Source organism: Pelophylax lessonae, assembly GCF_965119305.1.
Source record: "Pelophylax lessonae genome assembly, chromosome: 2".
NCBI lineage: Eukaryota > Metazoa > Chordata > Amphibia > Anura > Ranidae > Pelophylax > Pelophylax lessonae.
The window spans coordinates 21,231,296-21,519,653 of NC_138769.1; the positions used below are offsets into that span (position 1 = coordinate 21,231,296).

General features: G+C 44.3%; 3 protein-coding genes and 1 long non-coding RNA gene across 6 annotated transcripts; 3 read left to right on the forward strand and 1 right to left on the reverse strand.

The window, feature by feature from the left end:
* The first annotated feature begins 6,284 nt into the window (after positions 1-6,284).
* On the forward strand, positions 6,285-23,513 carry LOC309545725 (cystatin-A-like). The gene is made up of 4 exons (XM_082245060.1): positions 6,285-6,370; positions 6,413-6,480; positions 19,259-19,360; positions 22,924-23,513. Exons 1-4 carry the CDS (start codon positions 6,358-6,360, stop codon positions 23,050-23,052), a joined length of 312 nt encoding a protein of 103 aa, XP_082101186.1. The 5' UTR covers positions 6,285-6,357; the 3' UTR covers positions 23,053-23,513.
* A 39,075-nt stretch (positions 23,514-62,588) lies between these two features.
* On the forward strand, positions 62,589-138,814 carry LOC309545726 (cystatin-A-like). Of its 3 annotated transcripts, none has more exons than XM_082245062.1 (3): positions 62,589-62,742; positions 85,662-85,763; positions 138,590-138,757. In XM_082245062.1, the coding sequence occupies exons 1-3, from the start codon at positions 62,662-62,664 to the stop codon at positions 138,716-138,718; spliced, it is 312 nt and encodes a 103-aa protein (XP_082101188.1). In that variant the 5' UTR covers positions 62,589-62,661; the 3' UTR covers positions 138,719-138,757. The 3 variants fall into 3 exon arrangements, with proteins under 3 accessions (XP_082101188.1, XP_082101187.1, XP_082101189.1); XM_082245061.1 differs by lacking the exon at positions 138,590-138,757 and adding an exon at positions 88,513-89,101; XM_082245063.1 differs by lacking the exons at positions 62,589-62,742; positions 85,662-85,763 and adding exons at positions 115,402-115,511; positions 121,099-121,200 and having other exon boundaries at positions 138,590-138,814.
* On the reverse strand, positions 88,649-238,430 carry LOC309545729. Its single transcript, XR_014224907.1, has 2 exons — positions 237,870-238,430; positions 88,649-89,482 (listed from the first exon to the last, which is right to left on the reverse strand). It is a non-coding gene; the product is annotated as an uncharacterized lncRNA (long non-coding RNA).
* Positions 193,775-234,485, forward strand: LOC309545727 (cystatin-A-like). The gene is made up of 3 exons (XM_082245064.1): positions 193,775-193,903; positions 218,797-218,898; positions 234,324-234,485. The coding sequence occupies exons 1-3, from the start codon at positions 193,823-193,825 to the stop codon at positions 234,450-234,452; spliced, it is 312 nt and encodes a 103-aa protein (XP_082101190.1). The 5' UTR covers positions 193,775-193,822; the 3' UTR covers positions 234,453-234,485.
* Positions 238,431-288,358: the final 49,928 nt, after the last annotated feature.

Genomic DNA, 288,358 nt, shown 5'->3' on the forward strand with positions numbered 1-288,358 from the left:
ACGATTCTGAACAGTGCAGCTTCCATTTTTTTTAAGGTGAATGAAAGTTCATATATGTTCATTTGCAAAATGTCTGTTACAAGAGAGAGTAGAATTTCCACAGAGGTCTTTGTATTTCTTTCAAGATCATAAATAAGATGTACATAGACATCTCTTCAGACAAGACATAATGGTAATGCCAGTCTGTCTGTAAGTATTTAACAATGGACAATACCCCAGTATACTCTAGCAGACATTTAAAATGAACTATATAAGTTTTTAAAGATACATTATTATGTGTGAGAAGATATTAGCAATAATTATGTAATTATATTATGTAAGGCATACACATATATATTTCGGAATGTTATACCACATGTAGGGTTTATATTCTTGCTAAATAACAAATCTTACTTAGGTAAAAGTAATTCCACTTAAATTACTTCATTTTAAGGCATGTGGTGGGAGTGTTTATATAAGCGTTGTTTTAGAATGGACTAAGTAATAGATTTTCCAGTCCTAGACTAAATGTCTGACAGTTATGTCAGAATTCAAATAATTAATGGACTTTCACTAGCAAGAGGTCAATAAGGTCATCAGATAAGAATATGTTATAATTGTTCCTAAACACCAAATCTAATGAACGGTACAATACTGCTCCCTTTGGACACACTAATAAATGCAGTCTTGGGATAATTCAGATATTTCCAATATAAAAATATATATTGTATTAAAAATATAATTCTTGAAATTGCCTCATCCGTGCCAGATCTGTGCTCATCCGTGCCTCATCTGTGCCTGCCCATGCCACCTCAGTGCTCATCCATGCCACATCCATGCTCATCCATACCACATCTGTGCTCATCCAGGCCACATCCATCCCACATCTGTGCTCATCCAGGCCACGTTAGTGCTCATCCATGCCACATCCATGCCACCACAGTTGTCATCCGTGCCACATCAATCACACGTCAGTGCTCATCTGTGCCACATCCATTTTCACATCAGTGCTCCTCCGGGCCACATCCATTCCACATCAGTGCCACTACAATGGTTATCAGTGCCCTACAGTGTCTCACAAAATTGTATTGGGAAGTCAGGAAATGACGATGCTCCCTGCATGTTGGGCCTCTGTATGTGGTCAGGCTGTGGAAAAGTGTCACATATGTGGTATCGCTATACTCAGGAGGGGTGGGAGAATGTATTTTGGGGTGTCATTTTTGCTATGTACATGCTATGTGTTAGAAATGTCTTATAAATGGACAACTTTGTGTAAAAAAAAAATGCGTTTTGGTTTTCTTTCTACATTTTCCAAAAACTTGTGGGAAAAAAAAATGACATGTTCAAAAGACTCATTATGCCTTCTAGATCATGTGTTGGGGTATTTTCTTTCCAAAATGGGGTCATTTTGTGGGTAATTCCATCGTCCTGGTGCTCCAGGACTTTCAAAAGTGTCATCAGAAAATGATATGTGTAATTTTTGCTTCTAGAACGCCTGACGGTGCTGCTTGGATGTTGGGCCTCTGTATGTGGTCCGGCTGTGGAAAAGTCTCACACATGTGATATCGCCATACTCAGGAGGAGTAGCAGAATGTATTTTGCTGGTGTAGTTGCAAGTATGCCTATACAGTGTGTAAGAAATAACTTCGTAATATGACCATTTTGTGAAAAATAATTTTTGTTAAAAAAAAATCTTAATTTTGCAAAGAATTGTAGGAAAAAGTTACAACTTCAAAAAACTCACCATGCCTCTTACTAAATACCCTGGAATTTCTACTTTCAAAAAAGGGGTCATTTGGGGGGTATTTGTACTGTCCTGACGTATTAGGGTCTCAAGAAATGAGATAGACCGTCAGTACATCAGGTGTGATCAATTTTCAATGATTTGTACCATAGTTTGTAGACTCTATAACCTTCACAAAGACCAAAAAATGTATACTTATTTGGTTTATTTTTACTAAAGATATGTAGCAGTATAAATTTTGGTCAAAATTTATGAAGAAAAATGACTGAATTTGCAAAATGTAAAACCAAAACGAAGAAAAATGCATTCTTTGCAAAATTTTCGGTCTTTTATCATTTATAGCGCAAAAAATAAAAAACCCAATTATGATTAAATACCACCAAAAGAAAGCTCTGTTTGTGTGAAAAAAGGATGAAAATTTCATATGGGGACAGTGTTTCATGACTGAGTAATTGTCATTCAAAATGTGAGGGCACTGAAAGCTGAAAATTGGTCTGGTTAGGAAGGGGGTTTAAGTGCCCAGTGGGTAAGTGGTTAATACGGCTTAGCTGTAGGTACTGTGAATATCTCCTAAACGTGCACCGTTTTAGGAGATATTCAGAGTGCATGCAGCCGATGACGTCATTGGAGCTGGCGCCCTGAAGGTCCGGCTTACCCTGCTGGAGCTTCAGAGTCTGTGCCGAAAACAGCAGCTCCTGTGTGTGTCCATGCATGGAAGTGATGTCATTGCAGCTCTGGCCACTCACAGTGCTTAAGCCCGCGAACCTGAAAGAAACACCAACAAAGATGTCTGCTGCCTCACCAGTGAGTGGGTGATGCATACTAGCTCATTATGTCTTTGTCTTACAGTTTACAACCACTGTAAGGGATTAGCTCGGTGGTAGGCGGGGATGACCCCTTGGGGGGTGTGTTTTCCCAGAGAGATAGCCGACAAGTGCGTGCAAACAACAGTGTGGTTTATTAAATGGTGTTTTCTTCACCAGACTGTATGCGGCAAAAACATCCAAAATAAAATAAAACAGAAAATAAATCCTTGCCTCTGTGGGCGGCTACCTTCTCACAGCTGGAACCTGCCTAAGAGTCTGTCTCCAACCTACTGTTGGGCAGACTTCCTTGTCCTTCAGCGGACACTCAATAGTCCATTTATAATCTCTTCACACAGCACAAATGTTCATTGACCTCTTCACACAGGATACATTCCTTTGTTTTTCCCTTCACATGAAAAACAGTCCATGTGCTCACCTTGTGAAGTCTTCAGCCTTAATTAGTTTCCCCTTCTCCGGCGCACACCGCTCCAGGAGGTATATTCCTCTCCCATGCCCGCACAGCATCAGGAGGCATATATCTGACTGCCCTCCTGTCCCCAGCTCACACAGCTTTCAGGAGACAGTTTCCGGAGGCAGCAATCCTCAGACTTCCTTTGGACAATTATAGAAGCCTTATCTCCCTCATTCTGAACAGCTGAAGCCTGTTCAGCGTCTTTAGACATTTCTTCTGGCTTCTGCAGCCGACACCCTATAATAATTGGTGAATTGTATCTCCGATCTGTGACAACACTCACAGATTTAGCAGACTTCCTGTTACACCACTTTAAGATTTTTTTTTTTTACATCCTGTCATCAGGAGTAGTTTAGTGTCACCATAGTCAGGGCTTCATACTAAGGTATTTCATAATGAGCTAGTATGCGATTCAAGACAGCTTGTGACCTGTGATTGGCAATAGCTAATCACATGGTACAAGGTGCTATGATTGACCCAGGTACTATGTGATAGCTGCGGGATATCGAGATCATATTGTACCAAGTGCTGTGAAACCGGGTGTCCAGTGTCCACCAGATAATGCATAGAAGTTACGTAGCCCGGACCTGACATTCCACATCTTTAGTAGGGATGATCGAACTTTTCAAAAGTTCGGTTCGACCAGAATACCAGAACTTCCAGAAAGTTCGGCCCGGATTTCAGAACCCCATTGAAATCAATGGGACCCGAACTTCGGTAATCAAAAAACCCCATTTTGAAGCCCTAAAACCCAATAAATGCCCATAAAAAGTGCCTAGGGTTATGGGTCATGCCCCAGAGACCATTAATCACACAAAAAAAGTTACAAAAATTGTCATTTTTGATAGAGAGCCAATTATTGAAAAAATAATTGAAAAAAAAAAATGAGATTTCTTTGGATTTAGTGTCTGGGGGTCTAAAAAGTGTACCTGTGAAGTTTAAGCTCTGTAGCATGTCCAGAACCAGAAAAAAAAAAGATTGTTTCTATTAGGTCACTTATAGAACGGGGATATGGCTCCACTATTTTCACACCTTGCTGGTTTTGTAGCAAGCGTTTTTTTGGGCACAAAAATGCCCAAAAAAACGCCTGCAATAACACACCTGGGCGTTTTTTTTTTGGCGCAGGCGTTTTTTTGGGCATTTTTTGTGGGTCTTTGGAGGCAGGCAAAACATCTGAACTTCTGTATAGGGGTATATATACACACACACTTATATGTATTTATACACATACACATATATAGGTGTGAAAGGAGCGGAACCATATGCCTGTTAATTATTTCATTAGCGCAAGCATAGTGTCCTGCTATTTTCACACCTATATATGTGTAGGTGTATATATACATACATGTGTGTGTATATATACCCCTATACACAAGTTCAGATGTTTTGCCTGCCTCCAAAGACCCCAAAAAAATGCCCAAAAAAACGCCTGCGCCAAAAAAAAAACACCCAGGTGTGTTATTGCAGGCGTTTTTTTTGGGCATTTTTTTGGGGTCTTTGGAGTCAGGCATGACATCTGAACTTGTGTATAGGGGTATATATACACACACATGTATGTATATATACACCTACACATATATAGGTGTGAAAAGAGCAGAACACTATGCTTGCGCTAATGAAATAATTAACAGGCATATGGCTCAGCTCCTATCACACCTATATATGTGTATGTGTATGTGTATATATACATACATGTGTGTGTATATATACCCCTATACACAAGTTCAGATGTCATGCCTGACTCCAAAGACCCCCAAAAAATGCATGGGCATTTTTTTTGGGGTCTTTGGAGGCAGGCAAAACATCTGAACTTTTGTATAGGGGTATATATACACACACATGTATGTATATATACACATACACATACACATATATAGGTGTGATAGGAGCGGAGCCATATGCCTGTTAATTATTTCATTAGCGCAAGCATAGTGTTCTGCTATTTTCACACCTATATATGTGTAGGTGTATATATACATATATACATATATACATACATGTGTGTGTATATATACCCCTATACACAAGTTCAGATATCATGCCTGACTCCAAACACATCCTCGAAAAAGCCCTATAAACGCCTGCAGCAAAAAGCAGGCTGACCGGCGAGAAGCCATATCGCTGTTCTAGAAGTCACCTAAGAGAAACTATCTTTTCTCTATAGCAGTCACCCTGAAATGGAAGGGTTTGGTCACCCTGCCATAGCAGTCAGTGTTAGTTCACCCTACACTACACTACGGTGACCCTGGCACTTAACACTTTCCCTACAGAAACTAGATTTTTGAAGCTAACTATAGTGGAAACTAGCACCCTAACTACACTAGATATCCCTTTCCTCACACTAATAATTGCTAAATGACACTTTGAAGGAGAAGTAACAGAACTGCTTCCACTCTCTTCCACGTCCCTGTATTAAAATGCTAGGAATTTGGCAGGGCTATCTTATATACTGGGGGGCGTATTCACTACTGATTGGCCTCTGGACCCCCTAGTCACTCCAATCACATTCCTAGCATTCTCCTGCCCCCTCAATTGGCTTTTACTAATGGTTCTGGTCCAATCATGGGCTTTTAAAGCCCATTTCTTGTCCCATTGCATTTTGGTCAGTTCTGGTTGCCTAATTCCGAACTTTTTCAGCAAAAAGTTCTAAATTCGGCCGAACCTCGAACTGTCAATGTTCGGGTCGAACCGATGGTCGACCCAAACCATTCGATCATCCCTAATCTTTAGGTGTGTGAACACATCGGTCTCACATCACCCACAACAAATATACTGTGGGTGGGCCGCAAGTGGTTCATGAATACAAAACTGTATTCATTTGTATCTTATATATCTGGCTGGAGTTCAACTTCAGCCTCTGGGAATATGAACCCTTCATGAAACTGGTGTGATGCATCGAAGATATCTTTCTTTTTTTTTTCTGAGCTGTAACAGTATATTGCTGAGCCGTCTTCAGATTGTGTGTGAACGTGTCATTATATAGGCACACCTATAGACATGGAATGTCAGCTCCAGGCTACGTAACTTCTATACATTATACCAGATAAATCTGAACAATTCCTGAATGCTGTGGGACTGTATCCAGTATGTCAAACATGCAGTGCCACCCTAAAATACCCCTCCAGGGGTCTGCAGGCTCATACCATTCCACTGATTGCGGGGTAAATATAAAAAAAATATATTTGTTGCAGCAATCACAAGATTTAGCTTGTGTCAGTTTCAACGAAAGGCACACCACCTGCAGGGTGTAGTCATTTTTGGACACCCCACCCCCTCTCTGTGGAATGGTATGGACCTCAGGTATATAAGCCCTGGTACTGTCTGATGTGCATCAGTCTGCTGAGAACTTTGCAAAAATGAGTTGTGGAGGTCAACTACCCGGTGGACCAAGTCCAGCCAGGCCACCTGGAGGTCAACTACCCGGTGGACCAAGTCCAGCCAGGCCACCTACTAAGGAAGATCAAGCCATCCTTGATAAGGTAAGTGGTTGGGGATCTACTCCTGAAGGCTCATTCACACCTGATGTGTTGATCTGGATTGGGATCCTGGGAAAACAACTGTACTCTATGTGTCCTATGCACACGATACAAGTGTGTTGGGGTGTATTGCATGTCTGCAGTTTTATGCAATGAACAAAAATTAATTACAATGTGTGTCAACATTGAGTAAACTGAAGTTTTTTTGTTTTTTTATAAAAAAAATAAAAAAAGGGAAGCATTACCATGCATTGTAACAACCAGCGTGTACAACACACATGAGCGTGCCCCATAATCTGTGCCCGCTGGTGTAAATGGGCCCTTAAGGCACCTAAAATATGTCTCTATTGGATTGATTTAGTCCTGTAGCTTAGCTAAGATTTACAATGCAGGTAGCAGTTACCAATGGTTGCCTATATATTGTACATGGATGGCCCTTTGACTAGAAAAACGTCTTGAGACCCCCCTGGATCCCTAAAAAGGGAAACCACAATATTTTGTGTTTTTTTTTTTTTTTAATTAATATTATTTATTTATTTTTTTTTTTTATTTTATTTGGACAAGGTTTCATTTTGCATTTAACTTCTATTGGGGCAGGGGGGTCTTATAGTATGAATTTTTTTTTTTTTTTTAATAAAAAAATAAATAAATAACCTCCCTTGGGAGGTTATTTGTTCAATATGTGGTATGCACCATGTTTTTAATGTATTCATGATTGATTTATGTCATGTGACATAATTTTAATGTTTTCAATAAATATATTTTGTTACACTTTAATAAGGGGAATTGGTCTCATATCTATGCCAGTAAAGTCTTCCTCTGACAGGATGGGGATCCTGTTTTCTTCTTTTTTTTGTAAAAAAATAAAATAAAAATAAAAGCACCCCTGGGCACACCCTAATTCAAATGCACGGTATAGGGGGATTACGTGTATGTAAGCAGAAATTGCACAACACATTAGGTATTGCTGTTGGGATCAATAATTCTAGGGCTAAATTTTTGGTTAACACCAAACAGATAACCTGTAAAGGTTTTAAAAAGTCTCACCTACGGCCAATTTTGGGTACCGTAGTTTTTTGCAATTTCACAGGCATGCGCCATTTCAAGGCTTGACATGATTGGTATCTCTGTACTTGATACAACCCCATTTTTTTTTTGTATTTTACTAAAAACTAGGAATATTGTTTGTTCTCACCAATTTTCAAATTAGTGTATTTTTTTCCCCTGAAAATATGCATTTGATAATTAGCTTCGACATAAACAAATTGCAAATGCCATGGTTTTATTCTTTGGGGTCAAAAAATACTTTTTTGGACAGTTTAACTACTTGCCTATGAGGCCAATTTTGACATTTCTGTCATACATATAAAAATGAGTGATCGACCGATATCGGTTTTTCGTTGCCGATACCGATATTTTGGCCAATGCATATCGGTATCGGCAGATATTTTTGTACATTTAAAAAAAATTAAAACTTTAAAAAAATTGTTTTTTTTTTTTGACAGGTACTTTTGTGGAGGGATCTGGGAGGGTCTAAAAGACCCCAAACCCCTCCTCTGCCCTTAAAAAGCATTCAAAACGCCAAGTTTGGCTGTTTTGAATGCTGTAATTTTTTTAAATCTGGCGCCAGACAGTACTCATGACATCACTTCCAAGGTTTTTGCATGGAGACCCGATCAGAGCCTAATACGTCTTTGATAGGGTCTTCGGCGGCTGTGCAGGTGGGACGGGGGACCTAGGTGAGCCGCAGAAGGCGGCCGGAGGGGGAAGGGGGAGGCGTCCCCTCCCACTCCTTGTAATGACAGCCGAGCGGCTTCTCAGCCGCATTGGTTGTCATTACAACACAGCCGACTGTCGGCTATGGACGCTGGTACCGGGGGGATGCCTCTAGCTGCAGACATCACTCCATTACAGCACTTTCCCGAAATATCGGCAATATCGGTAACCTCAGGGGCCGATTCCAATATATCAGGGAAAGTGCAGATCGGCCCTCGATATATCGACTTTGCCAATAATCGGTCGATCCCTAATAAAAATCTGCATTTTTTTTTCTAGAACATGACTTAAAACTCATAAAACATTATATATTGTTTAACCACTTGCCGACCGCCGCACGAATATCTACGTCGGCGGTCAGCCCCTCACAGGCAAACTAACGTAGGGCTACGTTGCTTGCTTGTGAGGGTCTAGGGAGCAAGCGCGCCGCTGGAGGCGCGCTCCGGCTCCCGCGTGGTCACGGACCCCCCCCGCGCGTGTGACCAGCGGACCCAATGTCCGCCGGTCACTCGCCGATCGGCGGGGGAGAGGGAGAATGTCAGGCAGCTTGTGTAAACAAGCGACCTGTCATTCTCCTTGCTGTAAAGACACTGATCACATGGATCTACTATGTAGATCCGTTGATCAGTGTCTTTACAGCTCAAGCCACAGCCAATCACAGTAGAAAGCACGCCCATAGGGACACACACAGCCCCTCCCTCCCAAATAAAGTTAACCCCTTCACTACCAGTGTATTTTTACAGTAACAGTGCATATATATAGCACTGATTACTGTAGAAATGTCACTGGTAACCCCAAAAGTGTCAAAAATGTCAGTCAAGGGTCCGATCTGTCCGCCGCAATGTCGCAGTACCGCAAAAAAAATCGCAGATCGCCGCCATTACGCGTTAAAAAAAAACAACAAAAATGACAAAAATCTTTCCCTTTGTTAGTAAACGCGATAACTTTTGCGCAAACCAATCAAAATACGCTTTTTGCAATTTTTTTACCAAACATAGGTAGCAGAAAACAAATTGGCCGAAAATTTTAAAAAATTTTGATTTTTACATTTTTTTGGGGGGGAATTTCATATAAAAAAATGTGAAAAATATTGCTATTTTTGCAAAATTGACGCTCTTTTGTTTGTTTATAGCGCGTGATCAAAAAATCGCACAGGTGATCAAATACCACCAAAAGAAAGCTCTGTTTGTGGGAAAAAAAGGACGCCAAATTCGTTTAGGTACAGCGTCGCACGACCGCGCAATTGTCCGTTAAAGTCACGCAGTGCCGAATCGCAAAATACCCCCTGGTCGGAATGGGGGTAAAATCTTCCGGGGCTTAAGTGGTTAAGCAAAGGCTCAAGATAAAAAAAAAAAAAAATGGTGGGTTTTTCAATTTTTTATGTCACACAATATTTGTGCAGCGGTTTTTCGAGTGTCATTTTTAAAAACAAAATACACTAACACCAGGTGCATAAAAAAGTGCACACACGCAAACATGGAAACACAAAAAGTGCACAGGGTGTGCGAAAAGTCTACCTCCGAAGAGGAGGGACGCTAACCTTGATCCCCCGGGGCGCAAAACTCCTGACAGGGACTAGGGTACTCATTATGGCCTGCCCAGCTGAAACCAGGCAGACCCCGTTCTCTGGGAGGACTGCCGAAAGAGCCCACCCCAAGTACTAGGTGGGGCTCCCCCAAACGAAGACCCCATGAGAGAGGGCGAACTAAGCCAGAAGGCCATATCCACCCCCTCCCAAGACTTTCAAGGTAGACCTGAGAACCCTACTCATCGTGAAAAAAAAAGTGAGAAAGAAAGAGGTGACAAACCAAAAATAAAAAAAAAAAACACACAAACACAAAGTTGGGGAAAGGGAATTTAAGAAGTGCTTGAGTGTCAAGGTGCAAGACCCTGACAGGCCCTTCGGCCAGCAATAAAAAATTCCTCTGGTGCCAGCCCAAAGGCCCATCCCTAGAGGCAGGTGTGAAAAAAGTGTGTGTGGTGCAGTGAGCAAGGTGCCAAAAACTCAAGATGAGCTCCCCCACCAGTGAGAATTATGGCATCTCTGGGCTGCCACCCCAGGGGCACGTACATCACGGGCTTCTTTCTGTCACGGTATTCGGCCAGACCAGTGCAGCCTATCCTTACCAGGAGGCATCAGAACTTAGACAGCTTAGGGACAGATTTTTTTTTTTTAAAGCCCGTAGCGTGTGAAACACACTCAAAAGACTTCACCCGGTGCATAAAAAAGTGCACACACACAAACGTGAGGAACACAAAAAGTGCACAGGGTGTGCGAACAAATGGTCTTCCCTCCGAAGAGGTAGGACCCGAACCTCGATCCCCCGGGGCGCAAGACTCCTGACAGGGATTTAAGGTACTCATGGTCTGTCTGGCCGAAACCAGACTGACCCCGTTCTTCAGGGGGACTGCCGAAACAGCCCCCACCGAGTACTAAGTGGGGCTCCCCCGAAGGGAGACCCCATGAGAGAGGGCAGACCAAGCCAAAAGGCCATATCCACCCCCTCCCAAGACTCAAGGCAGGGCCCGAGGACCCACACCCTACAAGTCGTGCAGGTGAAAAAAAGGTGATAGAAAAGTGACAAACTACAAAGAAAAAGCACACACAAACAAAAAGGTGGGGGAGGGGAAGTGGAGGGGTGAATTAGTGCCTAAGTGAAAAACAAAGGCAGGCCTTCCGGCCAGAATAAAAATTCCTCTGGTCGAAGCCAAAAGGCCTTGCCCAAGAGGCAGGTGCTTAAAAAAGTGTGCGTAGGTGCAGTGACCATGGTGCAGAAAAACTCAAGGCGAGCTGCCCCTCACCAGTGAGAATTAAGGCACCCCTGGGCTGCCACCCCAGGGGCACATACACTACGGGCTTTTTCTACCCCGGCCCCAAGGCCAGACCAAGTGTAGCCCTAACCTACCAGGAGGCATCAGAACTTTAGACAGCTTAGGGTGAGCCTGCCTTCAACTGGGGACAAGCCTTTTGCAAGGCCAGATTCAACCCAGGAGGAAAGGCCTTCCCACCGCTATCCGCCGTTCCTTATCAATCACATCCAGGAGCAGTACTAACTGGCCACAGATCCAGTTTTCTCACTCCCTTCAAACTGGTAGGGGCGGACCCATTCAAATCAGGAAGGCATTGGAACCCTCCGGCTTTCTCTGGTTTGGCCTACTCCGGTCCTCCAGTTACGCCCAGAGCGCCCCGGTTAACTTCGGCCACCACCGATTACTAACCTTCAGGTTCCATTCCAACACTGATAAGAACAGATACTACACTTGATCTTAGCCAAAAGGCCGAGCTTAGGGACAGATAATACACTTGATCTGATCCTTGCATAATTTGGGTGATTTCCTCTGTGCTGTGGAGGAGGTAACGGGTGCTTTTGGCAGTCAGATCTTATTAACATATGGAGACGGAAAATTTACATCTAGAGGTGTGCCAACCTGATGGGGAAATTTCCCTGGCTGTGGGAACAATTCTTCCCGGAAGGTTTCATCACCTGGAACAAGTTGTTACAGTAACTACACTTCTAATAATATCATTAAACTGTATTACCTAAATACACACAAGCACAATAAAATGTAGTTACCGTATTATACTTTATACCTGTATAATATTATATTATATTGTATTATATGATATTATATATATAATTAATTTATTATATTATATTGTATATATTTTATACTATATTTCATATATTATTATATTATATTTCAAATATTTTATATATTATATTAGGATTTCATTATAAAATATATTATACATTATAGAGACATAAATGTATTCTATGAATTGATGTCACATTTCAAAGCCATATCATACGCAGGAATCCCTACAAAGCAGGCTAAAGCTTCATTTTTTCACGTATTCCAATTGCATCTCTGACAATTTAAAGCTGCGATTCATCTTCAGCCAACATGATTAACCACTTCAGCCCCAGTTGGTTTTACCCCCCTTAATGACCAAGGCCATTTTTTGTGTTACTTTAACTGACAATTGCGCGGACGTGCGACGCTGCACCCAAATAAAATGTATGTCCTTTTTTTTTCTTACAGATAAAGCTTTCTTTTGGCAGTTTTTATTCTTTGCACTATAAACAAAAAAAGACCGACAATTAAAAAAAAAAAAAAAAAAAAACAATATTTTTTTACTTTATGCTATAAAACACACCCAATAAAAAAAAAATGTAAAAGATCTAATTTATTCAAGACCTATTTATACTCTGCTACATGTTTTTGGTAAAAAAAAAAAAAAAAATCCCAATAAGTGTGTATTAATTGGTGTGCGCAAAAGTTATCGCATCTTCAAACTATGGGATATTTGTAAGGATTTTTTTTTTTTTTTCTTTACTAGTAATGGCGGCGATCAGCGATTTATAACCACTTTACCACTGCTCACTGAGCTGCTACTGCGGCAAAGTGGCTCGTTATCGTCTGGCAACGTAGACCTACGTCGCCAGACATTCCCCTCTCTCGGGGGCTCGCGCGCCGCCAGAGGCTCACTCCCGCTGTATTCAGTCACAGCGGGAGTCGGGCCAGGGGAGGAGTGGCGGTGATCACCGCCGCTGTTCCCCGATCGTCGGGGAATCGAGTGTGGGGATCCGCCCGCTTTGATTACACATCTCCTAAGTGACAGGCAGGGTCAGATTGTCGGGGAATCTAGTGTGGAGATCTGCCCGCTTGTGTAAACAAAGTGGGCGGATCTCCTAAGTGACGGGCAGGGACAGATTGCAGGGTTCAGCATAGCTGAACATGCGATCTGTCCCTGTGTCACTCAGTCACCTCCCCCCACACACGTCAGTAAGCACCAGGCATACATTAACCCCTCCCTCTCCAAAAAAAAATTAACCCCTTCCCTGCCAGTGTCATTTTTACAGTAACAGTGCATATGTATAGCACTGATTACTGTAGTAATGTCACTGGTAACCCCAAAAGTGTCAAAAATGTCAGTCAAGGGTCAGATCTGTCCGCAGCAATGTCGCAGTCCCGCAAAACAAATTGCAGATCGCCGCCATTACTCGTTAAAAAAAAACCCACCAAAAATGACAGAAATCTTTCCCTTAGATAGTAAACGCAATAACTTTTGCGCAAACCAATCAAAATACGCTTATTGCGATTTATTTTACCAAAAATATGTAGGAGAAAACAAATTGGCCTAAAATGATAAAAAAATTTAGATTTTTACATTTTTTTTTTTGGGGGGGGGGGGGGAATCTCGTATAAAAAAATGTGAAAAATATTGTTATTTTTTCAAAATTGTTGCTCTTTTTTTGTTTATAGCGCAAAAAGTAAAAATTGCACATGTGATCAAATACCACCAAAAGAAAGCTCTGTTTGTGGGAAAAAAAGGACATAAATTTAGTTTGGGTACTGCATCGCATGACCGCGCAATTGTCCGTTAAAGTCACGCAGTGCCGAATCGCAAAAAGTGGCCCAGACGTAAGACAGCAAAATCCTCCGGTGGTAAAGTGGTTAAAGGGACTGTGACATTGCGGCAGACAAATCTGACACTAAGAGGTTTATTTACTGAAGCCCCGTACACACGTAGCTATTGTCGGCCGAACGATCGGCCGTCTTTTGTCCGGTGCTGTCCTGTCGGCTGAAAACTGCAAAAGACTGCACATGAATTTTGTCGGCCAACAACAGCCGACTGCAGAAGTGATGTCATGTGATGGTTAACTTTCCGTGTGTTTTTTCTTTTCTGAGCATGCCCAGTCTTGCTAATCGGCTGTTTGTCGGCCGAATTCTGTACTGACTGGCGAACAATCGGCCGTTCTGGTGTTGGCCAACAAAAATTTTAATGCCTGCACACCAGATTCTGTTCGGCCGAAAAGTCGCAGTCGGTTGTCGGAAGCATCATACTAACAAGCCGGCAATCGGCCGATCGGTCGGTGGCCGAATATTTACGGCCGAAAAATCGCTACGTGTGTACGGGGCTTTTAGCTAGAAAAGGCAAAATGAATCACAATTCTGCAGAGAAACCAATTAGCTTCTAATCTCAGCTTGTTTAGTATAGCTTTAGCAATAATACCTGGAAGCTGATTGGTTTTCTGCAGAATTGTGACTAATTTTGCCCTATCTAGCTTTAGTAAATAAACCCCTGCACTGTCACTGTACTAATGACACTGGCAGGGAAGGGGTTAACATCAGGAGCAATCAAAGTGTTAAGTGTGCTCCTAGGGAGTGCTTACTAACTGTGTGGGGGGTGTGGCCTAACTGGAGGAAGACAGAGATCCGCGTTCCTGCTTAGCAGAAACACAAGATCTCCATCTTCCTCTTTGACAGAACAGCGGCCTGTCTTTTTTATATAGGCAGACCACCATTCTGCATCTCCTCAGAACAATTGGGGGGTCCCGGCAGACGTTACCCACTGATTGGCTCCTGCTGTGTCCAATTACAACGGAAGCGGGGCGCCGGCGACATGCGTACGCATGCGCCCCAGACCCAAAGCACGAGCCGACATACAAGTAAGCCCCAGCACATACTCTGTTATGGTTGTGGGTATTACAAAATTCTTTCTATGTGATGGCTTTGTAATTAACCACTTGCCTTCTGGGTACTTTCTACCCCCCTTCCCGCCCAGGCCAATTTTCAGCTTTCAGCGCTGTCACGCTTTGAATGACAATTTTGCGGTCATACAACACTGTACCCAAATGAAATTGTTATCATTTTTTTCACATAAATAAAGCTTTCTTTTGATGATATTTAATCACTACTGGGGTTTTTATTTTTTGCTAAACAAACGGGAAAAAAAAAATAAATAAAAAAATAAAAACTGTTTTCGTAGTTTGTTAAAAAATTTTGCAAAGAGGTCATTTTCTTCTTCATTGATGTGGGCTGATGAGGCAGCACTAATGGGCCCTGATAAACTGCACTGATAGGCACTGATGAGGTAGCACTGGTGGGCACTTATAAGGCAGCACTGGTGGGCATTTATAGGTGGCACTGATGGGCAGCACTGAAGGGCACTGATAAACTGCACTGATAGGCACTGATGAGGTAGCACTGGTGGGCACTAATAAGGCAGCACTGGTGGGCATTGATAGGTGGTACTGATGGGCGGCACTGAAGGGCACTGATAAACTGCACTGATAGGCACTGATGAGGTAGCACTGGTGGGCACTAATAAGGCAGCATTGGTGGGCATTGATAAGTGGTACTGATGGATGGCACTGATGGGAGGCACTGAAGGGCACTGATAGGCACTAGTAGGTGACACTGATAGGCAGCATTGATGATGAGGCACTGATTGATAGCACTGGTGGGCATTGATAGGTGGCACTGGTAGGTGGCATTGATTTGCACTGATAGGTGGCACTGGTGGCAGCGGACCTCTCTGTTCGAGACCAATGTCCCTCTGACAGTAGCTAGTGATTGCCTTTTTTTTTTCCTCATGCTGTCAGCGTGAGGAAAAGAAAAGTCGATTACCGGCTCTGTTTACATCACGTGATCAGCTGTCACTGGCTGACAGCTGATCACGTGATGAGGGGGCCGAGATCGGCCCTTTACTCCAATCTGTGATCAGCCGAGTTTCGTGGATTCACTGATCACAGAGCGAGCCGCGCACGCCCCGCAGGGGTACGGGAGAACGTACATAGGCTCCCTCCTCTGCAATTTAGGCCACATTTGTTGTGCATTTTGTTTTTTTTTTTGCATCAAGGCATAGGGAAGGTCATTTATTTGAAACGCACACGACATGACCATGATTGGTTCGCGTTTCAGGGAGAATCTCTCCTTCCTCAGTATGAGGAGGAAAACTAATTTTTCTCTTCTGCGATTACCACTTGCCGACCTCGCTACAGCCGAGTGATGACGACAGTGCGCTCGTCGAGTTCAGGGACGGTGTCTATTGAACTCCGCCCCTGTGTGGCCCCTGTGTGGCCTGTGATCACTGTGTCCTTCAGATACAGCTGATCACAGATAAAGGTAAAGCGCCAATCACAGCGACCCTTTACCATGTGATCAGCTGTGTTTAATCACATAATTTCCTTTCCTCAGCACTGTCCCTTGTCTGAGAAAAGGAAAGCCGATAACCTGCAATCCCTTGATAGGGGATATTTACATTGATTATCAGTGCAGCATATCAGTGCCACCTATCAGTGCTGCCTCATCAGTGGCCATCAGTGCCGTCTCATCAGTGGCCATCAGTGCAGCCTTATCAATGCCCATCAGCGCTGCCTCATCAGTACCTATCAGCGCTGCCTCATCAGTGCCCATCAGCGCTGCCTCATCAGTGCCCATCAGCGCTGCCTCATCAGTGCCCATCAGTGCTGCCTTATCAGTGCCCATTAGTGCAGCCTCATCAGTGCCCATCAGCGCTGCCTCATCAGTGCCCATCAGCGCTGCCTCATCAGTGGCCATCAGTGCAGCCTCAACAGTGGCCATCAGTGCAGCCTCAACAGTGGCCATCAGTGCAGCCTTATCAGTGGCCATCAGTGCAGCCTCATCAGTGCCTGTCAGTGCAGCCTCATCAGTGCCCATCAGCGCTGCCTCATCAGTGCCCATCAGCACTGCCTCATTAGTGCTGCCTCATCAGTGGCCATCAGCGCTGCCTCATCAGTGCCCATCAGTGCAGCCTCATCAGGGCTAAGTCACCATTCACAATGTGACACTGCTGTGTTGCATTTGTCGCGTGTTCTTTTTTGCACAACAGTGTAATGCAGCCCTTTCATTTGAAACAAATACGCCAAAAAAAGCCTCCGGTTGGTACGCGTTTCATGGAGGACCTCTCCTTTCTCAGCTTTCTGGGCTACCTTTGCATTAAAAGGCAATCAGACCGCCCTATTAACTCTTTAAGTACTAAAACACAGGAACTAATACAAGAATATAAAACGAACAGCCAGCTGTCTGACAGTGACAGGAGTGTACAGACTGCCAAACCGATGACAAATTGCACAACATGCAACAAAGTAGACTACAATAAACAGAGCTGCCCTGGGGGATCTGAAGAAGAATCCAGAATCTCTATGTAAACAATTCTCATGCAATCGATGGGACTCTCACCATGCATCCTGGAACACTGGACCGCAATCATATTTCCCCACCTGTGAGTGCAATACCCACTGTTGCTTTTTTTTTTTATTATCCTAATAAATGGTGTTTGAATATCCACTTCAAGACCACACGTCACTACTGGTCCAGGGTGGAAGTCAATGGATTTTTTTTTTTTAAAGCAAAAGATCAAAACTTTTTTTTTTTTTTTTTCGTTTTTTAAAGGTAAAGTAGAGATTCGGGGTCCTTTTGACCCCATCCTTATTTGTATTGCGCATATATATATATATATATATATATATATATATATATATACAGTATATCTATATATAGATATATATATATATATATATATATATATATACAGTATATCTATATATAGATATATATATATATATATATATATATATATATATATATATATATATATATATATATTTTTTTTTTTTTAATCTTTTGCTTTAAAGATAAATGAGAGAATGTGGTTCCTTTTGACCCATCCTTATTTCTATTACAAGGGATGCTTACATTCCTTGTAAAAGAAATTAAGTGATCACAAACAAAAAAAAAGTTATGGGGGTAGTGTAAAAATCTAAAATAAGAGTAAAATGTTTAAAGCGCCCCCCATTACTCCGTCCTTGTGCACAGAAGCAAAGTATATAATAGAAGTCTATAGTTCAATGCAGGAAAGCTTCAGGTGCACTGCTCTGCACCCGTGGATCAGTGTGAAAGCAGCCTAACCCTCTTATGGGTGCTAATATGCACATTGCAAAAGCACAGCATATGTATGTATAGCAAAATGTGACGTCCTTCACAACATGGCACTTGTGTGCGCCAACGGGGGGCACGCAGTACAGTAATCGGTGGTGTGTCGCTCGGACACACTACATTTCTAATCTCGGTAAAGAGCCTATGACGTAGGTTCTTTACCATGTGATCAGCTGTGTCCAATCACAGCTGATCACAGTGTAACTAGGAAGTTCCAGTTATCATTATTCCTCTACTCACGCTGACAGTGCGTGAGTAGAGGAGAGTCGATAAGCGGCTCCCCTGACGGGGTGTATCACTGTGCTGATAATCAGTGCATTGATTATCAGTGCAGTCCCATCATTGATGCCTGCCATTGCCCACCAGTGATGCCCACCTGTGCACACCAGTGATTCCAATCAGTGCTGCCTATCAGCGCTGACTGTCATTGCCTCCATATCAGTGCCATCTATTAGTACCCATCAGTGCTGCCCATCAGTACCACCCATCAGTGCCCATTAAGGCTGCCCATCAGTGCCACCTTTCAATGCCCATCAGTGCCGTCTATCAGTGCTGCATATTTCTCCCTCTTTAACAGTGCCCATCAGTGCCGCTTCATCAGTGCCTGTCAGTGCTGGATTTGCAGTGGTCTGATACTCCTTCCATTTCAATATTATCGCTTGCACAGTGCTCCTTGGGATGTTTAAAGCTTGGGAAATCTTTTTGTATCCAAATCCGGCTTTAAACTTCTCCACAACAGTATCTCGGACCTGCCTGGTGTGTTCCTTGTTCTTCATGATGCTCTCTGCGCTTTAAACAGACCTCTGAGACTATCACAGTGCAGGTGCATTTATACGGAGACTTGATTACACACAGGTGGATTCTATTTATCATCATTAGTCATTTAGGTCAACATTGGATCATTCAGAGATCCTCACTGAACTTCTGGAGAGAGTTTGCTGCACTGAAAGTAAAGGGGCTGAATAATTTTGCACGCCCAATTTTTCAGTTTTTTATTTGTTAACAAAGTTTGAAATATCCAATAAATTTCGTTCCACTTCATGATTGTGTCCCACTTGTTGTTGATTCTTCACAAAAAATTACAGTTTTATATTTTTATGTTTGAAGCCTGAAATGTGGCAAAAGGTCGCAAAGTTCAAGGGGGCCGAATACTTTCGCAAAGCACTGTGTATATATATATATATATATATATATATATATATATATATATTTATATATATTGAACTTTTCAATCCTGATGCAGTTTGTTTCTTTTCAGGTGAAAGATGCATTTGTGAAGCAGTCCAAGACGAAGCCCACCAAATTTAAGGCACTCTCCGTCATTACTCAGACTGTTGCCGGAACAAATTACTTTTTCAAGGTAATGTTGGTTTTATGCAACATTGTCACCATTCAGGGCACAGCGGTGATTCTACAATGAGAGGCATGTTATGTGCAACAGTTACACGGTGCAGGGTTGCCACCTCATCCCTTTAATCCAGGACACACATATGAATTACACAGGTTCTGAGGCTGATATAATGCGCATAAGGCACTAAGTGGGTTTAATTACCACCTTAATCACTTGCTAACTGCCAGCAGTACATACACTGCGGTAGGTCGCCTCTGTCCCGTGAGAACAACGTACCTGTACGTTGCTTAGCGGGACCGCAAGTTAGGGCCCGTGCCCAATCGCCACAGGGGGAGCCAATTTAGTGGCATACTGATGCATACTAGCTCATTATGCCTTTGTCTTGCAGGTTTTTTTTTTTTTTTTTAGTATACAACCGCTTTAACTGACATATTCCACAGTGATATACAGAGAACACTAAGGCATTCACATTAGACTATGTATCAGAGGAGCTCAACTTTATCCTCACCAGTCACACCTTACTATACATTTTTAGGTCTGACTTACTCCATGACGCTGTATAGACAAAACCCGTTGTGTCAGTTCCTTTCCTGATGTTCTCAACACAGTCACACACTATTATCATTGTCCACAGTGCTGTGCAGGCAACATTGCACCAGTTGCATCAAATCCTTGCCCTAGAGGAGCTTACACTTTAAAGACCTCTGGGTGGGGCTCTGGGTATCCCTTTCCTTTCCCACTTGAGTTATGCGGAGTGGTCATATGGGTCTTTTTAGTCACATCGGGATTTTGATTTTGAGACACTTTTGGTAGTTAGCTTAGTAGTCTGTTACTTCATGTGGAATGCACGGTGTCAGGTTTCCACTCCGAAAAAATTCCTTCCTGTCGAGGTGGTGCACAACATTCTGGGTGAGGTTGGGAAGATTTGGGATCTTGAGAAGGACAGGCGGTGGCTAGGAGCCTGGACAAAGGCGTGGAGGAATGTCAGGTCCCCTGTCAGTCTCTGGGTGTGCGGCTTTTCTTTCTGTCCTTTCACACCCCCTAGATTTTTCTATGATCAGATTTTTGGAAAAACATGGGGTAAATGTGTAATCATTTCTTAGACTGAGGGTTTTTTTAGGTGGAGGTTAGGGCCTTGTTGTGCACTATAATAAAAATAATAACATATATCTTGGTTTGTATATTTGGTTCTGTTTGTTTTCTGGCAAAAAAAGCTAGTTTGTTCTTTTATGTTGAAGTAAGCTACTTTTTGTTTGTTTATATATCACTTATTTATTATTATATATATATACAGTATCTAACAAAAGTGAGTACACCCCTCACATTTTCGTAAACATTTTATTCTATCTTTTCATGTGACAACACTGAAGAAATGACACTTTGCTACAATGTAAAGTAGTGAGTGTACAGCTTGTATAACAGTATAAATTTGCTGTCCCCTCGAAATAACTCAACACACCGTCATTAATGTCTAAACCGCTGGCAACAAAAGGGAGTACACCCACAAGTGACAACGTCCAAATTGGGCCAAATTAGCCCCCCCCCCCTCCATGTCATGTGACTTGTTAGTTTTACAAGGTCTTTGGTGTGAATGGGGAGCAGGTGTGTTAAATTTGGTGTTATCGCTCTCACTATCTCATACTGGTCACTGGAAGTTCTACATGGTACCTCATGGCAAAGAACTCCCTGAAGATCTGAAAAAAAGAATCGTTGCTCTAAATAAAAATGGCCTAGGCTATAAGAAGATAGCCAAGACCCTGACATTGATCTGCAGCACGTCGGCCAAGACCATACAGCGGTTTAACAGGACAGGTTCCACTCAGAACAGGCCTCGCCATGGTCGAGTGCACGTGCTCAGCGTCATATCCAGAGGTTGAATTTGGGAAATAGACTTATGAGTGCTGCCAGCATTGCTGCAGAGGTTGAAGGGGTGGGGGGTCAGCCGGTCAGTGCTCAGACCATACGCCGCACACTGCATCAAATTGGTCTGCATGACTGTCGTCCCAGAAGGAAGCCTCTTCTAAAGATGGTGCATGCACAAAAAAGCCTGCAAACAGTTTGTTGAAGACAAGCAGACTAAGGACATGGAATACTGGAACCATGTCCTGTAATCTGATGAGACCAATATAAACGTATTTGGTTCAGATGGTGTCAAGTGTGTGTGGCGGCAACCAGGTGAGAAGTACAAAGACAAGTGAGTCTTGCCTACAGTCAAGCATGGTGGTGGGAGTGTCATTGTCTGGGGCTGCATGAGTGCTGCCGGCACTGGGGGCTACAGTTCATTGAGGGAACCATGAATGCCAACATGTACTGTGATATACTGAAGCAGAGCATGATCCCTTCCCTTCAGAGACTGGGCCACAGGGCAGTATTCCAACATGATAACGACCCCAAACACACCTCCAACACGACCACTGCCTTGCTAAAGAAGCTGAGGGTAAAGGTGATGGACTGCATAGCTCCCAACTGTCCCTGATTTTGTGGGACTGTCCCTGATTTGGAACAAATGTCCCTCTGTCCCTCTGTCCCTCTTTCCTCCTCATTTGTCCCTCATTTTGGTCTGATCTATATAGTTGTATATAAAATGCACTTTTTATCTTTCAAAAAGTGTTTCTCACTGCTAAACCTTTCACCCAATTTCTAAATTGCTGCATTTTAAAATTCAAAAGTCAATATAGAAGAATAATAGTGATAAAAAAAGAGCACTTGTTGGTTTAGCTAATCATTTTTTTTAAATAATTCTTCTTTAAGGAGGTGTGGTAGGGGGTTTGTCCTATGCCTTCATACTTTTGCTAATACGTGTCCCTTGTTCCCATCTCAGAAAGTTGGGAGGTATGGGACTGGCCAAGCATGTCTCCAAACCTAAACCCTAGTGAGCATCTGTGGGGCATCCTCAAATGGAAGGTGGAGGAGCGCAAGGTCTCTAACATCCACCAGCTCTGTGATGTCATCATGGAGGAGTGGAAGAGGACTCCAGTGACAACCTGTGAAGTTCTGGTGAACTCCATGCCCAAGAGGGTTAAGGTAGTGCTGGAAAATAATGGTGGCCACACAAAATATTGACACTTTGGTCCCAATTTGGACATTTCCACTTGGGGGTGTACTCATTTTTGTTGCCAGCGGTTTAGACATTAATGGCTGTGTGTTGAGTTATTATGAGGGGACAGCAAATTTACACTGTTATACAAACTGTACACTCACTACTTTACATTGGAGCAAAGTGTCATTTCTTCAGTGTTGTCACATGAAAAGATATAATAAAATATTTACAAAAATGTGAGGGGTGTACTCACTTTTGTGAGATACTGTGTATATATATATATATATATATATATATATATGTGTGTGTGTGTGTGTGTATATGTGTTTTTAATCATGTTGTATATTTGTAAGATTTTTAATAAACAAAAATGTACACTTTAACGAGCCACCAGAGTATCTCACAATGGTTATTGCTGATATGGCGCTTAATATGATGACCAATAAAATATGATGATGACTAAAAATATCAGTAAAAATACAAAATTTAAGGTGTACTTGTTTATAATGAACTTCTGTTTTGATATTCTCAGGTTGACACTGGAGATAACACTTATTGCAATATTAAAGTGTTCAAGCCTATGCCTCATACAAACGAGGAACCTTCTTTGACGACTTTCCAGCTGCATAAGACAAAGGATGATAAACTTCATTCTTTCTAAGATGGAGATGATGGCAATCGTGAATTATATCCTGGCTGATTCTTCTGTATCCAAATCTGTCCTTTAATTTTCTTCATCTTTTCTTTTTTAGCTGTTCCTTCAATCCCTTCCCCTCATCTCCTTTCCCACCATCACTCAACTAAGAGAGCTACAAAAGGCAAACTCGCATCTGATATGTCATTTCAGGTTTTATCTCAAGTAAAATTCCCCGTTATTTTTATGTAGGGAGGCTGGATTTACTATCAGAAAAGGTAGGCTTGGCCCTAAAGGTTTTGTTACTTTGAATAGGTTGTTCAAGCTAAGCTGGACCAAACAATTTATATTTAAAATTGATGCTGCTCAAATGTCCCAAGCTGTTATCCCAGCTAACTGGCCACAAGGTTTGCAGGTTCTAGTCGGGTTGAATACTGGCTCTTCAGACACATCTAGGACTACAACAAAATGGCATACATCCACACACTGCCTTGGTATATAGTGAACTCCTGGAAAAAAATGGCTTGAGATTGTCTCTTACTCTTGGGAGAACCACCTTTAACATGTTTAGTCCGGTAGGGTCTGAATAATAGAGGCCACTACTAAGAAATGTGGTCGCTGTCAGCACTGTACAAACTTTATATGCAACGGCTATGTATGTTATACGGCACTGAGTTCCGGGAGTGGTAAGGGGACTTCTTGTCCCACATCTGGAACAAAATAGTGAGTGCCATTCACAGGAAGCCTTGTATTTTTATGAATGAAAAGAAGGCCTCCTCTGGCTGAGATGGAAATCTGTGACATCATTCACCTACCTTTCCACCTTGGCCAATCAGAGAAGGCTTTCTATTTAGAAAAATGGCTGAGCAGTGCTCTATTTTGCTTAAGGTGCGGGACAAGAAGTCCCCTTATAACTGCTGGAAAACAGCACCATATAATGTACATAGCTGATGCATACAAACTTTATAGAGAGCTGACAGTGGTCACATTTCTTAGTAATGGTCTCTTTGATTATGTCCCTACTGGACGAAACATGTTAGAGGGGATTCTCCCATAGGAAGGGGACCAAGCTCAAGTCATTTTTCACTAAGAGGAGATCACTTTATGCTGAGGCAGTGTGTGAATAGGAAACATTTTTTTGCAGTTCTTGATGTGTCTGATGAACCAGTATTCAACCCAACCAGCACCTGCAAACACTATGGCCAATCAGCTGGGATAACAAATTGGGGCATTGGCACGTTATCATTTTCAAATGGAAATAACAGAGGTTTTGTGCCACCAACAAATTCCTGCATCCATGCATATGTACCTGAAACAGATACGGCACTAAATAGGAATACCACTTGGTACAGCGTCCAGTCACTGCATATTTCAGCCTGTTGACAGGTTACTGGGATTTGGGCTGCATGCTGCACCTGTGCATCCTGTGTGCCTAAAAATACGTGTGTGTGATGCACATGGGCCTGAGCGCTAGTGTGCATGTGAACTAAGTGAGGCTGGAGCTGCTTTTAAGGGCTACTGTTTAAATGTCCTCTTCCCTTCCTATCCAGCCTGACTCTAAACTTGAACATTAATGGTATATAAAAAACGTTGATAAAATGTACCAATTTGTAAAATTATGTTCAGTTTTGTATCTTGTTTACTGTGTAACTGAAATGCAATAAAAACATTTTTGGGGAAAAAAAACTGGTGGTTTTTGCATACAAGTAAAGTCACATTGGCGCATCAAGGAAACCCCCAAAAAGTTTTGTTCCCAACCCTAAACTATCTAAGCTTCCAAATTTAAACTGGTTCTTCCTCTCCCTTACATAATTGAGAAAATGGTTATTTTTCTTAAATGAGTTATACTTCCTGCTTTTCTTGCTAATGCCCCCCTGCTACCTCCTGGGAAGTCCATGGAGTCCACTGCCATAGTGTGAGTTTCCATGCTTGTGCCTCAGGTCTTTGGTAACTACTGGAAGAAAACAAAAGAAACAGCACAACCCGGTAGCGTAGCATTAAAAAATAAACAACAATTTATTGAAAAATAGAAATGCACTCACAAAAATACAAATGTGTAGGGCATGGCATAAAGGTGACTTGGGACCCAGAAATGTCCGAGGGGCAGCCAGAGAACCACCAGCCTTGGCCACTGGCTAGGGAGGAAGTGTGCTGAAGCTGGAGGAAGCTGCTGTCACTGCAACTTGAATTGGTGTTTGACCCGGGGACTGGAATCCATGACATCACTGTAGAGACATGAGCTGTAGACATGAGATGCATTTCAAAACCGGTCGGCTTCTTCATCAGGCTTGGTGCTGATGAGGAAGCCAACCAGCTTCCCTGTGGTTTCACTGAAAGTAAAAATTGTCCTAGAGTCAGTAGTTGTATTGAAAAGAAATAAAATGTCCCTGGGTTGGTGGTTGTAGGAAAAACTCAGATCCGGTGATTTGGAAAACAAGAGAAATTCGTTTATTCACATGCGCATGGAGATATATACAGAGTTCAGACAAAGCGGCCTGTCTCATGCATAAAAATCTACAAAGACAATAGAACATTAACTTTTTATGGTAATGAATATGTATGAAGCATAGGTGTGTTCTGGACTGGTCCGAGGTGTAACAGCATACTTCATCCAATGAATGTCCACTTCCAGCCCCGGAAGATTTTACCCCCTTCCTGACCAGGTGGTATTTTGCGATTCGGCACTGCGTGACTTTAACGGACAATTGCGCAGTCGTGCGACGCTGTACCTAAACATATTTGACGTCTTTGTTTCCCCCAGAAACAGAGCTTTCTTTTGGTGGTATTTGATCACCTGTGCGATTTTTTGATCATGCGCTATAAACAAAAAAAGAGCGTCAATTTTCCAAAAATAACAATATTTTTCACATTTTTTTATATGAAATCCCCCCCCCCCCCCCACCCCGAAAAAAATGTAAAAATCAAAATTTTTTTAACATTTTCGGTCAATTTGTTTTATGCTACATATGATTGGTTTGCGCAAAAGTTATCGCGTTTACTAACAAAGGGAAAGATTTTTGTCATTTTTGTTGGTTTTTTTTAACACGTAATGGCGGCGATCTGCGATTTTTATTGCGGTACTGCGACATTGCGGCGGACAGATCGGACCCTTGACTGACATTTTTGACACTTTTGGGGTTACCAGTGACATTTCTACAGTAATCAGTGCTATACATATGCACTGTTACTGTAAAATTAAACTGGCAGTGAAGGGGTTAACTTTATTTTAGAGGGAGGGGTTAAGTGTGTCCCTAGGGGTGTGATTCTAAGTGTGATTGGCTGTGGCTTGAGCTGGACATCGGGTCCGCTGGTCACACGCGCGGGGGGTCCGTGACCGGGCGGGAGCGGGAGCGCGCCTCCAGCGGCGCACGCTCGCTCCCCAGAGCCTCACAGGCTAGTGACGTATATATACGTCACTTTGCCTGTGAGGGGCTGACCGCCGCAAGTACATATAAGTGGTTAAAACAAGTATAATTCCCCTTATAGACTGTCACACCTACTGGCTTAGTTTTCATTTTAGTCACAGGAAATTTATCAATTTCTGTTTTGCACATCTTCCTATCTGCTTTTCCTTGCATAATCAATAAGATACATGTCATATTAAAAGTTGAGGGAATTGGAGCAGTCGCTAGCCTTGGTCTTCCACTGGCGCACACTACACAGTCAGAGGCATTCGTCTAATTGGCAGTAAACTTCATCCATTCCAACCATTCATTCTTGTCAGAGTAGCCGGTCTCTATGCTCAATCTATCCTCCGGATGTATCACAACATCAACTACCTCACTGTCCTGTCTATCTCCAACCTTAGGGAGAGAGCTACCTGTAGCGCTGGCAGGGACACTTTGGGAAGGGTTTACCTGGAGTTTGACTTCAGCCCATGGATCTGTTCCTGACTTAGTTATTCCCAGCCTGTATACCCCGCTGTCTCTGACCTCTGGGTCTCTTATTGTAAAGATAATGCTTCCTTGACTTCCCTTTGCTAAAGAGATCCTTTGATAGGTAGGTATGTCATCTGGAGGAATCCTAACTGAACTGGTCTCCTACTTGTGGGGGGTCTGTTTTCCACCATACATCCTCCCAGTTACCACATATCTTATCCTTCCCACACACATATATATATATATATATATATATATATATATATATAGTACAAACAATAATCAGAAATTTTCCTTGAGGGGTTTTGTGGTACCCCAGGGACAGCAGAGAAAACATGGTCACCTCCTATCTACCCACTCCTATGTGTTGAGTTCACAGTGTTACTTTCAACTCTTGTAGGTGGGAGGTGGTCTCTCCTTCCAGGATGTGAATCCCTTTATTTAGAAAACGAGATGTGCCCCCATTCACAACACTCACTCACATAGATTTGTTTTCTTACTCTAATGATTTTGGAGACTCTGTGCTGTCTTTAGAAATGTCAGGGTCTATATTTTCACACATTGTCACTTACTGTCAGACCTAAGGCCTTCCTATATTCATATAAACAAAGATGATGCAAGTTGTCAATGGATTCTGTAATCTTCTGCATCTCTCCCTCCCTCCCTCCTTTTCCAAAGGGAGGGGGAGGATTCTGGAGACGCACTTTCTTCTAATATTAAACTCTCATAACTCTCAAACACAAGTAGCAAAACTTATGTTACCAATCAGCCATGCTTACATACACTTATACCATACACACGTTACCTCTCTGTCTGAATTCAGATAACATTGTCACATTTACAACAGAAACCTCAAAATGCATTCAATCATCTCCAACAAACAACATTTTCTCATCAGGGACCAAAATATTTACTGTGCTCCCTCTTAATAAAAGACTAACTTATTACTTTCAAAAATAACCTGCCACATCCTTCTCTAAAGCAACCGTTCTAAATCCTCCCACTGTCATGGTTAGACAGAAATCACCTGCTTGACCATTAATTCATATTCTACCTGCAGATTTGTCATAAAGGTTTGGATAAAAAGTGATTTCATAGCATCATTAGTATCCAATCCTGCTTCCTTCTTCTAGACCTTCATGAATCCCTTTTTTTTTTTTAGAAATTCAACTACCTCTTTTTACCTTTTCTGCTACATACATTTACCGTGGGGAGAAAAGACTTGTCTATAAACACTCTACTCATCTCTGTCCCTAGTTCCGTTCACATGTATTTTCATCATTGCATTCAGGATCCTTGCTTAGACAACAATTTATATTTCCCATTTCTAAACTTTTAATGTGCACACGGGAAGGATTTATTATACAGTCAGTCCTTCACTCCTGACTGGTCACTACACACTTTTCACAAAATACCTACCAAGATACAGTATGCCGACTAAATAGCCAGTTACAAAATATATCTCCTGGTCACTTTGTCATACCAATATACTTCTTGGTCACAACAACCTACCAAGATACAGTATTTGGTCACCTTGTCCTACCAGAGTACAACATATTCTTGTCACTGAACTATCCCAATGGGAAATAAATATAAATGTAGTCACTTACCGAATCCCCTTGTTCTTCCTCACCAGTCTTCCAGGAAACCGACTCTGGATGATTATTGCCCACTGATAAATGACTGGCCTCTTTTACAGCTAATTCAAACCGGAGGACTTTTAGTTGACTTCAGCGTTTCGCCTTAAGTCTCGTTGCAGCCGTCAAAAGCGGGCTTGTCCTTCCAGTAGTGGCTTCCGGCTCGAAGGACCATCTGTGAACCTTGGTTAAAAAATTCAATACTGAATTCCGGCAATTTGGAAAACAAGGGAGATTCGTTTTATTTACATGCATTTACATATGTATGAAGCATAGGTGTGTTCTGGGCTGGTCCGAGGTGTAATAGTATATTTCATCCATTCAATGTCCACTTCTTCTTCTGGTAAAGTAACGGTTAACCAGCTGTCCTCATCCATAGCTGCAATCTCACCGGTTGAATCTGGTTACTGTATTTGGAATGTAGCATCCTGCTTCATTATCTTTCAAGGTTTTTTTAAATCTGTAGGATTAAGAAACACACAACCTCCCCTTTCATAAAGGAGAGGGGGAGGGGGAATAGAAACCTCCAACAAGGATATTCACCTAGAAAATAGGTTTTGCTAAAGCATCACTCTAACTACTGTGATTTATATAAAGTATTACTTCTATCTACATTTCTAGGTTCACATATATATTACTACAGCTACATTTAGTGAAAGATTCCTGACTCAGCCCATTCTTCCAACAGGATCCCCCCCCCCCCCCCTTACAGAACACAGAAAATGGCAACCAAACAGAATTTAGCAGGAACAGGCACTTTGGATAAAGGCTATCTGGTTACTACGGCCATGGCCAAAAGTTTTGAGAATGACACAAAATACATTTCAGTCTGCTGCCTCAGTTTTTATGATGGCAGTGTGCATATACTCCAGAATGTTATGAAGAGTGATCAGATGAATTGCAATTCATTTCAAAGTCCCACTTTGCCATGAAAATAAACTTAATCCCAAAAAACATTTCCACTGCATTTGTGGAGGCTTCAGGATGCCCAACAAAGTCCAGCAAGTGCCAGGACCATCTCCTCCTACAGTTCAGCTGCATGATCGGGTCAACACCAGTGCAGAGCTTGCTCAGGAATGGCAGTAGGCAGGTGTAAGTACATCCGCATGCAGTGAGGTGAAGACTTTTGGAGAATGGCCTGGTGTCAAGAAGGGCAGCAAAGAAGCCACTTCTCTCCAGAAAAACATCAGGAACAGACTGATTCTGTGCAAAATGTACATGTATTGGGACTGCTGAGGACTGGGGGGTAAAGTCCTTTTCTATGAATCCCCTTTCTGATTGTTTGGGGCATCTGGGGAAAAACCTTGTCTGGAGTAGAGAAGGCGAGCGTTACCATCAGTCCTGTCATGCCAACAGTAAAGTATCCTAAGACAATTCATGGGTGGGGTTGCTTCTCTGGCAAAATTGTGTGAGTGAGCCCACTCCCTTGGCTAAGGCCATAAATAAAAAAAAAAAGATGGTACAAAAACCACCTCACAGCAACTTTTACCAACCGTCCAAGAACAGTTTGAGGAACAATGCCTTTTCCAGCATGGAGCACCTTGCCACAAGGAAAAAGTGATAACCAAGTGGCTTCGGGAACAAAACACATCAAAATTTTGGGTCCATAACTCCCCAGTCCTTAATCCCATTGAGCACTTGGGGTCAGTCCTCAAGAGCTGGGTGAACAAAAACCCACATTCTGAAACTCCATGCATTGATTATGCAAGAATGGGCTGCCATCAGTCAGGATGTGGCCCAGAAGTTGACAACATGCCAGAGCAAATTGCAGAGGTCTACAAAAAGGGTCAATACTGCAATTATTGGCTTTGCATAAACGTAATGTCATTGTCAAAAGTATTTGACACTAATGAAATGTTTAAATTTCAGTATACCATACAACTTTTGGCCATGGCTGGATTTCCCACCTGGAGTTGAGCAGAAGCATTTGGTTCCCCCAGCTGACACTACCTCCTAAAACATGATTTCTCCTAATAGGCTGCTCAGTTTACCACTATCCTGATCCAGCTTGATGGGAGTTGTTCTGAATCCTGAATCCTATTTTACACTTACAATGGTCAGTTTAATTATGTGAAGCCTTTATCCCAAAAGGAAATGGTTTACTGTAATTGCTTATAAACCCCCAAGCTCCAGCTAACACTCCCCTCCACCAGGCTAACAATGCTGCTGTCAAGGTGCTCCTTTATCCAGAGTGGGGGGGGGGGGGGTGCACTTAATACAGGATGTGTTACTGGCCAGGTCACCAGGTGAAAAGGGGAAAGAGCCTAAAGAAAACAAATGGAGCCACCACATCAGTTGGGAAGCTGCAATATAAACATATTGGTTTTGAGTTTAATACTATGACTGTATTGTTAGACTATCATATATATTCTGAGAACTTCTCTGGCTGGATCATGATTGGGATATTTTATGAAAACCATAAAATATATGATCCGGTTGTACTTCCACTTGGCTGGATTATGACAACCATCATAATCCGCTCCATCACCCCTGTTGCCTTGAGCCTCCCCATTGTCAGATCTTTCTCCCTGCCTTCAGCTCCAGCACTTTTTTAAAAACTAGATCACAACAAACTTGTGCTGCTTCATGCTCCTCAACCCTTCTAATGCTGCTGCCCCCTTCCCATCACCCAAGCTACAATCACTGCTCCACACCCCCCATTCATGGTTTGGTTCCTTCTCTTCACTCTACCATCCAACGCTGTGGTTTCCTGCTCCTCACCCCCTAACCCACACTTGTCATTGCCATCTTGTGCTGCTGGTCACCATCCCACACGAGGGCTCCCCCCATCCTGGACTTTTATAAAGCTCTGACATATTCGCCAATGATGCACAGAGAACACACATCAGTCTATGCACCAGAGGAGCTTATAATCTCCAGAGTCACATTATTTTACATTTTATATAGCTGACCTACTCCATAGTGCTGTACAGACAACATTCCAGCAGTCATGTCAGTTCTTCACTAAAGGAGCTTGCACTCTAATGTCCTTGTATCAATCCTTGGGTTACAATCTGAAAAGTAGCCACCAGGGTATCTTGACTATTATTCCTGATAGAACACCTAACCTATAATCTGTGAAAATACAAGATTAAAGGTGGATTTTTTTTCAGGTTGACATTGGAGAGGACACTTATATCCATGTTAGAGTCTTCGTACCTCTGCCTGGTTCAGATGATGGACCGACTTTGGTGTCTTTCCAGTCAGATAAGACAAAGGATGATCCACTGGAGTATTTCTAAGATGGTGATGAAAGACGATTACAGTGGTCACATGATCCAGAACACCTCCCATCCATTTTCAAAATGCCTTAAAGAACCTGAAAGTACATATCTGATCTTCCAGAAATGCACATGGCTGACAACGCACAATATTTTTGTGACCTGAGGTGTCCTGACTTTAAACCTGAACTCTAATGGTGTATAACATTTGATATGTATCTGCGCAAGAACAATATAAAATTGTCTACAAAACACCTGAAAGTGGAGATCATCCAATGACTGTGCATAAAATACAGCTTAAAAACAGTATAAAACACTAAAAATCACTAAAAGAAGAGTCCCACAGTCTTTTTCAGGCAAAAGTGCATATAGCATAAATAATGTATAGTCCAATAGATAGCCGATAAATCGTGCAGTCTGTAAGGATCACTAATGGAAGGAATGGCAACTCACCAGATCCCAATGCTCATTTATTCTCATAAATGAGCAAAGATCGCATTTAAACCACTGGACCAGCAGGATGTCATGGAGCATGTATGGACCAATTAGATCTGACTCGCTGTCCAATCCACCATAGATAATCCACTCAATCACCCGAGCCGTGCAGGTTATACAGTACCACAGGAACTCCCCCCGAAGTCAGCTGTCGCTTCACCTCCTCCCCGTTCTCGGTTGCTGTCAGTCCCGGCTCTTCCTTCCTCCTCACAACCACAACAACATGGCGGAGCGCGAGCACGTCGGGAAGGCCTGGCAGGAGGGGAACGTCACAGAAACAAGCACTCTCACGCAGCGCGTGCACACCTCCCTTGCCAAGAGCGCTGGGAACGCGCGGGCACGTGAACAAAGGGGGATCTGGTGAGTTGCCATTCCTTCCATTATCCCCGTCACTTGGTGGTGGAAAATAGGTGATCCTTACAGACTGCACGATTTATCGGCTATCTATTGGACTATACATTATTTATGCTATATGCACTTTTGCCTGAAAAAGACTGTGGGACTCTTCTTTTAGTGATTTTTAGTGTTTTATACTGTTTTTAAGCTGTATTTCATGCACTAGTCATTGGATGATCTCCACTTTCAGGTGTTTTGTAGACAATTTTATATTGTTCTTGCGCTACAATTTATTTATTTATTTACATATTGTCATTAAATATCTTCGTTATTTGTTTAAAGCGGAGTTCCGGCCTCAAATACCTTTTTTAACTAAAAATACCCCTATAATACTAATCCATCGTCCTTTACAGAACCGCTATTCTCATACTTACAAGGTGTACAGTATTGGATTTTAGTCAAAATCTTACTTTTAAAAACGATGTCTGGGCGCGGCCATCTTGGATGTGGGCATCTGAAGCCGCAGTGTAATCTGCTGTGTCCTTCTTCCTGATTCCAGGGAGTGTTCTGGGAGTTCTTCCTGATTCCAGCCTCCTGGGAGTGATGACAAACAGCTCCCAAGATGCAATGCAAAGGCAGAAGTGATGTCGGTGGCCGTGGCCACAGAGGGGAGAGAAGGAGGAAGTACAATCAAAACTGCCCTGAAAATAAGGTAAGGGACCCCCGAAAAAAATTGAAAATGCCCAATTGTTGATCAGCATAGCGAGCACTCCAGGAATCACTAAAGTTGCAAAATAGGCCGGAACTCCACTTTAAGTAGCAGCATCCTATCTTTTCCAGCTAGTAGCTGGCGCTTCTTGAAGCGCTGAGATATTTCTACAGTTGTGGTGTGGTGCTGAGATTTATTGCTTCATTTGATATGTATCGGTAAAATCCTGTTCAGTGTTATCTTGTTGTAATAAACTCTGAAATAAAATGAAATATTTTGGTAAAAAAGTTTGTTTCCTACATCTGCAAATGCATGTAAAGCCACACTACACATAAACCCACCTCTAGTGCAGTTAGGGCTAATGATTTGAGTTCCCAATCCCAACACAGGTGTAACTAGAACCTTCAGGGTCCCAGTGTAAGAAACCATGAAGGGCCCCTCCCGCTGATCCCAGGGGCCCTTTACTCCGATTGTAGGACTCCTTTTTTTTTTTGTCCTGCAGGGCTTTGGTTGACATATTAGAGGTCTAAATAGACCCCCCCCCCCATCTCATTCTTGAGACATTTGGATCTATTAGTCCCTTTCTCTGCAGAATCAGCTGCACAAAACTAAAGGACCGGAATAGTGCTGTACAGAGCTTCCTATTCATTCATAAACTGAGGCATAGTAAATATTTTACTATGCCCCAGCTATGAATTAACAAACATCCGCTCACTGACTCTAGTCATTAGGACAAGAGGCCGCTAAAATGACTCCTACTGACACTGATCTCCATACTGATCGATCCCCTGCAGTAGCCAGTGGGAGGGGGAAACCTAGCGGGGGGGGGGGCAGGGAGGTACACAGGAGCCCCAGATGTGGTGGAACTGATGCTTCCCATACCCCCCCCCCTCCAGGGAGGGAGAGAAGCCGGGCAATTCAGCAGCTACATGGAGTGATTGGTTCCTCTACATGATGCTGCCCCCCTATCCAGGGGGTTTGTGTGGGGCTGGGTTGCAATGGCGACCCCCCCTTTACATAGTTGCCAACCTACTTGCCTAGCCCAACTACCCCCTAGTCAACACCCAGGAGTTAGTGTTTTGCTGAGACACATGAAGGGGGGGGGGGGGTGGGGGAATAACCATGTATACACAGCAGAGGTGTCTACAAGGTCATAGACGCCAGAACACAGCATGTGACTATACCACATCGTAACAACAAACAAACACAAGGGCGCACCGGCCTAGTGCATTATCATTTAGATGGTTTATTTAAAAATAAGATTAAAAATACTCACAAACGAGTTCTTGTTAAAAGCATGTGACAAAAGGAACGCAGTCCTCAGGAAAGGTATCCGAGGATGTGTAGTCCCTTAGATTCTTGAAGGCTAACGTGTTTCGAGGCCTAGCCTCTTCCTCAGAGGCTCTTTGTGAGTATTTTTAATCTTATTTTTAAATAAACCATCTAAATGATAATGCACTAGGCCGGTGCGCCCTTGTGTTTGTGTGTTGTTACAGTGTTTCCAGACTTCCCTGGTCGTGTAAGGGGCAGCAAGGCTGTAGCATTTTTCCTGGGTTGACGTGTCCACAGCTACAGAAATACTCTTAATACCTCAATAAGGTGGACTAAAGTTTACACCACTCCGAGCGCAGGTCACGGGTGCTTTGCACCAAAAAACTGTATGTACTGTAATTGACTATACCACATCCCAAGGCTTGTGGCCCATGTGCAGGATATGTAAAGATGTGGGAGCCGAGTTCATATTTAAGGACAGGTACGTCTTTGGGGTTCAGCATTGCTTAGACCTCATTCACATGGGCACTGAGGCCCTTAGTCCCTGAATGAACCATATTATGCAGCGTAGGCTTCAAGGTGCAGGCCTTTAATTCAATCCATGGAGGTGCAGCAGCTTCATGGACAGTCTCTTGTCCCAATATGACAGGTGAAGGCCTCAAATGCCAATTCAAGCCATGGAGGTGCAGCAGCTTCATGGACAGTCTCTTGTCCCAATATGACAGGTGAAGGCCTCAAATGCCAATGGTATGCATTTGGGGCCACTCAACCACACCCACACCTTTTTGTATAATGGGGACGAGCGGCTAAGTGCATCATGCAGCTATGTCTCCATGGACTTGAATGGGCTGCCTGCATGCAGCACGCCAGCTAAGGCAACATAAACCCCCACATTCATTAACTTGTACCTCAGCGCCTATGTGAATAAATAAAGACTTTCCATCAGACCAATCACTTCTACAAAAACAGTTATTCTTGCAGCCTGCATAACCCATGTGACTGGCAAAAGGGTAGGCTTTAATGCCCATGAATATCCACAAATATGCAACCAAGGTCAGCAGAGCTTTCTGTGCCAAGAGTGTGCTTACTGCATGCACCCATCAAAGACTGATCTGTGAAAGACAGTTCTTGGTTCCTGCTAATGGTCGAGAGTCTGAGGGACTAGCTCCCAAAATATATGACCATCAGTGGTCAGGTGCTCTGCAGATCTTGCTGTTCCCTGGTATGCAAAACTTTAAAGGTATGGCAGGGGACAGGAAAGGGTAATGACAAGCTATTTAGAGGCGACCGTTCACCTTGATCTACAAAGTATTTGTATGCTCTTCATGCTGTGTGTGTTTTTTTTTTTTTCTTCTAAATTGGGTGTGAATGCAGAAACCCAACAGAAATCGGACCTAAAACTTTTTATATTAAGCATGCCAATTGGCTAGTGCATGTTCAGATGCTGGAGCGGTAGCAAACCAACCCAGGCTAGGCAGTACTGTCACCATATGTACACTATAGTCTGGGCACACATGTCCATACAGTATAGGCACATGGTACGTCCAATGAAGCAACAATCTAGCTGCTGGCAAGATTTGCCAGTGTGGTTTAGTAAATTGGGTTTAATGTCACAGCTCAGCTATCCTGAATAATGCCATGGTTTTTTTTTTTTTTTTCTCAAAGATAATGTTATTGAGAATTTATAGTGGGTTTATCCTTCCAAATATACCATTCCCATTAATAAACCATAAAAAAAGAAGAACAAACTCATTAAAATCTATATTATATATAATCAAAAAAAGGAATGTTTCAATAGAGATTCTCTTCCCTTCTGTTACAATTCCACTGTGATAAGACTTTTCAAACATAATACTAGAACCATAGTCTCTCCCACCCATTCCATTTTAACTATTCGAAAAGAAACAAAACAAACGGGGGGGGGGGGGGCAATGGCAAATCACAATCCTATAGAATTGAATTTCCCTTATTAACCCATACAGGGCCAGATTAAAATAGGGGCTATTGGAGCTGCAGCTCCAGGCCCCTTCCTTATGATAGGCCCAGCCCAGTAGTGTGAGTGAGTCACCAATGCTTTCCAACAGTGTACACATGATTGATATGTTAATCGTGGTGGCATTTATAAGCAAATCATGGCGGCATTAATATGTAAACGCCACATTATTACAATTCTAAGAATAACTAATGGCATCCTCTCTCTCACCCCCCCTCTCTCTCTCTCTTCCCCTCTTACCCCCCCTCTCTCTCTGTCTCTCTCTCTTACCCCCTGTCTCTCTCTCTCTCTCACCCCCCCTCCTCCCATTCCCCCTTTCTCTCTCTCTCACCCTTCCTCTTTTCTCTCATCCTCCTCTCTCTCTCACCCTCCCATCCCTCTCTCTTTCACCCCCCCTCTCTATTTTATTTAATTTGTTTGAATATTTAATTTGTTTTAAATATACAAAAATGATTTACATTTTCAAAAGACCCACCAAAATCCCCAGCACCAGGTCCATGATGGTCTTAATCCGGCCCTGAACCCATAAGGGTTACCCCTTCCTCCGAAAAGGACAAACATATTCCATGCCTCCCAAGTCTCGTTATATTTCTTATGTTGGGTTGTCAATATCAAATCCTCCATTTTATATATTTCTTCTACTTTCTGTATGTTTTGCCCAATGTTTGAGTCCTAGGATTGTCAGCTCCCTCTAGTGGCCGTAATGTGGTATTTTTCTGAAATGCTCTAGTTGCACAAAAAGATCATAGCTATATTATCAGGATGACAGCACTGTGTGAGGGGAAAGCTGCTTATTTTACTTCTCTATTTGTGTCTAAATAGAATATTGCTACTTGACAAGTGTGTGGTTATCTGATTGTGAACTATGCAACATTCACCCTAGCGGACCGTTCAGATACGCCTGTAAGTTTTTCAGATGGATCTGAACGGATGCCCCATGCTTCTTTATGGGGCAGCGGATGTCAGCGGAGACATGTCCGCTGACATCAGATCCGGTCCGTCAAATCCGGATGGATGGAAACCCTAGTTTTCATCCGTCTGGCGGATCGGATGAGAGCGGACAGGCGGTCCGTTCTCATCCGATTCCCCCATAGAGAACAGCGTGGATCTGACACCTCCATCTCCGCACACAGAGCGGAGACGGAGCTGTCATCCGCCTGCTCAGCGGGGATCGACGGATCGATCCCCGCTGAGAAAAACTGAGTCCGCCGACGGAGCGGACATGTGTGAAAGGGGCCTAAGAGGGACTGAGTCCTTTCTCATGAGCTATTTTGCAAGCGTTAGCATGCTGGATGAGACCAATTGTGTGTTCCAAAAGGTATGTCTGTGAACCATCAAATCAAAGTGCTCCAGTGCAAAAATGCATATAAATAAATGTATATCCTCAAACTCTGGTAATAGTCCTAATCCTTAGTGACATCCAAAAAAAGAAAAATGGAAAAAAGTATGTAAATATATAAATATATGTAAAATGAGCAAAACCTAAAAGTCTCCAATTGTTCTGTGTCCACATTTAATCCATCAATGTCCTAAATTGACGCACCGAATGTTGTTGCTGGTCACATTAACCAACTCAAAAGCCTTCCCTGTAGGAGGAGATCCTCTGCAGGGGTCTGGATGTAATCCTCTGCAGTCCTTAGCTGTTTCCTGATGACCAATGATCTCACAGAAGATCTCGATATAAGAAACTTCACATGGCATAAAATCTTTTAAAATCAATGGTAGCTTTATTAATGACTTAAGGACCGGAAGTATTTACCCCCTTAATGGCCAGGCCATTTTTTTCAATACAGCGCTGCGTTACTTTGACAATTGCACAATCATGCAAAGCTGTACCCAAATTAAATATCCTTTTTTTATCCCACAAATAGAGCTTTCTTTTGGTGGTATATGATCACCTCTGTGGCTTTAATTCTTTGCAATATAAAAAAAAAGTACAGTTTTGAAAAAATATTTTGACTTTCTGCTATAAAATGCATCCAATAAAAAAAGTCTAAAAAATCTAATTTTTTCATCAATATAGGCCAATATGTACAGTATCTCACAAAAGTGAGTACACCCCTCCACATTTTTGTAAATATTTTATTCTATCTTTTCATGTGACAACACTGAAGAAATGACACTTTGCTACAATGTAAAGTAGTGAGTGTACAGCTTGTATAACAGTGTAAATTTGTTGTCCCCTCAAAATAACTCAACACACAGCCATTAATGTCTAAACCGCTGGCAACAAAAGTGAGTACACCCCTAAGTGACAATGTCCAAATTGGGCCCAATTAGCCATTTTCCCTCCCTGGTGTCATGTGACTCGTTAGTGTTACAAGGTCTCAGGTGTGAATAGGGAGCAGGTGTGGTTAAATTTGGTGTTATCGCTCTCACTCTCTCATACTGGTCACTGGAAGTTCAACATGGCACCTCATGGCAAAGAACTCTCTGAGGATCTGAAAAAAAGAATTGTTGCTCTACATAAACATGGCCCAGTGATGACAAAACTTGGCACCCCAGATGTTTTGGAACTACATTTCCCATGGTGCTCAACTATTCTGCAGAGCACAGGAGCATCATGGGGAAATGTAGTCCCAAAACATCTGGGTGCCAAGATTCCCCATCACTGGCCTAGGCTATAAGAAGATTGCAAAGACCCTGAAACTGGGCTGCAGCACGGTGGCCAAGACCATACAGAGGTTTAACAGGACAGGTTCTACTCAGAACAGGCCTCCCCATGGCCGCCCCTTCTGTCAGTGGCTCAGAGCCTGTACTGACAGTCCCTCCCCCCTTGCATGGATAGGAGACAGCCGATCTGGTCCTCCCGCCCCTCTCCTTGTGTACAGCGAGAAGTGTGAATGATTACATTCAGCTGCTGAGCTTCACCCTTCCTGCGGTGCACCTAGGAAGGATCCACGGAGGACCATCGATATATAAGGCTATTTTCGCTGGTCATGAATGGAAATCATGGCTTGGGATGGTCTATAATCTGAACCACCCACCACCCTGCCTCAACACCTCTTGGGACAATACTGAGTATATGCCCCCTATCGTTTGGCATATCTTCTATACCCTAGAAAAGAGAATTTAAAACAGTGTTTGGATGAGTGCTTTCTAAGGTCAATTAATTGGACTAAAGAATTAATGAGCTCCACTACTTTTTCTCCTCACTTTTGTTTTTGAAAATAAAACAAATCTATATAGATGCATACACCCTAATAATGCCATTACGATATGGTGGGATCATGCTAACCGATTGAGGAATTACTAAAGATACTACGAATACTCACAGCCGCCACCATAACCATATATCGTGTTATAGGGACTTGGTTTTCCACTCTGCCACTACTATCTTTTGCACGCAGCGAGAAATATCGGTATTGCTCGGTCTCTTTGGCCCTGACGAAGCCGTATGCGAAACACGTTGGCTCATTGGGACCCTCAAACCGAATGTCATCAGAGACTCCTCCAACATCAGCTTGAAGCATGTATTTCTCCCGCTATAGGGAATATATTTCTGTGCTGCGTTTTTTAATCTATTGGTGAATATATGGGGGACTTCCTTCTTCATCCCTCATCTATACGCATTACTTTTTATATGTATCAATAAACGTATTAATTTTAGTTGATTGTATCTTGGTCTTCCTTCTCCCAATTGGCCTTACAAACCCCTACTTTTTCTGTATCCTTGGTTTTGCTATATTTTCGGGGCATGGGCCGACCTTCACGGTAATTTGTTTCATTCAGGCCCGCCATCAGGGGGGTTCAGCCCATAAACTTGTAAGGGACCCGAGCGTCTGTACCTGGCGAGGATGGAAAAAGGCAGGGGTGGGTGCAGAGGTGCTCCATGGCTGCCCTGGCTTTCTGAGTGTGAGTCGGCAGCTGCTGCGTCTCTGTGTCATTGAGCTCACATCGGGCTCTTTGCTGCCACCTCTGGCTACTTCCTGCACTCCTCGTATGTACTCTATCCTGGACTGCAGCTCCTCTGTGTCACAGCCACATGGGGGAAACAAGAGCGGGGGCTGGAAGAGGTAGTGGTAGTGTACATGTGTGTGTGTATGTACATATCTGTATGTGTGTGGATATGTCTGTGTGTGTGCATTGCTGTATCTCTGTGTGTGTCCGTGTACGTCTGTGTGTTTCTGCCTACATGTCTGTATGTGTGTGTGGACATACGTGTGTGTGTGGACATACCTGTGTGTGTCCATGTCTGTTACATAGTTAGTCAGGTTGAAAAAATACACAAATCCATCTGGCTCAAAAAAAAAAACAGTAATGAAAACCCAACCATCCAATCCCATATACACAATCCTCTACCCGCAGTTGATGCAGAGGAAGGCGAAAAACCCCAGCAAAGCATGATCCAATTTGCTACAGCAGGGAAAAAAAATTCCTTCCTGATCCCCCGAGAGGCAATCGGATATTCCCTGGATCAACTTTACCTATAAATATTAGTACCCATTTATATTATGTACACCCAGGAAAGAATACAGACCTTTTTTAAAGCAATCTAGTGAGCTGGCCAGAACCACCTCTGGAGGGAGTCTATTCCACATTTTCACAGCTCTTACGGTGAAGAAACCTTTCTGTAATTGGAGACAAAATCTCTTTTCCTCTAGACGTAAAGAGTGCCCCCTTGTCCTCTGTGTTGACCCTAAAGTAAATAACTCAACACCAAATTCTCTATATGGACCCTTTATGTATTTATACATGGTGATCATATCCCCCCCTTAATCTCCTCTTCTCAAGAGAGAATAAATTCAGTTCCTCTAATCTTTTCTCATAGCTGAGCTCCTCCATGCCTCTTATCAGTTTGGTTGCCCTTCTCTGCACTTTCTCCAGTTCCCCGATATCCTTTTTTAAGAACTGGTGCCCAAAACTGAACTGCATATTCCAGATGAGGTCTTACTAATGATTTGCACAGGGGCAAAATGATATCTCTCTCTCTGGAGGCCATGCCTCTGTTAATACAAGAAAAGTAATAAAAAGTAATATTAGTAATAATAGTGTGTCTGTCTTTATGTACGTGTGTGTACAAGCGTGTCCCCATGTGTGTCTGTGTACAAGTGTGGGTATGTTTGTGTGTACATGTCTGTGCGTGTGTGTGTGTGTATTTATATGTGTATGTGTGTCCCTGTGTCTGTCTGTACGTGTGTGTACGTGTGTCATATGTACACGTGTGAGGAGTGCGTACAGCTGCTGGATTAGGATCTTTTTGGGCAAAATATAATTCTTTACTGTTAAATTTTGAAAGCACTGATGACTTGGAATGCACTTTACATTTTCATACATTATGTTTTAAGAGTGTTAAAACAAAAGTGTGCACTGAAGGACTCACTAATAATTGGTATTGGTTCCGCACTAGGGTATGTACAGCAAGGCTGCAGCCATCCTCACATATCCCAGCACGTGAGATATGGGATTGGGTAAATATAGGAAAGAGGTGAAGGTGGCGCTTCCTAAAACGTGTGTAATTTATTTATTTATTTTATTTCAGGTACTTATATAGCGTTTTCAATTTATGCAGCGCTTTACATATACATTGTACATTCACATCAGTCCCTACCCTCAAGGAGCTTACAATCTAAGGTCCCTAACTCATATTCACATATACACAGTAGGGCCAATTTATTTTTTATACAGGATCCAATTAACCTACCATGTCTTTTGGAGTGTGGGAGGAAACCGGAGCACCCGGAGGAAACCCACGCAGGCACAGGGAGAACATGCAAACTCCAGGCAGGTAGTGTCATGGTTGGGATTCGAACCAGCGACCCTCTTACTGCTAGGTGAAAGTGCTAACCACTACACCACTGTAATCCTCATAAGAGAAAAAAAAATAAGCCAATAAAATAATAAAGGGTGCTATCCCTTTAACAGCTCATACATTAAAGCATAAGTGATATATTACAAACACAATCCAGTAGTGGTCAAATAAAAAAAAAAAAAAAACGGCAACACACTATATCATATAAGTCTAATAATAGAAAAAGTGCTCTCAGTGCAAAAACGTGCAAAAAAAAAAAAAAAATGCAATAATCAAAATGTCACATGTATATATAATTAATGTCATAATCCAAAAATTCATAAGCTATGAAAGGTAATACCCCTTGGTCAGTACACTTCTGCCGGCCAGCCTCCCTTCGACCTGTAAAGAATTTACGAGCACTCGGAAATAAGACATCCAGACAGGTATGGTCTTTCAGTCTGTATTTAACCATATTCTGATCATGACAGATTATATACAGTTCATATAGGGGATGTGACATTAGTTTTCCCAGACCAACTAAAAATATAAATATGATATTTAAGCACAATGGACATAACATATACATAGTAGGAAACAGATGTATACATAACAGGAAAGCAAACACAACGGGAGGAAATTTACATCCTTGAAAAACAAGAATATCTATTACAAAGCGAGAGTTTTTTTTGTAGAATAAAAGTTTTTAAAGCATGACTACAGATCATTTAATTAAGCATGACTATATCTAGCACTGCCCCCTAGAGGGCTGCTGAGAATTACACTTCTTGGGACCCCTGGGTTACCATTAGCAACTGACAGTAGATAAACGGCATTAAAAGTTGTTTTTTGTGTTTTATTTAGAACTGGGATGGGAGAAGGGATGAGTGGGATACTCCCAACTAGTAACTATGCACAATTCTGAAGACAACTGACTGTAGAATGCGGCAAGGCCGCTGCTTCACCTTGCCACTGAAGTGAAGATAAGATTACTGTTCCCACCTGAAGACTCTCTTCAGGGTTAATAGCTTGGCACCCCCTTTACTCTAACTGCCTGTGTGCTGACACTTGTCCGCTGACTCTAGCCATTGGAGTGGTCCCCTTCCTGGGCAGACCCCTTGGCAGGCTTCCCAGGTACTCAGGGACACTGTTTTTCCAGAGTTGCTCTGCCTTCACCTCCACAATCAGCTTGCACTGGACCTCTGGGTTTAGCCACACTTTCTGGTCCCCTAGGCCAACTGCCTGTGACCACCATCAACAGCAAACGGGAGGAGAGACAGCCGTCATCCTCCTCCTGGGACCTGGCCTCCCGCCCAAAGACCCCCCGTCACATGTGCCCTTGGCTTTTATAACATATCCCAGGATGCACCACTGTTTGTGCCAACTCACTGAGATAGTTACAAAAGCCTGTGTGTCACTGGCTGGGTTTCCTCCACTGTCCAACAGGCTCCTCTATTGGATACAGTGGGTACACTCCCTCAGTCCAGATGAATCACACCCTGGACACATGTAACAGGCCCAAATACTAACCAGGCTCCCCTGATAAGCAGACAGAGCAACTATACTTTCCCTGCCTAGCACCTACCTAGGAGGATGCTACATATATAACATTCAATAAAACATAATATCAGCATTCCCTCCCATTTGTCACAAAAGTGACAACTATAAATCTTGGCTCCAATATGAATCATCTTGTGTTGCCTTCCTATAAATACATTGGCCTATCTTTACAAGCAAATATATAAAAAGAAGAAGCAATAAACACATTAAAATTAACATTCCAGCTTGTCTGAACCATGATAATACAGATCCAAAAAAAATCTCCAAAACTTCCCCAATCCCTGAAAAGGATTCCACCCATCATTAACAATTTTCCTGGCTTCTGCCTGAAGTCCTGCTACCTCCTTTCGATGTTGATCAATTACTGCCTAATAATCAGGCACTTCCATGCTTGTATTATGAATCCATCTACAACACTCATAATCTTCTGCTACTTCACAGAGACCATTAAGTGCAGCTTCCATAGATTCAATTGCCAGCTCATGTAACCATAACTGTTTCCGTAAGGCTCTTTGTTCCCGATTAAGTAGGGCAATGTCATCTGACGTTTTATTTAATACCTCATCCATTATAACTGAATACTTGTTTAATCTTTTCAATAACTCAATTCCCCATCCTGTCCATGACATGTCCCCTTTTTTAAAAAGTTATCCTCATATGTTCATATGTCACAGATAATAGATGATAATATCCCTCCAAAGACAGATGAGGCTCAAATAGTGAAGTATGCACATTTATTTAAATATAAAAATCAAGTAGAAAACTCACATGACATTGGCATGATAAAGGCATGTAGTTATAATCGCCGCGGCTGGAGGCGTGTCTGCATATGGGCCAGCGTGGTTGACGCGTTTCGTCCTACCATCAGACGTTATCCATGGGTAACATACCTTACCACAACAGATAAATAAACTATTACCTAATGTGAAAGGGCGCAAGCCCAGCGCCTTTTTTACTTGGTCAGAATAACCAGCTTAAGTAAGTATTGACAAAGCCCTACCAGTTGAATTATATGGTGGGTGTGTTTCATTCATTATGGACCAAATTGTGGCATTTAAGCCTTTGCTAGAAATATTAAACATCAAAGATAGGTCCAGGCTTAAAGATATGTTGAACTGTGACTTCTGACACATTTCCTCCCTCCTATTTGACTCATTTCCTAGTCTAAAACCCCAGCTTGGGGGGTAAATTTGAGTGATTATAGGAAAGGAAATTGATTTAATTCCCAGGACTCCTGATATGTCTTGTAAACTTACCGCCATTCAAAAAAGAAATGATGTTCACCGGCGCAGCCATTAAATGAATCCTCATTGTACTAGGGTGTAATTTACTGCAAACCCAACATTTATCATACCCTGACTTTTATGCATAGCTATATTTGAATTGTAACAACATCTTATTAATAAGAGATGTGGTATCTACTGATGTTAAGTCTCTTTCTGGTCGATAGTAAGTCCCGTTGTGTTGCACAGTTCTTGGACAGAAAGGTAAGTCCTGTGGATGGTAGTAACAGGTACTAATCACCCATACCGGCAAGAAAACTGTCAGTGAGAGCCTATCAATAGGAAGAAGAACCTCCAAGATATTTGGGGCCTGAGAATTGACATCTTTCCTTGTGTCTTCTGATTTGTCTGTTTTAGCCCCGGTTCACACTAGGGCGACCTGTGAGGTGACCTGGTCGCCTCACAGGTCGCCGCAGGTCGCCTCCCATAGGAAAGCTGCGGACCCGTTCTAATAGGAGCGACACAAGTCGCTCCGACCTAGAAAAAGGGTCCGGAGCTTCTTTGGGGCGACCAGGAGGCAACCGCCATAGACTTCAATGTTATGAAGTCCGTGGCGGCCGCTCCGAGGTCGCGGCGCGCTGCTCGCACCGCGATCTCGGAGGTCGCCCCTGCAAGTAGCGTCGCTCATATGTGAACCGGCGCTTAGAGACTTGTGCACCTGCTTCACTCTCTTGTTCGTCTACTGCAGGGATGTTTACACCTACTTCACCCTCTTTGTCTGTGCCTTATATCCTAGGATCCTCTGGGACCTTTTTCACCCTTGAAACGGGAATCTAGGCTTGAGAATCGGCCGTTAGGATTGCAGTTCTTTTTACAGCAGTCACCACAGTTGGCTCCCCATATGGTGGATCTGTAACCTTGTGTTTGTGGAGTGATTTAACCGCTACTCGATCTCCAGGTTTAAACGGATGTGTTGGTTCCTGTGAAGGAATAGGAAAAGAAAGAGACACCTCACCGTGGATGCCATTCAAAAGCCGCATAAGATTCACAACATATTCTTCCTGAATCACCTGGCATTAATACCATTGGACCTTCTGTCCAAGGTGTGGGAAAGGGTCTTCCCATCAAAATTTCAAAAGGAGACATTTTAGTAGTTTTGTTAGGAGTCATCCTTATTTCTGCCAGTACTACTGGCAAGTATGCCTCCCACCTAACATAAGTGCCTCCTGTAGCTTTTCGCAATTTTTCTTTAATTGTACGGTTCATTCTTTCCACCACCCCCAAACTCTGAGGAAGGTATGGAATATGAAACCTCCAATTATTCACCATTAATTTAGCAATATGTTGCAACATTTTAGAAGTGAATGCAGGACTTTTGTCCGAATCAATGGTTAAAGGGCAACCCCAACTTGGGATTATTCTTTACACAAAATTTTGGCTACTGTAAGTGCATCCTCTTTATGAGTTTCAAAAGCTTCTGGCCACTTACTAAATTTATCTACTATACCTAGCAGATGCTTCGTTCTATTCCTACTACCTTTAGGCATGTGTGTGAAATCAATCTGCTTTTCTTGAAATGGACCTTGGGGTGGCGGGAAATGATCATGTTTCCCCCACGCTGAACACCCTGTGTATTGTTTATCTGCCTGGGATGGTCCTGAAGGTATATATTCCGGTGCATATTTTAACCAGTTAAATCCTCCCTCCATCATATACATTTTATCCCATTCTGGAACAGGGTCAAACCATGGCAAAGCTTCCCTGTCTCCCAGGCAGAGACCCTTCACCATATTCATATGAAACTTATCATCTCTGGGAAAGGGGCTTGAACCATACATTAACTCAGTATATCCAGTAAATCCTGACAGATTATCTACCCATGATTTACATATTAACCACTTGCCGACCGCCGCAAGTACATATACTGTGGCCGTCAGCCCCTCCTGGGTAAAGTGACCTACCGGTACGTCACTCGCCCACAAGCCTATAGGGGGCGAGTGCGCTCCGCCGGAGGCACGCTCCTGCCCCCGCTCATTCCCTGACATCCCCGAGCGAGTGACCGGCGGCTCTGATCTCTGCTGGCCACTCGCGATCTCCCGCTGGAGAGGGAGAAAGGCAGGCGGCTGATGTAAACACAGCCGTCTGTCTTTCTCCCTGATGTAACTGCAGAGACTATACGATCCTGCTATGTAGGATCGTATGTCTCTGTGGTTACATCACAAGCCATGCCCCTTGACAGTTAGAATCACGCCCCTAGGGGCACACTTAACCCCTTGATAACTAATAAAGTTAACCCCTTCCCTGCCAGTATCAATTTTACAGTAACAGTGTATATTTTTAGCACTGATTACTGTAGTAATGTCACTGGTACCCCCAAAAGTGTCAAAAATGTCAGTCAGGGGTCCGATCTGTCCTCCGCAATGTCGCAGTCCCGCAAAAAAAAAAAAAACGCAGATCGTCGCCATTACTAGTTTAAAAAAAAAACAATAAAAATGACATAAATCTTTCCCGTAGTTAGTAAATGCAATAACTTTTGCGAAACCAATCAAAATCCGCTAATTGCAATTTTTTTAACCAAAAATATGTAACAGAAAACAAATTGGCCTAAAATGTTAAAAAATTTTGATTTTTACTTTTTTTTTGAGAATTTCATATAAAAAAATGTGAAAAATATTGTTATTTTTTCAAAATTGTCACTCTTTTTTTGTTTATAGCACAAAAAGTAAAAATCACACAGGTGATCAAATACCACCAAAAGGGCGTCAATTTCATTTCATTTCATTTGGGTACAATGTCGCACGACATTGTAATTGTCCGTTAAAGTCACGCAGTGCCGAATCGCAAAATAGGCCCTGGTCTTTGAGCAGCCAAATCCTCCGGGGCTTAAGTGGTTATAATCCCACATGAATGTGCGTGCAACATACTCTTTACATGCTAAATTTTCAGGATTTGGTTTTGAAGCTGATTTTGGCATTTTACCAAGTTTACGCAACAATTTAATTTCTCTAAGAACCTTTCTAGGAGTCTTAGGGCGGATCTGGGAGTTTCCCCTTACCTAGGGATTTTCCCATCCTTTGGATGCAAAAAAGCACTTATGCAAGTGGTTCCTATTGTAGTGATAATCTGCCTGATACTCTTTGTGGTGGAGTAGCTGACAACACTCACATAGAGCCTCCGTCAAAAACCTCTCAACAGCACATGCGCAGCTATGGCTTAAATTGGACAGAATTTAGTACACCCCTAACAATCCGTCTTTCCCCCACTTTCTTTCACCTTCTCTGGGTCATGGCCATTAAGCTAGCTAGAAAGATGGTGCGTCTTGAGGAGAACAAGAGTACAAAAAATTCTAACATTTCATTCTAACAACAGCACGAAAAGAAACCTAATAATAGCACAATAACCAATTTAATAAAAGCACAATAAGCAAAACATGCATATCACTCTTAACAGGTTGAAGGGAGTATTCCTACCACTATTTAATTTTGCCTAGGCTAATAATCTGTCTGTGAGCTACCTCAGTTCAAAAAGACTTATCTCCTTTGCTCCCATAGCACTAGGGTTCTTTGAAATGTGCCTGCAATCAGGGTGTCATAAGACAAGAAGTCTCACTTATCTCTGATGGCGAAGTCACATCCCACTTCTGATCACCAGTTCTGAAAGGTAATACCCCTTGGTCGGTACACTTCTGCTGGCCAGCCTCCCTTCAACCTGTAAAGAATTTACGAGCACTCGGAAAAAAGACATTCAGACAGGTATGGTCTTTCAGTCTGTATTCGACTTGAATCAGATCAGGACAGCCTATATACAATTCATAAAGGGGATGTGACATTATTTTGTGACATTATTTTCCCAGACCAACTAAAAATATACATATAATATTTAGGCACATGGGACATAACATATACATAGTAGGAAACAGATGTATACATAACAGGAAAGCAAACTCAGGAAAGAAATATCTAAGAATTGCAAAATACTGTGCAAAACAACGGGAGGAAATGTACATCCTCGACAACAAAAATGTCTGTTACCAATCAATAAATAAAAAAGTTTAAAGCATGACTCCAATCATTCAATTTAAGCATGACTATATACTATTTACTTTAAACTTTATTCCAACAGTTAACATGCTTTGCTTCTAACTTCTCTGTTTTTGCTGGCATCTGGTAACTGCACGTCGCCAATATGAAGCTTGGGTCATTTCTAGTCTTTGCCTGGTTGACAATAAACTGGATGAAGAAACTGAATGGTGGGAAGGAGACGTGATGATCTTCCTTGTACTTAGAGCCTTGGGAAATCCACTTATCTTGCAGACCATATGGCAGCTTTTCGACTATTGATTTAATTCTACGTGCTGTGTCTAGGTAACCCCATCCTGGTAAGTGGCCTTCAGTCTTGGCTGCACTGACCTAAAACAGCATTTCAGCAAGTTCTCTTAACTTTAGGTTGTCTTTGTTAGAGATTTTAGGGAAGTTTTCCAGTTTCTTCAACAGAGCATTTTCAATTGCTTTGGGGGTGCCATAACAGTCCTCTAATCTCTGCCATACCATTTTAACCCCAGCAGCTGAATTATGAATGAATACAAACTGGATTCTGTTGGCCTGTTGAGATGACTCAAGCCACTATGTTAGCAGATCCTCCTCTCTAGCCATAAGTCTGAGATCTCTCATGATGCCATGGAAAGATGTCTTCCATGCCTAATAGTTCTCGGGCGATCATTGAATATTAGTAGCCCGGTGCTAACTAATTTTGGCCAAATTAGGTGTTTTGCTAGATCAGCGGTCTCTGGGAAACTTTAAGGGACGTTTCTGAAGGAGGGCACGTAATAACCCAAGTCACATGATGGATGCTGAGGGTTAGCATTGTCTTTGCTTTCTTGAATGTGTACCCTTGGCACTGGGACATTCTCAGAGTTAATGTGAAGTGTAGGGTGCAGTTTCAGCATATCTGGAGAGGGCTGCCAGTATGTCAAGTTAGGAAACTGTGGATGTGACGGTACTCACCATCACTGGGAGTGAAAGACAAGTACTTAATGGACACTGAGAATATGGTTTGGATTACTTCAAATGGGACAGTAATATTTATCTCAAGAAACCTATGAAGACTGCTTCACACAGTCAGACTTACAACAGATGCTAATATCATCAGCTCAACCACCTGTCTTCCACACATCATTGAATATGCTGATATACTCACCTGTTATCTACTGGGGGTTCTGTGTTTACACTTCTGATAAATTGTGTATTGTACTTCAATGTCAGAGATGAACATTCTGTCACTGGTGGTTCCTTCCTATTGTCTGTGTATTAAGGTTTGATGTGTATTCTGTTAAGCCTGTCCCATTGTTAATTGTTAATGAACTTGCATATTGTTTCTGTCCAGATGGCTAGATAATTAGTTCAGGTTAATTCTATTTCTGTATACAATCTCATCTGCATATGATAATGTAATCAGGGAACCCCTGACCTGATGGGGTAATCTGATCAGGAGGGGGATTTCCATGCTGTATATAAACAGCGTGAGTTGTTCAATGAAGGAGAAGGTTCCTTAACTTCAAGCTAAGTTGACGGCTAGCTTTGTATGGGGGCGGCTAGAATATATGATATCTATGTTCAAGACTGGGAGGAAGCGGTATACTGACGGAAGCCCACAAACACAGTGTGGGTCCGTTACAGTGGAGATAGGCTTAATCAAAGCCTCCTCTGTCTTAACTTGGTCTTGAGCATGGTTCTGTACAGAGTCATTTGTACTGGATCGTAGATTGCTATTTCTGCAAGGTCTTAGAACGGATCTCCTTCTGAACCAACTGCAGTTTTGTATACCACAGCTTCTGCTGATGCTGCTGCTGCTGCCTCCTTTTGAGTTTGCAGCACATGCACATTAGCTTCTAGCTCTGCTTTCTGCCTCAAGGAGTTGGCTTGCAACTCAGCTTTCTGCCTCATCAATTCGACTTCTTTTTGAGCGTATAAGGCCTCTGCTTCTGCCTTTGCTCTTGCTCCGAGGCCTGCAGAACTGACTGATAATCTGCTGGAGCGCACATAGTATCTGGAGCTGGACATAGGGGGCTTGGACTCCAAAGTGTGATGAGGAATGTCCACACTCCTATCTGGATCCATGATGTATAAATACAAGGGGAGTACTGTCTTAAATACACTTTTCCTGTGGATTATATCACTTTCAAATGAAGCTCCTTAATCTTCCCCTGTTATATGTATGTTTTTCTTTACTATGCAGTCCCACTAACTCTTAACTGACAGCTAGCTAACAAAACCGATAGAAGCAGCATTGTGTTTCATTCCATTGTACATTGTACCTCTACTCATTCTCCCAAAATTTTTTATAAATAAATAAAAACAGTACACAGGTTTTTGACAAAGTCTTTTATTAAAAATTAGGAATGTCCTCCATCATAGCTCCAACGTGTTTTCTTTCTTCAGTAATGTCTTCGCCCACCAGGCTTCTCCCTCTGGCAATGTCTTCTTCTTCCGGTTCTTCTCCCTCCGCTGATGTCTTCTTCTGGTTCATCTGCCGATTCTTTCCCCTCCACTGATGTCTTCTCCTGATGCTAGCTCTCACTGTTGTGTTAGCTCCGATGTCTGCCATTTCTTATATAGCCATAGGGGAAGCCATCAGGTGACGTTATTCAGGTGGTGACGTCACAAGGGGGCGGGGTCTCCAGAAACACCTTCAAGGGTTGTCAGGAAGAGGCCCTTGTCCCCATCAACATGGAGACAAGGTGCTTTGGGGCGGAGGGGGTGCAGAGCCCCCCACCTCCCATGTTGAGGGCATGTGGCCTGGTATGGTCCTGGAGGGGGGGCGCTGGTCCCCCCCCCTTTCCTGACCTGCCGGGCTGCGTGCTCTGATAAGGGTCTGGCATGGATTTTGGGGAGGACTACACACCTTTTTTTTTATGACCTCCCATCTGATGGTCTCTGCATAGTTCCAAGGCCAACATTACTTGGTAGAGCCAGTGGCATGACACTAATTATCTTTTCATCTGCCTGTAAGAGTGTCATTCTGATCCCCTAAGGGAGGCACCAACCCATAATATAGGAGACATTTCCCCACTGATCCCCAATGTATTGGTTTTAGCAGGGGTTCACCAAGACCTCCAAAGTACTTTAAGGCTAGGTTCACAATTCTGCGGGTGCGGGACTATGTGCAAACCGCACCTTTTCCCACACCCACAGCAGAAACATGCTGCTGTTAACAGAGGTGCAGGGGTACCATTAATTATTTACCTAGGAACCACATAGCACTTTTTCTTCTGAAAGCATGGAAAAAGTCCTGCATTCAGGAGCTTTGGTACTCTTTCTGAAAGTGCATCAAAACCCCGGGACATAATAGAATTCTACAAAGCGCAGCTGACCTTCATGAAACTGCAGGTACGCCGCACTGCACCCATGCTGCAGGAGAAGCACACCAGATCAGTGTGAAAGGGGCCTTGGAGCGCCCCCCACTCTGGGTGAAGGCACAAAAGAGACACCTTTGGACAGCAGCATTATCAGTCTGGGGGAGGGGAGTAATAGATGTACTAGCACGTTTAGATACACTAACAAATTGAAGCCAAACTCCAGCTCACCCTTTATAAGCAGTTACAGAAAATTGTTTTTTCCTTTTGAGATAAAGGTTTTACATGCATAAATATAAGCTGATCATTGTAAGCACCCCTGGCAGTGGTAAATGCGTTGTCTCAACCCCCAAAATGCTACATTTGCAGGGCAGCTTGTTCTGTTGAAAAACAACAGACTTACTGGCCAGATCACCAGGTGAAAATAAAATTAAGAAAGCCTAAAAAAGAAAACGAATGCAGCCAAAACATCTAAGAAATGGTAAGCTGCAATATAATTTTTTTTCTTTTGTGTTTAACCGCTTGCCGACCACCCACCACATATATACTGCGGCAGGCTGGCTCGGCTGCGCAAATCGCCGTACCTGAACTGCGATCCGTGGGAGCGATCCTGGGGACATGCGCGTGCCCCCATTAGCCAGCGGGAAGGGCTGATTCATGGGGCCGGTGGCCGCGATCACTCCCAGGGGAGAGAGAACGCGGTCTGGTGTTGTAAACACAGCAGACCGTTGTTCTCTCAGGAATGAACACAGAGAGCCTATGTTCCTCCTATTTAGGATCACAGGTCTCTGTGTTGATTCCACAAGCCCTTCCCCCTCACAGTTAGAAAACACCCTCTAGGCATACACTTAACTCTTTGATCGTCCCTTCCCTGCCAGTGTCATTATTACAGTAACAGTGCATATTTTTAGCACTGATTACTGTAGTAACGTCACTGGTCCCCCCAAAAGTGTCAAAAATGTCAGTAAGGGGTCCGACCTGTCCTACCTGTCCGCCGCAATGCCGCCTGCTGACCGCTGAGAAGGCTGACATCTTCCCCTGGTGTTTCTTCTGGAATCACGGGCTCCAGCACTGTGAGTAGCCAGAGCCTCAATGACGTCACTCCCATCCATGCATGTGAGTTTCCAGCACAGGCTCTGATGTCATCGGCTGCATGCACTCTGAATATCTCCTAAACTGTGCAAGTGTAGGAGATATTCACAGTGCCTACAGGTAAGCCTTATTATAGACACTTACCTGTAAATACAAGTGGTGTCCAAAAAACAACAATATCTCTCCTGCGCTCAAGTGGTATGCGGGAAGGTGAATCTTCTAGGCGGTTTTATGACACAAATGAAGTGGTCTTGCTGCCCCCCTCAGGACCAAGGGTATCCAAGAGGCACTACAAGAAAACAAAAAGAGAAGGGTGCACCGACCTTGTGCATTACCACTTAAAAGTTTATTTATTTATTATTTATCGCGATTTTGGTTTTGAGGAAGAGGGTCCTCCCTCGAAACGCGTAAGACACATCAGGTTTTGAGGACGCCATCACGCTATCCAGCAGTAGAGAAGTGTCCTGGAAGCGAGTGGTGCCCATTTCCTATATGCTTGTTCATATGCTACGTTTGTGAGTATATTGTACGCTACCCTTCTTTGATTTTAATAAACTTTTAAGTGGTAATACACAAGGTCGGTGCGCCCTTCTCTTGTTGTTTTCTTGTAATACAAGTGGTGTAACAGAGCTTACAACCACTTTAAATTGGTGAAGAAAGAATACTCCTTACATTGGGTGGTCAGTAAAAGGAAGAATTCTCCTTATATTGGGTGGTCAGTAGAAGGAAGAATTCTCCTTACATTGGGTGGTCAGTAGAAGGAAGAATTCTCCTTATATTGGGTGGTCAGTAGAAGGAAGAATTCTCCTTACCTTGGTGGTCAGTAGAAGGAAGAATTCTCCTCACATTAGTGGTCAGTAGAAGGAAGAATTCTCCTTACATTGGGTGGTCAGTAGAAGAAAGAATTCTCCTTACATTGGGTGGTCAGTAGAAGAAAGAATTCTCCTCACATTAGTGGTCAGTAGAAGGAAGAATTCTCCTTACATTGGGTGGTCAGTAGAAGGAAGAATTCTCCTTACATTAGTGGTCAGTAGAAGGAAGAATTCTCCTTACATTGGGTGGTCAGTAGAAGGAAGAATTCTCCTTACATTAGGTGGTCAGTAGAAGGAGGAATTCTCCTGACATTGGTGGTCAGTAGAAGAAAGAATTCTCCTTACATTGGTGGTCAGTAGAAGAAAGAATTCTCCTTACATTGGGTGGTCAGTAGAAGGAAGAATTCTCCTTACATTGGGTGGTCAGTAGAAGGAAGAATTCTCCTTACATTAGGTGGTCAGTAGAAGAAAGAATTCTCCTTACATTGGTGGTCAGTAGAAGGAAGAATTCTCCTTACATTGGTGGTCAGTAGAAGGAAGAATTCTCCTTACATTGGTGGTCAGTAGAAGGAAGAATTCTCCTTACATTGGGTGGTCAGTAGAAGGAAGAATTCTCCTTACATTGGTGGTCAGTAGAAGGAAGAATTATCCTTACATTGGGTGGTCAGTAGAAGGAAGAACTCTCCTTACATTGGTGGTCAGTAGAAGGAAGAATTCTCCTTACATTGGTGGTCAGTAGAAGGAAGAATTCTCCTTACATTGGTGGTCAGTAGAAGGAGGAATTCTCCTGACATTGGTGGTCAGTAGAAGGAAGAATTCTCCTTACATTAGGTGGTCAGTAGAAGGAGGAATTCTCCTGACATTGGTGGTCAGTAGAAGAAAGAATTCTCCTTACATTGGGTGGTCAGTAGAAGGAAGAACTCTCCTTACATTGGTGGTCAGTAGAAGGAAGAATTCTCCTTACATTGGTGGTCAGTAGAAGGAAGAATTCTCCTTACATTGGTGGTCAGTAGAAGGAGGAATTCTCCTGACATTGGTGGTCAGTAGAAGGAAGAATTCTCCTTACATTAGGTGGTCAGTAGAAGGAGGAATTCTCCTGACATTGGTGGTCAGTAGAAGAAAGAATTCTCCTTACATTGGGTGGTCAGTAGAAGGAAGAATTCTCCTTACATTGGTGGTCAGTAGAAGGAGGAATTCTCCTGACATTGGTGGTCAGTAGAAGGAAGAATTCTCCTTACATTGGTGGTCAGTAGAAGAAAGAATTCTCCTTACATTGGGTGGTCAGTAGAAGGAAGAATTCTCCTTACATTGGTGGTCAGTAGAAGGAGGAATTCTCCTGACATTGGTGGTCAGTAGAAGGAAGAATTCTCCTTACATTAGGTGGTCAGTAGAAGGAGGAATTCTCCTGACATTGGTGGTCAGTAGAAGAAAGAATTCTCCTTACATTGGGTGGTCAGTAGAAGGAAGAACTCTCCTTACATTGGTGGTCAGTAGAAGGAAGAATTCTCCTTACATTGGGTGGTCAGTAGAAGGAAGAACTCTCCTTACATTGGTGGTCAGTAGAAGGAAGAATTCTCCTTACATTGGTGGTCAGTAGAAGGAAGAATTCTCCTTACATTGGTGGTCAGTAGAAGGAAGAATTCTCCTTACATTGGTGGTCAGTAGAAGGAAGAATTCTCCTTACATTGGTGGTCAGTAGAAGGAAGAATTCTCCTTACATTGGTGGTCAGTAGAAGAAAGAATTCTCCTTACATTAAGTGGTCAGTAGAAGGAGGAATTCTCCTGACATTGGTGGTCAGTAGAAGGAAGAGTGCTGCCCATATCCATACATTCATCTTCATCCGATCACCGACCCCCCCTCTACCATACTATCCAACCTCACCGATCCCAATCCACAATACTCCACGATCCCAACTTCTCCAACTTCAGTTGATTGGATGAAGATGAATGTATGGATATGGGCAGCACTCTGTGACCTGCTGGTGCCCCAGGCTCTGTGCAGAGAAGGTTGCTGAGTTCGGCTGATAACTTATCACTGTGCCTATCCTGGACCTCTTAGTGGATGTGCTTTACATTTGGCTTGTCTGCTCAGTCACGAGAGTGACTGAGCCATTGGAGTTGGTGAGTTTGCATTGCTTCTCCCCCCTTCGAGCACGGTGGTGGCGTTCATGGTGATCCAGTATTAAACCTGCACATGCAATTTAACATCCCAGGAGTAACAATTGTGGACTGTTGATATTATTCCTGCTGTCTTGGTGGAACTTATATTGACTGCATTCAGACTGTTTTATGTATTAGCAGTCATGATTACAGATTGATAGATGGTGAGGTGTTGTCACCATCCTTGCGCTACTGGAATATTTTATTTTATGTTTTTATGATATTTATATGTATTCCGCTTGTTATAAGTAGCAAGAAGACTGCCCACTTCTACTCACTGACTCCCATCACGCATTTCGTGCAAGCACTGTCAGCAGGAGATCACTCAGAGATCTGGACCACGGGCTGGCATGGCTGTCGGGGCAAAATCGCAGGGGACAGGATTACTGTGTAGAGGAAATGGCATTTGGCATCTAATAAATTTGTCTTTCTAGATATTATCAGTCATGTGAAAATGCAATGAGTCACTCCCCAGCCTCCGGCCCAAGCTGGCTAATTATAGGGTGACTTGCTAGGAAATTGGCAACTACACAATTTATATGGTCTATACACGTCTGTGATCTAAATTGCGACATATCTGGAATAGGCGTCAGCTCATACACAATATTGCCACAAGTATTGGGACATCTGCCTTTACGTGCACTTTAATGTCATCCCAGTCTTAAGCCTCGTGCACACGCTACGAATTTCCGCCGACCGGTCGTCCATCTTTTGTCCAGAGTGGTGTCTGTTGGTTGGAATGTGCCTAGGCTGCACACAAATTTTCCAGTACGACAGAATTCTACTTCAGAAGTGATGTCATGTGTTGGATTGCTTTCTTTGTGTTCTTTCATCTCTGAGCATGCCTAGTCTTGCTCATAAGATTTTTCCCCGTCGAAATCTGTACTAATGAGACGAAAATCGGAGGTGTTTTGACGGTGGACAAAAATTGTAATGCCTGCACATCAGGATTTTGTCAGCCGAAAAGTCGGAGTCGGCTGTCGAAAGCACCATACTAACAATCCAAAAATCGGCAAATCGGTCATGGGACGAAATTTCCCGTCCGAATTTCTTATCGTGAGTACGGGGCTTTATTCTGTAGGGCTCAATGTTGACTTGATCCACCCTTTGCACCTATAACAGCTTCAACTCTTCTAGGAAAGCAGTAGACAAGGTTTAGAAGTGTGTCTATGGGAATGTTTGACCATTCTTCCAGAATTACATTTATGAGGTCAGGCACTGATGTTGGAGGAGAAGGCCTGGCTCACAATCTCCGCTCTAATTCATCCCTAAAGTGTTCAGTCAAGTTGAGGTCAGGGCTCTGTGCAGGCCAGTCAAGTTCCTCCACCCCAAACTCGCTCATCCATGTCTTTATGGACCTTGCTTTGTGCACTGGTGCGCAGTCATGTTGGAACAGGAAGGGGCCATCCCCAAACTGTTCCCACAAAGTTGGGAGCATAAAATTGTCCAAAATGTCTTGGTACTTGGTATGCTGACGCCTTAAGAGTTCCCTTCAGTGGAACTAAGTCTTCACAGAGTCCTGACCTCAACCCAATTAAGCACCTTTCGGATGAATTGGAGTGGAGACTGCGAGCCAGGCCTTCTCGTCCAACATCAGTGCCTGACCTCACAAATGCCCTTCTGGAAGAATGGTCAAACATTCCCATAGACACTCCTAAACCTTGTAGACAGCCTTCCCAGAAGAGTTGAAGCTGTTACAGCTGCAAAGGGTGGGCCAACTCAATATTGAACTCTACGGACTAAGACTGGGATGCCATTAACTCCTTCATGCCGACGGAACGCAAATATGCGACCTTGGCTTCAGGAGGTTGTACCCGGGGTGATATCTGCAGCTAGAGGCATCATCCAGGTACCGTTGTTTAGAGCCGACGGTCGGCTTTCTTGTAATGACAACCGATGCGGCTAAGCAGCCGCTTGGTTGTCATTACAAGGAGTGGGAGGGGATGCTCCCCCCTCCCACTGCCTTCCGCGGCTCGCCCGAGTCTCCTGTCCCACCGGGAGACCCGAGCAGCCAGCCGGCACGTCAGTCTTTTAGACCCCAAATCCCTCCAAAAAAGAGTACCTGTCACTGCCTATTACTGTCACAAACGATGTTTACATTCCTTGTGACAGAAATAAAAGAGATTAAAAAAAAAAAAAACACATTTAAAGGGACAGTGTAAAAAAAAAAATAATAATAATTAAGAAAAAAAAAATGAAAGCACTTCTTCCCTCTGTGCTTGTGCGAAGAAGCGAATGGCATACGTAAGTCGCGCCGTCATATGTAAACGGTGTTCAAACCACACGTGAGGAATCACTGCGATTTTTAGAGCAATAATTCTAGCAAAAGACCTCCTCTGTAACTCTAAACCGGTAGCTGTAAAAATGTTTAAAGCATCACCTATGCAGATATTTAAGTACCGTAGTTTGTCGCTATTTCACGAGTGTGCACAATTTTAACCGCTTGCAGACCACCCCGCGCAAATATACTGCGGCAGGGCGGCTCGGCTGTGCAAAATCATGTAGATCTATGTGATTTTGTGCACAAAGTCTTGGCGGCGAGCGTGCGCACCGCTCCCACTGTGTTTAGACACAGCGGGAGGCGGGCCGGGGGAGGTGCGGCGGCGTTTGCAGCCGGCCTCCCGCAATAGTCGGAGAAACTGTCAGAAGACCCGCCTGCTTATGTAAACAAAGCAGGCGGGTCTTCTGTCAGACAGGCAGAGAGAGATCAGGAGTTTCAGCTAAACTACAACACCGATCTCTCTGTGCCTGTCACAGAGCCCCTCCCCCACACACAGTTAGTAAGCACCAACAGGCATACATTAACCCCTTTGATCACCCCTAGTATTAAACCCTTCCCTGCCAGTGTCTTTTATACAGTAAAAGTGCTTGTTATTTAGCACTGATTACTGTGTTAGTGTCACTGGTCCCCAAAAAGTGTCAAAAAATGTCAGTTAGGGGTCCGATCTGTCCGCCGCAATGTCGCAGTCCCGCTAAAAATCGCTAATTGCCGCCATTACCAATAAAAATAAAAGTAAAAAAATAAAAAGTCCAAAAATCTATCCCATAGTTTGTAAACGCTATAACTTTTGCGCAAACCAATTAAAATGCGCTTTTTGGGATTTTTTTTTTTTTTTTAGCAAAACTATGTAGCAGAATACAAATTGGCCTAAACTAATAAAAAAAAAAATAGATTTTTTAAATGTTTTTATTTGGAATGTTTTATAGCAGAAAGTAAAAAATATTGGTGGTTTTTTTTTTTCAAAATTGTCGCTCTTTTTTTGTTTATAGCGCAAAATCCTAAAACCGCACAGCTGATCAAATACCACCAAAAGAAAGATCTATTTGTGGGAAAAAAAGGACATAAATTTGATTTGGGTACAGCGTCGCACAACCACGCAATTTTTGTCAAAGTAACGCAGTGTCGAATCACAAAAAATTGGCTGGTCATTAACCTCCCTGGCAGTATGATTCTTTTGGATTTTAGGTGCTGAAAGCAGTACCATTATTTTGCATGTAATTCTTGTGAATGAGCAGCCCAAACCAACTGTATACATTTATTATATATATTATATATATATATATATATATGTATGTATACATATATTATGTATACATATATTATATATATATATATATATATATATATATATATATATATATATATATACGTATATATATATATATATATATATATATATATATATATATATAATGTATACAGTTGGTTTGGGCTGCTCATTCACAAGAATTACGTGTATATATATATATATATATATATATATATATATATATATATATATATATATATATATACATATATATATACATATGTATGTATATATATATATATATATATATATATATATACATATATATGTATATATATATATATATATATGTGTGTGTGTATATATATATATATATATATATATATATATATGTATATGTGTATATATATACGTATATATATATATATACATATATTTACATAAAAAGTACAGTAAAACTGCAGGAAAGGGCACTGGGGGGCAATGTAATGTGATTTTATTTTATTTTGAACGATATCAGTGTGTTTGGTGCATTTTACATTCGAATTTGCCGCCGGTTCCACCCCCCGGCGGACGTCACGTCGCCGGAGACGGAAGCCGGGCTCACAGACGATCGGGAGAGAGCTCCGCCGCCGCACACCGCTCGCAGTCTTCGCTGGATCCCGGAGAAAAGGTAAGTAAAACCTCCTCCAGCATCCAGTGATCTTCTTAGCGCTACCCCGAGTGTGACTCGGGGTTACCGCTTTTGGCACTAAAATCTTACCCCGAGTCACACTCGGGAATACCACTAGGAAGGTTAAGGGGGTAAAACCTGAAGTGGTTAAAGCGTGACATGTTGGGTATCAATTTACTTGGCGTTATATTATCTTTCACATTATACAAAAAAAAATTGGGCTAACTTTACTGTTTTTTTTTTTTTAATTCATAAAAGTGTATTTCTACCCAAAATATTGCATTTGAAAGAGCGCTGCGTAAATACTGTGTGATATAAAATATTGCAACGATTGGCATTCTATTTCTAGGGTCTCTGCTAAAAAATATATATTTAATGTTTGGGGGGTAAAGTTTTTTTTTTGCTAGAAAGTAATTTTCTTTCAAACAATACTGATTTTAAAGTGGTTGTAAACCCATCTTTAAAAACTTTTACTTATAGGTAAGCCTATAACATAATGGGGTACTTTGACGCAGTGGTGGGCTTGAGCACGATATGGCCATATGGTGGGACAAAATCCCCATTTTTATTTATGGATTGTCTTCATATTTAATAGTCATTTCTTTTCTATGGTTGCGCTATTCTTTTTTAATATACATGTTGCTTGGTCCATAGCTGCACCGGCTTTAGATATACATGTTCAGGGTTTGCTCCCCCAATTTTTTGCTTGTTTATTAAGCCTATAACAAGGCTCACCTGGCTATAGGTACTGTAAATGTCTCCTAAACTTGCCCCGTTTAGGAGATATTTACATTGCATGCAGCCGATAACGTCATCGACGCATGCGCTCTGAAGAAATGGCCGCCCGTGCCGTTTCTTCAAAGCCCTGTGCCGTGACCGGCGGCTCCCACGCGCATGAGTGCGATGCATACTAGCTCATTATGCCTTTGTCTTTGGTTTTTTTTTTGGTTGTTTTTTTTCCCCCTGGAGTTTACAACCTCTAAGATTTTTTTTTACATCCTGTTATCAGGAGTAGTTTAGTGTCACCTTTTAGTTTTTTGTTTTTTTTTGTTAGTTACACAGGTATTGCTTATAACAGTGATGATCACTGTTATAAGCAACAGTTTTAGCTGTCATAAATGGCTTTCATTCAGCTTGTGATCTGTGATTGGCTAAAGCTAATCACATGGTACAGGGTGCTATGATTGACCCAGGTACTATGTGATAGCTGAGGGATATCGGAATCATAATGTACCAAGCGCTGTAATCCGCTGTGTCCACCAGATAATGTATAGAAGTTACATAGCCTGGACCTGACATTCCACATCTTTAGGTGTGTGAACACATCGGTCTCACATCACCCGCAACAAATATACTGTGGATGGGCGGCAAGTGGTTCATGAATACAGAACTGTATTAATTTGTATCTTTTATATCTGGCTGGAGTTCAGCTACAACCCCCGGGAATATGAAACCCTTCGTGAAACTGGTGTGATGCATCGACGATATCTTTCTTTTTTTTTTTTTCTGAGCTGTAAAGGTGTGAATGTACAGAATATTGCTGAGCTGTCTTCAGATGCGTGAATGTGTCATTATATAGGCACACCTATTGGCGTGGAATATGAGCTCCAGGCTACGTAACATCTATAAATTGTACCAATAATTATGAACAATTCCTGAATCCTGTGGGACTGTGTCCAGCTTGTTAAGCATGCAGACCTGTGTGCCACCCTCAAATTCCCCTCCAGGGCTCTGCAGGCTCATACCACTCCACTGATTGGGGGGTGGAGTGGTAAATATAAAAATTATTTAGTTGCAGCAATCACAAGATTTAACTTTTGTAATTTTCAACGAATGGCACATCACCTGCAGGGTGTAGTCATTTTTGGACACCCCACCCCCTATCTGTGGAATGGTATGGACCTCAGGTATATAAGCCCTGGTACTGTCTGATGTGCATCAGTCTGCTGAGAACTTTGCAAAAATGAGTTGTGGAGGTCTGCCACCCGGTGGACCAGGTCCACCCAGGCTACCTACTAAGGAAGATCAAGCCATCCTTGATAAGGTAAGTGGTTGGGGATCTCATTCTAAAGGCTCATTCACACCTGATGTGTTGATCTGGATTGGGACCCTGAGAAAACAATTGTTCTTTATGTGTCCTGTGCACACCATACAAGTGAGTTGGGGTGTATTGCATGTTTTTTATGCAATGCACAAAAATAAATTACAATGTGTGTCGGCATTGAGTTACCTGAAGTTTTTTTTTTTTTTTTATAAAAACAAAACAAAAAACATAGGACTAAAAAAAGGGAAGCACTGCAATGCATTGTAACAATGAGCATGCACAACACACATGAGCGTGCCCCATAATGTGTGCCCGCTGGTGAAAATGGGCCCTTAACCACTTAAGCCCCGGAGGATTTGGCTGCTAAACGACCAGGGGGTATTTTGCGATTCGGCACTGCGTGACTTTAACGGACAATTGCGCGGTCGTGCGACGCTGTACCTAAACGAATTTGGCGTCCTTTTTTTCCCACAAACAGAGCTTTCTTTTGGTGGTATTTGATCACCTGTGCGATTTTTTGATCATGCGCTATAAACAAAAAAAGAGCATCAATTTTGCAAAAATAACAATATTTTTCACATTTTTTTATATGAAATTCCCCCCAAAAAAAATGTAAAAATCGAAATTTTTTAACATTTTCGGCCAATTTGTTTTATGCTACCTATGTTTGGTAAAAAAAATCGCAAAAAGCGTATTTTGATTTGTTTGCGCAAAAGTTATCGCGTTTACTAACAAAGGGAAAGATTTTTGTCATTTTTGTTGTTTTTTTTTTAACGCATAATGGCGGCGATCTGCGATTTTTTTTGCGGTACTGCGACATTGGGGCGGACAGATCGGACCCTTGACTGACATTTTTGACACTTTTGGGGTTACCAGTGACATTTCTACAGTAATCAGTGCTATATATATGCACTGTTACTGTAAAAATACACTGGTAGTGAAGGGGTTAACTTTATTTGGGAGGGAGGGGCTGTGTGTGTCCCTAGGGGCGTGCTTTCTACTGTGATTGGCTGTGGCTTGAGCTGTAAGGACACTGATCAACGGATCTACATACTAGATCCGAGTGATCAGTGTCTTTACACCGAGGAGAATGACAGGTGGCTTGTTTACACAAGCTGCCTGACTTTCTCCCTCTCCCCCGCCGATCGCAGAGTGGCCGGCGGACATCGGGTCCGCTGGTCACACGCGCGGGGGGGTCCGTGACCACGCGGGAGCGCGCCGCCGGGGGGCGTGCGCTCGCTCCCCAGACCCTCCCAGGCTAGCGACGTAGCGATATGTCACTCTGCCTGTGAGGGGCTGACCGCCGCAGTATATAGTCGTGCGGCGGTCGGCAAGCGGTTAAGGAACCTAAAATATAGCCCCGTACACACGTACCGATCGTCGGCCGAACGATCGGCCGTCTTTTGTCCAAGGGCTGTCGTGTCTGTTGAAAACTGCAAAAGACTGCACACGAATTTTGTCGGCCAACAACAGCCGACTGCAGAAGTGATGTCATATGATGGTTAACTTTCCTTGTCTTTTTTTCTTTTCTGAGCATGCCCATTTGTCTTGCAAATCTGCTGTCTGTCAGCCGAAATCTGTACTGACTGGCGAACAATCGGCCGTTCTGGTGTCGGCATACAAAAATTTTAATGCCTGCACGACAGATTCTGTTCGGCCGAAAATGCGCTGTCGGCTGTCGGAAGCATCATACTAACAAGCCTACAATCGGCCGATCGTTCGTCGGCTGAATCTTTACGGCCGACAATCGGTACGTGTGTACGGGGCTTTAGTCTCTATCTGATTGATTTAGTCCTGTAGCTTAGCTAAGGTTTGCAATGGAGGTAGCAGTTACCAATGACTGCCTATACATTGTACATGGATGGCCCTTTGATTAGAAAAACGTCTTGAGACCTTCCTGGATGCCTAAAATGGGAAACCACAATATTTTGTGTTTTTTTTTTTTTTTTTTTAATTATCAGTATTTTTTTTATTTTATTTGGACAAGGTTACATTTTTGCATTCAACTTATATGATGTTTGGGAGGTGTGCGCTAAGAAATGTGTTTGCTTTGCTGCAGTGGAGGGCAGGGCAGATATTGCGGGGGTCTAATAGACTTCTGATAAAGAGAACCTGTCTACTGCCCAATGCTATCACATAGGGGGCTCGTTAGCCCCTTGCAATAGCAGTAAGGTTAAAAAGTGAATAGTATGAAATTATTTATTTTTTTTTTTTAATAAAAAAAAAAATAATAATAAATAACCTTCCTTGGGAGATTATATGTTCAATATGTGCTGTGCACCATTGTTCATAATGTTTTTATGTATTCATGATTGATTCATGTCATGTGACATCATTTTAATGTTTTCAATAAATATATTTTTTTACACTTTAATAAGTGGAATTGGTCTCATATCTATGCTAGTAAAGTCCTCCTATGACAGGATGGGGATCCTGTTTTCTTCTTTTTTTGTAAAAAAAATAAAATAAAAATAAAAGCACCCCTGGACACACCCCAATTCAAATGCACAGTAGAGGGGGGTTACGTGTATGTAAGCCGAAATTGCACAACACATGAGGTATTGCTGTAAACACCAGTGTGGGATCAATAATTCTAAAGCCATAATTTACAGGTAACACCAAACAGATAACCTGTAAAAGTTTTAAAAAGTCTCACCTAAGGCCAATTTTGGGTACCGTCGTTTTTTGCAATTTCACAGGCATGCGCCATTTCAAGGCTTGAAATATTTGGTATCTCTGTACTTGATGCAACCCCATTTTTTTTTTTTTTTTAATTTTACTAAAAACTGGAAATATTGTTCGTTCTCACTAATTTTCAAATTTGTGTATTTTTTTTTCCTGAAAATATGCATTTGATAATTAGCTTCGACATAAAAAAAAAATTGCAGATTCCATGGTTTTATTCTCCAGGGTCAAAAAAAAATGTTTTGGACAGTTTAACAACTTGCCTACGAGGCCAATCTTGAAATTTCTGTCATACGTATAAAAATCTGAATTTTTTTTTTTTTTTGCTAGAAAATGACAAAACTCATGAAAAATGATATACTGTTTAAGCAAAGGCCCTAGATAAAAAAAAAAAAAAAAAAAATGGTGGGTGTTTCAATTTTTTATGTCACACGATATTTGAGCAGCGGTTTTTCAAGTGCAATTTTTTTTTTTTTCAAAAATACACTTTAATCAATTTTAGTGGACTTTACAAACACAATATACTGTAATACCCAATTTTTTGGTAAAATCTAAAAGATGATGTTACGTTGAGTAAATAGATACCAACCATGGCTTTCATTAAATTTGCGCAAACCGTGGAAAAGCATCAAACTATGGTACATTAAATTATCCATAGGTGTCGCTTTAAAATGTCTTATAGGTTACCAGTGTAGAATTACACAGGAGGTCTGGCTCTAGAATTATTTGACGTTCATGGCAATAACTCACATCTTTAGTGCGATCGCTGTGTAAATACACTAAATTGTCAAAATTATTGGGACGCCTGCACATGAACCTTAATGGCATCCGTCTTAGTCCGTAGGGTTCAAACAGCTTCAACTCTTCTGGGAAGGTTGTCCACAAGGTTTAGGAGTGTGTCTATGGGAATGTTTGACCATTCTTCCAGAAGGGCATTTGTGAGGTCAGGCACTGATGTTGGATGAGAAAGCCTGGCTCGCAGGCTCCGCTCTAACTCATCCCAAAGATGTTCTATCGGGTTCAGGTCAGGACTCTGTGCAGACCAGACAAGTTCCTCCACCCCAAAATCGCTCATCCATGTCTTTATGGACATTGCTTTGTGCACTGGTGGGCAGTCAGTTATGTTGGAACAGGAAGGGGCCATCCCCAAACTGTTCCCACAAAGTGGAGAGCATGAAATTGTCCAAAATGTCTTGGTATGCTGACGCCTTAAGATTTCCCTTCACTGGAATGAAGGAGCCAAGCCCAACCCCTGAAACACAACCCCACACCATAATCTCCCCTCCACCAAATGATTTGGAACAGTCACATAGTCACATAGTTACATAGTAGTTGAGGTTGAATAAAGACAATAGTCCATCCAGTTTAACCTGTGTAGTTGTGTGTGGACGTATTCATCTCTCATACCCCTGAATATTTTGATCTTGGAGATGTATGGCCAAGAGTCTTTTAAAAGTAGCCATACTCCCCGCAATTACCACCATTTGTGGTAGAGAATTCCACAATCTTATTGCCCTTACTGTAAAAAACCCTTTTCGTAGCCTGAGGTTAATCGCTTCTCCTCTAATCACATTGAAAGGCCTTGTGTTTTCTTGCACTCCTTGTGACTGAATAGTTTTTTTTCTATGCTGAGATCACCGTTGAGGTTTACAAAATCACTATCATGTCCCCTCTCAGGCGTCTCTTCTCTAGGGAGAATAAATTGAACGCTTGTAAACACTCCTCATAATTTAGGTCCTCCAATCCCCTAATTAGCTTAGTTGCCCTTCTTTGGACTCTTTCCAGTTCCATCACGTCCTTTCTTAGGATTGGCAACCGGAACTGGACAGAATACTCCAGATGTGGTCGGAGGAGAGTTTTTTAAAGTGGAAGGATTATAGATTTACCGTATATACTCGAGTATAAGCCGAGTTTTTCAGCACATTTTTTTGTGCTGAAAACGTCCCCCTCGGCTTATACTCGAGTCAAGGAAAAAAAAAAAAAATTCCCTGTCCGCTCCGACGGGCTTAAGCTTTAAAAATGGCGCCGCCCGTCGCATACATGTCACCGCGCACGCGCCGCCGCCGCCGCTCGTGTAATTTCGGCTATTCCCGGCCTCTCCCGAGTGGCGCCGCCGCTCGGGAGAGGCCGGGAATAGCCGAAAGTATACGAGCGGCGGCGGCGCGTGCGCAATGACGTGTCGGCGCCGGGCGGCGCCATTTTTAAAATGAAGGCGCCTCTGGAACAGGTAAGTGAAACAGCTTCACTACCTGCCATTATGCAGGGCTGCGGGCACACTACAAGGGATGCAGTGCTGCGGGCATGGTCCACCTGTACCATGCCCACAGCACTGCATCTCCTGTAGTATGCCCACAACCCCGGATCCTCTTGTACCATGCCAGTACCCTGCATTGTCCTGCACCATGCCAGTACCCTGCATTGTCCTGCACCATGCCAGTACCCTACATTGTCCTGCACCATGCCAGTACCCTACATTGTCCTGCACCATGCCAGTACCCTGCATTCTCCTGCACCATGCCAGTACCCTGCATTGTCCTGCACCATGCCAGTACCCTGCATTGTCCTGCACCATGCCAGTACCCTACATTGTCCTGCACCATGCCAGTACCCTGCATTGTCCTGCACCATGCCAGTACCCTGCATTGTCCAGCACCATGCCAGTCACCCTGCATTGTCCTGCACCATGCCAGTACCCTGCATTCTCCTGCACCATGCCAGTACCCTGCATTCTCCTGCACCATGCCAGTCACCCTGCATTGTCCTGCACCATGCCAGTACCCTGCATTCTCCTGCACCATGCCAGTACCCTGCATTCTCCTGCACCATGCCAGTCACCCTGCATTCTCCTGCACCATGCCAGTACCCTGCATTCTCCTGCACCATGCCTGTACCCTGCATTCTCCTGCACCATGCCAGTCACCCTGCATTCTCCTGCACCATGCCAGTCACCCTGCATTCTCCTGCACCATGCCAGTCACCCTGTATTCTCCTGCACCATGCCAGTCACCCTGCATTCTCCTGCACCATGCCCGCCGCCCTGCATTCTCCTGCACCATGCCAGTCACCCTGCATTCTCCTGTACCATGCCCGCCGCCCTGCATTCTCACCCTAGGCTTATACTCGAGTCAATGATTTTTCCCATCTTTTTGTGGTAAAAGTAGGGGCCTCGGCTTATACTCGGGTCGGCTTATATTCGAGTATATACGGTATCTCTGGAATACATCCCCTTCCTTATGCATGCTAATATTCTGGCAGCTTTGGCAGCTGCCGCTTGACATTGCATGCTATTGCTTAGACTATGTTCTACTAAGACTCCCAGATCTTTCTCCATTTTTGATTCCCCCAGAGGTTTCCCCCCTAATGCGTATTTTGCTTTTATGTTTTTAGCCCCCAAGTGCATTACCTTACACTTCTCCACATTAAACCTCATTTGCCAGGTAGTTGCCCACTCTGTTATTTTGTTCAGGTCATTCTGTAAGATTTCTGCCTCACGATGTGAAGTTATTGCCCTGCTTAATTTTGTGTCATCTGCAAAAACTGAGAATGAGCTAATGATCCCGTCCTCAATGCTATTTATGAATAGATTGAACAAAATTGGTCCCAGGACTGAGCCTTGGGGCACCCCGCTTATCACACCAGACCAGTCTGAGTATGCATTATTTATTACCACCCTTTGGACACGCCCCTTTAACCAGTTTTCTATCCAAGAGCAAACCTTGTGGTCTAAGCCTGCATACCTTATTTTATAAATTAATCATTTGTGGGGGACTGTATCGAATGCCTTAGCAAAATCCAGATACACCACATCAGTTCACAAAGCAAGGTCCATAAAGACATGGATGAGCGAGTTTGGGGTGGAGGAACTTAACTGGCCTGCACAGGCTCCTGACAGGGACAAAGGGTTTCCAACGGTCTGCCTAGCCAGAAGGCCTGGCAAACCCTGTTCTTTGAGGTCAGACGGAGCCGACCATCAAATACTTGGTCGAGGGGCTCTCCTGAAGAGAGACCCCGTAAGGGCAGGGGAGGAAGGAACCTAAAGGCCACACATCCTCTCCCTAGACATCAGGGCAAGCCCAAGGACTCACATCCTTCATCCGTGAGAAAAACACAAAAATGAAAGAGTGACAAACAGTGGGAGGAAAATAAATAAATAAAAAAATGGCCATGCTGACTGTGCACTGGCCAGGCCCTGAGGCCTGGTAGACAAAAATTGCCCCCAGACTTAGCCAAAAGGCCTAGCCTTAAAAGGCACAGTGCAAATGGGAAGCATTTGTGACCGTGACCATGTGCCTTTTCACATAGTGTGATCCCACACCCAAGTGTTACTCAGAGCACCCCTAGGGCAACCACTCCCAGGGGGCACAGACACCGTGGACCTTCTGCCTTCCCAGCCCATAGCCAGACAAGGTAGAACATTAGAATTAGGAGGTAATGGGATCTTCCAGCTTTCCCGGGGGAATTACTCCCGTGCCCCAACTGGCTGTTGGCACCCCGGTTTCTTTTCCAGCCGGTACTAACCTTCCAAGCCCCCATCACTCCAGCAAGTTTGCATAGCCACCACCCAACCTTGGTCAGGTCAGATGATAGAACAGCGCCCCCTCTGGATCACTGAAAAGAACAGATACTACACTTGATCTGATTTGGGTGATTTCCTCTGTGCTGTGGAGGAGGTAACGGGTGCTTTTGGCAGTCAGATTTCATTAACATATGGAGATGGTAAATTTGCATCTAGAGGTGTGCCAACCTGATGGGGAAATTTCCCTGGCCGTGGGAACAATTCTTCCCGGAAGGTTTCATCACCTGTAACAAGTTGTTACAGTAACTACACTTCTAATAATATCATTAAATTGTATTACCTAAATACACCCAAGCACAATAAAATGTAGTCACCGTATTATACTTTATACGTGTATTATATTATATTATATTATATTCAGGGCTGTCTTTAACACAGGACAAAAGGGGCAGCTGCCCCGGGTCTAGTCATTGTTGTGGGGCCCAAAGCAGCTGCCCCTTGAGCCCCCAAATAGTAAATAAGTGGGCCCAAGAAAATTTTTGCCCAGGGTCCAATCAAGAATAAAGACGGCCATGATTATATTATATTTCATATATATAATTATATTATTATATTATATTTTATACTATATTTCATACATTATTATATTATATTTCATATATTTCATATTTATATATTAATATATTAATATATATATTATATTAAGATTTTATTATATTATATATTATACATGTATTATAATTTAGAGACATAAATGTATTCTATGAATTGATGTCACATTTCGAAGCCATATCATACGCAGGAATCCCTACAAAGCAGGCTAAAGCTTCATTTTTCACCTATTCCAATTGCATCTCGGACACTTGAAAGCTGCGACTCATCGTCAGCCAACATGATTAACCACTTCAAACCTCAGAAGGTTTTACCCCCCTTAATGACCAGGCCATTTTTTGTATTGCTTTAACTGACAATTGCGTGGACGTGCGACGCTGCACCCAAATAAAATGTATGTCCTTTTTCTTCCCCACAAATAAAGATTTATTTTGGCGGTTTTTATTTTTTGCACTATAAACAAAAATAGACTGACAATTTAAAATAAAAAAAAAAATACTTTTTACTTTATGCTAAAAAACACACCCAATGAAAAAAAATGTAAAAGATCTAATTTATTCAAGACCAATTTGTATTCTGCTATATGTTTTTTGGTAAAAAAAAAAAAAAAATATCCCTATAAGTCTATATTAATTGCTTCGCGCAAAAGTTATCGCATCTACAAACTATGGGATATTTTTTAGGGATTTTTTTTATTTTTTTTTACTAGTAATGGCGGCGATCAGCAGTCAATTTATTTGAAACAAACACTCAAGAAAAACCTCAGGATCGCAATTAGTACGCTTTTCGGGAAGCAGACTTGATTATTCTCTGCTGCAATGAAGTAACACTAAGGCCCTATTCGCACTGAAACATCGCTGTGTCACATTTGTCCTGCATTTTTTCTTTTTGTGTGACCACATAAGGTAGCCCAATTATTTGAAATAAACATGCCAAAAAAAAAAAAGCCTCAGAATCGCAGTTGGTACGCGTTTCAGGGAGGCTCTCTCCTTTCTCAGCCAGAGAAGCAGCCTTGGTTATTCCCTGCTGCAAATAAGTAACACTAAGGCCCCATTCACACTGAGATGTTGTCGTGTCGCATTTGTCCTGCACTTTTTTTTTTTTGTCACTTTTTTTGTGTGACAACATAGGTAGCCTTGTCGTTTGAAACAAACACGCCGAAAATAGCCTCAGGATCGCGTTTCAGGTAGGAACTCTCTTTTCCCAGCCTGAGGAGGAGACCTAAATATTAAGTAACACTAAGGCCCCATTCACACTGTGACACCGCCGTATCGTTTTGTCGTTCGTTCTTTTTTTTTTTTTTTAAACAAATATGCCAAGAAAAGCCTCTGGTTGGTACGCGTTTCCTAGCTGGGCTACCTTTGCAATAAAAGGCAATCAGACCGCCCTATTAACTCTTTAACTACTTGCCGACCGCCGCAAGTAAATTTACTGCGGCGGTCAGCCCCGGCCAGGCAGAGTGACGTTAATTAACGTCACTCGCCTGTCACTCCTTTAAGAGCCAATAGCGGGCGAGCACGCGCCCGCCTTGGCTCGTTCACAGAGGAGTGTGGGCGTGTGACCGGCGGACCCGATGTCCGCCGGTCACAGTACGATCGCCGGTACAGCGGGAGAAAGACAGAGCGGCTTATGTAAACAAGCCGCCTGTCATTCTCCCCTGTGTAAAAATGAAGATCAGACGGTTCTACTATGTAGAACCGTTGATCTCTGTTTTTACACCAATAGCCATGTCCCTGCACAGTAAGAATCACGCCCCTAGGACACACTTAACCCCTCCCTGTCCAATACAGTTAACCCCTTCCCTGCCAGTGTCATTTTTGCAGTAACAGTGCATATGTATAGCACTGATTACTGCAGTAATGTCACTGGTACCCCCAAAAGTGTCAAAAATGTCAGTCAAGGGTCCGATCTGTCCGCCCCAATGTCACAGTACCGCAAAAAAAATCGCAGATCGCCGCCATTACTCGTTAAAAAAAAAACACCAAAAATGACAAAAATCTTTCCCTTTGTTAGTAAACGCGATAACTTTTGCGCAAACCAATCAAAATACGCTTTTTGCGTTTCTTTTTACCAAACATATGTAGCGTAAAACAATTTGGCCGAAAATGTTAAAAAATTTTGATTTTTACATTTTTTTGGGGGGAATTTCATATAAAAAAAAGTGAAAAATATTGTTATTTTTGCAAAAATTACGCTCTTTTTTTGTTTATAGCGCAAAAACTAAAAATCGCACAGGTGATCATATACCACCAAAAGAAAGCTCTGTTTGTGGTAAAATTAGGACGTAAATTTCGTTTGGGTACAGCGTCGCGCGACAGCGCAATTGTCAGTTAAAGTTGCACAGTGCCGAATCGCAAAAAGTGGCCTGGACGTAAGACAGCAAAATCCTCCGGTGGTAAAGTGGTTAAGCACTAAAACACAGGAACTAATACAAGAATATAAAACGAACAGCCAGCTGTCTGACAGTGACAGGGGTGTACAGACTGCCAAACTGATGACAAATTGCACAACATGCAACAAAGTAGACTACAATAAACAGAGCTGCCCTGGGGGATCTGAAGAAGAATCTCTATGTAAACAATTCTCATGCAATCGATGGGACTCTCACCATGCATTCCTAGAACACAACACCGCAATCATATTTCCCCACCTGTGAGTGCAATACCCACTGTTTTTTTTTAAATTATCTTAATAAATGGCGTTTGAATATCCACTTCAAGACCACCCATCAGTACCGCCCCATCAGTGCCCATAAAGGCTGCCCATCAGTGCCACCTATCAATGCCCATCAGTGCTGTCTATCAGTGCTGCATATTGGCAGTGGCAGAGCCAGAGGGCTAGCTGGGGTGGCAATTGACACCCCAGACAAAGTCCTTGCAGATAATCTGCACGTGTGTATGGGGCATAAGTGACTGCTTTTGGATTTTTATTCTAACCCTGACCTGCTTAGCAACATTATAGCTGTGTGCATTGCTAAATTGACAAATCGTGTGAAGTTACCTGCACTCAGGAATGTGTATAAATGTGCTCAAAATCAATAGTGTGCTAATCTGAGCTGCTGCTGACAAAAAAAAGGGGATACCTTTAACAGAGATTTTAAATATGACTATCAGCGCTGCCCTATATGCAAAATCATAAGAATATATCACTCTAGTGCTATCAACAGTCCCAAAAAGTTCTTGTGCAATGAGAAGGTGCAAAAAAAAACAAAGTGCCAAGACAAGTGCTCCACTGTGTGCTCCTCTCTCTTCACCCCACTTACCTGATCGCCAGAGATATAGCACCCACAAGACCACCTTCTATGTATGAAGCCTTATGCTACTGAGACCTCTCTGCTCTCGGACTCCGGATGGCAAGTAGGTGGGTGCACACAGGAACACAGCAAGGGTGATATCCCACTGGATTCCACGAGGAAGTAAACGTGGTTACCTGATTTTAAGCTTGTAGTGCATCACCTATTTGGCACTTTATGTTTTTTTGCACCTTCTCATTGCACAAGGACTTTTTGGGACTGTTGATAGCACTAGAGTGACATATTCTTATAATTATTATATTTCCTGCAGAGAATCACTAGGCACCTTAATGAATATTTTGCACCTTATTTTTGTGACTGTATCCAAGGGCTTTGCGGGACTAGAGATAGCACAAGAATTGCACAGTATTTATTTATATATTTTTTTTAGAGTATCACTTGTCACTTTATATACTTTTATACATTTTATATATGTGATTCTATGATCATGATGACATTTGATGATTTATTGTATGATATTTGTTATATCATTTATGCACCAAGAGCACTTTGTATTTTGCGTATAGGGCAGCACTGATAGTCATATGTAAAATATGTGTACATTGCTGTAAGGTAGAATTTTAAATGGTTACTTAGCTGGTCACCTCCTGTACTAGATCCGCAGTCTCTGGTCATCTCCTGTACTAGATCCGCAGTCTCTGGTCATCTCCTGTACTAGATCCGCAGTCTCTGGTCATCTCCTGTACTAGATCCGCAGTCTCTGGTCATCTCCTGTACTAGATCCGCAGTCTCTGGTCATCTCCTGTACTAGATCTGCAGTCTCTGGTCACCTCCTGTACTAGATCCGCAGTCTCTGGTCATCTCCTGTACTAGATCCGCAGTCTCTGGTCACCTCCTGTACTAGATCTGCAGTCTCTGGTCACCTCCTGTACTAGATCCGCAGTCTCTGGTCATCCGCAGTCTCTGGTCATCTCCTGTACTAGATCCACAGTCTCTGGTCATCTCCTGTACTAGATCCGCAGTCTCCGGTCACCTCCTGTACTAGATCTGCAGTCTCTGGTCACCTCCTGTACTAGATCCGCAGTCTCTGGTCATCTCCTGTACTAGATCCGCAGTCTCTGGTCATCTCCTGTACTAGATCCGCAGTCTCTGGTCACCTCCTGTACTAGATCCGCAGTCTCTGGTCATCTCCTGTACTAGATCCGCAGTCTCTGGTCATCTCCTGTACTAGATCCGCAGTCTCTGGTCATCTCCTGTACTAGATCCGCAGTCTCTGGTCACCTCCTGTACTAGATCCGCAGTCTCTGGTCACCTCCTGTACTAGATCCGCAGTCTCTGGTCATCTCCTGTACTAGATCCGCAGTCTCTGGTCACCTCCTGTACTAGATCCGCAGTCTCTGGTCACCTCCTGTACTAGATCCGCAGTCTCTGGTCACCTCCTGTACTAGATCCGCAGTCTCTGGTCATCTCCTGTACTAGATCCGCAGTCTCTGGTCATCTCCTGTACTAGATCCGCAGTCTCTGGTCATCTCCTGTACTAAATCCGCAGTCTCTGGTCATCGCCTGTACTAGATCCGCAGTCTCTGGTCAACTCCTGTACTAGATCCGCAGTCTCTGGTCATCTCCTCTACTAGATCCGCAGTCTCTGGTCATCTCCTGTACTAGATCCGCAGTCTCTGGTCATCTCCTGTACTAGATCCGCAGTCTCTGGTCATCTCCTGTACTAGATCCGCAGTCTCTGGTCACCTCCTGTACTAGATCTGCAGTCTCTGGTCACCTCCTGTACTAGATCCGCAGTCTCTGGTCATCTCCTGTACTAGATCCGCAGTCTCTGGTCATCCGCAGTCTCTGGTCATCTCCTGTACTAGATCCGCAGTCTCTGGTCATCTCCTGTACTAGATCCGCAGTCTCTGGTCACCTCCTGTACTAGATCTGCAGTCTCTGGTCACCTCCTGTACTAGATCCGCAGTCTCTGGTCATCTCCTGTACTAGATCCGCAGTCTCTGGTCATCCGCAGTCTCTGGTCATCTCCTGTACTAGATCCGCAGTCTCTGGTCATCTCCTGTACTAGATCCGCAGTCTCTGGTCATCTCCTGTACTAGATCAGCAGTCTCTGGTCATCTCCTGTACTAGATCCGCAGTCTCTGGTCATCTCCTGTACTAGATCTGCAGTCTCTGGTCACCTCCTGTACTAGATCCGCAGTCTCTGGTCATCTCCTGTACTAGATCCGCAGTCTCTGGTCATCTCCTGTACTAGATCCGCAGTCTCTGGTCACCTCCTGTACTAGATCCGCAGTCTCTGGTCACCTCCTGTACTAGATCCGCAGTCTCTGGTCACCTCCTGTACTAGATCCGCAGTCTCTGGTCATCTCCTGTACTAGATCCGCAGTCTCTGGTCATCTCCTGTACTAGATCCGCAGTCTCTGGTCATCTCCTGTACTAAATCCGCAGTCTCTGGTCATCTCCTGTACTAGATCCGCAGTTTCTGGTCATCTCCTGTACTAGATCCGCAGTCTCTGGTCATCTCCTGTACTAGATCCGCAGTCTCTGGTCATCTCCTGTACTAGATCCGCAGTCTCTGGTCATCTCCTGTACTAGATCCGCAGTCTCTCACTATCACCTGTAGTACTTCTGCAGTCTCTGATTATCTTCTCTTGTAGAATGTCTGCTGTCTCTGACCACCTCCTGTAGTATGTCCATCAGTGAGCAGTAAGTATATGCTGTAACCTCTGGCAACCAATTGCAATTGCTGCCTGATCTGCTGCAGTAAACGGATTTTGAGTTTTCCTGCTATTTGTTATATGTCTAAGAGCAGTCAGGGGGGCCCAAGAAAATGTTTTCCCAGGGTCCAGTCAATATTAAAGTTGGCCCTGAAATTTGATCGCCATGTACTGCAATGCAGAGAGCTCCACCATTTGTGTTCTCTACTATCCAAAGTCTATACACATTTCAGAAGGTATTTAAATAGGGGCACTCTGGAGGAACAGAACATAAAGGGGCACTAAGGGGTACTCTACAGGGTGATGTAAGGGGGATTATAGAGTACATCCAGAGTGCACCCTACTTTCCTCTCCCACCGCAGCAGCTGCAGGTATATCTGTGTTTACTATGCTTCAGTTCATGAATGGGTAGGAGCCCCTGTCTCTTGTTCATTAATCTGCAGTGCAGCATTAGGCTACAGAGAAAGGAACTGGGGATGTCTATTTAGACCCCTGATATTTCACCAAAGCCTCCCCCCAACAGCGTTGTGAAAAGAATGTAAAAAAAATATTATATTAAAATAAATTAAACATTAAAATTAAAAAATAAATATAATTGTAAAAAAAAAAAACTTTGTAAAAAATCAGACTAAAACTTCTAATCAGATTAAAAAGCCACAACTAATATGCAGCATAATTTAGCCACACACACTGTGTCACCATCTCCTTGGTACTGGGCCCTGGTTACTGGTTCCCCAGGGCCCATGCTGCTGTTAAGGTGGCACTGCCCATGAGAGGCTCCTTTATTGGGTCACCAGCTTTAAGTCTCCTGCCACTCTGCATGTCACCGAGCTTGGTGCCCCTTCACGCAGGCCTGCCACATTAATGTTGTGTCATAAAGTTGGCGGCCACATGGTGGCCATCTTGAAACCTTGGGGCCCCATGCTCACCTATTGCCCGGGAGCCCCAAGAGTTGTCAGTCCACCCCTGGCTGAATGATAGAGCGTGGGCCGGGCGCCTCCGCGCCTGCAGCTAGTTCTCCTGACTGTGACTGAGCGGTGAGCAGCAGCGGCGCCGTGAGCAGCTGCACAGCTAACCAATCACGCGTGCCTGCAAACCTGATTGGTTCGCTGTACCGCTACTCACGACGTGATTGGTTCGCTGTGCCGCGCTCACCGCTCGGTCGTGAAGAGAACTAGCTGCGGGCCGGCCCGGGCAGACTCACAGACTGAACAACTGTTACCTTAGGTAAGTCTCTCCGGTCTCTGCATTGAAGGGGACACGGCATGCTGGTCACTTTACATTGATGGAGGGCATGCTGGTCACTTTACATTGATGGAGGGCATGCTGGTCACTTTACATTGATGGGGGGAGCACGCTGGTCACTTTACATTGATGGGGGGAGTACGCTGGTCACTTTACATTGATGGGGGGAGTACGCTGGTCACTTTACATTGATGGGGGGAGTACGCTGGTCACTTTACATTGATGGGGGGAGTAACGCGAGGATCGTTCAGCTTACAGTCCGGTGTAACGTGAGAATTACCTACCCCGTGAGAAAAACCTACCCTCGTCACTTCCGGCCAGAAACAGCTGAGCAGCGCAGCAGTGCGCATGCTCAGAGCCCCGGATACCTAATGGAAGAACTGAGGAGCTTACTAGTGCGCATGCGCACTAGTATGAAACGATCACGGTGTACCGTGAAAAAAACCTACCAACGCGGCGGTTAGATAATACAGCTGTGCTGAAATACGAGTCATCTCCGCTCCTGTCCCTGTCACTTCCCTGCTCTCGGCAAGTAAATATAAAAGCGGCTCTCGGCTCCGTGATTTATGTTTTCATACACCCGCCGCCGCTTTTATATTTACTAGCCGAGATCAGGGAAGTGGCAGGCACAGGAGCGGAGATGACTCGTATTTCAGCACAGCTGTTTTAATGTAACCGCTGCGTTACATACAGTGCCGAGCACCGGAAGTGACGAGGGGTAGGTTTTTCTCACAGGTAGGTAATTCTCACGGAACACCGGCGTTCACTCCCGTCCTCGAACAGCTCAGCTGGCGCTAGGAGATGATGTCACTGGTCGCCCGCAGCTGAGTCCCGGAGACGTGCTCAGCGGACCCTGCTTGCCACGTGACAAGGAGAGCTGAGACAAAGGAATCCTCACTGTGCCGGGCACAACACACCGCCGAGTGTGCTGTCAGCCAGTTTAAAGGGACATAGGTGGCCACAAAACCGGGGAGCCCTTCCTCAGATCTCCCGTGGCACAAAAAGAGGGGAAATTTAAAGGGGCATGAGGGGAAGAGGCGTCGCCACCAACTCCCTGACTCCAACCCCAGGAACAAACCACTGATGATGTAAACACAACAAATACAACTACAAATACAACACAACTATAAACAATGGTAACACAAAAATATATAAGACTGCTGTGTAAGTGTACGAAAAACAAATGGAAATTAAATGGGAAAAATGGAAATGAAAAATGAAAATGAAGTAAAATAAAATAAAAATAGAAATAAAAATAAAAATAAAATTGGGGATAAGAAACAATTGGGGATAAAAAAAAAAAGAAGGGAAACAAGGGTGAGTAAGGTTGCTTTAGACCACAGAGTATATATATCAAGTTCTGCATTCAACCCATGGGGGGACAAGGTGTTCAACTTGTATATCCAGAACATCTCTCTCGTGCAAAGCAAGGAGAGATGTTCATTGGTGGTCAAAGTGCCCTTGGGTATAAACTCAATTGCCCAAACCTTCAAGTCTTTGGCATCACTCTTGTGATGGGTTGCAAAATGACGGGGAACGCTATGAGGTAATTTACCGTTTTTGGTGTTAAAACCTTGAGCAATGGCCCTACGATGCTCACCTATCCGTGTACGTAGGTGGCGGATGGTACGACCCACGTACAACAGATTACATGGGCAGTGTAAAATGTAGACCACAAACTCTGTGGAACAGGTAATAAATTGGCGTATAGAGTAACTGTTTCCAAGTGTGTCGAGAAAGGAATCCCGGCCATGTTGGATAAATTGGCAGGTAAGGCACCCTCTCTTCTTGCATTGAAAAGTACCCATTCTGTCACTGAAGTAGGACCTGATGTCCATGGTCCTCTCTACCATAGGTTTGTTGACTTTACTGGGGGCTATGTTGTTTTTGATGGTCCGTGCTCTCCTGTAAACAACCTAAGGGGCTGGGGGAAGGTGAGGACCTAATCTAGGGTCTGATTGCAAAATGGACCAGTGTTTTCTGAGAATGTGAGTGATCTGTCTATAATTATTGTTGAACCCAGTGATGAATCTGGCTTGGTGAGTGGTTTTATTGCCTGTGGAGTTTGCCCTTGATGGACAAAGGGAAGATGAATTTCTACAATCAATGAAAGCTTTTTGGACCAGTTCCTCAGGGAAACCCTTTTCCAGGAACCTCTCCTTCATTAATTGTCCCTGGGCCTCATAGTCCTCCAACCGGGAGCAGTTTCTGCGAAGCCGCAGGAACTGTCCCTTGGGTATGTTGGTCTTCCAAGACGGATGGTGGCAACTCACAAAATGGAGGTAGGAGTTGCCAGCCACCGGCTTGGTGTGGTTAAGTGTCACAATCACATTGTCAGTGTGGGTGAGCTCTAGATCTAAAAAGACCAGACGCACAGGGTCAATAACATGAGTGAAGGACAGGCCAAAGGTGTTGCTGTTGCAGTGGTTGACAAAGGCCTGGAAAATGTCCAAATCACCATCCCAGATGATCAGCACGTCATCTATATAGCGGCCATAATAGATTAGGTGCCTGGAAAACGGATTGTTCTGCCAAATCGGAGACTCCTCCCACAGACCCATCGTGAGATTGGCATAGCAGGGTGCAAAACTTGCACCCATAGCAGTGCCATGGGTCTGTAGGTAAATTTATCCAAAAAAGAAAAATAATTGTGTTCTAAACAAAAACGTGTGCCCTCCACTAAAAAAGATACCTGGCGAGAGTTGAGTTTGCCGTCCCTGGTGAGGAAATGTTGAAGGGCTCGGATGCCCACGTCGTGTGGAATGGACGTCTATAGCGAGCACACGTCCAGGGAAGCCTAGTGGTACCGACTGTCCCAGGGGTAGTGTCTGAGTATATCCAATACGTGGCCCGAGTCACGGATATATGATGGCAGCTGTTGCACTACAGGTTGTAGGAACCAATCAATATACTCAGACAGACCACTGATGAAACTGTTGGTCCCTGCCACAATGGGCCTCCCTGGAGGGTCCACCAAGGACTTATGGACCTTGGGGAGATGGTAAAAATAGGGCGTGCTGCACACCGGGGGGAGAAGGAACTGGCGTTCTCTTTTGGTGAGCACTTCCGCCCTAAACGCCGCCTGAACCATCTCCCCAAGGGCCATCTGGTACTCCGGAAGGGGGTCATGGGGGAGAACAGTGTAGGTGTTGGCATCGGATAGGATCGGATAGAAGTCGCATTGACTCATTGATGTAAGACATCCGATCCTGCACCACAATGCTCCCACCCTTGTCAGCTTGTTTCATGACAATATTCCCGTTCTGTTTGAGTGCTGTGAGGGCACTCAATTCCAAATGTGTTAAATTGGGCCTCTGGGAGGTAGAGTTGTCACACATGTTGACCAATTCTTTGTACACAACAGGGTAGTAAGCCTCCAAAAAAGGCCCTCTCGATTGGGAGGGATAAAATGATGACCGTGGGCGAAGAGAGGTGTGGATGACAGGAGGGTCAAAACAAGCCTCTAATGGCTGGCTGTCTATGTGCCCTTCCTCCCAAAGATCCCAAAGATCCTGGAGACAGCCAGGGTCCAGGGTATCAAGAGGAGGGCTGGTGTCAGAGGGAGTGTCGTGGGGTGACGGTGAGGTAGACGAAGCAGGGACCATGGTGGGCTGTATGTAATGCCGCTGAAGTTCCTAATAAAATGGTTCAGGTCTTTAAAAATGAGGAACTTGTTGGCCCTGACATTGGGACAAAAACTCAATCCCTAGGGAATGTTCAGCCTCAGTCAAGGGATGGGAAGACAGGTTGTATATTTTAATTGTAGATTTTGAAGGGCCGCTGTTAACTATATTTCTTTTCTGTCTTTTTTGTGCCTGTTCTCTTTGTTTGAAGCCCCCCCTTCTACCTCGCGTAGTTTCTTTTTTCTGGTGGGCAGATGGGGGGTGGTCCTAAAAAAGGAGAAGGAATAAGAATCTCGGTGGGTGCAGTGGGGGAGCACGTGGCCCCAGCAAGGTCACTGGCTAATAGGCCAAAAGAATTGGACAGAGGGAGACTGAATGAATTGGCATTGGATGCTGGAGGTGTTCATACCTGAGCTGAAGGAAGGGTAGGACTGCATGAAGCTGCAACTACTGAAGGGACACTACTACTAGGTGGAATTGGTGAAAGTGGCTTACTAGGTGCAAGGAGATGGGGCTGATGCTCCTTCGGGTGCTTAATTTTATTTTTCATTTTTCGACTCCTATGGCTATACTTGGCCCTGGAGGGGCCACTGTTCTCCCCTGAAGGCTTGTGATTTGCCTGTTTGGTGTGGGCTGGTTCATAGTGCCTACCGGACTGAGTGGAATTGCCTCCATGTCGGCCCCTGTCCAGGGAGGAGTTCCCAGAGGAGCCCCTAAGGGTGTATCCTGGACCTGCCAAAGGTCGGGGCCAACTGGGAAGGCAATTCCAGTTAAAAACCTTCCCCTCATTGTAGTCCTTAAGGTCTCGTTCAAATTTTTGTAGTTTGTTACGCACTAGGTCATCTTCAAACCTAATCAAATTTTTGTCCAAAACCTGCCGCCATTTGGAGAAAAGGCAGGACTCCGAGAAGGACTGGACCTCCAATTCCAAAGACGCAATCAGCTCCAACACCTTGGCCAATTTGCGTTCCCGCTGTTGAATAATGAGCTGGATCCATTTGTTGGTGCAAAACTCGGAAAAGAGATACCAGTCCCTATCGAGGTCCTCATCTAGGAAGTCACATTTTTTCTTGACTCTGAGTCCCCTAGGGGTGATCTTGAGTTCTATATATTTTTCTAAAAAGGACTTGTTTAGAACACAATTATTTTTCTTTTTTGGATAAATTTTACCTACAGACCCATGGCACTGCTATGGGTGCAAGTTTTGCACCCTGCTATGCCAATCTCACGATGGGTCTGTGGGAGGAGTTTCAGATTTGGCAGAACAATCCGTTTTCCAGGCACCTAATCTATTATGGCCGCTATATAGATGACGTGCTGATCATCTGGGATGGTGATTTGGACGTTTTCCAGGCCTTTGTCAACCACTGCAACAGCAACACCTTTGGCCTGTCCTTCACTCATGTTATTGACCCTGTGCGTCTGGTCTTTTTAGATCTAGAGCTCACCCACACTGACAATGTGATTGTGACACTTAACCACACCAAGCCGGTGGCTGGCAACTCCTACCTCCATTTTGGGAGTTGCCACCATCCGTATTGGAAGACCAACATACCCAAGGGACAGTTCCTGCGGCTTCGCAGAAACTGCTCCCGGTTGGAGGACTATGAGGCCCAGGGACAATTAATGAAGGAGAGGTTCCTGGAAAAGGGTTTCCCTGAGGAACTGGTCCAAAAAGCTTTCATTGATTGTAGAAATTCATCTTCCCTTTGTCCATCAAGGGCAAACTCCACAGGCAATAAAACCACTCACCAAGCCAAATTCATCACTGGGTTCAACAATAATTATAGACAGATCACTCACATTCTCAGAAAACACTGGTCCATTTTGCAATCAGACCCTAGATTAGGTCCTCACCTTCCCCCAGCCCCTTAGGTTGTTTACAGGAGAGCACGGACCATCAAAAACAACATAGCCCCCAGTAAAGTCAAAAAAACGTATGGTAGAGAGGTCCATGGACATCAGGTCCTACTTCAGTGACAGAGTGGGTACTTTTCAATGCAAGAAGAGAGGGTGCCTTACCTGCCAATTTATCCAACACGGCCGGGATTCCTTTCTCGACACACTTGGCAACAGTTACTCTATACGCCAATTTATTACCTGTTCCACAGAGTTTGTGGTCTACATTTTACACTGCCCATGTAATCTGTTGTACGTGGGTCGTACCATCCGCCACCTACGTACACGGATAGGTGAGCATCGTAGGGCCATTGCTCAAGGTTTTAACACCAAAAACGGTAAACTACCTCATAGCGTTCCCCGTCATTTTGCAACCCATCACAAGAGTGATGCCAAAGACTTGAAGGTTTGGGCAATTGAGTTTATACCCAAGGGCACTTTGACCACCAATGAACGTCTCTCCTTGCTTTGCAAGAGAGAGACGTTCTGGATATACAATTTGAACACCTTGTCCCCCCATGGGTTGAATGAAGAACTTGATATATACTCTGTGGTCTAAAGCAACCTTACTCACCCTTGTTTCCCTTTTTGGTTTTTTTTTTTTTTTTTTTTATCCCCAATTGTTTCTTATCCCCAATTGTATTTTTATTTTTATTTCTATTTTTATTTTATTTTATTTTACTTCATTTTCATTTTTCATTTCCATTTCCATCAGTGGTTTGTTCCTGGCGTTGGAGTCAGGGAGTTGGTGGCGACGCCTCTTCCCCTCATGCCCCTTTAAATTTCCCCTCTTTTTGTGCCACGGGAGATCTGAGGAAGGGCTTTGCCCGAAACATGTCATCCTCCCCGGTTTTGTGGCCACCTATGTCCCTTTAAACTGGCTGACAGCACACTCGGCGGTGTGTTGTGCCCAGCACAGTGAGGATTCCTTTGTCTCAGCGCTCCTGGTCACGTGGCAAGCAGGGTCCGCTGAGCACGTCTCCGGGACTCAGCTGCGGGCGACCAGTGACATCATCTCCTAGCGCCAGCTCAGCTGTTCGAGGATGGGAGCGGACACTGGACTGTAAGCTGAACGATCCTCACGGCTGGAGTGTATTGCAGTGGCTGGGGTTTCCTCTCTCCCCCCCCCCCCCTCCCCTTCTCTGCTTCTCTCGCTCCAGCCCCTGAGTGAGTGTTTCTACCATCAAGTTTCTACAACTCACAGGCGTCTCCACCTCACTCCTGGGTCCTCTTCTAAGGTACAGCCTCTCTGTCGGACATCTGTTGGCATCTTATTATATTAGATTTATCAGCATTTTTAGCCTTTCAATAAATTTGTCATTTTAATTAAAAAAAACTGACTTTGAGCTCACTGTCACTGCTCCTGGGAGCGCCAACACACCCATTTATCTGTTGCAACATTTGTTTCTCAGTCAGGATCTGGGTTTTGGGTGGGCTGCAACCCTGACATGACTTTGGGCTGATGGTGTGTTTCTTTGAGCCCTGGATATCTGTCCTTCAGCGCCAGGATCTTTTTGTATGATATTTGAAGTAATCCAAACCATATTCTCAGTGTCCATTAAGTACCTGTCCATCATTTCCTTGGTCACCCTGTGTCCCTAATAGACACAGGGTGGCTTACACATAAGAGGGGCCTATGGAGCCGAGAAAGGGACTTCTCGACCTCTCGAAGGTAAGCTGGGTTCCACGGGCCCCCCCAACCAAAGTGATTCCCGTCACATGAACTAATTACTGTATTTCACATGTCTAAAAGGCAGGCGTCCCAATACTTTTGGTTATATAGTGTGTGTGTGTGTGTGTGTGTGTGTACAGTATATTCACACAAATTCCTATGTAGTCATATATTATATTGAGAGGTACTGTATATCCATTTTGAATGATCTTAGTCTATAGAGTACCTGCAGTGTTCTGGACTCTTCAGATTCCTCTGAATACATGGCTCCTCTCCTGCAGCTGCTATCAGCTGCACAGTGCAGGATCTGCAGTTGCTATCTGGTTAGTCTGATCCTCTGCAGGACTCACTATTAGAGCCGGTTCACATTAATCCGGCTTGTCAGGTGACTTGGTCGCCTAACAAGTAGCTCCCAATGCTGTGCAATGGAACCGTTCTAATCACAGCGACTCAAGTCGCTCTGACTTAGAAAAAGGTTCCTGCACTATTTTTTGGCAAACTCGGAGCGACTTGCATTGACTTCTATTATGAGAAGTGGTTTGCAACCTGCGATGAAGTCGCGCTGCACGGGGCGACTTTGAGTCGGATTAGTGTGAACCGGCTCTTACAGCTTCTACTGAGTGCGGCTCTATTTATATATATATATATATATATATTGGTCTTTTCAATCCTGATGCAGTTTGTTTATTTTCAGGTGAAAGATGCATTTGTGAAGCAGTCCAAGACGAAGCCCACCAAATTTAAGGCACTCTCCGTCATTTCTCAGACTGTTGCCGGAACAAATTACTTTTTCAAGGTAATGTTGGTTTTATGCAGCATTGTCACCATTCAGGGCACAGCAGTGATTCTACAATGAGAGGCACATTATGTGCAATAGTTACACGGTGTAGGGTTGCCCCCTCATCCCTTTAAATCCAGGACACATATTCAGGGCCATCTTTAATATTATTCTGATCCTGTGCAAACATTTTCTTGGGCCCTCCAAAATCCACTTATCAACTATTTGCAGGCAGTGTGGGCTCAGGGGGCAGCTGCTTTGGGCCCCACAGCAATGAATGGGCCTGGGGCAGCTGTCCCTTATGCCCTGTGTTAAAGACGGCCCTGCACATATTAATTACACAAGTTCTGAGGCTGATATAATGCACATAAGGCACCAAGTGAGTTTAATTACCACCTTAACTACTTGCCTTCTGTGCACTTAAACCCCCTTCCCATCCAGACCAATTTTTAGCTTTCAGCGCTCTCACACTTTGAATGACAATTGCGCGGTCATGCTACACTGTACCCATATAAAATTGTTATCATTTTTTTCACACAAATAGAGCTTTCTTTTGGTGGCATTTAATCATCTCTGGGTTTTTTATTTTTTACAAAAAAAAAGAAAAAAGACAGAAAATTTTGAAAAAAAAAAGTTTTTCTTATTTTTTGCGAGTACATTTTGAAAATAAATACATTTTTCTTCTTCACTGATGTGCGCTGATGAGGCGGCACTGATGGGCACTGATAGGCTGCACTGATGGGCACTGATGAGGTGGCACTTATGGGCACTGCTGAGGTGGCACTGATGAGGAGGTACTAATATGCCGCACTGATGAGCACTGATAGGCGGCACTGATGAGCACTGATAGGCAGCACTGCTGGGCACTGAGAGGTGGCACTGCTGGGCACTGAGAGGTGGCACTGACGGGCACTGAGAGGTGGCACTGACGGGCAGCATTGATGGGCACTGGCGGGCGGCACTGATGGGCACTGGCGAGCGGCACTGATGGGAACTGGCGGGTGGCACTGATGAGCACTGATGGGCGGCACTGATGGGCAGCACCATCAGTGCCCACACTCAGTGCCCATAGTGCTGCCAGTCAGTGCTCATCAGTGCCTAGATGAGCAGGCACTGATGGGCACTGACTGGCAGCACTATGGGCACTGATTGTGTGCACTGATGGGGGGCACTGATGGTGGGCACTGTGGGCATTGATGGTGTGTTTGGTGTACCTTTGTTGTAATCAGGGCACTGGTGATCGGTGCCCTGATTACTTTTTTCTTTGTCCCCGGCGCTGTGCAGCTCCCCCTCCTTCTACACACAGGCTCTGTGTGAGGAAGGAGCGCCGGCGATGAGAGATGATCTCATATGTTTACATATGAGATCATCTCTCATTGGACGGCTTGATCACGTGGTGAATGGCCGCTGTGATTGGCCATTCACCGCGATCTGTGATCGGCTGTGTCCAAGGGACATGGCCGACACAGATTCCCCCCGATGCGCGCTCGCGGGAGCGCGCGGGGGGCGTGTCACTGGGAGGCCGTTTAAAAACGGCCTCCCGAAAATTCGAGTCCGCGCTGCAGCCGTATATAGGCTGTAGCGCGGATGGGAGAAGGTTAATCACTTGCCGACTGCCAGCAGTACATATACTGCAGCAGGTCGTCTCTGTCCCGGGAAACGACATACCTGTACGTTGCCTCGAGGGACCGCAAGTGGGGGAGTGCGTGCCCCATCGCCACATCGCCACAGGGGGAGTGTACCCAAATAAAATTGATGTCCTTTTTTCCCACAAATAGAGCTTTCTTTTGGTGGTATTTGATCACCTGTGCGATTTTTATTTTTTGCGCTATAAACAAAAAAAAGCGACAATTCTGAGAAAAAAACAATATTTTTCATATTCTGCTATATAACATTCTCAAAAAACAAAATTTAAAAATCAAGATTTTTTAACATTTTAGGCCAATTTGTTTTCTTTTACATATTTTTGGTAAAAAAATAAAATCGCAATAAGCGTATTTTGATTGGTTTGTGCAAAAGTTATTGCATCTACTAACTAAGGGAAAGATTTATGTAATTTTTTAATTTGTTTTTTTACTAGTAATGGCGGTGATCTGGACTGCAACATTGCAGCGGACAGATCTGATCCCTAACTGACATTTTTGACACTTTTGGGGAGACCAGTGACATTACTACAGTAATCAGTGCTAAAAATATGCACTGTTACTGTAATAATGACACTGGCACGGAAGGGGTTAACATTGTGGGTGATCAGTGGGTTAAAAGTGAGCCTAGGGAAGTGATTCTAACTGTGGGGGGGGGGCGTGGCTTGTGAAATGATCATAGAGACCTGTGATCCTATATAGAAGGGTCACAGGGGCTCTGTGATCATTCCAGGGAGAAGAACAATCAGCTGTGTTTAGAACAGCTGACCGTTCTCTCTCAGCGGGGAGCGATCGGGGAGTGTGATAGGCGGCAATCAGAGCTGCCTGCCCCGTGCATCGGCTTCCCCGCTGCTGAGTGGGGGCGGGAGCGCCGGCGGCCTCGCGCGCTCGCTCCCTAGCTGCAGGCACGCGACCAACAAAGGTCTACGTCGGTTAGCGCAGGAGGGCCGCACTGCCGCAGTAAAAAGGCGGCGGGTGCTCCGGAAGAGGGTAAAGAGCCACCAGAGTATCTCACAATGGTTATTGCTGATATGGGGCTTAATATGATGACCAATAAAATATCAGTGAAACTACTAATTTAAGGTGTAATTGTTTATAATTAACTTCTTTTCTAATCTTCTCAGGTTGACACTGGAGATAACACTTATTGCAACGTTAAACTGTTCGAACCTCTGCCTCATAAAAACGAGGAACCTTCTTTGACGGGTTTCGAGCTGAATAAGAAAAAGGATGATAAACTTCATGCTTTCTAAGATGGAGATGATGGCAATCGTGAATTATATCCTGGGTGATCCTTCTGTATCCAAATCTGTCCTGTAATTTCGTTCATCTTTTCTTTTGGCGGTTCCTTCAATCCCTTCCCCTCATCTCCTTCCCCACCATCACTCAACTAAGAGAGCTAAAAAAGGCAAACTCAAATCTGCTATGTCTTTTCAGGTTTGATCTCAAATAAAATTCCCCGTTATTTTTATGTAGGGTGGCTGGATTTACTATCAGAAAAGGCAGGCTTGGCCCTAATAGGTTTTGTTACTTTAAATAGGTTGTTCAAACTAAGCTGGACCAAACAATTTCTATTTAAAATTGATGCTGCTCGAATGTCCCAAGCTGTTATCCCAGCTAACTGGCCACAAGGTTTGCAGGTTCTAGTCGGGTTGAATACTGGCTCTTCAGACACATCTTGGACTACAACAAAATGGCATACATCCACACGCTGCCTTGGCATATAGTGAACTCCTGGAAAAAAATGGCTTGAGATTGGTCTCTTACCCTTGGGAGAACCACCTCTAACATGTTTCGTCCGGTAGGGTCTTAAAAATAGAGGCCACTACTCAGAAATGTGGTTGCTGTCAGCACTGTACAAACTTTATATGCAACGGCTACGTATGTTATACGGCACTGAGTTCCACCAGTGGTAAGGGGACTTCTTGTCCCACATCTGGAACAAAATAGAGAGTGACTCAGCCATTCATAGGAAGCCTTGTATTTTTGTGAATGAAAAGAAGGCCTTATCTGGCTGAGATGGAGATCTGTGACATTATTCATCTACCTCTCCACCTTGGCCAATCAGAGGAAGCTTTCTATTTAGAAAAATGGCTGAGCAGTGCTCTATTTTGCTTAAGGTGCGGGACAAGAAGTCCCCTTATAACTGCTGGAAAACAGCACCATATAATGTACATGGCCGATGCATACAAACTTTATATAGAGCTGACAGCGGCAACATTTCTTAGTAATGGTCTCTATGATTATGCCCCTACTGGACGAAACATGTTGGAGGGGATTCTCCCATAGGAAGGGGACCAAGCTCAAGTCATTTTTTACTAAGAGGAGATCACTTTATGCTGAGGCAGTGTGTGAATAGGAAACATTTTTTTGCAGTTCTTGATGTGTCTGACGAACCAGTATTCAACCCAACCAGCACCTGCAAACACTATGGCCAATCAGCTGGGATAACAAATTGGGGCATTGGCACGTTATTTTTAAATGGAAATAACAGGGTTTATGCCACCAACATATTTCCTGTGTCCATGCATATGTACCTGAAACACATACGGGCCCTAAATGGGAATACCACTTGGTACAGCGTCCAGTCACTGCATATTTCAGCCTGTTGACAAGTTACTGGGATTTGGGCTGCATGCTACACCTGTGCATCCTGTGTGCATAAAAATACTCGTGTGTGATGCACATGGGCCTGAGCGCTAGTGTGCATGTGAACTAAGTGAGGCTGGAGATGCTTTCAAGGTCTACTGTTAAATGTCCCCTTCCCTTCCTATCCAGCCTGACTCTAAACTTGAACACTAATGGTATATAAAACGTTGATAAAATGTACCAATTTGTAAAATCCTGTTCAGTTTTGTATCTTGTTTACTGTGTAACTAAAATGCAATAAAAAAAATTTTTGGGGAAAAAAACTGGTGTTTTTTTGCATACAGGTAAAGTCACATTGACGCATCAAGGAAACCACCATAAAGTGTAGTTCCCAACCCTAAACTATCTAAGCTCCCAATTTTAACCTGCTTCTTCCTCTCCCTTACATAATTGAGAAAATGGTTATTTTTCCAAAATTAGTTATACTTCCTGCTTTTCTCGCTAATGCCCCCCCCCCCCCCCATACCTCCTGGGAAGTCCATGGAGTCTCCTGCCATAGTGTGGGTTTCAATGCTTGTGCCTCAGGTCTTTGGCAACTACTGGAAAAGAAAACAAAAGAAACAGCACAACCCTGTAGCGTAGCAAAAAAAATAAAAGACAATTTATTGAAAAATAGAAATGCACTCACAAAAGTACAAATGTGTAGGGCATGGCATAAAGGTGACTTGGGACCCAGAAATGTCAGAGGGGCAGCCAGAGAACAACCAGCCTTGGGATGAAGTGTGCTGAAGCTGGAAGAAGCTGCTGTCACTGCAACTTGAATTGGTGTTTGACGCGGGACTGGAATCCATGACATCACTGTAGACACATTTGCTGTAGACATGAGATGCGTTTCAAAACCGGTCAGCTTCTTCATCCGGCTTATGGCTGATGAGGAAGCCAACCAGCTTCTCTGTGGTTTCACTGAAAGTAAAAAATGTCCTAGAGTCAGTGGTTTTATTGAAAATAACAAAAATGTCCCAGGGTTGGTGGTGTCACTGGGTTTAACTGACAGCTAAGAACGTAGTATTTGATGGCTGGAGGTACATTAGGCATTCACAGGATACAGAAGTAAGTGTCGGCCAGTATAGGCCCCAAAAATTAGCCCACATGGGTTTAACTGTCAACAAAGAACGTAGCATTTGATGGCTGGAGGTAAATTAGGCATTCACAGTATACAGAAGTAAGTGTCGGCCTGTATAGGCCCTAAAAATTTGCCCACATGGGTTTAACTGACAGCTAAGAACGTAGTATTCGGTGGCTGGAAGTACATTAGGCATTCACGGTATACAGAAGTAAGTGTCGGCCTGTATAGGCCCCAAAAATTAGCCCACATGGGTTTAACTGACAGCTAAGAACGTAGTATTTGGTGGCTGGAGGTACATTAGGCATTCACAGGATACAGAAGTAAGTGTTGGCCTGTATAGGCCCCAAAAATTAGCCCACGTGGGTTTACCTGACAGCTAAGAACGTAGTATTCGGTGGCTGGAAGTACATTAGGCATTCACGGTATACAGAAGTAAGTGTCGGCCTGTATAGGCCCCAAAAATATGCCCACATGGGTTTAACTGACAGCTAAGAACGTAGTATTTTATGGCTGGAGGTACATTAGGCATTCACAGGATACAGAAGTAAGTGTCGGCCAGTATAGGCCCCAAAAATAAGTCCACATGGGTTTACCTGACAGCTAAGAATGTGGTATGCGGTGGCTGAAGGTACATTAGGCATTCACAGGATACAGAAGTAATTGTCGCCCTGTATAGGCCCCAAAAATTAGCCCACATGGGTTTACCTGACAGCTAAGAACGTAGTTTTTGATGGCTGGAAGTACATTAGGCATTCACAGGATAGAGAAGTAAGTGTCGGCCAGTAAAGGCCCCAAAAATTAGCCCACATGGGTTTACCTGACAGCTAAGAACGTAGTATTCCACTAAGAAGTGGGGTATTCCACCTACCCCATCCCTGAGTACAAAGCTCACCCAGACCCCCTCCTCTCCACTAAAAAGCTCTCCCCCCCCCCCCCAGTACAGAGCTCTTCCACTCACCTTACCCCCAGTACAGAGAACACCCCAACCCCCCTTCCCCTCCACTAAAAAGCTCTCTACCCCAGTACAGAGTTCTTCCACCCACCTCACCCCCAGTAGAGCTCACCCAACCCTCCTTTCTCTCCACTAAAAAGCTCTCTCCCCCCAGTACAAAGCTCTTCCTCATAAATGAAAACTAGGTGATTAAGTGGTTGTGAAAACATTTATAAGTGTAGCCCCCTCACAGATAGGTTGCTAGTATTGCTTTGGCAAATGTAGTTTTGCGGCTGTGCTGTAATCAGCAGAGATGCAAATGATTGCTTTGGTCTGCTCAGGGCTCTACAGACTGCGAGTTTGACTGCTTCCCCATCTTCTGGAGGTTTCCAGAATATAGTGGGTAGAGATGGACAAACATCGGCCGGGGCGGTTTGCGAACGTCAGCCGCAAATTTTCTCAAAAGTCAGAGAACCGCAAGCTCGCGGCAGGCCCCATTGACTTTAATGGGAGGCAAACTTTAAAAACCTTTAGGTCATATTTGCAGCCACAAAAGACGTACTAGCTGTGCACAAATAGTCCCACCACATGGACAATGTCATAACAGAAGTATTGTAATTGGAAACGTTGCCCTAAAATATTTTTTTTTTCATAAATCAGCCAGAACTGACAGCAGCCGGTAAATACATGTCAAATACATATAGGGTCCATTCACACATCTGTAAAAAGGGTCCGCATCCATTCCACAATTTGGCGGAACCTTTACAGAACCATTGATTTCGAATTCCAGTCTGAAAAATTAGGCATTCACAGGATACAGAAGTAAGTGTCAGCCATTTCCGGCCCCTAAAATTAGACCCATGTGCGTTTAACTGACAGCTACGAACGTTGTATTCTGTGGCTGAAGGTACATTAGGCATTCACAGGATACAGAAGTAAGTGTCGGCCAGTATTGGCCCCAAAAATTAGCCCACATGCGTTTACCTGACAGCTAAGAACGTTGTATTCTGTGGCTGAAGGTACATGAGGCATTCACAGGATACAGAAGTAAGTGTCCATCAGTATTGGCCCCAAAAATTAGCCCACATGGGTTTATCTGACAGCTAAGAATGTATTATTCCGTGGCTGAAGGCACTCACAGGATACAGAAGTAAGTGTCGGCCAGTATAGGCCCCAAAAATGAGCCCACATGGGTTTACCTGACAGCAAAGAACATAGTATTCCGTAGCTGAAGCTACATTAGGCATTCACAGGATACAGAAGTAAGTGTCGGCCAGTATAGGCCCCAAAAATTAGCCCACATGGGTTTATCTGACAGCTAAGAATGTATTATTCTGTGGCTGAAGGTACATTAGGCATTCGCAGGATACAGAAGTAAGTGTCGGACAGTATAGGCCCCAAAAATTAACCCACATGGGTTTACCTGACAGCTAAGAACGTAGTATTCGGTGGCTGAAGGTACATTAGGCATTCACAGGATACAGAAGTAAGTGTTGGCCAGCATAGGCCCCAAAAATTAGCCCACATGGGTTCAACTGACAGCAAAGAACGTAGTATTTGATGGCTGGAGGTACATTGGGCATTCCCAGTATGCAGAAGTAAGTGTCGGCCTGTATAGGCCCTAAAAATGAGCCCACATGGGTTTAACTTACAGCAAAGAACATGAAATGCCTTTTATGCCGCTGTATGTAGCGAAGCCAAGGACCAGGAATTGCTGTGGGTGGATGGTGGTCTGGCGGATATTTGTGGCCTGGCATGAGGAATTTCATTGAAACATGGTCCACTGGTCACATGTGTTGAATTCCTCAGAGATCCATGCCTCATTAATTTTTATAAATGTGAGGTAGTCTACACTGTCATGAGCTAGGCGAGTGCGCTTATTGGTCACGATCCCCCCTGCTGCGCTGAACATCCTTTCGGACAGGACATTGGATGGGGGGCAAGCCAACATTTCCATTGCAAATTGTGCAAGCTCTGGCCAGAGGTCAAGCCTGCCCACCCAGTAGTCCAAGGGCCGTTAACCTGATGTAGTCAGACACCTGTCGGTCTAGGCGTTCCCTGATGCTGGAACCGGAGTACAGCTGTCGATGGTTCGGCTGAAAGAAGGATCTCATATCTGAAGTGACCAGGACATCTTCAAACCACCCTCTTCTTGCAGGCGCTGTTGGATTGCTACCCGCAACTGTCTCTCTGTGACTGGAAATTCCAGTGCACGCAAAAGCAGAATGCAGCATTTCACGCAGCAAGGCCTGGAAGTGCTGCATTCTGACCGCCCTCTGTGATTGTGGTAACATTTCCGCCATTTTTTGTTTGTACTGGGGGTCTAAGTACGTTGCCACCCAGTACTGGTCCTTGGCCTTTATGCTTTTTATACGGGGGTCCCCCTTGAAACACTGGAGCATGAATGCCCCCATTCGCAATAAACTAGAAGCGGTGTAGTGGCCTGCTTCCAGCTCATCATCCAGGATAATGTCGTCCTCGTTCTCCTCCCCCCAACCACGGATAACACCAGGGATCCCAGAAAGGTTTAAAGCATGCTTTTCTTGCTCCTCCTCATCCCCCCCAGCAGCCTCCTCCTCTGACTCCTCTTCAGACTCCTGCTGTTTACTTGTCTCAGATGGAGTAGCACCCACTGGGAATTCATCCAACATTGCGACTTCCTCATCTTCCTGCTCCTCGACAGCTTGATCAATGACACGACGCAATGCACGCTCCAGAAAGAAGGTGTAAGGTACGATGTCACTGATGGCGCCCTGGCCGTGACTGACCAGTTTGGTGATCTCATCGAATGGCCGCAGAAGTCTGCATGCGTCCCGCATGAGCAGCCACTGGCGAGGTGAAAAAAACCAAGCTCCCCAGAACCTGTCCTGCCGCAGAGTTCATTCAGGTAGTCATTAACTGCACGTTTCTGCTGGAGCAGCCTATCAAGCATATGCAACGTTGAGTTCCATCGCGTCGGGCAGTCAAAAATAAGACGCCTGACGGGCAGGTTGTGTCGCCGCTAAATGTCAGCAAGGCGAGCCATGGCTGTGTAAGATCTTCTGAAATGGCCCGAGATTTTCCTGGCCTGCCGCAATACCTGGACTCCAGGGCATTTGGCGATGACACGTCATCATCCACGTCACCTTCCCCACCACTAACATTCGATATCTCGGAGTAGGCAGCAACAGCGGGGACCAACCTCCTTGGGCTGATCTGGGTACTGTCGTCAGACTGCTGAGTGGCGGCTGTTGCTACCTCCTCTTCCTGATCCAATGCCAAGAATGGCTGTGCATCGCAAATGTCTTGTGATGGATCGGAAAATAATTCCAGTGACTCAAGCCGAGGGTAGGTGGTGGTGGTGTTTGTGGTGGTGTCTTTGGGGGTGCACACAGCAGAGAGTGAAGAGGGTGCAGATAGAGAGGATGAGGAGGGTGCAGAAGAGGAAGGCTGAGTGAGACACTCAACCAAGTCTGGTGCGCCCTTTGATGTAATCGAACGCACCTTCTGAAACTTCATACCACCCCTGCGGAAGGGCCTGCCTCTTCCTCTGCCTGTCATTTTTTAAATTACCCTGTGACAAAAGTTTTTAGAGAATCGCAGTATATCTGGAAAAAGGTAAATAACACCCCGCTTCAATCTGTCGTAATGGGGGGGCCACAGGTTTATCACACCAGTTCTACAAATAATTGGCCAGTAACGGTTGTCACTGTGTATAGCACAGTTAACACAGCAAAAGAGGCCACATTTTTACAGGACAAAAATACAATCGTAGAAAAATATGCTGTTAAATAAAACCCCACTTCAATATGTGGTATTGGGGGGCCACTGGTTTATCACACCAGTTGTTCAAAAAATTGGCCAGGGAGTTTGGCACTGTGTGTATCAGAGTTAACACAACAAAAGAGGCAATAATGTTGCAGGACACAAATACACTTGTAAAAGTATACTCAGATAACACCCAACTTAAATATGTGATATTGGGGGGCCACTGGTTTATCACAATAGTTGTTCCAAAAATTGGCCAGTGAGTTTGGCACTGTGTGTATCAGAGTTAACACAGCAAAAGAGGCAATATTGTTGCAGGACACAAATACACTTGTAAAAGTATACTCAGATAACACCCAGCTTCAATCTGTGGTATTGGGGGGCCACTGGTTTATCACACCAGTTGTTCCAAAAATTGGCCAGTGAGTTTGGCACTGTGTGTAGCAGAGTTAACACAGCAAAAGAGGCAATATTGTTGCAGGACACAAATACACTTGTAAAAGTATACTCAGATAACACCCCACTTCAATATGTGGTATTGGGGGGGCCACTGGTCTATAACGCCAGTTACATTAAAAGTGCTTTTGTCACTGTTTGTAGTATTGCTGCAGCAACGCTCAGTCACCACACCAGTCACAATGCTGCACAGTGCACAATACAAATCCACTATAATATGCTTTCTATATTACAAAGTATATTATACGTGGATTACACCCCTATATAGTGCAATGCACACCTATACCAAATAGCAGCCCTTAAAATTACTTTTGTGGACCTGAACAGAGCGATTTGTGTCACTGCCGATCTGTCCCTGATGAACACTGCATACCTGTCCCTAAACTGAAAAGAAACTGCACACCTATACCAAATACCAGTCCTGAAAAGGAATTTTGTGGATCTTAACAGAGCGATTTGTGTCACTGCCGATCTCGATCTGTCCCTGATGAACACAGCATACCTGTCCCTAAACTAAAAAAAGTATAGTAGACCTATACCAAATACCAGCCCTGGAAAGGACTTTTGTGGATCTTAACAGAGCTATTTGTGTCTGGCAATCTGTCCCTGATGCACACAGCCAACCTTTCCCTATGCTGACAAAAAGCAGAATGTGAAATGGCCGCCAGCTCAGGTCTATTTATAAGGTAGGGGGCATGTCCATGTGCTGAAATGTTTCAATTGGCTGTCCCATTCCACCTGACGGCTGTGTCATGGGTTAAAGTTCTTTAGAATGTAAAAGAAAATGGCGGCACCAACATCGGCAAAAGTCCGCGTTTTTGCGAATTTGCGAACACACAAAGTTTGCCGCGAACTGACCGCCGGGCGAACCGCAAGGCCATGCCTATATATGAACACCCAAAGTAGACCAATATGTATTCTGGTACATGTTTTTTGAAAAAAAAAATCCCAATAAGTGTATATTGATTGGTTTGCGTAAAAGATATCACGTCTACAAACTATGGGATAGATTTATGGACTTTTTACATTTTTTATTGATTTTACTAGTAATGGCTGGGAGCAGCGATTTTTAGGGGGACTGCGACATTGCGGTGGAGAAATCGGACACTAAGTGAAACTTTTTGGGGACCAGTGACACCAATTCAGTGATCAGTGCAAAAAAAAAAAATGCCCAGTCACTGTATAAATAAGTCCGACAGACCCAGAAGGAAGACAGGCGAAAATGGATAACGCCTCCAGCAGGGGCGATGAGGGCTTAATTTGTAGATAAGTCTCACATAATTTGCTAGTATGCAATGCATACTAGCACATTATGCCTTTACTTTGCAGGTATAAATAAAAGTACAAAAAACCCCAGAGTTTACTTCCTCTTTAAGGGCTGCCCTGCAGCAGTATACTGTATGTACCTCGGGAGGTCCTTAAGTGGTTAAATTAGCACTGTGCAGAAGGGCAAACAATACCATGGTCATGAAGGGGTAAAACATTCCAGAGCTCAAAAACCAATAAACTAAAGAGAAAATTTAAGAAAATAGGCAACAAGAGAAAAGAATAAGCAAAAATAGGCAGTGGCCATTTTATTGATGCAGCACTGCCCCCTTGAGGATTCCTGAATTATTCACCTTGGGATCCCCCTGGGCTACTGATAGCAACTGCAGCATGCACAATTTAACCCTTAAGGCTGCATTCACACTTGAGCGTAGCATTTTTTACAGCGTTTTTACCGCAATTTTTACCGCGATTTTTACCGCGATTTTTACCGCGATTTTACCGCGATTTTTTCAGGCGTTTTTCATTGACATCTATCAAAAACGCTGGTAATCAGCCCAAAAAGAAGCTCATGTACTTTTTTCAGCTACAGGCGTTTTGCAAAATGCTCAGATGTGAACAGGGGCCATTTAAATGAATGGGGTTTTACTTGTTGGGCGTTTTGGAAGCGTTTCTTTTGAGCGTTTTTGGAGCTGAAAACGCCCAGGTGTGAATGGAGCCTTAAGCCCCGTACACACGTACCGATCGTCGGCCGACGGAACGTCCTACAAATGTTCGCGGCTGGTGTGTTTGTTGTTTGTCTGTTGAAAAGTGCTCCAAACTTGCCCAGGACATTTGTCTTCCGACAGAAAATGACGTCACTACGTTCCACGCACGTTCGCCGCTACAAAAGAGGAAGTGAGTGTTTGGCCGTGACCCTTCTGGGCATCTCGCGCTGATTTCGGTAGCATTTGTTTGGTTGACGACATTTCGCTATTTTCCGAGACATCGTTCGAGAATTTATTATGGCGACCGTGAATTCGTCCGTTGCTGTCGTTAGTGTTGGAGTTTTGGCTCTGAGACGACGTACGAGCAATAGGAAGAAGAAGCGGACCTCCTGGACGAAAAATTGGTTGCTTAACCGTGATCAATTTTCTCATATGTCCTTGCTGAGGGAGCTCCAGGAAAATAATCCTGATGACTTCAGGAATTATTTGAGGATGACGGATCCCATCTTTTACCGTCTTCTTGCCCTGGTGTCCCCCTATATTCTGAAGCAGGATACTTGTATGCGGCTTGCAATTACTCCTGAGCAAAGGTTAATTGCGACGTTGAGGTATCTTGCAACAGGGAGAAGCCTGCAGGATCTGAAGTTCACCACAGGCATCTCCCCCCAAGCTCTTGGAGTCATCATCCCTGAGACCTGCTCTGCCATCATCAAGGTCTTGCAGAAGGACTATATCAAGGTATGTTTGATTTTTTACATTACATTACATGTATTACTAGTTTCACCTGAATTATGATGTTTTTGGATGTACAGCAATTGACACAGGCCATTATTTGTAAACTACCCTCTGTCCGCATGCACATAGTAGTAAAGATGTAGATTATCTTTAACCATTTGTAAAATTACCCACTAACCACCCCACCATTCTCTCCTATGTGTCCCTAAACGCATTGCCTGTTAACAGTATTTTGAATTTGGGTCATTTTATTGCTTTCCCTCAAACAATTATTCCTTGGCCAATGTTTTAGTACCTAGTTAATGATTTATCTAAAATACATCAGTCCATCCATTCCCACCTATGATTCTGTATGTTTATGTAATGATGTTAAAACCTTCACTGACCACAAGCCCTAATTGATGTATAAATGCCCAGTTTTACTTACCCATCCCCCACCCACATGCTAAATCTCAAAGTCAGCATATACCAAAGCTCAAGTTCAGAGGTCTTCAAACTATGGCCCACCAGTTGTTCACGAACTTCAATTTCCATCATGCCTAGTCATGTCTGTGAATGTCAGAGAATTACAAGGCCTCATGGGATGTGTAGTTCTGCAACAGCTGGAGGGCCGTAGTTTGTAAATCTCAGCTCTAGCTGGTGAGTATAATGGGCCATACACACTAGAAGATTGTCAGAACAATTTATCCTTCCGATTTACCAAAACCAAATAATATGAGGTCCAACAAACACTTTCAAATCCTATGCAATCTGGTAGGCCCTTGCACTACATAGAAAAGTTAAATCTGCACGAAAAAGTCTTCAGAGAATCTTCTAGTGTGTATGGCCCTTTACAATATAAGAACAATAGGAGGTTGAAAAGAAATGTATGTAGATGTTACATCCCCATATCCAAACCTTTGCCTTCCTGTTGTATATTTTTTTAGCAAGTTGCATAAGCATTTAACAGACAACTGTGTGTGTAATTAATAATGTGATGTGCTCAAGCACTAATTTTATTTATTTTTTTTTTTTTTTATTTTTTCCCCACAGTTTCCTTCAAACGCAGAGCAATGGCTGGAGATTTCTGATCAATTTCTGGAGAAGTGGAATTTTCCCAATTGTGGGGGTGCTATTGATGGGAAGCACGTCCGCATTGTCCCCCCTCCGAATTCCGGCACATTTTATTATAATTATAAAGGTTTTTTTAGTATAGTCATGCTAGCCATAGTTAATGCAAACTATGAGTTTATTTTTTTGGATATTGGCAAAAATGGCCGCAATTCGGATGGGGGAGTTATTGATCAGACGGAGTTCGCTCGTCGTCTAAAGAACGGCACTCTGAACCTGCCATCCAGGGAGCAAACTGTTGAGGGTATGAGCTTTGTGTTTATCGCAGATGAGGCTTTTGCGCTTGGGGAGCATCTCATGAAGCCCTACCCTCAGAGGAACCTCACCCCAGACCAAAGGATTTACAACTACCGGTTGTCCAGAGCTCGCAGAGTTGTGGAGAATGCCTTCGGGATAATGGCCAACCGGTTCCGGATATTCCTGACGTCCATAAACCTGGCACTGTACAAAGTGGATAATGTGGTCTTGTGTTGCTGCATTTTGCACAACTTCCTACGCAGGAATGCACAAAATTATGTATTGCAGCAACTGGATACTGACCCTGCTATGCCAGGTACAAGTGGAGAGGCCCAACCTTCTAACCAAGTGGAGTCCATGACGTCAATGGAAGTTGGACGGTCAGCATTGGCATCACACAGGGCCCGTCAGATCCGCCAGGAATATCTGGACTATTTCGTGGGGAGAGGAGCTGTGTCCTGGCAGCAATCACTGTCACACACCCATTAATCTTGTTAAAGATTGGACACACAAGATAAATGTCAGAGATATATTATTTTTCAACACATTAAACAAAAATTGCAATGATTCTGTATTGTGGATTATAATCATTTGGGCACATATGCCAAACACAATTATTTGGGTTAATCATGTGTTATATATGTGTGACTTTGGAAGGGTTAATACATTCATCAGTGTGTTTCTTGACTGTAGTCTCTCACCAGCTGATCCAAAGTGATGATGGCCATGTGTTATTTTTTAGCCAGTGGTGTAAATACAAGGGCCTTCTGCACCCCACAAAATGTACACAAACCCTGTCACATTGAGAACTAGGTCACACCCAAGGTTCATCTAATGTCACCTTACATTGGTGTTCATTGTCCAGAAGTTGCCCATACTATATATTTCATATAATACATTAGGGTATTAACAAAGTACCTACACCTGTTATGTTGTGTTCATTTATGACATCCTTCTCACTGCCCACCAATGTTAGGATATGTCAGTGTTATGTGAAACTTGATCATTGTTCATCTCAAAGTGTTATATATATAGGTAATGGAAAGTGAACTAGAGCAACGAACAAGCAATACACTATAGATTACACTGATCTCCCTACACTGATTGCTACTGGCAATATCAATGCCATATTGAATCCTAGGACTGCTAGTACCTTGAGTGTTGAGTCACACTTATGCGATGCGGGAAGTCTGCGACTTTGCAGCCTTCCAGCATTGCATAAGGGTGACCCGCCACTTACTTTTTCCACAGGATTGTATTCCACAAGTGTTAAGCACTGTGCGATCCAATCCAGATACATCAGAAATAAAGGGTCATGTGCGACTTGTATGCGTGTTCAGTGCGAATGTAGCCATACAAAGTGTATGTCTCAATTCACACTGCACATCTGATGGCATGTAATATCGTAGCGCACTGCTCCTTTATTACATGCGATCAGATGTTCATGCGAAAATCAGCTATACAGTTTGTATGGCTCAATTCGCACTGCACTCGCACAAAAGTCGCACATGATGCATTTATTCAGCCGCATCAGGATAGGATCGCACAATCGTTCAAACTTGTGTGATCCGATCCTGTGTGAAATGTCAGATCGCACTGTGATATGCGTTAAAACTGGGGGTATCTTTAACATTTCATTGACACCTCTAGCAACTCGCATATGGCAGTGACCAAAATGCTTTCATTAACATGTAAATATGGGAATAGGACAGCCATCATACATTTAGTGCTTCTTTACACAGCTTTAGACCTCGACCCCCCAACGAAAGTCTAATAAAGAATTGAACACACATTGTTGAATGTAAAAACGTTTTAGTATCAAACATTCACAGGGTTAGGGTTAGGGTTAGGGTTAGGGTTAGGGTTAGGGTGTTGTAAAGTGCTTTTCCCAAACTTGGGTACACTCTTTAACATCTGAGTGTAATTAAAATGCCCTAAAACATTATAAAAAAATTGTAACATCAGGAACATCCCAATACAAACATTAAAAACCTAGTAAAATTGTGGCTTAAAATTTGCCAATCATGTCCACAAAATTGCGCATTTTGATTTGTAATGCCGTTGCAGTCTCCTTTATTTGTTCCAGGTCTGCGCAGCATTGGAGAGCCTCACGGGTCAATTTGGCTAATGTGCAACTATGTAAAACATGGTCTGTAAAAATTAAAAAAAAATGAGTCAATGTGAATCACCTACATGAGGTCATAATAATAGAGAAACATTTGGTGTCCAGGTAATCTTAAATTCCTCTCGAGTTAATACCTACCCTGTTCTTATGCTCTTTTGCCCTAGGCTCTTCTTCTTCCTCCTGTCCTCCTCCGATGCTGTTGCTGATGATTCTGCCGGTCTCCTGAGCTTACTATATATTCATTAGGGGTGTGAACGCATGATGACGTCATTGTGAGGGCATGGTTGTAATGTATATATATTAAGATGCAGAGACCAGAGACGGGCAGAATGCACGGCAACAGCATTGGAGGAGGACAGGAGGAAGAAGAAGAGCCTAGGGCAAAAGAGCAGACAACATAAGAGCAGAAGATTGGACAGCAGAAGAGTGGAGAGGAGAAGATCCAAAGAGCAGAGTGGAGAAGACCGGATGAAGATATTTAAGAACATTTCATAAACGTCTCCTGTCGTTATTCACATACACTTCCATTTATGTGGTTAATGTGTAGGGGTACTATGTACCCCATACCCATTCACATAGTGATTGGGGTCTGGGATCTGGGGGCCACCCTTTGTTAAAGGTTGCTTCCAAAGTCCTAGGAACCCCCTGGCCGCATGACCCCCCAAAACCACCAGACAGGGTTGTGGGGATGAGGCTCTTGTCCTCCTCTACATGGGAGTAAGGTGCTTTTGGGTGTGCGGTGCAGAGGCCCCCTGGCCCAAAGCAACAAAACCCCCCCATGTTGAGGGCATGTGTCCTGCTGTGGTCCAGGGGGTGTTTGGTCCGCTTGCTCGTTCTCTTTCCTGGCCTGACAAGCTGCATGCTTGTATAAGGGTCTGGTAGGGGTTTTGGGGGTAACCCACGCTGTCTTTTTGTTGTGGGCATACCCTCAAACTCAATACCACACACAAAAGGCCTGGTTGTGAACTTGGGGGGACACCCACGGTGGGTTGTTCAATTTTTGGGTGTAGTTCCCCCTCAAAAATCTTCACAACGCAAGTGGCCCCGCAAGTCAGAGCATCCTGATCCGACTTACGGTGCGACTTCCATTCAAATAAAGAGGCTCCCATAGGGAACTAGTGTTGTAAATTGGAGGCTAAAAATAACACTGATAAAAATCATTCTGAAAAAACCTACGTGGGCACACAATTGGCTCTTGGACACTTGGTCCTGGTTCCTCCACAGTTTCGGAACTGGCTTCCATGCTGCTTGGCAAGTTGCCAGGAGATCGGGCTTCTGACCTGGCTGGGGATGCCACATCCTGGCATGATGCAACATCTGCAATGTAAATTTGTAAGGGAATACAAGAATATAAGGTTAAACAATCATTGCAAATACACATATTTCTATGATACCACTACACAAAAATCTGTGACTACCAACCTTCTTGTTGCTCTGGTGTCTGGTCACTTGTAGGCTCCACCAGAATCACCTCAGGCATAATGTCTTCATCTACATAATACAAAACATTGGCCATATCATAAAAGTCACAAGAGGTACATTTGTTAGGACATGGTGCCCTGCTTGATAGCTCTTTCAGTAACAAATATGAAGACATGTACATGGTTATCTACGAAAAATATGGTACATTAATGTTTGACAGTGCATAGGAACCAATTACCTTTAGTGGAATCTGTGCCACCTTCTGTGCCCATGTCCTCATCTTGTTCGGCAACTGCCGATAGAGCTGCCAGACCTCTCCTCCTCCTTTCCCATAGTTTGGCACGGAGTTTACGTTTTTCTCCTATTTAAAGGTTTGAATAATAATCTGTGATTAATAGGAATGTTTGCTGAGAAGATTCGTGCAGGAAAGAACGTTCGTTGCAACACAATACATATATTTTTAACTATGGCTTCCTGACTTTTAATGTCATATACTAAAACATCAACAATAGATCGATCAAATCACGACATGACAACTAAAATGAGTAATCTAACTTTTTACATAGACATTATAATCTAGACATGTTAATACAACATACACAAAATTATAAAAAACATATTGCATGATTAAAAAAATAAAGAAAAAATAAAACTTACTTTTTTTCAAAATCCGATGGATTTGGGAAAGCTGATCCTGCTCACGGTGTTTGAGGTCAGACCACCGTTTCCGAATCTGATCTTTCGATCGCTCGACACCGAATTTTTTGACCAAACAGGCCACCACCTTGTCCATGATGCCATCTTTCCTGGCATTGGGCCGATCGTAATTTGCCAACTTTCCATCGTAATCCATTTTTTCTAAAATGGAGACCATCTCCACCATTTCTGGCTTTGACATGGGTGTAGCCCTTGATTTTCGGGTGGCCCAATCACTTCGGCCCCCACTAATTGAGCTCCCAGATTGTTGAGACATGGTTCCTAATTAAACAATGATTATTCCACTGCCTCAGGTGTGAGTGTCGCATGTAGGCCTGATCTTCGGCACGTACACACCCCTGCACAAGCCCGCCACTGGAGGAGGAGTTGACGCCTGCGCTGTATTTAAAGGACGCCAGATCGTTCGGCCGACGATTCGCTAGCGGACATATCGAGAGTTGGAGCACGATCGAGCGGCGAATCACGACTTTTCCCCACAAACAAAGGTACGACTCTTTTAATAGAAAGTGTGTGTTTTGGGCCCTATACAGCTTTTATTAGGAATATCTTTATTATGTGCCAAAATACATGCTATTTTAATATGTTTTGTGTTGTTTTGTGTCTTGCAGGCATATACTGTCCTGCAATATGGTGGACAATTTCACCACCCACAACTTTTTAATAAGTTTTATTGATGAGTTCAGGCAACTGCCCTGTTTGTGGCAAGTCAAGTCCGCAGATTATAAAAATCGAAAACTCAGAAAACAGGCCATGGAACATTTGGTGGCCTTCTACAAGCCCGTCTGTCCTGGGGCAAATTTTACTTATATCCGCAAAAAAATAAACAGTATTCGCACTGCCTACAGGCGGGAGTTAAAAAAAATAGAGGAGTCCACCCAGTCTGGAGCAGGGGCACGGAATGTATATGTACCACGGCTGTGGTACTTTGATAACATGCGGTTCCTGGCAGACACCATGGAATCCAGGCCGTCAATTTCAACACTGCCTTCTACTTCGGCAGAGGGCTCAGTGTCGGTAGATCCAAGCCAGGATGAGGATTTCCTGGAGGAGAGTTTTACTCAGGTATGGCATTTCACAATATATTGTCTGCTAAAATGTAATCATGTAACAAAATTATAAGCTAAACCATAATTGACCCTTTAGGTAAACGGGCATAGCAAGGGGTTGGCATGACAGGCAACCGCCAGGGGCGCAGGCCAAGGGGGGTGGGTCACAAAAACATTGGCATTGTTTTATTGTTTATTTTAACAATCCACTCAGCCTGCACACCCCAGAACCCCCAGTTTGCAGGCGGATTCATGCAGGTGTAAAACATTGAGAGCAGCTTCATGCAGGTGTAAAACATTGAGAGCTGCTTCATGCAGGTGTAAAACATTGAGAGCAGCTGAGCCAAAAGACCAGGAGACTGAGACTGCCTCTCACTGCATCCCCAGCACACCTCTGGTCTTACAAACACTGCTGCATCCCCAGCACACCTCTGGTCCTAACAAACACTGCTGTAGCCTCAGCATTCCTCTGGCTCAACCTTTTTTAATACAAAACTAACAGCTCCTGCAAATGATCCATCCATCCTTGCTTCCATGTCTCTGGTCTCTCACTCTGGGTCAGCAAGGCAGGTGGCTTCCTTATTCATGTTTCCCTGCACTGCTTCACCCTCAATGCCCTACATCAAGTCCTCTGCAAGTTCAGGCCCCTCTCTCTCTGCAACCCCCTCCTCTCTCTCTCACACCCCCTCTTTCTCTCCCTCTCTCTAGCTCTCAACCCTCTCTTTCTTTTTCACACCTGAGACAATGATTGCCCACTAGAGAGCTCTACACTGGGCAAACAAGGGGCAAATTAGAAACTTTTAATGCCCTTTAATTTTTTTTTGGGGGGGTGGGTTACAGTTTTACATTGATCTTGGGGGGGGGGGGGGGTTGTTGCCAAATACAGCTCCTCAACAAGGGCACTGGAGACCCTAGATATGCCACTGTATGTAAAGTCTGCTATTTGTTCACAATAATATAACAAACATGCATTTTTATATACACTATAACATTCTAATCAATTGTTCATTTCATCAACAGGGAAGTGTCACTGAGGAGGAGCCAGGTTGCAGCCAGGAGCCTGGGGAGCCTGCGGAGCCTGGGGAGCCTGTGGAACTCTTTCCACCACCACCTCCTCCTGCCAAACGGAGGCAAAAGAGGAAGCACGTGGATGATATCACAGACGAGTTTATCCAGGAGGCCACCATAGCCCTACGTCGGAAACCGGAGGCCAATGAGTCCTTCGGCAACATGACGGCAAAAATTTTGGATAAGGTGGACCTCAGGCAGTGTCAGTATGCCAGAAAAATTATTCTGGATGTGCTGCAAAACGCAGAAAACGGCATACTTACTGAGCACAGCCACGCATGCCAGGAGCACCCGTGCCCTCCACCTCCACCTCCACCTCCACCTCCACAACACCCACCACCTCGCCAAATGCCACATGGCCAGTGGCAATATGGCCAGCAGGATCCAAACCTGCCCTCATGGCAACCTGATTACAGTTACCAGCAACTTTAATTTTTGTAACCCCCTATTATTTATTTTACCCCTGTTTGCCAGTTTCTAGTTTAATTTTGTCCAAATGGACCTTTTTTATGTTTAGTTATACGGAAAGTATTGATGTTTGCTTTGGTTTTTTTTTGCTGAGATCCAAAAAATAAAGAAAATTGAAAATAAAAAATGGCCTATCTGAATTTGTTAACATGTTTAATATTGTGCATAACCTGAAAAATATGTTTTAGACATTAATTCATAAAAGAATAAAGGGTCATATCAATAGTTAGATCTTTGGTGTGAAAATACAAAAATAATGGTGAAGAGTTCAAATTATTTAATTCTAAAATTTGATAGAACAGATAGAATAGACAAACATTATCTTCATCATAACAGAACACATGCCTTTTTATTAGAAAAGTATGGCATTATGAGCAGCATCTTCCTTCTTCTCACATTTATCAAGATGAGCATGTGCTCCGCATTTCACCTATTTCTTGGACTTCCGCGAGCCGAAAGTTCTTTCTGAATAAAATGTTGAGTTTACTAGAGAAAATTCTTCCGGGAACTCATTTGGTTTGATCATGCGTGTTGGGATTTGTAGCTGTGTGTCGGCAGAATTGTGTACTGACAGGCGAACAATCGTCCGTTCTGGTGTCGGCATACAAATATTTTCATGTTTGCACGAAAGACTTTTGTCCGCGGATTGTGCGCAGACATCTGTCGGAGGCACCATACTAACACGCGTACAATCGGCAGATCCTTCGTCCACCGACGTTTGTATGCCGACGATCGGTACGTGTGTACGGGCCTTTACTCTCTGGCTCAGGCAATGAACAATTTTGGGCATGTAATTGTTTTTGTGACTTTATTTAAATTAGGGATGGGAGAAGGGAAGAGTGGGATACTCCAACTTGAACTATTCATAATAGATGAGGACTCCTGTCTGAAGAATCAGCCATCCTGCTGATTCACCTTGCCACTTAGATAAAATTTAGGGTTATACTTCTATGCAGATGACTTGTTAGGATGAATTATCTTTGTGAAACACACCTAGTATCCCCTTTCCCTACAACTGCTGACACCCGTCCTCTGACTATCCTACACTGGTGGTGGACTCCCTCAGGTCAGGCCCCTAGACACAATACCCTGTATTCACTATACTGTTTTTCAAGGGTCTCTAGTGTCTCTACCCCACCAGCCATCTCTCATAGACCTCTGGGTTCAGCTCCTTCCTTCTGATCCCCAGAGCGACTGCCTGTGACCGCGTGCCATTGCTACAGAGGAGGAGGCAGCCACCACCCTCCCTCCGGGACTCTGCTCACCAGCCAAAGACTGTGCAGAACATGAGCTCCTGGCTTTTATACTACACCACAGAATGCACCAAGATAATCAGTCTGTGCCAATCACTGGGGCTGTATCAAAGCCTGTGTACCCATTGGTCAGATTTCCTCCACTGTCCAATATGCCCAGGGCCATCTTACCGAATGAGCACTCTGACCCAGGGGGCCCCACCTGCCCAACGACCCAGCCCCAGCCAAGCATTAGTCCCGATTCCTGTGTGCATCCTGCCACCGAACTTAGCAGGTGGCAAGCGCCTGTCGGCCCTGAGCTGCTGTCAGGCCCCTTGGGCCATGGAGGTGGAGCCCACAACTGCAGGAATGCCTATCTGCCTTCACGGGAACAGGCGCACATAGGACAGTCGAGTCTGACTCCCGCCTCAGACAGCAAGACTCAAGCTAAACAACAATAGTCCAGTAAAAGTAAAGCCAGTAAAGTATTTGATCACAACCTTTAACAAAAAAAAGGTGGGCATCAATATCCCTAACAAACAATAGCTATGACTAGGAAAGGAAGGGTGGGTCAGGTCAGCTTAATCAATAATCCACCTGCTGACAGACGATACAAAAGTGGAACATTTTAAAGGTGAGCTGGATAAACAACTTGTAGACAAGTTTCCACTCCTAAAGTACACAGCCAGTCATGCATGGATGAGAAAATTGCAGACCTGCATGGTGACAGGCAAAACAAATGGGGGAGCTGAAAAAGAAAAAAGAGAAGAGTCAGAAACTGGAAAATATATAAATACATCATAACAAACTTCTTTAACGTTCCTAGCGGTATTCCCGAGTGTGGCTTGGGGTTAAATTTCAGTGCCAAAAGCGGTAACCCCGAGCCACACTCGGGATACCACTAGGAAGATCACTGGATCCTGGTAAAGGGGTTACTTACCTTGTCACTGGGATCCAGCGATGTATTCCGCGATGTATCCTCTGTGTGCCCTGGCTTCCATCTCCTGCGACGTGACGTTCGCAGGGGGGGTGGAATCGGCGGCAAATTCAAAAGAAAAACACATCAAACACACTGATACACACTGATACAATGCAAAATAAAATAAATTCACATTAGTTTGCCCCCCCCCCCCCGTGCCCTTTCCTGCAGTTTTACTGTACTTTTTATGTATATATATATATATATATACACAGTGCATTGCGAAAGTATTCGGCCCCCTTGAACTTTGCGACCTTTTCCCACATTTCAGGCTTCAAACATAAAGATATAAAACTGTAATTTTTTGTGAAGAATCAACAACAAGTGGGACACAATCATGAAGTGGAATGAAATTTATTGGATATTTCAAACTTTTTTAACAAATAAAAAACTGAAAAATTGGGCGTGCAAAATGATTCATCCCCTTTACTTTCAGTGCAGCAAACTCTCTCCAGAAGTTCAGTGAGGATCTCTGAATGATCCAATGTTGACCTAAATGACTAATGATGATAAATAGAATCCACCTGTGTGTAATCAAGTCTCCGTATAAATGCACCTGCACTGTGATAGTCTCAGAGGTCCGTTTAAAGCGCAGAGAGCATCACGAAGAACAAGGAACACACCAGGCAGGTCCGAGATACTGTTGTGGAGAAGTTTAAAGCTGGACTTGGATACAAAAAGATTTCCCAAGCTTTAAACATCCCAAGGAGCACTGTGCAAGTGATAATATTGAAATGGAAGGAGTATCAGACCACTGCAAATCTACGAAGACCTGGCCGTCCCTCTAAACTTTCAGCTCATACAAGGAGAAGACTGATCAGAGATGCAGCCAAGAGGCCCATGATCACTCTGGATGAACTGCAGAGATCTACAGCTGAGGTGGGAGACTCTGTCCATAGGACAACAATCAGTCACAACAATAAAACACTACGGTGCATTGCTGTACACTGAGGAAGGGTCCATGTAATACTATATAACATATGTGTGGCAAAAAACGAACACTGCACACCACCCTGAACATACCATCCCCACCATGAAACATGGTGGTGAAGCATCATGTTGTGGGGATGCTTTTCTTCAGCAGGGGCAGGGAAGCTAGTCAGAGTTGATGGGAAGATCAATGGAGCCAAATACAGGACAATCTTAGAAGAAAACCTGTTAGAGTCTGCAAAAGACTTGAGACTTGGACGGAGGTTCACCTTCCAGCAGGACAACAACCCAAAACATACAGCCAGAGCTACAATAGAAGGGTTTATATCAAAGTAGATTCATGTGTTAGAATAGCCCAGTCACAGTCCAGACCTAAATCCAATTGAGAATCTGTGGCAAGACTTGCTGTTCACAGACGCTCTCCATCCAATCTGACAGAGCTTGAGATATTTTGCAAAGAAGAATGGGCAAAAATGTCCCTCTCTAGATGTGCAAAACTGGTAGAGACATCCCCAAAAAGACTTGCAGCTGTAATTGCAGTAAAAGGGGGTTCTACAAAGTATCGACTCCGGGGGGAGGGGTGAATACAAATGCACACCACACTTTTCACATATTTATTTGTAAAAAATGTTGAAAACCATTTATCATTTTCCTTCCACTTCACACTTATGTGCCACTTTGTATCGGTCTATCACATAAAATCCCAATAAATATGTGTATGTTTTTGGTTGTATCATGACAAAATGTGGAAAATGTCAAGGGGTATGAATACTTTTTCAAGGCACTGTATTTACCATGATGTAATGCATAGATTCTGAATAATGGTACATTTTCTGTGATGTGAATACAATATTCCTTTGTTTTCTATATCCAGAGTGTTAACTCTTTTTTCACCTTTTCCATTAGACCATGGGTGTCCAACCTGTGGCCCTCTAGCTAGTGCGGAACCACAGCACCCATGAGGCATTGTAAGGCTGGCAAATGCAAATATTACTCTTAAAGGCAGAGATATGATGGGACTTTTAATTCTGAAACAGTTGGAGGGCCACAGGTTGGACACCCATGCATTAGACCCTGTTCATTATCTACTAGGTCTTCCCTTCTCAGATGTCCCTAAATCAGCCAAGCATCTGATCTCATACATTCTCTTTGCTGCCAGAAGGTTCTCCCCCCTCCATTGGTTGTCCACTGATCCTCCTACAAAATCCCAACTTTTATACATTGTGGCTGACATCCGGAGAATATATTTCCTTACTGCTACCGACATCCTTATAAGGTTTCATAAATGTTGGGATATCTGGGATCAGTCCGAATATTATTATTTATTATTATTTTATAGGAATATGGTGACTTTGCTCTTCCAAAAAATGTCACCTGTCTCATCCCTTGTTGCCTACTACAATCTCCCCCCCCCCCCCTTCATCTATTGTGTGCTCAGTACATAGCTCCGGCACCCACGTTGTATTTTGTTACGCCCAAAAATTGCTGATATTATCTGCAAAGTTTACTTTTGCTATGACTTTGAATTGTATTAGGTGTCTATGTTATTTTTCTTTACCAAGCATACACCCTGTAAGTTTTACTTCAACATTCCTCTTTTGATGAATGCCACATCTTTATTCTTTCTCGGTGTTTGTTATATGTGCAACTTCAATAAAAATCATAATTATCAATTAAAAAAAAAAAACAGCGGATAATTACTACTATAAGGGGTTAATGTATACTATGAAACAGTGAAAATAATAATATACTCCCTTCTAGATTGTAAGCTCTAACGAGCAGGGCCCTCTGATTCCTCCTGTATTGAATTGTATTGTAACTGTATTGTCTTCCCCCACACTGTAAAGCGCTGCACAAACTGTTGGCGCTATATAAATCCTGTATAATATTAATATAATAATAAATATACCCAGAAGTAGGATATAAAGGATATTGTAAATAAGAGACAGACATGAGGCTATACAAAGGGAGGACGGGAATATACATCTTTTATATTCAAGTAATACTAAAGGCTGAGACGTTTTTGCATGGATTTAATCCACTTGCCGCCAAATCACTTACCTGTACGTCAATGGCTTCAAGTGGTGGTACCGGAGTGATGGGTGCAACTGCAGGCATCACCCCCGGTAAAATTTTTTAGAGCTAACAGTCGGCTCTCTAGTAACGACAAATGATGAGGCTAAGCAGCAGCTCGGCTGTTGTTACAGGCAGCCTGAGAGGACGTTCTCCCCCCGTTGCCTTCCCCTGCTCACCTGGTTCCTCCTATCCCCCCGGGAGACCCGAGTAACCAGCCAGTATGTCAGCCAGTTGGGCGGAGACCCGAACAAAGCTGGAATCCACTTTGATCTGGTCTCAGATGTAGTAGCCTGGAAGCGACGTCACAACATCACTTTTGGTTTACTCGGTAGCCAACGGCACCAGTTTTCAAGAATGCCAATTTTGGCGTTTTGAATACTTTCAAGTGTAGAGGAGGGGTTTGAGGTCTTATACTGCAACTTAATTGAAAGTATGAAGCGACTTTGACGTGACTTTGACACATCTTGAAGCAATGCCTGTGTAATCTTGAGGTCTTTGAAGCTCAAGTCACATCAAAGTCGGTCCAAAGTAGTGCAGGGACTACTTTGAAGCAGCTACAACTTCGTGGTCACACAGATATGAATGGTACTTTTTGGAAATCATGGGGTAAGACTTATCATGTGACTTTGCAGTCCCAAGTCTCAGGACAAGTCGCCCCAAGTGTGAAAGGGGCCTTAATCTCACCACTTAGTAGATGCTGCCCCCCCCCCCCCCCGATCTGGTTCCAAGGTGGAGTCCCTTCCCCAAGCAGCCTGGGAGTTTTATAGAGCCCTGAGTGCTAATCGGTTACATCTGAGCTAGTTAATCCTCATTGAACCCAAACAGGCTCAATACACAGCACAAACAGGAAAGCCATCAGGGTACAGCATGAACCTGGGAAAAATATAGTGCATCCGAAAAGTATTCACTTTTTCTACATTTTGTTATGTTACAGCCTTATTCCAAAACCGATTAAATTCATTATTTTCCACAAAATTCTACAAACAATACCCCATACTGACAACGTGCAAGAAGTTTGCTTAAAATCTATGCAAAAGTATTCACAGCCTTTGCCATGGCACTCAAAATTGAGCTCAGGTGCATCCTGTCTCCACTGATCATCCTTGAGGTGTTCCTACAACTTGATTGGAGTCCACCTTTGGTAAATTCAGTTGATTGGACATGATTTGGAAAGGCACACACCTGTCTACATAAGGTCCCACAGTTAACAGTGCATGTCAGAGCACAAACCAAGCTATGAAGTCCAAGGAGTTGTCTGTAGACCTCCAAGACAGTATCGAGGCCAGGGCGTTGACTTCGGTGTCCTCTTCCATGTCTTCTTCGGTCCCAGAATGCCCTGCACTGGCCCCGCTCCTCAATTGTCTTGTAATGACAATTGATGCGGCTGAGAAGCCGCTCGGCTGTCATTACAAGGAGCAGGATGGGACGTTCCCCCCCTCCCGCCGCCTTCTACGACTCGTCCCACCAGGAGGCCCGGGCAACCAGCCTGCACGGCCGCCGAAGACCCGATCAAAGCCGCATTCGGCTCTGATCGGGTCTCCATGCAAAAACCCAGAAGTGACGTCATGACATGACTTCCGGGTACTGGCGCCAGATTAAAAAAAATGACAGCATTCAAAACAGCCAAACTTGGAGTTTTGAATGCTTTTAAGTGCAGAGGAGGGGTTTGGGGGGTCTTTTAGACCTCCAGATCCCTCCACAAGAGTACCTGTCAAGAAAAAAAAAATGTTTTAAATGTACAAAATATCGACGCATATCGGCCGATACAGATATGCATTGGCCAAAATATTGCTATAGGTATCGGCAACGAAAAAAACCGATATCGGTCGATCACTACTTCAGAGCTCCTTGCCGGAAAGTGAACTACCGCACCCATGCGCGGGAGTGACGTCATCGCGGCTTCGGCCGCTGACAGTGCCCGAGCCACCGAACCCGGAATAGATGCCAAGGGAAGATGTCAGCTGCCTCAGCGGTGTCAGGGCGACCATGTCGGGGCTTCTTATTACGGTAAGTATTTCATAATGAGCTAGTATGCAATGCATACTAGCTCATTATGCCTTTGTCCTGCGGGGTTTGTTTTTTTTTTTTTTTTTTTGAGGATACAGTCGCTTTAAACGGTTACTAAACCCAGGAGCCTGCATTCACTATATCTGGTCTCCCACAGTACACCGGGGTGATGCCTCTAGCTGCAGGCATCACTCCGGTACAAGCACTTTCCCAAAATATCGGCAATATCAGTAACCTCGATATATTGGGGAAAGTGCATATCGGCCCTCGATATATCGGCTTTGCCGATAATCGGTCGATCCCTACTCTGAAGGTCTGCAAGCGGCTGCATGCAGGGCGAATATCTCCTAAACCTTGCAGGTTTAGGAGATATTAATTTTACCTACAGGTAAGCCTTATTATAGGACTTATTATAGGCTTACCTGTAGGTAAAAGTTAAAAAGCGGAGTATATGACCACTTTAATGAATACAAAACTGTATTAATTTGTATCTTTTATGTCTGGCTGGAGTTCAGCTTCAACCCCCGAGAATATGAACCTTTCATGAAACTGGAGTGATGCATCGACGATATCTCTTTTTTTTTTTTTTTTTTTGAGCTGCAAAGGTGAATGTACAGAATATTGCTGAGCCAGGTTCAGATTGTGTGTGAATTTGTCATTATATAGGCACACCTATAGGTGTGAAATGTCAGCTCCAGGCTACTTAATTTCTATACATTTTACTAAATACTTTTGAATTCCTGAATCTTGTGCTACTGTATTCAGCTTGTCAACCATGCAGACCTGCGTGCCACCATCAAATTCCCCTCCAGGGAATGGCAGGCTCATACCATTCCACTGACTGGGGGGGGGGGGGGGTAGTGTTAAAAATAATTTTGGTAAGCACAAGATTTAACCTGTGTCATTTTCAAAGTCTAGTATCAGATTTATCTTGAGACTGACACGTCACCTGCAGGGTGTAGTCGATATTGGACACCCTCCCTCCCTCGCTGGGGAATGGTATGATCCTCAGGTATATAAGCCCAGGTACTGGCTGATGGGCATCAGTCTGCTGAGAACTTTGCAAAAATGAGTTGTGGAGGTCAGCAAGTTGGGGGAACAAGTCAAGGCAGGGCACCTACTGCAGAAGATCAAGCCATCCTTGATAAGGTAAGTGGTTGGGGATCCAATCCTAAGGGCTTGTTACCACCTGATGTGATGATCTGCAATGGGACCTTGAGAAAATGGTTGTTCTTTAGGTGTCCTGAGCACACCATACAAATGTGTTGGGGTGTATTGCATGTCTGCAGTTTTATGCAATGCACAAAAATGCATTACAATGTGTGTCAGCATTGAGTTAATTTAAGTTTTTATTTTTTTCTTTAAATTAAACAAAAAAATATAAAAAAAAGGGAAGCACTGCAACACGCATGAGCATGCACCATAATGTTTGCCCACTGGGTGTGAATGAGCCCTAGGAAACCTATAATGTGTCATAATGCTGAAGCTGGCTCCTTATTTGGCCAGCTACTTATTCAAATGCAGAAGTTAGCCTCCTTTTCAAACAGCTTCTTATTCAGGTTGGATCTTTATTCATAAAAGTGATTATTTACTGAACAATCACCTGCAAAGTTTATTTAAAAAAATTGTGAAGTTTGGCAACAATCTCCCTAGTTGCCATATATTTAATGGGGTAGTTTGGAATAAATCTTTTTCTCTATAAAAAAACCATCTTAGCTCACCCAAATTCTACTTGTTTTACTCTAATTGGACATCTCTCTATATGGAAAAGTTAAATCTGGCCTGAGCCAAGTGATATAAATCATGAAATATGGCACCAAACTTGTCATCATGACAGCCATGCATTTCAATAGGAAGTTTTGAATAAGAAGTCAAGCTATTCCTATATGAAAACCATCTTGGCTCACCCAAATTCCACTTCTTTTTTTACTCATTGGGCATCCTTCTATATAGAAAACATCAATTTGGCCTGACCCATGTGATATAAATCATGGAATATGGCACCAAACTTGTCACCATATCTTCCATGCATTTCATTATAAAATTCTGAATAAGTAGCCAAGCTATTACTATATGAAAACCATCTTGGCTCACCCAAATTCCATTGGATTTTTTTTACTCATTGGGCATCCTTTTATATAGAAAAGTTCAATTTGGCCTGAGTCATGTGATAGAAATCATGAAATATGGCACCAAACTTGTCACCCTGTCTTCCATGCATTTCAATGGAAAATTCAGAATAAGAAGCCAAGTTATTCCTACATGAAAACCATCTTGGCTCACCCAAATTCCACTTGTTTTATACTAATTGTGCCTCTTTCTATATGGGAAAGATCAATTTGGCCAGAGCCAAGTGATATAAATCATGAAATATGGCACCAAACTTGGCATAATGACAGCCATGCATTTCAATAGGAAGTTTTGAATAAGAAGTCAAGCTATTCCTATATGAAAGCCATCTTGGCGCAGCCAAATTCCACCTATTTTATACTAATTGGCCATCCTTCTATATAGAAAAGTTCAATTTGGCCAGAGCCGTGTGATTTAAATCATGGAATATAGCACCAAACTTGTTACCCTGTTTTCCATGCATTTCAATGGAAAATTCTGAATTTCCTATTGAAGTGCATGGAAGACAGGGTGACAAGTTTGGTGCCATATCCCTTGATTTATATCACTTGGCTCAGGCCAAATTGAACTTTACTGTATAGAGAGATGCACAATTAGCAAAAAACAAGGGGAATTTGGCCAGGCCAAGATGGTTTTCATTTGGGAATAGCTTGGCTTCTTCTTCGGAATTCCCTATTGAAATGATTGGAAGACATGGTGACAAGTTTGGTGCCATATTTCATGATTTATATCATATGGCTCAGGCCAAATTGAACTTTTCTATATAGAAGCATGAACTCCTTAGATCTAAGGATCTGACTCCCTCCAAAATTAAAGGACTACAAGTCCCAGCATGAACCCCTGAGATCTAAGTATGTAACTCCTTAGATCTCAGTGGTTCATGCTGGGACCTGTAGTCCTTCATTGGTTGGAGGGGGGAGGGGGGGCTGTCACTTCCTTAGCTCTGAGGGTGTCATGCTGGGACCTCTAGTCCTTCACTTTTGAGGGGTCACATCCCAGGTTCCAGAATGAACTCCTTAGATCTAAGGATGTGACTCCCTCCACAATTGAAGGACTACAAGTCCCAGCAAGAACCCCTAAGCTCTCAGGATGTAACCCCTTAGATCTCGGGGTTCATGCTGGGACCTGTAGTCCATAAGTTAGTTGGGAGGGGGGCGTCACATCCTCGGCTCTGAGGGTTTCATGCTAGGACCTGTTGTCCTTCACTTGTGGGGGGGTCACATGGGGGGGGTGGATTGGCGTCCCTGAAGAGCAGTTTGGAAATGTGGTCACCCTAATGGAGAGGTGTGCCAGCTTGATGAGTAAATTTCCTTGGCTGTGGGAACCATTTTTTTCGGAACATTGTAGAAGTGGAACAAGTTCTTACAGTAACTATATACTGCTAATTATATAATTAAACTGTATTACCTAAATACACCCAAGCACAATAAAATGTAGTCCCAGTATTATACTGTAGAGACATAAATGTATTCTATGAAATTATGTCAAATCAGTTTAAAACTTTTGTGAAACATGTTTTTCTGGATATTTTTGTTGCTATTCTGTCTCTCACTGTTAAAATAAACCTACCATTAACCATTTAAGCCCTGGAAGATTTTACCCCCTTCCTGACCAGGGGGTATTTTGCGATTCGACACTGCGTGATTTTAACGGACAATTGCGCGGTCGTGCGTCGCTGTACCTAAACTAATTTGACGTCCTTTTTTTCCCACAAACAGAACTTTCTTTTGGTGGTATTTGATCACCTGTGCGATTTTATGATCATGCGCTATAAACAAAAAAAGAGCATCAATTTTGCAAAAATAACAATATTTTTCTCTTTTGTTTTATATGAAATTCCCCCCAAAAAAATGTAAAAATCTAATTTTTTTTTTAACATTTTCGGCCAATTTGTTTTATGCTACATATGTTTGGTAAAAAAAATTGCAAAAAGCGTATTTTGATTGGTTTGCGCAAAAGTTATCGCGTTTACTAACAAAGGGAAACATTTTTGTCATTTTTGTTGTTTTTTTTTAATGGCGGCGATCTGCGGTTTTTTTTTTTTGCAGTACTGCGACATTCAGGCGGACAGTTTGGACCCTTGACTGCCATTTTTGGGGTTACCAGTGACATTACTGCAGTAATCAGTGCTATACATATGCACTGTTACTGTAAAATGACACTGGTAGTTAAGGGGTTAACTTTATTTGAGAGGGAGGGGCTGTGTGTGTCCCTAGGGGCGTGATTCTTACTGTGATTGGCTGTGGCTTGAGGTGTAGGAACAATGATCAACGGTCCTACATAGTAGAACCGTATGATCACCATTCCTACACAGGGGAGAATGACAGGCGGCTTGTTTACACTAGCCGCCTGCCTTTCTCCCGCTGTCACGGACGATCGTGAGTGAGCGGCGGACATAGGGGCTGACCGCCGCAGTATATGTACTTGCGGCGGTCGGCAAGTGGTTAAAATTATAGACTGATCATTTCTTTGTCAGTGGGCAAATGTACAAAATCAGCAGGGGATCAAATACGATTTCCCTCACTGTATGTGGTTCTGCCTTAAAAGTCCATGAGGGGTCTCGGTGCACCATGTGCATATCTTTGTTCTATTAAAAATTAAATGTAGCCATATCTGTGGACACAGTAGTGATGTCGGGGAAGGATCCATTAGGTCAGGTGGAGCCCAGCAGATCCGACATCCTTAATAATTCCAAGGGTGTGTGTGTGTGTGCGTATATATGCAAATTCCTATGCAGTCATATATTATATTTAGAGGTATATCTATTTTGAATGAACTTAGATGAAAGAATATAGAGTACCTGCAATGTTCTGACTCTTCAGATTACCCTGCATGGCTCCTCTTCTGAAGCTGCTGTCAGCTGCATTGTGCAGGACCTGCAGTGACTATCTGGTTAGTCTGATTCTCTGCAGCAATGACTATATTACAGCTGCTACTGTCTATATATATATATATATATATATATATATATATATATGTCTATATATATACAGGTGCATCCTATAAAATTTAGAATATCATCAAAAGTTAATTTTTTTCTCAGTAATTCAATTAAAAAAGTGAAAGAAAAATATTCTTTCAATTATATTTCTTTTAATTTTGATGATTATGGCTTACAGCTAGTGAAAACCCAAAATGTAGTATCTCAGAAAATTTGAAGATATAAGACCAATAAAAAGGATTTTTAATACAGAAATGTTGGCTTAGTGAAAAATATGTCCATGTACAATATAGGATGCACTCAATACTTGGTGGGGGCTCCTTTTGCATGAATTACTGCAACAATGCGGTGTGGCATGGAGGCGATCAGCCTGTGATATTGCTGAGGTGTTATGGAAGCTCAGGTTGCTTTGATAGCGGCCTTCAGCTCATCTGCATTGTTGGGTCTGGTGTCTCTCATCTTCCTCTTGACAATACCCCACAGATTCTCTATGGGGTTTAGGTCAGGTGAGTTTGCTGGCTAATCAAGCACAGTGATCCCATGATCTCATGTGACCAGGTATTGGTAGTTTTGGCAGTGTGGGCAGGAGCCAAGTCCTGCTGGAAAATGAAATCAGCATCTCCATAAAGTTGGTCAGCAGAGGGAAGCATTAAGTGCTCTAGAATTTCCTAGTAGAGGGCTGCACTGACTTTGGACTTTGGATAAAACACAGTGGACCAACAGCAGCAGATGACATGGCTCCCCAAATCATGAGTGATTGTGGAAACTTCACATTGGACCTCATGCAACTTGGATTCTGCGCCTCTCCACTTTTCCTTCAGACTCTGGGACCTTGATTTCCAAATGAAATGCAAAATTTACTTTCATCTGAAATAAGGACTTTGGGCCACTGAGTAACAGTCCAGCCCTTCTTCTCCGTAGCCCAGGTAAGACGCTTCTGACGTTGTCTCTGCTTCAGCAGTGGCTTAACACAAGGAATGCGACAGTTGTAGCCCATGCGCTGGATACATCCGTGTGTGGTGGCTCTTGAAGCACTGACACCAGCTGTAGTCCATTCCTTGTGAATCTCCCCCAAATACTTGAATGGACTTTGCTTCACAATCCTCTCAGGGCTGCGGTTATCCCTGTTTGTGCACTTTTGTCATCCACTCAACTTTCCATTAATATGCTTGGATACAGCACTCTGTGAACAGCCAGCTTCTTTAGCAAAGACCTTGTGTGACTTTCCCTCCTTGTGGAGGGTGTCAATGACTGTCTTCTGGACAACTGTCAAGTTGGCAATCTTCCCCATGATTGTGTAACCTAACGAACCAGACAGAGACCATTTAAAGGCTCAGGAAACCTTTACAGGTGTTTTGAGTTAATGAGCGGATTAGAGTGTGACACCACACTAGTCTACAATATTCAACTTTTTCACAAAATTCTAATTTTCTGAGATACGGAATTTTGGGGTGTCACTAGCTGTAAGCCATAATCATCAAAATTAAAAGAAAGAAATGCTTGGAATATATCACTCTGTTTGCAACGCATCTATATAAAGTATATGAATTTCACTAGTTGAATCGAATTACTGAAATTAACTTTTAAGATGATATTCTATTTTTTTTTAATGAATGCATCTGTATATCAGTCTTTCTAAACCTGCTGCACTTTGTTACTTTTCAGGTGAAAGATGCATTTGTGAAACAGTCCGGGACGAACCCCAGCGTATTTACAGCAATCCTCGTCAGTACTCAGGTTGTTGCCGGAACAAATTACTTTTTCAAGGTAATGTTGGTTTTATGCAAATTATTGTCACCGTTCAGGACACTGCGGTGTTTTAACAATGAGAAGTACAATATACTGAAATGCTGTACAGAGAACAATTACCCAGTCACATCAGTCTCTGCACCAGAGGAGCTTACGCTCTAATGTCTCCTCACAGTCATACAGTGTTATTAATATACATTTATATAGCTCTGACATACACTGCAGTGCTGTACAGAGAACATTGAACCAATTACATCAGGCTCTACATTAGAGGAGCTTACACTCTAAAGTCCCCCCACGGTCACACACTGTTGTTAAACATTTATGTAGCTCTGACATATGCCGCAGTACTGTACAGAGAACACTGAGTCATCAGTCTCTGTACCTAAATTCCCCCCACAATTACACACTATTATTCACTTAGATAGCTCTGACATATACCTCAGTGCTGTACAGAGACCACTGAGCCAGTCACATCAGTCTCTGCACCAGAGGAGCTTACACTCTAATGTCCCCCCACAGTCACACACTGTTATTATTATACATTTATATAGCTCTGACATATACCACAGTGCTGTAGAGAGAACACTAAGCCAGTCACATCAGTTTCTGCACCAGAGAGGTTGTGTGTGCTGCAGTTCTCCCTCTCCAGACACCAGGGGGCCAAGTGAGTTAGCTGGCCCCAGTGAGGATGGGAGATTCTGGGGATGGTGCCCCTGAGGGATTTGACCTGCGATCCCAAACCACATCTTTCCTTGAAGACCTCGGCTATGGCCCTAAACAAGGCGAATCGACCCCCGCTTTCAGACAGCGGGTTGCTGGTCATCTAAAGAGAATAAAGGAGGAGGAAAAGCTGGTAAGTCTGAAAGCTGACTACAGAAAAAAGAAAGCCATGCATGATAAAGCATTGAACAAGAAGCATCAGAGTCTGAATCCAGAGGTTAATGTTTTGGAGGACGCCATAAAGCACCAGCATGAGGAAAGCTTCCGGAGAATGAGGGATGACACCAGTCATGGAAAAGCAATGGAGGTGGCAGTACAGATGGAGAGTGAGGAGGGGGTCCTGGATGCTGCCCCTGAAATCCCATCCACCTCAGGATCTGCTTCACCCTAGGAAATGGCGGCCTCTGCATCCCTCCCTCCATAGCAAGCTGGAGGAACAGCACAGGGGGTAGAGGAAAATGGCAGAGGCCAGCTGAACTTTATTCAGGAAATGGAGTCTCCCTTAAATGGAAGAACCTTCTGCTTTTCAGTGGATTCTGCGGATGAGGACGATGGTGAGGACTCTGTACCTGGACCTTTAAAGGTAAAAGTGACTGAGAAGCCTTGCTTTGTAAAAACTGTCAGTATGGAATCCAGCATACACAGCAGCATGGGCAGCAGTGTGCAGAGCAGCATGGAGAGCAGTGTTTTGGAGGGAAAACCTCTTGTGTCTGCACAGGGCTCTGTAGAGAAGATGGCTGCTGTGTCTGCAGGATTAGACTCTGCTACTAAGATGCCTGTGGCTGTGAGCTCTGCTGCTATGAACTCTATGTCTGGACAATGACAGTAAGAAAACTATGACTGTGAACTCTGCTGGGGGGAAGGGAAAGAGATCTGCCATTGCTTCTGGACAATCCCCACTGGTTGCTAAAGGTATAGCAGATAATGGTGGGAAAGGAAATGACAGCTGCACTGTGAAAGGTGTTACTGAAATCCCCGGAAGAGTAACAAGGAGGGGAAGGCTTTTGCCTAAGAGAAGTATGTTGGGGAGGAGGAGGTGATGACAGCAGCATCTAGTGTGCGTGGGTCTGCTGGGAGCAGTAGTGCCACGGATGGGAAAATAAATGTGAAGGATAAAGCTGCTTGTAATGCTGGAAAGGGGGATGTATGTGTGTTGGTGGGTGGAGTAACACCTGCTGCTGCTGCCTCTGGTGGTGATTTGCAGAGTGGGGGTTCTGATGCTCCTGCAACCAATGGTGTAGCTTTGAGATATGAAGTGTCTAATCTTGCAAGTAAAACTCATGCTGGGGCTCTGGCTGGGACAAGGGGGTTGGTTGTGGACAAGATTTTGGTGATGGGTTTCAAGGCAGATGACATCTTTGCTCTGTGCAGTCCGGTAGGCTCCTATCAGTATGATCTCTTCTTTGTTCGCCTTGAGTTTCTCGATATGTTTTAGGAGAAGTATGAGCGTGTGTATAGGGGTCTGCCAGAGTGGGAGGGACTCGTCCCAAAACTTGTCTCATGCCAACCGCTTGTGAAGAATGTCACCATCCTGGAAAGGAATGAATCCATTCCCTCTGCTGACCTGTCTGGCTGAGGAGATTTGGGGAGCTTCTGACCCCATTGAAGAAGATTGTGGATGAGAGGGGCATATGGACAGGTGGGTGGTCTGTGCAGATAAGGTTGAGATAAAAAATAGGGTGGCGCTCTTGTGTGCATAAATGTAATCAAATTACTCCAACTGAAGCTCATGTATCCAGTCTATGAAATTTTATTGGATATGTCCATGGTAATTTAAAACAATATGCATATATTCATACCGGCCCTTGAAGCCTCTGTGTCTCCTGGCTATGGTGTAGGAATCCCTAGTAAAGATCATGGGAACCTGGTACCTTAACACCCATTGGAAAGGGGGGGGCACTCTCAGGCTGCAGCAGTTCTCCTTGATTGTGAGGGCTGAAATGGTCCTATGTACGGCCGAATCCTAGGACCGGAGCCGATGCGCTCTGCTCCCGCTGTGTCCGCCGTGAACACCGGGAGTCGGGCGCTGATGACGTCACAAAGGATGGCCGGAAGTCAGCTGAGGGACAGCCGCGGAGATGAACAGAAGATCAGATGGAGCCGAAGAAGTGATATGCCTGCTTCTCAAACGCCTCCCGTTGCCACAACTACATGTTTCGCTACAATGTAGCTTTATCAGGACTTGATAGGATTGCTGTGTTTTACCCTGGGCAGCCCAAGCTCTGTAATAAGTGCAGTTCTCTGGGTCATTTCACCTCCTCATGTCCAGAGATGAAGTGCTCTCTGTGTCAGGGCCTGGGGCATTTGACTAAGGATTGCAATAAGATCAAATGCAATCTTTGTAATATGTTTCGGCATGTATATAGCCAGTGCCGTGAGGCCTTGTATAATCTGCTTTGGTGGAAGAGTTTTATTGCCTGGACATGGAGGAGGCAGAGGAGAGGAGGGCTGTGCCAGGGGTCCCCAATATCTCTATCCCTTTTGTCTCTGTGGAAGCAGTGTCTGATGGTCCATCCATTGTTGTGTTTTTCCCTTGTGTCGTGCCCCCCTGAGTCAGTGTCCGTGGATGTTGTGTCTTATCCTCCTGTGTCAGTCTCTCCAGAGGTAGTAGGGGCTGTGGAGGGAGCTGGACCGGTGTGCAAGGTTGCACCGACCCCCACTTCCCAGTGTCTGATGACTGGAGGGCACGAGGTGCTGGGGGATGGAGTGAATGATGGTGGGGGCACTGGGGTGAAGGGTGGGGGGACTGTTGCGGTGAGTGGAGTGAGTAGGGTGGATGATGTTGCGGGTAGTGATCGACCGATATGCGCTGATATTTTCGTACATTTCAAAAAATATATATATTTTTTTTTACTTGACAGGTACTCTTTTGGAGGTCTAAAAGACCACAAACCCCTCCTCTGCACTTAAAAACACTCAAAACGCCAAGTTTGGCTGTTTTGAATGCTGTCATTTTTTTAATCTGGTGCCGAATTTTTGCATGGAGACCCAACCAGAGCCTAATGCGGCTTTAATCGGGTCTTTGGCGGCCATGCAAGCTGGTTGCCCAGGTCTCCCGGTGGGACAGGAGACCTGGGCGTGCCGCGGTAGGGGGGGCGTCCCCTCCCGCTCCTTGTAATGACAGCCGAGCACCCGGTACCGGGGTGATGCCTCTAGCTGCAGGCATAAATCCGTTACATGCACTTTCCCGAAATATCGGCGATATCGGTAACCTCCAGGGCCGATTCCGATATATCGGGGAAAGTGCATATCGGCCCTCGATATATCAGCTTTGCCGATAATCAGTCGATCCCTAGTTGTGGGTGATGGTGGAATGGAAGGGGAGAGGGCTTTGCAGTAAGAGTTGTCTCATAAAGATATGGTGTAGTTGGAGAAAAAAAGAAAGTCTGGGAAGAGGAAGAAGGATGTGCCTGTACCTGAACCTGGGAGGGTGGAGGTGTCCAATACGTTTGCAGTGTTTTTCCTGAGGTGGAGGATCAGGGTTCTTCAGGTGATGAGTCTGTGTTTTCCATGGAAGAGGAATAATAGGGAACATTAAAGCGTGTTGGGTCCCAGAGTAGGGAGGGGGGTTGTAACAAAGGGTTAATTTTTATGTTACATATATTTATTTATTGGCAGGTTCAATATATTTACCCTTTCAGATTTGTGGATGAAGTACAAGCAGGCTAAGAACGTGTACCCCAATCATCCTGATGGCGTTTCCCACTCCTTTAAAAGTGGCGACCATTAATGTCGCCAGCATAAATCAGTAAGTGATCATAACATGGCCTTATTTTCCCTCAGCAGGTTTCATGCTGATATTTTCTTTTTGCAAGAGACTCGGTTGTCTAGTTTGGCCGATATTCATCTGGTGAAGTGGAAGTGGAGGTGTGGGCCCTCCTTCTGGTCTCTTGCGGACGAGCCTTACACTGGAGTTGCGGTACTATTTTCCGGCATTGGTAACCTGTCAGCGGAATATTGAGGAAGAAATGGGGAGATGCATGGTCTTAGACTTCTCCATGGGTGGGCAGGACCTGCACCTGATTAGATTAACATCTACTGTATAGGCCCCAGAGAAAATGGGACAGGAAATGCCTTTTGATTAAGATCAAAAGCCTTTTCTCTTTACAGCTCAGCAAGTTGTCTTCGGTGGTGATTTCAACACCGTCACTAGGACTAAGGACAGGAAAGGTACCGAAACCAGGCTGGACTGTGACTTTTTTTTTTTTAAATCAAATAGCTAGAGAGGCAGGTCTGGTTGATGTGCAAATTCATTGCTGCCCAGACGACAACGGAATTTACTTTTCAGGGAGGTAATAGAGTAGAATAGATTTTTTTTTTTTTAAAGGGAAACTCCGCCTTCTCGGCACCAGTGTGTCAGGTGGTGGAGTTTTCCGATCACTGTATTCGGATTATGACTCTGAATAGTCTGTAGGGGGAGGGGTACCTGGAAACTGAATTCTGCACTCCTGGACGATGAGAAGGTGAGTCAATCTTTTTTTCAGGCACAGGTATCGATCATGGACTTTTGTAACAGTAAGTCAGAGTGGTGAGAGCTTACAATACAAAGGATTGTTGAGTTTTTCAAGGCCATAGGAAGAAATAAACAGCTTTATAAGTATGTCACCTACCAGCGTTTGTAGAGGAAGCTTGAAAGGTTGGTCTTGAGTAATGGAGATCCAGGAATGATCTCTGAGGTTAAACTCTTTCTCAGAGAGTGCCAATATGACAAGCATGCCTCTTTGGTTCTGGAAAGGGATTATGGGAAATATCACTCACCTGACTCTTACCAGAATTGCAAACAAGGTAGAGCATTTAAGTCAGTTGTAGGCCTGGTTGACAGTATGGGTTCCTTGACCAAGTCCAAGTCAGGCATCCTGGAAACCACCAGGTCATATTATGCTGACCTCCTTGGCAGGAGGGACCATGATTGGACTGGTATGTCAGGTTTTCTGGATTCTATTCCAGGACTGGGAAATGGCAGTTTTCTGGTGAGTTTAACAGAGGACATCACTGCAGATGAGGTGGATATGGCTAGTGATAAGCTTGCCATTAAGAAGTCACCTGGGCCAGATGGACTGACAGCCGAGGGTTATAAGCACTTTAAGGTTACTCTGGTCCCGTATTTGGTGGAGATTTTTAAAGAATGTCTGAGAGAGGGTTTACTCTCTCCCTCCATGCAACAATCTGTGGTAATTCTTCTGTCAAAGGGTAAAGATTCTTCAAGGATTAAGAATTGGCGGCCCATTTGCCTTCTCAATGTTGATAGGAAGATACTGGCAAAAATCTTTTTCTGGCGTTTATCGTCTGTAGCGGGCAATCTACTTTCTTGCCAACAGCACGGTTTGTTTCAGGGTGGAATCACTTTTTCAACTGGAACAGTGCAGGGCTGCAGGCTGGAGAAAGTACCTGCTGGCATTGGATCAGGCAAAAGCATTTGATCAGGTCAGTCATGAGTATCTATGGCTGCTTCTTGGCAAGTATGGCCTGGAGAGGGGCTTTATCAATTGGCTAAACACTTTGTACAGAGGGGCTGAAAGCTTCATGCTTGTGAATGGTTGGTTCTGACAGCCCTTTGAGGTTGGCTCGGGTGTGCATCAGGGGTGTCCTTTTCAGTCCTCTGCTATACACGTTTGCAATCAATCCCTTCATCAGGAGTTTGGAGAGCGGACCATTGTGCGGAGTGCCTTTGGGCATTCCTGGCTAGCCTCCTTTGAGGGTTGTGGCCTATTCTGATGACATATCTGTTTTCATCTCTGGGACAGAAGAGGCGGAGGAGGTGGTCTCTGTGATGGAGCAGTATGCCGAGGCATCCGGCTCAAAGATCAATCAGGATAAAAGTGAAGTTTTCTGGATGGGAGAGGAAGAATATAGCTTCGAGCTTCCGGACACCTTCCCAGAGCAACAGCAGGAAATTAAAATTTTAGGCTTTAAATTTGGTTTTGGTGATTATGGCTTTGCAAATTGGGAAAGCAGGCTACATGATGCAGATGCCAATGTTGCCAGCTGGAAGTAATGGAAATTCTCTTACAGGGAAAGGATTGACCTGATTAAAACATGCCTGATCCTGGTATTTCTGTATGTCAACTTTGTCTGTGTTTTGCCAGTGTCTCTCTGTGAAGATCTACAGCTGTTTCTTCCAGCTGTTATGGGGGAACAAACTGAACCTCATTAAGAGGTCTATATCCTACCTTCCCAGGCTGATGGGTGGCCTAAAATGGGTGGTCAACCTGGTGGAATTTTATTTCTCTGATGTTTTTGAAACATAATTTTTTTAACATGCTGGCAGAGAAACCGCCAGGGTAAGTTGGTATTTTTCAGTCCTGGTTTAGGCCTTTATTGCAAAACTGGGAGAATGGTAGGCCAGTGAAAAGCCTGAGGGTCCTAAATGTTAAGCTCTCAGCTTATGTTGCCCGTGCCTGAAAATGCTTCGGCAGTGGAAATGAAGTCTCTTCCTAGAAATGCCCTGGAGAGGAGGGTTGTTGAATCTGCCTTTAGCAAGCCACTGGCCTTGAGGGATTGCCCAGGCCCTGTTATGAGGGAGGGTCTGCGTTTGATTAATCTAGAGAGAATCCCTTTGAAGTTTTGGGATTTGGCCTTGCTCTTGTTCCATGGCAGACTCTATGTAAAGGGCAACTTGAAGCATCGCTCTGCAGGAAAACCGTGGTTGTCCAAGAGTGGAGTACACGGCGCACTGGGTAACTCTGCTGGCAGCTGGGAGGGATGCAGGACAGGGTTCTGTGCTGGAGCTTATTCTGCCACCATGCCTCTAAAAAGCTGGTGCTGATTCTGCCACATCTGTCTACTCCATCCGCTCCTCTTTTTCTTCCTCTATGTCCTCTTCTGCTGAATTGTCCTCTGAACCAGCAGTGCTCCCTAAGCATTCAAGGGGCTACGCAAGCAGTCAGGCTAAAAGATGTCATGCAGTGATTCAGTTGGTCTGTCTAGGAGACAGGAGCCACACCGGGCCAGAGATTCTGTCAGCTCTGCAGGGGCAGGCTCAGAGGTGGTTGACGCCACGGCAACTTGAGGCAGGAATGGTTGTATGTGACAATGGCACCAACCTTCTCTCCACCCTCCGACAGGGACACTTGACACATTCCATGCCTGTCCTGAATCTGGTGGTGCAGCGTTTCTTGAACAGGTACCCGGGCTTACAAGATCTCCTGAGGCAGGCCAGAAAAGTCTGTGGCCATTTCCGGCGGTTATACAATGCCAGTGCTTGACTATCTGACATTCAACAGGAATTCAACCTGACCACCAACCGCCTCATTTGTGACATGCCCACCAGGTGGAACTCAACATTGGCAATGCACATTCAGCAGAGGGCCATCAATGAGTACCTGTGTGAGTAGGGCACAAGGACAGGCTCAGGGGAAGTTGGCTTCTTTTCCCCATGAGGCTGCTGATAAAGGATGCATGCACTGTCCTGTCACCATTTGAGGAGGCCACAAGGATGGTGAGCCGCGACGATGCATGCATCAGTGACACTATCCCTCTAGTCTTCCTGCTGGAGCACACACTTCGTGGGATCATGGACAGGGCCTTGAGGCAGAACAGCGGGAGGAAGAGGAGGATTTCCTTTCCTCACAATGCCCCCTTTATGCAGATATCATTTCTGCAGGGCCACAAAACACACAGGAGCAAGAGGAGGAGGAGGATTGTGGCAGCATGGATGTAGAGGATAACATACAACAGTCTTCAAGGGATGGTTGTCATTCCCCAGACACCCCAGGACTTGTATGCAGTTGGGTAGAGGTTGCTCCTGACAATGTCATCCTTAGTTACCCAGAGGAATCAGAATCACATGCCTCCTCAAACTTTTGCTGCATGGGCTCCCTGATTCTGCAAAGCCTGCAAAAGGACCAGAGGATTCCTGGTATCAAGGAGAGGGATTATTACTGGTTGGCAACCCTTCTTGATCCACGTTACAAAGGTAAAGTTGCAAGGCTCATCTTGCCTTCACAGAGGGAGCAGAGGATGAAACATCTTGGGGACGCCTTGAAGAAAAATTTGTGTAACACCTTTCCAGACACTGGGAGGTTAACATTCTCTGGATGCGCTTCTGAGGCATCATTCAGCCAAAGGAGGAGCGGTGGAGAAGGCGGCTGGCTAACCAATGCCTTTAAACAATTCTTTAGTCCTCAGCACCCAGGGCTGTTAGGTTTAAGCAACCATCGGAAGTGTCTCCATTATATGGTGCAGGATTATCTAGGGGCAAGAGCAGACTTGAAGACCTTTCCAACTGAACATCCACAGGGTTACTGGGTCTTGAGGATGGACCACCGGTCAGAACTTGCTCAATATGCAATGGAGCTACTGGCCTCTCCCGCTTCCAGTGTGCTTTCCAAACAGACATTTAGTGCTGCTGGAGGCTTTGTGACGGATAAAAAATGCGTCTGTCCACAGACTCTGTTGACCAGCTGACATTTATCAAAATGAATCAGTCCTGGATCAACAGCAGCTATCAAGCCCCTGATGCTTATGTAACTGATTGCATTTGCTAGGGGTCTGGCATCCCTTGAAGACTGCATATGCTGCCTATTCTATTCCTGAATCTTGATTATTCTAGCTTCCAACAATGTTTTGGTTTAGGGCACCACCAACACCCAAGGCCCAATTTTTTCTGCACCTGTACGACAAGTACATGCAATTTCAATTTTGTATCTAATTTTTAACATTAGGGCCTGTTCCTGCGCCCAGCAAGAGTAACTGTGAGGGGTTGCGGTGTTCAGGCACCACAAACAACCAAGGCCTCATTTTTCTTCACCTGTATGACAAGTACATGCTGTAACGGAACTGCAACCCACACTGTACTTATGGACTTCCTTCAGTATACAGCTTCCTCCCAGTCGTGAACATAGATATCAGATTTTCCAGCCGCCCCCATACAAAGCTAGCTGACAATTTAGCTTGTACTGGAATCTCCTTTATTGAACAGTTTCACACTCAATTTGTACACACATGAGCACATTCCCCTCCTGATCAGAATACCACACACAGGTCAGGGGTTGCCTGATTACATTATCATATGCAGATGAAATTGTATACAGAAAGATAATTAACCTGAACTAATTATCCAGCCATCTGGACAGAACAATATGTGAGTTCATTAACATTCAACAATGGAACAGACAGGCTTAACAGAATGCACGCCTCACCTCAATAGACAGACAATAGGAAAAGACTGCCAGTGACAGTCTGTCCGTCTCCTACATTGAAGTACATGGAATACACATCTAAGCATTGCTTTGATTATTTAGGAGTCACAGACTTCATGGCAACAGGCTATAGGTCTCACAGTGTAAAGTGGGATTAAATCTTCATATTTCTTGAGAGATAGTGTTGATAAATATTACTCTCCCATTTGAAGTTATCCAAACCATTTTCTCAGTATCCATTAAGTATCTGTCTTTCACCCCCAGTGACGGTAAGTACCGTCACACAAATGCGATTTCGAATTTGTATCTATTTTTTAACAGCAGGGCTCATTCCTGCGCCCTGCTCCTGCGCATTTTTTTCTCATAATATTGGCATACCAAACCCAAATCCATACCAGACCTGAAGGGACTTGGGGGGGACCCTACGTCGTTTTTTTTTTTTTTTTTCATTTTTTTATCTTTATTGCCGTGAGCTGACAATTTATTACAGCCATGAGCAAGTTCAAATTACATTTTTTCCTTTAGAAATGTCAGTATTGCTGCAGCAGGCTACATACATCATACAAATGCAGCACTTTACAGGCACATTAAGGGGACACCCCAAGCATGATATTTAAAATAATTTTTCATTTTTATTGTTTCACTTTAAGCATCATTAACCACTTCCCATCACTGCACTGCCTTTTTACGTCGGCAGGGTGGCTCTCCCAGGCAAAATCACGTTAATAGGCGTCATATGCATGGGAGGCCACTAGGGGGCAAGTGCGTGCCGCCGGAGGCACGCTCCAGCCCCCGATCGTCAGCGGAGAAGCCAGTGCAGGTGCCAGGCGGCTCCGATGGCCGCCTGACACTGGCAATATCTCCCCCCTGACAGAGAAGGACGGACGGCTGATGTAAACACAGCCGTCTGTCATTCTCACTGACATAAACACAGAGACCTATTGATCCTGCTATATAGGATCGCATGTCTCTATGATCATTTCAAAAGCCCAAACCCCCCCCTCCACAGTTAGAATCACTCCCCTAGGCTCACATTTAACCCTTTGATCACCCACAGGGTTAACCCCTTCCCTGTCAATGGCATTATTACAGTAACAGTGCATATTTTTAGCACTGATTACTGTAGTAATGTCACTGGTACCCAAAAAGTGTCAAAAATGTCAGTTAGGAAATTTATCTAAATCGGTAGCCCTACCAATAAACTTCTCTGAATCAGACATTATTAATTTGAAGTCACTCTTCCCATTTGTCTGGGCCTCGGATAAAATCTCCTATCTAGGAATCCAATTGAATAAAAACTACAACTCCATTTTCCAGTCTAACTATCCCCCGTTATTTACCAATATACGGAATATGCTCCAAATTTGGTCTTCTTATCAATTATCCTTCTTAGGCAAAATCACAGCGATCAAAATGACCATCCTCCCGAAATTCATATATCTCTTCCGTGCTCTCCCCATCTATCTCACAAAAGCCTATATCTCCAAGTTACAATCCACCATAAATAAATTCATCTGGGGTGGTAAAAGACCGAGATATGCAACCAACATTTTGTACCATCACCCACGTGCTGGTGGACTAGGCCTCCCCAATCTTTGGTCCTACTATATTAGTAGTAGACTCGCTCAGATGGCACAGTGGCATGATCGTACCTCTAGTCTGCCTTGGATCATCTTTGAGAGAAATGCGGCTACCCCCTATCATTTAGCTGGACTATTATGGGATCTTACAATCCCCATACGCAAAATTTCCTCCCGCAATTCAATCATTTCAGACACACTCAAAATTTGGAGATCTATCAACAAGAAATGGCCTCTCTCATCTAACCCACCTCTCGGCACCTCTTTTCTGGGCGACCCCAGATTCCAGGAAGCTTTTCACACTCCCGAAAGGTTTACTTGGTGGTCAGACAATGAATTGACCTCGCTATATGACCTCTATGATGGGGGGGTTTTCCATTCTTTTGACACATTGATACGCATTAAAAATATCCCTCAGTCTGAGAAACCCAATTATATTCTCATTAAAAACTTCCTTGAATCACACTGCCCTAAACCTTCAGGATCTTCACTTACTACATATGAGCATATATGCTTGAAGGACCTCACAGGCAAGAGGCATATTTCTATCATATATACCTCGCTCAACACTGATACCTCAGACACAAAATTGAGTTATATGGTTAAATGGGAGTTGGAACTACAAACTTCTCTATCATGGGGAGACTGGCTAGATATGTGGCTGAATATGCGAAAAGCCACCAAATCACTTGCCGTAAGGGAAACAGCCATTAAAATATTTACAAGATGGTATTATACCCCCCAAAAACTAAATAAATTCTATCCAGAGATCTCCCCTAATTGCTTTAGGGGCTGTGATACTGTAGGCTCTATGTTACACATTTTCTGGGAATGCCCCAAAGTTAAAGATATTTGGCTGGAAGTATTCAACCTGATAGAAAAGGTTACCGGAAAAAAATTCCCGCTCTCACACTTGCAATGCCTCCTATTCCAAAAAATTCCTGAAATCTCTACACACCTAACACGTCTAACACATACCATCAACATTGCGATGCTATGGGTCATTTCTAAACATTGGAAAGAAGCTTACATCCCTTTCAACCAAGTCTTAAATAGAATTGAGGATATCAGATTGATGGAACAATGTCATCATACCATTACAAATACAAAGCTAATCTTTGACCAGAAATGGACCCCTTGGTATCTATACAAATGTTCCTTGGTCACATGATTGAAATATCATTTGATAATAGATTAACTAAAATATTTAAAAGAAAATCTACACTATTATGCATTATTGGTAAAGTATCCAGAAACTAAGTTGGCACACTTCCTACTCTCGCTGGAGAGATGCCCGGATTATCATCTTTATGTTAAGGTTTCTATAATCTCTTTCACTCAACTCAATCATATCTGAATTATCTGGTAATGTTATGTCTCATACAAAGACAGATATTTAATGTTCACTAAATTTTATTCTCTGTCTTTTTATTTTTCATCTTTTTATTTTCTTTTCCACTTCTATGTTCTTTTTCATGTTCTACTACGTGAAAAATAGTTTTGAAAATGCACTTTTATGTTACTGTCATATATATTCATGATTTTGTAACTGAATATTTCTCTAATAAACGTTTATAATCAAAAAAAAAAAAATGTCAGTTAGGTGTTTGATCTGTCTGCCGCAATGTTGCAGTCCTGCAAAACATTGCAGATCGCCGCCATTACTAGTAAAAAAACAATAAAAATGACATAAATCTTTCCCGTAGTTAGTAAACGCAATAACTTTTGCGCAAACCAATCAAAATACGGTTATTGAGAATTTTTTTTCCCAAAAATATGTAGCAAAAAACAAATTAGGCCTAAAATGTTAAAACATTTTGATTTTTAAATTTTTTGGGGGGGGAATGTTATATAGCAGAATGTAAAAAATATTGTTTTTTTTTTTTTTTTTTAAAACTGTCGCAGTTTTTTTTTTATAGCGCAAAAAATAAAAATCGCACAGGTGATCAAATACCAACAAAAGAAAGCTCTATTTGTGGGGAAAAAAAAGACGTCAATTTCATTTGGGTACAGCATCGCACGACCGCGCAATTGTCCATTAAAATAACGCAGTGCCGAATCGCAAAATAGGGCCTGGTCATTAAACAGCAAAATCTTCCGGTCCAGAAGTGGGTAAAATCACTGCTCCTGTAAAAACGATTGTTTTAAAAAAACTTTTTTGCATTGGTACATGTCCCGCAGGGCAGTACCGGGACCCCCATATACTTTTTTTTGGGGGCAATAACTTGCATTTAAGCCTTTAAAATGAGGACTTTAGATTTTTTCAGGTTTGAGTCCCATAGACATTAATGGAGTTCGAATGTTCGAACAAACTTTCCCCCCTTTCGAGTGTTCTGGTATGTAGTTCCGAGGTGTAAAACATCAGTTTGATGTCTATGCATAGCAGAATAGGTACTTATATTGTTGCATTCATAATTTTTTTGAAGTTTGTGATCGTCACAATTCCATCTGTGCTAACTTGGTAAAATATAGCAGCCAAATGTATCCATCCAATTGGATAGTCTAAGTGGGGGCTAACCCAATTTGCTTTCCAAGATATATAAATGGATAACCTGGTATCGAATCAGGGCCATATCTAAAGGGTCTTCTCTATGTTGTGGGTTATGGTCCTCCGGTTTCATCCAACCCTAAGAAAAAGGAAAAGTCATTTTCCAATATGGTTTTCTTGCATGTCTTACTTTAGTAACTGTCTATGCGCTGCCTGCCTAGAGATATTGAATATAAAATTATTTGGCTGTTTTTTTAATTCACTAAAGCGATGTTTCTCAACTCCAGTGCTCAAGTATCCCCAACAGGTCATGTTTTCAGGGTGTCCATTATTTTGCACAGGTGATTTGATCAGTTTCACTGCCCTAGTAATTACCACAGTTTTTTTGAAAAGTTGATGGCTGCGCTAGACTGACCTAATCCATAGAGGGTCTGTGGGTGGGTGGTAGGTGAGAGAGGGCCACTTGCATGGCCATCTTACCGAATGGGCACGCTGGGCAGCTGCCCGGGGGCCCCACTTGCCCGGAGGGGCCCCACCTGCCCAGAGATCCAGCCCCAGCCAAGCATTAGTCCTAAATCCCATGTGCATCCCGCCGCCGAACTTAGCAGGTGGCACCTGCCGGCCCTGCGCTGCTGGCAGGCCACATGGGCCGTGGAGGGGGAGCCCACAACTGCAGGAATGCCTGTCCGCCTCCACGGAAAAAGGCGCGCACAGGACAGTCGAGTCTGACTCTTGTCCGTGTGAGTGTTCACCGAATCACCGGACCCAGCTGCCCAACTTGGAAGCTGTCATTAGCCTGGCACTGCTGTACCAATAAATATCGCCTTATCGATAATTATCATTTTTATTCTCAGGGGTGATTGTGTAGGCGGGGCCCCAGTGCACTGCATTGCCCGGGGCCCTTTAATGCTCTTAAGATGGCACTGGCCACTTGGGGAAATTTAACTCCCAATCAATCTGGCCCGACTGGATGAAAAAAGGCAGTGGACCCTTTTTAAGAGGTCTGGGCTGCTACCCTAAGATATGGCCTAGTGGTCGTTTCCAAAGTTTCTAGTGATAGTGGTAGTCGGTTAAAGGAGCGCCCAAAATCAGAAATAAGAATCCCACTTACTGGTAGATCAAAAGATTGTCGTTTTATTGGTAGCAGAACATGTTAAAGCTTTAACATGTTCTACTACCAATAAAACGACGATCTTTTGATCTAAGTGGGATTCTTATTGCTGATTTTGGGCGCTCCTTTAACCGACTACCACTAGTAATTACCACAGCCATTTCATCTGAGGGAAATCCTGAACCCATGACCTGTTTGGGGGTACTTGAGGACTGAGTTTGACAAACATTGCACTAAAGGACACAGAAATCTGTACTTTGCCCCACCAAGCTTTTACAGAAGGTTTTATGATTGTGCACTGCAACGGGTGGTAGTTGAGTTATTTTATCTTTAGAATTTTGACAATTGAAATACACAAATTTATTTTGGATCCTAAAGCGAGAACTTTACACTGAGCTTTGTTTATTTTGGGTGCAGACACATCGGCCGGTGTCCAGTGGGGCACACAGGACCTGAATGACTATCCTATTTGAAGATATACAGATTCAACATTTGGCTTCTCCTCGACACTGCACTTGTAAATAATATGCATATTATGACTTAACTCTGGACAATGTACTGTTAGAATGTCCTGTATATTCTGAAAAAACATCTGCCTGGCTGGATTATGACTTTTATTTAAAAAATATATTTATGAAAATAAGAAAAAATATGATCCAGGCCTACTCCCATTTGGCTGGATCAGAACAACCACCATACACTACTGACTGCATCAAAACACTGGCTGCCTCCAACCTCAGACACCATCTCTTCCCTTCCACTGCCTGATTGTTCTCTCTGCCTCCAGCTCCAGTTCTCCAGTCTGTTCCTCACCCTCTCCATCAAATGCTGTTGTCCTCAACTCCTCAACCAACTCCATCCAGTGCTGTTGTCCCCTGCTCCTCACCCCCTCCATCCAGTGCTGCTGTCCTCTGCTCCTCACCCCCTTCATCCAAATGCCTTTATCCCCTGCTCCTTACTCCCTTCCATTCAATGCTGTCGTCCCTTGCTTATCACCCCCCCCCCCCCCCCCCCATCCAGTGCTGTTGTCTCCTGCTCCTCACCCCCTCCATCCAATGCTGTTGTCTCCTGCTCCTCACCCCACTCCATCCAATGCTGATGTTCCTTGCGTCTTACCCACTCCATCCAGTGTTCTGCCCTGCTCCTCACCCCCACCCCCACCACCCAGGGCTGTTCCCTGCTTCTCACCCCCTCCATCCAGTGCTATTGTCCCCTGCTCCTCACACCCCACCCCCCCTCCATCCAGTGCTGTTGTCTCCTGATCCTCACCCCCTCCATCAAATGCTGTTGTCCTCTACTCCTCACCCAACTCCACCCAGTTCTGTTGTCCCCTGCTCCTCACCCCCCTCCATCCATTGCTGCTGCCCTCTGTTCCTCACCCTACTACATCCAAATGCTGTTATCCCCTACTCCTTACTTCCTTCCATTCAATGCTGTCGTTCCTTGCTTATCACCCCCTCCATCCAATGCTGTTCTCTTGCTTATCACCCCCCATCTAGTGCTGTTGTCTCCTGCTCCTCACTCCCCCCCCCCATCCAATGCTGTTGTCTGTTTCGTATCACCCCTTCCATCCAATGCTGTTGTCCCTTCCTTATAAACTCCCTCCATCCAGTGCTGTTGTCCCCTGCTCCTCACTCCCCTCCATCCAATGCTGTTGTCCCCTGATCCGCAAACTCCTCCATCCAATGCTGCTGTCCCCTGCTCCTTACCCCCTTCTATCCATTGCCACTGTCCCCTGCTCCTTTAAACCCCTTCATCCAATGTTAACCCCTAAACCTATGTCCCCCTGTATACCATTCCTCAATCCACCCTCCCACAGTCACAGAACCTCCTTTACACCCTCCACACCCTGGTCTCTGTGTCACCCACCACACACCCTAGTTCATCATGGCATCTACCCCCCCCCCCCCACACACACACACCTCCTCCTTATATAACTTACATATTCCACAGTGATGTACAGAGAGCACTAATACATTCACATCAGCCTATGTACCAGAAGAGGTCAACTTTATTCTCACCAGTCACACACTACTATACATTTTTAGGTGTGACATACTCCAAAATGCCATACAGACAACATAGCACCAGTTGCATCCATTCCTTACCTGAAGAGCTTACACGCTAATGTTCTCAACACAGTCGCACACTATTATCATTGTCCACAGTGCTGTACAGACAACATTGTACCAGTTGCATCAAATCTTGGCTCCAGTGGAGCCCTAAGGAGCCACCAGAGTATCTTATTGCTGATATGGCGCTTAATATGATTACCAATAAAATACGATGAATTATAATATCAGTGAAAATACAAAATTGAAGGTGTAATTGTTTCTAATTAAACTTTTTTTTCTGATCTTCTCAGGTTGACACTGGAGCTAACACTTATAGCAACGTTAAAGTGTTCGTACCTCTGCCTCATACAAACGAGGGACCATCTTTGGAGGCTTTCCAGCTGAATAAGACAAAGGATGATCAACTGGGTTATTTCTAAGATGGAGATGACGACAATGAATTATACCCTGGTTGATCCTTTTGTATCCAAATTTGTCCTGTAATTCTCTTCATCTCTCCTTTTGGCAGTTCCTTTAATCCCTTCCCTTCATCACCGTAGTGTTCTGGCAACTCCAAGAGCTATGAAAGGCAAACTTACATCTAATATGTCTGAATCTCAAGTAAAATTCCCTGTTTTTTGTATGTGGGACTGGATTTACTATTAGAACATGCCGGCTTCAGCCTATAAGTTTTATTAATTTAAATAGGTTGTTTCGGCTAAGTTGGACCAAACAAATAATTTTCCATTTGAAATGGATACCGATCGAATGCCCAGCTAATTGGCCACAATTTATGCAGGTTCTGGTCGGGTTGAATACTGGCTCCTCAGGCATATCTAGGACTACAACAAAATGGCATACCTCCACACACTGCCTTGGTATATAATGAACTCATCTCAGTAAAAAACATCTTAAGCTTGGTGTCTTACCCATGGGAGAATACCCTCTAGCATGTTTCTCCCAGTAAGGTCCTAATCATAGAGGCCATTACTAAGAAATGTGGCGGCTGTCAGCACAGTAAAAACGTTGTATGCATCGGCAACGTACATTACACAGTGCTGTGTTCCAGCAGTGGTAAGGGGACTTCTTGTTCCACATCTGGAACAAAATAGAGGGCAGCAAAGCCATTCACAGGAAGCCTTGTATTTTTTATGAATGAATAGAAGGATTTCTCTGGCTGGGATGGAGATCTGTGACATCATTCACCTACCTCTCCACCTCAGCCAACCAGAGGAAGCCTTCTATTTAAAAAAAAATACAAGGCTTCCTGTGGCTGAGTAGTGCTCTATTTTGCTCCAGGTGTGGAACAAGAAGTCCCCTTACCACTGCTGGTACACAGCACCATTTAACCACTTAAGCCTCGGAAGATTTTACCCCCTTCCTGACCAGGGCCTATTTTGCGATTCGGCACTGCGTGACTTTAACGGACAATTGCACGGTCGTGCGATGCTGTACCTAAACAAAATTTGACGTCCTTTTTTCCCACAAACAGAGCTTTCTTTTGGTGGTATTTGATCACCTGTGCGATTCTTTGATCATGCGCTATAAACAAAAAAAGAGCGACAATTTTGCAAAAATAACAATATTTTTCACATTTTTTTATATGAAATTCCTCCCAAAAAAATGTAAAAATCTAAATTTTTTAACATTTTTGGCCAATTTGTTTTCTGCTACCTATGCTTGGTAAAAAAAATCACAATAAGTGTATTTTGATTGGTTTGCGCAAAAGTTATTGCGTTTACTAACTAAGGGAAAGATTTCTGTCATTTTTGGTGTTTTTTTTTTTTTAACAAGTAATGGCGGCGATCTGCGATTTTTTTTGCAGGACTGCGACATTGCGGTGCACAGATCGGACCCCTGACTGACATTTTTGACACTTTTGGGGTTACCAGTGACATTACTACAGTAACCAGTGCTATACATATGCACTGTTACTGTAAAAATGACACTGGGAGGCAAGGGGTTAACTTTAATTGGGAAGGAGGGGTTAAGTGTGTAACTAGGGGTGTGATTCTAACTGTGATTGGACATGGCTACTGGTGTAAGAACAGAGATCAACGGTCCTACATAGCAGAACCGTATGATCTCCATTTTTACACAGGGAAGAATGACAGGCGGCTTTGTTTACATTAGCCGCCTGCCTTTCTCCCTTCACGGCGGAGGATCGAGAGTGACCGTCGGACATCGTTTTCCGCCGGTCACACGCACGGACTTGTTAGGGAACGAGCCGGGGCGGGAGCGCGTCTCCAGGGGCGCGCGCTCCCCTGCTATTGGCTCACAAGCTAGTGACAGGCTAGTGACGTACCGATACGTCACTTTGCCTGGCCGGGGCTGACCGCCGCAGTATATGTACTTGCGGCGGTCGGCAACTGGTTAATGTACATAGCCGATGCATACAAACTCTATACAGAGCTGACAACAGTCGCATTTCTTAATAATGATCTCTATGATTAAGACCCTACTGAGTGAAACATGTTAGAGGGGGTTCTCCCATAGGTAGGAGACCAAGCTCAAGCCATTTTTTACGAAGAGGAGATCACTTTATGCCGAGGCAGTGTGTGGACAGGGGCCCTTTTTTGTAGTTCTTGATGTGTCTACTGGATCAAACATGTTAGAGGGGGGTTCTCTCATAGGTAGGAGACCAAGCTGAAGCCATTTTTTACTAAGAGGAGATCACTCAATGCTGAGGCAGTGTGTGGACAGGCACCATTTTTGGTAGTTCTTGGTATGTCTACTGGATGAAACATACAGTATTAGAGGGGTTCTCTCATAGGTAGGAGACCAAGCTGAAGCCATTTTTTACTAAGAGGAGATCACTTTATGCCGAGGCAGTGTGTGGCCATTTTTTGCAGTTCTTGATGTATCTACTGGATGAAACATGTTATAGGGGGTTATCCCATAGGTAGGAGACCAAGCTAAAGCCACCTTTTACTAAGAGGAGATCACTTTATGCCGAGGCATTGTGTGGACAGGGGCCATTTTTTGTAGTTCATGATGTGCCTGACAAGCCAGTATTCAACCCAACCAGCACCTGCAAACACTATGGCTAGTCAGCTGGGATAACAAATCGGGGCATTCGAGTGTTATCAGTTTCAAATGGAAATACTTTGTTTGGGCCAACTTAGGTACCATATTGATGCCGGAACACAGCGCTGTATAATCCATGTAGCTGATGCTACATACATTTATACAGGGAGCATTGCTTTGTAATGGAAATAGTGTTCGGGCCAGCTTGGCCCAAATTAGCTATTTTAAAATAAAGTAAGGCTATACGTTAAAAATTGAGGTTTTATGCAACCAACATATTTCCTGTGTTCATGCATATGTACCTGAATCACATACAGCCATAAATGCCACTTGGTACAGCATCCGGCCACTGCATATTTCAGGCTGTTGACAGGTTACTGGGATTTGGGCTGCATACTGCACCTGTGCATCCTGTGTGCCCAAAAACACTTGTGTGTGTGTGATGCACATGGGCGTGAGCGCTAGTGCGCATGTGAACTAAATGAGGCTGGAGCTGCTTTTTCTGTCTACTGTTGAAACTTTCCCTTCCCTTTCTATCCAACCTGACTCTAAACTTGAACACCAATGGTATATAAAACAATGCTTATACTGTATGTACCTATTTAAAAAATCCTGTTCAGTTTATATCTTGTTTACTGTGTAACTTTTAATGCAATAAAATATTTTTTGGGGAAAAAACAGGTGTTTGTTGCATATATTTGCATATACAGGTAAAGCCATACTGGCGCATCAAGGTACCTCCAAAAAGTGCAGTTCCTAACCCTAAACTATCTGAGCTCCCAACCTTATCCTGGTTCTTCCTCCCCCTTTACATCATTGAGATTATTTTTATTTTTCTAAAATGAGTTACACTTCCTGCTTTTCTTGCTAATGTCCCCCCCCCCCCCCCCTGCTACCTCCTGAGAAGTCCATGGAGTCCTCTACCATGGTGTGAGTTTCAATGCATGTGCCTCAGGTCTTTAGCAAATACTGGAAGAAAACAGTGCGCCTCATAGTATAGAATAGTATTAAAAAATAAATGACAATTTATTGAAAAATAGAAATGCACTTACAAAAGTATGCATGTGTAGGCAGTGGCACCACTAGGGTAGGTGTCACCTGGTGCAGTAAAATGTGGTGTCCAACCCCCCCCCCCCCCCCAATAATTTTTTGGCATTGCATCAGCGTGGCTCTCCTCCATAGCCTGCCACAGTGTTCTGTCCTACCGCTGCAGAATGACAGCAGGAGTAGGGCAAAGCAGTAGACACTTGGCAGGCTAGCGCATCAGGCTCTCTCCTATCTAGCCTGCCACAGTACCCTGCAGGGCACTGGGCGGGCTAGTTTTTGACCAACTAGCCCCTGTAAATAATGAAGTCGGTGCCGGCACATTGATCCGTGTGCTGTCATGGATGGGGGTGACACCATCATGGTTGGATATCACTTCCTATTTGATGGTGTCACCTCATGCCTGGACTGGGATGAAAAATAGGCCCAGGCAAATTCAGACCAAGCAGCCAATTTTTCCAGTGACCAGGGGGAAAAGTGGAGGTCGTTCGCAAGGGCGGTTGATGACTGAATATTCACAGAGCTGGTCCTTCGCACTGTGACAATCTGCATCAGTGTACCCCTCATTAGAGGTCCCCTATCAGTGTCCCTATCATTAAGAGTCCCTCATCAGTGTATCCCTCAGAGGTCCACCATCAGTGTCCCAATCATTAGAAGTCCCCTATCAGTGTCGCTATCATTAGAGGTCCGCCATCAGTGTTCCCATCATTAGAGGTCCCCCATCAGTGTCATCATCATTAGTGGTCTCTCCATCAGTGTATCCCTCATTAGAGGTCCCCATCAGTGTCATCATCATTAGTGGTCTCTCCATCAGTGTACCCCTCATTAGAGGTCCCCCTTCAGTGTTGTCATCATTAGAGGTCCCTCCATCAGTGGACCCCTCATTAAAGGTCCTCCATCAGTGTCCCCATCATTAGAGGTCCCTTCATCAGTGTTGCCCTGAGTAGCGGTCCCCCATCAGTGGTGCCATCATTAGAGGGCCAGAGGAGTGGTCCTCTCACTAGGCACCCCCTCTCACACTTCAGGGTCCTCTCACTAGGCACCCCCTCTCACACTTCAGGGTTCTCTCACTAGGTACCCCCTCATTAGAGGTCCCCCATCAGTGTCCCGATCATTAGAAATCCTTCCTTCCATGTCCTCTTCATTAGAGATCATTTATAAGTGTCCCCATCATTAGAGGTCCCTCCAACAGTGTCCCTCATCATTAGAGGTCCCTTCAACAGTATCCTCCATCATTAGAGGTCCCTCCAACAGTGTCCCCCATCTTTAGAGGTCCCTCCATCAGTGTGCCCATATTTAGAGGTACCCCATCAGTGTCCCCCAAGTTAAATTCTCTTACTGAGGGCTGGATGGGAGCCTGGGACCCGGGACCCAGTACCCAGAATTCTGTGGGTGGGACATAGCGGATGGGACTTGATGGGTGGGATTTTGTGGGCTCAGGAACGCAGTGCAGCAACCAGGTCTGGAGGAGGAAGTTCAGGTTACTTCTCCTCCAGTAAATGCTGAGGGCAGACCTACCACATAGTTGGTTGCTAGACACCAGGTGGTCCAAGCAGTCAACCGCTAATGCTGGCTGTGGCGGGTGGGAGGTGGGACTTCATTGGGGAACCCAAAGGAAGAATCATTGACAACATTGCTCATGATGCCTGGGCCCTCTACATCTGGCTGTTCCTCCCTGATGGCAGCCCTGTCACCCCTCTGGCAGGTGTCACCCAGGTGTGAGCCGCACCTCCATAGCGACACCACTGTGTGTAGGGCATGACATACGTAAATGGGGTTCGACCCGGGATTGCAATCCCCGACATCACTATAGACAAATGCACTGCAGATATGGGATGCGTTTCAAAACCAGTTGGCTTCTTCATTTAATACTGTTGGTTAGGGATGGGCTGTGCGTTCGAGTCGAACGTAAGTTCGACTCAAACATCACGTGTTCGTTTGTGTGCTGAACACACAAACAAATGGGGCACTCGGCGGGAAGTTCGCCCACCGATGAGCGCTCCATAATGCACTGTGCATTTGCAGTGCATTCATTGGTGATGACTGGCCAAAGCATGCACCTGATCTGTATGCTTTGGCCATTCACAACACAATGTACTGTGAGATCCATGATTGGCCAAAGGGGCTAAGTCCATGCCCCACATTATATAAGGCAGCCGTGTATAGTGTGTGATAATGGAGGTTAGGCAGGTAGTTAGTGGATAGTGAGTTCAGTCAGTTTAGTGCAGTCAGTGTAGTGCACAGGCATACTCCTCTTTTAAAATGTATAGATATGTTGTAGTCCTGGGTCCCCTCTTGGTGCTCCCCAAGTTTGATGTTCCATTCACTTATGGTTTGGGAGCAGCGCCATGTCAAGCTGACCAATATTTCCCATAGATGCCAATGTTTAAGACCGGGAGCAGTGCCATGTCAAGCTGACAAAGATTTCCCATAGACGCAAATGAGCACTGAAAGCTGAAAATTGGTCTGGGCAGGAAGGATTGCAATTGCCTTGTATTTAAGTGGTTAAGGGGAACCCTATAACAGAATAAAAAAAAAACGTGTGCCCCCCCCAAAAAAAAATCTATACCAAGCCCTTTTGGTCTGATCTAGATTTTAAGTGAAACTCCACCCCACAATTTGAAATAAATAAACGGCGTGGGGTCCCCCAAAAAACCATACCAGACCATTATCCAAGCGTGCAGCCTGGCAGGTCAGGAATGGGGGAGGGGACGAGAGAGTTCCCCCCCTGAACCATACCAGGCCACTTGCCCTCCATATCGGGGGGGGGGGGTGCTTTGGGTGCCCTACTAAGCATCTTGTCCTCATGTTGATGGGGACAAGGGCCTCTTCCCAACAACCCTGGGCTGTGGTTGTAGGGGTGCGCGGGTGGTGGGCACTGGGGTGTGTATAGCACTCCCTGCGCGGTCTCTGAGAATGCTAAATTGAGGTAAGAGGTTAAACTAGGATTTGTATAAGGTAAAATAAGGTAGAGACAAGAGGGGAATTGAAATGAAACTCTCACACATATTATACTATAAATGGACATACTTTTCAGTAAGCCGACATTTCTGTATTAAAAAAAAACAAAAAAACAAATATGGACAAAAAGATGAAAATACACTGTTATAGCATATAATGCATGACATGAGATTACACAATAAATGATGAGGTAATAGACTGTATAATCCAGAAAGAGAAAAAAAAAAAAACATTTAAGTAAGATAGTGAGGGGGGGGGGATTTCAGGAAAATTAGTACCCGCTGTGTCCAGTTTTGACCAGCACAGTCTGGGATTTTAATCCATTGTCCAGTTTTGAATCCCGTGTCCAGTTTTCAGTCCATCTGAAAACCGGACAGATTATTAAAATTGGATTGCGGCTCTCACCATTACTGCCTAATGAGGAGGAGAGGATGTGGCGCCCCCAGTGGAGAGCAGAGGCAGGACTGTGTCTCTGACAAGATGGATGGATGCCTAGGGCTCCACAGTGAGGACAGAGTCTGATAATGGAGGACACCCCTGGGTTACACTCTGCTTCCTTAGTAACAGGCTAAGGCTGTATGAGGTCATAGTGCGGATCTCTCCATGTAATATTCTATGAAGTTTACTCATCTTCTGCCTCCCATTGCAAGTTCTCTATAGGAGTTCACAAGTCGTGTGCACAGCTGTGTGGTGGTAGAGCAATTGTTTTTCTGCAGTCAGCCACTTCATGCATTGTGAGAAGGGCTTACAACTAGTGTTGAGCGAACACAGACTGTATTATTGGGTCCGTACCGAATAATTGGATTTTTGTTACCCCAACACGGACCCGAATACTTTACTGTATGTTTGGGTTTAAAATTCGTGTTCGGTCATTTTATTTCCTGTTTTGTATGTAATGGCGCGCTTTTAATGGCGGGCTTTCAACAGCAAATCAACAAGCGTTTAACTGGTGTGCCTTAAGCCATCCCAGCCATGCCTACTAATGTATTAGTAGCTGTGATTGGCCATCTGAAGCATGTGACCCAGGTCTTATAAGCTGGACACAGCGCGCTGCGCGTCATTCTGCTGTAGTGTAGGGACAGAGCACACATCATATGTGCTGGCTGCTGATTAGGGACATACAGTGATTCTGTGAAAAATTGTGTCCGAAAAGAATGCAGGGACAGGTCGGAGTGCAGGCAGGGAAAGTTATTAGAGCATTTTAGGGACAGGCTGGAGATTAGGCAGGGTCAGTCTTCTACATCGATTTTGCTGTGTGGGGGGTGGCGCAGTGAACGATCTTATTGAGCATATTAGGGACAGGCTGGAGATTAGGCAGGGACAGTCTACATCGATTTTGCTGTGTTGGGGTGAACTATCTTTTTGCCCTCACTTGAGCCCACTGAGGAGGAGGAGGGAGAAAAAAAAATCTATTTTTATCAGTCAGTTGTGTGCAGCGTTCATCTTAGATCTATTTTACTACAAGTTAAAAGGGATTTTTTTTTCTCCCCCTTCATAGCCTTTTTGCAGCAGTGCTGACTGTGATAAGACACTGCTGTGTTCACATGTGCTATTGAGTGATTTTCAATTTTATACACTTTTTTCTATTCCACTATTCAATATACACCCTTTTGGGTTAAAAAAAATTAAATTGTGGCATAGTCTGTACTAATCTAGTTAAAAATTACAAACTTAAAGGGGAATTTTCTTTTTTTTTTCCCTTCACAGCCTGCAGCAGAGCTGACTGACATAAGACACTGCTGTGTTCACATGTGCTATTGAAAAATCACCAATTTTATATCATATTTTCTATTCCGCTATTCAATCTACACCCTTTGGGGTAAAAAGAATTAAATTGCGGCATAGTCTGTATCGGTACGTGTGAGATACACCTTTCCAATTTTTGGGGCGCATCTTCCACCGCCATGTGGAAGTCATACTTTTTTTTTTTTCCTCTCCCCTTCTAAATTGGGTGCGAATGCAGAATCCCAACAGAAATCTGACTTAAAACTTTATAGTAAGCATGCCAATCGGCTAGTGCATGTTCAGATGCTGGAGCGCTAGCATACCGACCCAGGCTAGGCAGTACTTTCACCGTATGGACACTATAGTCTGGGCATACATGTCCATACAGTGTACGCACATGGTACGTTAAATGAGGACACAATCTAGTTGCTGGCAAGATTCGCCAGTGTAATGGTTTAGTAAATTGGGTTTATTGCCACAGCATTCTAAAGGACTATAGATAGATCTAAAATATTTACAAAAATGTGAGGGGGTGCACTCCTTTTTGTGATTTCCTATTTGACAGCACTGAAGAAATTACTTTGCTGCAATGTATAAAGTAGTGAGTATAGTTTGTATACTGGGTAAATTTGCTGTCCCGTTAAAATAACTCCACACAGCCATTAATGTCTAAACCACTGGCAACAAAAGTGAGTACACCCCTAAGTGGAAATGTCCAAACTGGGCACAAAGGGTTTATTTTGCGTGGCCCCCCATTATGTTCCAGCACTGCCTTAACCACTTTAGGACCGGAGGATTTTCCTGCTTTACATCCAGGCCACTTTTTGCAACTTGGCACTGTGCGATTTTAACTGACAATTGCGCGGTCATGCAACGCCGTACCCAAACGAAATTTACGTCCTTGTTTTCCCACAGGCAGAGCTTTCTTTTGGTGGTATTTGATCACCTCTGCGCTTTTCATTTTTTGCGATAATAAAAAAACAGCAACAATTTTGAAAAAATAACAATATTTTTCTACTTTAAAATATCCAATATATTCAATTTTTGTCCTATATTTAGGCCAAAATGTATTTAGCTACATGTCTTTGACAAAAAAATTCTCGATGAGCGTATTTTTAACCGCTTTAAGACTGGAAAATTTTACCCCATTCCTGACCAGGCCACTTTTTGCGATTCGGCACTGCGTTACTATAACAGACAATTGCGCGGTCGTACGACGCTGTACCCCCCACAAGCAGAGCTTTCTTTTGGTGGTATTTGATCACCTCTGTGATTTTTACTTTTTGCGCTACAAACAAAAAAAGAGCTACAATTTTAAAAAAATAACAATATTTTTCACGTGTTTTTTTTTTTATATGAAATTCCCCCCCAAAAAAATGTAAAAATCAAAATGTTTTAACATTTTAGGCCAATTTGTTTTCTGCTACATATGTTTGGTAAAAAAAAAATCACAATAAGCGTATTTTGATTGGTTTGCGCAAAAGTTATCGCCGCTACTAACTACGGGAAAGATTTATGTCTTTTTTTTCTTAACGAGTAATGGCGGCGATCTGCGTTTTTTTTTTTTCGGCACTGCAACATTGCGGTGGACCGATCGGACCCTTGACTGACATTTTTGACACTTTTGGGGGGACCAGTGACATTACCACAGTAATCAGTGCTATAAATATGCACTGTTACTGTAATAATGACACTGGCAGGGAAGGGGTTAACTTAATTGGTGATCAAGGGGTTAATGTATGCCTGGTGCTTACTGACATGAATGTGGGAGGGGATTGTGTGACACAGGCACAGATCGCAGGTTCAGCTATGCTGAATCCTGTAATCTGTCCCTGCCTGTCACTTAGGAGATCCGCCCGCTCTGTTTACACAAGCGGGTGGATTTCCTCACTCGATCCCCGACGATCGGGGAAGAGCGGCGGTGATCACCGCCCCTCCTCCCCTGGCCCGACTCCCGCTGTGACTGAATACAGCGGGAGCGAGCCTTCGGCGGCGCGCGCCACCCACAAGGGGAAGAGTCCAGCGATGTAGGTGTACATCGCTGGACGATAAGGAGCCACTTTGCCGCAGTACACTCAATGTGAGCGGTCAGCAAGTGGTTAAAGCTCTTGGGCATGGAGTTCACCAGAGCTTCACAGGTTGCCACTGGAGTCCTCTTGCATTCCATGACGACATCACGGAGCTGGTGGATGATAGCTCTTGTGCTCCTCTAACTTTTTTTTTGTGGATGCTCAATAGGGTTTAGGTCTGGAGACATGCTTGGCCGGTCCATCACCTTTACCCTCAGCTTCTTTAACAAGGCAGTGGTCATCTTGGAGGTGTGTTTGGGGTCGTTATCATGTTGGAATACTACCCTGCGGCCCAGTTTCTGAAGGGAGGGGATCATGCTCTGCTTCAGTATGTCACAGTACATGTTGGCATTCAGGGTTCCCTCAGTGAACTGTAGCTCCCCAGTGCTGGCAGCACTCATGCAGCCCCAGACCATGACACTCCCAACACCATGCTTGACTGTAGGCAAGACACACTTGTCTTTGTACTCCTCACCTGGTTGCCACCACACACGCTTGACACCATCTGGACCAAATAAGTTTAACTTGGTCTCATCAGATCACAGGACATGGTTCAAGTAACCCATGTCCTTAGTCTGCTTGTCTTCAACAAACTGCAAGCTTTCTTGTGCATCATCTTTAGAAGAGGCTTCCTTCTGGGACGACAGTCATTCAGATCAAATTGATGCAGTGTGTGGCATATGGTCTAAGCACTGACGGTTGACCCCCCCCCCAACCCCTTTAACCTCGGCAGCACTCTTACATCTATTTCCCAAAGACCACTTCTTTGGTTGACCATGGCGTGGCCTATTCTGAGAGGAATCTGACCTAAACTGCTGTATGGTCTTGGCCACCGTGCTGCAGCTCAGTTTCAGGGTCTTGGCAATCTTCTTATAGCCTAGGCCAGTGATGGCAAACCTTGGCACCCCAGTTGTTTTTTCACTTCATTTCTAATGATGCTCATGCACTCTGCAGTGTAGTTCAGTATCATGGGAAATGTGATTCCAAAACCTCTGGGATGCCAAGGTTTGCCATCACTGGCATAGGCCATTTTTATGTAGAGCAACAATTTTTTTTTTTTTTTTTTTTTCAGATCCTCAGAGAGTTCTTTGCCATGAGGTGCCATGTTGACTTTCCAGTGACCAGTAAGAGAGTGAGAGCGATAACACCAAATTTAACACACCTGCTCCCCATTCACACCTGAGACCTTGTAACATTAACGAGTCACATGACACCGGGGAGGGAAAATGTCTAATCGAGCCCAATTTGGACATTTTCACTTAGGGGTGTACTCACTTTTGTTGCCATCGGTTTAGACATGAATGGCTGTGTGTTGAGTTATTTTGAGGGGACAGAAAATTTACACTGTTATACAAGCTGTACATTCACTACTTTACATTGTAGCAAAGTGTCATTTCTTCAGTGTTGTCAAATGAAAAGGTGTAAAAATATATTTACAAAAATTTCAGGGGTGTACTCACTTTTGTGTGTTTTTTATATCCTGTGCAAGTGCTTCAAGCATTAGCTCCGCTGTCCTGAATTATGCCATGTTTTGCCTAATGGTTGAGTCCTATGATTGTCAGCTCCCTCTAGTGGCTGTAATGTGGTATTTTTCTGAAATGCTCTAGTTGCAAATAAAGATCATAGCTATATTATCAGGATGACAGCGCTGTGTGAGGGGAAAGCTGTTTATTTTTACCTCTCTATTTGTGTCTAAATAAAAATTTTCTACTTGACAAGTGTATGGTTATTTAATTGTGAATGTTTAGGTATACAGTAACTATGTGACAATCAATACGAGGGTGAGCCCTGTGTCATGCTGCAAGCGTCAGCTTCCTGGATGAGACAAATTGTGTGTTCCAAAGGGTACAGTATCTCACAAAAGTAAGTACACCCCTCACATTTTTGTAAATATTTTATTCTATCTTTTCATGTGACAACACTGAAGAAATGACACTTTGCTACAATGTAAAGTAGTGAGTGTACAGCTTGTATAACAGTGTAAATTTTCTGTCCCCTCAAAATAACTCAACACACAGCCATTAATGTCTAAACCGCTGGCAACAAAAGTAAGTACACCCCTAAGTGAAAATGTCCAAATTGGGCCCAATTAGACATTTTCCCTCCCAGTGTCATGTGACTCGTTAGTGTTACAAGGTCTCAGGTGTGAATGGGGAGCAGGTGTGTTAAATTTGCGCCGATGGAGTTGCGCGCGCATATCTCAGGACGATCCGGGCTCGGGCCGGCGTGGGGCCGTGGTGCGCGCGCCGATGGGCTGCGCGCGCACAATGCCTATTTGACGTGAAGGGTATGATGAAGATGTTCCGAGGCCGCCGACACAGGAATGGGACAAAGATTTGAAGGGGTATGATCCCCATCGTCCTTGTCAGTCCCCAGAGTGTCATGCTCTGGGGTTACCTGTGCCGGGTGAACTCTGGGAGGGCAAAGAGGGGAATATGACAAACCTGGGTGATGGAACCTGTACAAATTGATCACAGTGTAATGGGCATATGTAGCATATATATAAAAGAGAGTTATGGTAAATAAAGTAAATAATGGGTAATTACAATCATACAATAAAGTGAAGTAACAATATTAACAGCAATTAATTCGGAGTTATAGGAGGATGAGTCAGAGGATTGCTGATAGTATTGATTTCTTGGAATGCGATTCCTGTTGCGATTTGTTCTAGTTTGATTGGTCCATTTGTAGGCACGACCTTGAGTGAACGCGTTTTTGTCTCGCCAGTACTTTTTTTCTTTTTTGACTAAGATTTCTTTACTGTATTCTTCAAGATGGTCTTTGAGGTTTTTTTCCTGGTCACTGTATAGGACAGCTGTTTTTAGAGGTGTGAGTTGATCATATATTTTCTTTATTTCTCCTTCTAAATTTTTGCTTTGTTTGAGGTATTCTTCTTGCAGAAGTAACATGAGATTTTTTGAACATTGGTTGAGTACTTCCATCCTATCCTCTGACTCATCCTCCTATAACTCCGGCACCGAAATAAACAGGGGAAAAGACAGAAGTCACCCACAGAAAACCCTTGATAGACGCATACGTGAAACACCGCAAGAACAAGGAGACACACATGTCACCGATATTGAGACACTCGACACCGCAGCATCTCAAAAAAACCTTAAACCTCATGAAATATTTACTAGATCCAAAGTCAAGGGGGTTTTTTTAGGGAAACCCAGCACAAAAAACTCATCAAACCAAGACCTCACGGAGAAGAGACCGGAGTACAAGAAGGATTAAATATTATTAATCTCTCTTCACACACTCTCACAGAAGCACAAAAAGAAGTACTCTCTTTCGGACTCTCATTCTGCCCTAATCAGGGCATGGATAAATTCGAGGCTATAAAAGATATCAACCTATTTGCCCGAAATTTACTATTAAAAACCATGTATAGCAAACAACCCACGACGGAACCTACAACTACACCATTGACTGCGGCTGAATATCGAGCAATTAGAGATCTCAATTTACTGCTAGAGGAAGGAGGATTAGATGATCTCGAGGATACGGAACAATGTATAGACAGTGAAGAAGAAGATATCAACACAGGACCCTCCACAGAGACACAATTTAAGAAGAAATCACACATCTTTCCCCCTCTCAACTCAAATCCGGCTATTGCACTTTTCGTACGCCAAACCACAAATGATCTTGAAAACTTGCGTCAAACAACATATCCTACCAACCTCACACGTAATCAAAGACAAGCATTAAAAGAATTACAAGAAAATGACTCTATCACTATCAAACCTTCAGATAAAGGAGGCAATGTTGTCCTAATGGACAACGAAAAATACCAAGAAATGTGTCTCAACATCTTGCAAAATAAAAAATACTATCAACCAATCTCTCCCTTAATGATACACAGCTTCAATGAGGAATTTTACAAACTCGTTGACAGAGCCTACAACAATAATACTATTACCAAAACCCTTTGGGAATTCATACGCACAAAACACCCGCGAGTACCAACATTCTACGCACTCCCCAAAGTGCACAAAAACCCACTAAACCCGCCCGGACGACCCATAGTTTCCGGTAACGGATGCATTACTGAAAATATTAGTCAAGTGATTGATGCTCACCTAAAACCTTTTGTCACCAAACTGGCATCATATGTCAAAGACACCGGACATTTACTTCAGATACTTGATAATATCTCTATACCAATAGACGCCTTTCTCGTTACTATTGATGTCGAAACTCTCTATAACAACATCCCCCACTCAAAAGGCCTAAAAACGATAGAAAAAGTACTCCAACAAGAAAATAGATATGATGCTAATTTTAGCACTTTTATTCTACAGATGTTGAGATTTATACTAAACCACAATGTCTTCTCTTTTTGTGGCACACATTATGCTCAAATATGCGGTGTAGCGATGGGCACAAGCTGTGCGCCCACATACGCTAACATATATTTAGGCGAATGGGAAGAGGATTTCCTATCATCCGAATACCACACCAGATACACGAGCCACATTATTCTGTGGCAAAGATTTCTCGATGACATCTTTCTCATATGGACTGGATCTGAAGCCCTTCTTTTGGAATGCCTAAACCAAATGAATCAGAACCACTTCAATATGTATTTCACTATCACATATAATCAAACAAAAGTACCGTTTTTGGATACTTACATTTATAAAGATGATGCGGGTAATCTCCTAACAACACTCTTTAGAAAACCAACAGCTGGTAACACAATACTCCACGCCAAGAGCTTCCACCCTGATCCTCTCAAAAACTCGATACCCTACAGCCAGTTCCTCAGACTTAAGAGAAACTGCTCTAAACCCTTGGAATTCCAAAAAGAAGCTAATGCTTTAAGAGACAGATTAATTGACAGAGGATACTCAAAAACATGCCTGAGAAAAGCGTTTAATCGAGTCAACCAATTGGACAGACACGAGATTCTGTACAAACAAACTAAAAAGGACAAAAAAACAGATGTACCCCCCACAAGAATTATCATGCGCTTCTCAAACGAGCACAAAAAAATAAGAAATATTATACAAAAGAATTGGCCTATCCTCACTGAGGACCCCACAATCAAAGGACTGGTACCTACTTATCCTCTCATCACTTACAGGAAATCACGATCTGTACAACAGACTCTAGTAAGGAGTGAAATGAAGTCCCAAAAAGATCCATGCAACACCGTGGGAACCTTTCCCTGTGGCTCCTGCGCCCAATGCGCAGTAATACTCAAATCCACACACCTAATTTTACCGAATGGTGAAACCTTCATCCCTCGTCATTTTGCCAACTGCAAAACTAAGGGGGTTGTATATATTATGAATTGCGAATGTGGAGCATTCTACATCGGAAAAACAAAACAAGAATTTGGACTGAGAGTCAATAAACATGTCCAAAATATGACTATGGGCAACTTCCATCTTCCGTTAGGCCGCCATATAACCCAACACCACAAATATAAGATGCCTAAAGTTTCCTTTACTGCATTAGAACGCATCCACATTCCAGCCAGAGGAGGGGACTGGAACAAGTCCCTCCTACAGAAAGAACTGCGTTGGATAAAAAAACTTAACGCAACTACACCCCCTGGATTAAACGAAAGTGCGAGTTATCGCCCTTTCCTAGAAGGTTTTGCCTCAGGCAAAACCGATTGATAATACATATTCCTTGACATCATTTATTATTATTTTATTCTTTATTTATCTTTATTTCTTATTTTTATTTTTATTTATTTATTTTTTATTTTTTATATATATTTTCTTTCATTTTTTCATTCATAAAATTCTTCTTGTATGTGACATGTTTGTTGGCATTGGGCTTTACCCCTCCGTGCCCAAGAGTCACCCTTATTTGGATAGTCCCCTACTCCTCCTGTTGTAATTTACATTGCTGTTAATATTGTTACTTCACTTTATTGTATGATTGTAATTACCCATTATTTACTTTATTTACCATAACTCTCTTTTATATATATGCTACATATGCCCATTACACTGTGATCAATTTGTACAGGTTCCATCACCCAGGTTTGTCATATTCCCCTCTTTGCCCTCCCAGAGTTCACCCGGCACAGGTAACCCCAGAGCATGACACTCTGGGAACTGACAAGGACGATGGGGATCATACCCCTTCAAATCTTTGTCCCATTCCTGTGTCGGCGGCCTCGGAACATCTTCATCATACCCTTCACGTCAAATAGGCAGGGTGCGCGCGCAGCCCATCGGCGCGCGCACCACGGCCCCACGCCGGCCCGAGCCCGGATCGTCCTGAGATATGCGCGCGCAACTCCATCGGCGCGCGCATCCATCTCCCACGTCGACCCGGACTCCCGATCGACGTCATGACGTACGGCGGCGCTACTGCGCATGCGCCGAGGGATATAAAAGGCCGGGGATTTCTAACAGGCCGTCACTTCCCTCCAGCAGAGGGATGATACGGACGCCCCAGGATACGCAGCTCTGGACTCCCATTTTACCACACAGCCCTACCTAAACGTAAGTTCATCATCCAACAATGCTTCATCTTTTGCACTGTTGGATGTACTCTTTACCAGTGCCCACAATGCCTCAAGGCTCATTAACACTAATTATCTTTACCAGGGAAACACCAGGATCCTTAACCAGGGCTCCCCCTGCTGTTTAGAATCCGGAACTCCCTGCAAATGTAAGTCATTAATATTTTAATATGTGTGCATATCAAGCAAAGAAACCCGGCCCACACCAAACTCAATCTGCCCTATTATGCAGGCTCAAAATAAAGCAAAGTGAGAACACGGCCTTCACTGCATTTGGACTACCATAACCAAGACCTTCAACACCAATTGTAAGTGATCAGCACTAACTCCGATAGTGCTTTAAATACAATCACAATAAATAGTTTGACCTAATTGGTGTCATATATGTCATATATTCTTCAGGCCATTGAGAAGGACTACCCTCTTCCTCACATTATCAAGCAATTCTTACAACATGTAAGTTTGCTTCACACATTTCTACTCAATTTTACTTATATTCAGTTGGCAACATTCACCATTACCACATATCTTTACAGACAGCCATTCCTCCAGAAATCCTGTTGAACATTCTTGGAGGGCAATGGGAATACCAAATCCTGGGACCTGACCGTTGAATCACATGTATGTGCATATTCTATTATTCACTATTTTTATAAATAGTGTTATACTACAATAAATCTTTAATATATACTCACTATATTTTTCAGATATGGTGACCCCTTCCCACTTCCTTGACAAAGGCAATACACTTATGCCGAAACGCGTCGGAAGTCTGACAAAGATACTCTCTCTCAAGCTCACATTTATGAGCCTTAAATAGACAGAGTTCTTTAAAGTCACCATTTCCACCTTGTCACCTTTCGTTCTATCCTCACTTACTCACATGGGTCTATAACCCATTGGCACTTACTGTGTTTATATTGTTTGTATCATTATTTTGCTATCAGCATACTATTATTACTATTTTTTAATAAATATAGCATTTTACTAAGCCCGCAAAGTCCCAATTCCTTGACCTGAGGCATCAAACTTGCTCCAAAACAGGTGCAAACATGGCTCCCAAAGGCAGAGGCATGATGGGACTTGTAGTATTGCAACATCTGGAGGGCAGCAGGTTGGACACCCATGGCCTAGGCTATAAGAAGATTGCCAAGACCCTGAAACTGAGCTGCAGCACGGTGGCCAGGACTGTACAGCGGTTTATCAGGTCAGGTTCCACCCGATAGAACACCTTTGGGGTGAATTAGAGCGAAGACTAATAGCCAGGCCTTCTCTCCAACATCAGTGCCTGACCTCACGAATGCGCTTCTGGAAGAATGGTCAAACATTCCCATAGACACACTCCTAAACCTTGTGGACAGCCTTCCCAGAAGAGTTGAAGCTGTTATAGCTGCAAAGGGTGGGCCAACTCAATATTGAACCCTACAGACTAAGACTGGGATGTCATTAAAGTTCATGTGCGTGTAAAGGCAGGCGTCCCAATACTTTTGGTAATATAGTGTGTGTTTATTGGGGCTGGTGGAGGAATTGGTCCCCACAGTGGCAGAACAGACCATGATTGGTCTTCTTTTTTTAATACTTGTGGGGCGATCACTTTGCCATGGAAGAAGGTTTCTCCTCTGTTCCTAACCTTTTGGAAACATCTGGTCAATGTCAATTTACTCTTGTATAATCAGAGATGTATAGTAACTAAGTAGAACTACTTCACTACTGTAATTAAGTACCGAATGTCGGTATCTGTACTTTCCTGGAGTAGAATTTTTCTCCTACTTCCACTTTTACTTCACTACTTTTTTTTTTCAATGATTTCAATACTTCTACTCCGATATTTTTTTTTTGTTCTGCATAGTTACTCGTTACAATTATAAAAATTACCACTGCCAGAACAGTAGATGGCAGGTTTCATGAAGCTCAAAACATGTGTATTATCAGCGCATACGAAAATAAATGCTACTGTATGTATAAATAAAAGCTGCATTTGAAATAATAAAAAACAATATGATGTTCAAACTTTTGACTTCTTTCTTTAATAACTACATAACACAGTACTTGTACTTTTACTTTCAGTACTTGAGTAGCAAATTTTTTTTAAAAACTACTTGCAATACTTAAGTCCAAAAAATGTTGAATACTTTAGTACTTCTACTCAAGTCACTTTTTGATCGAGCACTTCCACTTCTACTCAAGTCACTTTTTGATCGAGCACTTGTACTTTTACTCAAGTATGGGTTTCGATTACTTTATACAACTCTGTGTATAATGATAGCTATGCTAAAAGGGGATTCCTAAAGAAATATGATAATGTTTTTGGTCCAAATGGTTAGCTGAACCCTCTACAGCAGCAATGCTTTATAATCCCTATATGATCTCCATGGATGGTCTGGGGACATTCCCCTTCTCATGAGAATGGTCATCCTGTATTGAGTATATATATATTTTTCTGAGCACGAGCCATGCCTTTACGTCTTAACTTTTTTTCCTGCACTTATCCACATATGCACCTAAAGTTATGTTCTTCTTTATACCGGACCCTGCGTGGGAGATTTGGTTTTCTTTTTTTTTTTTTATCTTGTTTTGTGTATTGCAATTGAAATATGCAAATAACAAGATATTTAAAAAAAAAATAAAAAATCTAAGGCTGACCAATGGATTTAAAATGAACCTCTATAAAGAAAAAAAAAAATAATAATCTAAAAAAAAAAAAAAACAAAACAAAAAAAAAAAAAACACGTTTAAAAGTACACTAACCCTTTACCCAATTTCCAGGGGTAAATGCAAGATAACAGAAAAAGAACATAAGAATGCAATAAAACATTCTAAAAAAAACAGGAAGCAATCCTGTCTTAATTTATTTACAGAATAAAATAACTATTTTGTTGTAAATAAAAAAAGAACATTTAGCCCCCGTTCACACTGGGGCGACCTGTGAGGCGACCTGGTCGCTTCACAGGTCGCCGCAGGTCGCCTCCCATAGGGAAGCTGCGGACCCGTTCTGATAGGAGCGACACAAGTCGCTCCGACTCAGAAAAAGGGTCCGGAGCTTCTTTGGGGCGACCAGGAGGCGACCGCCATAGACTTCAATGTTATGAAGTCCGTGGCGGCCGCTCCGAGGTCGCGGCGCGCTGCTCGCACCGCGACCTCGGAGGTCGCGGTCCGAAGTAGCGTCGCCCCAGTGTGAACGGGGGCTTAGAATAACTTCAGAAATAGGGAGATGTCAAAGGAAAGTGAACTGAATGTATGTCGATGTTTCATAAGACAAAACATTTGATATCATTGGGACACTATTAAAAAATAACTATAAAATTATGAAACACTCTTCAGTTTATGCATATGGTATATCGTCTCTTACCATGTGAATGATTCAGTGATTACAAAAAATAAAGTGCCATGCATATGTATTATCATAATATCTAAAATAAGGAATAAACGTTTTCTCTAATATGGATTCAGAAGTAAAATGGAAATGAAAATATGAATTTTATCCAGATATCCTTAGAGGAATTAATCATTTTTAAAGCTTGATCTCTGGATAAATTGCACATCTTTTCCAAATATCACACATGTTTTAAATGATAGCACAATAAAGAATATTATCACAGATATGATTACACACACCATGGAATGCGCCCATCCAAACTATTTTAAGGATAATCTATTTAGATTTAACCCAGGATAAAAAAAAATTAATGTCCCAAAAAGGTTTAAGTGGAATAAATGCAATTTTTTTTCTAGAAAGTCTAAAATAAGTATTTCTAGTCTTAGAGCGCCATCTGGTGGGCAGTTACTGTCAATGCTTAAAGTAGAGTTCTGGCCATTTTTTTTTTAAATTAATTTATTTCTTTTTTTATTTTAAATAAATGAATGACAGTTACCGCTTGTAAATTATACATCGGCGTCTTTTGTACTGCTGCTGGTTTTAGATCCCCTTTCATTACTTACTAGAAACTTCAGATTTAGCACGTCATACTGATTGTGGGCTGAAGCCTGTTAGGAATCTCTTCTGGGATTAGGTGCAACTGGCTACCCATGCACCTCCCGATCTCGCACATGTTCAGGGGGAAGAAAGCGCGGCTCACTGTGTGTGTCTAGCAGGTTGCCATAACAACCGCCGAGCATTGCGTCATTTCCAGATGCAAAATAACGTGATGCTAGCAGCAGGGGATGCCCAATGACTCCTGAGATTGATGACACAGCTATCCAAAGAGCCAATTTGAATGTGAATATTGCGTACCTCACCGCGGCAAGATTGGGCAGAAGTGCAGGCTTTGGACTACAGAAAAAAAATAAAAGATCCCAAAATAGATGGGGGTGCAGTCATTTATAATTGCAGCCATTGTAATTTAGACTGGAACTCCGCTTTAAACTAGGGATGCACCAATACAATTTTTTTACCAGTACTGATACTTTTTTTTTTTTAGTACTCGCCCATACCAATTACCGCTGATACCTACCACAACTTTTCTGTTTACACTTCAGCTGTCAGCAATGGTACAAAACATTTAAAAAAATTGTTTACAAATTAAATACATTTTTTTTTTTTTTTAATTTGCCCTTTTTTTTTAATGTGAAACATGCAACTATCTGTTAAAGGTGTAGAACTATTACTCAACAAAGCAAACAAAAAAAGTTGTATTTAATAGTTTATAAAATAAAAGTGAATAAAAAAAAAAATCAGCAGGAAAATAATTAAATGGAGAAGGAGAATAAATAAATAAATAAATAAATAAAGAGTTAATAAGGTTGATAAGAGTAAAGTGTTAATAAGGGGTTTAATTTTTTTCTTGACAAGGTTGCTTTAAACTAACTAAATTTGCAAAACAAAGTTCATCACTTTGATCTGTAAATGAATAAACAGAAGGACAGATATAAAGAAACAATGTTTCTTTTTATCTGTCTTTCAGCAGCTGAGCAATGTTGATGATAAACATTGTCTGGCTGTTTTTTTTTTATTTTTGACAGCTGTGAGCAGGGTAACTGCTCTGACAGCTGAATAAATCATTGGTTGTTAAGCAATCGGTGGCCCCACTTCTAAACAACTGGTGATTGCCATTTTTTCAGAGCCTTAAAGTATCGGTTTCGGGTATCGGAGCATTTGCACGAGTACCAATACTCATGCAAATGCTTAGTATCGGCACTGATAACGATACTGGTATCGGTGCAACCCTACTTTAAACAAACATTCAGTTTATCTATAGAGGTACAGTCTAATCCGGGGGTGTCTCTAAATGGTGGCCCTCCAGCTGTTGCAGAACTACATTTCCCATGAGGCATTGCAAGACTGACAGTTACAAGCATGACTCCCATAGGCAGAGGCATGATGGGACTTGTAGTTCTGCAACAGCTGGAGGGCCGCCAGTTTGAGACCCCTGTAAATCAGATGTGGGTAATTATTCTGAACTACACCCTCTAGGCTAGTCCATAAATAGGGGAATTATGTAAATAAAGAGCAGTTCAGAGAGGACAGAGATAATCACTCACACACTTAAGGGACATACTCCATCAATCATCATCATCCTCTTCTCACCATTGTGATCACTGAGTTTTCTAACAAGACACTCTCTCGAACATCACACTATCTTGATATAAGGCTCTGTCAATTGACCTCCTTGAAAGCCCGAAGCATCCTCTATGGGTCATGGCATAAATGGTCTTGCAATTCCCACGGTGTTGTTCCATAATCCATCATAATTATCGTTCTAGGTAAAGTATAATTTGTTTTGTTTCAAATTACTAAACGGGGAGTAGGGGCACAATAGTTACCTCCTTAGATTTATGGATATACAAGTACCACATCCTCCTTAAAATATCTAGCCAAAAAAAGACCCTACAAGAATATCTAACAGGACTTTAAAGGTAAAACGTCAATGGTTAAAGTATAACAAACATCTTATTCTATCATACAAGGATTAAAATCCCATTAAAAGGGGATTCACATTGGGTGGTCAGTAGAAAGAAAATTTCTCCTGACATTGGGTGGTCAGTAGAAGGAAGAATTCTCCTGACATTGGGTGGTCAGTAGAAGGAAGAATTCTCCTTACATTCAGTGATCAGTAGATGGAAGAACACACAAACAATTGGAAAGAAAAAGATGGGGCTTTGCAGGCCAGTGGGAGTAGAAGGATCAGACGCAAAACCAGTTTATAAAACAAAATAACATTTTATTGATATATGGAATAAAAAGCATGGACCACCATGCATATGGGTACAATTAGACTAACATACAATTAATAAAATCAAGCAGGGTGAGTCATATACAGCATAGAAATACGTCCCATAAGGGAAACAAAACCAAAGAGCCTGTGTAGGATGGAGAGTAGGTCTCACGATGGAATCGATCAATGTAGGTCCCAAGCAAGCCGACGCGTTTCGCTCAAGGCTTCCTCAGGGCCTGAGAGACCAAGACAGACCGGTATTTCCTTATTGATAATGACTCAGAGTAGATGACAGAGTTGTGACGACACAGATACTGACTGGGAATTATTGCTTCTGTATTTAGGACATAAGCTTCATGTTGGCGTATATATGCATTTTACTTGTGCTGGATTCAAAATATTGGACCCTTATAGTCACCACTGGTGATAATCTCCTGGCACTTTCGACTAACCGCACCCTCTCCCTGATATATTCAGATTTATGAGTACTCAACATTTAGGTGTGAGAAATCTATTGTGGCATGAAGATAGCCTCAAGCAAACAAAAACAAGCGAATTTTATATAGAGGCATCATGGTCCAGACCCAAAGGTCCCGGGAATTAGCGGTGAAAACCTATTTTTGGTACAGGAGTGGCTCCAGGCAGGACAGGATATGTGTATACGTATCAATATTTTTGATAGGTCCCGAGCTCCATAGGCCCTTAGTGAGTATAGTGTGTCAGCAACCTGCTGACATTGGGTGGTCAGTAGAAGGAAGAATTCTCCTGACATTGGGTGGGCAGTAGAAGGAAGAATTCTCCTTACATTGAGTGATCAGTAGATGGAAGAATTCTCTTTATATTGGTGGTCAGTAGAAGGAAGAGTTCTCCTGACATTGGGTGGTCAGTAGAAGGAAGAATTATCCTTACATTGGGTGATCAGTAGAAGGAAGAATTCTTCTTACATTGGTGGTCAGTAGAAGGAAGAATTCTCCTTACATTGGGTGATCAGTAGATAGAAGAATTCTCTTTACATTGGTGGTCAGTAGAAGGAAGAATTCTCCTTACGTTGTGTGGTCAGTAGATAGAAGAATTCTCCTTACATTGGGTGGTCAGTAGAAGGAAGAATTCTCCTTACATTGGGTGATCAGTAGATGGAATAACTCTCTTTACATTGGTGGTCAGTGGAAGAAAGAATTCTCCTTATGATGGGTGGTCAGTAGAAGGAAGAATTCTCCTTACGTTGAGTGGCCATTAGAAGTAAGAATTCTCCTTACATGGGTGGTCAGTAGAAGAAAGAATGCTCCTTCCGTTTTTCAGGCAGACCTGATCGGGCCACCCATTCTACTCTATAGGGAGGCAGATGTCAGCAGACATGTGTCCACTGACACCTACCTGGCATCTGATATGACAAGATCCGCTGAAAACAGACAGATGGCGATACGTTCACCATCCATCCAATGGGTCGGATCAGATGGGATCGAATAAAAATGGACAAGCAGTCCGTTTTCCTCCGATCTCCCCATAGAGGAGAGCGGGACTCTAATAGGTCTGTCTCTGCACAGTGAGCGGAGACTGACCTGTCATCCGCCTGCTCAGTGGGGATCAACAAAGCGATCCCCGCTGAGCAAGTGGAGTCTGTGAAAACGGATCAGCCCGTGTGATAGGGGCCTTATTAGTTGAACTAAATGGACTTTTATCAACCTGACTAACCGTGCAACAATGTAACTAGATATAGGTGGAAGATGCTTCCTTATGTTGGTGATAAGTAGGAGGAAAAATGTCCCCTTACTTTGGTGGTCAGTAGGGAGAAGACTACTCCCTTACATTGGTGGTCAGCAGGAGGAAAAATGCCCCCTTACTTTGGTGGTCAGTAGGGGGAAGACTACTCCCTTACATTGGTGGTCAGCAGGAGGAAAAATGCCCCCTTACTTTGGTGGTCAGTAGGGGGAAGACTACTCACTTACATTGGTGGTCAGTAGGAGGAAGAATTCTCCTTACTTCGGTGGTCAGTAGGGGGAAGAATACTCCTTTACATTGGTGGTCCGTAGGAGGAAGAATTCCCCTTAGTTCGGTGGTAAGTAGGGGGCAGAATACTCCTTTACATTGGTGGTCAGTAGGAGGAAGAATTCCCCTTACTTCGGTGGTCAGTAGGGGGAAGAATACTCCTTTACATTGGTGGTCAGTAGGAGGAAGAATTCCCCTTAGTTTGGTGATCAGTAGGGGGAAGAATGGTCCCTTACATTGGTGGTCAGTAGGAGGAAGAATTCTCCTTACTTTGGTGGTCAGTAGAGGGGGAAGACTACTCCCTTACATTGGTGGTTAGTAGGAGGAAGAATACTTCCTTATGTTGGTGGTCAGAAGAAGGAAGAATACTCCCTTACATTGGTGGTCAGTAGGAGGAAGAATACTTCCTTACATTGGTGGTCAGTAGGAGGAAGAATACTGCCTTATGTTGGTGCTCAGTAGCAAGAAGACTGCCCGCTTCTACTTACTGACTATCCACCACACATCCATGCAAGAATTGTCAGGAGGAAATCGCCCGGGACAGGGTTACTGTGCAGAGCAGACGAATTTGGCATCTAATAAAACTATCTTTCTAGATATTATCAGTCATGTGACGTTGCAGTGAGCCACTCCCCAGCCTCCGGCCCAAGCTGGCTATTTATAGGATGACTTATTTGGAAATTGATAACTATACAATTTGTATGGTCTACACATGTCTGTGATCTAAATTGCAACATATCTGAAACATATCTGAAATAAGTGCCAGCTCATATCTCATGTTCACTCTGCAGCATCGGGGTTGTCAAATGGCATTCTGATGATTTAAAGAAACCCTGTCACCAATTATAATTTCAGGAGAAAGAATCAAAACCAGGAATTGTCAATGCATGCTTGCAGTGTTTTTCCTTTTAATGAATGCTTTCCTATTCACATCAAATGTGCCTCTGAACTTGCAAGAAAATGTATTTTCTTAAAAAAAAATGAGTTCCCAGTGAGCAGAAAAAACATGCAGGGAAAGGAAGAGGCTGATAGTGCATTATCATTAAAACAAAAAGTTTATTAAAAGAAGTGCACATCAATTCAAAAAATTCAAGCGAAATGGGTAAAAATGACACGGCCGCCTGCAGTGCAAGGTGACAGACCCTGGCTACTCCTATCCAATGCATTTCCCCCTCTTACAGGCTTCAACTGGGAATGGAGTGTAGCAGGTGCTGTCACTAATTGAATTTATATGCTAAGGAGGAGAAGAGTTTCCAACCGGGATACAAAGAACCCCCTCTAAACAAAAGAATACTGTTTCCTTTTTCCGTGACTACAAGTGGGATCAGAATCTTAGCTAAAAAACCGTTGATATCCGAAACCAAATACTAACACCAAGTTTTTATGTACCAATTAGAGTGTAAAAACCCTTAGTGTAACGAAGTTTCCTAAAAAATATATAATAATACTGAAAACAATAAAAAAATACAAAATATTTATATATAAATATTTTATATATTTTTATTATTTTCCTAGGCCCTGCCAGCGATGATCCCCGCCTCTGCCTCTCTAGTGGTGATCAGTGTCCTCTCCCTCTCCAGCATTGATCAATGTCCTCTTCCCTGCCAGCAGTGTTCCCTGTTCCCTGGCCTGCCAGCGGTGGCCCCTCTACCAATGGTGATCCCCATCATATGCCTCTCCAGCGATGTCCTCTGCCCTGCCAGCTGTGACCCCTGTCCTCTGGCCTGCCAGCTGTGACCCCTGTCCTGCCAACTGTGACCCCTGTCCTCTGGTGTTAGGGTGCCAGGAAACCAGACCACATGAAGATACAAGTAAGATAAAGTGATTTAATAATGAAACAATAATAATCGCACAGCAAGAGAGAGGAACAAAATCAGGAACAGCCAGGGTCAAGTTCGGAAGCGGGTAGTCATCTAAACTGGGATCGAGTCCAGGAATGGGTAGTCATCCAAGTCGAGATAGAGTCCAGAAGCCGGTAGTCTACAGAAGCTGGGAAAGGGGAAAGCAATGATACACCCTGGAGCAGAAACGCAAGGGCAAGCTCTGAAAGCCGTCAGGTGCTATATATAGTCAGGTGTGCAACATCATCACTGAGCAATGCCCAGGCAGCAGACAAGTGATGATGCAAACAGAGTTTATAAGAGACCGCAGTCTGCACATGTCCAAGATGGCTGCCAACAGGAAGGCAAGGTAAGACCTTGACAATACCCTCCCCTCAACGGCCCCTCCTCCGCAGAGCAAAAAACGGTTTCTGAGGAAAGCGAGCATGGAAAGCGTGGAGAAGGGCGGAATCATGAACACCAGTGGAGGGAACCCAGGAGCACTCCTCAGGACCATAACCTTTCCAGTGAAACAGGTGTTGAACCTGAACTCAGAACAGACGAGAATCCAAGATGTTGCTAACCTCATACTCCTCATGATTGCCCATAAGAATGGGACGAGGGCGAGGAAGTGAAGAAGTATAACTATTGCAAACCAGTGGCCGGAGGACAAGTTGATGGCAGAGTTCCTGGCAAACTCTGCCCAGGGTACCAGAACAACCCAATTGTCCTGATGGTCAGATATATTGCAGCGGATAAATTGCTCCAGAGCTTGGTTGGAACGTTCAATGGCACCATTGGACTGGGGATGGTAGGCTGAGGAGAAGGAGAGTCGAATACCCAACTGGGAGCAAAAGGCGCGCCGGAACCTAGAGATAAACTGACTCCCACGGTCCATGAAAATCTCCTTAGGCAACCCATGTACACGAAAAATCTCCCTGGCAAACATTGAGACAAGGTCCTGAGCCGTAGGCAGACGCTTAAAAGGAACACAGTGGCACATTTTGGAAAACCGGTCGACAACCATGAGGATAACCGCGTAACCTCGAGACATGGGAAGTTCCACAATAAAATCCATGGCCAGGTGAAACCAAGGACGCTCCCAACTGGGAATGGGATGCAGTAGGCCCAAGGGAAGGTGCCGCAGAGATTTGTTCTGGGCGTAAGAGAGTGAACAAGCAGCCACGTACGGAGCAACATCAGTGCAGAGAGATGGCCACCAGAACTGATGGGAAATAGCCCAGGACATCTCATTCTTACCAGGATGACCTGCAGTCTTGGAATTATGGTACGTGCGTAACAGTCTGATGTGCAACCTCTCAGGTACAAAACATTTGCCAGCAGGTCTCTCAGTCGGAGCAACAGGTTGGGCAGCCAAGATCCGTTCCCCAAGAGGAGAGGTTAAATTGGTGCAGATGGCAGCCAGGATTTGATCTAAAGGTATGACCGGTGTCGACACAAGGTCCTCCCTGGACAACTCAGAATACTGGCGAGACAAGGCATCAGCTTTAACATTCTTGAAGCTGGGCAAATAGGAGACCACATAGTTAAAATGAGACATAAAACGAGAATAAGGCCCATTTGTCCTGATGGGGTGTGAGCCTCTTGGCCTCCAAGAGATATGTCAGATTCTTATGATCGGTGAGAATGAGAACTGGAACCACAGAACCTTCGAGCAAGTGTCTCCACTCCCTGAGAACCAGGATAATAGCCAAGAGCTCTCTGTCTCCAATCTCATAGTTGCATTCAGCTGGAGACAGCCTCCTGGAGTAGAAACCACACGGAAGTAAGGGTCCATCAGGAGTCCGACGCTGAGACAGGAGGGCGCCTACTCCGTCTCAGATGCATCCACCTCTAGGACAAAGGGAAAACCAGGATTGGGATGAGACAGAATGGGACCCGAAGCAAAAGCAGACTTGAGGGCCTGGAAAGCTTGGATAGCAGCAGGCGTACAATTGTGGGGATCGCTGTCCCTCTTGGTCAGATCTAAGATAGGTTTGGCCAAAGAGGAAAAGTTCCTGATAAATTTCCAATAGTAGTTGGCAAACCCAAGGAAACGCTGAGTGGAACGGAGACCACTAGGGCGAGGCCACTGTAGAACATCCGAAACCTTCTGAGGGTCTTTAGAGAACCCCTCAGCAGAAATGATGTAGCCCAAGAAGGCAACCTGAGACAGGTAGAATTCACATTTTCTCAAGGTTACAGAAAAGCCCATTCTCGCGTAACCGTTGCAGCACCCGTCTGACATCCAGGTAGTAGGATTCAATGGAATCCAAGTAAATCAAGATGTCGTCCAAATAGCCTACATATTGCTGCAACATATCACGAAAGACATCATTGATGAACTCCTAGAAGACAGCGGGCGCATTGCACAAGCCAAAGGGCATTACTAAATATTCGTAATGACCGGTTCTGGTATTAAACGCGGTCTTCCACTCATCGCCCTCCTTGATCCTTACGAGGTTATATGCAGCCCTTAGGTCAAACTTGGTAAAGACCGTTGCTCCCTTGAGGCGGTTAAACAATTCAGTAATAAACGGAATTGAGTATGCATTCTCTACTGAATCTGAGGAGGTACAAAGTACCTTAACAGGCCCATGGATAAAAACAGCGCCACACTGTGGAGACCAAGAGAGGATCCCAACCGCCTGCCAATCAAAGGTCAGATTATGTTTCTGAAGCCAATGGTACCCTAAAACAACAGAGTAGTGTGGGGACAATATATAACCTTGTAAACATGCTGACTCCCTGTGAACAGCCCCTATAGCCATGTCATATAGCCATGTCAACTGGAAGAACAGTCTCGTGGGTAACCTGTGCCGGTTGCAGGGGTCTTCCATCAATCGCATTGATGACCAGTGGAGAAACATGGGGCTGCAAGGGTATGGAATTTGCAGCAGCAAACATACTGTCAATAAAGTAACCACCAGCACTGGAGTCTACCAACGCCTGGGTAACCATCGAGCCTGCTGCCCAGGAGAGGACAACTGTAATTAGCAGTTTATCTTTACAGGAAATCGAGGATGAGAAAATTGCACCTAAGATCTGCCCCCGACAGGATCTTATGTTTCGAGCATTTCCTGGATGGGTAGGACAAGATTTCAGGAAATGTCCACCAAGGCGGCAATACAGGCACTGGCCCATTCTCCTCCTACAGGCCCTCTCAGCCTCAGAAAGGCGAGTGAATCCTAGCTACATGGGTTCACAGGCAGACGCACCATCACCAGGAGGTGTGGGAGGTGAGGGAGGAATGGGTGGGAAAGAAAATGGAGAAACCAATCTGGTAGGAGGCCTCCGCAGGCGCTCCTTGAGCAATGGTCTCTCCCTGAGCCTGGTATCAATCAAAATCAGGAAGGAAATAAGAGTCTCGAGCTCATCAGGGAGATCCTTGGCCACGATCTTGTCCCTCAATGCATCGGAGAGACCATTAGAGAAGACCGCCACCAGTGCCTCATTATTACAGCCCACCACTGCTGCCAGGGTACGAAATCCGATGGCATACTCGGCAATGGTTCGAATACCCTGTTGAATGGGCAGGAGAAGCTTAGCAGCAGAAGCAGAGCAAGCAGGTACATCGAATACCCTACGAAAAGAGGCAACAAAACTTGGGTAATCGAGAATCACAGAATTATCATTTTCCCATAAGGGAATCACCCGGGCCAAGGCCTTGTCTGAGAGCAACAAAAGATTAGGAAGCTCACCTTGGACCTGTCAGAGGGAAATGCCTGAGGAACCATCTCAATATAAATGCCCACTTGGTTTAGGAAGCCATGACACTGACTCGGTTCACCCCCATAGCGCTGTGGGAGGGGGGCTGAACCAGTCATCCCTCTGGCAACAGCGACTTCAGCTGCAGGAGCAGCAACAGGAGCTGCAGCGGGTGCAACAACAGGAGGAACCATTGGCCTAGCAGCACCAGGAGCAAGGTGTGCTGTGCGTGCAAGCAACATCTGCAACGCCTGAGCGAACTGACCCAAAAGGTGATCTTGTTGATCGAGCCTGGTAACCAGCATGGGAAGCGTAGGAGCACCTGCATTGTCATGATTCATGGCCCTCGAGTACTGTCAGGGTGCCAGGAAATCAGACCACACGAAGATACAAGTAAAATAAAGTGATTTATTAATGCAACAATAATAATTGCACAGCAAGAGAGAGGAACAAAATCAGGAACAGCCAGGGTCAAGTTCTGAAGCAGGTACTCATCCAAGCTGCGATCGAGTCCAGGAACGGGTAGTCATCCAAGCCGAGATAGATAGAAGCGGGTAGCCTGCCGAAGCCGGGTCGTCAACCGATGCGGGGTCATCTGCCGATGCGGAATCAAGAGCCAGGAAGGTCGTAAGCCAAGCCAAGTCATGCACGGAGAAACCACTGAGACCAGAGGACTGCTAGCAGTGATGCACTTTGGAGCACAAACGCAAGGGCAAGGTCTGAAAGCCATGAGGTGATATATATAGTCAGGTGTGCAACATCATCACTGAGCGACGCCCAGGCACAGTGGCGGCTGGTGCCCAAAATTTTTGGGGGGGCGCAAACAGAAAAATGTAATAGGCATTGCTTTGCGGCAAAAAACGCTGTAAAAATTGCGTGACTTTGAGGTCGCAAAAGTGTGAAAGGGGTCTTCAGTAATTAAGTTATAGTGTGCCCCCTTTCAATGCAGAGAGACCAGCGTGCCCCCTTTCAATGCACAGTGACCAGCGTGCCCCCTTTCAATGCACAGTGACCAGCGTGGCCGCTTTCAATGCACAGTGACCAGCGTGCCCCCTTTCAATGCAGAGTGACCAGCGTGCCCCCTTTCAATGCAGAGAGACCAGCGTGCCCCCTTTCAATGCAGAGAGACCAGCGTGCCCCCTTTTCAATGCAGAGAGACCACCGTGTCCCCTTTCAATGCACAGTGACCAGCATGCCCCCTTTCAATGCAGTGGCCAGTGTACATGCCCCCTTCAATGCAGTGACCAGCGTACATGCCCCCTTCAATGCAGAGAACAGTGTACATGCCCCCAATGTAGTGACCAGCATACATGCCCCCTTCAATGCAGTGACCAGCATACCATTCCCCCAATGCAGAGATCAGCGTACATGCCCCAATGTAGTGACCAGCATACATGCCCCCTTCAATGCAGTGACCAGCATACCATTCCCCCAATGCAGTGACCAGTGTACATGCCCCCAATGCAGTGACCAGCATACATGCCCCCAATGCAGAGATCAGTGTGCGTGCCAAATGTAGTGACCAGCATACATGCCCCCAATGCAGAAATCAGCGTGCATGCCCCCAATGCAGAGATCAGCGTGTGTGCCCCAAATGCAGTGACCAGCATACATTCCCCCAATGCATAGATCAGCGTGCGTGCCCCCAATGCAGAGATCAGCGTGCGTGCCCCCAATGCAGAGATCAGCGTGCGTGCAACAAATGCAGTGACCAGCATACATGCCCCCAATGCAGAGATCAGCGTGCGTGCCCCAAATGCAGTGACCAGCATACATGCCCCCAATGCAGAAATCAGCGTGCGTGCCCCCAATGCAGTGACCAACATACCATTCCCCCAATGCAGAGATCAGCGTGCGTGCCCCAAATGCAGTGACCAGCATACATTCCCCCAATGCAGAGATCAGTGTACATGCCCCCAATGCAGAGATCCGCGTGCGTGCCCCAAATGCAGTGACCAGCACACATGCCCCCAATGCAGAGATCAGCGTGCGTGCCCCCAATGTAGTGACCAGCATACATTCCCCCAATAGAAATAAATATACACTAGACTTATATTACATATTAACTATATACCATGTAACATTGTGAAATTAATTTTCGTATATTACAACATCCCATAGAATTACAATGAATATTTCTGGTAACATTTCTTGGGTTGGATAAGGGGGCAGACTGCGGCTCTCAGCTGTGATGTAGTGGAGGATTACAAGTCCCAGCTATGCAGAGGCTGAGGCTCAGAGGCAATGCTGGGACTTTTAGTCCTACAACAGCTGGGGACCCACAGGTTGCCAAAGCTTGATTCCAACTACAAAGAGTTGACATGACAGTACCTGGACTAGGAGCAGACTCCGGGACTTCTGGCTGTAGATCTCTAGCAGAGTGCTCACTGTGTCCAGCAATGTCCCATCCAGGCAGGAGCAGGCAGAGGGTGTCAGGGGCAGGTAGAGGGTGTCAGGGGCAGGCAGAGGGTGTCAGGGGCAGGCAGGGGGTGGAGGCAGCTCAGTGATTCACATGTACAGCCCGGCCCTGGCTGGCTCTTAGTGCTGGCAGCATGGGGCGGCACCGGTCTCACGCCACGCAGCTTCTTGCCGATGCCCGATTGATTCCCGAATGACAGTCGACTCGCACTGAAAGAATGGCGCGGCCGTGGTCACAGTGGTACGTACGGTCGGACGAGTGCTCCACATGCGGCTGCTCTCCGTCCTCACTCCTCAGGTTCTCACTCAGACTGCGCCGGCGGGCGGGAAGGACGTGACGCCGGGGCGGTGCACCGCCCCCACGCGTCACGTGACCCCAGGACTGTCCCGGGATGTCCTCCTGTGATTGGTCCAGGCTGGAGTCTGGACCAATCACAGCCAGGAGTCCAGGAAAGTGGGGAGTGATGGGGCTCATTGCTCTGCGCCCCAACACTCCCCCAGAAGGCTGCCAATCGGCACCTCTGTCTGCCTCACGTGGGAGGCAAAACCCCACCCCCCCCCCATACCCAGCACTAGGTCCGGCGCCCCTAGTGGGCTAAAAATTTACTTTTTTTTTCTTTCTTTCTTTTTTTAGGGGGGGCGGCACCCCTGCGCCCCCTATCGGCCGGCCGCCACTGCCCAGGCAGCAGACAAGTGATGATGCAAACAGAGTTTATAGGAGACAGCAGTCTGCACATGTCCAAGATGGCTTCCAACAGGAAGGCAAGACAAGACCTTGACATCTGGCCTGCCAACACTGACCCCTGTCCTCCACCCTGCTTATCCCTGTCCTCAGCTCATCGCCTGCTGACCTTCCATCCTTTCCCCTGCTGACCCCCTGTTCACTGCCCTGCTCCCTCTGGTCCTCTGCCCTGATGACCCCTGTATACTGCCCTAAAAATCAATAGCCTCTGTACACTGCCCTACAAACTGCTGATTCTATCCTCTGCCCTGCTGACACCCTGTACACTGCCCTGCTCCTTCCTGTCCTTTGCCCTGCTGACCCCTGTACACTACCCTGTTCCCTCCTGTCCTTTGCCCTGCTGACCCCTGTATACTGCCCTGCTGTCCAATTTTGACTGCACCCCAACATCAAACAGGCAAGATCCAGCCCTGTCAGGGGTACAATGTTTATTAGTACAACTTTGGACTGATTACAGTGCCTTACGAAAGTATTCGGCCCCCTTGAACTTTGCGACCTTTTGCCACATTTCAGGCTTTAAACATAAAGATATAAAACTGTAATTTTTTGTGAAGAATCAACAAGTGGGACACAATCATGAAGTGGAATGAAATTTATTGGATATTTCAAACTTTGTTAACAAATAAAAAACTGAAAAATTGGGCGTGCAAAATTATTCAGCCCCTTTACTTTCAGTGCAGCAAACTCTCTCCAGAAGTTCAGTGAGGATCTCTGAATGATCCAATGTTGACCTAAATGACTAATGATGATAAATAGAATTCCCCTGTGTGTAATCAAGTCTCCGTATAAATGCACCTGCACTGTGATAGTCTCAGAGGTCCGTTTAAAGTGCAGAGAGCATCATGAAGAACAAGGAATACACCAGGCAGGTCCGAGATACTGTTGTGGAGAAGTTTAAAGCTGGATTTGGATACAAAAAGATTTCCCAAGCTTTAAACATCCCAAGGAGCACTGTGCAAGCGATAATATTGAAATGGAAGGAGTATCAGACCACTGCAAATCTACGAAGACCTGGCCGTCCCTCTAAACTTTCAGCTCATACAAGGAGAAGACTGATCAGAGATGCAGCCAAGAGGCCCATGATCACTCTGGATGAACTGCAGAGATCTACAGCTGAGGTGGGAGACTCTGTCCATAGGACAACAATCAGTCGTATACTGCACAAATCTGGCCTTTATGGAAGAGTGGCAAGAAGAAAGCCATTTCTTAAAGATATCCATAAAAAGTGTTGTTTAAAGTTTGCCACAAGCCACCTGGGAGACACCAAACATGTGGAAGAAGGTGCTCCGGTCAGATGAAACCAAAATCAAACTTTTTGGCAACAATGCAAAACGTTTTGTTTGGCGTAAAAGCAACACAGCTCATCACCCTGAACACACCATCCCCACTGTCAAACATGGTGGTGGCAGCATCATGGTTTGGGCCTGCTTTTCTTCAGCAGGGACAGGGAAGATGGTTAAAATTGATGGGGAGATGGATGGAGCCAAATACAGGACCATTCTGGAAGAAAACCTGATGGAGTATGCAAAAGACCTGAGACTGGGACGGAGATTTGTCTTCCAACAAGACAATGATCCAAAACATAAAGCAAAATCTACAATGGAATGGTCCACAAATAAACATATCCAGGTGTTAGAATGGCTAAGTCAAAGTCCAGACCTAAATCCAATCGCAAATCTGTGGAAAGAACTGAAAACTGCTGTTCACAAACGCTCTCCATCCAACCTCACTGAGCTTGAGCTGTTTTGCAAGGAGGAATGGGCCAGGGCCATCTTACCGAATGGGCGCGCTGGGCAGTTGCCCGGGGGCCCCACTTGTCTGGGGGGCCCCACCTGCCCAGCAACCCAGCCCCAGCCAAGCATTAGTCCCGATTCCCGCATTCCGCCACTGAACTTAGCAGGTAGCAAGCGCCTGTCGGCCCTGCGCTGCTGTCATTCCACTTGGGCAGTGGAGGGGGAACCTACAACTGCAGGAATGCCTGTCCACCCCCATGGGAACAGGCACACACAGGACAGTCGAGTCTGATTCCCATCCGTGTGTGTTCACCAAACCCAGCCGCCGAACTTGAAAGCTGTCATTAGCATGGCACTGCTGTACCAATAAATGTCGCCTTATCAATATTTTGCATTTTTATTCTCGTGGATGATTGCGTAGGCGGGCCCCAGTGCACTGCATTGCCCGGGGGCCTTTAATGCTCTTAAGATGGCACTGGAATGGGCAAAAATGTCAGTCTCTCGATGTGAAAAACTGACTAGAACTCACATGGCCCAACAACTAACTGTAGCACTGTCCCTGTAGGGCATGCTGTATGATGAGTTGTTGGGCTTCCTCTGATTACCAGCACACAGTTACTTAGGGAACAGTTCACACATCCCTCCTTACTCCCGATGGCTCGTCACACAATAAAAAGTCCAGGGGTGTTGGTTTTTAGTATTTATTTTGGAACTTGGATGGGAGAAGGGAATAGTGGAATACTCCAACTGTAACTATTCACAATGGATGAGAACAACTCCCACTTGGCCTCACCAGGTTGTTTGTGGAAGCAGCTGCACTGCTTATCCATACTGCCACATGTATGGAAAGGGTTAAGTCTCCTTGCTCTTTTCTCTACAGCAATAGACTTGATGAATCTACATTATTTTCGGGACACTCACTCACTAGCATCCCCTTTACTTGCACCTGTCCACTGACTCTTCTAGCTGCTGGGGTGGACCCCCTCAGGTCAAGCTCCTTGACTTGATCTGTACTCCCTGTACTGCAAAATCAGATCCTCCAGTGTCTCCCCTTTCAGTCAGCTTCACCGGACCTCTGGGTTCAGTTCCTCCCTAGCAGTCTCCAGGCCCTCAGGTTGACTACCTGAGGCCGCATGGCACCTCTACAGAGGAGGAGGCAACATCCCCCTCCCTCCGGGACTCCATTATCCAGCCAAAAGACCCCAAGCACATGTGTTTCTGACTTTTATACAGTATCCCGACATGCACAGAGGCACTTTCCCCTGCCAAATCACCAGGGCTGTATCAAATGCCTGTGCACTCATTTGTCAGGTTTCTTCACACTGTCCAATATGCCTCTCTATTGGAAACACGCTACAGACGGAACAAGTTGCATCCTGAGCACAATGAGCAGACCTCAATAACAGATCCTGCTCTCTGGTAGGCAGAGAACAATATAGATTTACCTACAGTCCTTCCGGTAAGCAAACAGGACTCAAAACTATACTTTCTTTCTAGCACCTACATAGGAGGGTGCTACATAACTTTTTTTATGGGGTCTCCTCCTCAGTAAAAAAAAAAAAAAAAAAGAGAAACATTTGAAGAATGCTGTAATTATCACAGTAATTTGGCACAGGCCCTGAGCTACAGAATATATTTACTACTATACCAAATTTTGTTTTAAATGCCTGTGAGCAGGGTGCAGCGTGGTGTGTCAGCAAGTAGAGAAGCACAGAGGCAGAGGTGAATGAGAACAGTGCATCAGGAAAGTTCCAACAATGCACAAAAAGGCCCAGTGGAAGGCACAGCCGACCGGAACCACTTATGAACTGTAGAGACAGAGTGTTAGCTTGTAATGATGCCTGACAGCTTCTGCAATGAGGAGCAGGAATGTAGCCTGGCTGGTCCACACACAATAGGGAGGCTTTTCTAAAACGGAGGAAAGGCGTAGTCCTTACTCCTCCGGAACCTTTCCCTACCTATCAACACACTCCCTGACAGATGGGGGAACCTGGCCGTACGTTAACCACTCATTGGTTATTCAGTAGATAGAAGAATGCTTCTTTACATTGGTGGTCAGTAGATAAAAGAAGGCTTCCTTACATTGGTGGTCAGTAGATAGAAGAAGGCTTCCTTAAGTTGGTGGTCAATAAGGGGAAGAATGATCCCTTACTTTGCTGGTCAATAGGAGGAATAATTTTCTCCTATGCTTGTGGTCAGTAAAAGGAAGAGTTCTCTGTTGCATTGGTGGTCAGTAAAAGGAAGAATGCTCCCTTACATTGCTGGTCTGTAGGAGAAAGAGTTCTCTTTTGAATTGGTGGTCAGTAGATACAGTATAAGAATGCTCCCTTACAATGGTGGTCAGTAGATAGCAGAAGGCTTCCTTAAGTTGGTGGATAGTAAAAGGAAGAATGCTCTCTTACGTTGCTGGTGAATAGGAGGAAGATTTTTCCCTTATGTTGGTGGTCAGTAGGAGGAAGAGTTATCTCTTGCATTGGTAGTGAGTAGATAAAAGAAAGCACTCCTACATTGATGGTCAGTAGATACAAGGTGGCTTCCTTAACCACTAAAATACCGGTAACCTTTCCTACAATGGCCACTACACTGACCTACCTGACTCCTACACTGACCTCTACACTGACCTATCTGATTCCTACACTGGCCATTACACTGACCTACCTGATTCCTACATAGACCACTACACTGACCTACCTGACTCCCACGCTGGCCACTACACTGGCCTACCTAATTCCTACACTGGCCACTACACTGACCTACCTGGTTCCTACACTGACCAACCTGATTCCTACACTGGCCACTACACTGACCTACCTGATTTCTACAGTGACCTATCTGATTTCTACACTGACCTACCTGATTCCTGCAATGACCACTACACTAACTTACCTGATTCCTGCACTGGCCACTACACTGACCTACCTGATTCCTACACTGGCCACTACACTGACCTACCTGATTCCTACAATGGACACTGCACTGACCTACCTGATTCTTACACTAGCCACTATACTGACATATCTGATATTACTCTGACATACCTGATTATTAAACTGACATACCTGATTCCTTCACTGACCTACCCAATTCCTACACTGACCAATACACTGACCTACCTGATTCCTACACTGTCCACTACACTGACCTACCTGATTCCTACATTAACCACTACACTGACTTACCTGATTCTTACACTAGCCACTATACTGACATATCTGATATTACTCTGACATACCTGATTCCTTCACTGACTTACCCAATTCCTACACTGACCACTACACTGAACTACCTGATTCCTACACTGACCACTACACTGACCTACCTGATTACTACACTGACCACTTCACTGACCTACCTGATTACTACACTGACATACCTGATTCCTACACTGATTACTACATTGACCTACCTGAATACTACACTGACATACCTGATTCCTACACTGACCACTACACTGACTTACCTGATTCCTACACTGACTTACCTAATTCCGGCACTACTCACGTTTCCCCTGCCCCCATCCCCCCACACACAGTACAATGTAGATTGGTGGATCCATCATCCTCCTTACCTCTCCATGGCCTCTATCATCCATCTGATCAGGGCTCTCCCCAGCATCGGGCGGGCGGTAATGTTTAGGAGTCCAGCCACCAAGCCGCTCCTCCGTATCCCCTGCTGGGAGGTTAGCAAACAGCCACTGCACCTCTCCCATGGTCTGCACCCAGCACCACCCCTCCCTCTCTGCAGTGGGATCCAGAGGGACAGGCTGGACCAAATGAGTCCCGGGGAAGTTGAAATAGGGTGACGGTGAGAAAAATTGCAGAAAGCCTAATCAGAGTTGTAGGGGCCAGGGGGAGGCAATAAGCTGCAGCACAGACCCTTGGGATGGCGGAGGAATAATTTTGCTCCCCCATAAATGTCGCACCCAGGGCGAGATAACCGGATGCCCCCCCCCCCCCCCCCCATGCTACGCTGCTTATGGTGGTTTTTTAGAAGTTGCAGGTTTTTTTTTGTCAGAATTGTTTGGGAAATTAAGAAATTTAAAAAAATCTTTTCACAGTTTTTCTTTTTTTTCTACATACTGTCACCAGTGCAGTACAGCGTCATCATATAACTTGTGTGGTGGTGATTAGGGACACTGACTTTTTTTACGTTTTTTATTTATTTTTATTTTTTTTAACACGACCAGAGCAATTTAATGTTACCATAGTAACATTGTACTACTCTGGGTACTGATCAGGATTTCATTTTTTTTTTACACATTATGTTTGTTAATAGCAATGTATTACATTCCTATAAGCAAGTATATTACTGAATGAAATTGATCCATTCAGTCTGTTTTGTTGTGATTAGCTGTGATTGACCAAAGCTTATTACATGGTACAGAGGGCTGTGATTGGTCCTGTCTGTACCATCTGATTGAATTGACCAATCACAGCTAGCAACACATTTGTACACATTGGATGGCTTAAAAGGAAGCCATCCATTGTGTACAACTGTCATATGACCTGCTGTGATAAGTCATGGCGGTCACATGGTACCAGCAGCGAGCCGGTGTAACGTGAGAAATACCTACCCTGTGAGAAAAACCTACCCTCGTCACTTCCGGCCAGGAACAGCTGAGCAGCGCAGCTGTGCGCATGCTCACAGCCACGGATACCTAAAGGGACAACAGAGGAGCAGACTAGTGTGCGCATGCGCACGAGTATGAAAATAGCACGGTGTACCGTGAAAAAAACCTACCGACGCGGCGGTTAAATAAAACAGCTGTGCTGCAATATGAGTCATCTCCGCTCCTGTCCCTGTCACTTCTCTGCTCTCGACAAGTAAATATAAAAGCGGCTGTAGGTTCCGTGATTTATGTTTTCATACACCCGCCGCCGCTTTAATATTTACTTGCCGAGATCAGGGAAGTGACAGTGACAGGAGCGGAGATGACTCGTATTGTAGCACAGTTGTTTTAATGTAAACGCTGCATTACATACAGTGCCGTGAACCGGAAGTGACGAGGGGTAGGTTTTTCTCACGGGTAGATAATTCTCACGGAACACCAGTAGTCGGATCAGTCATGTCCCGTGGATGTGGCAGGTGACAGATTGCGCCGATGCGCAGCCCTGTGATTGGTACATCCTAACAGGACGTCATATGACACCCAGTCAGAATGAGAGAGCCACCGCTCGACAGTCATTTTGCTATAGGCCAGCGGTTAAGTTGAAGTTGATGGTCAGTAGGAGGAAGACTGCTGCCTTATGTTGGTGGACAGTAGAAGGAAGAATGCTTCCTTATGTTGGGTGTCAGTAGAAGGAAGAAGTCTTCACTACGTTGGAGGACAGAAGATAGAAGAATGCTCCCTTACGTTGGGTGTCTGTAGAAGGAAGAATGCTCCCTTTATGTTGGGTGTCAGTAGGAGGAAGAAGTCTTCACTACATTGGAGGACAGACGATAGAAGAATGCTCCCTTACGTCAGAAAAGAGGAAAAGGGTACATAGGACGAGTATTGCACGGAGCAATACAAAAAGTGTATTGGGGAACTAATATAATCCTAAAGTGACACCAAACTACAGTATCTCACAAAGTGAGTACACCCCTCACATTTCTTGTAAATATTTTATTATATCTTTTCATGTGACAACACTGAAGAAATTACACTTTGCTACAATGTAAAGTAGTGAGTGTACAGCTTGTATAACAGTGGAAATTTGCTGACCCCTCAAAATAACTCAACACGCAGCCATTAATGTCTAAACCACTGGCAACACATGTGAGTACACCCCTAAGTGCAAATGTCCAAATTGGGCCCAATGAACCATTTTCCCTCCCCGGTGTCATGTGACTCGTTAGTGTTACAAGGTCTCAGGTGTAAATGGGGAGCAGGTGTGTTAAATTTGGTGTTATCGCTCTCACTCTCTCATACTGGTCACTCGAAGTTCAACATGGCACCTCATGGCAAAGAATTGTTGCTCTACATAAAGATGGGCTAGGGCCATAAGAAGATTGCCAAGACCCTGAAACTGAGCTGCAGCACAGTGGCCAAGACCATACAGTGGTTTAATAGGACAGGTTCCACTCTGAACAGGCCTCGCCATGGTCAACCAAAGAAGTTGAGTGCACGTGCTCAGCGTCAAATCCAGAGGTTGTCTTTGGGAAATAGGCATATGACTGTTGCCAGCATTGCTGCAGAGGTTGAAGGGGTGGGGGGGTCAGCCTAAAAGTGATCAGACCATACTCCACACACTGCATCAAATTGGTCTGCATGGCTGTAGTCCCAGAAGGAAGCCTCTTCTAAAGATGATGCACAAGAAAGCCTGCAAACAGTTTGCAAAAGACAAACAGACTAAGGACATGGATTACTGGAACCATGTCCTGTGGTCTGATGAGACCAAGATAAACGTATTTGTTTCAGATGGTGTCAAGTGTGTGTGGCGGCAACCAGGTGAGGAGTACAAAGGCAAGTGTGTCTTGCCTACAGTCAAGCATGGTGGTGGGAGTGTCATGGTCTGGGGCTGCATGAGTGCTGCCAGCACTGGGAAGCTACAGTTCATTGAGGAAACCATGAATGCCAACATGTACTGTGAAATACTGAAGCAGATCATGATCCCCTCCCTTCGGAGACTGGGCCGCAGGGTAGTATTCCAACATGATAACGACCCCAAACACACCTCCAAGACGACCACTGCCTTGCTAAAGAAGCTGAGGGTAAAGGTGACGAACTGGCCAAGCATGTCTCCAGACCTAAACCCTATTGAGCATTAGTGATGTCGCGAACATAAAATTTGCTGTTCGCGAACGGCGAACGCGAACATCAGCGAATGTTCGCGAACCGGCGAACATTGCGAACCGCCATAGACTTTAATAGGCAGGCGAATTTTAAAACCCACAGGGACTCTTTCTGGCCACAATAGTGATGGAAAAGTTGTTTCAAGGGGACAAACACCTGGACTGTGGCATGCCGGAGGGGGATCCATGGCAAAACTCCCATGGAAAATTACGTAGTTGACGCAGAGTCGGGTTTTATTCCATAAAGGGCATAAATCACCTAACATTCCTAAATAGTTTGGAATAACGTGCTTTAAAACATCCAGTGTGTGTATACGATCAGGTATGATGTTGTATCGATCAGGTAGTGTAAGGGTTATGCCCGCTTCACAGAGACAGACCAAACTCCCCGTTTAACGCACCGCAAACAACCGCAAACAGACCAGAACCGACCAAAATGGGACAGGAACTGGGCTTTAAGGGTTAGGTTTAGTGTTAGGGGCTAGGGTTAAGGTTACGGTGAGATACTTAGGGTTAGAGTTAGTAACCCTACCCCTACGCCTCTAACCCTAACCGTCTAACCCTAAGCACTAAAAATAGCCCTAACCCTAGCCCTAACCCTAACCCTAGCCCTAACCCTAATTCTGATTTTTTTTTCTGGTTCTGGACATGCTACAGAGCTGAAACTTCACAGGTACACATTTTAGACCCCCAGACACTGAATCACACAAAAAAAGTTCTTAAAAATTGTCATTTTTTGATAGAGAGCCAATTATTGGAAAAAAAATAAAAATTAAAAAAAATTAAAAATTAAAAATTTCTTTGGATGTAGCGTCGGTGGGGGCTAAAAAGTGTACCTGTGAAGTTTCAGCTCTGTAGCATGTCCGGAACCAGAAAAAAAATATGAATTAGGGTTAGGGCTAGGGTTAGGGCTAGGGTTAGGGTTAGGGCTAGGGCTAGGGATAGGATTAGGGCTAGGGTTAGGTTTAGGGTTAGGGTTATTTTTATGGCTAGGCTTAGAGGGTTAGGGTTAAGATTAGAGGGTTAGGGTTATGGTTAGAGGGTTAGGGTTCGGTTTAGTGTTAGCCTAACCTAGCCATGTCCCGTTCCTTGTCCTCACTGACATCATTGAAGGTCTCTTCCTCCACCCAGCCAGCCACGCACAACACCAAGGGCCCCCAAAAGGTGGCAACAAGCCCCCTGGGACGCCTGCTGTGGTTGGTCTTCCACCTCCTCAAAGCCACCTTCCTCCTCTGACTTCTCTTCTTCAGACTCCTCTCTCTGCGTTGCCACAGGTCCAGCAATCGACAATGACAATGCTGCTTCTGGTGGTGATGGGGACCACAACTCTTCCTCTTCATGCTCATCTACGGCCTGATCCAGCACTCTTCGCAGGGCACGCTCCAGAAAAAACGCATATGGGATGAGGTCGATGATGTTGCCTTGGGTTCGACCGACCAGGTTTGTCACCTCCGCAAAAGGACGCATGAGCCTACAGCCATTGTGCATGAGCATTCAGTAACGCGGCCAAAAAATACCCAGCTCCGCAGAGGCTGTCCTCTTTTTTTTAAATTAAAGAAAATTAATGTTTTTTCTATGAAAAATTATCACGCTGATCGCTTTTGGTCTGTTCACAATGAAGCAACGACCTTATCATCTGGGGTGTGCCAACATTGCCAACACACTCCTAGAGGTGATCGCTTCATTGTGATACGCAAGCCCCTTCACCACAACAAGGTAACGATCACGAAGGGGAATTGACACATGTATGTGCCTTTTTTGTTTTTTTGTTTTTTTGCAGCCACAGTGTAGCACCAGAGGCCAGAAAAATTAGGCATGTACACATGCATGAAAAATTAGGTATTGTTGCAGCCGTTGCTGTAGCAGCGGCCGTAAAAAATGAGGTTTTCAAGGCAGAAAGTGCACTAAAACATTGCGACTTGAACCGTAGTTGGTGGCGGAGACGTCACGTAAGTCATCCGGCATGCAGAGATTAAATACAGCAGCGTGTGGACCATTTTTAGCCCAAGGCATCTCATCAGGCCTTTTTTAGTCAAATGCATCCCCCACTGTCAGTCCCTTCGGGATCCATGCCTCATTCATCTTAATAAAGGTGAGGTAATTGAGACTTTTTTGACCTAGGCGACTTCTCTTCTCAGTGACAATACCTCCTGCTGCGCTGAAGGTCCTTCCTGACAGGACACTTGAAGGCCAGAAGTTCAATGGCAAATTGGGATAGCTCAGGCCACAGGTCAAGCCTGCACACCCAGTAGTCAAGGGGTTCATCGCACCTCAGAGTGTCGATATCTGCAGTTAAGGCAAGGTAGTCTGCTACCTGTCGGTCGAGTCGTTCTCTGAGGGTGGACCCCGAAGGGCTGTGGCGATGCGTAGGACTAAAAAAGCTCCGCATGTCCTCCATCAACAAGACGTCTGTAAAGCGTCCTGTTCTTGCCGGCATGGTTGTGGTGGTAGGAGGAGGATTACTTTCACCTCTTCCCCTGTTGGATTCCCGTTGTGCTGTGACATCACCCTTATATGCTGTGTGAAGCATACTTTTCAACTTATTTTGTAGCTGCTGCATCCTTTGCGACTGCCAGTAATTAGGTAACATATCAGAGACTTTCTGCTTATACCGGGGGTCTAGTAGCGTGGCCACCCAGTACAGGTCATTCTCCTTCAGCCTTTTTATATGAGGGTCCCTCAACAGGCATGACAGCATGAAAGACCCCATTTGCACAAGGTTGGATGCCGAGCTACTCATGTCCAATTCCTCGTTCTCACTGATGTCATTGAAGGTGTGTTCTTCCCCCCAGCCACGTACAACACCACGGGTACCAGATAGGTGACAACGAGCACCCTGGGATGCCTGCTGTGGTTGGTATTCCTCCTCCTCAAAGCCACATTCCTCCTCTGACTCCTCTTCCTCAGACTCCTCTTCCAGTGTTGCCGCAGGTCCAGCAAGCGATGGTAAGGCTGTTTCTGGTGGTGGGGATGGTGACCACAACTCTTCCTCTTCCTCTTCACGCTCATCTACGGCCTGATCCAGCACTCTTCGCAGGGCACGCTCCAGGAAGAAAACATATGGGATGATGTCGCTGATGGTGCCTTCGGTGCGACTGACTAGCTTTGTCACCTCCTCAAAAGGACGCATGAGCCTACAGGCATTGCGCATGAGCGTCCAGTAACGTGGCAAAAAAATACCCAGCTCCGCAGAGGCTGTCCTAGCACCCCGGTCATACAAATACTCGTTGACCGCTTTTTCTTGTTGGAGCAGGCGGTCGAACATTAGCAGCGTTGAATTCCAACGTGTCGGGCTGTCGCAAATCAAGCGCCTCACAGGCATGTTGTTTCGCCGCTGAATATCTGAAAAGTGCGCCATGGCCGTGTAGGAACGCCTGAAATGGCCATACACCTTCCTGGCCTGCTTGAGGACGTCCTGTAAGCCTGGGTACTTCTGCACAAAGCGTTGTACAATCAGATTCAACACATGTGCCATGCACGGCACATGTGTCAACTTGCCCAAATTCAATGCCGCCAACAAATTGCTTCCGTTGTCACACACCACTTTGCCGATCTCCAGTTGGTGCGGGGTCAGCCACTGATCCACCTGTGCGTTCAGGGCGGACAGTAGTGCTGGTCCGGTGTGACTCTCTGCTTTCAGGCAAGTCAACCCCAAGACAGCGTGACACTGTCGTATCCGGCATGTGGAATAGCCCCTGGGGAGCTGGGGGGGTGCAGTTGGTGCGGAGCAAGACGCAACAGAAGAAGAGGACTCAGCCGAGGAGGTTAGCAAAGAGGATGGAGTAGGAGGAGTAGAGGAGGTGGCAGCAGGCCTGCCTGCAAGTCGTGGCGGTGTCACCAACTCCTCTGCAGCAGAGCCACGCATTCCATGCTTGGCAGCCGCCAGCAGGTTTACCCAATGAGCAGTGTAAGTGATATACCTGCCCTGACCGTGCTTTGCAGACCAGCTATCAGTGGTCAGATGGACCCTTACCCCAACACTGTGTGCCAGACGTGACATGATTTCCTTTTCCACAATAGAGTACAGGTTGGGGATTGCCTTTTGTGAAAAATAATTTCGGCCGGGTACCTTCCACTGCAGTGTCCCAATAGCGACAAATTTTTTGACTCCACCAGCTTGTATGGTAAAAGCTGGCGGGCTAAGAGTTCCGACAAGCCAGCTGTCAGACGCCGGGCAAGGGGGTGACTCTGTGAGATTGGCTTCTTACGCTTAAACATTTCCTTGACAGACACTGAAGGTGAGAGGCGGAGAGGTGGGTTGTTGATAGGGGGCAAGGAGGACAGCAGTGGTTGACGTGGCTGAAGATGCTGGACGTGGCTGAAGATGCAGGAGGAGGATGGTGGCTTTGAGTTTGTGTGCTGCCTTTACCCATGTGTTGATCCCATAGGCGTTTGTGATGTGAGATCATGTGCCTTCGCAAAGCAGTTGTACCTAGGTGGGTGTTGGACTTCCCACGACTCAGTTTCTTTTGGCACAGGTTACAAATGGCATCGCTGATATCAGAGGCAGACACACAAAAAAAATGCCACACTGCTGAGCTTTGCAATGACTGCATTCTGGTGGTGGCAACAGCTTGCGTTGATTGGCGTGCTGTCTGGCTGACCCCGGGTGCCGAATCTACATCATGCTGTCTGACTGTGCCACTAGCTCCTTGCGATGACCTCCCCCTGCTTCCAACTCGTCGTCTCCTCCTCCTCTCTGTCTCCCCATCTGAACTTTCCCCCTCTTCTTCTGCTCTTCTTCGAGCAGGCACCCAGATGACATCCACGGACACATCGTCATCATCAGCCGCTTCACTACACAACTCAGCAAAGGCAGCAGGTACAACATCATCATCATCACAATGTACGTCCATGTGTATAATGCTGCCTGACTGAGACATATCCCCGTTATCTACATCCTCTGGCACTAATGGTTGCGCATCACTTATTTCTTCCAACTCATGTGTAAATAACTCCTCTGACAGATCAAGTGAAGCGGCTGTGGTGCTAGTGTTGGTGGTGGTGCCGGCGGGCGGGCGGGCGAGAGGTAACTTGAGAGGTGCCCGAAGCTGAGCTGGAGGAGGATGGTGCATTAGGGTTACGAGCGGAAGCTGTAGACGATTGGGTGTCCTGTGTAAGCCAGTCAACTATGGCCTCAGAATTTTTTGAGTTCAGGGTCTGTGGCCTCTGAACACTGGGCATTATTCTAGGGCCAAAGGAAATCACAGCACCATGACCACGACGGCCCTTGCGGGGTGGCCTGCCTCTGCCTGTCATTTTTTTTTTTTTTAATGTGTTGTACTATGAGTGCAAGGTGCTGTGCCACCCTATAGGAGTGTTGGGCAGTGGGTACAGTACACTCTGTGGACCTGACAGTCACTGGCAGCCCAGGCAACTGCAATTATAAAAAAATATATATATATTTAATTTGCAAGCTGCTGTGCCACCGTATATATCAGTGGTGGGTGGGCACGCAGTGGCACTGCAGTGGGCACAGCACACTCTGTGGACCTGACAGTCACTGGCAGCCCAGGCAACTGCAATTATAAAAAAATATATATATATTTAATTTGCAAGCTGCTGTGCCACCATATATATCAGTGGTGGGTGGGCACGCAGTGGGCACAGTACACTCTGTGGACCTGACAGTCACACTGGCACCCATGCAACTGCAATTATAAAACAAATATATATATATTTTTAATTTGCAAGCTGCTGTGCCACCGTATATATCAGTGGTGGGTGGGCACGGAGTGGCACTGCAGTGGGCACAGTACACTCTGTGGACCTGACAGTCACACTGGCACCCAGGCAACTGCAATTATAAAAAAATATATATATTTTTAATTTGCAAGCTGCTGTGCCACCGTATATATCAGTGGTGGGTGGGCACGGAGTGGCACTGCAGTGGGCACAGTACACTCTGTGGACCTGACAGTCACTGGCACCCAGGCAACTGCAATTATAAAAAAATATATATATTTTTAATTTGCAAGCTGCTGTGCCACCGTATATATATCAGTGGTGGGTGGGCACGCAGTGGCACTGCAGTGGGCACAGTACACTCTGTGGACCTGACAGTCACTGGCAGCCCAGGCAACTGCAATAATAAAAAATATTTTTTTTTTTCAATTTGCAACCAGATGCTGTGCCACCGTATATATATATCAGTGGTGGGCAGTGCACTGCAGTGGGTACAGTACACTCTGTGGACCTGACACTCACTGCAATTATGACAGAGGAAAAAAAAATATATTTTTTAAAATGCAAGGTACTGTGCCTGTGCCACCCGAAATGAGTGTGGTGTGCACACAGTACAGTCTGTGGTAGGTCTGTGGCCTCTCACACACAGCGGGCAGGTAACTGCAGTGCACAATAGATATATATATATATATATATATATATATATATATATATAAAATACTCAAATACCAGCCCTCAAAAGGGCTTTTGGGGACAATAGATATATATATATATATATATATCTCCAAAAAAAACCTCAAATACCAGCCCTAGGAAGGGCTTTTTGGGGGTGCTGTCCTTACAGCAGGAGTGTACGAAGAACACTGACTAACTGTCCCTAGCTATAACAGCAGCAGCAGCACTTTCCCTGCTCTCAGTAACACAGAAATGATCTAAGATGGATGCTGCCCTTGCTTATTTATAGGAGGTGGGAGGGTGTGGGAGGGAGGTATGCTGATTGGCCTGGAATGTGTCTGCTGACTGTGAGGTTCAGGGTCAAAGTTTGCCTCAATGATGATGTATAGGAGGCGGCGAGGCAGCGGCGAACGCGAACGTACGAAGTTTGCCGGGAACCGTTCGCCGGCGAACCGTTCGGTACATCACTATTGAGCATCTGTGGGGCATCCTCAAATGTAAGGAGGAGGAGCGCAAGGTCTCCAACATCCACCCGCTCTGTGATGTCATCATGGAGGAGTGGAAGAGGACTCCAGTGACAACCTGTGAAGCTCTGGTGAACTCCATGCCCAAGAGGGTTAAGGCAGTGCTGGAAAATAATGGCGGCCACACAAAATATTGACACTATAGGCCCAATTTGGACATTTTGACTTAGGGGTGTACTCACTTTTGTTGCCAGCGGTTTAGACATTAATGGCTGTGTGTTGGGTTATTTTGAGGGGACAGCAAATTTACACTGTTATACAAGCTGTACACTCACTACTTTACATTGTAGCAAAGTGTCATTTCTTCAGTGTTGTCACATGAAAAGTTATAATAAAATATTTACAGAAATTTTAGGGGTGTACTCACTTTTGTGAGATACTGTATATCCTTATTCTCTAAAAAAAAATAATCCATACACATACACTACTGAATGGCCCTGTAATCTATTTCTTACTGTGTTTTTCTGTCTTGTAACATCCTCTACGAGCTTCTGAATCTGTCCTTTTCCTCCTCATTTATGATTGTTTGGAGTGAGCAGAGCATGTTAGCTGCTCTATGCACACTGCCCATCCCAAGTGCATTGTGGGAGTGAGCAAGAGAGGGTGGCTTCGATCCTACATATAGTTGGACCTTGGAGAAGAATAGTAGCCACTCTCTAACAGGAAGTCAGATCACAGCAATATGGACTTTGTGGGTTAGGAATACATACTGGAATATATATATATATTTTTCTAAAAGCAGAGTTTAATGTCACTCTAATGATGTATTGATGAATACAGAACTGTATTAACCACTTGCTAACCGCCCCATGTACATATACCGCGGGGCGGTGGCTCTTCTGTGTGAAATCACGTACAGGTGCGTCATTTTGTGCTTCTGGGTTTTCAGCGCTCACGTGCACTGTCGGTGATCTGCTCACACTGTGATTGGACACATCGGGAGTCAATCAGCAGGTCCGGTGGACCCGATGTCCGCTGGGACCTGCCGATGGTTCCCGAGAGAGGCAGCATGGTGCCTATCTACACAAGGCAGATCACTGTTTTGTGACAAGGGAAGATAGAGGTAAGCAGGAACACAGATCTCTGTCTTCCCACAGTTAGACCATCCCCCACACAGTTAGAAAGCAGATCTCTGTCTCCCCACAGTTAAACCATCCCCCCACACAGTTAGAAAGCACTCCCTGGCATACATTTAACCCTTTGATCGCCTCTGATGTTAGCCCATTCCCTGCCGGTGTCATTCGTACAGTGACAGTGCATATTTTCTTTAGCACTGATTATTATTATTATTATACAGGATTTATATAGCGCCAACAGTTTGCGCAGCGCTTTACAATGTGAGGGAAGACAATACAGTTACAATACAGTTCAAAACAGGAGGAACTAGAGGGCCCTGCTCGTTAGAGCTTACAATCTAGAAGGGAGGGTCAAGTGAAACAAAAGGCAATAACCGTGGGGGATGGGTTGATGGAGAAAAAGGAGGTACATTTGTTAGGGGTTGGTAGGATAGGCTTCTCTGAAAAGGAGGGTTTTCAGAGATCGCCTAAAGGCTAATAGGGTGGGGGATAATCGGACAGATAAGGGTAAGGAGTTCCATAGGATTGGAGAGGCTCTGGAAAAGTCCTGGAGGTGAGCATGGGAGGAGGTGATGAGTGAGCTAGAGAGCAGGAGGTTTTGAGAGGAACGAAGAGAGCGATTAGGTTGGTATTTTGAGACGAGGCTTGTGATGTAGCTGGGGGCTAGGCTGTGGATTGCTTTGTAAGATGTTGTTAGTATTTTGAATTTAATTTGTTGGGTGAGCGGAAGCCAGTGGAGGGCTTGACAGAGAGGAGCAGCGGACACTGAGCGACTGGTAAGGTGGATGAGTCTGGCGGCAGCATTCATGATGGATTGAAGGGGGGATAGCGTGTGTAGAGGTAAACCAATGATCACCGTATTGGTGTCATTGGTCCCCAAAAAAGTGTCAAAAGTGTCTGATTTGTCCGCCACAATATTGCAGTCCCGCTATAAGTCGCCGCCATTACTAGTAAAAAAATAAAATAAATAAAAATTCCATAAAAATATCCCATAGTTTGTAGAAGTTATAACTTTTGTGCAAACCAATCAGTATACATGTATATAGCAGAATACATTTTGGCCTAAATTTATGAAGAAATTAGATTTTTTACATTTTTATAGGATATGTTTTATAGCAGAAAGTAACAAATATTGTTTTTATTTTTTATTTTTTTCAAAATTGTAGATCTTTTTTTGTTTATAGCGCAAAAAATAAAAACCGCAGAGGTGATCAAATACCACCAAAAGAAAGCTCTGTTTGTGGGAAAACAAATAACATCTATTCTATTTGTGTACAGCGCTGCACAACCTGACCCCTATACTGACCTACTTGACACCTACACTGACCTACCTGACCACTACACTGACCTACCTGACCATTACACTCACCTACCTGACCCCTATATTGACCAACCTGACCACTACACTGACCTACCTGACACATACACTGACCTACCTGACACACACACTGACCTACTTGACACCTACACTGACCTACCTGACCAATACACTGACCAACCTGACCACTACACTGACCTACCTGACACATACACTGACCTACCTGACACATACACTGACCTACCTGACACACACACTGACCTACTTGACACCTACACTGACCTACCTGACCAATACACTGACCAACCTGACCACTACACTGACCTACCTGACACATACACTGACTTACCTGACACATACACTGACCTACCTGACACATACACTGACCTACTTGACACCTACACTGACCTACCTGACCATTACACTGACCTACATGACACATACACTGACCTACCTGACCAATACACTGACCAGCCTGACCACTACACTGACCTTCCTGACACATACACTGACCTACCTGACACATACACTGACCTACCTGATGTCAGTATCGGTGTTATTACGTCGGTCACCTGCTGGTGGCTCTGCTGTTCCAGTAACTGAAGGGCGCAGTTACTGGAACAGCAGTGTGCTGTGGGAATAAGCCCGCCCTTCACTAAGGTTCAGGGCTTCAGCATTCTTTGCTAGCCTTGTCCCTGTTTGAGCTTGTTCCTGAAACCTTATCCTGAACCCTTTTCTGCTAGCCATATCCCTGTCTGATCCTTATCCTGAACCCTTCTCTGCTAGCCATATCCCTGTCTGAACCTTATCCTGAACCCTTCTCTGCTAGCCGTATCCCGATCTGAACCTTATCCTGAACCCTTCTCTGCCGTATCCCTGTCTGAGCCGATCCCGAACCTGTATCCTATACCGGAAATCCTGTAACCTGTACCCTTATCCTGAGCTCTGTTCCCTGTACCCTGCTTCCTGTACTTGGCTCCCCGCTATCCTTGTCTCCTGTTTCAGTCCTGTCTTGCTATTGTTTGCTCCTTGTGTAGTTAGTTTTTTAGGTCACTATTGGGGTTTTCTATTACATTTATATTTTGGTTACTTATTTTTGTCCACTGGTGTTGCTATTGGAATATGTCACTTGCCTATTAAATGTATTTGCACCTTATTTGTTTGTGTCCTGATTCCTTAGTGCAACCAGCTGATCTAATCACCCTTGAGGGATACCTGCAGGAGGTAACCCTGACACCTGACACATACACTGACCTACATGACAAATACACTGACCTACATTACACATACACTGACCTACCTGTCCACCACACTGACCTACCTGTCACATAAACTGACCTACCTGACACATACACTGACCTACCTGAGCACTACACTGACCTATGTGACACATACACTGACCTACCTGAGCACTACACTGACCTACATGACCACTACACTGACCTACCTGACCACTATACTGACCTATCTGACCACTACACTAACCTACCTAACCATTACACTGACATACCTGACATATACACTGACCTACCTGACCACTATACTGACCTATCTGACCACTACACTAACCTACCTAACCATTACACTGACATACCTGACATATACACTGACCTACCTGAGCACTAGACTGACCTACCTGACACACACACTGACCTACCTGACCACTTTACTGACCTAGCTGACCCATACACTGACCTACCTGGGCACTACACTGACCTACCTGACACATACATTGACCTACCTGACACATATTATGACCTACCTGACACATACACTGACCTACCTGACCAGTACACTGACCTACCTGACCCCTACACTAACCTACCTCAAACATACACTGACCTACCTGACACATACCATGACCTACCTGACACGTACACCGATCTACCTTTCACATACACTGACCTACCTGTCACACACAGTGACCTACCTGACACATACACTGACCTACCTGAGCACTACACTGACCTACATGACACATACACTGACCTACCTGACCATTATACTGACCTACCTGACCACTACACTAACCTACCTAACCATTACACTGACATACCTGACATATACACTGACCTACCTGAGCACTAGAATGACCTATCTGACCACTTCACTGACCTAGCTGACCCATACACTGACCTACCTGGGCACTACACTGACCTACCTGACACATACACTGACCTACCTGACACATACTATGACCTACCTGACCAGTACACTGACCTACCTAACCCCTGCACTGACCTACCTGACCCCTGCACTGACCTACCTGACCCCTACATTGACCTACCTGACCCCTACACTGACCTACCTCACACATACACTGACCTACCTGACACGTACACCGATCTACCTTTCACATACACTGACCTACGACAACCATACACTGTATACATACACACATATACATACAACCATACCTGTCACATAAACATATACATTTTGTTTACCAAAAATATGTAGCAGAATGCATATTGGCCTAAATTGATGAAGAAATGCAATTTTTTTTCTATTGGATGTGTTTTATAGCAGAAAGTAAAAAATATTGTTTGTTTTTTTTTTTTTCAAAAACGTCAGTCTTTTTTTGTTTATAGCGCAAAAAATAAAATCTGCAGGAGTGATCAAATACCACCAAAAGAAATCCCTATTTGTGGGGAAAAAAGGACATCAATTTTATTTGGGTACAGCGTCGCAATTGTCAGTTAAAGTAACGCAATGCCGGAACATAAAAAATGGCCTGGTCATTAAGGGGGGGGGGGGGGCATCTTCTGGGGCTGAAGTGGTTTATTTGTATCTTTTATATCTACTTGGAGTTCAATTTTAACACCCGGGCTCATGAAATTGGTCTCTAAGGGAATTGATTTACTAAAACTGGAGAGTGCAAAATCTGGTGCAGCTCTGCACAAAAACCAATCAGCTTCCATTTTTTTTTTTTTTTTGGTCAAAGCTTAATTTTTTTGGTCAAAGCTTAACTTCAGCTTGAACAAGCTGAAGTTAGAAGCTGATTGGTTACCATGCAGAGCTACACCAGATTCTGAGTGCTCCAGTTTTAGTGAATCTCACCCTAGGTGTGATGCATCGACGATATCTTTCTTTTCTTTTTTTCTGAGCTGCAAAGGTGAATGTACAGAATATTGCTGAGCCGTCTTCAGATTGTGCGTGAATGTGTCATTATATAGGCACACCTATAGGCGTGGAATGTCAGCTCCAGGCTACGTAACATCTATATATTGTACCAATAGTTATAAACAATTCCTGAATTTTGTTGAACTGTATCCAGCTTGTAAACCATGCAGATCTGCGTGCCACCCTAAAATTCCCCTCCAGGGATCTGCAGGCTCATACCATTCCACTGGTTGAAGGAAGGGGGGGGGGGAGAGGAAAAAAAAAAAAGAAAGCCTTTTCTGGGCACAGACTTTGTTGCAGCAATCACAAGATTTACCTTGTGTCATTTTCAAAGTCTAGTATTAGATTTCTGCTGAGAATGGCACATCACCTGCGGGGTGTAGTGATTTTTGGACACCCCCCCACCCTCTCCTTGGAATGATATGATCCTCAGGTATATAAGCCCCAGGTACTGTCTGATGTGCATCAGTCTGCTGTGAACTTTGCAAAAAATGAGTTGTGGAGGTAGGCGAGTTGGGGGAACAAGTCCAGGCAGGCCACCTACTAAAGAGGATCAAGCGATCCTTGATAAGGTAAGTGGTTGGGGAACCAATCCTAAGGTTCCATTCACACCTGAGCGTATCGTTTTCAGGCGTTTTTTTCTGGCTTTTTACAGGTGTTTTTTCTGGCTTTCTACCGGCGTTTTTAGTGGCTTTCTACAGGCGTTTTTTCTGGCTTGATACAGGCATTTTTTCTGGCTTTTTACAGGCGTATTTTCTGGCTTTCTACGTGCGTTTTTTCTGGCTTTATACTGGCGTTTTTTCTGGCTTTTTACAGGCGTATTTTCTGGCTTTCTACGTGCGTTTTTTCTGGCTTTATACTGGCGTTTTTTCTGGCTTTTTAAAAGCGTTTTTTCTGGCTTTCTACAGGCGTTTTTTCTGGCTTTTTACAGGCGTTTTTTCTGGCTTTTTTCAGGCGTTTTTTGCAGGTGTTTGGAAGCAGGCATTGACATCTAACAAAAAAGCTTGTAATTAGCCAAAAAAGAAGCTCATGTACTTTTTTGAGCTTCAGGCGTATTTCTTCTGGAGACAAAACGCTCAGGCTACGTTCACATGTTGGCGTAGCGGATCGCGGGCAGAATCACCGCGACTCTGCCCGTGATCCGGAAATCATTGCAAATCGCGGGACGCCTGTGCATTGCCGTTGATTTGCAATGGCACCCCAAACGCTGTACGATGTTGCGGCGATTTCCGCCTGCCGAATCGCGGTAACATCGCTCAAACAAAAATGATGCCCAAAAAAGGTAGAAGAGCTTCTTTGGGGCGTCATGCGACCCGCGATTTTGTTTGCGCGATGTTACCGCGATTCGGCAGGCGGAAATCGCGGCAACATCGCACAGCGTTTGGGGTGCCATTGCAAATCAACGGCAACGCACAGGCGCCCCACGATTTGCAATGATTTCCGGATCGCGGGCAGAATCGCGGTGATTCTGCCCACGATCCGCTACGCCAACATGTGAACGTAGCCGCAGATATGAACAAGGGCTATTGAAATGAATGGGATTTTGCTTTTTGGGCGTTTTGAGACTTCAGAGATGAGCGTTTTACGAGCTGAAATACGCTGAGGTGTAAACAGGGCCTAAGGGCTTGTTACCACCAGATGTGATAATCTGCATTAGAACCCTGAGATAACAATTCATCGCTGTGTCCTGTGCGCACCATACAAGTGTTTTGGGGTGTATTGCATGACTGCAGTTTTATGCAATGCACAAAAATGTATTACAATGTGTGTCAGCATTGAGTTAACTGAAGTTTTTTTTTTTTTTTTTTTCTTTAACCACAGAAGGATTTACCCCCCTAATGACCAGGCCATTTTTTATTTTTTTGCGATACTGCACTGCGTTACTTTAACTAACAATTGCGCAGTCGTGCAAGGCTGTACTAAAAAAAATTGATGTCCTTTTTTCCCCACAAATAGAGACTTCTTTTGGTGGTATTTGATCACCTGTGCGGCTTTTATTTTTATGCGCTATAAACAAAAAAAGAGCGAGAATTCTGAAACAAAAAAAAAAAAAAACAATATTTTTACTTTCTGCTATATAACATTCCCAAAAAAATTTAAATCTAATTTTTTCATCATTTTCGGCCAATTTCTATTCTGCTATATATTTTCAGTAAAAAAAAATCCCAATAAGCGTATATTGATTGGTTTGCGCAAAAGTTATCACGTCTACAAACTAGGGGAAAGATTTATATAATTTTTGTTTATTTTATTTTTTTTTACTAGTAATGGCGGCGATCTGCGATTTTTAGCGGGGCTGCGACATTGCGGCGGACAGATCGGACCCCTAACTGATATTTTTTGGGGGACCAGTGACATTACTACAGTAATCAGTGCTAAAAATATGCACCGTCACTGTACTAATGACACTGGCAGGGAAAGGGTTAACATCAGGGGCGAGCAAAGGGTTACGTGTGCCCCTACAGGGTGCTTTCTAACTGTGTGGGGGATGGACTCACTAGAATCAGGGGTGTCAAACTCAATTTCATTGCGGGCCGCATCAGCATTATGGTTGCCCTCAAAGGGCCAGTTGTATCTGTAAGATTAGATGTCCAGAGCACCCCACGCTCCCCCTTACACCCTTACATGTGAGGTCAGGAGCCCCCCACCATTAAAAGGCCAGAGTCACCCACCCTTCCTTACATCACAACGCACCTTGTGCTGCTGCCAGGAAGAAGATGTGGGTGGATCTGGTAAGAAGAATGTGCAAGGTCTGGAGGAGGACCAGAGGAGGGCTGGAGTCAGCTTCCAGAGACTGCTGCATGCTGAGACCAGGGGAGGCAGAGACAAGGTGGTGTTGTGGCTGCACAGAGAGGTGGAGGATCTGTAGAAGGAGTTCTGCCCCCCTCTCTGCTGCAGACTGCTGAAAGGGGGGGGGGTGGTCAAAGACGAGCCTTTCTGAAGCTGCACAGAGAAGCGCAGGCTCTGGCAAAGGAGTTCTGTCCTCTCTGCTGCCTACTATAGAGACAAGGTGGGGGCAGAGACAAGGGGTGTGCCGCAGCTGCAGGAGAGGTACAAGGGCCACATGAAATGGCCTGGGGGGGCTGCATTCGGCCTGCGGGCCTTGTGTTTGACACCTGTGCACTAGATGAACACAGACATTCGCGTTCCTCAATAGCAGGAACACAGAATCCCTGTGTTCATCACTGACAGAACAGCGGTCTGCCTTGTTTACATAAGCAGACCGCCGTTGTATGATGTTCGCCGGACCCCCTGATTGGCTCCCCCTCTGGCCGATCAGCGCGCGCCCTCACTCGCTATTGCACAAAATGAACTACAGGTTTCAGTATATGTACTGCTGGCGGTCAGCAAGTGGGTAAATGCACAGCACAGGGTGAGCAGATGTATTTAGGCATAAATTGTGCCACACACAAGGTATTGCTGTAAACGCCAGGGTGAGATCGATCATTCTAGGGCCACAACCCTAAACTGATAAAGTCTCATCTAAGGCCAGTTTTGGGTACCGTAGCTTTTTTGCAATTTCACAGGCATGCGCCATTTCAAGACTTGACATGTTTGGTATCTCTTTATTTTCTGCAACCTAGAGCTGCATGATCAATCGTTAAAATATTGCGATCTTGATTCACCCCCTCCCACCATCTTAAAACTGCATGTCCTCGATTCTTACAGAGCTGTTCTCTGCTCACTCACAGCTGTCAAAAAAAAAAGAAATAAAAGAGCCTCCAGCAAATGTTTATCAACATTGTTAAGGCTGCGAGATAACTATAAACAAAATGTTTTACAATGTATCATTTCTTTCTTTTAGATCAAAAGAATGAACTTCCGTTGTTCTGTCAGAATAGCGATACCTATCAGATTCTGCTACGGGAAGTGACGTCTGGACTAGAACAATTTCCTGCGCATGAGCCAACATGGCCGCTATGCGTTCCAATAGGTTTCTTAATGTAACAGAACACAAAGCATCGGCGGACATCTTCTTACACCCACACAAGTCCTGAATTTTACATTTATTTTAGCAGTAAACTCACCTTATAGACTGAATGACAGTATTACATTTCTATTATTATTGTATCCTACTAAGTATAGGGAGAAACCTGCAGGTGACGGCCATCTTGGTACACCCCGCACTGCTCAGCGACAAACTGATTATATAGTGAAATAGACCATTTCACTCGGTCGTGGTAAAATTGTCTATTTTAGTATATAAGGCGAGTTTACTGCTAAAATAATGTAAAATTAAAGACTTGCGTTGGTGTAAAAAGATGTCTGCCTCTGCCTCATGTTCTGCCACATTAGGAAACCTATTGGAACGCATAGCAGCCATGTTGGAATGCATGGTGCATGCACAGTAAGTTGTTCTCGTCCGAACGTCACTTCGGGAGCAGAATCTGATAGGTAGCGCTATTCTGATAGAACATCATCTGTAAGTGAGGGCAGTTTAACCTCTTAAAGATTAAGCTTATTTCTGACACTTGTCAGACAGAAAGTTAAAGTTAAAAAAGATAAAATCAGTATTTTTTTGCTAGAAAATTATTAAATTTTATATATATATATATATATATATATATATATATATATATATATGTATATATATATATATACAGTATCTCACAAAAGTGAGTACACCCCTCACATTTTTGTAAATATTTTATTCTATCTTTTCATGTGACAACACTGAAGAAATGACACTTTGGGGGAGATTTACTAAAACTTGTGCACACATAATCTGGTGCAGCTGTGCATATAACCACTAAGCTTCTACCTTCAGCTTGTTCAATTAAGCTTTGGCAATAAAACCTAGAAGCTGATTGGTTACTATGCACAAGTGCCCCAGATTCTGTGCGCACACGTTTTAGTAAATCTCCCCCACTGCTACAATGTAAAGTAGTGCGTGTACAGCTTGTATAAGAGCCGGTTCACACTGGGGCGACTTGTCAGGCGACCTGGTCGCCTGACAAGTCGCCTGCTATAGATTAGCACAGGACCCGTTCTAATAGGAGCGACACAAGTCACTCCGACTTAGAAAAAGGGTCCTGAGCTTCTTTGGGGCGACCTGCATTGACTTCAATGATATGAAGTCCGTGCATGTCTCTCCTATTTCCTGGTAGGGGGTGCCCCGCTTCTGCTGTGATTAGTCGCAGCAGAAGCCGATCAGCGGTGGCTGGTCAATGGATGTCTGCCGGTACCCACTGATCAGCGAGGAGAGAGGCTGGTCAGTGCTCTGCATTTCTAAGGCTCCGTTCACATCTAGGCATTTTTGGATTTTCTGCTTTAAGCCTGTAAAACGTCTGTAAAATGCCTGTAAAAATAGCAACGCCTAGATGTGAACGTAGCCTAAACAATGCAGAGCTCCATACTGTCAGTGGGGGTGTGCTGAATTTTGTTTCCCTGCAAAGTAGGGAAAAAAAATGCAGCACTTCCCTTAGTAAAAGCACCACACAGTACACACACAAACACTGGCTAGGCACACATTTACCCCTTTGATCGCCCCTGATATTTAACCCCCTCCCAGCAAGTGCCATTAGTACAGTGACACTATATATTTTTAGCACTGATCACTGTTTTAGTGTCACTGGTTCCCGCAAAGGGTCAGTTAGTGTCAGATTGTCCGCAGTCTCACTGATCGCCGCTATTACTAGTATTGAAAAATTCCAGAATACAGTATATACCATAGTTTATTGATGCTATAACTTTTTTGCAAACCAATCAATAGATGCTTACTAGAATTTTTTTTACCAAAAATATGTAGCAGAATATATTTTGGCCCAAATTTATGAAGAGGTTTGATTTTTTTTTCTTTTACATTTTTTTTTATTGGATGTGTTTTATAGCAGAAAGTAAAAAAAAAAAATATATATATATATATATATATATATATATATATATAATTTTTTTTTATTATCTCTTTTTTTGTTTATAGCACAAAAACTAAAAAACACAGAGGTGATTAATTGCCGCCAAAAGAAAGCTCTATTTGTGGGGGAAAAAATTACATACATTTAATTTTTGTACAGTGTTGCGTGACTGCACAATTGTCAGTTAAATTAGCACAGTGAGGTATAGCGAAAGAATGGCCTGGTCATGAAGGGGGTAAACCTTCCAGAGGTCAAGTGGTAAAGCCCAAAAAAAAAAAAAAGCTGATTTTTTAAAATTGTAAAAATTAAAAAAATACGCATCCAGACGAGTGGTGATGAATTTTTGGTAGAGCTAAGGGGAAATTGTGAAGTCACCTTGTATTGTGTATGGTCAGATTTATAGTGGCTCAATGAGAGCAATGGGCAGGGAGATATCTCCTCACTTTGAGTGAAAAGAACCTTCAGGCTGGTGGGACAGGGATGGGTTATTATAGATTCTGATCCTTGCAATTTTTGGGTGATTCCCTCTGTGCTAGGAGGAGGTAACAGGGGCTTTTAGCAGTCAGAGATCTCATTAACAGTGGGGGCTGGTGCTCAAAATGTTTGGGGGGGCGCGAACAGAAAAATGTAATAGGCATTGCTTTGCAAAAAACGCTGTAAAAAATTGTGTGACTTTGACGTCACAAAAATGTGAAAGGGGCCTTCAGTAATCAAGGTATAGTGTGCCCCCTTTCAATGCAGAGAGACCAGCGTGCCCCCTTTCAATGCAGAGAGACCAGCGTGCCCCCTTTCAATGCAGAGACCAGCGTGCCCCCTTTCAATGCAGAGACCAGCGTGCCCTCTTTCAATGAAGAATGACCAGCGTGCCCCCTTTCAATGCAGAGACCAGCGTGCCCCCTTTCAATGCAGAGACCAGCGTGCCCCCTTTCAATGCAGAGACCAGCGTGCCCCCTTTCAATGCAGAGACCATCTTGCCCCCTTTCAATGCAGAGACCATCGTGCCCCCTTTCAATGCAGTTACCATTGTGCCCCCTTTCAATGCCGTTACCATTGTGCCCCCTTTCAATGCCGTTACCATTGTGCCCCCTTCCAATGCCGTTACCATCGTGCCCCCTTTCAATGCAGAGACCAGCGTGCCCCCTTTCAATGCAGAGACCAGCGTGCCCCCTTTCAATGCAGAGACCAGCGTGCCCCCTTTCATTGCAGAGTGAACAGCGTGCCAAGCCCCCCCCCCCCCCCCCCAGAGTACAGTGCACTTACCTGTTGCAGCGGCGGCTTCTCTTCAGTCCCTGCGTCTCCTCGAGTCCTCAGTCCTCCCATGGCATGGGGTTTGCCTTTCGGCCAATCAGGAATGCGGGTCTCTGACCTTATGTACATGGAATTTTTTTTGTTTTTTTTGTTTTTTATTTTTAATTTAAATTGAATTTCAATTTGCAAAGATTTAAAACAAACGTTGTCATTATGGGGGATTGTTTGTAGAATTGTGAGGAAAATAATGAATTTAATCCACTTTGGAATAAGGCTGTAACACGGTGATGGCGAACCTTGGCACCACGGATTTTTATGGAACTACATTTCCCATGATGCTCAACTGCACCGCAGAGTGCTTCGCCATCACTGCTGTAACATAAGAAAATGGGGAAAAAGTGAAGCCGCTGTGAATACTTTCTGAATGCACTGTAGAGAGGTGTGCCCACTTGGCGGGGAAACTTCCCTGAGAGTTTCATCACCTGGATCAAGTTGTTACAGGAACTATGCTGCTAATTATATCATTAAATTGTATTAACTAAATACACCCAAGCACAATAAAATGCAGTCACCGTATTATACTACATACATGTATTCTATGAAATGATGTCACGGTATGAAGCAATATGAAAGGCAGTAACTCCCGTCTTCTACAAAGCAGGCTAAAGCTTCCATCTTCATATATTCCAATTACATCTCAGTAACTTGAATAACCACTTTAAGACCGGAAGGATTTTCCCCCTTAATGACCAGTCCCTATTTTGCGATTCGGCACTGCGTTCATTTAACGAACAATTTGCGCGGTCGTGCGACGCTGTACCCAAATAAAATTGATGTCCTTTTTTCCCCACAAATAGAGTTTTCTTTTGGTGGTATTTGATCACCTCTGCCATTTTTATTTTTTGCGCTATAAACAACAAAAAAAAAAAGCGCCAATTTTGAAAATAAAAATAAAACAATATTTTTCACATTCTGCTATATGACATTCTCAAAAAAAAAAAATTAAAAATCAAAATGTTTTAACATTTTAGGGCAATTTGTTTTCTGCTACATATTTTTGGTAAAAAAAAAAATCGCAATAAGCGTATTTTGATTGGTTTGCGCAAAAGTTATCGCGTCTACTAACTACGTAATGGCGGCAATCTGCGATTTTTTTTTGCGGGATTGCGGCGGACAGATCGGACCACTGACTGACATTTTTGACACTTTTGGGGGACCAGTGACATTACTACAGTAATCAGTGCTAAAAATATGCACTGTCACTGTACTAATGACACTGGCAGGGAAGGGGTTAACACCATGGGCGATCAAGGGGTTAAATGTGAGCCCAGGGGAGCGATTCTAACTGGGAGGGGCTTGGCTTGTGAAATGATCATAGAGACATGTGATCCTATATAGAAGGATCACAGGAGCTCTGTGATCATTCCAGGGAGAAGAACGGTCGGCTGTGTTTACAACAGCTGACCGTTCTTCTCTCTCAAGGGGGAGCGATTGCGGGTGTCAGGCGGCAATTGGAGCCGTCGGCTCCGTGCATCAGGGTCCCTGCTACCGAGCGGGGGCGGGAGCGCGCCGCTGGCAGCGTGTGCTCGCTCCCTGGCCTCGTGCTCAGAAGTCTATTCAGTCCTGAGATGGACACAGCTCTGTCACACAGCACAGCCCTGTCTAGCAGAGAAGACGCCTTGATTATTCCCTGCTGCAATTAAAACGACTTGACCTCCGGAAGATTTACCCCCCCCCCCTTTATGACCAGGCCATTTTTTGGGATACAGTAGAGTTATTTTAACTGACATTTGTGCAGTCATGCAATGCTCTACATCAGGGAAAATGGCTATATGAGCCCAATTTGGACATTGTCACTTCGGGGTGTACTAACTTTTGTTGCCAGCGGTTTAGACATTAATGGCTGTGTGTTGAGTTATTTTGAGGGGACAGCAAATTTACACTGTTATACAAGCTGTACACTCACTACTTTACATTGTAGCAAAGAGTCATTTCTTCAGTGTTGTCACATGAAAAGATATAATAAAATATTTACAAAAATGTGAGGGGTGTACTTACTTGTGAGATACTGTATGTCCTACAGCAGTGTTTCTCAGCCTTTTTTCTAGTCGGGGCGCTCTTGAAAAGTATTTTCTTTTTTTTGTATTTATACTTTTATTTAGAATTTTCAGAAAAAGAAAGAACATTACAGAATATATAACTCCTTATTAAGTAAATAGCTTACAAAGACATCATCCACATCATTTTTCTCATCTCCTAGGTCTGATAAGGACCTCCGGAGATTCCCAACTCATTAATATAAATTATTTGTCAAATATTCAACTAGGGCAAAATATTGTTAGATCATCAAGTCTCTGTCTCTATTCCCGCTCATTTAATCCTTACCTCTCTTTGCTTCCTTGTACTTTACCCTGAATAATCTAACCTCTAATCTTGTCTTGTTTCCCCTTCTTCTTCTGTCTATTCATTCCCTTCCCTTTCCCACATCTTTTCTATATTGCCCCCCCCCCCCCCATTCTCTTTCCTCATTCATACCCACTGTTCACACCGCACACACACAGCAACAACGAAACAAACAAAACAAAAACAAAAAAAAAAAACAACCCCCTCTCCTCTCATGTATCTCCCGCACTCTGAGATGTGGGCGTCAACAATTGTTTGCCCGCATCTGAGGATATGAATAAATTCCATGTTCTCCATATTTTTTTGTATTGTTCCTGTTTGTGTTGTGAGGAAAGCACAAGATCCTCCATTTTATTAAAGCGGAGTTCCGGGCAGAGAAACGTTTTTTTCTTGAACATACCCCCGGGACAGTCAGGGCTAGCACATTCCACAATGGCTAGCCTCTGATCTGTCCCGGTTCGCACTTACCTTTTAGAAGAAATACTTACTTAGAAATTTTCTTCCACAGCGTTTCCATCTCTGTTGTGGGAAGCTGAAGCCGGCGCGGTCCTCTTCTCCGTCTTCTTCCGCGTCTTCGTGTCCCTGAATGCACTGCACCGGCCCCTCTCGTCACTTCCGATGCGGCGCCGCATTCCTAAACAGCTTCTGGGCATGCCCAGAAGCTGTTTAGCAGGGGAATGCGGCGTCGCCCGGAAATGACGAGCGGGGCCGGTGCGGCGCATTGATTCCTGGGAGCGATGACGTTTAGCTCCCAGGAATCATCGCGAGGCAGGAAGTGACGGGGAGAGCCTCGGCGCTGGAGGAGGAAGCTGTCATAGGTGAGTATTTACGATCGTCAATAAAAAGGTGAGTAAATAAAAAAAAAAAAAAAATAACTATCCAATTCCTTTTCAGGTGCGGCATACCTAGCGGAGGGGCACAAAAAAAAAAAATCTTTTTTGTGCCCGGAACTCCGCTTTAATATGTTCTAATTTTCTAGCCCAATCGAACACCGTTGGCGCTTGTCTATTTCTCCAGTGTTGGGGTATACATGCCCTTGCGGCATTCATCATGTGTGGCATTACTGATCCTGCATATTTCCTCTCTGACTGATCTGATATCTGCAGGAGGCAGAAGGCAGCTTCTTCCTTGATTTTATAGTCTGTTACTTTTTGGACTATATCCCCGATTTCTGACCAGAATTTCTTTATCTCTGGACAATTCCAGAAAATATGATATATTGTGCCTTCCCCTTCTCCGCATCTCCAGCACCTATCCGATTCTTGAATGTACCACTTATGCAATTTATCTGGTGTGTTATACCACCTAGTCAGAATTTTATAATTTATTTCCTGCATTTTCGTGCATTTAGTTGGTCTAAATATTGCCCTAAACATCTTTTGCTTCTGTGTGTCCGTTATGTCTATACTTAGATCCACTTTCCATTTTTCCAACCATTTCAGATTCTGTTGGACCAATGGAGTGTTCAACATTCTATATAGAATCGACAATGGGCGGTATATACCTCCTGTTTTCTCACATAGTTTTTCAAAGTGTGTCAGTGGTTTCTTAAATTTTTCCGGCGCCGGCAGCGACTCTAAAAAGTGTCGCAATTGCAATGCCTCCCATAGGAGTAGCCTATAAGGGCCCTCCTCATCTATTAGTCTACCGATTGAAGGCCATATCTGCTGGCTTGTAAAATTTTTGATGCCACCTTGTCCTGTTTCCCACAATTTTTTAAAATGCTGTCTCTCTAAACCTGGGATGAATTTAGGATTTCCCAAGATCGGGAATAATGGGGATTCCATTGAGGTTAAATTTTGTCTCCGGGTCTGATGAAACCCTATTCTTATTGTATTTCCCAGCAAGGGATGTGACTTCAAGGTTTTAGGGAGCGTCTTATAGCACCAGATTGCCCTCTTTAAAGAGACCGCCGTTTGTGCTTGTTCCATTTGGACCCATCTTTTCGATTCCCAATGGTGCCACCAATCCAATATTCTATTTAAATGGATGGCGTGGTAGTATCTACGCAGATCGGGTATAGCCAACCCACCCATATTTTTGGGGAGTGTTAGCGTATTGCGTGCTATGCATGGTTTTTTACCCGCCCAGATGTATCCACCAAACACACCCTGGATAGTTTTAAAAAAACTATTAGGAATTTTGATTGGGAGCGCTCTCATAATATATAAGTATTTTGGCAGGATGTTCATTTTAATTAAATTTCCTCTTCCGAACCATGACTGGAGGCCTCCCCTCCACTGTTCCAAAGTTTTCTTTGTCTCTCCAATCAAAGGGGTGAAGTTTAGTTCATAGATCTGGGCTAAGTTAGCAGATATATACGTCCCCAGATATTTCACTGCTTTCTCTACCCATGAGAATCCGAAGTTGCTCTTTATTCTGTCTTTATTTGTCTGTGATATTCCTACTCCCATTGCTTCAGATTTCCTATAGTTTATTTTGAAATTTGATAACTCTCCATATTGTTTAATTTCCTCTAGGAGTACTGGTAGCGAGATTTCTGGTTCTGTCAGAGTAAACAGTAAGTCGTCTGCATACGCTGCAGTCTTATATTGTTCCCTACCTACTGTGACTCCTTTTATGTCCTGATTCAATCGAACTTTATTCAAGAAGGGCTCTAATGTCAGCACGAACAACAGGGGAGATAATGGGCAACCCTGTCTTGTGCCATTTTTTATACTAAGAGGTCCGACAACACACCATTTGCCTTCACTCTTGCGGTTGGGTTGGAGTACACCCTAGTTATTCTTTCCCGCATTATTTCGCCTACTCCTATATACTTGATTGAAAAGTATTTTCAATATTGAGGTACCCCTATCCAAGGCTTGGTTCATGTTACTGTGTGTCGCGGAACACGTGCAAAATCGCGCTCGTTCCTGACACACAGACAAATGCTCTGCTCTGAAGGGGTGCCAATAATTCTTAATAGTACCCCACTCATTGGAAAACATGGGGTGCTTTTGGTGCGGCCCAATTTTAAAGAAAGGGTCAGGGACCTCTTTCCCTGCATTTCTGCGGGTAGAGAAGCCTATTGAAATTAATGGGCTGCCCTACACGCAGCAAGCAGCCACACAAATGTGAACCAAGGGCTTGTTCACATGTCAGGTTGGAGGGGGCGGTAAAACCACATGGTTGCACTGTTTTTACCACCCCTAACTTCTCCCCCTTTAGCTGCAGCTGAGGGTGTACACATGCTGTGGCTGCAGCTGGAGGCATGCCCAGTGTGAATGGGGCTGCACTGCAACTACCCCGCAACTGTGTGCAGTGCATGGTTGAGGTGTGGTAACGCTGCATTTACCGGCTTAAAACAGGTGGCGAGGAGGCAACATATTGCCTCCCTACCACCTGTTAAATGCCCTACAAAAGCAGTTCTGATAGTACAGGAATACGGGGGGTCAACATTAAAACACACACACACACATGTACAAATACACATACAGACACATAAGCACACATATACGAACACACACGTGTACACATACATACATACACACGTATACACACATACACACACACACATATATATATATATATATATATATATATATATATATATATACACACATATATATACACATACGCACACATATACTGTATACCCACACATACATATATATAGTGTGTATATATATATACATGTATATATACACATACATACACATACATGCATGCATGCACACATGCATACATACACACACAAACACACACATATATATATATATATATATATATATATACACACACACATACACACACACATATATACATACATACACATACATATACATACATACATACATATAACATATGTATATATATATATATATATATATATATATATATATATATATATATATATATATATATATATACATAGCCTTTTGAAACATTCCAGCACAGTACCTTTTTCATTTAGCCGGGTACTGCACTGTAGAGGGAAGCAGAGAGCACAGCACACTCCCCCTCCCTTTACTTTAACCTTTGAGACTGACCAAGCTCTCTGTCAGTGCCAATGTACAGATCGGCAGGGAGATCGGGCACATCTGACAGCCCTTCTCTCCCATGATCCCACGGCACACCTGAGGACCTCTGGCAGCACACTAGTGTGCCGCGGCATGCTGGTTGAGAAAGGCTGCTCTAGGGCCTCTGCTAAAGAAATATACTGTATATAATGTTTGGGTGTTCTAATTATTTTTCTAGCAAAAAATACTGATTTTACCTTGTAAGCAACAAATTTCAGAAAAAGGTTTAGTCTTTAAGTAGTTTAACTGACCTCATTTACAGACCAAAGTTCATCCCTTTGATATTAATGAACCAAATGATATAATGTTTCTCCCCATCTCTAAGCGCTGAGCAATGTTGTGATAAACTTTGCCGGCTTTTATTTTTTATTTTTTGACAGCTCTGAGCAGAGAACGGCTCTGCACTGTTATATAAATCGTGGAAATGTCGGATTAAGATCGTGAGGGGGGTTGATTCGAGATCGGATTTTTTTAAATGATTAATCGTGCAGCTCTAGCAACCATATAGGGCAGTCCGTTCATTTGAAACAAGCTTGCCAAAAAAGCCGCAGGATCACGGTTGGTACGCGTTTCAGGGAGTACCTCTCCTTTCTCAGCCTGAGGAGGAAACTTGATCATGCTGTGCTGCAATTAAGACTAAGGCCCCGTTCACACTACGACACCACCATGTTTCATGTTTGTGTTTTTTTTTAATTGCCACATTTTTTTGAACAACTGCATAGGGCAGCCCATTAATTTGAATCAAACGTAGCCAAAAAAGCCTCAGGATCGCAGTAAGTACGTGTTTTGGGGGGCAACCTCTCTTTTGTCAGCCTGAGAAGGAGACTTGATCATTCTGTGCTACATTTAAGACTAAGGCCTCATTCACACTGCGACAACGCCATGTTTCATTTTTGTGTGTGTGTGTTTTTTTTGTTTTGTTTTTTTGCACAGACACATAGGGCACCCTTATCATTTGAATCAAAAATAGCCAAAAAAGCCTCAGGATCGCAATTAGTACATGTTTCGGGGGCGACCTCTCTTTTGTCAGACTGAGATGGAGACTTGATCATTCTGTGCCGCAATTAAGACTTAGGCCCCATGGCATGGTTTATGGATCCTAACTAACACATCACTAATGAGCTTGTTGGACATCTCCTCCTAAAACCATTGGGTATTTGATAGTTGGTTCCCCCTTCTTTACTAGCACAGCCTCCACTCTTCTGGGAACTAGTCTGTTCAACCAGAAGATCATTTGTGAAGTTCTTGTGAAACTGAACTCCAAGAACACAAATTCAGCTATGCATCCATTAATTCATCAATAAATTATTATTATTATTTTTTTTTTAGAATTCTTTACTTAGCACTGCCCCCTAGAGGACATCTGGATATTACACTTTAGGGATTCCCCTGGGTTACCCCTAGCAACTGTTTGCAGAAAACGTATCACTTTAAGTTCTTTGCTCTGTCAATGATCAGTCCAGGGGTTGTTGTTTTTGTGGTTTTATTTAGATTGGGATGGGAGAAGGGAAGAGTGGGATATTTGAGAATGCGGCAAGGCCGCTACTTCATCCTGCCACTTGAATGAAGATTAGGTGTTCCTATAGTATTTCTCTTCAGGGTACTCCCCCAGTATCCTCTTTCTCTCTGGGCTAGCTGACACCCGTCCACTGACTCTACACTCCGGAGTGGTGCTTTTCGTGGTCAAGTTCCTCTGTACTCATGACACTGTTTTTCCAGATTCTCCAAAGCCCCAACTCCTGTAGTCAGCTCTCCTGGACCTCTGGGTTCAGCCTCACACCACCGGTACACCAGGCCGACTGCCTGTGACCATCACCAACTGCTGCAGAAGAAGCCACCCTCCTTCTGGGACCTGGCTTCCCACCCAAAGACCTCTATCTCATGTGCCCCTGGCTTTTTATACTCTGTCACATAATGCACCACTGTCTGTGCCAACCCCTGGGACAGTACCAAAAGCCTGAGTGTCATTGGTCAGGTTTCCTCCAGCATCCAACGCGCCTCCCCATTGGATCAGCTGGGGACACTCCCTGAGACCAGATGAATCATACACTGAGCACACATAGTTGCCAACATTTGAAAAAAAATTCCAGGGACACTTTGCAGCACATCTATCAATTAATTACCACACCCACTTCCCTGAAGCTCCGCCCACTCCACATAATTAATCTCCGCCTACTTATCATCAGAATATAGGGTCTACTCAATAAAGAGAGAAGTATAGGAAATTGAAAAGGGAATTTTAAACTTGAGGCCAAAGTAGCAGAGTTGAAATAATTCTCCCATTCAGCCGCACTACTTCTGCCTAAAGTTTAAAATTCTCATCACAATTCCCTGCAATTCTAAAGTATCAAATGTGCCCAGGTGTGGCCATACAAAAAATGTAACATGTAAATATAAATAAAGTGCAAAGTATCAATAAGTACATTGCCGGGACAATGTAAATTACCCGGGACAGACTCCTATTTGCTGGGACTGTCCCGGCAAAAACGGGACAGTTGGCAAGTATGAGCTCACTGAGTAGACCTGACTACAAATCCTGCTCCTTGATAAGCAGATTGCATTAAGATTTTGCCTGCTGCTCTTCTAGTAAGCATAGAGAGACAAATCTAAACTCTCTACCTAGCACCTGACTAGGAGGGTGCTACACTTATAAAACTGGGGGTGGGAGAAGAAGCACAAGGAACCAATCAGCTGTGCTATAGTGCAAGGAACATGCTGATAGGACAAGCACAGAGTGACCAATAAGCAAATTGGTCTGTTGCCTCTTCCTCACTGTCCAGGTATAGGCTGGGGAGGGGCAAGTGTTAACTGCGGCAGAAAAAAAAACAGGTTCCTGCCCTGCCAGACGGGGCTGTGCTGTATGACAGAGCTTTGAAAATCTCAGGAATGGATGGACAAAAACACAACCAAATCACTTGACAAGTAAAACCTCTCCCATATAGTTTATCTGTATTTAGCTGTGTAACGTTTTAGGTTTGATTTATGCTAAAATCCATTTGTTAAATCGGCTGTTGCTTTTAATTACTTCTGAACCGGGAGATTTTCCCCCTTAATGACCAGGCCATATTTTGCGATTACTTTTAAAGGACAATTGCGCTGTCGTGCGACGCTGTACCCAAATAAAATTGATGTCCCTTTTTTCCCACAAATAGAGTTTTCTTTTGGTGGTATTTGATCGCCTCTGCGATTTTTATTTTTTGCGATATAAACAAAAAATTAGCGATAATTCTGGAAAAAAAAAAAACAATATTTTTCACATTCTGCTATATGACATTCTCCAAAAAATTTAAAAATCAATTTTTTTTTAACATTTTAGGCCAATTTGTTTTCTGCTACATATTTTTGGTAAAAAATAGCAATAAGCGTATTTTGATTGGTTGGCGCAAAAGTTATCGCTACGGGAAAGATTTATGTAATTTTTATTATTATTTTTTTTTTTTTACTAGTAATGGCGGCGATCTGCCATTTTTAGTGGGACTGCGACATTGCGGTGGACAGATCGGACCCCTAACTGACATTTTTGACACTTTTGGGGGGACCAGTGACATTACTACAGTAATCAGTGCTAAAAATATGCACTGTTACTGTAATAATGACACTGGCATTATAAGTTTATCTTGGTCTCATCAGACCACAGGACATGGTTCCAGTAATCCATGTCCTTAGTCTGCTTGTCTTCAAACTGTTTTTCATTGTATTATTTATATTTATTTATATCCATTATTGTGACACAAGCAGCGTCTCATCATCCCTCTGCCTTCATTCTGTCATCCCAAAACACACCCGGCACAGGTGACCCCAGAGGCTCTCTCTCTGGGGACTTGACAGAGAAGTGCTCCTGTCACAGGGAGCACTATCTCCGTCCTTCCTGTGTCGGCGGCTTCGGAACATCTCCCTTCCATCTGTCACAGGCTGGATGCGCGCGCAGGTTCGCCTCGCGCGCACCATGCCGAGACGCTCACCCGGAAGCCGGGTCCGCGCTGTGACGCTCCGATGCGCCACTGCGCATGCGTGAGCGGGCATATAAAGCCGGGGATTTCCAATAGGGCGCCACTTCCCTCCAGCCGAGGGAACGTACTGGACGCCCAGGACTCGCTTCTCCAGAACACCCAGCCACCCATTTTCTTCCAAAACTGCAAGTTACCATCCAACAATGACTACTCATTGCATTGTTGGATGATCCTTTCAAACAAAATGCCTTTTGACCAAAGGCTTATTTTTATATTACTGTTACCAGGGAAACAACCGGGACACAAGACCGGAGCTCCCTCTACTGGCCACAATAATCAACTACATCTAACTTGTAAGTGTCATATTAATTATATCTACATATTAAAGGACTCACTTTTCATCGCCATGCTCTTTTATACTTGAATATTTACCGTACTCAACACTTTCAGGATATCCGAAGGGACTCCTCCCCACTAACAAGAGCAACGATTCTAAATTGTAATATTTTTTTATTGAACAACTCCCATATAAAACCACCTTATTATTTCAATAAATTCACTCAAACTCCTTTCCACCATAGAGACAGTGATTCCTCCAAATCCTGTGTGAAATATTTTGAGAGAGCAGATAACAAGGTCCGGGATCTGACGCTAATGTCACAAGTATGTTTATATATTTCATTTTCCCATTTTTATGGAAATATTTACATACTATGCAAACAACTTATTCTTACCATATATTTTCCAGATATGGTGACCGACTAATTTCCTTGATAAAGGCAACATATCTTAGAATGCCGAAACGCGTTGGAAATTAGAGATATACTCTCTCTCAAAACGTTCCAGAGTCTCACACATGAGCCTGAACAGACAGAGAATTATATCTATGTTCACCATTCACATTGTCACTCTTTCTATCTTATTTTTCACCATACACATGGGTCTATAACCCATTGGCACCCAATTTTCATTTATTTATCATATGTATTATGAACATTGTAATAAATTGTGATATTTTTTACACACTCTACTACTTCTTGACCAGCCCATAAAGTCCCACTAATTTTGGTTTGAGGCACCAAACTCTTTACAGATTATATACCGGGATGTTGGCTATACTTACTATTTAAGGGCAACTACGGATCTAACACACAAGTAACTGTTTGTGGGCTTTCTTGTGCATCATTGTAACGCTCCTGCGTTTTACGTATGATGTGGATTTTCAGCTGCAGAAATATTCCACTTCAGTAGTCATGTAGAGAAACGCTGAGACACCATTCCCAACTCTCAATGACTCATCATGTGTGGATGATCTCAATTCAGCAAGTAAATACACACACTCAATAAGATGTTTTCTAGAGTTACTTATGTATATAGTAACACAGTGATGATAGGCTGAAGAGACAGGTTGGGTAGAGATGGTAGATGACAGACACTTGAAAGGAAATGTTCTTGAAAGTAAGATAGTAGCAGATGGGATGCAGATAGGTTTAGCAATCATGTATGGTAGTAGATGACAGAGTAGCAGGTGGACATACAAGAGAGATCAACCCAGTGCAAGAACAGGTGGTAGTAGGCTCAAGAGCTAGCAATCTTAGATAATGCAGATGTAGTAATAGTCCTTAGTATGCAGAGCTAGATAGTGTAAGCTTTAGTATAAAGGTTATAGAGGTTTCCCCTGTGGGGTACTTATCACTAATAGCAATGTAGCAGAGGAGAGGTTCGGCAAGAGCGGATGATCCGGTAGCGGGATACAGGGATCAGCGCAGCGTGGTTCCGACAGCGAGGTATGCTTGCAAGCATGTGAGCTTCAAGACAGGTTAGCATCAAGGCACAAAGCAGTTTGAAAGAACACATGTGAGTGAGAGCCGGCGATCTAAATAGCCATCCAGTCCGGCGCTCAGTGATGACAGCATCAGTCTTAAAGGTGTATGCGCACCTTACCAAAAGAGAATGGTGGGGCGCATACACTTATGAAAGAGTAATTAGGGTACCCAAAGGTACCAGAACATTACAGTACCCCCCCCCCCTTAAGGCCGGCTCCTGAAGGCCTCTGGAGCTGGTTTGTCTGGGTACTTCGCATGAAAATTGCGGATTAATCTAGAGGCATGTATGTCAGAGGTGTTTAGCCAGGTGTCATCTTGGGGCCCATAGTTCTTCCATCGAACCAAGTACTGAAGTCTTCCTCTGTGGATACGAGAATCCAGAATCTCTTTTATCTCGTATTCTTCTCCACCTTCAACTTGTACAGGAGGAGGAGGTGGGATAGTAGGCCTTATTCCTTGGTCAGGAACATGGGGCTTCAGTAGCGACACATGGAAAATGGGATGTATTTTGAGGTCTATTGGCAATGTAAGCTGTACTGCAGATTTTCCAATAAGTTTCTTGATTGGGAAAGGTCCCAAGAACAGAGGTCCAAGCTTTTTGCTAGGGATTTTCAGTCTTAAATTTTTTGTTGAGAGCCAAACGAGGTCCCCGATAGCGTACTGAGGAGAAGGTCTTCTGCGAAGATCATAGTACTTCTTTTGTTGACTATGAGCGTGTGCAATGGTAGTATTAAGCAAACCCAGAGAGTCCTTTATTTGGGTAAGATAGTCTGAAGCTACTGGGTTATTTGAAGGAAGGATGCGTGGTGGAAGAATAGAGGGATGAAACCCATAGTTCAAGTAGAACGGACTCTGCTTGGTCGTACTGTGGGTTGCGTTGTTGTAGGCAAATTCTGCCAGAGGGAGAAGATCCACCCAATCATCCTGTTGGTAAGAAGTGTAACAACGTAAATATTGCTCGATGCATTGGTTGACTCTTTCAGTCTGTCCGTTGGTCTGCGGATGGTAAGGAGAAGTGAGCTTCCGCTTGATCCTTAGTATGTGACATAGTTCTTGCCAGAACTTGGAAATAAATTGTGATCCACGGTCAGACAGAAGAGTTTTTGGGATACCATGTAACTTAAAGACATGTTTCATCAGGAGTTCTGCCGTTTGTTCGGACGAAGGTAGTCTGCGAATAGCAATGAAATGTGCCATTTTTGTCAGATGGTCCACTGACACTAAGATGGTATTAAATCCTTTGGAAGGAGGCAATTCCACTATAAAGTCCAAGGACACAACTTCCCATGGAGTTTGGGGTATTGGTAGACTGCATAGTAGACCGGATGGTCTCGTAGTGTCAATTTTGGACCTGGCACAGACATTGCATGAAGAGACGAATTTTTGTATAGATGTTTTCATGTCAGGCCACCAGAATTGCCTGGTAATCAGATTAAGAGTCTTTGTCATACCCATATGTCCCGCCATAGGCACATCATGCGATAATTCCAAGATCTTGGTGCGTATGGTAGGTGGTATGTAAAGTTTGTCGTTGTAGTAGAGGAAGCCTTCTGCATCAGTATTTAGTTGTGGTGGGGGTGAATCCAAACTTATACCATGCAAAACCTCTTCCTTCAAGGAACGGACAACTCCAATAATGCGTTTGTGAGGTATTATAGGAACGGAAGGGATTTCGAAGTAGTTTTCTTCAGTTAGTCGTGATAGTGCATCCGCCTTTTTGTTCTTATCTGCAGGTGTGTAGGTCACTAGGAAGTTAAACCTTAGAAAGAATAGTGACCATCGTACCTGTCGGTGCGAAAGAGTTTTGTTAGTCTGAAGATATTGGAGATTTTTATGGTCCGTGTATATAAGTATTGGTAATTGGGTGCCTTCGAGTAAATGTCGCCAATTCTCCAGAGCCAATTTTATAGCAAGCAGTTCCTTTTCACCCACGGGGTAATTTATCTCGGGACTGCTTAGGGATTTAAAAAAAAAGGCGACTGGATGAAGTGGTGAAGTGTGAGTTGGTCGTTGGGAGAGTATTGCTCCTACTGCCATGTTTGACGCATCTACTTCCAGAATGTATTGGAGGGATGGGTCTGGATGGCGTAATATGGGAGCAGAAGTAAACCTTGTCTTTAACAGGTGAAAAGCTTTATTTGCTCCATCTGACCATTTGAATGGTTTTTTAATGCTAGTGAGCTGTGTGAGGGGTCTCACAATGGCAGAGAAGTTTCTGATGAACTTCCTGTAGAAATTCGAAAATCCAAGGAATCGCTGTAGCGCCTTGCGTGTGGTTGGTGTAGGCCAATCCTGAATGCAGGATATTTTACTCATGTCCATCTCGATTCCTGTTTTGGATATGATGTAGCCTAGAAACAGTACCTCTTCTTTATGAAACAAGCATTTTTTCAGTTTCACATAAAGGTTGTGTGCAAGCAATCTCGATAATACTAGTCTTACATGTCTTATGTGTTCAGACAGGGATCGTGAATATATAAGTATATCGTCCAGATATACCACAACACAGACATCTAGTAAGTCTCTGAAAATATCGTTTATAAATCGTTGAAAAACTGCAGGGGCGTTGCATAGCCCGAATGGCATTACAAGATATTCGAACAATCCGTATCTGGTTCTGAATGCAGTCTTCCACTCGTGTCCATCACGGATTCGAATGAGATTGTATGCTCCTTTCAGGTCCAATTTTGAAAAATAGGTAGCTCCACGCACCTGCTCAATGAGCTCAGGGATAAGCGGTAGAGGATAGCGATCTTTTATTGTAATAGCATTCAATTGCCTATAGTCAATGATAGGCCTGAGACTTGAGTCCTTATTGCGGACAAAAAAGAGTCCTGCTGCTGTGGAAGAATTGGAAGATCTAATAAAACCTTTTTCCAAATTCTCATCCAAATAGTCTTTGAGATGGGAAAGTTCATCCTGTGAAAGTGGATAAACATGACCGAACGGCAATTTGCTATTTGGGAGTAGATCAATGCTACAATCATAGTCTCGATGGGGAGGTAGTGCTTGAGCATTTTTCTCAAGAAAAACCTCAGAGAGATCCTGATAACAAGGGGACAGACGTTTATCTTGTGATCCGGGGATGCACAGTACAAGCAGAGATTACCAGATCGTCTTTTGGCTCTTTCCATAGTTGATAGAGGTGGGCGTATGGTTCCTACCTCCATAGGAACGGGGTCAACGGCCGAAATCCGAGAAGAACTGGATAATGGCATTCCCATTTTCTCAGCCTTTCTTTCTCGTAGTCTTCTATCTATGGTGATACTGAGTTGTATCAATGCATCCAGGGTTTTTGGCAGATCCGCTCGGGCGAGCTCGTCTTTAACTGCCTCTGATAGGCCAAGCCTAAATTGGGTTTTCAGAGATGCATCATTCCATTCTGAATCAAGGGTCCATCTCTTGAATTCTGCGACAAAGTCTTCTACAGGTCTCCTACCTTGTTTCAAGGATCTTAATTGAAGATCGGCAGTACTCTGCCTATTGGGATCATCATATAGGCTAGTGAGTTCTGCTAGGAACAAGGCATAGGAGTTGAGAAGCTGGTCGTTTTTCTCAAAAAGAGAGTCTGCCCAGGCCCGAGGATCGCCTGTTAGGTAAGAAATAATAGTACAAACCTTAATGTGATCAGTAAGGTAGGTACGGGGTTTTAGCAAGAAAAGTAACTCACATGCGTTTTTAAATTCGCGAAATTTTTTGCAATCGCCTGTAAAAACCAAAGGAGGATTTATTTTGGGTTCAGGGGACTGAGCAGAGGTAAGTTGTGTCAGTCTAATTACCTGCTGTGACAGAGCCTGATTGTCTTCTTTTAATTCAGCAAGTGCGTGTATTAACGCAGTTACTTGCTGTTTTAATTGTGTCATCTGAGTGGTTATTTCCGCTGAATCCATTTGTGGTTCGTTCAATCTGTAACGCTCCTGCGTTTTACGTATGATGTGGATTTTCAGCTGCAGAAATATTCCACTTCAGTAGTCATGTAGAGAAACGCTGAGACACCATTCCCAACTCTCAATGACTCATCATGTGTGGATGATCTCAATTCAGCAAGTAAATACACACACTCAATAAGATGTTTCCTAGAGTTACTTATGTATATAGTAACACAGTGATGATAGGCTGAAGAGACAGGTTGGGTAGAGATGGTAGATGACAGACACTTGAAAGGAAATGTTCTTGAAAGTAAGATAGTAGCAGATGGGATGTAGATAGGTTTAGCAATCATGTATGGTAGTAGATGACAGAGTAGCAGGTGGACATACAAGAGAGATCAACCCAGTGCAAGAACAGGTGGTAGTAGGCTCAAGAGCTAGCAATCTTAGATAATGCAGATGTAGTAATAGTCCTTAGTATGCAGAGCTAGATAGTGTAAGCTTTAGTATAAAGGTTATAGAGGTTTCCCCTGTGGGGTACTTATCACTAATAGCAATTTAGCAGAGGAGAGGTTCGGCAAGAGCGGATGATCCGGTAGCGGGATACAGGGATCAGCGCAGCGTGGTTCCGACAGCGAGGTATGCTTGCAAGCATGTGAGCTTCAAGACAGGTTAGCATCAAGGCACAAAGCAGTTTGAACGAACACATGTGAGTGAGAGCCGGCGATCTAAATAGCCATCCAGTCCGGCGCTCAGTGATGACAGCATCAGTCTTAAAGGTGTATGCGCACCTTACCAAAAGAGAATGGTGGGGCGCATACACTTATGAAAGAGTAATTAGGGTACCCAAAGGTACCAGAACATTACAATCATCTTTAAAAGAGGCTTCCATCTGGCACGACAGCCATGCAGACCAATTTGATGCAGTGTGCGGCGTATGGTCTGAGCACTGACAGGCTGACCCCCTTACCCCTTCAAAGGCTGACCCCCTTACTCTTCAACCTCTGCAGCAATGCTGGCAGCACTCATACGTCTATTTCCCAAAGACAACCTCTGGATATGACGCTGAGCACGTGCACTCAACTTCTTTGGTTGCCCATGGCGAGGCCTGTTCTGAGTGGAACCTGTCCTGTTAAACCGCTGTATGGTCTTGGCCACCGTGCTGCAGCTCAGTTTCAGGGTCTTGGCAATCTTCTTATAGCCTAGGCCTTCTTTATGTAGAGCAACAATTCTTTTTTTCAGATCCTCAGAGAGTTCTTTGCCATGAGGTGCCATGTTGAACTTCCAGCGACCAGTATGAGAGAGTGAGAGCGATAACACCAAATTTACCACACCTGCTCCCCATTCACACCTGAGACCTTGTAACACTAACTTGTTGCCAGCGGTTTAGACATTAATGGCTGTGTGTTGAGTTATTTTGAGGGGACAGCAAATTTAAACTGTAAGGCCCCTTTCACACAGGCGGACCGTTCAGATCCGCCTGTCCGTTTTTTTGGCGGATCTGAACGGTCACCCCATGCATTCCTATGGGGCATCGAATGTCAGGGGAGACATGTCCGCTGACATCCGATCCGTCAAATCTGGACGGATGGAAACCCTATTTTCCATCCGTCCAGCGGATCTGATGGGATCGGATGAGAATGGACAGACGGTCCGTTCCCATCCAATTCCCCCATAGAGATGAAAGGGGAACCTGACAGCTGTGTCTCCGCACACAGCGCAGAGAACAGCTGTCATACTCCTGCTCAGCGGGGGATCGGCGGATCGATCCCCCGCTGAGAAAAACGGAGTCCGTCCGACGGACTCCAAGTGTGAAAGAGCCCTTATACAAGCTGTACTCTCACTACTTTACATTGTAGCAAAGTGTCATTTCTTCAGTGTTGTCACATGAAAAGATAGAATAAAATATTTACAAAAATGTGAGGGGTGTACTCACTTTTGTGAGATACTGTGTGTATATATATATATATATAGAGAGAGAGAGAGAGAGAGAGTATGTATATATATTGTATACAAATTCCTATGTAGTTATATATTATATTGGGAGGTGTATCTATTTTGAACGATCTTAGTCTATAGAGTACATGTATTGTTTGACTCTTCACATTCCCCTGCATACATGCCTCCTCTCCCGAAGCTGCTGTCAGCTGCACTGTGCAGGACCTGCAGTGCCTATCTGGTTAGTCTGATCCACTGCAGCAATGACTGTATTACAGCTACTACTGAGTGCAGGTCTTCTGTATATACTGTATATTGGTCTTTCCAAGCCTGATGCCCTTTGTTTCTTTTCAGGTGAAAGATGCATTTGTGAAACAGTCCGGGACGAACCCCTGCAGATTTACAGCAATCCTCGTCAGTACTCAGGTTGTTGCCGGAACAAATTACTACTTCAAGGTAATGTTGGTTTTATGCAACATTATTTTCACTGTTCAGGACACAGCGTGATTCTACAATGAGAAGTATAATATGTGCAACAGCTACACAGTGGAGGCACATTGGGCATGACCAGGGCCGGTGCTAGACTATTTTATGCCTCAGGCAAGACCAGCTACTTGCACCCCCCCCCCCAAAAAAAAAAAAAGGGGAACAGGTTAAAAACTCCTCTATGTCGTACCCAGTGACCCTGATCCGATGGTTCCTCCATGTTATCCTTTCATACCCAGTGACCCCCCATATTCCTCCATGTCACACTCGGGGACCCTAATGTCCCTCCGTGTCACACCCAGGGACTTTGATGTTTTTCCATATCACACTCTTGGACCCCGATATTCCTCCATGTCATGCTGTCATACCCACTGACCCCGATGTTCCTCCATGTCACACCCAGGGACCCCCGTGTTCCTTCATGTCATGCTGTCATACTCAGTGACCCCAATGTTCCTCTATGTCAGACCCTGATGTTTTTCCATGTCACAGTTGGGGACCCTGATGTTCCTCCATGTCACACCTGGGGACCTCAATCCCCCATGGCACACCCAGGGACCCCAATTCCTCATGGCACACCCAGGGACCCCGAACTCCTGTTACACCCGGTGACCCCTATCCTCCATGTCACACCTGGTGACTCTGATTCCCCATGGCACACCTGGTGACCCCCTATCCTCCATGTCACACCTGGTGACTCTGATTCCCCATGGCACACCCGGTGACCCCTATCCTCCATGTCACACCTGGTGACTCCGATTCCCCATGGCACACCTGGTGACCCCAATTCCCTTTCATACCAGGGATGCTCCATGTAACACCCAGGGACACCGATCCCCTGTTCTGGGGACACTCACTGGGCGGTATGAAGAGAGTGGCCCCCACTCTGCCCTCCTTCACCATGATTCTGCTGATTCCTTCTCCCAGGACGCTCCTCTCCTGGACCACAGTGCTCACCACAGCTCCAACCGGCTCCTGGTGGAGGGAAAAGCAGCAGTCAGAGCTCCGCACCTCCTTCATCACCAACCTCCTCAGACCATTCCAGTGCCTCATCGCTTCTGCCCCAGTAAAGTTTCCGCCCTCCAGTGCCGAGCTACGGCTCAGGCTCAGCTCTCCTCCGCTCCCTGCTTAATATCAACCCAGGGAAATGAACGGCTGCCTACCAGCTCAGTGCAGAGAGTCACTTCCTGCCTGGGGTTAAGGCCGTTCAGCTCCAGCTGAAGAGGATCATCATGCAGGCAGCACTCTGGTGGGCTCCATTCCTGCCTCTTGGGGCCCCTCCAACAGTGGTGGAAAGCCAGGGCCTGATAGTTCCGCCATTGCCCAATACACCTGGCATCTTCCTCTGTCCCTTCTTCCTCCCCTACCGCCACCTCTCCCCTCAGCTCACAATAATCATTCATGATGGAGAGAGAGTGCCGACTCCTGGCTGCGCCCCTAGGTGGCAATGCGCCCTAGGCGGCTGCCTAGTCTGCCTAGTGGAAGCACCAGCCCTGGGCATGACAGCCATGGAGTGGACCAGTTGTAGGGGAGCAGGAATTAGATTTTTGTACACTTGTATATGTATTCTGTAATTCCTGCAGAGAACACTAAGCCAATCACATCATCCCCACCAGTCACACACTATTATTATTATTATCATTATTATTTTTATTTTACCTTTATATAGCTCTGACATATAACGCAGTGCTGTACAGAGAACACTGAGCCAGTCACATCAGTCTCTGCACCAAGGAAGCTTACACTCTGATGCCCCCCCCCCCCCCCCATAGTCACACACTATTATTGTACATTAATTTACTGTAGCTCTAACTTATTCCACAGCGCTGTACAGAGAACACTGAGTTAGTCACATTAGTCCCTGTACCAGAGGAGCTTCCACTCTAATGTCCCCCCACAGTCACACACTATTATTATACAATTATATCTCTGACTCTCTGACATATACCCCAGTGCTGTACAGAAAACACTGAGCCAGTCACATCTGTCTCTCCACCAGGTGGTGCTGTTCTGCAAGGTGCTGCTGGCTCACTCTGCTTTGGTCTCAAGCTGGAGGAAACATCAAGCCTGGGAGCTCTCCTACAGCCGTCTTCCCAACCACCATGCAGCGGGTGGGGGAAGTCGAAGGTGAAGGCTCTGCAGAGGCTCTGAGGCCTACACCATGTGCTCAAGCTGCAATGGATCCTGGGCTTGTCCATATGCAAGGGGAGTCCTTACCAGCCTTCCAGAATAGAGTGGTGAATAGACTTTGCTGTATTACGAAGGAGGAACAGAAGCTTTCTGTCCTGAAAGCAGATTTCAGGAAAAAGAAATCTCTGCATAGTAAAACCAGGAGCAGTAAGAGGGAAGACTCCAAGCTGAAGTCTCTGGAGGAGGCATTAAAAAAGCAGGAGAAGTCGGTTGCCTCTTTGAAGGAAAGTAATGGTGTATTCAAAGAGAAGTAAGAGAATGAGAGATTACAACAGATGGAGAGTGCCAGTGTAAGTACCAGCCAAAGCGTGGATGCCGCAGCAATGGCGACAGTCCGGAAGGGGGGTATGGAAGTGGCTTTACATGGTGGCCCCAGTACTGCTCCTGTCTCAAGATCTGTTGTGTCTGAGTCAGTATATGCCCCCCCCCCCCCCAACAGCCTGGGCCATCTCAGGAGGAGGTTGAGGAAAATTACGGATTGCAAACAGATTTATTGTACGAAAAAATTCAAATGTATTCATAAAAACCATACATAAATGGTTATATAACAGTATGCTCCTATGTCAAGGGAACCCTTGTGCATAACACACGTAACATATTTAATATATACAATTCAAACCATAGAAGGTCAGATTGACAGTTTTTAAGGTATACAGGGTTCGCTTGTGGTGAGAACATAATCAGAGAATCTCTACGTGTTTCGCTCCGCAGCTTCTTCAGGCGATTCCGTGGAGCTAGGGAATACAGCATACCTAAAAAACTGTCAAGTCTGACCTTCTATGGTTTGAATTTTATATATTAAATATGTTACATGTGTTATGCACAAGGGTTCCTGTTATATACCCATTTATGTATGTTTGTACGATGGTTTTTATGAATACATTTGAATTTTTTTGTGCAATAAATCTGTTTTTAAACATATTCATTTCAATGTTTATTCCTCTTGAGATCAGTTTAATAGATGCCCTGAAAGTCCCAGTGTTTTGAAGGGGATGAAGAATCCTCCTTTCTTCCCCCTTTCAGTTCTTTGGTATATATTTTTGTTGAGATCGAGTCTCAAATATTTTCAAAATGGCGGCAGTGCTACAGTGTCTGCAAATGGTGGACGTGCTGGAACTGTTTCAATTCAGGAAAATGCTGGTGAAGGAATGCCTATGTGCCTGTCTTAGTGTGTGGAGGATTTTCCTGTGATTGCTGCCAGGGACAAGATTGCATCTGTCAATGGATCCTTGCAATATGCAAGGAATGCAGGAGGAGATGACCGGAAGCCAGACAAAGAAGTTCCTGTCGTCTGTGAGAGCAAGGAGCAGGTTTCCCACATGGACACTAAAACCGCAGAGCAGGAGTGCCGTATGGAGACTAAAACCGCAGAGCAGGAGTGCCGTATGGAGACTAAAACCGCAGAGCAGGAGTGCCGTATGGATGCTAAAACAGCTGGTGTTTTTTGTAAACAGAAGACTTTACCTAATTACAGGACTGCTGGTAATTATGGTACCTCTGGGACAATGGTGAGCGGGACTGCTGTGGTGGGTAATTTACCAAACCTGATTTCAGAGGTTCCTAGGCAGCAATTAACCACTTTACCACCGGAGGATTTTGCTGTCTTACGTTTGGGCCACTTTTTGCGATTCGGCACTGTGCGAATTTAACTGACAATTGCGCGGTCATGCAACGCTGTACCCAAACTAAATTAACGTCCTTTTTTCCCACAAACAGAGCTTTCTTTGGGTGGTATTTGATCACCTGTGCGATTTTCATTTTTTGCGATATTAATTAAAAAACACGACAATTTTGAAAAAATAACAATATTTTTCTACTTTGACAGTTAAAAAATATCCAATATATTCAATTTTTGTCATATATTTACGCCAAAATGTATTTAGCTACATGTCTATGACAAAAAAATTCTCAATGAGCGTATTTTTAACCGCTTTATGACCGGAAGGTTTTACCCCATTCCTGACCAGGCCATATTTTGCGATTCGGCTCTGTGTTATTTTAACGGACAATTGCGTGGTCATGCAATGCTGTACCCAAATTAAATGTATGTTCTTTTTTTCCCCACAAATAGAGCTTTTTTTTTGGTGGTATTTGATCGCCTGTGCGATTTTTACTTTTTCACATTTTTTTATTCGAAATCCCCCCCCCCCCAAAAAAAATGTAAACATCTAAATTTTTTATCATTTTAGGCCAATTTGTTTTCTGCTACCTATCTTTGGTAAATAAAAATCGCAATAAGCATATTTTGATTGGTTTGCGCAAAAGTTATTGCGTTTACTAACTAAGGGAAAGATTTCTGTCATTTTTGTTTTTTTTTTTTTTAACGAGTAATGGCGGCGATCTGCGATTTTTTTTTTTTGCGGGACTGCGACGTTGCGGCAGACAGATCGGACCCTTGACTGACATTTTTGACACTTTTGGGGGTACCAGTGACATTACTGCAGTAATCAGTGCTATATATATGCACTGTTACTGTAAAAATGACACTGGCAGGGAAGGGGTTAATTTTTATTGGAGAGGGAGGGGTTAATATATGCCTGGTCCTTACTGACGTGTGCGGGGGGAGGTGACAGAGTGACACAGGGACAGATCGCAGGTTGAGCTATGCTGAACCCTGCAATCTGACCCTGCCTGTCACTTAGGAGATCCGCCCGCTCTGTTTACACAAGCGGGCAGATTTCCACACTAGATCCCCGACGATCGGGGAAGAGCAGCGGTGATCACCACTGCTCCTCCCCTGGCCAGACTCCCGCTGTAACTGAATACCAGACGTAACTAACCACTTTGCCGCAGTACAGTCAACTTGACTGGTCGGCAAGTGGTTAAATGTGTCTAAAACCCTTAATTCTGTGCTGGGTAAGAGCTATGCTAGGGTTCGATCAGGACAAGTTCATGCTGCTGCTGGAAGGGAGCCAGTTATGGGACTTTCACCTAACGGACCTTCTTTCTTTAAAAGCAGGAATGTGGTGCAGCTCGGGTAGGAAGGAGGGTGGTTGTGGATAAGAACCTAGACACGGGATTTAAGGCGGAGGATATTTATGCTCTCATCAGTCCGGCAGGTTCCTATGAATATGATTTATCATTCGTGCATCCAGAATCACTGCATCTTGGGAGCGGTATGAGCATGTGTATAGGGGCCAGCTGGACTGAAAAGTGCTTGTCCCCAAAGTTATCTCAATACAGCCCTTAATAAAGAATGTCACTATCTTGACGAGGAATGAGTCTATACCACCTGAGGATTTATAGATCTGGTTGAGGAGGTTTGGTGAAATGTTGTGTCCCCTAAAAAAGATTGTGGATGATAGAGGAATCTGGACGGGTGGGTAGTTTGTGTCAATGAGGTTGAGAGTGCGTGAGAATGTGGTCCAGCATTTGCCCTTCTCTGCATTTATTGGTAACGATAGGCTTATTACCATCTTCTACCCTGGTCAACCTAAGTTGTGCCATAAATGTGGTGCCAAGGGACATTTCTCCTCTTCCTGTACAGAACAGAAGTGCTCTTTGTGTCAGGAACTGGGACATCTGGCAAGGGACTGTAAGACATTAAGTGTAACCTATGTGATAAGGTTGGTCACCCTTATAGCCAGTGCCCTGAGGCTTTGCACAATAAGTTTGAGTTAGTGGAGGAATTCTTCTGTCTGGTTAGGGGAGAGTCTGGGTTGGCTGAGCTTGTGCCAGGGGATCCCAGTGTCTCTGTTCCATTAGAATCTGTGAGGCCGGCTGTGGTATCAGTTTCCCCCCAGTCTGTGGTTCCCCAGTCAGTGTCAGAAAGTGGGGTTGTCAAGTCTGGGTCTGCACCTGTTGTTTTTCCTAGAGTAGTGAAGGCAGTGGAGGGTCCTGGACCAGTGTGTATGGTTTTGCCAACCCCTCCTCCTCGGCGTAGCAGAAGTGCGGGTGGTCAGCAGACACAGAGGAGCGGAGTGGGTGATGGATTGGATTATAGTAGGGTGGGAGTTGGGAAAGGAAGGGAATGAAAGTGGCTGGTGCAGAATGCAAGGTGAATGATGTGGAAGTTGGGGTGAATGATGTGGAAGTTGGGGTAAATGATGTGAGGAGAGGGGTTAATGCAGGGGTTTTGACTGAGGATGTCCTGGAGGGCAGGGGGGAGGGGGTTCTGCCGTCAGGATTGTCAAATGAGGATAGGGAATGGTTGGAGGCTAAAAGGAAAAAGAGTAATGGGAGGAGAAGGAGGAAGGATGTCAGTGCTCCTGAACCTGGGAGGGCAGAGGTGTCAAACGCTTTGGAGGTGGAGGGTGGATGGTCTTCTGGTGATGAGTCAGTGATTTCTATGAAGGAGGAATCACAAGGAGCATTAAATCGTGTAGGGTCTCCAAGAAACTTGTACCTCAATCATCCTGATGGCGGTTCCCCCTTCAATGTAGGTGGTGACCATTAATGTCGCCAGCATAAAATTAGTAAGTGCTCGTAACATGGCCCAATTTTTGCTTAGCAGGTTTGTTGCTGATATTTTCTTTTTGCAAGAGACCTGGTTGTCTAGATTGGCTGATATTCATCTGGCGAAGGAGTGGAGGCACAGCCCCTCCTTTTGGTCTCTTGTGTCCAAGCCTTACACTGGAGTTGCGGTACTTTTTTCCGGCATGGTAACCCGTTGGCGGATTATTGAGGTAGAAATGGGGAGATGTATGGTCTTGGACGTCTCCATGGGGGAGCAGGACCTGCGCCTGATCAACATCTTTGGGCCCCAGACAAAGTGGTACAGGAAATGTTTTTTCATGAAGCTCAAGCCTATTCTTTTTACAGCCCAGCAAGTCGTCTTCGGTGGTGATTTCAACACCGTCACTAGGACTAAGGAAAGGAAAGGCACCGGAGCCAGGCTGGACTGTGAAGTTTTTTTTTTTTTAAACCAAATAGCTAGAGAGGCGGGTCTGGTTGATGTGCACATTCATTGCTGATGACACGGGATTCACTTTTCATCAGGGTAGTAGTCAGTGTAGAATAGATAGTTTCTTTGTTTTTGTTTTTTTAAGGGAACTCCGCCTTCTCGGCACCAGTGTATCAGGCCGTGGAGTTTTGCGATCACTATATTCTGTCTGTGACTCTGAATAGCCCAGATACGATACACCACTTAGGGGGAGGGGTACCTGGAAGCTGAATTGGACACTCCTGGATGATGAGAAGGTGAGTCAATCCTTTGAAGATTTTTTTCATGGACTTTTGCAGCAGAAAGTCAGAGTGGTGGGAGCTTACAAAACGAAGGATCGTTGGGTTTTTCAAGACCATAGAAAGAAATAAACAGCTTGATAAGTATGTCACCTACCAGCATCTGCAGAGGAAGTTTTGATAGGCTTGTCTCGAATAATGGAGATCCATGGATGATCTCTGAGGTTAAACTCTTGCTCAGGGAGTATCAATATGACAGGCATTCTTCTTTGGTCCTGGAAAGGGATTATGGGAAATATCACTCGTCTGATCCTTACCAGAATTGCAAACAAGGTAGAGCAGTTAAGTCAGTTGTAGGCCTGGTAGACAGTACGGGTTCCTTGACAAAGTCCAAGTCAGGGATCCTGGAAACCGCCAGGTCATACCATGCTGACCTGGGTAGCAGAGACCTTGATCGGGCTGGCATCTCAAGTTTTCTGGATTAAATTTCAGGACTGGAAAATGGCAGTTCTCTTGTGAGTTTGACAGAGGACATCACTGCAGATGAGGTGGTTAAGGCTATTGGTAAGCTTGCCATTAAGAAGTTGCCTGGGCCAGATGGATTGACAGCCGAGTTTTATAAGTACTTTAAGGTTACTTTGGCCCTGTATTTGGTGGAGGTTTTTAATGGCTGTCAGAGAGGGTTTGCTCTCTCCCTCCATGCAACAATCTGCAGTGATTCTTCTATCAAAGGGTAAAGATTCTTTGAGAATTGAGAATTGGCTGCCCATTAGCCTTCTCAATGTTGATAGGAAGATACTGGCAAAAATAATTTTCTGGCATTTATCGTCTGTAGAGGGTAATTACTTTCTCACCACCACCACTGTTCAGTTCAGGGTAGAAGCACTTTTTCAGCAGTGTTAGCTGTCTGGGAGGCCCTGGAGTGGTGCAGGGCTGCAGGCTGGAGAAAGTACTTGCTAACATTGGATCAGACTAAAGCTTTTGATTGGGTCAATCATGAGTACCTATGGCTTCTTGGCATGTATGGCCTGGAGGGGGGCTTTATCGATTGGCACAAGACCTTCTACAGAGGGGCTAAAAGCTTCATGCTTGTGAATGGTTGGATCGGACAGCCTTTTGAGGTTGGCTTGGGTGTACATCAGGGGTGTCCTTTGAGTCCCCCTCTATACGCGCTAGCAATCAATCCCTTAGTCAAGAGGTTAGAGAGCAGGCCTTTGTGCTGAAAGTCTATGCACATTCCTGGTGAGCCTCATTCGGGGGTTGTGGCCTATGCTGATGACGTGTCTGTTTTTTATCTCTGGGACAGAGGAGGCAGAGGAGGTGGTCTTGGTGATGAAGCAGTATGCTGAGGCATCTGGCTCAAAGATCAATCAGGATAAGAGTGGAGTTTTCTGGATGGGAGAGGAAGGCAGTGGTTTCGAGCTTCCAGACACCTTCCTAGAGGCCTAGCAGGAAATTAAAGTTTTAGGCATTAAATTTGGTGCAGGCGATTACGACCTTGCAAATTGGGAAAGCAGGCTACAGGATGTCGATGCCAAGGTTGCCAGCTGGAAGGAATATAAACTCTCTTATAGGGAAAGGATTGACCAGATTAAAACTACCCTGATCCTGGTATTTCTGTATGTCCGCTTTGTCTGTGTTTTGCCAGTGTCTCTCTATGCAAAGATCTACAGCTGTTTCTTCCAGCTGTTATGGGGTAACAAACTGAACCTCATTAAGAGGTCTGAAACCTACCTTCCCAGGCAGATGAGTGGTCTATATATGGTCAACCCAGTGGTATTCTTTTCTCTGATGTTTTTGAAACATAATTTTGGTAATATGCTGACAGAGGCCTGGGTGGGTCGGTATTTTTCAGTTCTCGTTTAGGCCTTTTCTGCAAAACTGGGAGAATAGTGGGCCAGTGAAAAGCCTGAGGGATCGACATAGTAGGCTCCCGGCTTACGTGGCCCAGTGACTGAAAATGCTTCGGCGAGTGATGACGGAGGAAATAAAGTGTCTTCCTAGGAAGGCCCTGAAAAGGAGGGTTGTTGAATCTGCCTTTAACGAGCCACTGGCATTTGGGGATTGCCTAGGCCCTGTTATGAGAGAGGGTCTATGTTTGATTAATCTGGAGAGAATCCCTTTAAAGTTTTGGGATTTGGCCTGGCGCTCATTCCATGGAAGACTCTGTGTGAAGGGCAACTTGAAGCATCGCACTGCAGAGAATTGTGGTTGTCCAAGAGTGGAGTGGAGTGGAGTGGGGTGGGGTGGAGAAGACAATGGATCATTTCTTGCTTCAGAGCCCCTTCAATATAGAAGTCTATAAGTGGGTGGGTGGAGCTCTGGGCATCCCTTTCCTTTCCAGCTTGCGTTATGCGAAGTGGTCGTATGGATCTTTTGAGACGCATTGGGATTTCGATTTTGCGACACTTTTTCTAGTTAGCTTAGTAGTCCGTTACTTCACATGAAATGCACGTTGTGTCAGGTTTCCAATCGGAAAAAAGTCCTTCCTGCAGAGGTGGTGGTGTACAACATTCTGGGTTCAGTTGAGAAGATTCGGGGACTTGAGAAGGACAGATGGAGGCCAGGAGCCTGAACAAAGACGTGGAGGAATGTCAGGTCCCCATAACTGCTGTCTGTCAGTCTCTGGGTGTGCGTATTTTCTTTCTGCCCTTTCACACCCCCTAGATTTTTATAAGATCAGATTTTTGTAAAAAGGCTGCATGCATAGGATAAATGTGTAATAGTTTCTTAGCCTTTCTTTAGGTGGAGGTTAAGGCTTTGTTGTGGTGCCTTATTGTTATAATAATAATAACATTTGTCTTGATTTGTATATTTAGTTCTGTTTGTTTTTTTGTTTTTTTTACTGGGAAAAAAGGCAAGTTTGTTTTCTATACTGAAGTAAGCTATTTTTGTTTGTTTATATATAATTGTATTTATTTTGTAAATATGTTTTTATTATGTTATATGTTTGTAAGATTTTTAATGAACAAAAATGTACATTCTAATGTCACCCCCACAGTCACATATTATTGTTATACATTTATATAGCTCTGACATATACTGCAGTGCTGTACAGAGAACACTGAGCCCGTCACATCAGTCTCTGAGCAGAGGAGCTTGCACTCTAATGTCCCCCCCACAGTCGCACACTATTATTATTATATATTTATATAGCTCTGACATATACCGCAGTGCTGTACAGAGAACATTGAGCCAGTCACATCAGTCTCTGTAGCAGAGGAGCTTACACTCTAATATTCCCCCACAGTCACACACTATTATTCATTCTCTGCTCTGTAATAAAAGCAGAAAACTGACCAGCGCTATGGAGTAATTAATACAAATATGTATAGATATACAGGTGTTAGCTGCCACAAACCTACCCCTGGAACCAGGGGTACAAATGTTTAAAGGAAAGGAAAAGTCTGTATAAGCCGCTACCTGTTTGAGCAGACTTAGAAAATGTTTCCTCCATAAAACATAAGCACTAATGATAAGTAAACCGATTTTTCAGTGATGAATAAAGTGCTTGTGCTAGAGAGAATTAGTGAGGGGGTGGGTGGGTTGGCGACCCCCCTATATACAAAGTGCTAAGTGCAAACAAAATAAAAACTGCTCATTCAGTAAATCAACAAAAAAAAAAACAAAGGTGCACACTGTGTCATAGATTTTATTAGTTGATCGCAGTGATAAGTGCCAGTGAAAACCGTTTAACCGCTTGCCGACCGCCGTACGACTATTTACTGCGGCGGTCAGCCCCTCACAGGCAAGCGACGTAGGGCTACATCGCTAGCCTGTGAGGCTCTAGGGAGTGAGCGCGCACCACCGGAGGCGCGCTCCCGCGCGTTCATGGACCCGATGTCCGCCGGGCACTCGCGATCGTCCGTTACACCGGAAGAAAGACAGGCGGCTATTGTAAACAAAGCCGCCTGTCATTCTTCCCTGTGTAAGAATGGAGATCACACGGTTCTACTATGTAGGACCGTTGATCTCTGTTCTTACACTAGTAGCCACAGCCAATCACAGTTAGAAACACGCCCCTAGGGACACACTTAACCCCTCCCTCTCCAATAAAGTCAACTCCTTCACTGCCAGTGTCATTTTTACAGTAACAGTGCATATGTATAGCACTGATTACTGTAGTAATGTCACTGGTAACCCCAAAAGTGTCAAAAATGTCAGTCAAGGGTCCGATCTGTCCGCCGCAATGTCGCAGTCCCGCAAAAAAAAATCGCAGATCGCCGCCATTACTCGTTAAAAAAATAACCACCAAAAATGACAGAAATCTTTCCCTTAGTAAGTAAACGCAATAACTTTTGCGCAAACCAATCAAAATACGCTTTTTGCAATTTTTTTTTTTACCAAACATATGTAGCATAAAACAAATTGGCCTAAAATGTTAAAAAATTTTGATTTTTACATTTTTTTCTTTTGGGAATTTCATATAAAAAAATTTGAAAAATATTGTTATTTTTTCAAAATTGACGCTATTTTTTTTTTTTTAGCGCATGATCAAAATATCGCACAGGTGATCAAATACCACCAAAAGAAAGCTCTGTTAGTGGGAAAAAAAGGACGTCAAATTAATTTAGGTACAGCGTCGCACGACCGCGAAATTGTCCGTTAAAGTCACGCAGTGCCGAATCGCAAAATAGGCCCTGGTCAGGAAGGGGGTAAAATCTTCCGGGGCTTAAGTGGTTAAGAGAACGAATATGGTGATGGTAATACAGTGTTAGTGATAATATATTTGGATAAATAGATAAAAGCATAAACCACCTTAAATGGTATAAAATTTTAGCTGTATTACCATCACCATATTCGTTCTTTTAAACGGTTTTCACTGGCACTTATCACTGCGATTAACTAATAAAATCTATGACACAGTGTGCACCTTTGTTTTTTTTGTTGATTTACTGAATGAGCAGTTTTTATTTTGTTTGCACTTAGCACTTTGTATATAGGGGGGTCGCCAACCCACCCACCCCCCTCACTAATTCTGCTCTGTAATGTCCCACCAGTCACATACTATCCTTCCTTCATATCACGTAAATGTCTCAATTCAGTCTTACCCACTGGGGTAACAAATGGAGGCACAAGTTCTGCAGTGGTGAAATGGAGGTAGGATACATGCACATCCCCACAGGACCAGCCGGCAGATTTGGAATGCTTCAACTCCATTCAGCACAGCAGAAAAAAATAGCAGCCGGCCAAACTTTTGAGGAACTGCTCAACTATGGCTAAAGTATTTGAATCTGTCAGTGATATTCTCCTCCTGGTTCTGAGCAGAAGCATCCAGATCCTGCTGGCTCCCACTACCTCCCCACTGCACCCCCCCCCCCCCCTTTAGCCAGAGGGGAGTAGTTCTGAATCATATTTTTGCTTATTTCAGTAATCCTTTTTACATCCGTCATGATCCAGCCATGGACAGACAGATCATTTAGAATATACAGGAGATACAGTTTGCAGAGTTGGTTTAGAATATGTAACATTATATCAGTATAGTGCTGGAGCGGCCAAATTTGGATATCTTCAAAGTGGGGGTGTCATTTAGATCCTGTGTTTGCTTCATTTGGGCACCAGCCAATGTGTTTGCATCCCAAATTAGTTTAAAGTTCTCACTTAGCATTTGAGAAATATGTGGGCATTCAAGTCTTCAAAAATTTGGAAAAAATGTACAATTACTATACTGTCCAGTACATAATCACAACATCTTCTGTAGAAGTCTGACGGCAGACAGGAGTTGTTGGACATTAAGGCACCATTCACACCTGAGTGTATCATTTTTAGGCATTTTTCAGGAGTTCAGTGCTGTTGTCCCCTGTTCTCACCCCCCCCCCCCCTTCGTCCAATGCTGTTGTCCTTTGCTCCTTAACCCTCTCCATCCAATGCTGTTGTCCTTTGCTCCTTAACCCGCTCCATCCAATGCTGTTGTCCTTTGCTCCTCAATCCCCTCTATCCAATGCTGTTTTCCCCTGCTTCTCAAACCCCCCTCCCTCCTCCATCAAATGTTGCTGTCCCCTGCTCCTCAACCCCCTCCATCCAATGCTGCTGTTCCCTGCTCCTCACCCCCCTCCATCCAATGTTGCTGTCCCCTGTTTCTCCACCCCCCCCCCCGCCCATCCAATGTCGCTGTCCCCTGCTTTTCAAACCCCTACATCCAATGCTGTTGTCCCCTGCTCCTCAACCACACTCTATCCAATGTTGCGGTCTCCTGTTCCTCAACCCTCTCCATCCAATGATGTTCCCTGCTCCTCATCCCCTTCCATCCAATGCTATTGTTCCCTGCTCCTTACCCCCTTCCATTCAATGTTACTCTCCCCTGCTCCTCAACCCCCCCATCCAATGTTTCTGTCCCCTGCTCCTCAGCCCTTTCCATCCAATGTTGCTGTCCCCTTCTCCTCACCAATTCTATCCAATGCCAATGTCTTCTGCTCCTCCTACCCCTCCATCCAGTGGCGGCCAGTGAGTTGGGGGTGCAGGGGCGCCGCCCCCCCTATCCATGGAGTTTAATGGGTTTTTTTTTTTCTGAGTCACCTGATTAGAGCCAGAGGCTCTAATAGGCTTCAGTAAAGGGTGGACCCAGGGGGAAGGGGGGGCAGAGCAGTGCGCCCCAAGTCCACCCATTGTGTGACAATAGCGAATGAAAATTCGCTATTGTCACACGGGTCCTACTCCTGGCCGGAGACCCACTTCCTGATTGGCCGAAAGACAAAACCATGCCATTGGCCGAGGAGGAGGCAGGAGGACTCGAGGAGACGCTGGGGGACTGAGGAGAAGCCGCCGCTGCAGGTAAGTGCACTGGTCTCGGGGGCACAATGATCTTTCTGCATTGAATGGGGGCACACTGATCTCTCTGCATTGAATGGGGGCACACTGATCTCTCTGCATTGAATTGGGGCACACTGATCTCTCTGCATTGAAAGGGGGCACACTGATCTCTCTGCATTGAATGGGGGCACACTGATCTCTCTGCATTGAAAGGGGGCGCACTGATCTCTCTGCATTGAATGGGGGCACACTGATCTCTCTGCATTGAAAGGGGGCATGCTGTTCATTCTGCATTGAAAGGGGGCACGCTGGTCATTCTGCATTGAAAGGGGGGCACACTGGTCATTCTGCATTGAAAGGGGCACGCTGGTCATTCTGCATTGAAAGGGGGCACGCTGGTCTCTCTGCATTGAATGGGGGCACAATGATCTCTCTGCATTGAAAGGGGGCACCCTGGTCTCTCTGCATTAAAAGGGGGCACGCTGGTCGCTCTGCATTGAAGGGGCACACTATACCTTGATTACTGAAGGCCCCTTTCACACTTTTGTGACCTCAAAGTCACGCAATTTTAAAGCGTTTTTTTGCCGCAAAGCAATGCCTATTACATTTTTCTGTTTGCCCCCCCAAAAAATTTTTGAGCACCAGCCCCCACTGCCTCCATCCAATGATGCTGGCCACCACAGCCCCCCTTTCCTTACTCATCCCACACTACTGTCTCCCAATCCTTAACCTCTAATCCTATGTCCTCCTGTATACCATTCCTCAATCCACCCTCCCACAGTCACAGTACCTCATTCACACCCTCCACCTCCTGGTTTCTGTGTTACCCACCACACACCCTCAATCATGGCATCTACCCCCAGTCCCCCCCACCCACCTCCTCTTCGTATAACTGACATATTCCACAGTGATGTACAGAGAGCACCAATCCATTCACATCAGTCTAAGTAGATGAGGAGCTCAACTTTATTATTTCCTGCCATGCTCTTCTATTAATTTTCAGGTCTGACACAATCCACAGCACTGTACAGACAACACAGCACCAGTTGCGTCAGTTCCTCACCTGAGTGAGGAGCTTACACCGTAATGTTTTCAACAGTTGAACACTATTATCATTATCCACAGTGCTGTATGGACAACATTGCACCGGTTGCGTCAAATCCTTGCCCCAGAGGAGCTTACACTATAAAGAGCCACCAAAGTATCTCACAACAGTTATTGCTGATAGGGGCTTAATATGATGACCAATAAAATACGATGACTAATAATATCAGTGAAAATACAAAATTTAAGGAGTGATTTGTTTCTAATTAACTTTTTTCTGATCTTCTCAGGTTGACACTGGAGCTAACACTTATAGCCACCTTAAAGTGTTCGTACCTCTGCCTCATGCAAACGAGGGACCATCTTTGACGGCATTCCAGCTGAATAAGACAAAGGATGATAAACTGTATTATTTCTAAGATGGAGATGATGACCACTGAATTATATCCCTGTTGATCCTTCTGTATCCAAATTTGTCCTGTAATCCTCTTCATCTCCCCTTTTGGCAGTTCCTTCAATCCCTTCCCTTCATCCCCATGGTGTCCTGGCACCTCCTAGAGCTACAAAAGGCAAATGTGCTTCTGATATGTCTTAATCTCAAGTAAAATTCTGTGTTATCTGTATGTGAGGCTGGATTTACAATCAGAAAAGGCAGGCTTGAGCCTATAGATTTTGTTACTTTGAATAGGTTGTTCGAACTAAACTAGCTGAAGCAAACTGTTTCCATTTGACATTGATAGCGCTCAAATGCCCGAATCTGTAATCCCAGCTAACTGCCACAATGTTTGCAGGTTCTGGTTGGGTTTAATACTGGCTTTTCAGACACATTGAGGACTACAACAAAATTGCGCCCAGCCACCCACTGCCTCGGCATATGGTGAACTCCTGTTAATAAAAAATGGCTTTAGCTTGGTCTCCTGCCTATGGGAGAACCTCTTAAAACATGTTTCATCTGGTAGGGGCTTAATCGCAAAGGCCATTAGTAAGAAATGTGGCCGCTGTCAATGCCGTATGAACGTTGTATTCATCGATTACATACATTGTACTGTGCTTTGTTCCAGCAGTGGTAGGGGACTTCTTCTCCCATACTTGTGTAGCACTGTCCCCGTAGGGTTTGCTGTGTGATGACATCTTGGGCCTCCTCTGATTACCTGCAGACAGTCACTTATGCCCCGTACACACGTGCAGATTATCTGCAGACTTTTGTCTGCAGACTTACCAAAACCAAATAATATGAGGTCAAACCTAAACACTTTAAATTTGTATGCAATCCGGCAGGCCCTTGCACTACATAGAAAAGGTAAGTCTGCAGACAAAAGTCTGCAGATAATCTGCACGTGTGTATGGGGCATTAGGGACAGTTCACTCATCCATCCTTACTCCAAGTTGTTCGTTACTCAGTAAACAGTCCTGGGTTTTTGGGGGGGGGTTTTTGGTATTTATTGTGGAACTTGGATACTCCAACTTGAACTACCGTATTTTCCGGCGTATAAGACGACTGGGCGTATAAGACGACCCCCCTAATTTTCAAGTTAAAACATAGGTTTTGGGCTATACTCGCCGTATAAGACTACCCCCTTTCCGAAGCAAGGCAACACCATTGAAAAACATCAGATTTCTCATAGATCTCCAAGGTACCCCAAGTAATGTAATACATGTCATCTCTCATAATATCTCCAAGGTACCCTAAGTATTACCAGTAGATGTAATCTCAAGACGCTGGCTGTGTGGGAATCCTGTACCGGTATACCGTATGTACCGTAGCTTCGGCTACATCCAGTATACCGCGCTGAGCCAATCAAAGTGAGCGATGTATTCTATTATTGAATGCAAAGCCTGCTCAGATTGGCAGAGTCAGAGAGGCGGGCTGATGTTACTCCGTCAATCCGAGCAGGCTTTGCATTCAATAATAGAATACATCGCTCTCCCTGATTGGCTCAGCGCGGTACACTGTATGTAGCCAAAGCTACGGTACATACGGTATACCGGTACAGGATTCCCACACAGCCAGCGTCTTAAAAGATTACATCTACCGGTAATACTTATACTTAGGTTACCTTGGAGATATTATACTCGGCGTATAAGACGACCCCCCAATTTTTGGGGGATTTTTTTGAGGTTCAAAAGTAGTCTTATACGCCAGAAATTACAGTATTTACAGTTCATAAGGACAACTCTCACTTGGTCTCACCAGGTTACTTGTGGAAGTAGTCACACTGCTTTAACCATACTGCCACTTGTATGGAAGGGTTAAGTCTTTTTGCTCTCTCCAGCAGCAGACTTGATGCAACTACATTATCTTCAGGGCACTCTCTAGCACCCCCTTGTCTAACACCTGTCCAGATCCATCTTAAGAGCATTAAAGGGCCCTGGAGAATGCAGTGCACTGGGGCCCTGCCTACACAATCACCCACAAGAACAAAAATGCAAATTATCGATATGGCGATATTTATTGGTAAAGCAGTGCCAGGCTAATGACAGCTTCCAAGTTCGGCGGTTGGGTCCGGTGAACACACACACACGGATGGGAGTCAGACTCGACTGGAGGCAGACAGGCATTCCTGCAGTTGTGGGCTCCCTCTCCACGGCCCAAGTGGCCTGACAGCAGTGCAGGGCCGACAGGGAATCGGGACTAATGCTTGGCTGGGGCTGGGTCGCTGGACAGGTGGGGCCCCCCGGGCAAGTGGGGCCCCTGGGCAACTTCCCAGCGTGCCCATTCGGTAAGATGGCCCTGCGGACCCATCCACTGACTCTTCTAGCTGAAGCGATGGCCCTCTCTGGACAGGGCCATTGACACAGATCTGTATTCACTGTATACAAAATCAGATCCTTTCCAGTGTCTCCCTTCTAGTCAGCTCTGCAGGACATCCAGGTTCAGCTCCTCTCTGACTCTAAGGCCCCCAAGGTCGACCACCTGAGGCCGCATGGCTACTTCTACAGAGGAGGGGCCGCCACCCCCACTCCCTCTGGGACCCTGCTCTCATGCTGAAAGGCCCATGCTGAAAGCACATGTGCCCTTGGCATTTATACAGTTTACCAGCATGCACTGAGGCACTTTTCTCTGCCAATCACCAAGGCTGTACTAAATGCCTGTGCACCCATTTGTCAGGTATTCTACCACTGGTCAATATGCCTCCCTATTGGACCAGTGTGAAACGTGTCAGCCAAACTGAGCTGCTCCTTAGCACCATGAGCAGACCTCCCTGGCAGATCCTGTAAGAAAAGAAACGGCCGCACATCCAGGAATTCTAATTGCCTTTAATTTCCAAAGTGCTGACAAAGTGATGACACCAAAGACACCAACATAGGGTCACGTAGACGCGTTTCACACATACATCTTGTGCTTAATCATTGATCTACGTGATCAAAAAAAAAATTGACCTACGTGACCCTATGTTGGTGTCTTTGGTGTCATCACTTTGTCAGCACTTTGGAAATTAAAGGCAATTGGAATTCCTAGATGTGCAGCCCTTTCTTTTCTTACAAGTTTTCCACGGAGGCAGGCCGGGGCTAGCACTCGGTGGGATATTCTACCTCCAAGCTACCATCACACACCTGGAGCAGCGTTTTCTCAATTCAGTATATTGGTCCCTAGCAGATCCTGCTATCTGGTAGGCAGAGAACAATATAGATTTGGTAAGCAGAAAAGATCCAAAACTATACTCTCTCTCTAGCACCTACCTAGGAGGGTGCTACACTTGGAACAAAATAGAGCGTGGCTCAGCTATTCACAGGAATCCTTGTATTTTTATGAATAAATAGAAGGCCTCCTGTGGCTGAGATGGAGACTTATGACATCATCCAGCCAATCAGAGGAAGCCTATTTAGAAAAATACAAGGCTTCTTGTGAATGGCTGAGCAGTGCTCTAGTTTGCTCCAGGTGGGGGACAGGAAGTCCCCTTACCACTGCTGGAACACAGTACTATATAATGTATATACCCAATGCAATCAGACTTTATACTGCCCTGAAAGCCGCCACATTTCTTAGTAATGGCCTCTATGATTAGGTCCCTATTCAACGAAACATGTTTGAGGGGGTTCTCCCATAGGTAGCACACCAAGCTCAAGCAATATTTTACAAAGTGGAGATCACTTTATGCCGAGGCAGTGTGTTGACAGGTGACATTTTTTTGTAGTTCTTGATGTGTCTACTGAATGAAACATGTTAGAGGGTTTTTTTTTTACATAGGTAGGAGACCAGGCTGAAGCCATTTTTTACTAAGAGGAGATCATTTTATGCTGAGGCAGTGTGTGGATGGGTGCCATTTTGTGTCTGACGAGCCAGTCTTTAACCCAACCAGCACCTGAAAACACTATGGCTAATCAGCTGGGATAACAAATCGGGGCATCCGAACGTTATCAATTTCAAATGAAAATAGTTTTTTTGGGCCAATGTAGTACCATATCGATGCTGGAACACAGCTCTGTATGACGCATGTAGCTGTTGGCAGATACATTTATGCAGAGGGAGCATTTCTTTGTAAGTGAAATAGTGTTCGGACCAGCTTGGCCCAAATGAGCTATTTAAAATAAAGTAAGGGTTTAAGTTAAAAAAGAGGTTTTTATGCCACCAACATATGTCCTGTGTCCATGCAAATGTACCTGAATCACATACGGCCATAAATGCCAAGTACCATTTGGTACAGCATCCAGCCACTGCATATTTTCAGGCTGTTGACAGGTTACTGGGATTTGGGCTGCATGCTGCACCTGTGCATCCTGGGTACCCAAAAACATGTGTGTGTGCATGCGCGCGCGCGCGTGTATGTGTGTGTGTGAAATGCACATGGGCCTAAGCGCTAGTGTGAATGTGAACTAAGTGAGGCTAGAGCTGTTTTTACTGTCCACTGTTGAAATGTCCCCTTCCCTTTCTATCCAACCTGACTAAACTTGAACACTAATGGTATATATAATATTGATAACATGTACCTTCTTGTAAAATCCAGTTCAGTTTTATATCTTGTTTACTGTGTAACTAAAAATGCAATAAAATATTTTTGGGGAAAAAAATTGGTGTTTTTTGCATACATTTGCATATACAAGTAAAGCCACATTGGCACATCAAGGTACCTCTAAAATGTGTAGTTCCTAACCCTAAACTATCTATTTGGGTCTTTCTGCTTACCAGAGAGATTGCCAGGTAAATTTATATTGCTCTTTGCTTACCAGAGAGCAGGATCAATTGGTAGGGTCTGCTCATGGTGCTCAGGTGCAGCTCAGCTTGTCTGAAATGTTTCCCAGTAGTCCAATAGGGAGGCATATTGGACAGTGGAAGAAAACCTGACAAGTGAGTGCACAGGCATTGTTACAGCCCTGGTGATTGACAGAGGAAAGTGCCTTGGTGCATGCTGGGATACTGTACAAATGCCAAGGGCACATGTGCTTGGGGTCTTTCAGCTAGAGAGTGGGGTCCCGGAGAGAGGGAGCAGCTGCCCCCTCCTCTGTAGAAGCGCCCTCAGGTGGTCGACCTGATAATCAGAGAGGAGCTGAACCCGGATGTCCTGCAGAGCTGACTGGAAGGGAGACACTGGAAAGGATCTGATTCTGCATACAGTGAGTACAGATCTGTGTCAATGGGCCGGTCCTGAGAGGGCCATCAATTCAGCTAGAAGAGTCAGTGGATGGGTGTCGGTCAAGGGGATGCTAGAGAGTATCCTGAAGATAATGTAGTTGCCTCAAGTCTGCTGCTGAAGAAAGCAAGAGGACTTATTTATTTTATACATTTGGCAGTATGGTTAAAGCAGTGTGTCCGCTTCCACAAATAACCTGGTGAGGCCGAGTGAGAGTTGTCCTCGTCTACTGTGAATAGTTCAGTTGGAGTATCCCACTATTCTCTTCCCCCATCCAAGTTCCACAATAAATATAAAACCAATGCCCCTGGACTGTTTATTGAGTAACGAGCAACTGGGAGTAAGCAGGGATGTGTGAAAAATCCCCTAGTGACTGTCTGCAGGTAATCAGAGGAAGACCCAACAAGTCAACACACAGCAAGCCCTATGGGGACAGTGCTACACAGGTAAGGACTACGCCCCTTTCTACGAAACTAACCTAGCTGACCCTTCCCTGACCCTGTTTCTCCCTTAGTCATGCAGACCCTTTGATCCATTTTTCTCCTGTGGGTCTCACTTTTTCTAAAATTAGTTACACTTCCTATTCTTCTTGCTAATAACCCTCTGCTTCTGCCTTGGAAGTCCATGGAGTCCACTACTTTGGTGTGACCTTTTCATGCAAAGACTGGAAGAAAACAAAAGAAAAAGTGCAACCCTATAGTGTAGCATTAAAAAAATTAAAGAAAATGTATTGAAAAATGGAAATGCACTCACAAAAGTATGCATATGTAGGGCATGGCATAAAGGTGACTTGGGAGCCAGAAATGTCAAAGGGGCAGCCAGAGAACCAACAGCCTTGGCCACCGGGGGATAATGTGTGCTGAAGCTGGAGGAAGCCACTGTCGCTGCAAGTGCAATTGGGGTTCAACCCGGGGCTGGAGTCCCAGACGTCACTGTAGACATATGCTCTGTAGACATGGAATGCATTTCGAAACTGGTCGACTTCTTCTAATAAGGAAGCCAACCGGCTTCGAAACCTGGCCCATGTCTACAGCCTTGGAGCTGATGAGGAAGCCAACTGGCTTTGAAACCTGGCCCATGTCTACAGCCTCGAGGCTGAAGAGGAAGCCAACCAGCTTTGAAACCAGGCCCATGTCTACAGCCTCAAGGCTGATGAGGGAGTTAACTAGCCTTGGAAGAATGCCACCATTACCTTGGTGGTCACTGTAAGTGTGAGAACAATCTGTCAATGCTCACTGTTCAAAGACCCCCGGAAACCTTTAGAGAAACTCTAGTTGAAAAAGCCTGCCTTAGATAAACAGTTTCACAGCAGGGGCTGATAATTGTGTCTCCTGGTTAAATGTTCCTGAGGGACAACCTGCTGCGATTTTGTTGGCTGATGGGTGAAGTTTTCTCAAGATACTGTACCTTTAGCATAAAATAGACTCCTGGGGAGGGGTAATCTACTCCCGTGCAACGCATTAGCACTGCCTCATCTAGAATATGCAGTTCAGTTTTGGACACCAGTTTGCAAGCAAGGTGCTAATTTCTAGTATGGGTGACCAGGATGTGAAGCTGAGCTCCTATCCACAGACAGAGCCTCAGGGCTAACCATTGGTTTATGTTCCCAAACTCACACCTTGTGCACAGATACAGACCATAGGCCTCTCTGATTCATCCCCCGGGACACTAGTCCTGGAGCCCTATCACCTAAAGCACCTCTCATGTAAGGCTCTATGATTTGCTGTGGTTCAGGTTAGGGCTTGGAGAATCCATCTGAACACCCGGAGCTCATGTTACATGGGGGGTCTGGGTTACCTGATGCATGATACCTGAAGGGAGTTTTCTCACAGTGCCAGGAGGATGATTCTTGTCTCCTAACCACTGCCCACTCCTGAGCTGACCAGGTTTACACAGTCCAAACACTTCAACACTTCGGCAGAGATAATACTGAGGCAAGGATTTCCTTTGCCTGAAATTATACCTAAAAATTTGGAAAGGTTAACAAGATACAATAGTCCACAATATGGCAGTACACCAGTGTATTAATATAGTGCTACCCCCCGCAGAAGCCACTGGTTGTACCAGTTCTCTGCTCCTACCTTGACTCTGATAAAGGACTCAGCCCCATTCACACCTCAGGTTATCCCTCTTTAGCAGATGTGTATGAAAGTGTAGCACTACCCCCCCAGGAATCGTTGAGTATTTTGGGTTTCCTGTTCTCTTCTGAGTCCTGGTTGGAGCACAACCCCTGATGACACCACCGAAATACCTTGGCCAGATATCGCCCTGGTTATCACACAAAGGATAAACACACCAGATTGATGAACAATTATTCAGTTTATACTACTGTAAGAACTGAGCTATAGCGATTGGTGGGAAAATTCGTCATCAGGAACGGAAAGTGACGACAGCGATGATTCTGATGTCTCTTTCTGGCACATAGCTTGTGGAATTTGGGAAGTATATCAAACGATTCTTCAGAATTTCCAACGGAGCGATGTGCCAGAAGGAGACATCAGAATCGTCGCCGTCCTCACTTTCCGTACCTGATGACGAATTTTCCCACCAATCGCTATCGCTCTGTTCTTCAAGTAACTCAGTTTCGCTGTCGTTGTTTTCCAGTTCGTCTAAATGCGCTTTTGCAAAAAGAAGGTTTTTTGCACGCCATGGTCATTCTCATTTTTCCAGGCACAAAGAACTGGAAAAGCACAGGCAGGGCACTGGAAAAGTCACCAGGTGAAATCCTGTGGTGAAATGGGATGATACAGTGTAATCCGATCACAGCTTTCTATCATCTCATTTGTGTCACAAGTTAGCCTATAGTTTTGTCTGTATATTCTTACCTCCTTGCTGCAGTGCTTCTGTTTGCCTCCCTTCACATGTGGTGTTTGGGCTTCTCTTTTTCCTATGGGCATCGCCTGCTCCACTGTGGGTTATATTCTGTTCCTGTCAATTACTTCCTGGGTCACCTCCCTGTTTGCTTCCCTATATATACTAATGCTCAGTGCACTGTTCCTTGCTTGAGCAACATCCCTGTTCTCTGAGCTCCCATCCGTGTATCCCTTGGCTATTGTATCTGATCTCCTGTGTACCGACCCGGCTTTGTTTCTCCATCTACGTTTGTCTGCTGCCTGTCCTGACCTCGGCTTGTCTCTTGGATCTCCTTATAGTCTCCTGTTTACCCTGCACACGCCAGCAGTCTCCACATTCTCAGCTGGGCCTACCTGGGGGCCGCGACCTGGTTCCAGCCTGCTGCAAGTCCATTCCCACCATCAGGGGCCCTGGTGAAGAAGCAGGCTGGGGCTTAGACTCCGCGCCCTGGGGAATCCTGAGCTGGGGATCTATAAGGGCTCACTACCACAGACCCGTTGACAATTTGATGTATTTACATTTTTGAAATTGTCGCCGGTTCCACCCCCCTGCGTCGCAACGCTCACAGGGAAGGGAATCGGAAGGCAGGTGCTGGCATCTGCCGAGCACAGAGCGGGAGAACGGCAGGGGAGGACAGCGGGAGGACGGCGGGGGATCGCAGGGGAAGGTGAGTTTTAAAATATAAAACAACAGAGTTCCATGCAAAACAATGTATTAGCACAGACATTTTAACATAAGCAGACTGCCAGATAGGATAAAGCAGAGTTCCTGCCTCCCCCTCCAAAAATTAAAAGTCAGCAGCTACACATACTGTAGCTGCTGACTTTTAATATTAGGACACTTACCTGTCCCGGAGTCCAGTGATGTTGGCACCGCTGCCGATGTTTCCATCGGCTGTCAGGTGCTCCCGCCACCATTGCCGGTAAGGGATTCTTTCAGAAGTGTGTCCCCTTAGGTTCAGCACTGGGCTTGTGAAACTTGTTTCTTTCTTGGGTAGAATCAGAGCCGGTAGAAGGGGGGGGGGGATTTGCCCTGGGCGCTGTGTGGTCTTATGAAGGAGGGGGCGCTGGGAGCTTGTCAGTGCTCCGTTCTCCATCTGTCGAAATGAGAGGAGTAATCATGCTGCTGTCTTAGGCAACTGGAGAACAGAGCACAGAGTAGGAGCTGCACCAACTGCTGGAGAGAAGATTCTACTCTCTTCTCCCTCCAACAGCGGTCTCACAAGGTGAGAAACAGCAGACAGAACAGGCTCTTGCTGAGCAACACACTTACAGTATCTCACAAAAGTGAGTACACCCCTCACATTTTGTAAATATTTTATTATACCTTTTTATGTGCCAACATTGAAGAAATGACACTTTGCTACAATGTAAAGTAGTGAGTGTACAGCTTGTATAACAGTGTAAATTTGCTGTCCCCTCAAAATAACTCAACACACAGCCATTAATGTATAAACCACTGGCAACAAAAGTGAGTACACCCCTAAATGAAAATGTCCAAATTGGGCCCAATTAGCCCTTTTCCCTCCCCGGTGTCATGTGACTCATAAGTGTTACAAGGTCTCAGGTGTGAATGTCGATCAGGTGTGGTAAATTTTGTGTTATCACTCTCAGAGCCCATTCACACTGCCGCGACTTGTCAGGCGACTTGTCAGCCTGACAAGTCGCGGCCTGTCGCGGTCCATGCAGTGCTACAGGACCCTTTCTAATAGGAGCGACACAAGTCGCTCCGACTTAGAAAAAGGGTCCTGTACTACTTCGGGGCGACCTCGGAGCGACTTGCATAGACATTCATTATATGAAGTCCGTGCAAGTCGCGCCAAAGTCGCGGTGCACAGCGGTGCACGCGACTTCTCAGGTCGCCCCCCGAAGTCGTGCCGCTTCAGTGTGAACCGCCACTCACTCTCTCATACTGGTCACTGGAAGTTCAACATGGCACCTCTTTGCAAAGAACTCTCTGAGGATCTGAAAAAAAGAATTGTTGTTCCACATAAAAATGGCCTAGGCTATAAGAAGATTGCCAAGACCCTGAAACTGAGCTGCAGGCTGGATGGACACATGCGATAAGGGGCAGATCACCACAGATGTATAGGAAAAGGTGTGCGCTGGATCAACTGCAATTGTGCAGATGGAGAAGGCATTCCATTAAATATCAAAGCACCCACAACATGCTTAACCAGGAAGATTTTACCCTCATTCCGACCAGGGGGTATTTTGCGATTCGGCACTGCGTGACTTTAACGGACAATTGCGCGGTCGTGCGATGCTGTACCTAAACGAATTTGGCGTCCTTTTTTTCCCACAAACAGAGCTTTCTTTTGGTGGTATTTGATCACCTGTGCGATTTTTTGATCACGCGCTATAAACAAAAAAATAGCGTCAATTTTGCAAAAATAGCAATATTTTTCACATTTTTTTATATGAAATTCCCCAAAAAAAAATTTAAAAATCAAAATTTTTTTACTTTTTCGGCCAATTTGTTTTATGCTACCTATGTTTGGTAAAAAAAAATCGCAAAAAGCGTATTTTGATTGGTTTGCGCAAAAGTTATCGCGTTTACTAACAAAGGGAAAGATTTCTGTCATTTTTGTTGTTTTTTTTTTTAACGTGTAATGGCGGCGATCTGCGATTTTTTTTGCGGTACTGCGACATTGGGGCGGACAGATCGGACCCTTGACTGACATTTTTGACACTTTTGGGGTTACCAGTGACATTTCTACAGTAATCAGTGCTATATATATGCACTGTTACTGTAAAAATACACTGGTAGTGAAGGGGTTAACTTTATTTGGGAGGGAGGGGCTGTGTGTATCCCTAGGGGCGTGCTTTCTACTGTGATTGGCTGGGGCTTGAGCTGTATGGACACTGATCAACGGATCTACATACTAGATCCGAGTGATCAGTATCTTAACAGCAAGGAGAATGACAGGTGGCTTGTTTACACAAGCTGCCTGACATTCTCCCTCTCCCCCGCCGATCGCCGAGTAACCGGCGGACATCGGGTCCGCCGGTCACACGCGCGGGGGGGTTCGTGACCACGCGGGAGCGGGAGCGCGCCTCCGGCGGCACGCGCTCGCTCCCTAGACCCTCACAAGCTAGTGACGTAGCCCTACGTCACTTTGCCTGTGAGGGGCTGACCGCCGACGTAGATCGGCGTTAGGCAGTCGGCAAGTGGTTATGATGGGCCAATTCATTTCACCACTCTATTAGTATTGCTGGGGCCTCAGCATAGACCACTGTACATGAGGCAGGCAGTTCCCAAAATTGTATTTCCAGTATTCAAATATTTTAGCGGCATCACACACACATTCACCACCGGGCCACCAAAATAAAGGACTCATGTCCCATCATTACAGCACGAGCCTGCAGGTATTTGAATAGATATTTGAATATTGGAAATACAATTTTGGGAACTGCCTGCCTCATCTACAGTGGTCTATGCTGAGGCCCCAGCAATACTAATAGTGCTGAAATGAATTGGTCCATCATAAGCATGTTGTTGGTGCTTTTTGACCTTTAAAGGATATTTAACCATTTAAGCCCCGGAAGATTTTACCCCCTTCCTGACCAGGGCCTATTTTGCAATTTGGCACTGCGTGACTTTAACGGACAATTGCGCGGTCGTGCGACGCTGTACTTAAACAAATTTGACCTTTTTTTTTTTCCCGCAAACAGAGCTTTCTTTTAGTGGCATTTGATCACCTGTGCGACTTTTTTTTTTTTTTCCCATGCGCTATAAACAAAAAAAGCGTCAATTTTGCAAAAATAACAATATTTTTCACATTTGTTTATATGAAATTCCCCAAAAAAATGTAAATCAACATTTTAGGGCCATTTGTTTTATGCTACATATTTTTGGTAAAATAAATCGCAAAAAAGAATATTTTGATTGGTTTGCGCAAAAGTTATTGTGAACTAAGGGAAAGATTTTTGTTACGCGTAATGGCGGCAATCTGCAATTTTTTTTTTTTCCGGGACTGCGACATTGTGGCGGACAGATCGGACCCTTAACTGACATTTTTGACACTTTTGGGGGTACCAGTGACATTACTACAGTAATCGGTGCTATACATATGCACTGTTACTGTAAAATGGGAGGGAAGGGGTAAACTTTTTGAGGGAGGGGTTGTGTCCCTAGGGGCGTGCTTCTAACTGATTGGCTGTGGCTTGAGGTGTAGGAACAGTGATCAATGGTCCTACATAGTAGAACCGTGTGATTACCATTCATACACAGGGGAGAATGACAGGCGGCTTGTTTACATCAGCCGCCTGCCTTTCTCTCGCTCTTAACGGATATCAGTCAGTTTTTATGTGTCTCTGGCCAGGAAGCCTTCCTACGAAACGTGTCAGTTGCTGGGGTCCCTAGCCCGTGGTACATGGAGACCGTGCCATCTTCTGTGATGTGTAGAAATTCCCATAGGGAATGCTGATACTGCATGTGGTCTTTTTTCTTTTAGATTTCTATTTTGATATGTCTGAAATTTTTTTTTTTTTTATACATGTATGCACAATAAAGAAATTTTTTTAGTGTGATATCTGTGATCCTTTCCATCGGCCTATACAAAGCCCCATCTTTTCTTAGTCTTATAGTTTTTCAATTTATTCAGGGGTATTGGCTACCTATCACGGTAAAAGAACAGTATGAGAAACAGTCTGGGACCAACCCTGGGGAATTTAAGGCAGTCCTTGTCAGGTGGTTGCTGGAACAAAGTACTTTTTCAAGGTAATGCTTTGGATTTTATGCAGCATTGTCAGTGTATGTATGTGTGTGTATATTTATTTTTATTTTTTATATATGGCTCTGACATACCACAGTGCTGTACAGAACACTGAGCCAGTCACGTCACTCTGCACCACAGGAGCTTACACTCCCTAATGCAGCTCTGGAGTGTCTAATTCTGCAAGTAAAGCCTATACTGGCCATCTGGCTGGGATGAGGGGGTCGCAGGCAGCTCAAGGGGGAGGTCTGCCATCTGCACCCCCTGTCTTTCAGGCGGAGGAATGTAGTGCTGCTCAGGTGGGGATGCCCCCCTGTAAGGAGGTTGGTTGTAGACAAGATTTTGGCAATGGGCTTAAAGGCAGATATCTTTCTGCTGATAGTCAGGTAGGCTCCTATGAGTGTGATCTCTCCTTTGTTCTCCCCATGTCACTCAATATGTTTTGCGAGATGAGCATGTAGAGGGGTCTGCTAGAGTGAGGGACTCGTCCTAATACTTGTCTCATGCCAACCTCTTGTGAATGTCACCATACTGATAAGGAATGAATTCATTCCTTCTGCCGACCTGTCTGGTTGAGATTTGGGGAACTTCTGACCCCATTGAAGATTGTTGAGAGGGACATATGGACAGGTGAGTGGTCGGTGCAGATGAGGTTGCATTTGTGGTAATGTGGTCCAGTATCCCCCCCCCCCCCCGCCTTCATTGGGAAGTGTAGTATTGTTTTACTCTGGGCAGCCCAAGCTCTGTAATAAGTTCAGTTCTCTGGTTATTTCGCTGCCTCGTGCCTAGAGATGGAAGTGTTGTCAGTCTGGGGCATCTGGCTAAGGATTGCAATAAGATCAAATGCAACCTTTGTGATAAGTTTAAAGAAAACTGAAACGAGCGCCTCTAAGTACAGCATTTATTGAACAATATCAGACACCTAATAATGGCAACTCGCATGGTGAAGGGAAAAGACAAGCTGTGAAAGATCCGGTGGTAGGGCTGATGGAAATCCAGAGGTCCCGGAGAGTGGAGATTCCGAGAGCCGGTCTGAAGGGCGGAACGACACTGTCCTGGGAATCGTCCGTCTTCCAGATGTGCCAAAGCACAAAGCTGGAACGCAGCGTACGCTGCATGACGTCACCGGAGGCAATGGGATGACACGACGCGTTTCAGAGCTCGCGCACGGCTCTCATCGGGCATGTGCGCTTTTGTCAAGTGTAAAAGTCTCTCGGAGCAGCCCTTACAGCATTATTTGGACTTTATCTGATCTACACCTGTTGGACTTTTTTATTGGACTTATACCCCGTCATACCCAGTCCATAGATTGTTCATACTTGCAGTTTAGCTTTATCTGTGTTCCATTTTTTAGCATTCCTACATCACTCCTATTAACCTATACTCGGAGTGCTTGTTTTGTTCTTGTATATTTGTGATAAGTTTGGGCATACAGCTAGTGCCCTGATGCCTTACATAATTAGTCTGCATTGATGGTAGAGTTTTTCTGCCTGGACAAGGAGGGCTGTGCCAGGGGTCCCTAATGTCTGTCCCTGGTGTCTCAGTGCAATCTGTCTGATGGTCCATCCAATGCTGTCATCCCCTTGTGTGTTGTGCCCCCTGAGTCGTGTCAGTTGATGTCATCTGATCCTCCTGTGTCACTCTCCCCAGAGGTAGTAGGTGTTGTGGAGGGAGCTGGACTGGTGTGCAAGGTTGACACCCCCCCCCCCCCCCCTGGTTCCCTGGCGCCTGAGGACTGGAGGGCGTGAATGATGGTGGGGATGGGAGGGGGCTTTGCAGCCAGAGTTGTCTAATGAAGATATGGTGTGGTTGGAGGCAAAGAATCTGGGAAGAGGAAGGATGTTGAACCTGGGAGGGTGGAGGTGTCCAATAAGTTTGAAGTGTTTTCTGAGGTGTGAGGGTTCTTCGAGTCAGTCTGTTTTCATGGAAGAGAAATCACAGGGAGCATTAAAGCATGTGGGGTCCCTGAATGGGGGGGAGTAAGCAGGCTAAAACGTGTACCCCAATCATTCTGATGGTGGTTCCCACTGCTTTGAAAGTGGCAACCATTAATTTTGCCAGCATAAATCAGTAAGTGCTCTTAACATAGCCTTATTTTTGCTCAGCACGTTTGATGCTGGTATTTTCTGTGCAAGAGACCTGGTTGTCTAGTTTGGCTGATATTCATCTGGCAAAAGGAGTTGAGGCGTGGGCCCTCCTTCTGGTCTCTTGCAGCCAAGCCTTACATGAGTTGCAGTATTTTTTTTTTTTTTCCCCCTAGCATGGCAGCCTATCGGTGCATTGAGTTGGAAATGGGGAGATGCATGGTCTTGGACATCTCCATGAGGGAAGGGAGGGCAGGACCTGCACCTGAATAACATCCCCAGACAGTGAGGCAGGAAATTCCTCTTCATGAAGACCAAGCCTTTTCTTACAGCCTAGCAAGGTGTCTCCGGTGGCGGTTTCAACACCGTCACTAGGTATATGGACAGGAAAGATGCCAGGCTGGACTGACTGCTAAAATGGCTAGAGGCAGGTCTGTTTGATGTGACCATTTGTTGCTAAACAGACAACATGGGAGTCACTTTTCAGCGAGGTACTAATCGGTAGAATAGATTTTTTTTTTTTTTTTTTTGGGGGGGGGGGGGCGGGGAGACTCTGTCTTCTCTGCACCAGTGTCAGGTGGTGGTGTGTTCCATCACTGTATTCTGTCTGGCTCTGAATAGTCCTGATACTCCTGGGGAGGGGTACCTGGAAGCTGAATTTGGCAACTCTACAATGAGAAGGTAAGTCAATCCTTTGGGGATTTTTTTTTTTTTTTTGGCACAGGTATCGATCATGGACTTTTTTGCAACACTAAGTCAGAGTAGATGGAGCTTGCTAAACAAAGGATTGTTGGGCCTTTCAAGGCTATAGGAAGAAATGAACAGCTTGATAAGTATGTCACCTACCAGAGTTTGTGAAGGAAGCTTGGTAGGATTGTCTCAAATGGAGATCTGAGGTTAAACTCTTGCTCAGGGAGTGTCAATATGACTGGCATGACTCTTTGGTTCCGGAAAGGGATTATAGGGAAATGTCACTCGCCCGACCATTACCAGAATTGCAAACAAGGTAGAGCAGTTAAGTCAGCTGTAGGCCTGGTTGACAGTACAGGTTCTTTGTATGGACCTAGGATGTATTTGGATCCTGGAAAGTGTGTTCCATTGATGTGGTGCCTGGACCGACTTCTGTGACGTCAACAAAGGGCAGACTCAGTTTGCTCTCTGCTGAAAACGGGTCACAGGTGTGCACAACAAATTGCCTCTACATCTCCTATGAATCACAGGAGTGCGATCTAGCTTTGGCTGTACATCTCCTTTAACCATTCAACACTGCTCCCGCCCATCCAGAGCTGTGGCTTCCTGCTCCTCATCCTCCCATCCCACACTTGGTCATTGCAACCTTCAGCTGCCAATCACCACACCAGGGCCACAACCTGGCATGGCCACTGGTGTGATATAAGGTGCAGGGGCTCCACAAGGAGATGGGTGGAGGGGAATTTTGAGGTGTGCTTTGTAGTGTGTGTTTTTTTTTTTTTTTTTTGGGGGGGGGATTATTTTTGTGTTGAGGGATAGGGGAAATTTGAGGGGGTAGAGGGTTTTTGTTGACACAATACCCGTACATCTTGGGGGGGGGTGCTGAAATTTGGCTAGTTCGCCCTGGGCTAGCGATGTCCTGGCACTGCCTTACACCCAACTCGTGCGGCAGTCCCCCTACTCCTTACCCCCTTATCCAATGCTGTCTTCCACTTGTACCCCTAATTCTATGCTTACACCCTATCCCAGCACCTTCAAATCATCCTTTCCAATCCCCACTCAGGTTTCTCTACCACCAGCCACACACAGGTCACAGCATCTGCCCCACCTCCTGCACTTGCTATAGCTGACATTCCACCATGATGTACAGATGACCACTACTCCAGTCACATCAGTCTCTGCACCAGAAGAGCTTACACTCCAATGTTTTCACCAGGGTCCAACTATTTTACATGTTTACAGCTGCCTTATTCATAGTGCCATACAGAAAACATTCCAGCAGTTGTGTCCGTTCACCAAGTAGCTTGCACTCTTAATATCCTTGCCCCCATTAACTTGCAAACTAAAGTATCCCCCAGAGTATCAGAACTATTCTTCTGGTAGAACTCTTAACAATATAATTGATAAAAATCCAAGAAAGATTAATGGTTTGTTCTTCTGGTCTTTCCAGGTTGACACTGGAGAGGACACGTATATCCATGTTAGAGTCTTCGTACCTCTGCCTGGTTCAGATGATGGACCGACTTTGGCGTCTTTCAAGTCTGATAAGAAAAAGGATGATGAACTGGAATATTTCTAAGATTGGATTGGAGATGAGAACCAATGAGTTGTCACATCAGGATCACCACCTTCCATCCTTTTCAAAATGCCCAGGACCGGCAACAAGGGGTTAAAGAACCTGAAAGTACATAATCGGTTTCACCAGAAATGCACTTTACCAACGCACAGTATTTTTGCAGACAGATGCCTTTTGAACCTGAACTCTAATGGTGTTTAACATTTGATATGTATCTTTTTGTAAAATCCTTTTCACTGTTGTCTTTACTCATTTGTAATGAGAAACGCAATAAGAGATTTTTTGTTGCCTAAATTTTTCAAATGCATCAAAAGCCACATGAAAATTTAATGGATTTAGTAAATATAAACTGCTAAATACCTTTTCTGATCAACAGTCTTATGACTCTTATCAGTGTCTGGTTAAAGCTTGTAGGAGTTTTCATTCTCCACTGACCTATAGAGGCTGCAGGATCCCTGACCCTCTGGACAGTGCTGATTGGCCCTGTGCTGATCACATGCCACCTTCCAGCAATACACACCAAACTGAGCATGTGCAGAGTGCCTTCAAGGCTCTTCTATCAGATGGCTTGGGGACTGGAATAAGGGGAGAGCAGAAAATAGGGATGGGCAAGTGGCTCAACCCAAGCATGAGTTCGTGCCAAACATTTGCCTGTTCAGCTGTTTACCAACACTTGCATTTGAAGGGTGTTCGCCCCGACTAACACCCTGCAATGCGCTGCACAGTGCATTGTGTGCCCTGATTGGGCAAAGCTTTGTCCAATCAGCAGTGCCAGGACAAGGTCATCCAACGCCCAGGGCAAGGATGCTGAACTGCACCCCCCTTCCGTTGGGGTCAAGGAGCCTTCCCATCCCTGCAATAAACCATTGCACCCAGGGCAACCGTCGCTCCTGGCCCTGCCAATCGGAACGCAGTGTAAGCTGGTTAAGGAACAGGGCCAGGAAGCCAACTGCTGCATCCTTAACTGATGGCTCAAGGGGTTTCCCTGCTGACAGCTTAAGAAAAAGTGCCTGTGTGCTATCGGAATACTGCTACCTTTCAGATTCTGCAACCCGAAGTGATGTACAGACGGGAACACCTTTACTGCAATATGCGTTCCAATAGGTTTCTAATGTGGCAGACCTCTCCTTACACCCACGCAAGTCTAGAATTTTGCAGTAAACTCCCCTTAGACTGAAAGACTCACTGTGTGTGTGTGTGTATATATATATATATATATATATATATATATATATATAATTTTCAATTTGTCGCTGAGAAGTGTAGGGTGTACCAAGATGGCCTTCGCCACCTTCTGCAGGTTTCTCGCTATATTTACTATATTACAATAGAAATTAAACACTGTTCAGTCTAAGGTCAGTTTACTGCTAAAATGTAAATTCAAGACTTGCATGGGTGTAAGATGTCCGCAGCTGCTGCATGTTCTCACATTAGGAAACCTATTGGAATGCAAAACAGCCATGTTGGAACGCATGCGCAGGAAGTTTTTGTCCAACATCCCTTCTGGTTGCAGAATCTGATGGGTAGTGATATAGAACACCAGTGGAGAAAAAAGGTCATGGGGTCCATACCAGGCCCTTCAGGTCTCTTATGGATTTTAAGGAGAACCCAATGTCTACATTTAGGGAAAACTGGTGTGGGATTCCCCCAAAATGCATGCAGGTCAGGAAACTGGGGAACACCACCTGAACCATACTAGGCCACATGGGGGGGGGATGCTGCGCCCCAAGTACCTTGTCCCCATGTTGATGGGGGCAAGGGCCTCTTCCCAACAAGCTTCTGCACCCACAGCCCAGGGTTATCAGAATCTGGAAGCCCCCTTTAATGGGGGCCCAGATCCCAGCCCCCTTATGTGAATGGGTATTGGTACATCATACCCATTCACCAAAAAGTGTCAAACGCAGGAAAGGGGTTTTTGACAAAATCCTTTAAGTGTCCCCAGATCATGTGATGTCAGAAGGGGGATGATATATAGGCAAGGGGTGGGGCTACCTGGTTATGAGTTCTCAGTGAAGAGACGGGGGTCGGGGGGGGGGGTATTAAGGATTTGTCAAACTGTTTGTTTTATACCAATTTACATGGGTTGGAATCTGGGGGCTCACTTTTTAAAGGGTGCTTCCAGATTCTGATGAGCCTCCATGCAGACCCTGACAACTGTTGGGAAGAGGCCCTTCTCACCATCAACCTGGTCATGTAGTATGGGTCAAGAGGGGGATGCTTGCTCAGGTCCCCCCCCCCCCTCACCTGCTGGACTACATCCTTGGGATAAGGGTATGAATTTTGGGGGGGGGGGACCCCATGCAGCTTTTTACATTTTGGTGTGGGCTTCCCTTAAAATCCATACCAGACCTGAAGGGACTGGGGGGACCCCATGCTGGTTCTTAATATCCAGGTGCTGGCAATTGTAACCAAGTCTTTTGGGCTTTTGTTCTTTTCAGAAATGTCTTTTGCTAGCGCATGTTCTGTATGTTTATAAGGTGCCACTTTACAGACACATTAAGGCCCCCTTAATTTTTCATTGTTGCACTTTAAGCATCATTGAACTCACTGCTCCAACAAATTGTATTCATACATGTCCCCCAGGGCAGTACCTGAACCCCCCCCCCCCATACCCCTTTTATGGCCAATTGCTTGCATATAAGCCTTCAAAATGGATCTATGTTTTTATTTTTTGTTTGGATCCCATAGACTTTAATGAGGATAGCGGGGGTAGAACAGTTCTGCTGAAAACCGAACACGGGGGTGTTCAGCCCATCCCTGTCAGACAGGATGAAACAGCCTTTTATACAATAGATGATTAACCCCTTAGGTTCCACATTGAATATAACAAGCATGCTTTACTGCATATACAGTCATTTTTTTTTTTTTGAACAGTTGAGTAAGTAACACTTTAAGGACAAGTATGCCTTTTGGGGTTCAACATCACTGAGGCCTGTAGTCCCTGAACAGGTTGTTTATGCAGCTTGAGTGTTATGTCCAGGCAGCCCCTTCAAGCCTATGGAGACAGCTGCATGGATAGTATCTGAATGTAGATGGGGTGTGCAGCATGCAGGGCCGCTGAGCCACACGCCATGCAATCCTTTATAATGAACTTGAATGGGCTGCTTGCATGCTGAGCTGATGCCTCATACTGCCACTTTCAGAGTACGGACCTGTTTGAATGAAACTTTAAATGCTCTCCACCAGACCGTTCCCTTCTACAAAACTCATCATGAGAGTCATGGGGTCAGCAGAAACCGCTGTTTGTAAACCTCTTGCTGCCTGTGCAAAAGGATGGGCAGCTGCCTTGGGCACTGTGGTGTCATGGGAGGGGTAGTGGTTACAGGTTAGGAGGCAATTGGGGGCAGCTGGAGTAAGAATGGTTCTTGGGGAGGTGTGCTAGGAGTGGTGATTATTGGGGGGGGGGGGGGTTGTGCTAGAACAGGTGACGGGGGGAGAGTTGTGCTAGAAGGGAAATTTAATTTTTTTGGGGGGGTTGTGCTATTTTGTATGATTGGGACATAATTGTGCTAGGATGGGGAACTGGGGGGGGGGGGGGCAACTTGTGCTGGGAGCAATTGTGCTTATTTGAGGTGTTTGTGCTAGGAAAGGGAACTGTTTTACTTTTTTCTGGGGGGGGGGGGGGATTTTTACTGGTGGCATGTAGGGAGAGGATTTTAGCTGGGGGGAGGCAATTTGGGCTGGGAGGAATTGTGCTTATTAGAGGGGTTTGTGCTAGGAAAGGGAATTTTTTTTCTGGAGGGGGGATATTTGCAGGGGGCATGTGGGGTGAGGGGGGAGGCAATTTGGGCTGGGAGGAATTGTGCTTATTTGAGGGGATTGTGCTAGGAAAGGGAACTTTTTTCTGGGGGGGGATTTTTATTGGTGGCATGTAGGGAGAGGATTTTAGCTGGGGGGAGGCAATTTGGGCTGGGAGGAATTTTGCTTATTTGAGGGGTTTGTGCTAGGAAAGGGAACTTTTTTTTTTTCTGGGGGCGGGATATTTGCTGGGGGCATGTGGGGTGAGGGGGGAGGCAATTTGGGTTGGGAGGAATTGTGCTTATTTGAGGGGTTTGTGCTAGGAAAGGGAACTTTTTTCTGGGGGGGGATTTTTACTGGTGGCATGTAGGGAGAGGATTTTAGCTGGGGGGAGGCAATTTGAGCTGGGAGGAATTGTGCTTATTTGAGGGGTTTGTGCTAGGAAAGGGAACTTTTTTCTGGGGGGGGGGTTACTGGTGGCATGTAGGGAGAGGATTTTAGCTGGGGGGGAGGCAATTTGGGCTGGGAGGAATTTTGCTTATTTGAGGGGTTTGTGCTAGGAAAGGGAACTTTTTTTTCTGGGGGGGGGGGGGGAGGCAATTTGGGCTGGGAGGAATTGTACTTATTTGAGGGGTTTGTGCTAGGAAAGGGACCTTTTTCTGGGGGGAGAGAATGTGGGAGAGAGAATGTGGGGCAAAAAATTGTGCTGGGAATTTCAGTAGGCGGTGAATTTGTACTGGGAGGGGGGGGGGGGAGCATGCAGGTGTTTATTTTATTTTTTTTTTGGTTAACACTTTATCTAGATTTCTGGGATCTCTGTACAGGTGATTTATGAATAGAGAGGTCCAAGGAAAGTGAACAGAATGTATTCCAAAAGACCAAAACATTTGGCACCATTGAAAAATAACTAAATGTTATCGGACATTTCACTGTCTAAAGGACTAAGTGATTACAAGTACCATGTATATGTATTGAAAGAAAAATGATTCAGCCCTGCTATTAGTTATCCAAATATCCAAAATGCAAATGTGCAAATCTAGTAACAAACTTCAATAAATTATAACAACGATATACTCCTTATTGTAGGTGTAGAAAACTCAAGGTCCAATAAATCAATAAATATAGATATAAATATAGTGTCCATTCAGTGCAGAGACAGATATAAGTATAATGTCCATTCAGTGGAAAAAAAAATTAAGTGCTTCTGTGCTCCCCTAACTAAATAAGGTACCAAGTGCTCCCCGTGGTACCCTACTTACCATAAGACGTTTAGTAAGCATGCAGAATATATAATGCAGACATGAGGAATGAGGAAGGATCAGGAGGGACAGATTTACTATATCTAGGGCTGATTGTATATATAAGGACGAATAAACCGGAGAGGACATCTACCTTTTGGGGTGCGACTTACCCTAAGAGGCTACAGTGGAGCTAACCCCAGAAGCCCTGCCTTTGATGACACAGTTGGGACTTAATATATCGGATCCAGTGCAAGAAATATGTCTTTGATGTCTATATAGACTTTGTATTGTGAATACGGAAGCAATATCTTCCGGACAGCCTATGTATCGCTACAACCCTGTCGCCTAGCACAAGTCACTGCCAAGAAGGAAACATCGGTCTGTTATGGTCTCTAGGGCCCTGAGGAAGCCTTGAGCGAAACGCGTCGGCTTGCTGGGGACCTACCGTGACCGAATCCAGCTTGAGACCCATCTTCCATCCTATACAGGCTTTGTTTTGGCAATAATCCCTTTTTGGGATATGTTTCTATAACATCAGTGACGTTAAATGTTTGGTTTTATTATTGTATGTCAGTCTGTTGTTATTATATATGCATGGTAGTCCATGCTCGATTTTATTCTGTATATTAATAAAAGGTATTTTTGTTTTTATAATTGGTTTTGTTTCTGATCCTTCTACTCCCACTGGCCCGCAAAGCCCCATCTTTTTTCTATCCCAATTTTTTTGCCAGAATATATATCTTTGTATGTAGTCACAGCTCCTTGTAACACCACATTAGATGTCCGGTCAGATGGAGAGATCTTTAAAGGTAGCCATTCTTAAATCCAGAGTGCCCTCATAAAGATAGCATGCCATCCATAGTGAAGTATGTAAAAGTGATACTTTTCTTTAATGTAAAGAAACCTACTTACAATGGGTCAACATAAAACAGACAAAGCTCTTGCAGCGTGTGTTTGTAAGGTTCTGGCACTCTCAGTGCCTCCTATCACATAATTTCCGGGTGCTTTCCATCTACCTAGATAGATGAAGCACATATAGGTGTGTTTCCCTTTAAGAGTGCTGACATCATCACTGAGCGCCAGACTGAACAGCTATTTAAATCACCAGCTCTCACTCACATGTGTTCGTTCAACCTGCTTTGTGCCTTGATGCTAACCTGTCTTGAAGCTCTCATGCTTGCAAGCATACCTCGCTGTCGAAACCACGCTGCGCTGATCCCTGTATCCCGCTACCGGATCATCCGCTCTCGTCGAACCTCTCCTCTGCTACATTGCTACTAGTGATAAGTACCCCACAGGGGAAACCTCAATAACCTTCATACTAAAGCTTACACTGTCTAGCTCTGCATACTAAGGACTGTTACTACATCTGCACTATCTAGATTGCTAGCTCTTGAGCCTACTATCATCTGTTCTTGCACTGGGTTAGTCTCTCCTGTATGTCATCTGCTATCCTATCATCTACTACCATACATAATTGCTAACCTATCTGCATCCCACCTGTTACTATCTCATTCTCAAGAACATTCCTCTCAAGTGTCTGTCACCTATCGTCTCTACTCAACCTGTCTCTTCAGCCTATCACCTCTATACTACTATATACATAGATCACTCCAGGAACTTCTTATTGAGTGTGTATATTTGTATGCTGAATTGAGATCATCCACACATGATGAGTCTTGGGAGTTGGGAATGGTGTCTCAGCGTTTCCCTACATGACTACTGAAGTGGAATATTTCTGCAGCTGTAAATCCACATCATACATAAAACGCAGGAGCGTTACAGATTGAACGAACCAGATAAAATGGATTCAGCAGAAATGACCACTCAGGTGACACAGTTGACACAACAAGTGACTGCGTTGATGCACGCACTTACTGAATTAAAAGAAGACAATCAGGCTCTGACGCAGCAGGTGGCCAGAGTGACACAGCCTGCTGCTGCTCAACCCCCAGAACCTCTTGTCCTTCTACCAGACAGGTTTGATGGTTCCCGTTCCTCTTTTCTTTTTTTTCGTATGGATTGTGAGCTCCTATTTATCCTTAAGCCTAGGACCTATCATAATGACTTTATTAAAGTGCATGCTGCCATTAATTTGCTTTCTGGCAAAATGAAAACGTGGGCATACGAGAAACTGCAAGAAAAAAGTCAGATCCTAGACAATTGGGAATCATTTGCAATTGCGATGCACTCCCAGTGTCTCCCCTCCCAAAAATCTACTCCTAAACCTGCTCCAGGTAACCGCAGACCCCGGCTACCTAGGGAAAAAAGGAAACCAAATGAATATGGTGATCCTGCCTGGTCATGGTCCAAGCCTGCCTTAAACAGTCAGCCTTGTCACTCTGACACATCTCATTTGAACCCTGATCCTACAGAGATTGATGAGGAGCCTATGGAGATTGGTGCCATACATACTAAGTTGTCCTTACAAAAAAAAAAAGATCACAGGAGAATCTGTGGCCTTTGTTTTTATTGTGGAGAAGGGGGACATTTCATTACATCCTGCCCAATCCGACCCCATAGGCCTAAGGCTCTCCCAATGGAGGCCAGGCGAATCCGAACTGTCTTCCCTGAAAAACAGCCTGGAAATTACCAAGGCTGTTGCCAGCCCTGTCCCTGTTCTATATCAGAAAAGGACACCCAGAAATTGGCAGATGTTGGTATAGATACTCCTATTTTTGCAAGTACATTTCTAGCTTCCAATGAAAACATTGAGATTCTTGCACCTGACTGCGTACGCGCTTCTAATGGCACGGTGGTAAGTAGGAAGGATCTGAGGATGTTTGAAGAAGCATTGGTTGCTAGGACTACTAGGATTACTTCGGATGGTTATGCGTCCGATTCTAGTGAGGGGTTCATGTAGCAGACACCCTAACAACAAGTCCTATCCGATTCTCAGATCGGTTACCAACCTGATCCGATTCTCATATCGGCAACAAGTGATCCGATTCTCACATCGGTTACCAACCTGATCCGATTCTCGTATCGGCAACAAGTGATCCGATTCTCACATCGGTTACCAACTTGATCCGATTCTCGTATTGGCAACAAGTGATCCGATTCTCAGATCGGTTACCAACCTGATCCGATTCTCATATCGGCAACAAGTGATCCGATTCTCACATCGGTTACCAACCTGATCCGATTCTCGTATCGGCAACAAGTGATCCGATTCTCACATCGGTTACCAACCTGATCCGATTCTCATATCGGCAACAAGTGATCCGATTCTCACATCGGTTACCAACCTGATCCGATTCTCATATCGGCAACAAGTGATCCGATTCTCACATCGGTTACCAACCTGATCCGATTCTCATATCGGCAACAAGTGATCCGATTCTCACATCGGTTACCAACCTGATCCGATTTTCGTATCGGCAACCAGTCTTATCCGATTCTCGTATCGGCAACCAGTCTTATCCGATTCTCGTATCGCCAACCAGTCTTATCCGATTCTCGTATCGGCAACCAGCCTTATCCGATTCTCGTATCGGCAACCAGTCTTATCCGATTCTTGTATCGGCAACCAGTATTATCCGATTCTCGTATCGGCAACCAGTCTTATCCGATTCTCGTATCGGCAACCAGTCTTTTCCGATTCTCGTATCGGCAACCAGTCTTATCCGATTCTCGTATCGGCAACCAGTCTTATCCGATTCTCGTATCGGCAACCAGCCTTATCCGATTCTCGTATCGGCAACCAGCCTTATCCGATTCTCGTATCGGCAACCAGTCTTATCCGATTCTCGTATCGGCAACCAGTATTATCCGATTCTCGTATCGGCAACCAGTGTTATCCGATTCTCGTATCGGCAACCAGTCTTTTCCGATTCTTACATCGGCAACCAGCTTTTTCCGATTCTTATATCGACAACCAGCCTTAGAGGCCTTCCGGAGCCGGCCTTACGGGGGGGGAGTACTGTAAGGTTCTGGCACTCTCAGTGCCTCCTATCACATCATTTCCGGGTGCTTTCCATCTACCTAGATAGATGAAGCACATATAGGTGTGTTTCCCTTTAAGAGTGCTGACATCATCACTGAGCGCCGGACTGAACAGCTATTTAAATCACCAGCTCTCACTCACATGTGTTCGTTCAACCTGCTTTGTGCCTTGATGCTAACCTGTCTTGAAGCTCTCATGCTTGCAAGCATACCTCGCTGTCGGAACCACGCTGCGCTGATCCCTGTATCCCGCTACCGGATCATCCGCTCTTGTCGAACCTCTCCTCTGCTACATTGCTACTAGTGATAAGTACCCCACAGGGGAAACCTCAATAACCTTCATACTAAAGCTTACACTGTCTAGCTCTGCATACTAAGGACTGTTACTACATCTGCACTATCTAGATTGCTAGCTCTTGAGCCTACTATCATCTGCTCTTGCACTGGGTTAGTCTCTCCTGTATGTCATCTGCTATCCTATCATCTACTACCATACATGATTGCTAACCTATCTGCATCCCACCTGTTACTATCTCATTCTCAAGAACATTCCTCTCAAGTGTCTGTCACCTATCGTCTCTACTCAACCTGTCTCTTCAGCCTATCACCTCTATACTACTATATACATAGATCACTCCAGGAACTTCTTATTGAGTGTGTATATTTGTATGCTGAATTGAGATCATCCACACATGATGAGTCTTGGGAGTTGGGATTGGTGTCTCAGCGTTTCCCTACATGACTACTGAAGTGGAATATTTCTGCAGCTGTAAATCCACATCATACATAAAACGCAGGAGCGTTACAGTGTTCCACCGGCCGGAAGTGACGTCGTTCGTGACCATGTACTCTCAGCCAATCGCTAGACACGTTTCGCCATCCAATCAGGGCGTCTTCCGTAGCTGACGTACTGAGCTTCCACGAGTAATTTATACAGGCAAGTCACTCCTCCTTGCCTGTATAAATTACAGTTTCTGCACTGAATGGACACTATATTTATATCTATATTTATTGATTTATTGGACCTTGAGTTTTCTACACCTACAATAAGGAGTATATCGTTGTTATTTATTGAAGTTTGTTACTAGATTTGCACATTTGCTTATTTGCACAATTGTATTTTGGATATTTGGATAACTAGTAGCAGCCCTGAATCATTTTTCATTCATCACTCTAAAGAGGAAGTAAACCCTCCTCTGACACTTTTACCTATAGGTAAGCCTGTGATAAGGCTTACCTATAGGTACTGTAAATATCTTCTAAACATGTACCGTAAGGAGATATTTACCTTACATGCAGCCAGTGACGTCACTGGCGCATGCGCTCTGAAGGAACGGCCGCTGGTGCCGTTTCTTCAGAGCCCCGTGACGTCACCGCGGCTCCGGCCAATCAGATGGCCGGATACCGCAATCCCGGAAGACGGACGTCTGGACATGTCGCCCGTCATACAGGTGAGCAGGCGGCACGGCGGGGGCTCGTTCTAATTTAAGTGTTTCATAAGTATTTCATAATGAGCTAGTATGCATACTAGCTCATTATGTGTTTCTCTTACAGGTTGCAAAAAAAAAGTAATATGGGTTTACAACCTCTTTAACCACTTGCCTACAGTGCACTTTCACCCCCTTCCTGCCCAGACCGATTTTCAGCTTTCAGCCCTCTCACACTTTGAATGACAATTACTCAGTCATGCAACACTGTACCCATATAAAATGTATGTCCTTTTCTTCACACAAATAGAGCTTTCTTTTGATGGTATTTAATCACTACTGGGTTTTATTTTTTGTGCTATAAATAAAAAAAGTAATATGGAAAAAACACATTTTTCTTTGTTTCTGTCATAAAATTTTGCAAATTGGTAATTTTTCTTCACATATTTTGGCCAAAATTTATATTGCTACTTATCTTTGGTAAAAATAACCCAAATAAGTGTATATTATTTGGTCTTTTTGAAAGTTATAGAGTCCACAAGTTATGGTGCTAATCATTGAAAATTGATCACACTTGACCACACCTGATGTACTGAAGGCCTATCTCATTTCTTGAGACACTAAAAAGTCATGAAAGTATAAATACCCCACAAATGACCCCTTTTTGGAAAGTAGACATTCCAAGGTATTTAATAAGGGGCATGGTGAGTTTTTTGAAGTTGTAATTTTTTCCCACAATTCTTTGCAAAATGAAGATTTTTATTTATTTATTTTTTTTTTACAAATTGACGTATTAACAGGTTATTTCTCTCACACAGCATATGTATACTTGCAACTACACCCCAAAACACATTCTACTACTTCTCCTGAGTATAGCGATACCACAAGTGTGAGACTTTTTCACAGCCTAGCCACATACAGAGGCCTAACATCCAAGTAGCACCGTCCGGCATTCTAGGAGCACAAATTTCACATATAATTTCCTGACAACCTATTGCACTTTTGAAGGCCCTAGAGCACCAGGACAATGGAAACCCCCATAAAATGACCCCATTTTGGAAAGCAAACAGCCCAACGTATAATTTTTGAGGCATAATGAGTCTTTTGAATATGTCTCTTTTTTCCACAAGTTTTTGGAAAATGTGGAAAGAAAATTAAAATGCATTTTTTTTTTTTTTTTACACAAAGCTGTCCATTTATGCAATATTTCTAACACATAGCATGTACATAGCAAAAATTGCACCCTGAAATACATTCTGCTATTCCTCCTGAGTATGGCAATACCACATGTATAACACTTTTACACAGCTTAGCCACATACAGAGGCCTAACATCAAAGTAGCACTTTACACAAAGTTGTCCATTTATCCACTTTAAGACTGGGCCTATTTTTGACACTTGGTGTTTACAAGCTAAAATCATTTTTTTTTGCTAGAAAACTACTTAGAACCCCCCAACATTATATATATATTTTTTTTAGCAGAGACCCTAGAGAATAAAATGGAGATCGTTGCAATATTTTTTATCACACCATATTTGCGCAGCAGTCTTCCAAATGCAATTTTTTTGAAAAAAATTCACTTTTTTTAATTAAAAAAATAAGAAAACAGTAAATTTAGCCCAATTTTTTTTCCATAATGTGAAAGATAATGTTACGCTGAGTAATTGGATACCCAACATGTCATGCTTCAAAATTGCGCACGCTCACGGAATGGCGCCAAACATTGGTACTTAAAAATCCCCATAGGCAACATTTTAAAAATTTCTACAGGTTACCAGCTTAGAGTTACAGAGGAGGTCTAGCACTCAAATTATTGCTCTCGCTCTAACGATCGCGGCGATACCTCACATGTGTGGTTTGAACACCGCTTACATATGTGGGCGGGACTTACGTATGCGTTCGCTTCTGTGCGCGAGCTAACGGGGACAGGGCGCTTTCATTTTTTTCTTTCCTATTCATTTTATTTAGTAATTTTTTATTTTTACAGTTTTTAAAAAAAAAATGTTTTGATCATTTTTATTCCTATTACAAGGAATGTAAACATCCCTTGTAATAGAAATAGGCATGACAGGTCCTCTTTATTGTGAGATCTGGGGTCAAAAAGACCTCACACCTCACAACTACACTAAAAAAAAAAAAAAGCGGCCCTTTAAACCGGTTGCTAGGCAACGACTTTTGACATAGCTCCGGTCCTCCAAGACCATAGAGTCGAGTGAGGGCCATCTTGTCTCCGATCCCTGTCTCTGAGGATCCGGGATCGGATAGTTTTCCCCGCTGCCGGCGGGTCCGGTAAGCTGGGAAAACGTCTGGGATGCGGCGGGAGGAGGGGGTCACCTCTTCCCCTGCACCGTAAGGGTAATTCCGTGGCGAATCCGCCACTGGGACCACCCTTATCTGAAAGCCGACCGCCATATAAAATAGTCCATAATAAAGTTCATGGATCAGGTAAAGGTCCAAACAGACAGCCCTCAGATGTGCAATGAAATCCTGATATAACAGATCAAATGGAGCCAAGTGCAGATAGTAGGAAATACTTCACACAGCCCTCCACCTTCCAAAGTGGCCTCTCACCTTAGATCAATATATACAGGCAACAGGATAATCACATTCCTCGGACAGAAGGCAAACCTCTGGGACCAAGAATCATGAGCCTAAAACACTTCCGGGCTAGATCTCCTCCATAATGATGGGAAGCATAAGAGACAAAATAGCCCAATAGTGTAAACCTGATAGACTTTATTAAATCATATAAACAGAAACAGATTGGCCTCTTACTCTTATGATGCAAGATATCAGCGTTGTAGCAGTAGATGACAGAGGACGATGACTGATGGGTTGACAGATGACGATGACTGATGGGTTGACAAATGATGATGACTGATGGGGTGACAGGTGACGATGACTGATGGGTTGACAGGTGACGATGACTGATGGGGTGACAGGTGACGAGGACTGATGGGGCGACAGAGGACGATGACTGATGGGGCGACAGAGGACGATGACTGATGGGGTGACAATTGATGATTGATGGGGTGACAGATGACGACCACTGATGGGGTGACAAATGACGATGATTGATGGGGTGACAGATGACGATCACTGATGGGGTGACAAGTGACGATGATTGATGGGGTGACAGATGACGATCACTGATGGGGTGACAAGTGACGATGATTTATGGGGTGACAGGTGACGATGACTGATGGGGTGACAGGTGACGTTGATTGATGGGGTGACGGTCGATGGTCACTGATGGGTGACAGGTGACGGGCGATGGTGCACGGCGGTACTGATGGCAGTCTCTGGTGACCGGTGAACTTTAGGCTATGTTCACATGTGAGCGTAGCGATCGTGGGCAGAATCACCGCGATTCTGCCCGCGATCCAGAAATCATTGCAAATCGCGGGACGCCTGTGCGTTGCCCGTGATTTGCAATAGCACCCCAAATGCTGTGCGATGTTGCTGCGATTTTCGCCTGCCGAATCGCGGTAACATCGCGCAAACAACGCATGATGCCCCAAAGAACCTCTTGTACCTTTTTTGGGCGTCATGCGATGTTTGCGTGATGTTACCGCGATTCAGCAGGTGGAAATGGCGGCAACATCGCACAGCGTTTGGGGTGCTATTGCAAATCACGGGCAACGCACAGGCGTCCCGCGAATTGCAACGATTTCTGGATCGCGGGCAGAATCGCGGTGATTCTGCCTGCGATCGCTACGCTCACATGTGAACGTAGCCTTATGGGTGGCAATTTCTGGGCACTGATGAGGTGACTGTTGGGTGACAGGTGACATTGGGGGGGGGGGGGCTGAGGACTGTGTGGGGACAAGTTTATTTGTGTGCTTTTACTTTGACAGGTGTACAGAGCAGTAACTCACTGTTTCTGGCTCTGCTCTCCTCACACTGGAAACTGTATGAGGAGAGAAGAGCTAGTAACAGTGAGTTACTGCTCTTTGTTTACATTTTGTGATCGGCTGTGTATGGATTCACAGCCGTTAACATAGTAAACAGCCACTGTCAGTGACTGTTTACTACTGCTGGTGACTAGCTGTGTTCCTAGGGAACACAGAGCCACCGACATGACCGCGCTCCCGATCGCGCATGCGCGGTCATCTTCTGGGCTCCTCTATTGTGATCGGCTGTGTGATTAGATCACAGCCGATCATGTGGGAAACAGCCGTGCCCATTGGCTGTTTCCCCCCTGCCAGTGACGGGCTGTGTCCCGGGGACACGCCGACACCGGCAGTGCAGGGCGGCGCACACACGATCGCGTGCCTGCCCTGCCTGAATGGGCCGCCGTCATATGACGGCGGCCCAGAACAATGGTCGCACCGCTCCGCCGTAATATGACGGCGGGCGGCAAGTGGTTAATGATGGGAGAATCCTGGGAGAAATATATTAAAAAAGAAATGCGCATGAGCGCAAGAAAAGAAAATTCCCAGCCACAAAAATTATTTTCTGTAGCAATATGGGAAATTGAAGGCTTGTCTGTCTGAATTTCAAAATCAATTGTGGCGTCATCAGATCACCAAGCCCAAGAAATTTCTGATTTCTGATTTTGTGGCCATCAAATTTGAGCAGTCGGGCATGTTGGAAATTTTTGGAAACACTAACGAATTTCTAATTAACCACTTAAGCCCCGGAGGATTTGGCTGCTAAAGGACCAGGGGTTTTTTTGCGATTTTTTACTGCGTGACTTTAACGGACAATTGCGCGGTCGTGCGACGCTGTACCTAAACGAATTTGACGTCCTTTTTTTCCCACAAACAGAGCTTTCTTTTGGTGGTATTTGATCACCTGTGCGATTTTTTGATCACGCGCTATAAACAAAAAAAGAGCGTAAATTTTGCAAAAATAACAATATTTTTCACATTTTTTTATATGAAATTCCCCAAAAAAAAAAGTAAAAATCAAAATTTTTTAACATTTTTCGGCCAATTTGTTTTATGCTACCTATGTTTGGTAAAAAAAATCGCAAAAAGCGTATTTTGATTGGTTTGCGCAAAAGTTATCGCGTTTACTAACAAAGAGAAAGATTTTTGTCATTTTTGGTGTTTTTTTTTTAACGCGTAATGGCGGCGATCTGCGATTTTTTTTTCGGTACTGCGACATTGCGGCGGACAGATCGGACCCTTGACTGACATTTTTGACACTTTTGGGGTTACCAGTGACATTACTGCAGTAATCAGTGCTATACATATGCACTGTTACTGCAAAAATGACACTGGCAGGGAAGGGGTTAACTTTATTGGGAAGGGAGGGGTTAAGTGTGTCCTAGGGGCGTGCTTTCTACTGTGTAGGGACATTGCTATTGGTGTAAAAGCAAAGATCAACCGTTCTACATAGTAGAACGGTCAGATCTTTACTTTTACACAGGGAGAACTGACAGGCAGCTTGTTTACACAAGCTGCTCTGTCTTTCTCCCTTCACAGGAGCGATCGTAGTGTGGCCGGCGGACATCGAGTCCGCCGGTCACACGCACTGACTTGCCTCTGAACGAGCCGCGGCGGGCGCGCGCCTCGGCGGGCGCGCGCCCGCTCGCTATAGGCTCGCAAGTCAGTGACAGGCGAGTGACGTACCGATACGTCACTCTGCCTGGCCGGGGCTGACCGCCGCAGTATATAGTCGTGCGGCGGTCGGCAACCGGTTAAGGATGCAAGAAATATAATCGAAAAAGAAATGTGCATAAGCGTAACAAAAGACTGTGGACATGATACAGGAAATAGTCAGAGACTGCAGACATGGCACAAGAGATGGTCAGACACTGCGGACATGATACAAGAGATGGTCAGAGACTGGGGACATGATACCAGAGATGGTCAGAGACTGCAGACGTGGTACAAGAGATGGTCAGAGACTGGGGACATGATACCAGAGATGGTCAGAGACTGCAGACATGATACAGGAGATGGTCAGAGACTGGGGACATGATACCAGAGATGGTCAGAGACTGCAGACATGGTACAAGAGATGGTCAGAGACTGCAGACATGGTACAAGAGATGGTCAGAGACTGTGGACATGGCACAAGATATGGTCAGAGACTTTAGACCTGGTACAAGAGATGGTCAGAGACAGTAGATATGGCACAAGAGATGGTAAGAGACTGCAAACATGGTACAAGAGATGGTCAGAGACTGTGGACATGATACAGGAGATGGTCAGAGACTGCAGACATAGCACAAGAGATGGTCAGAGACTGCGGACATGATACAAGAGATGGTCAGAGACTGGGGACATGATACCAGAGATGGTCAGAGACTGCAGACGTGGTACAAGAGATGGTCAGAGACTGGGGACATGATACCAGAGATGGTCAGAGACTGCAGACATGATACAGGAGATGGTCAGAGACTGGGGACATGATACCAGAGATGGTCAGAGACTGCAGACATGGTACAAGAGATGGTCAGAGATTGTGGACATGATACAAGAGATGGTCAGAGATTGTGGACATGATACAAGAGATGGTCAGAGACTGCAGACATGGTACAAGAGATGGTCAGAGACTGCAGACATGGTACAAGAGATGGTCAGAGACTGCAGACATGGTACAAGAGATGGTCAGAGACTGTGGACATGGCACAAGATATGGTCAGAGACTTTAGACCTGGTACAAGAGATGGTCAGAGACAGTAGATATGGCACAAGAGATGGTAAGAGACTGCAAACATGGTACAAGAGATGATCAGAGACTGTGGACATGATACAGGAGATGGTCAGAGACTGCAGACATAGCACAAGAGATGGTAAGAGACTGCAGACATGGCACAAGAGATGGTCAGAGACTGGGGACATGATACAAGAGATGGCGGCTGGTGCTCAAATTTTTTCGGGGGGGGGGGGGCGCAAACAGAAAAATGTAATTGGCATTGCTTTGCAGCAAAAAACGCAGTAAAAAATTGCGTGACTTTGAGGTCACAAAAGTGTGAAGGGGCCTTCAGTAATTAAGGTAAAGTGTGCCCCCTTCAATGCTGAGTGACCACAGCGTGCCCCCTTTCAGTGCAGAGAGACCAGCGTGCCCCCTTTCAGTGCAGAGAGACCAGCTTGCCCCTTTCAATGCAGAGAGACCAGCGTGCCCCCTTTCAATGCACAGAGACCAGCGTGCCCCCTTTCAATGCACAGAGACCAGCGTGCCCCCTTTCAATGCACAGAGACCAGCGTGCCCCCTTTCAATGTACAGTGACCAGCGTGCCCCCTTTCAATGCAGAGATACCAGCATGCCCCCTTACAATGCAGAGAGACCAGTGTGGCCCCTTTCAATGCACAGAGACCAGTGTGGCCCCTTTCAATGCACAGAGACCAGTGTGGCCCCTTTCAATGCACAGAGACCAGCGTGCCCCCTTTCAATGCACAGAGACCAGCGTGCCTCTTTCAATGCACAGGGACCAGCGTGCCCCCTTTCAATGCACAGAGACCAGCGTGCCCCCTTTCAATGCACAGAGACCAGCGTGCCCCCTTTCAATGCAGAGATGCCAGCATGCCCCCTTTCAATGCAGAGTGACCAGCGTAAGTGTGTCCCCCCCCCCCCCCTCCGCGTGAGACCAGTGCACCTACCTCAGCCCCCGCTCCCAGGGTGAATGTACAGGATACACGGACAGCCCGCACCCAGGGTGAATGTACAGGATACACTGACAGCCCACTCCCAGGGTGAATGTACAGTATACACTGACAGCCTGCTCCCAGGGTGAATGTACAGGATACACTGACAGCCCACTCCCGTGTACACGGACCTATGGGTCATACAGTGAATGCTGTATATCTCTCACAGGCACACTGCTGTACAGATGAATAGAGAGGACACACTGGCACCCAGTCGAACCCCCCCCCCCCCCGGTTCCCGTACACACTGCAGGCACTCACCGCTCCATTGGCGGGAGTTGGTGTCATCATGATTGGACAGGGCAGGTGACGGTCCATAGATGGAGCCCCGTCTCCTCAGGCTCAGACCGCTCCTCAGCAGGGCCGGTAGTTCCCTCAGCTTGTGCTTCAGCTGTGCTTGTTGCTCGTGGATACTGCAGCTCCGGCATAGGGTAGGGAGGGTGGCTCCGGTGGGGGAAACACCGACTCCGCCAGCGGCTTCTCTTCAGTCTCCCGCCTCCTCCCCAGCCACTGGCATGGGGTTTGCCTTTCGGCCAATCAGGAAGCACGTATCGGACCCGCTTCCCGATTGGCCAGGAGGAGGATCCATGTGACAATAGGGAATTTTCATTCGCTATTGTCACACAATGGGTGGGCTTGGGGCGCACTGCTCTGCGCCCCGGGTCCACCCTTTGCTGAAGCCTATTAGAGCCTCTGGCTCTAATCAGATGATTAAAAAAAAAGCCTATTGAACTCCATGCGTCCGGCGCCCAGCATGTAGATTAGGGGGGGCGACGCCCCTGCGCCCCCAACACACCGGCCGCCACTGTCAGATACTGCAGACATGATACCAGAGATGGTCAGAGACTGTAGATATGGCACAAGAGATGGTAAGAGACTGCAAACATGGTACAAGAGATGGTCAGAGACTGTGGACATGATACAGGAGATGGTCAGAGACTGCAGACATAGCACAAGAGATGGTCAGAGACTGCGGACATGGTACAAGAGAATGTCAGAGACTGTGGAAATGATACAAGAGATGGTCAGAGACTGCAGACATGGTATAAGAGATGGTCAGAGACTGGGGACATGATACCAGAGATGGTCAGAGACTGCAGACATGATACAGGAGATGGTCAGAGACTGGGGACATGGCACAAGAGATGGTCAGAGACTGCAGATATGGTACAAGAGATGGTCAGAGACTGCAGACATGGTACAAGAGATGATCAGAGACTGCAGACATAGCACAAGAGATGGTCAGAGACTGCAGACATAGCACAAGCGATGGTCTGAGACTGCAGAGATGATACAAGAGATGGTCAGATACTGCAGACATGATACCAGAGATGGTCAGAGACTATAGACATGGTACAAGTGATGGTCAGAGACTGTGGACATGATACAGGAGATGGTCAGAGACTGCAGACATGGTACAAGAGATGGCCAGAGACTGCAGACATAGCACAAGAGATGGTCAGAGACTGCAGACATGGTACAAGAGATGGTCAGAGACTGCAGACATAGCACAAGAGATGGTCAGAGACTGCAGACATTGTACAAGAGGTGGCCAGACTGCAGACATGTGAACGTGCTATGGGAGTTGTTGGAGACTGTGGACATGCTTCCGGAGACAGTGATAGACTGGAGACACATTACATGAGGCTAAACCAGAGCAATAAGGAAACACAGATCAGTGTCAGCAGGGACCCTGAGGTCCACAAAAAAAGTGCTAAAGAGCTGCATATGGCTCCCAGGCCGCAGTTTGGGCGCCAGGGATATGGAGGGATAACGCATGGATAGTCTCGCTGATGTACTCATTTGCTCCCCCTGCAGTCCCTTGTGGGAATCCTTTTAGGTTTATTCTAAGTCATAACTCTTATGATAGAAAAATCCCGGGCTGCTTGAGGAAGCAGATCTTCTCTGCAGCTTAAAAATGTCTCCTTTATACAGAGTGATATCGTATAAGATTTTCATATACTGTGTATATACAGAGTGTCACATCTCCTCCCTTTTCTTCTGCTAAAACCATTGACATTGGGTTTCATCATCCTGGTACGTCCAAGCACTCGTCTTTGTTTTAAGACAAAGACAAATCAATGTCTTCTCCTCCATTGTCACCCCGGTGACTCTGCGGGAAGGATCCTCAGTCCCCACCCTGCTCATTACATTTGATTCATTGTTTATATACAAACTCATCCTTTGTACCCCGAGCAAAATGACAACACGGTGAGTAATCAGCATTAGAAATGAGAGAATCCGCTCAAGTTTGGTTCGTTAAATCCTGCATGAGATCTGTGAAACCCAAATCTAGCACTGAAACCCACAGAAGTCTTTGGAGGAAGGGGGGTTGCTAAGGAATCTTAATACTAAATTGTGGCCATTTTTAAGGATAAAGGAGAAGACAATGTAAAAAAAAAAAAGAACATGAGGAGATGGGCACTGCCATGGGGGGGGGGGGGGGCGGAATATACCAATGCAAAAAAATAAATAAATGAAAATAGAAAAAAATACAGTGTAGCAGGGGGAAGATCTTTTGATGGGGCCTTGAGGGCAAGTTTGAAAATACACAAATTATTTTATATAATTTGATTGGGGGATGCCTAAAAAAAGTCTGCATGTGTCTACTTGTGAAAAAAAAATTGTATGTGTCTACTTGTAAAAAAGAAAAAAAAACTGTTGTATGTGTCTATTTATAAAAGAAAGAAAAGTTGTATGTGCCTACTTGTAAAAATAAAAAAAATAAATAATATAATGCATGTCTACTAAAAAAAAAGGTTGCATATGTCTACTTGATTTTAAATAATGCATGTGTCTACCTGTAAAAATAAAAAGTTGCATGTGTCTACTTGTAAAAGAAAGAAAAGTTGCATGTATCTACTTGTAAAAGAAAGAAAAATTTGCATGTGTCTACTTGTAAAAAAATAAATTAAAAAATGTTGCATGTGTCTACTTGTAAAAAAACAAAAAATACAAAAACTGTTGCATGAGTCTACTTGTAAAAAGAAAAAGTTGTGTGTGTTTACTTGAAAAAAAAAAATAAATAAATAATAATAATAGAATGCACATCTACTCAAAAAAAGATTGCATACGTCTACTTGATTTAAAAAAAAAATGCATGTGTCTACCTGTAAAAGAAAGAAAAAGTTGTATCTGCCTACTTGTAAAAAAAAAAAAAAAATAAATAATAATAATAATAATAAAAGGCACATCTACTCAAAAAAAGTTTGCATATTTCTACTTGATTTAAAAAAATGCATGTGTCTACCTGTAAAAGAAAGAAAAAATTGCATGTGTCTAGCTGTAAAAGAAAAACTGTTGCATGTGTCTACTGGTCAAAAAAACAAAAAAAAAAAGAAAACAGTTGTATGTACCTACTTGTAAAAAAATAAAAAATATAATGCATGTCTACTCAAAAAAAAGGTTGCATATGTCTATTTGATTTTAAATAATGCATGTGTCTACCTGTAAAAAGAAAAAGTTGCATGTATCTACTTGTAAAAGAAAGAAAAAGTTGCACGTGTCTACTTGTAAAAAAAATAAATAAAAAAATGTTGCATGTGTCTACTTGTAAAAAGAAAAAGTTGTATGTGTTTACTTGTAAAAAAAAAAATAATAATAATAATAATAGAATGCACATCTACTCAAAAAAGGTTGCATATGTCTACTTGATTTAAAAAAAAAAAAAAAAAAAATGCATGTGTCTACTTGTAAAAAGAAAGAAAAAGTTGTATGCGCCTACTTGTAAAAAAAAAAAAAAATAATAATAATAATAATAATAATAATAAAAGGCACATCTACTCAAAAAAAGTTTGCATATGTCTACTTGATTTTAAAAAATGCATGTGTCTACCTGTAAAAGAACGAAAAAGTTGCATGTGTCTACTTCTAAAAGAAAAACTGTTGCATGTGTCTACTAGTAAAAAAAAAAACAGTTGTATGTACCTACTTGTAAAAAAATAATAAAATGCACGTCTCCTACTGTAAAAAAAAAAAAAAAAAAAAGAAGAAGAAGAAGAAAGGTTGCATATATCTACTTGATAAAAATAAAAAATGCATTTGTCTACCTGTAAAAGAAAGAAAAAAGTTGTTTGTGTCTACTTGTAAAAAAAAAATAAAAAATAAAAAAACATTGCATGTGTCTACTTGTAATAAACAAAAAATACAACAGTTGCATGTGTCTACTTGTAAAAGAAAGAAAAAAGTTGTTTGTGTCTACTTGTAAAAAAATAAAATAAAAAATAAAAAAACATTGCATGTGTCTACTTGTAAAAAAACAAAAAATACAATAACAGTTGCATGTGTCTACTTGTAAAAAAAAAAATAAAAATAATAACGTATCTTTTTGTAAACAAACAAACAAAAAAACTTGCATGTGTTTACTTGTAAAAACTAAAATGCATATGTCTACTTGTAAAAAAAAAAAAAAGTTGCATGTGTCTACTTTGTCAAATAGAAAAACAGTTGCATGACTGTCTACTAGTCAAAAAAAAAAAAAAACAGTTGTATGTGCCTACTTGTAAAAATAAATAAATAAAATGCACGTCTACTTGTGAAAAAAAAAAAAAAAAAAAGAAAGGTTGCATATTTCTACTAAAAAAAAAAAAAAATGCATGTGTCTACCTATAAAAGATAAAAAAAAAAAAAAAATGGCATGCGTCTACCTATAAAAGAAAGAAAAAGTTGCATGTGTTTACCTGTAAAAGAAAGAAAACGTTGTATGTGTCTATTTGTGAAAAAAATAATAATAATAATAATAAAAGGCACATCTACTCAAAAAAAGTTTGCATATGTCTACTTGATTTTAAAAAATGCATGTGTCTACCTGTAAAAGAACGAAAAAGTTGCATGTGTCTACTTCTAAAAGAAAAACTGTTGCATGTGTCTACTAGTAAAAAAAAAAAAACAGTTGTATGTATCTACTTGTAAAAAAATAATAAAATGCACGTCTCCTTCTGTAAAAAAAAAAAAAAAAAAGAAGAAGAAGAAAGGTTGCATATATCTACTTGATAAAAATAAAAAATGCATTTGTCTACCTGTAAAAGAAAGAAAAAAGTTGTTTGTGTCTACTTGTAAAAAAAAAATAAAAAATAAAAAAACATTGCATGTGTCTACTTGTAATAAACAAAAAATACAACAGTTGCATGTGTCTACTTGTAAAAGAAAGAAAAAAGTTGTTTGTGTCTACTTGTAAAAAAATAAAATAAAAAATAAAAAAACATTGCATGTGTCTACTTGTAAAAAAACAAAAAATACAATAACAGTTGCATGTGTCTACTTGTAAAAAAAAAAATAAAAATAATAACGTATCTTTTTGTAAACAAACAAACAAAAAAACTTGCATGTGTTTACTTGTAAAAATTAAAATGCATATGTCTACTTGTAAAAAAAAAAAAAAAAGTTGCATGTGTCTACTTTGTCAAATAGAAAAACAGTTGCATGACTGTCTACTAGTCAAAAAAAAAAAAAAAAACAGTTGTATGTGCCTACTTGTAAAAATAAATAAATAAAATGCACGTCTACTTGTGTAAAAAAAAAAAAAAAAAAGAAGAAGAAAGGTTGCATATATCTAATTGCTAAAAAAAATGCATGTGTCTACCTATAAAAGATAAAAAAAATGGCATGCGTCTACCTATAAAAGAAAGAAAAAGTTGCATGTGTCTACCTGTAAAAGAAAGAAAACGTTGTATGTGTCTATTTGTGAAAAAAATAAAAAAAAGTTCCATGTGTCTACTTGTAAAAGAAAGAAAAAGTTGCATGTGTATCTGCATTTTTGGTCCATGTTTAAAAAATGCACAAAACACCTCCACATTGAAATGAATGTAAAAAATGCATCAAAGATCCACCCCTGTTACGTTTTAGTGCACTTTCTGAGTCACATGTCCTTTTATCCATGGTGCATGCTGGGAGTTCGGCAACCAGACAATGCACCAAAAACACATCAATAACACATCAAACATGCATACGCGTTCTTACGGCATTTTGTTTTCAGTGGAGCGGTGTGAAAGGGTCCTTACAAAACAGTACTGTTTTCACGGCCAGCACACTGGCCAGTGGCGGCTGGTGCGTGGGGGGGCGCAAGGGCGCCGCCCCCCCCCATCCATGCATCAGGCCCCCTAATCTACATGCAGGTGCGCCGGACGCATGGAGTTCAATGGGTTTTTTTTTTTCTTCTGAAGCACATGATTAGAGCCAGAGGCAAAAAATTGCCCACCCATTGTGTGACAATAGCGAATGAATATTCGCTATTGTCACACGGATCCTCCTCCTGGCCAATCAGGAAGAGGGTCCGAGACCCATTTCCTGATCGGCCGAAAGGCGAACGATTGCCATTGGCCAAGGAAGAGGAGGAGGAGGACTCGGGAGACTCGGAGGACTGAGGAGAAGCCGCGGCTGCATCAGGTAAGTGCACTGGTCACTCTACATGCTGTGGTCACTCTGCATTGTTGGGGGCACGCTGTGGTCACTCTGCATTGAAGGGGGCACGCTGTGGTCACTCTGCATTGAAGGGGGCACGCTGTGGTCACTCTGCATTGAAGGGGGCACGCTGTGGTCACTCTGCTTTGATGGGGGCGTGCTGTGGTCACTCTGCATTGATGGGGGCACACTGTGGTCACTCTGCATTGAAAGGGAGCACGCTTTGGTCACTCTGCATTGATGGGGGCACGCTGTGGTCACTCTGCATTGAATGGGGGCACGCTGTGGTCACTCTACATTGAAGGGGGCACGCTGTGGTCACTCTGCATTGAAGGGGGCACGCTGTGGTCACTCTGCATTGAAGGGGGCACGCTGTGGTCACTCTGCATTGAAGGGGGCACGCTGTGGTCACTCTGCATTGAAGGGGGCACGCTGTGGTCACTCTGCATTGATGGGGGCACGCTGTGGTCACTCTGCATTGAAGGGGGCACTCTGAGGTCACTCTGCATTGATGGGGGGCACTCTGTGGTCACTCTGCATTGATGGGGGCACACTGTGGTCACTCTGCATTGATGGGGGCACTCTGTGGTCACTCTGCATTGATGGGGGCACACTGTGGTCACTCTGCATTGATGGGGGCACATTATACTTTGAATACTGAAGGCCCCTTTCACACTTTTGTGACCTCAAAGTCACGCAATTTTTTGCTGCGTTTTTTGCCGCAAAGCAATGCCTATTACACTTTTCTGTTTGCCCGTTCCCCAAAAATTTTGAGCACCAGCCGCCACTGACACTGGCAACACATATTTGGCTGTCATACTTTTACATATAGTTTGGTTCAATGCAGCAGCACCCAAATTTGTTACACCCTGAAAAAGGGGGTGCTTTGACTGCAGCACCTGATTTTGTATCCAGCGGTCATAGGCCAGAATTGAGCAGTGAAAGTAGCTAACCCTGAACTAACTCTCTCTGTCAAGTGGCGCTCTCAGTAAAAAAAAAAAAAAAAAAAAAAAAAAACAATATGTAACCAACATAATCTAATACAATGGATATAAGAGGGTTGGTATAGCTCAAGACTAGTGATGAGCCGGATGTACTTGGGTTAGATTTGGCGGGAGGTTTGCCAAACTGTTTCTAACTTTTAATGTTATGGCAAACTTCTTTGAAGGCAATGGGAACCAAATCTTTTAAATCAATTCTGGCCATTTTCAAGGCTAATAGGCAAAGGTTTGCCAAACAAAGGGCACGGGGAGCTGGGCACTGCTCTGGGGAATATGAACCAATTCAGGAAACAAAAACAAAAAAAAAACAAAAAAAAAAAAAACAAAATCAGGTTAGTGGAGAACAGCTTTAAAAGCAAAACATTAAAATGCTAAATTCCTTTAAATACCATGCCTGGGGGATGCAGTAAACCTGCCTGTGAAGTGGTAAATAACACATCTGTAGGATGCACTACAGCAAAAGTAACATTTACATAGAAAAAAAATAACCTTTTGTCATTTTAATTGCCACTAAATGACATTTCCCAGGTTCTTTTTTTTTTTCTGTTTGTCATCAAAGCGGCTGGAGATTTCCTTTACCAATACTTAAAGAAAAGTCCCCGGTTATTCGGAACCCAGGATGAGGGTTGCCATCTGACAGGGGGAGAAGATAGAGATCTTGTATAATAATCGCGAAAAAACAAGGAAGCTCCCCTTGGGGTGGGACTATGTAGGCTACCACACATCAAATTAGTATAAAAAATATATAAAATATTAAAAATATATACCAATACCTATCTAAGGGAGACTGGTACAAAGGGGACTCCAAGCAAAAAAAAAATAAAATTGTGGGGTACCCCAAAAACAAATGCACCAGACCCTTATCCCTAATAGGGGTCTGTAATGGGTTTTAATTTCCTTCCCACTGCCTAACATACAGTTACTGCGGCAAAGTGGCTCTATTGTGTGAAATCACTTATCTGTACAACATTTCGTGCAATAGTCACTAGATGGCGCGCCGCCAGAGGCGCGATCGCATGCAGATTGGACAGAGGGGGAGCCAATCTGCGGGTCCGGTGGACCTGATGCCCTCTGGCCACCCGCAATCATTCCTGAGACAGGCGGAACGATCGCCATTCTGACAGGGGAGAAGATAGAGATCTTGTGTTTTTGTTAAACAGGAACACGGATCTCTGTCTTCCCCCAATCAGTGCACCTCCCCCACACAGTTAGCAAGCACCCCCTAGGGATGCATTTAACCCTTTGATCGCCCCTGATGTTAACCCCTTCCCTGCATGTGTCTTTAGTACAGTGACAGTGCATATTTTTAGCACTGATCACTGTAATAATGTCACTGGTCCCCAAAAAAGTGTCAAATGTCAGTTAGGGGTCCGCTGCAATGTCGCAGTCCCGCTAAAAATCACTGATCGCGACAATTACTAGTAAAAATAAATAAATTCATTAAAATTCCATAAATTTATCCCATAGTTTGTAGACGCGATAACTTTTGCGCAAACATATCAACATACACTTATTGGATTTTATTTTTTACCAAAAATATGTAGCAGAATACAAATTGGCCTAAAATGATGAAGAAATTGAATTTTTAAACTTTTTTATTGGTGTGTTTTATAGCAGAAAGTTAAAAATATTGTTTTTTTTTTGTTCAAGTTTTTTGCTTTTTTGTTTATAGCGAAAAAAAATAAAAATTGCACAGGTGATCAAATACCACCAAAACAAAATCTATATTTGTGGGAAAAAAGGACATTAATTTTTTTTGTTTTTGGGTTCAACATTGCACGACCGCGCAATTGTCAGTTAAAATAACGCAGTGCCGTATCGCAAAAAATGGGCTGGTCATTAAGGGGATAAAACCTTCTGGGGCTGAAGTGGTTAATAGAGAAAAAACAAGTGGCCAGGAAAGGTGGGGGTGGGGGGGGGGAACAAACACAATAAAAAAGAAAAAAGGAAATAAACACACTATACACCTTTCATAAAGTACTTTATTTAAAAAAAAAAGTCCAATGATGTAAATCCATCTTCAATCATGACTTCCAGCAATGTACAGTAGATCCATGTCAATCACAATGAACAACACCTGCCAACCCGCTAAAACAAACATGGCAACCCACCCACTTACATGTCTGGTATGGATTTTATAAGGGAAACCCATGCAAAAAAAAAATTAAAAAAATATGTATGGGTTCCCCCCAAAATCTCAAAAAGACTCTTATTTTTGATGAGGGTCTGGTATGGATTTCAAGGGGCACGTGACACAAAAATAAAAAAAAAGCCTTTGAGGTCCCCCTCAAAATCAGTGCTAGACCTATATTCTAGTATGCAGGCAAGCTGGCTAGGAAAGGGGGGGGGGGGTTCAGAAAATGTGCACCCCTTCCTGAACCATACCAGATCATATGTTATCAACATGAAGAGGGATCCTTGTTAGGAGGGCCACCCTAGCAAAGCACCTTGTCTCCAATGCTGATGAGGATAAGGGCCCCTTCTCTACCTACCTGGATGGCGGACAGGGGAGGGCTGGCAGCCTTAGGCCTGGGGGGCAAGTCCAGTCAAGTGGCCCATTGAACCATCGAATCAGTTTACCATCCATGCCCACCTGGTTTTGGACCTGCAGCTATATACAGTGTCTGGCCCCTACATTAATCTAGCCCTGAGTGAGGCCTTTTTACCAGTTTTTACCACTTTTCAGAGTGGCCCGGGGGGCAATTGCCCCCCTGCCCCCCTTGCCAGTCCTCCCCTGATGGCGGATGTGGGAGTCTGCGGGTCAGGGACTTATTAAAGCCTCTTTAAACAAAAGGGACCCCTAGATTTTTGCAGCCTATATGAATGAGAAAGGGGTACATAATCCCTGAAAACTCATCGCACATATTACCATTGACGGCAAACAGCCCATTTAAATGCAGCAGCCACACTAGGCCTTTGCTGATTGATCTTCAGCTTTCCTGTGTCTCCTGTGCCCATACCTGTTGTTTCCTGATCATCTGACCCAGCTTACCTTTGACCTTGCTTGCCTGCTGCCCACCCCGACCCCGACTCGTCTTGACTACGTTTCTGCCTTACGTTGATCTGTTTATCTGCTATTGGAATTGGACTTGCTCTTCACCTGGCTGGGTGATCCTGAGGACTGCGACCTGGTGCTAGCACGCAGCAAAATCCATCTCCACCATCAGGAGCACTGGTGAACACTGGTTAGGACTTAGACCCTGCACCTCAGGTGAATCTGTGTCTTCTGCCAAGGTGTCCTGTCTGCATTTCTGTCCCTGGATTCTGCGTAGTATTCTGGGCCCTCTATCAGGTGAGAAATCCCTCTACACGTCAGGCTCTGCTACGTAGATCTGGACAGGGTCAGTGTCACTACTGGTAGCATGAGGCGATACCTGGACCCTATAGAGGTTGCACAGGCAGTCCAACTCCTCCAGGATGGCACATCAATACGTGCCATTGCCAGGATGTTTGCTGTGTTCCCCAGCACAGTCTCAAGAGCATGGAGGAGACAGACAGTTACTCTAGGAGAGCTGGACGGGGCCGTAGAATGTCCTTAACCCATCAGCAGAACCCGTATCTGCTCCTTTATGCAAGGAGGAACAGGATGAGCACTGCCAGAGCCCTACAATATGACCTCCAGCAGTCCAGTGGTGTGAATGTCTCTGACCAAACAATCAGAAACCGACTTCATGATGGTGGCCTGAGGGCCTGATATCCTCTAGTGGGCCCTGTGCTCTCTGCCTGGCACCGCTGAGCTCGATTGGCATTTTCCATTGAACACCGGAATTGGCATGTCCGCCACTGGTGCCCTGTGCTTTTTACAGATAAGTGCAGGATCACCCTAAGCATGTGACAGACGTGAAAGGGTCTGGAGAAGCCATGGAGAATGGTACGCTGTCTTTAACAGCATTCAGCATGACCGGTTTGGTGGTGGGTCAGTGATGGTCTGGGGAGGCATATCCATGGAGGGACACACAGACAGGCTAGACAATGGCACTGTGACTGCCATTAGGTATCAGGATGAAATCCTTGGACCCATTGTCAGACCTTACACTGGTGCAGTGGGTACATCCGATTCTGCCAGGTTGCACCTCAGTCTGTTCAGGAGCTCAGTGATGCCCTGGTCCAGATCTGGGAAGAAATACCGCAGGACACCATCCATCATCTCTTTAGGAGCATGTGTCAGGCATGCATACAAGCACGTGGAGTTCATACAAACTACTGAGTACCATTTTGAGTTGCTGCAATGAAATTTCAGGAAAATGGACTAGCCTGCTGCATCATTTTTTCACTTTGATTTTTGGGGTGTCTTTGAATTCAGCCCCCTGTAGGTTGATTATTTTAATTTCCATCAAACGATGTGAAAAAACCTTTCCTTCCTAACACATTACCCAGTCCATACCATTATAGATCCTAACACATTACCCAGTCCATACCAGTATAGATCCTAACACATTACCCAGTCCATACCAGTATAGACCAGTGGTTCTTAACCTGGGTTCGATCGAACCCCAGGGGTTCGGTGAGTCAGTCTCGTGGGTTCGGCGGAGGTCAAGACACACACCCGACTCATATGATTCGCGATGACACGCCCCGCTCATTGGATGCAACATCGCTTGGCCTATCTGTGCTGCAGGGAATTTGGCGCGCCCAGTAGTCGAATCGTAACTGTCGTGATGGTACGTTGTGTGATTTCTTTCTTAATATTTAATCCCTTCATGCAAACTATGTCAAGCAAAAAAAGAAAGTGGTCGGACGAAAATTTACAATATGGATTCACGTGTATAACGGAATGTGATGGGAGTCAGCGTCCTAACTGCTTGATTTGCAATGCCAAGTTGAGCAATTCTAGTCTAGCACCGGAAAAACTAAAAGAACACTTCCTTAAGCTGCATGGAGATGGAAAATACAAGAACACAACGCTCGCTGAATTCAAGGTGAGGAGAGCCAGATTCGATGAAAAGGCTTGTCTGCCTGTTCTCGGCTTTGTACCCATCAACAAACCGATCCTCATAGCATCGTACGAAGTTGCTTACCTGATCGCAAAGCAGGGCAAACCACACACCATTGGTGAAACACTCATAAAACCAGCAGTGTTGAAGATTAGGGATGATCGAACTTTTGAAAAGTTCGGTTCGGCCAGAACATCCGAACTTCCCGAAAGTTCGGCCCGGATTTCAGAACCCCATTGAAATCAATGGGACCCGAACTTCGGTAATCAAAAAACACAATTTTTAAGCCCTAAAACCCAATAAATGCCCCTAAAAAGTTCTGGGGTTCTGGGTCATGCCCCATTAACTATTAATCACACAAAAAAAAGTTCTTAAAAATTGTCATTTTTGATAAAAAAGCCAATTATTGAAAAAAAAAAAAAGAGAGATTTTTTGATTTTGGATTTAGTATCTGGGGGGTCTAAAAAGTGTACATGTGAAGTTTCAGCTCTGTAGCATGTCCAGAACCATGAAAAAAAAAAAGATAATTTTTCAGTAGAACAGGGATGTGGGACCCTCCTTTTACACCTATATGATCTTTTTTTCTGGTTCTGGACATGCTACAGAGCTGAAACTTCACAGGTATACCTTTTAGACCCCCCAGACACAAAATCACACAAAAAAAAGTTCTTAAAAATTGTCATTTTTGATAAAAAAGCCAATTATTGAAAAATTAAAAAAAAAAAAAAATAGAGAGATTTTTTGATTTTTACTTTGGATTTCGTATCCACTAGAAAGTGTACATGTGAAGTTTCAGCTCTGTAGCATGTCCAGAACCATAAAAAAAAAAAGATTGTTTGTATTAGAACACTTTCAGCTCAGGGGGTTGGCTTCTCTTCTCGGTTTTCACACCTTGCCGGTTTAATAGCAGGCATTTTTTTGGGTTCTTTGCAGTCAGGAAAAACATCTGAACTTGTGTATAGTGGTACTGTGCACAAGTTCTGATGTTTTGCCTGCCTCCAAAAACCCCCAAAAAATGCCAGCAAAAACACACCTGGGCATTTCTTTTTGACGCTAGCGTTTTTTTTGGCATTTTTTGGGGTCCTTTTGAGGCAGGCAAAACATCTGAACATGTGTATAGTGGTGTATATACACACATACATATATTTATATACACACCTAGACATATATAGGTGTGATAGTAGCAGAAATATATGCTTGCGCTAATGAAATCATTTACAGTAATATATTTCTGTGCACAGTACCACTATACACATGTTCAGATGTTTTTCCTGACTGCAAAGAACCCAAAAAATGCCTTCTATTAAACCGGCAAGGTGTGAAAACCGAGAAGAGAAGCCAACCCCCTGAGCTGAAAGTGTTCTAATACAAATGATCTTTTTTTATGGTTCTGGACATGCTACAGAGCTGAAACTTCACATATACACTTTTTAGACCCCCCCCCAGATCTGAAATCCAAAGTAAAAATCAAAAAATCTCTTTTTTTTTTTTTTCAATAATTGCCTTTTTTATTAAAAATGACAATTTTTAAGAACTTTTTTTGTGCGATTTCGTATCTGGTGGGTCTAAAATGTGTACCTGTGAAGTTTCAGCTCTGTAGCATGTCCAGAACCATAAAAAAAAGGATTGTTTGTATTAGAACACTTTCAGCTCAGGGGGTTGGCTTCTCTTCTCGGTTTTCACACCTTGCCGGTTTAATAGAAGGCATTTTTTTGGGTTATTTGCAGTCAGGAAAAACATCTGAACTTGTGTATAGTGGTACTGTGCACAAGTTCAGATGTTTTGCCTGCCTCCAAAAACCTCCAAAAAATGCCAGCAAAAACACACCTGGGCATTTTTTTTTTGACGCTAGCGTTTTTTTTTGGCATTTTTTGGGGTTCTTTTGAGGCAGGCAAAACATCTGAACTTGTGTATAATGGTATATATACACACATAATTATATGTATATAGACACCTAGCCATATATAGGTGTGATTATATATTAAATATATTACTGTAAATGATTTCATTAGCGCAAGCATATATTTCTGCTACTATCACACCTATATATGTCTAGGGGTATATATACAGACATATATGTGTATATATACCCCCTATACACATGTTCAGATGTCATGTCTGACATCAAACATGTCCTCAAAAAAGCACTGGCAGTGGCAGCCCCTGCAGCATAAAAAATGCTGGCTGGTGAGAAGCCATATTCCTGTCCCGAAGCAACTCAGAGAAATGATCATTTCTCTATAGCGGTCACCCTGCTATGGAAGGGTTTTGTCACCCTTCCATAGCAGTCACTGTCAGTTAACCCTACACTACACTACGGTCCCCTTACACTTAACACTTTCCCTACAGAAACTAAATTTTTGAAGCTAACTTAAGTGTAAAGGAGCACTCTATCTACACTAGATATCCCTTTCCTCACACTAATAAATAGCTAAATGACACTTTGTAACGCATTAGAACAGAACAGCATTCCACTCTCTTCCATGTCCCGTACAAGAATGCTAGGAATTTGGCGGGGGCGATCTTATATACTGGGGGGCGTATTCACTAATGATTGGTCTAGGGACCCCCTAGTCACTCCAATCACATTCCTAGCATTCTCCTGCCCCCTCATTTGGCTTTTGCTAATGGTTCTGGTCCAATCACGGGCTTTTAAAGCCCATTTCCTGAAGCATTGCATTTTGGTCGGTTCTGGTTGCCGAATTCCGAACTTTTTGGGCAAAAAGTTCTAAATTCGGCCGAACCTCGAACACCCAATGTTCGGGCCGAACCGATGGTGGACCCGAACCGTTCGATCATCCCTATTGAAGATGGCGAATATCATGCTGGGAAAAGCGGCTGAAGTTAAGTTATCCCAAATTCATTATTATGTTTTTGTTTTTGTGTGAAAATCTTGTTTTAATGGTTTTGTTCTTTGTTCTTAATGGTTTTGTTTTTTAATGGTTTTGTTCATTTTGTGCACCTATGTATAAATATATACCTAAATATATACCTATGTTTTGAATTTGAAAAAAATCATATTTTATTTTTTCAATTAAGAAGGGTTCAGTGAATGCGCATATGAAACTGGTGGGGTTCAGTACCTCCAACAAGGCTAAGAACAACTGGTATAGACACTAACACATTACCCAGTCCATACCAGTATATATCCTAACACATTACCCAGTCTATACCAGTACAGATCCTAACACATTACCCAGTCTATACCAGTATAGATCCTAACACATTACCCAGTCCATACCAGTATAGATCCTAACACATTATCCAGTCCATACCAGTATATATCCTAACACATTACCCAGTCTATACCAGTATAGATCCTAACACATTACCCAATCCATACCAGTATAGATCCTAACCCATTACCCAGTCCATATCAGTATAGATTCCAACACATTACCCAGTCCATATCAGTATAGATCCTAACACATTACCCAGTCCAAACCAGTATAGATCCTAACACATTACCCAGTCCATATCAGTATAGATCCTAACACATTACACAATCCTACCCAGGCCAGCATGACATTTTTCCCCATTGAGATCTGATGTGTTTTCAAAGTGTTCCTTTAATTTTTTTGAGCAGTGTATGATGCTGGCCTTACAAGCAGGCATGAATACTGCTAAGAGACTTTTACAGAACTGGGGTGCAGGACTCACAGGAGTAACAGGGCATCTTTCAGTAGTGGGGGGCTGAGCCTAAAGGAACACAGGGGTAATGCAATGTACAGTATGAAGAAAATAGAGGTGCTCAGGGGTTCCAGGGAATGCAGGTACACAGGTATCCTTCCTCTAGAGCAGGAAGGATACCTTTTGATACTGATAGGGAAGAACCCACCCTGCCTGCACGTACAGAGAAAGTGAGGATTCTCACAAGGGTTGAGGCACAGAGTATAAGGAACCTCCTTGTTTTCTTCAGAACTTCTGAAGGTGGAGATGGATTGTGCTGCAGACAATTCCCAGGTCCTCTGACTTACAGGATCAAGCAGCTACTGGGAACTAAGAGGCGATGAACAGGCATGAGTTCCTTGGCTGAGGCAGTGCTGTAATTTGGCCTAGGCCAACAAGGCCCAGGCCTAGGGCAGCACTTTGCAGGGGGTGCAGCAAAAAAGCCATCCCCCTCTACCTGAAACTCTCTTGGTTGCTAGAGCCGCCTCTCTCACCACCCTCTTTCTCACTCACCCCCTCTCTATCACCCCTCCTCTCTCTCATCCCCCCTCTCTCTCTCTCAACCCCCCTCTCTCTCTCATCCCCCTCTCTCTCACCCCCCTCTCTCTCTCACCCCCCTCACCCACCCCCCTCTCTCTCTCTCCCTCACCCTTCTCTCTCTCCCACCCCCTCTCACCCCCCCCCTCTCGTGAGATCTCAGGGGTTCATGCTGGGACTTGTAGTTCTTCAATTTTGGAGGGAGTCACATCCGTTATAAAAAGAGTGTGGCAAATTTACATAGGAGGGGGCGCCCAATTTTAGTCTTGCCTAGGGCAGCACAAAACCAAAATACACCACTGGGCTGAGGCGCAGGGATCTCAGGTCAGTAGGTAGTACAGCCCAAGCTAGCAGAAGTGCACAGCAACACACAGAGTCACTGGCAAAAGAAATAGTGGACAGAAGCACACAGGGATTACTAGGAGCAGTCAGAAATGGACAGGGACACTGAGCAAGAAGCAGACTAGGAAGACACAGAAGCAGACTGCAGACACAGGTACTGGTAATCAAGGATGGGCTAAACTCTCAGGAGATCACAGAGGTGTAGGAAGGCTTAACGCTGGCACAGGCAGTGCTTTAAGTGGGCCGGTATGCACTGGTACTCAGTACCGCCACTTTCAAATATGGTGCTTGAGCATACCGCCACCTCTCCGTGCGCCTTAGCGTACCAGTACGCTCATTTTGGACATCTGCGCCCTCAATTGCCTCCCTTAAGAATATTTCCCACTCCAGAGCCAGACCAGTCACCACCAGTGAGTCCCCTTGCTCCGGAGTCCCAGCCCAGGCCAGGGGGGGTGCTCTGTGGGGACCCTGATGTGGGGTGGGGGGAGGACAAAATTTATAGGCTATAATAGAGTACCGGCACCTCTTTTGGGCCACTTAAAGCACTGGGCACAGGTACACAAGAAAAACAGAGGATAAGGTCACTGGAAGGCTCAGAGGGTACAACAGGTGCAAGGATACAGATTGCAAGAAGGAACAAACAGGGAGTCATTGAGGACAGGCTGGAAGATACTGGAAGAACACTGGGAGTACCTAGATCACACTAGAAGGCACTGGGAGACATTTACAGTCACTAGGGACATGGGGGGGGGGGGGGCAGGAGTCTTGAGGTCAATTGAAATCTTCTAGGGAAGCTAAGGATGCTAGGGAGCACACTGGGGGTCACTAGGACTCTTCTCCCCTAGGAAGCACTGGAGGTCACTAGGGATCTTCTCCAATAGGAAACACTGAAGGACACTAGAACTCTTCTCCACTAGAAAACTCAAGAGGACACTAGGAATCTTCCTGACCAGGAAATACTGGAAGACACTAGGAATCATCTCTACTAGGACACACTGGGGGACACAAGACATTTTCTGAACAAGGAAACACTGGAAGACACTAGGAATCTCCTCTACTAGGGAACACTGGCGGAGAAAAGGCATTTTCTGAACCAGGAAACACTGGAAGACACTAGGAATCATCTCTATTAGGGAACACTGGGGGACACAAGGCATTTTCTGAACCAGGAAATACTGCAAGACACTAGGAATCTTCTCTACTAGGGAACACTGGGGGACACATGGCATTTTCTGAACCAGGAAACACTGTAAGACACTAGGAATCATCTCTACTAGGGAACACTGGGGGACACAAGGCATTTTCTGAACCAGGAAACACTGGAAGACACCAGGAATCATCTCTATTAGGGAACACTGGGGGACACAAGGCATTTTCTGAACCAGGAAACACTGGAAGACACTAGGAATTTTCTCTACTAGGGAACACAAGGCATTTTCTGAACCAGGAAACACTGGAAGACACTAGGAATCATCTCTACTAGGGAACAAAAGGCATTTTCTGAACCAGGAGACACTGGAAAACACTATGAATCACCTCTACTAGGGAACACTGGGGGACACAAGGCATTTTCTGAAACAGGAAACACTGGAAGACACTAGGAATTCTCTCTACTAGGGAACACTGGGGGACACAAGGCATTTTCTGAACCAGGAAACGCTGGAAACACTAGGAACCATCTCTATTAGGAAACACTGGGGGACACAAGGTATTTTCTGAACCAGGAAACACTGAAAGACACTAGGAATCTTCTCTACTAGTGAACACTGGGGGACACAAGGCATTTTCTGAACCAGGAAACACTGGAAGACGCTAGGAATCATCTCTACTAGGGAACACTGGGGGACACAAGGCATTTTCTGAACCAGGAAACACTGGAAGACACTAGGAATCTCCTCTACTAGGGAACACTGGGGGACACAAGGCATTTTCTGAACCAGGAAACACTGGAAGACACTAGGAATCATCTTTACTCGGGGACACTGGGGGACACAAGGCAT

Excerpts from the sequence above, each read along its gene's own strand:
- LOC309545725 (XM_082245060.1), top strand. Across the intron at positions 6,481-19,258 it reads ATCAAGCCATCCTTGATAAG|GTGAAAGATGCATTTGTGAA; the intron begins GTAAGTGGTTGG and ends GTTTCTTTTCAG. Across the intron at positions 19,361-22,923 it reads GAACAAATTACTTTTTCAAG|GTTGACACTGGAGATAACAC; the intron begins GTAATGTTGGTT and ends TGATATTCTCAG.
- LOC309545726 (XM_082245062.1), top strand. The coding sequence starts at position 62,662 with ATGAGTTGTGGAGGTCTGCCACCCGGTGGACCAGGTCCACCCAGGCTA. Across the intron at positions 62,743-85,661 it reads ATCAAGCCATCCTTGATAAG|GTGAAAGATGCATTTGTGAA; the intron begins GTAAGTGGTTGG and ends GTTTATTTTCAG. Across the intron at positions 85,764-138,589 it reads GAACAAATTACTTTTTCAAG|GTTGACACTGGAGCTAACAC; the intron begins GTAATGTTGGTT and ends TGATCTTCTCAG.
- LOC309545727 (XM_082245064.1), top strand. The coding sequence starts at position 193,823 with ATGAGTTGTGGAGGTAGGCGAGTTGGGGGAACAAGTCCAGGCAGGCCA. Across the intron at positions 193,904-218,796 it reads ATCAAGCGATCCTTGATAAG|GTGAAAGATGCATTTGTGAA; the intron begins GTAAGTGGTTGG and ends GTTTCTTTTCAG. Across the intron at positions 218,899-234,323 it reads GAACAAATTACTACTTCAAG|GTTGACACTGGAGCTAACAC; the intron begins GTAATGTTGGTT and ends TGATCTTCTCAG.